This window comes from Malaclemys terrapin, chromosome 6 (assembly GCF_027887155.1).
Source record: "Malaclemys terrapin pileata isolate rMalTer1 chromosome 6, rMalTer1.hap1, whole genome shotgun sequence".
Classification (NCBI taxonomy): domain Eukaryota; kingdom Metazoa; phylum Chordata; order Testudines; family Emydidae; genus Malaclemys; species Malaclemys terrapin.
Genome location: NC_071510.1, coordinates 40399598 through 40675492, shown reverse-complemented (window position 1 = coordinate 40675492; position 275895 = coordinate 40399598). Strand labels below are relative to the sequence as shown.

Below are 275895 nucleotides of genomic sequence, written 5' to 3'. Positions count from 1 at the left end.
CTGATTGGTTTCAAGCTCAGAATTCCATCGGGCTGCAGTTTGTCACCAATTCCAAATAGCCAATCGTTAATACTAATGTTTGTGTAACTAACTGCCAGCATTTGCCATGGCTTCTTGTACAACAATAATGGTGAAAGGGTAACATTAGTGCTCCTGTGTTAATTCAGATTAACACGGCTGTTACTCTGAAATTCAGATTCTGTTCATCAATAAGGAATTCTATGATGTAATTAGCAAAATGCATTGGTAGTTGAGTGTTAGTCATTTTTAGAAAACTAATTCACAGCAGAAGCTGAATGCCCCTCTGACATGTTAACCATCAATACTTATGTTCTGAATTTTTAGGATTTAGTGGAGAATGTTCCCAGGCTGAGCTCTTTTAAAAAAAGAATACAGTTTACAATCATTGTTTTTTAGAAGCTGATTTACACTGCATTCCTTGTTCTTGTGTGGTTCTAGATTAAAGTTTAAACTCCATCCTTAAACCACCCTAGTGTGCCTAGGTAAGCAATACCTACCGTGTCACTGAATGTTTGCAGACTTCTGAAATGTCTAGTAACTATGGAAGCTAAATTAAAGAGAATGGGCTGGATTTTGCGGTCACTTACAGGAATGAAAATCCAGAGGAACTCTGAGTTTAATGAAGGTAATTTGAAGTACACTAGTGTGACTGGGAGCAGAATGCGGTCCCCTGTCTTTAGATACCTCTGAATTTTCCAGCTTCTGTGGGTTAATAGATATCTGATCACAGGGTTTCTTTTGCAGTTCAATTTCTTGTGTTTTGTTTTTATAGGATCATAATCATTAGAGATGAAAAATATGCTATGGGTTTGGTCCTCTTTTCCTCTACACTTGTTATACAGCAGTGTAACTCCATTAAGCCAAATTCTATGACAGTGTAAAACTGCCACCTCCGTTGACTTCAGTGGAGTTTTGCCCATTTATGCCATCAGAGAATTTGACACACTGAGTTACTCCCAATTTACTTCGGGGTACGTAAGAGGCAAGTTAGATTTTAGTTCTTTTGAGTTCATCATCCTGCAAGGACAGGATATAGAATCAGATTTTCTTCACCTTTGTCTTGTCCCGTTACTCAGGGTCAGCAGTTCTTATTCCAAGTGTTCCTGTCAAGTACGCCTTTCATGTTCTCCTTCAGGATCTTGAACAACTTTCTTCTGAGTCCTCCTTGTGGTCTTTGTCCCATGACTGCTAGATCTTGTACTTCTGGCCAACATATCCCACATCTCATTGTCTATGTGATCCAACCATCTCAGTCAATACTCTCTCAGCAATTCCATGCTGGGGCTTACCTGTATCATGATTCGTACTGACGTTAACTGCATAGCCTATCTGTTCTCGTCTTACCCAGCATCCACCTGAGCATTCTCATTTCAGCAGGGTGATAGAATTGTTCACCTTCTGCCTCATTACCCAGCATTCTGACCTGTGTGCCATAGCTGGCCTAATCATGGTCTTATAGATTTTGCTCTTTGGTTTACTTAGCATAGTTTTATTAGAGAATTCACATAAATTTTCTCCAGACATCCTTCATTCAATTCTTAACCTACACATACCTAGATTCAGCTATGATGGGAATCTGAATTATTGCACAGATTTTAACTCTATACTATCCAGTTTTACTGGCTTCTCCTTATACCTTTCAACAAAATATCACATGTAGTCTGTCTTTTGTCGGCCATTTATGATGCAGAATATAGAACCAGATATTAAACTGATCTAGTGAACAGAATAGTATGTATTATCACAGAATGAACCCATGTTAAATTAATCCTATATCTGATTAATTAGATTTTATTCTGAGACTACATTCTTTTCTTCACCTTTTGGCTAAGATCAAGTGTATTTCATTTTAGTGGGAATACTAAAATAGGCAAAGGATGGCGTTGGAGGCATTTAGGTATCCTATGAATGAATATTAAAATTAGCATAGTGACATACAGATAAAGGGAACGTCTAACAGTAGGACTGGTGCTGGTGACTGGTGCATCCTGGTTCACAAAAATGCAATTTTCTCCTGGCTGGCCAACCTTTCACTTAGTCTGGTGCACAGATTTTCACAGTTCAGCTTTGTTTAGCTGAAATGTTTTGAAGTGGAGTGTTTTTGTGACGTGGCTAGTGCCTAATACCAACTGGAGTTTGAATGAAATGAATCTTAGCCAGCTAGCCCTCAAACATGTAGGGTAGAGGAAGCAATTGGAGGAACTGACAGAGGTTATTTCAGCTCCCTTGTTGGGGAGAGTAAGCTTACTTTTAGTGACACAGGTTCACAACTTGGTTATTCTGTTGGATGCCCAGCTAGTTCTGGATGACCAGGTCCTAACAGCCATGACTGCTTTCTATCATTTATACTCATCCAGAAAGCTGAACCCTTTTCTATAGGATGAAAAACCTGTTACAAATGATCCTTGCCTTTGTTACCTTGAAATGGTATTACTGCAATGCCCACTAGATGGATCTACACCTGAAAACCACTGGCAACTTCAACTGGTGTGGAATGTAGTGGCTTGCTCATTTAGAGATGCTTTTCGCAGGAGGCACATTAAAGGATCATAGAATGTTAGGGTTGGACAAACCTCAAGAGGTCATCTAGTCCAAACCCCTGCTCAAAGCAGGACCAACACCAACTAAATCATCCCAGCCAGGGCTTTTGTCAAGCCGGCCTTAAAAACCTCTAAGGTTTTTTTGCACCTGTGCTCCAGGAATTGCACTAGCTTCCAATTTGTTGAGTGCAATTTAAGGTCTTGATTTTGACCCAGGGTTTGGTAAAATCTGACTACTTGTGAAAATGCTTCTCTCCTGACAGGCTGGCTGATGATGTAAGTTGAGATGCTCCTCTGGTTTAAAGAGGGATGATTGGCCAGGGATCAGCCCTTGATTTTGAAACTTGGTTGCCTCACTCCTTGTTCCAGAACAGCCCAGGACATGTTGTAAGGAACATCTATTTTCCCAGACTCTGGAGAAGAGCATGAGTTATGAGGGGGTAACTGAGTTAAGCAGGAAACATTTTTGTTTATTCCTGAATAGCTGAATGTGTGAGAAGTTTATTTGTTAGGATTTGTAAATAGTTTTAGTGGTCATGTTCCTAGAATGACGGAGAGGCCCAATTCTTAAATAGTGAAATCCATAAATTTCAATGACAAACTTTCAAAAAGTTTACAAAAAATCTCGACCTACCCCTGTTGTGGTAAATGTTAAAATGTGGTAAATGTTAAAAAACAGTAGGTATTAAAGCTGTATCTATGTTGTATTGCATATTGACCCACATTTGCAAACACCTGGAATTCTAATGAAACCGAGGCTAAAAATTTTCAGATATGGGTCTCTAAAGTTAGGCATTGAAATCCATATCTAAACACTACATACAAGTGGTCTGACTTTGACTGAAATCAAAGGTGCAAATGCTCAGTACTTTTGGAAATCAGGCTGTTTATGTTGATGCTAATGTGGTTTAGGTGTCTAACTTTAGTCATAGGTTTGACAGATAATGGTCTTAGCAGCACATAGTTACTGTCCCTGGCATATGACAAAGCTTCCAGAGGCCCAATCCTGTACTCCTTTTCTCAGGCAAACGCCCCCTGAAGTCAGTGAAGTCAATGAGATATTGTGCCCAAGTAAGGAGGGCAGGACAAGTGCATTGATGATAATGGGAACTGTAAACAAGGTCTGTGAGCTGTACACAACCTTAAGATTAAGAGTCAGCAAAACAGAAACCTACATTTCTTTGCTGTTCTATTAAAGATCCAATAGCAGAAATGTCTAAGTCCACCGTGTTCAAAGAAGCAAACCTACGGTGTCTTTATTAAAGCTTTAATTTTAAGATGTGGCTGATTCTACAGTCCTCATACAACTGAGTATTCCTTACTCACGACATGTGAAAGGATTACTTGTGTGACTAACCGTTGCAGAATAGGGCCCTGACTTGTTGGTTTTTTTTTAGAGCATTCCTATATCTAATCACCTTTATTCCTGGGAGAGAACCCATATATTTTATACCATCTAAACACGAGGATTCAGCTAACACCACATTAAAAAAAAAAAGTGTGTGTGTGTGGGGGGGAGGAACCCAACCTCAAAAACAAAACCTTAGATTTTCTAACACTGTAAAGAGCACTGACTTAACTTGAGTGATCCCCTGGAACTCAATGGACTGGAAAGAATAATACACTTCCACTGATGTGAGAAACCAGAAAAACATTCATGCTTGAAAAGTAAATTTTCCCTGCGTTTACATTTTAAAAACCATTAAACTCTCAATAAGAAGCCATTTTTAAGATTTAAACTTGAGCGACACAAGCCATTTATTAACTCTTTCACCCTCTTGTTCAGGGAGGAGGCAAATCAGCAGACCAGCCTCACTTGCTATAGAGGTGCAAGAGCTTTTTTCACTGTGCAAACAAATGTGCAAGGAACCAGGAGCAAAGCTGGTGAGCATTCCTTACTCATGACATGTTGGTTTTTAAAAAGGGCTCTAGAGGTCATCCCGGCAATCCCGGTAAGTCTAACGTCGGTACTGGGCAAATTAGTCGAAACAATAGTTAAGAATAAAATTGTCAGAAACATAGAAAAACATAAACTGTTGAGCAATAGTCAACATGGTTTCTGTAAAGGGAAATCGTGTCTTACTAATCTATTAGAGTTCTTTGAAGAGGTCAACAAACATGTGGACAAGGGGAATCCAGTGGACATAGTGTACTTAGATTTCCAGAAAGCCTTTGACAAGATCCCTCACTAAAGGCTCTTAAGTAAAGTAAGTTGTCATGGGATAAAAGGGAAAGTCCTTTCATGGATTGAGAACCGGTTAAAAGACCGGGAACAAAGGGTAGGAATTAATGGTAAATTCTCAGAATGGAGAAGGGTAACTAGTGGTGTTACCCAAGGGTCAGTCCTCGGACCGATCCTATTCAACTTATTTATAAATGATCTGGAGAAAGGGGTAAACAGTGAGGTGGCAAAGTTTGCAGATGATACTAAACTGCTCATGATAGTTAAGACGAAAGCAGACTGTGATGAACTTCAAAAAGATCTCACAAAACTAAGTGATTGGGCAACAAAATGGCAAATGAAATTTAATGTGGAGAAATGTAAAGTAATGCACATTGGAAAAAATAACCCCAACTATACATACAACATGATGGGGGCTAATTTAGCTACAAGAAGTCAGGAAAAAGATCTTGGAGTCATCGTGGATAGTTCTCTGAAGATGTCCGCACAGTGTGCAGAGGCGGTCAAAAAAGCAAACAGGATGTTAGGGATCATTAAAAAGGGGATAGAGAATAAGACTGAGAATATATTATTGCCCTTACATAAATCGATGGTACGCCCTCAACTCAAATACTGCGTATAGATGTGGTCTCCTCATCTAAAAAAAAGATATACTGGCACTAGAAAAAGTTCAGAAAAGGGCAACTAAAATGATTAGGGGTTTGGAACGGGTCCCATATGAGGAGAGATTAAAGAGGTAGGACTCTTCAGCTTGGAAAAGAGGAGACTAAGGGGGGATATGATAGAGGTATATAAAATCATGACTGATGTGGAGAAAGTGAATATAAGGAAAAGTTATTTACTTATTCCCATAATACAAGAACTAGGGGTCACCAAATGAAATTAATAGGCAGCAGGTTTAAAACAAATACAAGGAAGTTCTTCTTCACGCAGCGCACAGTCAACTTGTGGAACTCCTTACCTGAGGAGGTTGTGAAGGCTAGGATTATAACAGCGTTTAAAAGAGAACTGGATAAATTCATGTTGGTTAAGTCCATTAATGGCTATTAGCCAGGATGGGTAAGGAATGGTGTCCCTAGCCTCTGTTTGTCAGAGGATGGAGATGGATGGCAGGAGAGAGATCACTTGATCATTGCCTGTTGGTCCACTCCCTCTGGGGCACCTGGCATTGGCCACTGTCGGTAGACAGGATACTGGGCTAGATGGACCTTTGGTCTGACCCGGTATGGCCGTTCTTATGAGCATAGAAAGGGGAGGAGCCAGTCTGATACTAGGTCCCTCTCAGCATCTAGTCACAAATACAGCATGCTTGGGGCTGTCTGAGGGTGCAGGTGCAGAAGCAGACTGCAGTGGCTCTAGACTACATGCCATGCTCTTCTCTGAACCCAGCAGATTTTCTTTTTGTAAATACTATGGAAGTTAATGCTGCTTGAGGAAGCATTAAGTTCCACTTTGTGCTCTGTGAGCCCCACAAGTAGGGTCACAAAGTGCGGATATAACCAAGAAACCAATGACAGTACTGCCACCTAGCCAGCCATGCAGCCAGCAGAGGGAAAAGGAAGAGAGCCTATGGAATTGACTTCCATATTCCAGCCAGGTACCTCAGGAACTGGGAGCCTACTTTCTCCAGATTATTATTATTAATTATTATTATTTAGTATTACCAGAGTCCTAAGAGTCCCAGTCTCAGATCAAGACTGCATTGTGCTAGGCACTGTACAAAGAACAAAAAGGCCTCAAAGAATTTATAATTAACACAATAGACAGATGGGGGAGTACAACATTGGTCAGCATGATAAGCTGCAATCTCAGCACACAAGCAGTCTAACCACTTTCAAGTTTTTTGTAGGCATCAAATCACAGGGGATTTTGAAGGAGGAGAATGTGTTAGTTTTACAGCTGTTCACTGGGAGCTTCTCCCAAATGTGTGGGACAGCAGAGGAGAAAGCACAGAGGTGCTTGTTTGAAAACTTAACTAGTGAGCAATCAAGGCTGGCATTGTGGGCCAATTAGAGGTGACCATCGATAGCTCGATAGCAAATGAGAAATGGTACTGAGAGCAGGGATAGGCTGTGAAGGGCCTTGAAAGTGAAGCCAAGCAGCTTATGTTTGATGCAATAGAGAAGGGGGAACCGGGGAAGAGTGGCAGAGTCAAGGTAGTGGGCTAGGACAATGATCTTTGCAGCTGTGATGCTGGCAGACCAGGTGCCAGTTCATGCCAAGGCCCCCAGGTCTCACATGATCACTGACAAATACACAGCTAGAACCAGTCCCGCTTGCCTGTGTGTTAGTTTTGTTAAAATAGCTATTAGAATTACAAGAATGTGGTTAGTATTTTAGACTTTGATGCATGCAGCAATTTACAAGTAAATCATAATCTCACTTATAACATCTGTATCCCATGTTATAAGGTAAATATTGAAATATTTGCGCTGTAACTGTAAGTCACTAGATGGGGGAAAGCACTACCACGTGTGAAATAATACTAGTCTCCAACAGGTGTTATCTCCTGCCCCACAAAGAAGGCCCAGCAACACCAGACGAACTATTGTAGAACATCAGAGGACAAGACACTTTGTTAATTGCTAACTTCCACACATACCGTCTGTCATTACTATAAAGGGAAGGGCAACAGCCCTCCTGTGTACAATACTATAAAATACCTCCAGGTCAGAGACACCAAAATCCTTTTACCTGTAAAAAAAAAAAAAAAAAAAAAAAAGCCGCGATCGCAATTGCGATCTGCGACGGCAATTCGGCAGGAGGTCCTTTGCTCCCAGCGGGAGTGAGGGACCGTCTGCCGAATTGCCGCTGAATACCTGGACGTGCCGCCCCAAGCACCTGCTTGCCAGGCTGGTGCCTGGAGCCGGCCCTGCATGTTAGGTTTATCTTTGTTTTCTCAACTTGTAAATGTTCCTTTTGCTAGAGGGTTTACCTCTGTTTGCTGTAACTTTGAACCTAAGGCTAGAGGAGGTTCCTCTGGGCTCTTTGAATCTGATTACTCTGTAAAGTTATTTTCCATCCTGATTTTACAGAGATGATTTTTACCTTTCTTTCTTTAATTAAAAGCCTTCTTTTTAAGAACCAGATTGATTTTTCCTTGTTTTAAGATCCAAGGGGGTTGGATCTGGACTCACCAGGCGGGAAAGGAGAGGTTATGGCTAATTTCTCATTGTTTTAAGATCCAAGGGTTTGGATCGGTGTTCACCAGGAAATTGGTGAAAAAGTCTCTCAAGGCTACCCAGGGAAGGGTTATAGTACTTGGGAGGGAGATAATCTGGGGGGGAGGTAGACAGAGTTTCCCAAATGACTCATAAATAATTTGGGTGGTGGCAGCAAAACCAGATCTAAGCTAGTAGTTAAGCTTAGAGGTTCTCATGCAGGTCCCCACATCTGTACCCTGGAGTTCAGAGTGGGGAAGGAACCTTGACACCGTCACTCACCCAGCCCATGAAGAGGAGACATGAAAGTGAATTCTCTCCCATCAGCTGAACTGGCAGCTCAGAGAATGGGCATGGGACAAAAACACCTAACAAGAAAAAACTCTCTTATGTTGCTTGGACTTTCAAGGGGAAGGTTTTCTAGGCATAAGCAAGTGATCCTGTGTTTAGCCTGTGTTAGCCCAAAGGGATATACAGAGCTTGCTTATTATAGAAGCTTCTATTACCTTTTGAAACTTAATGGACAGCACTCATTTGTGTGAGTTATGTTTACCTGATTTAACCTTGTAAATAACTCTTATTTTCTTTTCCTAATTAATAAATCTTTAGATAGTTTATTATGGGTTTGGCTACAAGTGTTGTCTTTGGTGTGAGATCTAAGTTGCAACTGACTTGGGGTAAGTGACTGGTCCTTTGGGCCTGGGAGTAATCTGAATATTACTAACATTTCTTTGGGCATAATCGTTCGTGGGCTAAAGCCCACTTCATCAGCTGCATGCAATGGAAAATACAGTAGGAAGATATATATATACAGAGAACATGAAAAAATGGGTGTTGCCATACCACCTCTAACAAGACTGATCAATTAAGGTGGGCTATTATCAGCAGGAGAAAAAAAACCTTTTGTAGTGATAATCAAGACGGCCCATTTCAAACAGTTGACAAGAAGGTGTGAGTAACAGTAGGGGGAGAATAAGGATGGGGAAATAGTTTTTACTTTGTGTAATGACCCATCCACTCCCAGTCTTTATTCAAGCCTAATTTAATGGTGTCCAGTTTGCAAATTAATGCCAGTTCTGCAGTTTCTCGTTGGAGTCTGTTTCTGAAGTTTTTTTGTTGCAGAATTGCAACTTTTAGGTCTGTAATCGAGTGACCAGGGAGGTTGAAGTGTTCTCCGACTGGTTTTTGAATGTTCTAATTCTTGACGTCCGATTTGTGTCCATTTATTCTTTTGTGTAGAGACTGTCCGGTTTGGCCAATGTACATGGCAGAGGGGCATTGCTGGCACATGATGGCATATATCACATTGGTAGATGTGCAGGTGAACGAGCCTCTGATTGTGTGGCTGATGTGATTAAGTCCTATGATGGTGTCTCTTGAATAGATATGTGGACAGAGTTGGCATCGGGCTTTGTTGCAAGGATAGGTTCCTTGGTTAGTGTTTTTGTTGTGTGGTGTGCGGTTGCTGGTGAGTATTTGTTTCAGGTTGGAGGGGCTGTCTGTAAGCGAGGACTGGTCTGTCTCCCAAGATCTGTGAAAGTGAGGGATCATCTTTCAGGATAGGTTGTAGATCTTTGATGATCCACTGGAGAGTTGGGGGCTGAAGGTGACGGCTAGTGGTGTTCTGTTACTTTTTTTGTTGGGCCTGTCCTGTAGTAGCTGACTTCTGGGTATTCTTCTGGCTCTGTCAATCTGTTTCTTCACTTCAGCAGGTGGGTATTGTAGTTTAAGAATGCTTGATAGAGATCTTGTAGGTGTTTTGGGTACAATGTATACCTTCAAGTCAGCGGCACTGCTATGGGTACCCTCGTGGCCCCACAGTATGCCAACATTTTTATGGCTGACTTAGGGGACGAGAGCTGAGGAAGCGCTGTTCTAACGCCCCTACTCTACTTGCACTACATTGATGACATCTTTATCATCTGGACCCATGGAAAAGAAGCCCTTGAGGAATTCCACCATGATTTCAACAATTTCCATCCCACCATCAACCTCAGCCTGGACCAGTCCACACAAGAGATCCACTTCCGGGACACTACAGTGGTAATAAGTGATGGTCACATAAACACCACCCTATACTGGAAACCTACTGACCGCTATACTTTCCTACATGCCTCCAGCTTTCATCCAGACCACATCACACAATCCATTGTCTACAGCCAACCTCTAAGATACAACCGCATTTGCTCCTGTCCCTCAGACAAACACCTACAAGATCTCTATCAAGCATTCTTAAAACTACAATACTCACCTGCTGAAGTGAAGAAACAGATTGACAGAGCCAGAAGAATACCTAGAAGTCAGCTACTACAGGACAGGCCCAACAAAGAAAGTAACAGAACACCACTAGCCGTCACCTTCAGCCCCCAACTAAAACCTCTCCAGCGCATCATCAAAGAGCTACAATCTATCCCGAATGTCGATCCCTCACTCTCACAGATCTTGGGAGACAGGCCAGTCCTTGCTTACAGACAGCCCCCCCAACCTGAAGCAAATACTCACCAGCAACCACACAACAAAAACACTAACCCAAGCTTGCTGCTAAAATTGATGGAACATATGCCTATGGTGATTTTCGAGGCTGCGAACTCAGCCAACTCTTAACCGATTTTTATGGGGAGAGCAAAAGGCATTTTCCCATGCTGAATTTCTAATTTCTGTTCCAAACCACAGAAATGCTAGAGATCTTTAGAAAAATGGATGGAATTAAAAAAAAAATGTAGCAAAGATACCTATGTTTCCCAAACTTCTTTCTTAGAGCATTTTTGGAACCATTTTTGCTGAAGCTTTTAAAAATACTCAGCCTGACACAAACAGGAAGTATGAAAATTTTAAGTCCAACTGGCCAATAATACTTACGACTCATTAATAATAAGTATAAAATGTGTATGCATCTTTAGCACCTACCTTTCCATCTGCCTCCTGCTGCAGGAGTGAAGCCCAGCTGCTTGTGCTAGGGAACTATACATAATCTGGATCTTTAGGGGAAATGTTCATTGGTTACATATTTTCAAGGCTCCCTTTGAAATGAAAAGAACTGAGGTTCTTCTCCTTTGTATTTCTGGCTCTCCCACATGAGAGGCTCTGAAAGTACATGCTCACGTTATTCCGCATTGCCTTCCCTGAACTAACCCATTAGGCTACTGCATCCTCCTCCTTCAAATCTTTGCTGTTAAAGATGGCTCAAGGGGTAGATGGGGTTAGTGGGCACTTATATAGACTGTATCCCTACCCTCCCGGCCTCCATTTGTCACCTTAGGCCCTGATCCTGCAGTGAGTTCCACACAACCAGATTGTTGCACCCACAATGCCTCACTGAACTCAAGAGGGTCCATTTGCAAGGAGCTCAGTGCCAGGTCAGGGTCTCAGATTGTACGCTCTCTGGAGGAGGCATTTTGACTTCCTATGTGTTTGTACAACATCTAGCACAGTGGGGCCTGAGCCGAACAGACCACTGGATGCTAATATCCTGTAACTATCAAATAATGACAATAATCCAAAACTCAGATAGGGTCCTGCCTTTGGAACACATTAGACTCATTTCAATGTGCCATTCAATCATTACTTACTCTTAAAACTTTTCCCGATCAATCCACTTAAATATCTGTTTTATGTTGACTCAATACTGAAACATTTAAAGTTAAAATAAAAATGGGGGAAGAAAAGCAAATTGTGACACTTTCCCTCTTCATTTATATCTTAACACAACATAATGTGGCCCTAAAGATTTTCAGATACACATTACTGCTGATGAAAATTTCATAAACAATACCTCTGGCTCATCTCCCGTATAATGCCAGGCCTCAGCATTTGAAACAAAATCATGTCCAGTGAATGCCACGTAACACGTATCCACTATTTCACAATAGAATCCTTTTCTGCTGTCAAACTCCTGCCTTTCTCACTAACATTTAAAGTAATTAGGATTATTTTAAATGCCCACAGTTTGGCAAGCTCATTGTGTACTTTCCAACAGCATTAATTCTTGGCACTCAGAACAAGGGATAAAAAGTGAAGATATGAATGGATCTTTATTCAACCTGCTCTATCATGGATTATCTCATTCTCTTCTAGTTCATGCTTGTACTCTTAGTGAAATGGAAGGTGGGGCTGTTTCTGCTGTAATCAGAAACCAAGAGCTGGGAAAGATCTCCATTTGTTAAATTCTCCTCATCCCCTGACTTTAAATTCCCTTAAAAATAATCTTTGAAACAATTAAACAAGGCTCCCCTCCCCCATACTTACAGGTGGGGAAGAGAGAACTTCCAGGTTATGCCTTTTTTGAGAATCCCACTCAAAACAAACTCCAGACATCAATTTCCACGCAGGAATATAGCATCTTTAAGGTGCCAGGTGATTGCACTGCATATTGCAGAGATGATTTAAGAGTCACTTTTAAAAACAGTGTTCTACCCTATCTGAAACAGACAAACTAAAATTTGAAGCTTAACCTATGGCAACTAAGCCACAGCCCAGTGCTGGGAACAGTGTGGAACTGCCCCATCCCAGTCAAAGCTCCAGGAAGCACAAGAGTGTCCTTGCTCTAAATTATCTAGGGACATAGCAAGGAACATGGGGCTGGATCTGCAGCTGGTATAAATTGTCAAGCTCCACTGAGGTCAACCAATAGACACCAACCAAGGATATGACCCATAGTATGAAAAGTGGATGGCTACTCAACCTCTTGTGTAAAATATTTGCCAACCTCTGCAATTCTGCAAGGGCCAGATTCTCAGCAGGTATACAATGGCATAGTTCCATTGAAGTCCCCTGATTTATATCAGCTGAAAATTTGGCCGCTAATGCTTTCTGCAAATAGATACTTTGCAAAGAAGTTCTCATTTCAGACACTTTCCACACTTTTAGAAAGTTAGAAAGCAAGATTCACTCTAAATTGAAATTTGAACCTTTTGAGAGAGTGGGCATTTATCATCATCATCACCATCCATCAGACTTTGCATTTCCGTAACACCTTTCCATCTGATGACTTCCAAGCAGACAATTCAGTGTCACAGAACTGCTATGAGCTAGGCTTGGTGTTGCCATGGTTCTCAACTTTACAGAAAGGAAACAAAAGACTCAGAAGTTAAGCGACTCACTTTAGGTCATACAGCAAGACTCTGCAGAAATGAAAAGTGAATCCAGGTCTCTTGATTCCCAGGCCTATGCCTTAATCAGTTAGCGCATACACATAGTCTACTGAAACTCAGAAAGTCCAGGGCTAACTCCCAATAGGAGTAGTGTCCTGGGACACTGCTTTTCAAAAGATGAGCAGGAAACAGTGCTAGTACTGAAGAATTTGTGCACTGAATCCGTTTTTGGAACTGTTTTCTTATTTTTGGTAACTAAGGGCTACATTTAAATAAATAAATAAAGAAGCCTAAAATATGAGTGTCTGCACACACAGCTCATTTCTTATGCAAAATGTTTAGCTATCCAGGCAGCTTTCTGCTTGCACACACAAGCACCCATTTGGCGCATGACGTGACTTGTTTTGTGTGTGTCGATATGCATGATTGTGTGTGTGCCAGATGCTTATTTTATGGGCAAAACTTAGGGCCTTAGAAAATATTTTCCAAATACTCAGAGTAACAACTAAAATCACAGCCACTATCAGTTACAAATGGTTACAAAATAGTAGGGCATCAGGGTGGGGTTCTTCTTTGGTAGCTGATAGAACGCACAACTACTTTGCAAAAAGGAATTCAGTAAAGATATCTTCCAAAGGCCAGACCTGCAGAACATATTTGGAGCCACAGTACTTCATCCTGACAGCAGTAGCTCACATTAATATTCTCAAAATCACAAAGGTCCGGGTTCTGATATCCTGCTCATACTGAGTGCTCCTACTACACGAGTGGACCCACTGACTTCCCTGGGAGCACTTGTGGAGTATGATACAATTCAATGTGAGTCAGGGTATCAGAAACTGGTTCTATATTAGTAGTAAGCTTTGCTAAGGCTTCTGTCTCCATAATCTACTTTGCCTAATTTTGCATCTACTTCTCAAATATTTCATGGAAGCAGGTCTGTTTTGGGGAAACTGCCTTCTGTTTCCACTGTCTGTAGTGTATCTGTGGCTGCCATTATCGTTTTAAGTAGTCTTCCATATTTCAAACACTAACCTAATGTCATGTCCACAGCATCTTCTCACACACAAATGAAAAGGAAAGGAGATCAAAGTGCATATCTGAAGTGAACAGAAATACAATTTCCTACTTATAGTTTAGAAATAGGTGTTTATTATGGGCTAGAGTGTGGCAGTACAGGGGAGCATGGGGGTGCAAGGAAGCTCCTTTGCACCAGCTACTTGCATCATGGGTAGCAGCACAGGGAGGATAGCAGACTCTGCAGGACCACTGTCTTAACCCGGGGCAAGGAGGCATGAATGGATGAGAACAAGGTGGGGAGTTGGCCAGCCTTGCCCCTGTTCGCCCCCACATAGCTTCCCAATGTGCCAGCTGGTGTAGCTACACCATCAGGCTAGGAGGATTAGGCTGCTCCAAGTACAGTTACTCGCTCTGCAAAGCAGGGGCAAAAACAGGAGACAGAGCCACAATCTACCTCCTGTTCTGCTCCAGGGCAGGAACCAGTGGATGCTCACCAGTTCTAGGGAATTTGGCAGATCACTAACATGACTTGGCTCTTCAGCTAAGCCCCAAATCCAACAGCTCTAAATAGGTCACCAACCTATTGTCTGGGCCAGGATAACCTGACTGCCACGGAAGAGTTTGGGGGGGGGGAGGGAAAGAGAGCAGGTAGAATGTAGGAGTTCTTATAAAAAGATGTATCAATATTCAGTTTATCATCATCAACTTCTACACCCAAAGTCTTTAGTTCTATTTCCCCATAAGTTCTCTTACCTCTCAGGCAAGTACAAAGTATCCTGGGGAAGCAGGCCCCAGCCTGTGCTGAATTCTCTTCAAACTCAGTACCTCCCTGGAGCTTACCCACCCCTGAAATGAGCTAGGTTTGGCTTATGTAGACCCTAAACTCCTCACTCTCCCAGCAGCCTCTGAGAGGATTAGTTGCTTGGAGTTTTTTTCTCCCCCCATGTCACCGTTCCATAATGCCCTGGGTTCACGACAAAGCCACAAATGAACAAAAAGCTATATGTTAGTATCTGACTCTAAAAGCATAAACAGTACAACTAAGAAATAATATAATTCATTATTTATCTACAATAAGAAAATATCTTCTTACAAGAAATTAGTATTTTTGGTGAATGTTGCATTTAAGACTTTGGGTGACATTAATGTCACATTATCATAATACTATTGATATGACCTGTAGTACCACAGCACCAGGGGTGATGATATGGCTGATGCGAAGGTACAGGCCCTGGTGAGCTCATTGGCTCAATGTCTCTAGCTTGATGAGTTGATGTCAAGGCAGAGGACCCTCTGAGGTTACTGACTCGGGCCCTCTAGCTTTATCTGCTGTATAGTGGAAGGGTGCAGTGAGGTCACTGACTTGTAGGGTTGCCAGGTGTCTGGTTTTCAACTGGAACACCCGGTCGAAAAGGGACCATCCCCAGCCCAGTGAAAATGAGCGAGTGAGTGAGGGTGAGCAAGCGACAGAGGGAGGGGAGATGGAGTGAGCAGGGCGGAGCCTCAGAGAGGGGGCGGGACAAGGGTGTTCGGTTTTGTGCGATTAGAAAGTTGGCAACCCTACGACGGGCACCTCTACCTTGCTGGGCTGATTTAGAGGCATAAGTTTCTGTGAAGTGTCTTTACTTTGTTGGGGTGACGTCAAGAGCGAGATCTCTGGGAACTCATTGGTTTAGCATGGGGCCCTGAGCTTTGGTTGGTACCCCAAGCACTACTGCAGTCCAAAGAAATAAGGACAGGAATAATAAGCTGCTCTGATGTCAACATACAGACCTCTGTGAAATCATGAGCTCAATACCACTAGCACGCAGGGCTGATGCCAAAGCACAGGTCTCTGGTCAGATTGCTGACTCGGCAGCCATTGCGTGGCTGGGCTGAGGTAAAGGATAGAGCCTCTATGAGGTCACTACTTCAGCAGCTTAAGCCTGAGGGTATAATGTCAAGGCACAGAACTCTGTGGGGGATCAGGGCTCTAGCTTGCTGGGATGATGCCAAGGCACATTCCTATTCCCATTGTGAAGTTACTGGCCCAGCTCCTTAAGCTGGCTGGTCTGATGTCAACACATAGGAGTTCACTAATTCAGCCGCTTTGGCATGATGGTCTGATATTAAGGCACATGTGTTTATGAGGTAACATCTCAGCCGCTTTAGGCTACTGGGCTGACATCAAGGCACAAGCCCTGTGAGGCTACTGGCTCAGCACTAGCCTGCCAGTCTGATGTCAAGAGACAGACAGCTTTGAGCTCATGGCTAAGTACTGCTGGCTTGCCAGACTAATGTCAAGGTTGAGGCCTCACAGAGTGTTACTCGCGCCGCAACTCTGGAGTGCTGATCTGCTATCAGGCACAAGTTTCTATGACTGATGCGCTCGACTGATATCAGGGTTCAGACTTCTCTGATGGCACCAGCTCAGCTGCTTTAGCATGCTGGTCTGATGGTAAATCACAGGCCTGTGTCCCAGCCCCTCTGGACGGCTGGGATGATACGTGGGCAACCATCCCGAGAAGCTACTGGCTCAACACTTCATTTTCAGGGCTTAAATCAAGCTACAAGCTTCTGTGAGAACACTGGCTAGGGGACTCTAGCCTGCTGGGATTAGGGTGACCAGATGTCCCACTTCTATGGGGACAGTCCCGATATTTGGGGATTTTTCTTATATAGGTGCCTATTACCCCCCCACACACACACATACACACACACAAACACACACACACTCTGTCCCGATTTTTCATACTTGCTATCTGGTCACCCTAGCTGGGATGGAATCACAGGACAGACCTTCATGATGTTATTGGCTCGGCAGCTCTAGTCTGCTGGTCTGGGCTAGCAGGGTAAGACTGCTGCACTCTCCGCAGTCAGTCAGTCAGTCAGAGACCTGCTGCAGGCAGCATAGGAAACAGAGGGCTCCTTGTCTAAGGAACCCTTCTCAGGCCCATAATTTGTAAGAAGAGTGCCAAGGCAACATCCAGGCAGCTGCAGGCTGCCTGTCGGGCTTCTGATCCCCTGTGAGGCAGGAATGAAACTGAGAAACTTTGCGCAGGAGAGTCCTAGAGGGTGCAGAAATTCTACAACTTGGTTGGCTATAGATCCTGGCTGTCTGGGCAAGGAGGGAAGAAACCAGGGTGCAGCAGCAGACTCAGTCACAGAAATGTGAATTGATGCTACCCCTTTAAATCTATAAAGCAAAAGTAAAAGAGCTTATTGTATGCACAGAGTAATCAAACAGCTCAGCTCTTTCATGCTTAAGTAGTTAATTTCAGAAAATACTAGCTTCATGCAAAAGTGCCATCCTACACAGCTTAAAGATTTCTGTACATGATTTGCAAAGCTTTTGGAAATCAAAAGGATACCTATTAACTAAATAAAATCCCAAATATAATTAAAATGATCTGTTAAGATAGAAACAATAGATTTTTACTTGCCAGGAACAGATTTATTTTTTTTTAAATGTTGTTATAATATAGACTTCTATGCTGAGAAGAGACAGACCCAGGACCTGATCCTGCACTGCTGCAGGCACAGGGAGTTTTGCGGGTCTTTGTGTGGTATCGCCAATGATGGTGGCCAGAATTTAAAGCTGGGGGGAAAAGAATAACCCTGATCATTTATCAATTAAAACTGACATGACTTTACTGTTTAAAATCACCAAAGACTGTAAAGTGACTTAATATTCTTTAAATATTAACTTCAATTTGGAAGCAAGTCAAGCAGCATTGTAGTACAGTAGTTCAATAAGTATTGATCAAGATATACAGCAAAAATGGACAGTACATTTTAAAAAGTGTTTTAAAAGGGTAAGAATGTTGCTGTTTATGGGACTCATACCCTCAGATGCTTAGGAATCCCTCCAGTGACGTCATTCTTACTTTAGAAAATAAGGACAAAAACTAAACTAAAAAGATCTTTGATTTAGTCAAATAAATAAAATGAAGTTTTATATATCATTAGTCATATGACAGACCCACTGTGTTATATTTATATTTATTTCTGCTGACACAATAGTAGTATTAAAGAGAGAAATGCTGATGTGCACGGAAGACTTTTTCCACTTAAAAATTAACTGCCAAGCTTTTGCTGAAGACCTGTAAAAACTCTGTTTAAAAGCTCAAATTAGTACAGAATATAGGTGAGTGCTTCAGGCCTGATTCTGACATCGTTACTCCCATTGAGTGGTATCCTACTACACAAGCAGCCACACCAATTTGAACAGGATTACTCCTGGAATTAAATGCTCTTCAGTCTCGTAAAACACAGGCTTTTGACAGTTTTCCTAGTTCAGACTAAGTCCCATTTTCAAAAGTAACTGAGATACTTTGGATTAGACCCACTCCCTTTGGTACCTAAATCCAACATTTAGATGCCAATGAGATCCTCAAAATCTCCACTCAGCCGCCACCTAAGTTTAGTTGTGTGTAAGTTGCTGCTGGTAGAGTCCTCATGATGCCTACATTTTTGCCTCCACAAAACTACTAAAATCCTGATCGTGCCAGCTGCTCTGTGGGGTGGTAGTAGTACTTATACCCAATAAGCCAAGTGGTTAGGAGACCTAGGTTTGAATCCATGCTCTGCATGCCCCTCCCTCGCCCCCCATTTTGTCACGAGAAAGGACTGACCTGTCCAGGGTACCTAACTCCAGGAGAGGTACACAGTTGTGAATGCTGAGTGGAAGAAGGCACCTTCATTTGGCCCTGAGAGAGGTGGGGCTTAGGCCCGCACCTTTCCTTTGCATTTCCTATTGGCTAGGTTAGTTGGATCTCCACTTAGCTTGCTGGCTTCTGTGAATCCCATTCTTAGGAAGCTAACTTCCTCTTTGCATTATATAGGGATCCTGCATGCCTAACTAAGAATTCCACTGACAGAAAAGTGCCTAAAAGTTTGGTATTTTAAGCTGAGCACTGCAACACTTAAGTCCCTTTGTGAATCTAGCCTTTAGGCTCTGACCCTCAAGTGTATTTATGAACTCTTTGGATATAACAACACTGCAAACAATTAGGAACCTAAGTCACTTAAGGACCTGATTAGGAGTATTAGGGGATCTTAAATTTGACTCAAAATTGAATTGTTATTGAAACATCCTTTTATGCAACCAATAGTCACTAGAAATTTTATCACATTTAAACACAATCCAGTGAAAACAGTTGTTTTGGGGGGGAAAAACACCTTTCCCTGCAGTGACTGAAAACAAAACTGAGAAAGAACTTGAAGGGGAAACTGATTAATAAACTAAAGGGAAAGGGAGTTCATTTATTTTTCTCTGTCCAAGATGACAGGAGGAAAAAGTAAAATAGCAAAACTAGCAATGAACTGGACTGAAAATATTGTTTCCCTTTTGACAATCTAAGATGTCATTAGTGCTATCCTCTAGCTAAATATATGTATTTGGCTACAGCATATTGGACCTGTCCTCATGGCAGCATTACACTAATGTAACTCCACTGACTTACTAGGTACTCATGATTTTATGCTGGTGCGAGAGCCACAGACACCTGGTGTTAAAGCTAACAGTATCCCTTGGAGACAGACATGAAGTAAATTCAAGAATATCAATTGTTTATGTTTTGATTTTTTTGTGGTAAATCCCACTGTTTATCCTTTTTTTTCCTTTTTGACGGGGATTTTCATATGAACCTACATGCCCAATTCCCACATCACTTTGAAACCAAAACTTCTTTTGTAATAAAAAAATCATAACATTTCTAAGAACATTTTATGATTTTTTTTTTGGTTAATGATTTTTTTCCATAAAACATTCTTACAGATTTTCAACCAGCCCTAGTCCTCACTTATGCTTGCGTGCTTTTCGCATGACCCCTTCCACATCCAGACACAAAAGGGGAGAACTAGCAACGGAGTAAAAGCCTTGACCCAGATTTTTAACCCCTTTTCAGTTTGGTATGGAGGTTTTTGAACAATAAATTCCAATTGACCTTACAGAGCTATTACGGCGTACAGTGTCGCTAGATGTCATGGAGCTGTTAGCATGCACAGCTTCACAGTGATGCCAGGTGACAGGTATGTGCACTGTGAGTGACACATACAGAATGCGCAATATGGAGCCATTGCAGCTACACTATGCAAAGTCTCATTGAAATCAATGGGTAGTTAGTACACATGCTGTAGCCCCTACTTTAGCTGAAATAACTGAGCCATGTCAAGTTCTCTCCTTTTAAATGCTCTTGATATTTTAAGTATAATGGAATGGAAAGACACAATTAGAATCGAATTACACCATTTTAATTAGAACTGAGAATGTCACTGTAAAATACTGTGTTATTACGCACATCAAGCATCAATATACTTTTGTCTGATAATCTCATTTACTTGAAGAAATCGAGTGTGTTAAAAGCAAATTGTTCCACAGCATGTAAAATTAGTTATTTGGCTTTATACCAGCCTGCTGAGTTAGTTGTAAAGGTCTGAGATTTACAATCTTAAAGTGAAAAACTTCTTTGTCTAAGTAGTAGTGTGAGCTCTTGGTATGGTAGGCAAACAAAAAATTACTTACAAGCAAAAAGCAGCTTTGATATTTGCATGTCTGATCTACTTCAACAGGTCTAGGGGAAAAGAAATATAATTTATTACAGCCCATTTAGCTCTGCAACAATTGCTCTTCAAAACCAAAAGAGAATAATATAATGGAACATACGTGTTCTCTTTATGGCAGAAACCTCAAGCAGCCTGAGGCAAGAGCTAATACAGATGTAGTACAAGGCATTACACGAGTGCCGGGTGCTGTAGCTAGCAATTATCCTGGTATTTAACCAAATCTATCGCTCATCAGGAAAGCGTTTAGTGCAGTAGTCGGAGCGAGACAGGCTGACATGGAGCACAGCTACTTAACTGTCCCCTCTAGCTATTACACTTTCTCAACCCGAGAGTCATGTCAAATTAAACAACTACACATTGACTTTTCACTTCTCTAAACATTAAGGTGTGATTGACAACTCCTGGATGCTATAAGCCAGTCATTAGACTCAGCCAACGTATTGTTAGCTTATTTGTGATGCAGTTCTCCCTTCCCCCCGACCCCCTGTTCTGAGCTATTTCCTCATGTGCTGTTTTTACAATCGTGAGGAATCATGTTTTTACAATTGTACCTTGCCTTTCTGGAGGGTCTTTGTAAGCAAATGACACTTCACTGCTGAGGGGTGAAAGTGATGCAGAGTAAAGTGACTTAGCTTGACATGCAAGTTATCATCTTTTCTTTAAAATCAAATTCAATGCCTACACATTTTAAATCTAATTTTGAGGTGTCTGGACAGCAACATTTCCAACAGACATTAGCACTTCAAAATGTACCCCATCAACATTAGCTGTAACGTTTCATCTCTTCAGAATATTTTCCCAAATTTCGGCCATGTATGTTGGGAGCCTACACAATGCTGTGACATTTTAAATCAACTTACCAACACCAGGATGGGAACAGGCACATGTAAAGATGGGAAATTAAACTGAAAGCCAGATATAGCACTAGGAATGTCTAATATGGATCTCAACTCTCCCATCAATGTTGGAACATCACTACATCAAGCCACTATTTATTGTATGCCTGAATCCTGCGGGTTAGCAAAGTTATTAGTTTGAAAGAGTGCACAAAGCAGGTCAAGAGACTAAAGACATGTTCCTTTGGTTCGATACGCAGCCACCTGAGACCTGCACACTTCAAATGACAGGCTTCACTCCCCACACCCCTAATACAAACCACAAGATTAATGTAAAAGATGATTTCCAGATTTGCTTCTCCTCCTCCCACAACAAACCAAACAAACCAGAAAGATGCAATTCCTCGGTAATAATGGTCCCAAAGAAAATGAAAAGGAAACTTAATAGGGTTTCTTTAAAATTTTTACACTTTTTCTGCTAAAGAACCATGCAGCATTAACACACTATCAACTTACTGATTCTGACACAGATTCTCAGTATAAGAAAGTCTAAAAATCTACTTGCATATGTAAGGCATGCGTATGATTAACCCACCCCCTACCCACAAAAGTCTACACTTAGATTGTGAAATGTATATTGCATGTATGTAAGACTTTTATTGAATGCACCTATGAAATTCAATAACTACTAAACACATATTTGAGGAAAGTGCACTGATTTGGAAAAAAGTGACTTGATTGACAAAAATCATAGAGTATCTGTTTTCACTGTGGGTACTCATTTAAAACAGTTTGAGTACAAATAATTGTACTGTGTATTGTTTTTGTTCATCAATGTAGTCCTGTTGGCTATTTAGAATTGTGTAAAATAAGCTACAGCTATGGTAAATGTATGGAGATGAGAGATCTAAAAGTAAATATGATACTTTATTAATTTTACACCTCCCCGCGGGCTGAAAAAGTTAACAGATATAAACTCACAAACCCCAAAGATTTAAATGAAATATACGAGATATTTTATGTGGTAGTATCCAAAATGTGCTACAGGCTTTCTAAATACAAAGGAAAACACAGTCACTACCCTGAAGAGCATAGAATCTCAAACTATTTCCATCAACTTCAGCTTATTTGGAATGAAACAGAATCACAGAACTGAAAGGGACCTCGAGGGGTCATCTAGTCCAATCCGCCTGCGCTCATGGCAGAAATAAAACTATGATAGCTTGGTAAGGATTTTAATGCAATCTCCATTGTTGCCCTTCATTTTTCACTGGCTAGCTGCCATCAGAGCATCTAGCTTCAAGAGGGTAGCAGGATAGTTACTGCACCTGTTGTGTGTGCTGACCAATAGTGGGTGCTGTATGGTCCACAAAGCTATCATCCCTTAGCCCCCGATATCTTTCAGACTAAAGCATCCCTGATTCAATACTGTACATAGATCTGTCAGTTCATGTAACGACTCAGTAGCATGCCTATTTTACATGGATTTCTTACATTTTTAATTGGACATAAACAGCTACTATTTTATCTTAGACGCTTACTTTCAATGAGCTCATATATAACAATATGGGTCCAATGGAAATAAACTCTCTGCTACACCAATGATACAGTAAATTCTGTAGTTTCCATATTTTTGAAGATTTTGGATAAAGTCCAACAACCCTGCTTCTCAGAGCAGCAGCTTTCAAGCTGTCAGAGACGTGCATTGAAAAAAGCATTGGGACTTTGGTACCCACTAAAAAATTAACAAACAAGTAAAACCTGTAAATCTCAGAAGTAAAGACCATAGGCCAAATTCTGCCCCCAGCTACACTCTGCAACACCACTGGATTCAGCTAGCATCGGGGTGTAACTTAAGCAGACTGTGAGTCCTGCTTCTTCCACACACCTCCACATAAATGACATGCAACTAACTTTAATTAGACCCTGGGTTTCTTCCTATAAAATCAATATTAAAATTATGTGTTACAATCCTACAAAACAACTTGAGCCAATTCCCCTTTGAACTTTGTAGGCAGGGACTATAATTCTGTGGACCTCAAATAACTGTATTTTCAACAGCACTTGTTTGAAAAAAATTAAAGATAAAATTTATTTATGTACTAAATAGTCAATATTAAAATATGGTTATTAGACAAACAGTGAAAATACATTAGTCTATATTAAGAAATGACTTACATAGACATATACTTATGCTATATAAAGATATACATGTCCATGTAGTGTATATATCTGTTCGTGTATATACCTATATAAGTGTATTTATCTACAGATACACATATGTATATATCTCTATATAGATGTATGCATCCACATCTATAAGTGTATGTATGTGTAGATATATATATAATATAAAGCTAACTTTCAGGCCTCAGAAAACAAAAGCTATCCCCATATAACAGCCAAATTCCTACATAACTCAATTTGGACATCTCATCTGGTGTGAACTGCACTCATTCCTAGTGTAAACCCCAGCGCGCTCTGCAATGATATACTGTAATGTCACATCGCAATCTGGATTTACTATAAAGGGCTGCTGACGAGTTTCAGAGCAGTAAACATTGCTGCGAGGTGTATTTCACACTGAGCTGGTTTTTATGAAGAACACTTCACCGCCCAGCCACGGTACCTAGATGATGAATGGTGAAAGATGCATGACAAGCTTCATCATTGTTTGTAAATCTTAACTGTTCCTGCTCACTAACTCTGCAGGCAATTTTCAAAGACAGCGGCCGACAGAAGGACAGCACAGCTTTCCTGAAGGTTATTCAACTTGTACTTGGCCTAAGCTATGCCTGTGAGGAACCATGCATTGAAAATAACCTCACCGCTTACCCTGAACCTTAGAATTAAAAACCCTGGTTGGGTGGCATGTTAATGGGAACTAAATGAAGAAATCCCAACCACAAGCTTTGATATTCACCCTTCACCCCTTGCCCTGAATGGTTATATACATCATGTACATGCAACATACACTGGTATTATTTATGCACAGCGTATAAATACACTTATATATAAAGTGTATCTTTGTGAATGATGGATCCTGCTGATCCAACATTACCTGTCTCTAGTTAAGCTGCATAGAGCGGGCCATTGTCCCCTACTACCTCACCCACTGTGCGTGACAAGTTACTTACACACTCTTCTCGTGGAACTTTTCCTTACTATTTTAGTGCCCTGTCTTAGCAGTAAACAGCCAACTCATGCAGACATAATCCAACTCATTGCCACATGCAATCACTTACATACTAATATGCTATCTGCATAGGCTGGATCACCCCCTTCCAGGGAACTCCACATGGCATCCTTCACCATTTTCCTTGGATCGTTCTTTTATGGGGACAACAGTGGGGTTCGCCCTAATCCCTTACCAAATGACTACAGCTTTGCCCCCACAACCAGCAGACCCACAGGGAGCCATAAGAGGACATGGCATTATGCACTGGTTCCAGGACTCCACATCTTATCTCTGACTTCTGAATAATACAGGTTTGTTGGAACTGTGTAGCCAAGGTCTAGCTGCTCACCCTTTTAAGGAAGGGATTCCCTAGAGCACTGCAGGAAAATTAACTCAGCCAGAAGCAACGAGTATCTCTTGTTTTTTTTCCAAAGGGATGTTCATGTACAATATCTGCAGAGTCTCCAATCCAGGCAGGCTCAGGATGTTATGGAGGCAGCTGACCGCCACCTGCTGGAGGGAATGGGGAATCAATGTAGACCCTTTTCCCTCTTAATATTGGCCAATCAGGTCCAAGCAGCAAAGTCAGGAAAAAATACAGCGATGCGCCAATACACTAGCCTGTCATGGTAAGCACACTGTTATCACTACTGTCCAACAGAACTCCTCCATTCTCTCTACTGTTTTGAGTGAGACAATAAAATTGCCTTGCTTGTATCAGGAAATTTTCATATTCAAAGGGTAAGACAATCAGTGGGCCAAATCCTCAACAGGGCAGCTTCATTGACTTGGATTTCTATAAAAGGGTATTCTGGATCCTGTAAAGTAGGAGGAGGGCTTTGCATGGTAACTATTGAAATATTTAGCATCTTGGGTAGCGCCCTCTGTCCCTGAAGAAAAGAGTGGCTAGAAAAAGGAACAAACTGGGCTCAGGGTTGCATAAGCATCTAAACCATCAATCCTCAGCTTGTGACGCCTCTCACTCTGTGAAGTAAGGAGAAACAACCTTTTCCTCCCAGCAACCAATAGCGGGAGAAGCAAGAAGAGATTGTAGCAGACTGAGCCACTGGAAGACACTGATAATCACACAACTACATACTGACATTGCCTTGCGTAAACACTGTATTGCAATGATGCAATGCCAGGAGGTGAACACTGCCTTGTGCTGTCACGATGACACTACTCCTCAGTGGCCTGTTGCTCTCTGCAGCTGTATTCAGTGATGAAGGGGTTCCCTCGATCAGCCAGGATCATTGGTCTGAACTACTGACAGTGGGTCAACTGTGTACTTTGATTTGCCTTTTCCTCAAATCGGCGACAAAACTTTCTCATGGGACCCCCTTTTCTCTAGCAGGCTGCCTCCTAACAAAGCCCGCGGGACTCAATTTAATAAATGTTTGCAATCCACATTTTTATTCACACAAAATGTTATCGCCCAGCTAAACGCATGCCCTCATAAAACCCTGTCTTGTTATGCCAGCCAACGCTGGGAAAACCACAGAACTGATCAGACTGATACCTGCTGATTTATTTTAAAAGCCCCTGTGAGTGGGTGAGGGTTTACACATGTACGTGTGTCAGACCTGCCACCGGTGGGGTAGCTGGGGCTGTCTGCTATTTCCATACCACTCCAGGGTGGCCGCATCAAATGACAGCACTCACACCAAGTTAACAGGATGGCCTGGCATCCTTCACACCTCCCTGTATCTCACCTTTTTGTGATATTTTAAAAAAAATGGGTAAGAAAAAAATCTCATTAAGCTATGTGAACTCCACGTTTTTAGGTTTATCAGAATTAATTCCAGGCTTCCTTTGTAAGGAGTCTGCAAAACACACACCTTTCTAATTGTGCAAGGACTAGCTATTTTGTGCATGTATGATTTTCTTCCTTTATGTTTTAGTCTATGTAGCATACAGAATATATTAGAATAGAAAACAAACAGACTCTGAATCAGGAAAGAACTTAAGCATAATGGGACTGACGCAGATGCTTAAAGTTAAGCAGGGTTTAAGTAAAGAGCTGTGTGAATAACTTACTTTTGGGTTAAGTGGATGTACTCAAAAATAATAACTGAAAAAAATGGCTGAGTGATTTGAAATGAAATTTTTTTGATTTTTCTGGCAAAATGAAATAATTGAAAATTTTGTTTCGGATCAAATGAAATGTTTCCCAAATACATTTTGTTCAGCTCCAAACAAAACTTTTCATTTTCCATCTATTTTTTTAATATTTATTTTTTAAATAAAATTGAATTAAATTGCAAAACAAAATGTCTAAATGCTTCATTTCAGAAATGCCAAATCAAACTGTTTTGACTTTTCCAAAAAGATTTTTAATGGACTGAAACAATTTGCTGAATTTTACTTGAATTTATGAATTGTTTTGGTCAACCCAAATCCTCATTTTACAGTAAAAAACTGAGTCACCTGATTATTTTCACCCAGTTCTATTTAATTGCTTTCCTGAATAGGGGTGCCTTCCTATTGGGGCTTTAAAGGTTGATTCTAGAATCTTTACTAATCCAATTTCACTCAGAATATACACAGGTATGAAATTATTCACCACAACAGCTATTTTAAAACTCATATGAAAATAATTTGCCATGTTTTGTTATAAACTGCCCACCAAGGTCAACTGAAGTTTTGATAATTGCTGTTACAGCTAAAGAAACAATAATAATAGAAAGAAATAATGATGCCACAAATGAAAGTTAATTACTTGCTTACTTAAAAAGAAAAAAATTACATTTTGGGCCTGCCAATTTTGATGCTTTCTTCTTCTTTTTCTTTTAAACATGACGTCTTCCATTTAAAAAAATCTATCTAAAAAGAAGGCCTGTTGAAATGTTTGCTAGTTTGCTAGGACTTGATCCAACTTCTATTGTAAGTGATAGAAAGACTCCCATTGACTTCGAAGGGAGTTTGCCTGGGCTCCACAAAACACACCAACACAAATCCATTGTGCTGGATACCTCTGCAATCCTGATCATGTGTGGATACGTCACAGTACAGCCATGCTCCATCTTTTAGTTAACTGGTGCGCGTGTGTACACATCACCTCATCTTCCATTCTCCTCTATTTTTTTCTGAGCATACAGCAAGGCGCTGAAATTTACCAGGATCCTGCTCAAAACAAATACCCTATCTGATGATGGGAATGTAGCCGTCAAGAAAAGTAAAAGATGGTTTGATTTGTGTGCTTGTATACCAGCAATCCAAACCAAAGCTGGAAGAGTAGTTCTAATTGCAGGCCTACTAGCCCTTCTGGCATTCTTGTAATTCATGTCTGAGGGAGGTTGTATGTGGCATATGCATCTGGGACTGATAAATAAGAACCTGTTTAAAAATAATAGTGGCCAAAAATAAAAACAATTATGCAGAAACCAAGTATGTAAATGACAAAATATGCAGATGAAATGACAGCATTTTGTGAATCTGCATGCATTTTTTGTAAATCACCAAACAACGTTACCAGATCATTCCTACTGGTTTCAGTAAAAACCAACAGCTGTCTGTTTTTTAATTGAAGTTTCTTCTGAAAATGTTATTTGAGAAATAGTGGGAAAGAGTCTCCATTTTCAGCTTTCATAGCGAAGAGTCGGCATATTCGAGAACATAGCTGCTGGGACTTTCTCTTTTTTAGCAGCTAGTTTTAAAAAGCAAAACACGAGGTAAGCCAGTACCCAGCCAACACGCTACATTCCAGCCACTGGGAGAAGACAGGGACTGTATTCCAACATCAGGTCATTTTTATCCTCATGGACATGGGGGCTGCAATTTGCATTGTCCTGCACCAACAGGGGATAGCTGTGCCCCTTGAGAAAAGGGCCAGGTGATGATAACATCACCACCATGTTCCCCTCAGAGGTTTTGCTTGTGTTGAGCAGCTGTAAAATCCAGCCAGGTCTCTATGGGTGGAGGCTAACTGGGAAAGGTGCAGAAACAGCATCCCTCAGCTGCCCCAGCCCTGTCCCTTCGAGGGACAGCCAGGCCCACTTTGGGAGCTATGGTTGCTGGCTCCTCCTCCCTGGCAGAGATGGGTATGGAGCAGCTTGTGTTGTTGTGTTCCAGCGCTCAAGGAGATTTATCAGCATAACCCAGGGAGTGAATCTAGTCCACTGGCTGTAAATAAGGTACAGCCAGATTCAGTCTCTTCCTCCATTGATGGGCATTGCTTCTGAGCTATAGTGTTAAACAGCAGCATCGCTTTTCTTTCTGCAGCAATGCTGTTGGGCAGCTTGGACCGACAATGCTATGAAACAGCTACAAGTTCCAGAAAGTGGTCTTACAGGTCTTCTACATGCCAATACTCTGTGACAGGCATATCTCTGATTCTGCATTCAGGCACGATCTGTGACACTAAAATATTCTTTAAACCTTGTATGGCACCCAAGGGCATAGATTCATTTGAAAATGTTGTACTTGAGACGCATCAAAAAGATGCATAGCTTTCCAACAATGCAATGCAGCCTGAGAAAAATGTCATAATCCAGAATCTCTTTTACATTCTTTCGGTGTATAGTATTTCTGCTATTCCAGCCCTCCTTTCACTGAAATGATTCTGAAGGTTTTTTTGTCATGAGACATGGGATTCTGTTTCTTACATGCTTTTGACTGTGACACCAATGTGAGATCCATCCCAAAATTGCTTTTATAATGGTAGAATCCAGAGCATGTTTCAAATTCCTCATTGGGCTTCATTAATGGATCAGCACATTTTACAATAAAGCATCAGAAAAATTCTGAAGCAGTGGTACTGGCTCCACAGTTAAGAGTCTGAGATAGCTTCCACTACATGCCTCATTTTGACTCCCATATAATTATCTGGAAAAAGAACCTTTCTTGCTTGAAATTCCTCATGTTTATTCCTAGGCCAAAGAGGTTTTTTGTTGGTTTTTTTTTGTAGTTTTGAGGTTAATTGGACAAGCTGTTCTCTTAAGTAGGAAGACTCTGAAAACTTGGTTCATTTCCACTTTTTGAATGTCAAACTTTTCTTTTCTTTTTTTTTGGCTAAAGCTTAGCTCAGAAAATAGCATGGACTAAACACATCACAGTTGTGTTATACACTGTCCCAGTGTTACTAGGGCAACTGGAACAGTCTGATAAATATTAAGGTTGAGTGGACATTTTGTAGATGACTAGATTGAAATTAGGTGCATGAGGGCATATCACAATATACTGGCTGTGTGTGTGTGGTGTTGCATTTTAGTGGCTTGTCCAGCGAAAGGATAGGGGAACTAGTACTAGTACTAAGGAAAACCTCTTTTAGCCTAACTGGCAAAGGACCACGTTTCTGGTGCTGAAGGAGAAAGATTCTAGTGCCAGTTGCCTGGGGGATTTGTGTGTGGTACATCTAGTAACTGTGGCTGTTGTCAGCAGCACATGGACAATATAACTGTCAAAAGACTATGTCTGAATATAATCTAGACTCACATAACAGGCAGAACACTAAAAATTGCTTCACTGTGCCTTTAGGTTAATTTTTCAAGCAGTGCTGCTTAATTAATTATTTTATACAATACAATTTTTTTGCATAGTATGTAATTAGACTGTGGAACTCATTGCCACGGGAAGTCATTTGAGATCAAGAACGTTACAAGATTCAAAAAGAGATTTGTCATTTATAAGATAACAAGACTATCCAGTTATAATAGGTAATGCCAACAACAATTTTGGAAGGGATAATAAACTGCATGCTTCAGGCCTTAAGCCAATCTATAACTAGATATTAATCTAATTTCTTATAATGTAGGGACAGATTTCCCCGTATATGCCTACTGCAGGGTTTCTCTTCCTCTGAAGCATGTAGTGCTAGTCACTGACAAAGACAAGGCACATAGACAGAGCTTGGTCTGATGCACTATGGCAATTGCGATGTCCTTATGCACCGAGTGGCAAAATTTGTAACCACTTTAATTCTTCCACTTTACATGTAAACAATGCTGTAGTACTTCTGGGATCTGTTTATTTAACAGGAACTAACATTTCCTAACAGAAATATCTGCAATTCCCCAATACGTTTACATTTTAAAAAGCTGTTTAAAAAACTAGGCCTGACTCTCATTTACGCTTCCAGAGAGGTTTAAAGGAACCACAGTGTAAATGAGACTCAGACTCTCAATTCACCAGGCTTTTTATGTCCTCAGTGTGAAGTCAGCCATCTCCCATTACCGAAAAGCTACCTCTGCCACTCCCATTTTCCCCGTCCTGTAACTTCAAACCACTAGATTTGTCGCGTCCCAATATGAAATGAACAAAGGTCTGTTTGAATCAAATACAAACGTCTTTTAGTACACCAGAGCAAAGCTCTCCTCAAGGGCCCAGTTACCTAAGGGTATGCGTACACTGAAGCTAAAAGGTATAAATCCCATCTTGAGGAGACAAACCCTCACTAGCTTGATCAGAGCTAGCACGCTAAAAACAGAAGCATAGCTGCTGTGGCAGGAGCAGCAGAAGTAACTAGCCATCTTGAATACGCACCTATGGTCTCAGGCAAGGACGGCTCGTCCTTCCTCTTGCGTCTCATGCCACTGCAGCTATTTTTAGTGTGCTAGGTCAATCGATATGTCCACCTTCTAGCTCCATTGCCGATATACCCCATGTGTATCCTGACTGCCCTTATACTTTCTGTGTGGTGTGCCGTGTTTGGCTACTCACAGATCTTGTAAGATTTTTTTGACTTTGAATACAAAAGAAGATCGTTTAGTTTCACAGAGTTGACTGCTGCAGCAATTTCATGCTGGGGAGGCAGAAAAGATGGTGGTGGGGCAGTAGCATTGGCTATCACATGCTGTTGTCATGCCTGACAATTCAGTGTCAGGCTGTGTATGACTCCAGGACTAAAGTTTTAAAGGGACAAGTACAAGACTATATTTCTATCATTCAGCTACTTTAAAAAAAAACACTTTTTTGCAAACAAAATACAAAAAAACGAAGAATGTGGCAAAAGCAGATGACAACAAACTATCGGCAGTGTTAGGTAATCTAAGCAATTCCATATGCACAAATGACCACCTCTGGGTAGCTAATGTTAAAGGTGATAGGCTAAGACTACACTATGAGTGAGGAGGTGTTATTTGTCCGCTTGCGTACACATGCTTGCTTTAGCACTCATTGAGCTAGCATGAGTATAAATAGCAGTGGAGTTGCAGTAGCACAGGTTACGGCAGTGGAGGGACAGCTGAGCCATCTTGAGTACATACCCACCAGTTTCAGGCGGGTTTGTAGTCAGCACAGCTCAGCTGTGTCTGCACTGCCGCTGCCCCTTCTCCTGAGGCTACAGTGCGACTTATACTAGCACTAGTTCAGTAAGAGCTTATGTGAGTATGTGTAGGCAAGCAGGGAACTAACATCCTCAGCTTATAATGTAGACCTGGCCTTAGTGTGAAATGTTTGTGTATGCTGTTTTTGTGTTCATGTATATTTTTGCAAAACAAGCACATAAGATAAGAATTCTCATTAAAGACCATACTAAGCGTTTATATATCATTTAATTAGAGCTGGTCTGGAAAATGAAATGCCCATCCCAGGGGAAATTCCAACATTCTGAAAAGACCAAATTTTGAAATTTAGTGCAGAACAAAAATTCCATAGTCTTTTGTTTTGGAAACACTGAAATGACCCTATCAAAATGTTTCATTGTGATTATGGAAAAATATTCTAGTATAATATAAAGTATAGTATAGTATAATATAATATGTGTGTACATATATAATTTAATTTTTGTTTATTATATGGATTTTTTTTAAATTTAAGTCTAAACAAAATGAGTCAAAATGAAATGAAACAAGAAAGTCTAAACAAAATACTCAATTTCAGTTCAAATTGTTTTTAAAAATTTCCACTAAAAATGCCATCAAAATCAACACATTCCTGCAAAACGTTTCAATTTTGATGAAACAGCATTTTCTGATGGAAAACTGATCTGCTGAAACCTTTTCAACCAGTCCTACATTAATATTTTCAAAGCATTTTAAAAGCAAGTAATTCATCTGGTTAGGGAGTGTCATAGGATGTATGTACCCCATGCAAGTCCAGCAACCAAAGGCACTGTCAGCCACCGCTGATTGACAGTTTCTCAGCAGCTGGGAGGATGAAAGAGCTGGGAAGCAAAAGGGCAGGGCAGCTGTCAGAGGAGTGAGCAGGCTGGAGAAAGGAGCTCCTGCCAGCAAGCTACTAAAGTGCTGCCCAGAGACAACAGCCCAGAACGGGACAAATTGACCAACAGCAGAGCCTGAAGAGCCTGCAGAGATACAGGGGATGGTAGGAAGGAGCTCAGGGCACTGTCAGAGGCAAAGAACCCTGATCCTACTCACCTAGCTCGAGGGCCCTGAGCTGGAACCCAGGGGAGTGGGCAGGCCTGGGTTCCCCTACTAACTCCTTGACAGACTTGGGAGTGAAGAAAGGGTTTTCAGATTCTGGACACCAGGAATAGATCGATAGCCCTGCTAGGTTAAGTGAGCCCAGGGCTGTGCCATGCTTGGCCAGAAGGAGTGCTGTTGCACTGACGCACCACCTCAGAGGAAGAAAAGTATTATCCCCATTTTACAGATGTGAAAACTAAGAAAGGGCAATCAAATAACTTGCCCAATGCCACTGCAGGAAACAGGTCAGTGATAGGATTAAAACTCAGTTGTTCTAGGCTCCCAGTTTTACAGTAAAATTACAGACAATGACTCCTGATAGCTCATCATTTGTATTGACAACATTCCAGAGATTTCCACAGGAAAACAAAAAATTCAAAGGCCCACATCTTAAAAATCAAGTAACCTCCTTAGCCATGGACAAAGGAATACACAAAATAAAAATGAAGCAGTAGGACCATGAAATGGGGGCTTATTTTGTGCATTTCTTGGAATAAGATGGTCATTTAAAAATCGAGGGAGAGGTATGAGTGTGTGTGAGAGAGAAATCATTCTCTTTAATTTCCTTCTCTGTAGATTTGAACTTTTTCCTGAATGTATTACCTGTCCAGACAGCCCAGACTCCCAGGTTCCAGTTCATGAAAACACGCCCATTCATGCAGGGCACTTAAGCACATGTGTAACTTTCAGTCAATGGGATGTAAGGATATGCTTAAAATTAAGCATAAGCACTACCCTGAAAGGGATGGATTTAAGCATGTCTTTCCTGAATCGAGGCATCACTGAGGTATTTAAGCACCTGCTTAACTTTAAGCACACAGGGTTTGTTCTAAAGCCCACTGAAGACAAGAGAGAGACTACAACTGATTTCAATCGACATCGGATTGGGCCTTAAAGAATTCCCACCAAAGTTTTGGACTGACTACCTTCCTCAGGGGGACTCAGGTTAATTGATTCCTGTAGTGATGACTGTGCTATAAATATTCCTATGGTTTCTCCTCTACTTTCACCATCATCTCTCAAGCTTGCTTCCAAAACAAATGTGTTCTACATGCCATGGACTTAATAGTCTCCTCTCCCATGTCTTTCTTTACCATTGCTCTTGATTCTGAAACATAAATAAAATGGAAATTAAAAGCTAAGGGAGGGAAAAGGAAAAAGCTTTCTGAAGTACAACAAAGGCTACGTCTACCCCAGGAGCTGGGCATGATTCCCAGCTCGTACAGACATATTCACACTAGCTCAGGATCGAGCTAGCTTGCTAGAATCGATAGTGTAGCCGCACTAGCATGGGCAGTAGCAAGCACCAGCACAGGCTAGCTGCCCCAAGTACATATCCAGGGGGTCCAGGCAACTTTGCACTTGGGACGGGTAGCACATGCCATTACTCACTCCTGCCCATGCTACTGTGGCTATACTACTATTTTTAGAGAGCTAGCACAAATACGTATACTCAAGTTGGGAATCACACCCTCAGCTTCAACTCTAGACTTAGCCTAAGAGTCCAAAACCTTTCCATTCTGCCTATTTTAAGTTCATCTAAAACTTGGCAGTACTGGAGAATCTGTTGCAAACTTTATAGCCCATTCTTTCACCACTGAGCTCTAATTTACCTTATTTTTTCCACTAATAAAGTTATAGTTGGAAGGACCCCAACCTTGCCAGCTGGAAGCAGTTGTATTTAGAACCGCTTAAAATTGCAAGGAGCTGGAGTGATGGTGTTTTGTCATTTAGAAAATGTCACCCCATTACTAAATGCAACATACTGTAACATGGCGTGACCTCATGTGGGAATGTCAGAAGCTTCCTGCAAACTTCTTCTCACCATTCATAAAACAAAAGTGAACGTAAATCAGAGGTCAGCTTATCTCTCCTCCCTTTCAACAGATCCAGGCTAAATGGGCAGTTAACTTAGCGGAACAAAATTAATTAAATGGTTTGACTGAAATACTAACTGTGCTAAAATCTGAACTGGCAAAGTCTGTATAAAGTCAAAGTTACAACTGAAGAGTCTGGTGTGGTAACAGACACTATGAATTGTAAGACCACCTCTAGTTACTAGCCCTTGATCAGTAATATTACCATTTAATAGCCAGTGCTGCAGGATAACAGGGCTGCTAACTCTGACATTTTTGCTCTAACTTGTATTTCTTTTTCTGTTTAGTTCTATTGAACTTCTATTACTGCACAGTTGCGTTTCTGTGAAGTTTATGGACTTCTGATACACAGATCTTCCAATAAATCTGTACAATCTTCAAACAGAAGTTATGGCCTTAAAATCTACTAATATGTGTACTTGAAAGAAAAAAGCAGATTTGTATTTAATAATAAAAATGCTCCTGGGGAAAAATCAGGAACCGTGTGGTGTATTTTATTAATAACCTTCCACAAGATGGCTAAGAGTCCAGTGTCTTCACGGGCTTCGGAACAAGTAGACTTCAGCATTATGAGGTTAGATGAAGATATTATTTCAATTGGAAAAAAGGAAGAAGGGCTGAAAACAGCATACCGCATGTTTCATTTAATATATGTGTATAGTCAGTAGGGAAGGAAGAGGATTATTGTACAAGACTTAAAACAGATCCACCAACTTTACAGTAGTAGTGAACATACTAATGTCCGTATAATAGAATAAGTTACTAAAGCAGTTCCCATGGGCTAGCTGATATATGAAGCTGGACTGATGTTATCTTTAAAGATGGGGTATTATTAACCATGGGGAGATGTGTCAGTTGCTCTATTATATACAAAATGCCCAGAGTCCAAGTCAGCAAAGCACTGAAAATATGAGAAAGTAGCCTGTCCTTTAAATGACCAAACACTTGTAGAAGACATAGCCAGTACCTTGCAGAGAAGGCAAGTGTCAGGTACTGAACAGCATTCCATTGTTCACACCATTCTAGCTGAGTTAGCATCCACTGGGAGTGAAAGTTGTGAAGGAGGAGAGAAAATATTCATAGGAATAAAGAGCAGAAGGAAAATTCCATGGGACTGCAGCTCCTGGTCTAACAGAGTGGAGATACTCACCTTTGGATGGAGAACTCCCAGCATATGCTCTCAGTGATTGGTCATAATTGGAAAAAACAAAAGATGAAACTCTTAAAAAGCCCATAACAAAGGCATGTGTGTATTTACTCACATATTGAAGCTTCTCATAAAAATACTGGTACCTCTTTCAACTGGCAAGTACCCCTGCTATGAAAAAACACTCCTTCAGGGCTGGGAAAATGCTGTTTGATCTCCCTAAATTACATCTCACTGCTTGTCATTTTCTGATTGATGAAATAACTTAGGGAACAATATCAGTGTGTGGAATATTGCCTGAACAAGCAGTCAATGATTATTGAAAATACAGCGTTTATGCAGTTTAAAAATCAGTGAGCATATTACGCACAAGTTTTTTTTTCTGGAGCAATGAAAAAATACTGAAATTAATTTGTTAATAAAAGGCATAGGGCTTTTTTGTCTATTTTTAAGAATACTGGACTAGTGAGGGTCATTAGTTAGTCATGATGGATGCAAGAAAAAGTGCCACTTGCAGTTGAATGTGAAGCCAAATGCTTATTTGACCACTGAATACAGAGAAAGGTGTTGCTGTTCAGGGGTTGTCAAAGCAGAGGGAGGAGAAATAAACTGAAGAAAAGAAAGGGAAAGTGAAAGCAAGGATCACTAATTTCTCTGAACCATTTAGAACTCCCAGAGAAGGGAAAAAAGTCTCTTAGGTTTCACCACATCATATTTTGTTTCTTCATCTTATGGTGTGGTGAAACCTGTCAGAAAATAGCCACTTCAAAAATACCGGGCCAGATCTTCAGCTGGTATAAATCGATCTAGCTGCATTGACTTTAATAGCTCTCTGCTGATTTACACCTGCTGTGAATCTGTCCCCATATGTGCACTCATTTTCGAAAACTTCATTCTGGCCTCAGAAATCAAAGTTTCCATCGTGATGCACCCAAATCCAAACTTACGCAATCAAAATTTAATCAACACAAAAATCGAGCACACACTCTTGAGGACGGCACATGAAATACACATGGCCAAATAAAAAATAAGTAACCCACATCCTTGTATCCATTCATAAAAATGTGCTTAGCACATGTATATCAGCAGAGATGACTGCATTTCAGTGTAGTTTGTAAAATGATAACGTACTGTGTAAATGGGCTTGTTGTGTCCTAAGCAGAAGATGATGCATATAACATATTCAAATAGACTGTGCTCAGAGAGGAGTGAATTTCATTTGGAGTAATCAGACTTTTGGGCAGGAAATTCGGTGTGTATCCATCTTGTGGGATGGAACAATGGGTCAGAAAGATGGCCACCGCCCCTCTGAGACCCTTATGCATGAAGCTACTGCATCTTTTCTTAGATCCTTCACCCACCACCTATTATGCAGAGGCTGCAGAGATTGTGTCGAATCCATGCTGACTGCAGATTTTACTGATTATACTATCTACACTGCCTTTTGGTCTGGTTGCCACCTACCTTTACGATGGTCAAAAACTGAACTAAGCCTTTTCTCTAACCCCTGCCACTAAACCACGTCCCTTTTGCCAAGCCATGTCACTCCCTTAACCTGAACCATGAAGGGACTCTTCTACTACAAGGTATTGGTAAAACTTTCCTCTCTCCTACCTTTTCCTCCCTTCCTGGATGCTAGGGAGCAGGGACTCTCTGTTCTCTCTCCTCCTCTCTTGGAAGAGGGAAGTACCATTCGTTCCTTATGTCCACAAAAGGGAGGTGGTTCCACTTACAGAAAAGACAGGTGGTGTGTCCATGTGACTTCTCCTCTCCTAGAGGCTTCCACATCACTGAATCCATCTGATCTGCATCTTCCCCTCTGTCCAACTGACCCGGATTAGACACAATGGGACATGATTCCCTGATCAGCACTTTGATTGCTTTAAGGCCCTGTTCGTGCTTCATAGTCCTATTGCTCCATGTCAGAACTGCTAACCCACTACACATAAACCCAGAGGCCCTTACAAACAAACTAGTGTACAGACATTTTAAAAATAAACTTTTTAGTGTTATGGGAAAAACACCAGATGGGAAAAATATGTGTTTCTCTGGAATTCTTTTCAACCAGGCAATGTAGTCTGATGTGTTTGAAAGCTAAGAATGGAGGTGTGTGAATTATTTCCCACAGAGAACCCAGTCCTTCTTTACTCCAGGTTTTGGATGGATGGGCCTGAAATGTCTTCTGAAATGCACGTGGAGACAACAACAGGATTGCAAGCCACGGGGGCCTATGAAAGTACTGGCCTGAAAGGAATATTTAGTGAAAAGAATCTTTAAAAAAAATAAAGAGGTGGTCCCTTCTTCGAAAGACAGCTCAGAACTGTCTGGGGTAAATGTTTCCCTGGAGAAACTTATTTGATTGAATATGAATAGGGATTGAATAGGAATAGGAATTGAATAGGAATTTGCATTATTTTAACCTTTAGTTGTTCTTCCTGCAATCTACCAAAACGAATGCAGGAGCAGACAAGACCCTAAAATTAGCACCTTCCCTCCCACACTAATTTATCAGACTTCCAAAAAGTGAACTTCACAATGCCATATGCATCCCAGCACCACACATCATCCAAAAACAGATTGCTCTTTATAAGCTTGGTTATGATACGTACCTTCAGCACTGCTAAATTAAACCTTGTCCATAATCCTAGTTTTTTATGTCCTCTCAAGGTGAATTAAAAAAATATCTGAGACCCCCATTAGGTCTGGGGTGACTGTGCACCTACCGCTTGCTTTAGACTCTGAGTATGAGGGGCTGTCCTCGAAAGTGAAGATCTGCGGAACACAAGCAGGCGTGCTAACACTCTGGCCCAGGTAGGAGGCAGGAGGGTAGTACGAGTGCATCCTGTACTGGGAGCTCATGGCATGTCGGCTCTCTGTGCTTTTCATCTGTTCAAAGAAAGAATTAGAACAGCAGTGTATAAAAACTGAATCAGAGGTGGGGAGTGAGATTTATTTGCATCTTGGAAATTTCTCACTGTCCTTCATTTACATATTATTGACTTAGATTTCAAGAGAAAACACATTCATTTCCTAGGATTTTTGTTTAGAAAATACTTATTTCCAGCACAGATAGTATCACTGTGAGCTTTCTAATCCCATTCTGTCTATGTGTTCAACCCTGACGAACAGTAGCAGAGATGAACAGCAGCCATTCAGTCCTTGGAGTCTCCAAAGAGACTAACAACCACGGGACCAATCGGTGATGGTAGTTACTACAATGAGAACACACACATATTCCCTAGAAACTGGACAGAGCAGACCAATCTAGAGATTTATATAGACCCCATCAACTGAGTATCTGAGCACCTCACACACATTAATGAATTTATTCTTAAAACCCAGTGAGGTAGAAAAATATTATCCCTCTTTTACAAGGGGAAACTGAGTCAGGCAGAAATTAAGTGACTGCCTCAGTCACACAGGAAATCTGTCAGAGCCAGGAATGGAATTTAAGATCTCGTAAGTCTCAGTCCAAACCATCCTTTCTCATTTCGAACAGCCCAAACTGCTTCCAGGTCATAAAAACTTTGAACCTGGATCAAGGATGAATGGAGACCAAAACTCAGAAATGAAGGCTTATCCTATTTCCAATCCCTTGGGCCAATCTAATCTGCTCTCCATCCTTGAGCTTTATGAAGTACCCAAACAGAATTAACTATATCTTTAAATTTTTATTTTACGGAAACTGGCATTATTATTTATTTTAAACTTCTATACCATAAGGCTGATATAACAGTTAAAGGTAAGCAAGAAACCTAGAAAGCCATTATTACTAAAAACATTAAAATCCTATGTGCAAAGGTAATACTATATTACCTAACTTCCGCAAATTGGTTTGTCATTAAATTACTAGTAGATAAAGAGCTTTTGACCAGAGAAAAATGATCACAGTATTATTAAACCTGTAAATCTATCCATAGGCACACCTGTACAACTATGCTATCTGAGGTTGCTTATCTAAGGTACAGTGTACTCATGTTACATACGGACAGTGGGCCAAATTCTGCCAGCAATTATACCCATCGTATTCTGTGGACTTCACCAGAATTTGGCCCTGTATGTTTATCCAACAAAATATGCCCCTGCAATCATACTTGGAAGAAAAACAGGAAAAGTTCTACCTGGTACAGTGAATGAGTGTGTCAGGGGAGCTCTCCAAATCTACTTTTCCGAGTGTTTCCCCTGTTGTTTACACTTTCAGTATTCAAACTGCCATATTAGAATTAGCATGGTCTTAGTAACACAGAGATTTCACATGAATAAGACTTAGCGCAATATCCTACCCTCTGTTTTGGGATGAAATTCCAAGTGATGTGACTAAGGTGCATAATTATTTGTTTTATGGCTGCAACACGGTCTTAAACAGTTATAGACATACCTAGAGATAGACAGGATATACCTACAGTCCTGCAGGTATGGTCTTTAATATAACGAATAATAACAACACTCATTTATAAGATGATTTTCTGCTCTCTGCACGCTAGGTACAAAAACATAAAATAAACCAATTAAAGTTTACTCCCAATAAGACAATGTTAAACAAACTTCGGAACCAACTCCTTGTCTGGTAGCATTCTGAAAACTTTTTGAAGTCAGAAGGGGCTTAGGCCTTGCTTAAGAGAGGTCAAACCAATGACCCTAAGGCTGGATAGTAAGGCACTCCCCAAAACATAGGGAGGCCAGGCTAAAACATAAAGCTCAGCACACTTCCCATCTCCAAATCCACAATGCCCTCTGTGACCTAAGAAGACGAGAACGCAATATAAAAAGCCAGAAACTCAGTATAAGGTACGTAGGACCCAGTCTATTCCCAAGGCTTTGAATGTCAACATCAAAGGCTCCTTCTCAGTCCATGCACCTCTGAAGGCAGTGAGCGCTGAGCATGGTGGAGCAGATGGTAGAAGAACCACCTCTGCCTGCCCTCAGCAATCATGTTGTCATGTTCTGTGGTATGAGACAACTGTCCTGGCAGCTCAGTTTTTAGGCCTGCTATCCTTGAAAGTAACTGTTTGGGTGTGTGGAGTCTGTCGGCGGGCACTAAAAATATCACCTGCTGGAGATAATATTATTTGAGCAGCAATAAAATGGAAGAACTGTTCAATGGCACTGAATGAATGTCTTGTTTCCTTCCCCTGCAGGATGGGGGTGATGATCTGTTTCCTTTCAAGACTTTTAAAGCTTTCCCCCCAATTCCTTAAAAAAATAACTCACCTAAAAATCCCAGGATTCAATGAGTTATTACGACTATTAGTATTAGTACGTGGTAGCTGTCGGCAAGAGACATGTTTTATAATCTTATTACCCACACCAAGTCTATGAACCACAGTCCGACCAACAGACAGGCTTGGCCCTGCAAAGCATATGCATTGAATTAACCACCCAAGAAATCAAAAAGCTTTAGGTTTTGTTTTATTAAACTGTTTAGAATATACGCCACTGTAAATCTGAACCAGAAGGTTTCCTTTTCATAGTGCTTAGCTACCCTATTTTATAGTAACAGTAAAAAACCAACCAAACATAAACATTCCTGACCTTATCACTGTATTAAAAATGGGGACCTATGAGATCATTACCCTGGGGGAGGGTGGGTTTCACTCTGTATTAACCCCTTTAGCTTCGGCTAGGTTGGGAGTTCTTGCACCATTGGTGATAAGTCAGAAGGAGGGCGCTCATGGCATGATTGGGAGTTCAAAAGGGTTCCCAGGGGGACAAAGTGGTACCCTCATTATGGAATACTTGCCATAAATATTGGGACACACTTTCTATCAGCAGGATGCTGTGAGGTAGATTGTCAAACTGGTGGGCAGGCAGCAAAACAGGGGTAATAGTCGTCTCCTGTGCTCTGGCTTGAACACAGACCCCTTTCATTTTGAAAGGAGCATTTAAAATAAACGCACAACATAAGCCTCCCTTCTCACCCATCCTTTCCTCTGTTTGTTTGTTTGTTACACCCACCTATTGCAACTTACCTCATCCAAAGTTTGCGAGCTCTTTAGGACAGGGAGAGCGCCCAGCACAACCAGGCCCCAAACCAGTTGGGGCCTCTAAATGCTAGTGATAAGAATGTTTAACCTGCACACTTTTTGCTGGGGCATGATTAGCAGGCCTCTTTTCCAAAGAGTTATAGGATTACAACCAATCACTCTTTTTTTACAATGCAGGAAGGGCGACAGCTATTGACCTAACTGCCCCATCACCTATAAATATGGTATTGCCCTTGCTTAGGGCTCTTGGGTTTCTCATCTCTAGGCACCTCCTACCAGTTGCATTTCATTATCACTCCTCTTTGCATTTGGGAATCCTTTGGGCACATCTTTGCCCTCAGATGCACAGCCAGGCCACAGCTCTCACTGAAGAGAGATTTGGCCCATTCAGTATTCACAGTTGCTGGTACACTGTGCAAATGCAGTATAGAGTCAAAGGATGTATTGTGTACGGTAGCCAGATAACTGGTGAGAGGGACTTTAAAAATGATACACGAAATAAATACAAGCGAGCCAAAAAAACATGTAAACTGTAACTTTGGAATTCTTTTGTTTCTGTTGTTTGAAAAGACGGTAGAGGGCTCTGCATCAACAGGCAGTTGCAGGTTGTTCACATGTGTTTGTGTGTTAAAAACTGCTAAACGAAAGCCTTTCGTCAGTTAATGACCACTATACACAAAGCCTCCAGCTCTCCACTGATGGCTGACAAAGCAACAGAACCGTTACCTCTATGAAGGTTACAGGAGCTCAAACAATACGACATTCCACAAACTCAGATCATTGCCAGGAATCCCACCAGGGCAACCTCCCCAACACTGCAGAAGAGGTGGGTGCAGCCCAGCCCCAGCTTTCCAGGCCCCTTGCAGCACCTCCCCTACCCTGCAGGTACCTTGTGGAGGGCTCTCTACAGAATCAAGAGACACATATTAGGAACTAGGAAGACCAAGGATGGGAGAAGATCAGGCCATTGCACTTGGCTGCTTAGTCTTCTCCTACCAGCCCTGTAAACATTCAAGCATTGCCAACCCTACGTGTTCAAAGATCACAAGTCAGGTCCCCAAAATCATGGGAGTTTCAACAAATGAGAAATGCATTTTAAAAAAATGAAAGCTGAGATTTAAGAAAAAGACCAAATATCATGTGACCTGTGATAAAACTGCAAGTGTGGAAAACACTGAGTCAGAAAAAATATACACCTGGAGAGCATGGGCATCCTCCTTTAGGGCCTGAACCTGCTGCCATCGAAGTTGATGACAAAGACCCCACAGAGTTCAAAGGCAGCTGAGACCAGGGCAATCAGAGCTAGGGGAAAAGCTTGGTGAAGTAGTTCCCTCAGAGCCACGCTGCCCAGGATGGAGCAGAGTGTCGGGGAAGGAGGGAGTTGTGTTGAGCACCTCCGGGCCAAGTGTCCTTGCAGTTCCCAGGGAATCCATGGGTCCCAGGGGTAGGGGCAGGAGAAACCTCATACACCCCATAGAATGATTTGGGGGGAACTCAAAAGATCCTTGCAGAAGGATCCTCCTTTCCTCCTTTGCCCTCTCCAGGTGATTTTTCCATGGGAAGGGCAATAGCTAGTTGTGAAGAAGCCGACTGCCTCTGTGTTAAATCCCTTGCAAAATAAACAAAACTGAGCTGATCACATCTTTCTTTGTGTAGCTGGCCCAGCCCATTCCCCAGGCACAAAGCTACAAGGGAGAAGACACATCTCCCTCCTAAAGTGCCCATCTATGGAGGAGACAGATGCTGCAAAAAGCACAGATCTGGGAGTGTGATCTTGGGCAGGTCTTTAACATACAAACTCCATGACTCTGCTTCCTCAATGACTCATACATAAGCTATCCCCCACCAAAGCTGCCTTAAAATTCTGGCAGAGCTTTTTCGGCTTCTGAGCATGTATACATAGTACTAGCTGCTAACTGTTTTAACATTAGCTCCTTTCCCTTCCCTAAAAGCTAAGCCATTTTTAGGGGAGATAAAATGGCATCTAGCATTTATTTATAGCTCTCTTTTAAAAACAGCAGAATTCAGATCTCAGTGTTCTGGTGTGAGATGAGAAGATGGTCTTCTGCTTATGACACGGGACTAAGAATCAAGACAACTGGGTTCCCTGCTATGCTGTGCCACCAGACAGCTGTGTGACCATTGAGCAAGTCACTTAACAAGTCTATGTTTCAGTTTCCCCATTTCTAAAATGGTGATAATACACCTTCCCTACCTTATGGGGTGGTGTTAACGAACGAAACCTCACATTTATGAAGTGCTTTGAGATCATTAGACAAAAGTTGCTATAGACACGCTCAGTCTTATTACATTAGTACTGTTCAGAGTATTTTTGTTCACTTCTAAAACCTACTAATCACATTCTGCAGGATGAAGAAGAAAAAAAAAAAAGACAATGACACCATGCCTTGAATTACTTTGATTCTAGCATGGAAAATGCAGGAGACATCTATTTCTGTCCTTCCTTGATAGACAAACTTAATTAACCTTTGCTATTCTGTTCCAACCTACTGTTTTAGACAAAAGCAGTGACCCATAAACAATATGTTACCATCAGAATCTCAACTGCTGTGACATCAAGAGATATAGCCCTATCAGCAGTATCGGAAAATAAACCGCTTAGATTAGCTCCTCTAAGAATTATGGATTATATCCATGTCACACATGAGCTGTCAGAAACATTAGGATACTTTTAGCATAAATCTGTAATGTGAAGGGTATCTTATGAATACAGTACATAATATACTGCTTACAGGGCACGTTGGGATGGTTTTGGGTTACTTGTGAAATGCATGTATACATTTAGGTATTTTTCACCCTATACGTAAGATTCTGACTGCATATTTTTGTAAATGGGTCAGATTTAGGAAAGAAAAATTATGTCAAAACAACAGGAGAGAGACACTGCAAAAGGTGACGGGAACAACATATTTTAGAGAAGGTTGCTATTCTTAGAGTTCACACTCTTAGCTGCTTGATCACAGCTCTGCCTTTGAAACCCACAAAACATTTTTTTCTGGATGCCATGTTTTATAAATCCTTAATACTGTAATTGAGGTGTTTAGGTAAACAGCCTTAATCATGCATTTTAGAATTAACAGTACAATTTTTCTCAGTACAGTAAATTAATTTCTTTATTTGACCTTGCACAGTGATTATTTCAGATTTTCTGCCTACACTGCCACAGGAAGGAATGAAAATGGAGGTTTTTGGAAGTGACCATGGTGATTGTACAAGTTGCATTTTAAAAATAAAGCTTCAACATTTCAGTTTTGGATCCAGAAAGTATCTGAAATCCAGAGGCTTTGTAAAAAACGTTTGCGAGCTTTTCCCCGTCTCTAACCCTTGCTGAAGGCACACTGCGCCACCCTCCCGGCACAACAGAAGCCCTCTTCAGAGAAGACCCAGCAGCCCTCCAGACCACAATGAGGAGTCTTCTGAAGGAAAGGTGGTCAACTTAGTCAGACGTGTTATCAGACTGGCAGCAGGGAGTGGAAGGATGTAAACACCTGCTGGAGAGGCATCTCGTTCAGAAGCCAGCATTATCCTTCTGCTGTGACTGTTGGCCCAGCAGTTATCATGATCCACTGCCTTCTTATAGGAGAGAATTTAAGCCTGACTAGATACAGATTGTGCCAATTTTTGTTCTTGAAGTCAAGACCAAAGCCATCTCAACATTTAACATTTACCTCCAGCTAAACAGCTGTCAGTGACATTGGTCCCAGAGACAGCAATTCACCAACTTCCATTAAAACATGAACGTGTGCGGACTCCAGTGCCAATGCTGTTCAACTCATTTCACTGTTGATTGGATATAAGGCATGAATTTCTGTTACAATGACCAGAGGGAGGGCCCAGTTGCTAAGTGCAGAAATAGAACGAAAAGAGATGGATAGTAACTGTTAAGCCTGTTACATTTCTTCCGCCTTCCCTCTCTTGTGCACATGCAAGTACTTTTTTGTTTATGAAATAATATTTAATACTCCACATCAGGTCTTATTTGAACATCTGCCTTAAACTGGCAAGAAAATCTGGCTTTAAGTAACTAAAAATATATCAGATAACGCTGCCGGGGCTGCTCTCTTAAACACTACCATCTTCGTTATGCTCATCGTATTGTGATGGATACAGCTTCCTGAATAATTATATACAAACAAATGAAACCTCCAGAGAAATACCACAAGACCAAACTTTCCCCCACAGGAATCCATGCAAGTACATGAGCTCCTGCAAAGAACAAAGACTAATGAAATCTGACATTAATCTACATTAAAGATTCAGTGATTCAGTTTATTTGCCAAAGCTCAATGATGCATTAATCTTCTTCCCATCCCACGCACATACTCATGTTCCCTCCCCAATCGCTTTGCCCTGCTCCCTAAATTCATTTTTCTAGCCCAAACAGCAAACAGCAGAGCTACTAAAGCTTTGTCTATACACAAAAGTTGTACTGCTTTAACTATCCTAGTACAGTTAAAGCAGCTCAAACCTTCCCCCCATTCCCAGCATGGAAATACTTATTCCGGTATATAAATGTGCTTATATCAGTATAGCTTATTCCCATATGGGAAGAGGAACAAGTAATACCGGCCTGGGGCCTTCTGTACACTTAAAAGATTTGCCAATAGAGCTATACTGATAAATCCCCGGAGTGGAGACACAACTTGTGCCAGCAAAATAAGCTCTTCTGCTGGTATAGCTGATGCTGGACTGCTAGTTTAGCCACGTCTACACTAAGGCTTTTGCCAGCACAGTTCTGGCAGCAAAAATAAATAAATAAATAAATCACACTCCTAACATAGCTGTGCCCACAAACCTTTTAAATACAGACCATGACTAACACACCTTTACACCTACGTAACTGCGTCCACACTAGGAGTTGTACTGGTACTATTTCAACAAAAAATAAAATCACTCCCCTCACCAAAATCGTGATACTGCAACAAAAACGGTGTGCAGACTTGGCCTAGGGAAGTTTCACTGGCATAGCTATGTCATTAGAAGTGTGGAAAAAATCACCCCCTAACTGATACAGCTATACCGAACAAAGTCCTTTCGCTGGGGTGACTTACTCTGTTTGGGGAACTGGTTTAAGCCACACTGACAAAAGCACTCTTCAGCTAGTATATTTTGCATCTCCGCTGGGGGGTTGCCAGTATAACTACCAATATATTAAAACCAGCTAATCCTTCTAAGGGCAAATAAAAACCTTAGCCATCTCCTCTCTTCAGATCTTCCTTTAAAACACTCCTTTAACTTTTACTTGCAATTGACACTGAAGTTTCATTTACCTTCCTCTTCACCACAATTTCGTATTCTTCCCACAATGGAACTAGTCTGCAGGGAGCTTTCCTTGAATATATGCAATACTGCCACTCATATTCTATACTCAACCACAGATTGCAGTGGGAATCTAATTCCCACTTACGTTTAGTCTACTTCAGTGCAAAACACTGCTTTCCCTAATTGCCTGTATGAGAGTCACTGCCCCCTGTGCTGTAAAGTGTTATCTATCCTATCTCTCATTATAAAATATTTTCTGATAATTTTCACAATGGCTACCTATCACAGTATGTTTGCAGTGTTGTTGCAGGTGTGTTGGTCCCAGGATATTAGAAAGACAAGGTGGGTGCAGTAATACCTTTTATTGGACCAACTTCTGTTGATGAGAGAGTCATGCTTTCAAGCTACATAGATGTGATGAGCTCTCTGTAGCTTGAAAGCTTGTCTCTCTCACCAACAGAAATTGGCCCAATAAAAATTATTACCTCACCCACCTTGTCTCTCTGTTATAACAGTATGTCAGTCACATTATTCCTAACTCTTCAAACAACACCATTCCTTCCTGCACCTCCGCCATAGAGACAAACAACAGGAAAAAGGCTGCAGGACCTGGCCGTGTTCTTAGTGACTGTGCTTTTCACTGTCTGGCAGAAGACCTATGTTCAATTTTTGGGCCATTCTCACTAACTTGCCCATTTGAGACTGGGACACCTATGACTGCAACAAGGAGAAGTTAATGCCTCAAATCTCTTAGCAGTGACTTTTGGCCAGAACAGCACTGACGGATTCCAAACGGATTCTCAGCCAGTCCTTGTTGGCCAGTAAGATGATGGGCCAGATCCTCAGCTGGTGTAAAGTGGTTTCGCTCCACTGTCTTGAACACATTTGGACCTATACAGACCAGCGGAGGATCTGGCTCGATGACTGTATTCTGAGTCTCAAGGCAGTGGTGTTAAAGTGCTAGCTAAAGGGTAATAGTCCTCTGTATGTATGTTACGTTTAATTGTTGTCCTCCATATCCAACTGCTGTCAACGGCAGAAAAGCTGGCATTTAAAATGTGCAGCTGGGTTAGCTCCGCTAGTAGGAGTTAAAGCTTTTCCAAGACCCAAGGAAATGAAACTGGTGAGGAAACAAAAGATCTTGAGTTTCTAAAATAAGATCTTAAAAAAAGAGATTATTCTTCCCCCACCCCTAAATATTGTTAAAAACAATGTCATATATTTTAAACAGCTGGGGCACCATAACTCAGACTATAGGTAAATGGTACATGTATAAAGATCTATAACAATGCTTAATAGCAACTGTTGGAAATGGGCTATCCTGATTATCACTACAAAAGTTTTTTTTCTCCTGCTGATAATAGCTCACCTTAATTAATTACTCTCATTACAGTTGGTATGGCAACACCCATTTTTTCATGTTCTCTGTGTATAGATATCTTCCTACTGTATTTTCCACTGCATGCATCCGATGAAGTGGGTTTTAGCCCAAGAAAGCTTATGCTCAAATAAATCTGTTAGTCTCTAAGGATACGTCTATACTTACTTCCTGGTCCGGATGTAAGCGATCGATCTTCTGGGATCGATCCCGGAAGTGCTTGCCGTCGACACCGGTACTCCAGCTCAGCGAGAGGAGTACGCAGCATCGACGGGGGAGCCTCCCTGCCGCGTCTGGACCCACGGTAAGTTCGGACTAAGGTACTTCGAATTCAGCTACGTTATTAACGTAGCTGAATTTGCGTACCTTAGTCCGAAGTGGGGGGTTAGTGTGGACCAGGCCTAAGGTGCCATAAGTACTCCTGTTCTTTTTGCTGATACAGACTAACACAGCTACAACTTTGAAACCTTAATATCAGTGAGCCAAAGCTCACCTCAAGCCACAGATACATAAAATTCATGTATTTAGAAATAATCTAGATTCAAGTTTACACTACACGTCAGAACACAATAGCTTAGATACTATCTCCACTATGCAGTGTATAATGTCTTCCATATAGCTCTTCATGCAGCAGCTAGCTCTCCTGCAATTCTTCAGACTACATGCATACACTTATGTATTATGTCAACTCATGCACCCCTCACTTTCCATTATTTTTCTCAGTCACCGAGGCAACCACAGGAGAGATCACTATTGGTTGGAGGAGTTGTGAATCACATGATTGACAGTCCATTTTAATAGCATATTGTTCACAATGCAAATATTATAACATTATTTTCATGGCGGTAGCTCTAGGAGCTCCAGCCATGGCCCAGGACCCCATTGTGCTAGGAGCTGTACAAACGCAGCTTTACAGTGAAAGGTAGAATCGATAACATTTTACGAGCTATATTGTATTGCATCATATCATGTTAACCAAACAAGTAAAACTTGGATTGAACAAAATTAAGAGCAGTAAACCAATGATACTGTACAGCACTGGCATGAGTGAAATCCAAATCGACCTCCCTGTGTCTGAGCACTCTTGAATACAGCTCTAGAACAGCCTCCAACAACCACTTTGTGTGAGGGGCAACACCAGTTTTCACACATGTGCACCCATAAGTGGAGGGAGGGAGCAAATCACTCTTGTCTGAAGGAAGCTGTCTCAGCATTGAGTTCAGGCATAGGGAGGGCCAGCCAGTTCTTTTCTCAGAAAAGCAGGAATGTGAAGGACTTGAAAGAGGAGAAAACAGAGCCTGTCACGAAGCCATAGCCTTGAATCTAGCCCCTTCCCTCAAGAGTTGCCCTTAATCTGTGTTTCCAAAAGGGCCTTTCCATGTGGAGGAAGTGAAAAAAGAATTATGCAGCCTTTGGGAAGCCTCACTCGAAGAGTAATGTAAGTGGGGAGAGGAACTATGCTGATGTTTCTAGAACCTACTATACTGGAATGCAAAACATTTCCAATGCTGCCCCATAGCTCAAATGTGAATGGATCAAACCTCTCAGTTCAGGGCGATATCTTTTTATCTCTTTAAAGAAATTAAGATTTTCTGACAATTTATCTTGGGGGTGGGGGGACTCAGAATGGAGCCTCTGAAGAAGGAAACTTCTTTTCTCCATGTGGGAATGTCTACACTTGGAGCTGAGAGGAAGAGGTGATTCCCAGCTCACACAGACATATTCATGCTAATTCCCATCGAGTTTGTACACTAAAAATAGTAGCGTAGCTAGAGTAATGGCCCAGGCTAGCCGTGCCGAGTATATATCCACAGTGTCCAGACTAACCCACAGTGACATTACTACAGAGTGTTAGCACAAGTACGTCTACGGGAGCTGGACATCAGACTCTTAGCTGTGAGTTTTACTATTGTGTTGTGCACCCTCATGCTTTGCAAGAGGGAGACAAGTAACCCAGGGAAGTTGGGAGCCATAAAAGGTGTGGCTGCATGGGGAACACTTCCAAAGGAGGGTGAGGAATATGCAGTGTGAGGTGGTGAGTGGCACTGAGGGACTGTATTTCCTACTCTTGATTTCTCTTTCTCTGACCAGACAACTTTTCACTCTCTCAGATTTTCTTTCTTTCTTTTTTTTTGGCCAGTCTCTGACCTCAAATAACCCTTTGGTCCTTCTCCAGACTGAGAAATGGAGCTTGAAAAAGGTAAAAAAAAAAAAAATTGCTACAGGAATAGCTCATTTGGCTTAGGGGGTTCAAAATACAATGGACCGACTGTTTGTGGGCCGACCTGGAACAGCCTCTTTTCCAATTTCACACTTGCAGTTCGGTAGCTGTGTATGTGTAAATCACATGCAAATGGATATTCACAGAGCTAGCTGGAAATTTTTAAACAAAATTTTTGTGATGGAAAATGCAGATTTGCTGAAATTGAAATTTTTGTGGTGAAGGATTGGTTGTGAAGAATTTTCGATTCTAAATTTTCTAAAAAAAAACCATTTTGCAACTGTCATTTTTTTAATGAAAAAATCCACTTTTCCTGTTTGAAATGACTTTTCATTTAGAAATTGAAGCAATTTAATTATAGCAAAAAAATGTCAAAACAAAAAAAAAGGTTGATTTCCCCATAAGCCCTGCCTACCTCTTTGAACACTCGGGGGTTAATATTATTTCAGGTTAAGGGGGAGAGGTTGGGTTTAATGTTGCATATAATAGTGGTACACACAGCTTAAAAGATGCCTCAGGGCTGGCCTAGCAATCACAAACTGTTACATGGAGGAGCCAAGTCCAATTCCTTCTTCCTGGCAGAGTTAACGTTCACATGAAGAACAGCTTTGTGTCATGCTCAATTGACCCTTGCCAGCCAATCAAAGAGTGGCATGGACTGTTTTAGCAGGCTGGGAGGAGGGGTCACTTCTGTGTAGGGTCTCTGAAGGGAAATAGTAAAAGAGAAATGAAGAGAGATCCTAAAGAACACAGTTTCTCCAAAACACCACCCTGAGCTCTCCGGCTGGTAAATTTACTAATTATAATTGTTTTATTTCTGGAAACAAACCCTTACTAAACTAATATTTAATTATAAAAAGAAAATAATAAAAAATAGAGCAGAAACCCGTTTCAATTGTGTTGACAGCCTGTCACATAGCTTTCATAATGCTTTCGGATCCCAGGACATTTCTTTTCTTTTTTTTTTTAAAACACACCGTAACAAACATCGAGAGTCTGGTTCCAATCTCACACTGCTGAGAACTACAGCAACTTCACTGAAGCGAATGGAGTTCCATCAGTGTAAACGAGATTAGGATCAGGCGCATGGACCCCAGCACATTGCACACAGAATTCCAACATCATTTCTGTTACACAGTACCTGCCATTGGTTTCCTGATTGGCTTGGCATATATGTGGCTGGGAGGCTTCGCAGGCTGTTTTTCACAGGGGACCCTACTAGTGTGCCCCCCATATCACTAGAGGAGGAGTCACTGGCCACTGCCATCTGGTATTGGGAGTAGTTGTAAAGGTTGTTGTAGTAAGGATACAGGGATGGCTGGTAAAAACTGCTGTAGTAGGTGGAGTCCACAACCAAGTCAGATGTGCTCTCCAGATGCCCTCTGCTGGTGATGGAAGGAATGTCCTGAATGAGCATCCGTCCCTCTGAAAAGAAAAGAAAAGCAAACCACAGCTGGTTATTGAACAGGAGGGTCCACCTTTCACTAAGCTTCTTCTCCATCTGCTGGCTTGACGGGGTGACAGATAGGAGGAGGTGAAAGCTGAAGGGAGGCAGTGCTTGCTGTTCATTGGAGCGTCAGCAGGCAGATATTCATTGAGGCAAGGCTGAGCCTGAAAGACCTCTCCCACTGACTATCTCCCCTGAGGCAAATCCGCCTAGAAGGTTAGAAATTGGGCCAGAACCTCAGCAGGTGTAAACTCAAATTAAATAGATTTACACCATTACATTTTAAAAGTGCATCATAGCTATATGTCAAGTCTGTATTAACTTAAAAGCAGAAAGATGCTGACCTCAGGCTGACACCGGTTCCCTTTGTACCTGGTTATCTGCAGGTGACAGCTGGGGCACTCTATAAACATGGCTTTAGAACGGGAGGAGGACGAGCGTACATGCCACACAAGCTGTGATACCCAGGCACAGCAGGGTGAGCCCTGGCAATCCAAACCCTGATTTGTTGGGGGTGGCTCAGACTATTTTTGGCAGGGACACTCAACCCCTTTCCTCTAGAAACAGACTCAAAATGCAGCCATATTTTTCTCAGGCAATCACCTGTACCAGAATCCCTTGCAACAGTTTCCACGGCACTGCAGAAAGAGGTGCTGATTATTTTGTTGCTTCACAAGATTCCTGGCCACGCTCTCAATCTTACTCCTGACTGCTTAGATTGTGGGCTGCCTCTACCACATCCCTCCCCTACTGTCTGAAGAAAGAAGGCTCCATCCTCTTTCCTTCCAGGAAGGGAGTCAGGCTCCAACTTCATTCTCAGCTGCTAATGCATGAATGTATAAATTCCACTCTCTCTATACTAGCCCAGGGCAGGTCTGGTGTCTTCTGACTCCTCTGAGGGGAGGGGGATTGTCCTTTAAAACTTCGCAGGTGCTTGACACACCCCTACTCTTCTCATACACATGCATCAGGTCTGTGCATACCCCCAACATAGCATAGTCAGCACAAAGTCACATGAGTTTAGAGGCACTAATATAAGTGCACAGGAAACAACGCTGTAACTTTCCAAGATATAGTATTGATACAGTGGGGAATTGGGCTAAGTACTGAACAGGGTATTTTTTATCAGAGGCACAAACACTTTAGAACTCTTGGTTCTGTCATTGAGTCACTGTGGCCCTATCTACACTAGGGATGTTTTCTAAAGCTTTCCCCCCCCCATCGCCAATACCATTTCAGCTTCAGTGGTGTCTGCAACATTTCAATCCCAGGTGTAGACAGCTGCTGCTGCTGTTTTTAACACGATGTTGATTAGATCTGTTCTGAGCAGCGTGACATGACAGGGTGTTAACAAGGACAGTGGTGGCCAGCCAGTGACCTTTCTATTTTGGCCTCCTAATATTGTAGACACTTTCAGAGCTGAACCAGTGCTAACAATGGTAATGGAATGTTTATACAAAATCCCTATAGTGGACAGAGCCTGCATGATCTTGGTCAAGTCACTTAATAGTTCTCTGCCACAGTAACCATCTCTGTGAAACGGACACAACAGTATTTACCTACCTCACAAGGACCCTCAGTTGTAAAGCATTATATTTGAGCTCCACTCCAGCTGCAAATGATCAATAGTACCATTTATTACAGGTTTCAACCCAACCCTGCCTCCCTTCCCTGCTTGAAATTAAGATCCCTCACAATCAAAAAGTTGTATCATGCCAGGTCTATAGCGCAGTTCCATCCCTGCTGTAACTGGAGTTTATCTTTACACATGTCAAAACAAAGCAACTTGGTAATTTAAATACTATGTGTCTTCTCTCTGTCCTGACTCTCCCAATACCTAGGCTCTGCCCGAGTGCAAATCCAGCCATTTGGGCACTTACATTCTGAACATTTCTCCAATCTACATGACAGCATTTGTGCAAGTGAGGCTGCTAGAGCCCTGCTTAGAGGTATCAGGTCAGAGAAGCAGAAACCCTTCCCATATAGCTCTATTATTTCACCTTCATCCCAGTTTTTGGTGCTGTTGTTATTCCACGCCTGTGTCTCTGTTAAGCAGAGTCTGCCAGTTTTACCCTCCAAGTTCATCTCATCCGGGACTTTGGTCAAATCAAAACTCAGGTGACTGGAACTGAAAAGCTAGTCAATCAAACAAATCCCTGGATTACCTTGACCCCAAACTTAGCAGCCAGGCTGCTCAGCTTCTCATACTATATGTCAACAGCCAAATGTAATGTCCTCCATTCTTTCCCGTGCTGGGATACAGATTTTCTAGGAGATAGAAGGTTAGCAAGGCAGACTTGGCTGGCTGGGGCACTTTATGCCTGTGCAGGGACGGAGCAAGCATACTGGGGGGCGGGGGCTTGCTCACATGCAGCACTTGCTGCACTTTTAGAAAGGGTGTTGTGCTCCCTATAGCCCCAGCAACAGCCTCCTGATGCTTCCAAAGGTCTTTCATGGTGGGAAGGGCTGAAGCAGGGGTACAGCCATGATCATGCCCCAAATCCCTCAAACACACCCCTTCTGGGGTTCAATACTGCTGGCAGGGTTAGCACTTTCCCTTCCCCGAAAAGAGGCACTGGATGTAGCATTATGGCTGCCTCTTTCATAGGAGCACAAAGGGAGCTTATAGATTCATGCACACACTACAGCATACCCGTGCTGGGCAGCCATCATTTGGAGTTTACTGAGTTAAGGGGTTGACAAGCCAACGCCCTCTTTTTTCCTGACGTGGTTGTGCTGTAGTCCCTGGTGGCTTAGCGCTTGGGCCCCATGATGAATCTATTGGTCTGGTCCTTTGTGTCTCTTCTGCTGTCTCCTGCTCTCTAAAAATCTGTACAATCTTATGAGCTGCTCTTTTAAGACTCATCAGTTCACCAGTTCACTCACCCGCACACTCACCCACATGCATAAATCTCAAACTGTCAGAAGCCTGGGACGTTTTTCTTTCATGAACATGAAATTATGGAATCCACAATTCTTATAATGGGCCTGACAAACATCCTCCGTGAGCTACAGCCAGAGGGCTGGGAAGCACTCCTAACAACACACCAGAAAAGCAGGAGACATAGGAAGAAAGTTCAGGGAAAGTAAAACAGCCTCCCCTATCTGGAGCAACTCCTAGTGACTGCAGTGGGCTTTGGAGCAGACCCAAATGCTCTTGCCACGTGAGATGAGGCAGAAGAGTGAGGCCTCAGTGAGGTCTCATGGCACTATCGTGTTATATTCCAAAAGATGCAGGAAATCGCAACATCATGCGAAGAGCAGCTGAGAACTAGCACAGGCTCCAGCCAACTCCTGCACCCAGGATTTAAAACCTAAGCGCTTTTCTTTGCAGCCAAGCATGGTGACTGGTTACTGCCTTTCCCTGGAGTATTCTTGGCTAGATACAGGGCTGCATGTCCTCAGAGATACAACACAGAAGGCATAGCTTTATGGCATCTTTGCACCACCTGGATTCTGGGCTACTGTTGAGGCCCAAAATGGCCTTTGGTGAAAGTTGGAACATCCTCAGGGGTTACTCTGATTCACAGCACACTTGTGCTGGTGCTGGCTGCTCTGAGAGCTCGGACCGCACGCATCTTCCTGCTCCTGGTACACACCAGACGCTGGGGGCTGCAAGGAGACACTTGCTCCTACGATGCTTGTGTTCCCGGGGAATTCTCTCTCAGACTATTGTGCCCCTGAACAGCGCACAGGGGCAAGATTAGGGACCAGAATCAGGCCCTCTACCTTTAAAATACTTAACCACATCTTCTCCCTGTATTTTCCTTCTATTTCCCTGACTGAACTTGAAATCACCTGAAGCAAAGCCGGACACTACACTTCAAAAGGAGAGGATTTTGTGTTTGAAGGAGAGACTTTTAGGCATTTGATCTGCCTGCATCTCTACCAGCTCTTAAACTAAACAGGGTCAGGATGAGACGCTCCCTAATTGGGGGAGCTTCAAGGAAAAGCTAGGTGCTGGTGGGGGTGGGGAGTTACTCAGTAGCTGGCCCATTCCCTTGAGTTCCAGCATAGTGCTGGAAGTGCTGTACTGGTTACGAACTGTGTTGTACGTCAGACATAAAACCAAATCCTTGCCCACTCGTAGTCATTAAAGAACCCCCAGCGCTGAATTTATTAAAGAAGAGCTGTAGCCTGGGCAGGTTGAATTCTGCTAATTACAGCCTGCCTAGATCGACTCAGTTGTTTTCATTTAATAAGCTATTTTTCATCTGTTCCCCCAAATGAAACCCTCAGCACTTGTACAGTGCTGCTGGCAGATTGGCTGCTGCTTTCTCACTCCAGAGGTGGCTGCATTTCCGTGGAGAACAAAGAAATCCCTGCACATGAGGGGTGCATCACTCCAGCGGGAGCTCAGTATTAGGCACGATGCTCCAAGGAGAACAACTGATACTACATCTTTTAACCAGCTGCCTCATTTGCTCCCAACTCTGCCCTTCCCTGCATTCTTTGGAAGGTTAGTGTTGCTGCAGGTGCTAGCCTTATACTGTCCTTGACTGTCTCTAGTCCCCATGCTTGGGAACCAGGAGAGGTTCCTTGCACCCTCTCCCTAGTTCTGTGCAGTGTGCAGGACCAGGACCAGCCTTGCCCTAAGTCTACAAAGTATTCTGGGAGTTCAGATGCTGCATAGGTGTAATCTTCTACCAACCTTCTTAAGGTACAGTAGTACTTTGTGCAACTGTAGCCAAAATGGGGTCAAGAACACTGGGTTCAACACTGAAGCAAAGTAGCAACCCACCAGTGCACAAGTATGAGGAGAGAGGGGTTGGAAAAATTGTCCTCAGCCTTCAGGTCACTGAGGGGGGCATGCCTTACGGCCCCACATGTGTCCTCCCACATACCGGTCAGTGATGCTGGCACACCATACAGCACCACCCGCCTCTTCCTGCCCACAAGTCACCAGTGACCACACCATGTGGCGCTGCCAACGTCTTTCCCCCCTTCCCCCTCTGGTCACTGATACAGGCACACAATAGGGCGTCATCTGCCTCCTCCCCACACTGGTCCCTGATTCATGTATACTATACATGATTCATGTACCTGATTCATGTACACCACATCTTCTCCTAGGCCAGTCTCTAATTTGGGCTTGCCATACAGTGCTGCCCCCCACACCCTCCCTCCCATCTGGCGCCCTTTGCCAGGTTGATGTTATCACTTCCCATTCTAGTCCTCGTACGCTGTACTTGATCACTAAACTCACTTCTACCTGTTTACGTAGCCTTATACAGTATTTCTGCTACTTTTGTGCACTGAAGGATGTGGTGTGAAATATGACCCACTCTGAGATGGAAGATCAATATACCTCATGATAAATACTATTATTGATCTTTCAGTGTTGTACACGGCTCTTCAGGTCTATGGCATATTAATAGTAATTAACCAGTAATTCATTTCAGGAGGGTTGAGATTTTTTTTTTTAAAAGAGGCAAGATCCTGGGTCAGCCGCACCTAAGAGTCCTATATATCTACATCCCTATGAGAGGCCCAGATCCCATGCCTCTACTTAGCCACATGCTTTAAAATAGTGCACCAGATCAACAGTCAGAATAAATCAGCATAGTATCATTCATGTCAACAGAGCTATGCCAACCTACACTGGCTGAGGAGTTGACCCACTGTTCAAAGTTCTTTTTGCAGAAGCAGGTGATTTAAACCAGTGGCTCATTAACCACAATGGTAATCTGGCTTGGGCAAGGGCTCCAGGATTTGGTCCCTTGCACACTGTGCAATCCCAGCCCACAAGTCAGAGGAGAACCCCCTTAGCTGCTAATATTTGGGGGTATGCAGCCACAGATGCGCACAGTGCAATCAACACCCAAGTCAGTGTTGAAATCGCTCTTTCCCTGTTTTCTTTTTTCTTTTTAACAAAATAAGGCACACTCAATACAAAAATGTATAATAACGCAATCATAAGGACACAATGACATAACTGAACATATAATCAAGAAATGCAAAAGTTACTGTTCTTATAGTAACATTTACTCGCCCTCGTATATATGAGTTTTTTTGGATTACTAGTTATACTAATAAAGATATACCTTAATATACAAAGGGCCCTACTTGGCCTTAGATATACACAAATCTAATTGATTCCAATGGGAGCTGCATGGATATACATAGTGGAAGGGGAAACTGCATACATGCACTGTGAATAACCATTATTATGTAAACCTCATTTTCTGCATTTGCTGATTTCTGATTCTTTACAACTAAGAACATAAGAAGGCCAGACTTGGTCAGACTAAAAGTCCATCTAGCCCAGTCTCCTGTCTTCTAACAGTGGCCAATGCCAGGTGCTTCAGAGGGAATGAATAGAACAGGTAATCATCAAGTGATCCATTGCATGTTCATTGTCATTAACCAAGTTTGTGTACACACACACACACACACACACACACACACACCGTAAGCTGGGGAAGAAAAACCCATTCACCTCAGCAGCCAATAGTTGTCTTCAGCCCTCATAAGAGTCTAGGATCAGCACTTAACAATTTCCCCCTTGCTCAGCTGAATGCATTCTAACTCCCCTACTAACTACCCTGGCAATGCTGCTCCGACAGTGTGTTAGTTCAATTCATGGCTGGCTCTGAAGTCAGACAGTAGCCTTGAAAGAGGCTGGTGTGAAATCACTCCCTAAAGTAATAATCAGAAATGCTGGAACAATATGTTTCTCCCACCAGACAGTCATGACAGAGCTATTTTAGATGTCAAACAAAGCTGGCACCATTAACTATTTTCTGCTTAGCCATCAGTGTTCTTTTGACTTGGGGGTGCTGGAACAAAACAAAACCCTCACGTTTGTTCTGCCTTTAAAAATAAACTCAGCCTCTGAAAAGAACATTTCTGTGCTATTTCCCTTGTAAATTAGGGATTTGTTTTTGTTCCAGTGCTGAACTTTTAGCTTGCTATAAAGTTAATGTGCTAGACAATGTGCATTCCAGGCAAGGTTGTGGGGCTGTGTATTTTCTGCCACCCCCCAAAATAGGCCATTATCTGTAATTACCCATTACCATGCATAATTATTTCTTCTAGTCTGGTCTCCGACCCCCAGGACTTTATGCCTTTACAGCTCACTGCACTATCTTATCAAATTTGTTAAGGAAGCTTTTCTGACCTTTAGAGCTCTTGTCACTGCGCATACAAAAGCCGTCAGTAATCTGTTTAAGCATGTAGCATGTGATGTATTATGCGTACCCTACACAGGTATGTAACACATGGAGCGGTTTGAAACATTGCAAATCACCTCCTACCCCCCCAAATGTTTCTGTAATATTTTTTCTCTCTGTTAATAAAGGGTGGGTAGGAGGGTGGGACGACCCTCTTTAGCCTAAGCTGGGAAGTGTAGTAGCAACAATTAGGTATGCCTGACTATTAGATCCCAGAGGTGCCAGCGGTTCTATCCTTCAACTCCACCTCTCCCCCTCTCTCATCCCAGTCCCATGAACTTGAGTCTTTCTTCACTTAGGCCAGTTTTACACCAGTGTAACTCTGTTGAGCCTGATTCTCATTTTCACTAAGGCCCTTTATACTGTTCTGGCAGCGTAAAGAGGCCCTAACGTGGGTGTAAATTACAGTTATGCCTAATTTAAGGCCCCTTTACACTGCCGGAGCAATGCAAAGAGGCCTTAGTGTAAATGAGAGTCAGGCCCAACTGGCTTCAGTGGAGTCACTCCTTGTGTATATGAGTGAAAGTGAAAGGAACGTCAGAACTTCTGTGTTTACCTCCCTCAGACATCTAGCTAAGGGCTAGCTTCTGATACTTACTTGTCCAGCCTAAACCCTGGCGTGGCTGCACCTAGACTGATGGAAGAATGCATCTGTCTACCTTGCTACCCTCGCTCAGGGAGATGGAGTTCCTGGAGTGATGGAAAATCCCCTTCTGTCACTGAAGGGAGTCTCCATTCTGGCACTACCGCAGCATAGCTATGGAACCAGAGCTGTGCCGCTGTGGCACCTGCACTGTAGACGTGGCCTGAGTACGGGTAACATCTTACCCTGTAAGTAATCCCACTGAAATTAATGGGACTGCTCCATGAGTAAGATACTAGTCACTGAGTCAGGGTGGCAGACTCTGATCAGTAGCGTAGCTGGGGCGGGAGCAGGGGGAATGGCCGCTCCCACTGAGCACATTCCCCCAGAGTGGTGCCTTTTTAATTTTTACTCACTCAGGGGTGCTTCCCAGCAAGGGCGGCACTTCGGTGGCGGGTTCTTCAGTCGCTCCGGGTCTTCAGCAGCAATTCGGCGGCGGGTCCTTCAGTCGCTCTGGGTCTTCGGCGGCAATTCGGCAGCGGCTCCTTCAGTCGCTCCGGGTCTTCGGCGGGTAATTCGGCGGCGGGTCCTTCAGTCACTCTGGGTCTTCGGCGGGTAATTCGGCGGCGGGTTCTTCAGTCTTTGGCGGCAAGACTTGGATTTTTCATATTTTTTTCTTTTTTTTTTTAATTCACTGCTTCGCGGCAGGTGGCACCTTTTTTTATGTGTTCGCTTCCCTGCTGGTGGCTACGTCACTGACTCTAATCCTCCATGAGAAGAAGCTGTCCCCAGAAAAAGCTATTTACCCAGAAAAATAAATTATTTAAATAATGGGGGGGAAATTGACTCCCTAAGGAATGTTTCTGATTTTCTTTTAAAAAAATCATTTTATGATGACTCTACAGATATAAATTTAGGAGGCACTTTCTTTCTAATGCCCGATTTTCAGGTGTTTATAACTTTCTAGCGAAGTTCTCAGCCTTGTTCTTAGCCCAAAGGTGAATTTAAAATAATGAAAACATTCATTTATTGTTAAGGAAATTCCAATAATAAGCCAGTTGGCCATTTTTAATTACAGGATGAAAGTGGGGATTCCCCCTCCCCCCCCCCCCGTTTTAAGAAACTTTTCAGACGCTTTTCCTGCACTCCAATAGTTCAAAAAATCCCTCAGGATGGCCATGCTTTGCACAGGCATAAATGGCTACACACGTGTGGCACGGAACCATGAATCAAGCCCTCCAAGTGTGCAATGGTGTAGCTTCATCGGTGCAACCCTCCCTCATTCCCCCGCCAAAGCCCAATGTATAAAACAAAGGCATTCAAGACCCTTAAAAGGATCACTTAAATTAGGCTCTCTGTAGACATGGACATCTACCTTGGCCATTTTGCTGCTGCTATGAAGCGAGAGTAACTCTGCTGCGTCTCCAAGGTTCCCCAGCCAATGAGCGACATCTCTAGATTTGTCCCAATGCTCAAGGAAATGGCAATCCCATTAGGACTGGTTGATAGAGGTAACTCAAAGCATTCACATTTACAACTGCATGCTAAGTGGCAGAACACATGGATTAGGGACATGAATGGAGCTTGTTTAGCAGCAGAGGAGCTTGCACTTGTTCATTTGGACTTTTACACAGAAGGCCACACCTCTACATTTGGAAGGAATTATTACTGAGGACCAGTCACTGACATCCTAGTGCACCGAGAGAGTTAAAGGGCAATTATACTCTAAATGTCTCTGGAAAAATGACACTGTGGGGTTCCTGGCTCATTGTCTCTCAATACTCCTGCTCAAATGCAAAGCTTACAAATGAAAGGATTTTTTTTTCTAAGTGCCAGCCCTGCAAACTCAGCCATGCTGGGTTTTTTCTCTTCTTGTCCATCATCACCTGTAATAAAGGTTTTGCAGGCTAACCTGTGCCCTTGGCGATGTCTCTGCAGCCCCAGGGTCTTCAGATGATGCCTTCAGTGACACAGGTCCAAGCCTGTTCCTTCAATGGATTTGCACAAATGTAACTGATTGGAACTTAATAAATAATTTGAATGTTGATGCACACGCAGGAAAATAATTAATCTCTCTCTAAGCTGTGCAGGGCAAACAGGAGCAAAAATGTACAATTTTCCAAAAGTGATTAGACATTGCTCTCAATACACACACAGGGAGCTGATCTGTTCGGTAAGAAGGTGCCAGTTTTACATAGCCACTTTTCAAAGCAGAAATACATGTTAAAAAAAGGGCACAATGAAAGTATTATAGCCTTTCCAGGCCGGCTGCTATTCCACTACAGCTGCAATATACAGGGTCATACTTAATTGCTGCACCACTTCCTTATCTAACAATGTCTTTTTGAGGCACATCCTACCTGACAACTCCTACTTCAGCCTCATCTCTTCTCACTACCATGCTAGCCCTTAAGACAAAACAACCAGTGATTAAGAATGTCTTCAAATGATTTTTTTGACAACTCCTGAAAATATCTGGCATGTCCTGCAACACTGTCAGTGAGGGTGAGAAGCAATACTGCTAATTCTGTAAATATTATCAAAAAGGCACAAGCACCGTGTGAACACTATCAGGAGAAAGCAGTCTGTGGGCAGGAGCTGGCTTTATCCGTAAAGACGTCAATGCCTAAACTCTTATGTTTCTCAAGGTTTATTCTACTGCCAGAAACAATACTGATTTTATGCTGAAGGAATGAATATTATTTCCCCCCCTCCAACAATAATGCTGGAGTCATTATCTGAGTTTACTTAGCAAACGCTTCCTGATATAGTTTTTTTCAAGTTTGAACTAAAATTAAGTTTTAAACCAATGTCAAATAGACTATATTTTACTTGGCAAGAAAGGTGCAATATAAATTAAGAAACTAATTAAAAAGCATGACAGTAAAAAGAACACTATTAAGATTGCAAGGTAAAGCACTCAGAAGGAGAACGGGGCAACATTTTTTTGATAAACAGTTTATTTGCCAAAAAATGCAGTTTCAGGTCAACTGAAACTATTGGTGAATTTGTGTTGGGTTTGCCAAATAGTTTCTCCTGAACTGAAAAAGTCAAAACAGCTTGTTTTGTCCCAATTCAATTTCATTCCAATTTTCAGCATTTTGACAGAAGCATAGTAAAGGATTCACAAAAATGGCCAGAGAAAGTATTGTTGGCACCTCCATTGTAAACATTAGCTCAGTGGTTAGGGGACCCATGTGGGAGACCCAGTTTCAATTCCCCCCTCGGTCTGATGTGGAGAAAGGATTTGAATTTGCATCTCTGCTATTGTAGGAGGGTGCCCTAACCACTGGATTATGGGATAATCTGGCATGTGGCTTTCTCCTCTGGAAGCTGTTCTACTACTTATGAATAATTAAGTAGTCACTGGAACAGCGATTTGAACTTGGGTCTCCCACCTCCTAACTAAGTGCCCTAATTACCAGACTGTGCTGACAGAATGGTCCCTAATATTGTTTTAGCCTGTGCAGGTTAGAAGAGCCCTGACCCTGTTCTAACCTATGCTGAAGCTAAACTGGCCCCCAGGATCAAGGTGACCCAATTTCTGGAACTTCCTTAGTGTCCCAAGAATTACTGAAAAAGAACTCAACATTAGTGGTTCAGTGAACTCCTTGGCCATCTCTTTCAAAACTCTTGGATACAAGTTATCTGGACCCGCTAATTTAAAATGTCTAGTTTGAGTAGCTGCTGTTTAACACCCTCCTTAGATTTTGTTAGAATGGAAAGTATTTCATCTTCATCGTATCATGTGACTGCATCATCTGGCATTTCCCCAGGTTTAGAACAGGAATATTTATTGAACCCTCCTTCATTTTCTGCATTACTATTGACAATTCTATCATTTCCAGCAAGTAGTGGTCCAATATTACTATTAGGATTCCCTTTGTTCCTATCATACGTTAAAAAAAAGTCACTTTAAGGTCTTTAATTCACTTAAAACAACAAAAACTACTTTAAAAGGCAAAACAATCTGAGAAAATAACAAGGAGGCAGGAGGGTTGGCCAGTAGGTGGGAGACTGTATGTTAGGGTGACCAGACGTCCTGATAGAATCGGGACTGCCCAGATATTTCGGGGTTTGTCCCAATATCCGCCAGCAACGCTGGGGTTTTTTTGCTCTGCCAGCGGGACTGACTCAGCTTTTTTTTTTTTTTTGCACCCCTCCCCCCCATGTGTCCCGATATTTTCTTTCCCTTATCTGGTCACCCTACTGTATATTCGGAGGAAGCATATGGCATAACCAGCTTCTCAGTTGTGCACTTATTTACATTGGGCCTGATCCAACTCCTCCTGAAGTCACTGGAAACACTCCCACTGATTTCAGTGGGAGTGGATTAGGCCCAATTTGTTCATCCTTAAAAAAATCTACTGCATGTGTTCAGTATGCAATATTAAAGTACTTCTAATTTTTGTTAAATTATAAAAAGCAATTTCCCCCCAAATCAAATAAAGGCACCAGTCCTGATATCTGACATATTATAGTTCTTCTTCAACTTACAAGGTAAGAGAGACAAGGTGGGTGAGGTAATATCTTTTATTGGAACAACTTCTGTTGGTGAAAGAAACAAGCTTTCGAGCTATGGACAAGAAGAAGAGCTCTGTGTAGCTCAAAAGCTTGTCTCTCTCAGCAACAGAAATTGGCCCAATAAAAGTTATTACCTCACCAGTAGTTGATCCAATAAAAATACTACCTCTCATACACTGTCTCATATGGCTACAACAACACTACAAACAACTTACAGAGTTGTCAGCAGTTTGTTACATTGCTGAGTAAAAAGGAGGGGCTAGGTTTTTTTTTCTAAGTGGGGAAAATGTTTTCTCCCTTTCCCACACACACATTCTATAATTCAAAAACAGCTGACATTTTGCTCAAACTTTCACACATAAAAAAATTCACCCTTGGACAGAGAGCAAGCATTCAAAATTTCTGACTAAGGCCCTGATCCTCCAAACTCATGCACAGGCGTAACTTAATGCATAGGGATATTTATACTCAATGGGACTGTTCATGTGCATAAAATTACAAACATGTAGGAGTGTTTGCCTGACTGGGGCCCAAAAGGTTAGTGTTTTAGAAAATTATGAGCATGTAAAAATAAGGGGTTATAATGAAATGTAGTTTTCAACCTCACTGCACTTGCTATGAGCATGACCACTGTGTGTGTGCGTATGTTTATGTGTGTGTGAGAGAGAAAGAAAACTACAAATATTTAAATTCAGTATAACATATGAGAATTAAATTTTTAATAGGAACATTAGTTACATAACACAAGAACTTTTTTTAAAAAGAGGAAGAAATATTATGGAAAAAGAATTGGGAAAGAAAACCAAAAGCCCAGACAGTGATTATAAACATCCTGCAGATTTGGAGGAGCAAACACGAGAGGAGGAGAAATAAAATAAGTATGGATTTAAGTCATTAACAAGAAGATCAAAGAAAACATTAGTAGGGAGGGATAGCTTTACAAGTATCTGAGATAGAAGACCTTGGAGGAAATATGACTGGGATAAAATCATTATAGCTCACACTAAAAATAACAAAGGGAGTAAACTGATGGTCGGAATTTGCTAGAGACCACTTGATTAGAAGCAACATGATGACAGAAATCCAAAAGATTTCTGAAAAAACCCAACTAGTAATAATGGGAGGTTTGTTTTTATTTTTTTTTTTACTATGCAGACACACTCTTGGTAGCGATATGACTAGGAACGGTATAGAACCTTCTATATGTCTATAGTGGCCTGCATTAGTGAGTGCAAATAACTTGCACACACAATTCTTGCATGTGATTACTAGTGTATGCAAGTGATAGAATTTATTCTCACAAAAAAATGCGTCCATGAAAATGCAAACTAACCACAAATAACTTTTGCTCATGCACAATCTATCAGTTACACACACAAGCAATAATGCACAGCAACTGAGGGCCAGATTTTTGGAGCTATGATGTTTTGCAGCAGCTAAGGATCTGGCTCTGAGTGTGTAAATGGCCTGTATATACAGAGAAACCTGGTAGAGGTCTCTCTGAAAATTTAGCTAAAGGTGTAAAGGAGAATTAGAAAGGAAGCTAGGGCAAATTTTTCAAACAGGATGCCTAAACTGAGACACCTAAAAACCATATTTAAATATCTAAATAAATTGGCTGATTCAAAGCTCTCAATATCTCCAAGAGCCAACAGAAATTAGGCTGTTTATTTAGGTGCATGTGTCTAGATTTATAGGTGCCTACAGCGAGACACTCATGTTTGAAAATGTTGTCCTTAATTTTACGCCGCACAGAAGGTATGATTAAATGCAAAAACTTCAAGAACAATTAGGCACCCACCTTCCTTTGCAAGCTGGGCACCTAAGTAGATGTGAGCCTTCAAAAATCTCCTCCTGGATGTATGGTGGAATACCATGTGGGTAGGAATTCCATGAACTGATTGATCTAGTCAAATTTGTGACTGTGACTAATATAAGAGCAAACACAGGTGAAAACAAGGACAATGAACTTCAGAGAGGAAGGACTGTATGATATTAGGGCCTTTAAGTGCTGTGTTTCCCAGGCAGAGTCTGGGTGGGGCGCTGTGACTCTTCTATTGCTATTAACAAACAGCTGGAATCAGACAGCAAATAAAGTAGAGCTCTTGTAAGCATTGTGGGATCACTGAACACCACAGTTAAGACAAGTTTAGGGAAGGGGTGAATGTGAATAAGCATCAGAAAGGAAAAATCCAGAAAGAAAATGTTCAAAGGTAAGCTATTGGTTACACAGACCATCTAACAATAAATACACTAAATGTGAAATACGGGCCAATATGATGAATAAGTAGGCTTGGAAAAACTAGGTTTTTATGGGTAAATGTTGGTAAACATTGATTTCACAGTACACTCACAAACCGATGCAGAAATATTTCCACTGATAATACTAGAAATGTACAAATATGCAGAGCAGGAAAAATGCTGGTTGAGAACTTACTAGAATTTCTAACTGTATTTTTTTACATGTGATGTTGACCCCCCACAATTATATGCAGCTGTGAAAATTTAAAATCGATAAAAATGGAAAAAAATGCTTAAAAATAAACATTAATATTATCTGTCAAAATTATAAAACAAATAAAAATTGAGTTCTGCCAACCCTATAAATAAGTAGGGCCCTACTAAATTCACAGTCCATTATGGTCAATTTCACAGTCATAGGATTTTAAAAATCATAAATGTCATGATCTTAGCTATTTAAATCTGAAATTCTATGGTGTTGTAATTGTAGGGGTCCCGATCCAAAAATAAGTTGAGGGGGAAGGGGGTTGCAAGTTTAGTGTAGGGAGCGTTGTGGTACTGCTACCCTTACTTTTGCACTGCTGCAAGGATGTTGCAAGGATGTCACAAGGTTATTTTAGGGGGGTCGCAGTATTGCCACCCTTATTTCTGCACTGCCTTCAGAGCTGGGCAGCTGGAGAGTGACGGCTGCTGGCCAGGAGCTCAGTTCTGAAGGCAGAGCCGCTGCCAGCAGCAGCACAGAAGTAAGGATGGCATGGTATAGTATTGCCACCCTTACTTCTGCACTGCTGCCTGCAGAGTTGGGCCCTCAGTCTGCAGCCGCCACTCTCTGGCCGCCCAGATCTGAAGGCAGCAGTGCAGAAGTAAGGGTGGCATGGTATAGTTTTGCCACCCTTACTTCTGCACAGCTGCTGACGGGGAGCTGCCTTCAGAGTTGAGCACCTGGTCAACAGCCGCCACTCTCTAGCTGGCCAGCTCTGAAGGCAGTGCAGAAGTAATGGTAGCAATACTGCTACCCCCTTAAAATAACCTTGTGACATCCTTGAAACTCCCTTTTGGGTCAGGACCTCCAATATGAAAAACACTGATCTCCCCTGTGAAATCTGTATAGTATAGGGTAAAAGCACACAATTAAGACCAGACTTCACGGTCCGTGACATGTTTTTCATGGCCAGGAATTTGGTAGGGCCTTATAAATAAGGAAGAACCATCAAAAAGTAAACAGAAAGAACTAGGATTTGTGAGGTATAAAATATGGGGCAAAGAAACAAATGGGACAGTGTCAAAATTTAATTAAGGAATTGTACAATCATCTTTCAGGCTCCACTTTTAATCTTGTTTTTTTTTTTAAATCAGCAAAATACCACACATTCAGATAAATAATAGGAAATATTTCAAGGGCACGGGAAGGAACAAGCAGTTAGGCACAGAGAGATTAATAATACAGTGTCCCTATATAAAAAATCATAATGGACCAAAATTCTTTGTCTCAGTGTTTATAACATATGCCAGGAACAAGTAACCCCTCGAATTAGAATGCAGATCTACTACACAATATCAGATTATGGGGGCAATTTTCAGAGGTACAAAGCACAGACAGGCAACCAACTCCCACAGGCTTTCAATGGGAGCTAGACACCTGGGGCAGACCCTCTGCTGGTGTAAATTGTCACCACTGAAGTCAATGGAGCACTGTGACAGCTTACCCCAGCTGAGGATCTTTCTCATCTGTGCCTTTGAAAATCTCACCCTATGTCAGAAATGCTGATCCAGAAGGTCTGCAGATTCAGAGTAGCCCAAGAAAAAGAGGCTCTACCATAATGTTCTGAAAATAGCAAGGAATCATTAATATAGGGGGAAAATGCTGATCAATCAAAGAAAGCCCTAGTAAAAGGAAACTTCTGAAGTACAGCAGGATCCAGGGAAAAGAGCCTCAGCACCAGGATGTGCCTTGGGTCCTCCAAACCCACTTATTCAGCCCCTGGCCAATGACAGTAAGATTTAGAGGAGTCGCAGTAGATGCAGCTCAGTGTTCCCACCAATGAGAAGTATGGCCCTAGTGCATTCACACTGTGTACAAATCCACCAGCCCCTCCCCCATTCCCATATGGCAGTGCAGAGAGCTCTCCGCAGCATATGCACCAGGGTGAAGAATCCCCTTAACGAGCTCTTCTCTGGAGTTGGTGAGAAAACAGTTTTTAGCGACCTTCCCCCCATCTCTCCCCACACACACATTTCTTTAAACTAGTTTTTCAAAAAAATCTGAATTTCATCAAAAATGTTCAAGCAAGTTGAAAACTGGAAAAGAAAGTCATGAACATTTCACCCAAAGATTTCTACTTGGAAAATTGCAGTTTTGCTGTACTTCTGCTGCATTACTACGGTATTTCCACAAAGTTGTCTGGCCTTAAGTAAGCATATGTGCTACTTCAGGATTTACTCCAGAGAGAGAGAGACTCATGTGAACTGTAGGGAAGATCATGTATCACCTATATTTAACATTAGAACCAGGAAAGATGTAATAAAATACACACTCTTCAAACTACAGGAGTGGAGAATAAATTGAGAACATACTCAGGGACAAACTATCCTGTAACATTAAGATTTAAATTCTGATTTATTTAAGTGTAGTCAAATCCTGACCATAGTCCATAGGCTGTGAATCACACAGGAGAAAACAAAGCTGCAGGAGATTTATGTCATCTTCTAGTTTAACCTCCGCATTGATCAGGATTCACCCTCCATATTAATCATCAAGTATGTTATCTAACATTCTCCTAAATACCTCTTACAATCATGGGCGCCAGGTTTGTACAACTTTTGCCGGTGCCCAGAACAGGTCCAAGCAGAGCCGTCCCATGCATAGGATGGACCAGGGCAACCGCCCTGGGCCCCGCACTTTGGGGAGGCCCACCCTTCAGGGGGACATGGGGTAAAGGGTGGCCTGGGAGGTTAGTGGGGGGCCTGGTGCTGGCAGTAGCAACTGACCCGGCCCCAGCCCACCCCACCCCGCTCCGCCCCACACCTCTGGCTCCTGATGTTGCTCGAGGGGAAGGAGCAGAAGCCAGCAAGAGCTAGGGTGGGGGTTTGGGGGAAGAGGTGGAATGGGGGCGGAGCAGAGGCGGGAAGGAGCGGAGCAGGGTGAGGCAGGCTGGGGCTGGGTTGCTTGCTGCTGCCGTCGCCAGGCCTCCTGCTAACCCCCCAGGCCGCCCTGGACCCCGTGTCCCCCTGAAGTGCAGGGCCCCCCAAAGCACAGGGCCCGGGGCGGTTGCCCCGATCCATCCTATAGATGGGACGGCTCTGAAAATCTAAGCCCAAACATTGGTGGATCCGGGCCCACGTTCCTGAATATTGGTGGAGCACGGGCACATATAACTCGCCACCTATGGTTACAATTATGCTTCACTTACCTCCTTGTCCTTAGGCAGGTCATTCTATTGCCTAACTGCACTTCCAGGTAGGAAAAAAAGTGTCTACTGTCTAATTTAATTTTTTCCTTTTTTTAGTTTCAAGCCATTGCTCCTTGTTATGCAGTCTCAAGTACTGTAAATAATCACTCCCCCTCCTTCATATTATTACCGTTCAGATATTTATAGACTGTAATATCCACCCTTAGTCTCCTTTTTGACAAGCTGTACATCATTTCTGCCACCCTTCTCTTGATTCGCTCAGATTTATCTATGCCCTTTTTATAATGAGATGCTCAAAAGTCTCTGCAGCATTCCTAAATATGGCTGTACCAAAGCAACAAAGAGAGAAGCAGTAATACCTCACTTGCTCGACAAGAGGTATCCCCTGTATAGAGAATTCATAGCAAGCAGAAGACTTGCCATTGTTGCAATGGCTGTGCATTGTTAGGTCACATCCATTCCACTATCCAACACCACCTACAAATCCAGTACTGAATCACAGAAATCAGAAACAGAAAAGATCTATTATTGGCAGGTTCTTTAGCCCACATACCTGACAGTGCAGGATTGTTCATTTCCATATTTTTCCATGGACCTTTGTCCAGTCCAAGCAATGGGACTTTTGCCAGTTCCCTTGGGAGACCATCTCACAATCTAATAGCTCATCAATAATAACTGTTGCCTAAATTTTCCTTTGTTTTAGAGATTGTGACTGGACTGGGTGTCCATACAGGGGCATAAGAACCTACTCCTCCATACCCCAACTCAGGCTCTTGTTTAAGCATGAACATAGTGAAAGACTAAGAGAAAAGAAGGAAAAGAGGAAATTAAAGGGTAAAGGAGAGATTTCCAAAGAGGCCTAAGGGATTTAAGGCCCAGATTTCAGTGGGAGTTGGGGACCTAAATATCTTTGAGGATCTGGGCTTGGGTGCCCAAATCCGAATGAATGCCCGTGAGAGTTCAGCACATAACATCCATAGGCTTCTTTGCAATTGGCAGCTTAAAACAAAGTATTTCAATATTTTCTAACTGAAAAAAATTTACTAAAAAAGTTTTTTAAAATTTAAGTTTCTATGCATCATTTGCAAAACATTGTGTACTTGTAAATAGAGCCTTGCGCAGATACAACATTTGTATCTGCATCCGATCTGCAAAAATGGCCTGTGGATATCCACAGATTTGCAGGGCGCTAGATACAAAATTTGTATCCGCATCTGATCCACAATCTGCAAAAATGGTCTGCGGATATCCACAGCCACAGATGCGGATATAAAGCAGATAGCCGCGGATTTTCAAGGCTCTACTTGTAAACACTTAAATGCTACTTTGCCAATGGACCAATAACCACATAACTACCTAACGATATGTAGAAAAACCCCACCACTCCTCCAACAGTCTCTTAATAAAGGGAGATCATACCAAGTGAAATATGAAGAAAACACCTTTGTTTCCATTATTCATGATAAATGTATCAAAAGGAAAAATAACAATGAACTAAACCTTCAATTTTTTTAGTCCAGTGACATTAACAAAGTGTCGGTTCTGTATTTCATCTGGATCTTTTCTCCTATATACTGGCCAGATTACAGATTTTGTTAAACCTATATTCTATCTGAAATGAAACTGTAGTACTATTAAATATTTGTATCTGAATGGCACCCAGATGCCCCTAATCAGGACTGGGGACCACTGAGCTAGGTGCAGTCGACACTGGAAATGGATTACTAAGTGCTAATAATGGTACATTTAACTTGATCAGAACAAGTGTCATTATGGAGGCAAAGAAATGATGCCCTGATTAAGATTGTAGGAAACCTAAAAGGGAGGAGAAGCTCACAATGTGTAAAGCTGCCTGGAGATAAGTGGGTGCGAGCTTTAGTATGCTAAATCTTAGGGGAGTCTCAATTGCATACACATGGGGGAGACCCAGAAAGTTGAAGTATCCTACAACATCTTCTGGTCACCTCAATGTGTATGTTACGCCCACACATCCCAACTTGCCAAGGCATAATGTGTGACAAAACCCCCAAATGAGGGCACAAATTATTACATTTCTTCCATGAAAATGCTGTGAGATTCCTTCCTTTCATGTGAGTGGCTCCCTCTGCAACCTCCATTTCATGGCTCTGCATTTCTGATGTAAACCAAAGAAGTGCAAGGACATCACATTTGTGGGGATCGTAGACTCTGGGACTATAAGAAAGGCTATTTGAAAGGTACAATCACATCAGCTAAGTCTCCACTAAGAGTAACTCATCTCTGAATTTTGCCTACTACGTTAAATTAACAAAACAAAACACGAGGAACAAACTGTTGCTCTAAATGCTCCCAAATCCTGGCTTTTTACTAAGCATTACAATATCTGTGTACTACAGTTAAACCAGATGATACTTTTTCAGAAAAATCGCTCAGTAACACAGAACTTCTGTAAGCAGATCTCATTATGTGTCCTGCCCAAATTGTTTCATTTGCTCCCATGCTACTCCTGCCAACTGTCCTGCAAACTCCCATGGTTATTTTCTTTCTGATTCTGGAAGATAAGACGCACCTTTCAATCTAAACACTGTCACCAAGAATGAAACAGTACATGGGCAAGCTGCTGTTCTAGCACCAGTACACCTCATTTTTCCTCTTTTCCAAAAATGGCGTGTTGCAAAGGTCTGAAAAATTGTCTCTGGTTTCTCAAGGTGTCATAATATTTCTGACCTGCCAGTAAAATAGATACAATGAGGAAAGTCCCTCTCTCCCTGGCACCCTATATGATTTGTGTGACTCCTTCACACACAAACTATGTGCAGTGTGATGAAGTTCAAAAGAAAAATTACTAAGCCTTTAAAGCCAACAGCTTGCATAAGGAATAGAATTAACTATTGTCACTATGACCTCCTATGTACTATATACTAATGTTAGAGCGAGTTTTGTCCTCACAGGAGTCCTCCTGGGTGTTTGCGTTGTTCTCCTGGCTGTCAATGAGAGCAGTCTGCCTCCAGCTCAGGGCACAGTTTGACTCAGTCAGCATTGACTACTACTGTAGATGGTTGTTTTCCAAAGAGCTGCATCTACATACAAACAAGGCCCTGTGAAAGGTCAGGCAGCATGATCCAGTGGAGAGGGCACAGGACTGCATTCAGCCAACCTGGCTTCTAACCCTAGCTCTGACACTGACCTACAGTATGACCTTTCCTTGGGCAAGTCACTTCCCCACTCTGTGTCTCTGTTGCCCCTTCCATTCTTTGTCTGTCTCATCTATATAGAGTGGCTAGGGACTAACTTTTACTATGCGTTTGTACAGGATCTAGCACAGTGGGGCACTAACAGGGCTTTTGTCTTCGGGGAAGGGCTGTATGCAGTGGTGTGTTGGGCCATCTCCTCTGTCTCTGCTCCCTTCTTTGACCAACCTCCTCTCCTCCCCCCACATTCCTTGGGGAAGGGTCATCCTGCACTCTCTCTCCCTAACACCAAGGAGATGAAGGGGAGCAGTTCAGAATTCAGAGCTCAGGCTGCCTGCAGACTCAGGCAGGCACCGCTCCATCAATTATATTCCGTTCATATTTGGAAGGTTATCTTTTCAACTGTCAGAGCTAAAGACTTCATTTTTATTTTCAGTGAAAGTTTAGACTCTGGGGCACAACATCACCACCTCCAAAATAGGGCCCACTCGCCAGGCTACAGAGAACCAGCCCTATTCGACCCCTGCAGTTCCTTTCCATGAGAGTGAGGCAGGGCCTGCTACCTTTCTAAGGGTATGTCTACACCGCAGCTGGAACGGAGCTTCCCAGTGTGGGTGGACAGACATGCTAGTTCTCCGCAAGCTAGTGCACTAAAAATAGGAGTGTGGCCACCCAAGTACATACCAGCTTCACCATGAGCCATCATTACATTTCATTCACATGGCATGTTTGAAGGCTTTGGGTCTTTCATGATATGGTTGGTCACCGGAATTGGATTCCTAGACTCTTTATTTTTAAAAGTGGAGTTTTTCATTACCGCTGCCCCCTTTGTCTTCCTTTTCCACAGCCCCATTGTCCCCTTATTCCATTAACACGCAATCCACTCATTTCGTCTCCAAATCAGGTGACTTATTAAATTCTCGCTTGAGAGTAATATTAAACAGATTAAACACAAGTGCAGGATACCTGAAAGCACCCTAGATTGCAAAGGGGAAGATTCTCTGCAGCTCTCATACTAGGGCTGGCGTCATCTTAACCATATAAAGATCCCCTGCAAAAGAAGTTTAATCTATATATATTAATATAGACATATATACCTGTGCTTCTCGGTACTTGCATCTAGGGAGGAAAACATGCACAGACGTAATAGAACTGAGGGACTCTATCCAGAGCTAAAGACCAAGTTAGGTGCATACATTTCTATTTGGGCAGCTAAGAAGCCTAATTTCCAAAGGTGCTGAACAGCAACTTCTGTAGGAGTAGCCAGGTGCACAGTGCTGAAAATCAGGCCACTCGGGCTTCAATCCTGCAAATATTTATGCGTGTCCTTAACTTAAAGGACACGAGTACTCACATCAAAGTCAATGGTGAAAACAGTACGTCACTGCACTCAATGGCAGAACTCCCAATTACTTCAACTGGGCCAGGAGTTCACTAATGTGACTATGCATGTGCTTGAAGTTATGGATATGTGTCAGTGTTTATAGGATCGGGGCCTTATTTAGGTGCCTAAATATGGACATAGGCTCCTATTTTTGAAAATCTCAGCCCAAGTTTTCATTCCCAGATGCTGTACATGATTTCTGAATTCATTTCTGGCAAACGAATGCTGACCCCTATTTTGTCCTTTGTTGGAAATGCATCTACTTTGCAAAGGTCTAAGCACAATATTATCAACGCTACTGCCTACATTGTGCTATTTATTAAACTGCTAAAGAAGAACATGGAGCTATTATGTTGAAGAACATCATTATCTGACACACTGACAAAGACACTCCACTTAAAAAAACAGTGGGCTGAAAGATGTTTATAATTAATTAGTCCTTTACTAAAATTTTAAAAACATTTCTAAAGATTTTGAAATTGGCAATATTTACACTTTACATTTTTTTAGTCCAGCATAAAGTTCTCCTAGGATCTTTTTATGCATCTGTGTATTTTTATAATATTGCCAAGGGTGTTGAATGCACATTTTTATTGTAGTAGGTTAAATACTGCATTCTATATCCATTGGGCCTGAAGTTTCTGAATGTTTCACTGATTGCAACCTGATCTCATTTTTTGATTTATTGGAGTAAGTTTTTCCCCTCTTTTGTCTGAATTAACCACAATCTCTGTAAGTGATTTTACAAGCTGTTTTAATCCTTAACCAGCCTTCCCCACCACAAACAAAACCCAGTGTTCCAAATATATTTCTTTTTATGAAAGGGCTCGTGGTCAACCAAAGATGATCTTAAAAGAATTGTCTGAATGAAAACAGAATCTGACTTGTTAATTCCAACAAACAATTTTTCTAAACACAACCCAAAACAATGCCCTCATAACACACGAAAATCATGGAACTGCCATTCTGTGCGTACAGGGATTGGACCCAGAGGGCTTGCCTGGTCAACGCGGGATATAGCAATTCCATTTGGCAGGTGCAGGAACTAAGCTCTAAATGTACTGGAGCAGGCAATGGTGCTGACTGGCTGACATATAGAAGCACACTGATCTTTAGTTAGTTAGTGGGACAACGTCCATTTCACAAACATATTTTTAACAAATTGCTTTACCTATGTTACTAACATCCCCTTGGTTACTAAACCTAAACAAAAATCCAGTTTCCTTCTCACTGTGTTCATTTGCTTTTTCATCTCTCTCAGTTGGGACAATGGAAGTCAGTGAAGCTGGTTTCACTTTTGTTTATAACCAATTGGTATTTCTAAGTAGGTGAGGTTTTGTAAAGACAAAGCATCAGACCCTCAGCTGGTGTAAATCAGCGTTGCTCCACTGACGCCAAGGGAACTATGATGATTTACATCAGCAGTGGATGTGGCCCAAGTGGCTTCATTTTCAGCCACACTGGCGTTGAGAGAACTCTTTTAAATCCCAGATATGAATGGAGGAAATTATAGCATTAAGTCTGCAGACTTGTTTCACACCTACACATATATACAGCAGAAGAGCTGGCTGATGGTTTCTGAAATTTTCCATTTTGATTTCCACATTTTTTTTAAAAAAGAAAAATATATGAAAAATTGCTTATTCCCCTTCCCCCCACACACACACCTTTTCTGTCAGACTTCTTTCTACAGCAATGTTGCTCTGTGGGAAAGAAAAGAGAAGGAAACACACAGCAGCCCTCTCGCTGCAGCTGTAACAAGCATGGAAAACAAAAGCCAGCATCTCTCTGAAACCAGCTCTCTTCATCAGAGTGACCAGAACCCTCCCCCCTCCCCTTCTCCCCACTCCCTTACCTGATGGGGTGGTGGATGCTGTAGTTGCTGTGTTTGTTGAATGTGTTGGGCTGCTGCTTTCCAACAATAAACAGGAGCTGCCACCATTGTTTTCCTTCTTAACAAAGAGCTCTGGGGCACTGGGCAGAGGGATAGGATGGCTGATCCCCAGCTCTTCTTCTTGGGCCTGCTGCCTTCTCAATGCAACCTGGAAACAAGAACAACTATTCTGTGTCTACTCTCTAGTTAGACAATTATTACAATTACAAGGGAAATTATCCACTGGTCCCAAACTAAGGGGCATACAACATATTCCAACAACTCATGACTATTAATATCAGGACATGAAAGGGGGAAATAACATTCTGAGTGGTATAGAGGAAAGAGATGCTATGAAACAATACGGGACAACATTTACCTTCATTTATAGCCATGCAAACTTCAGTTAGGTTACACAGGTAACACAACACACTCTTGTAAAATGGTACAGCCATAAACAAATATATCTTCTGTTTCCAGCAGGGGCACAGGAATTAAATTCTTAGTACTGGCTAAAATCACATCATTCTCATCAAAGATTCTAGCCAGGGTCAGCTGCATTCAGCTGATACGGTCACGCTCGGGCAAAGGCAGGAAGAATATTTTTCAAAGATATGTGGCTGTTATTTTATTTCTACTTGCTGTGGATCTGAGCAAAGGGGACAGATAATCTCCTGTGCTAGTACCTAGCCTCAGCGGGGCAGGAAATTCTGAAAGCTCTCACTTGCAGAGTAGCTGTTGCAGCTTTTCATCAGGGTGGGGCTCTGGCCCCACAAGAACTGGCAAGTCTGAAGATCTCAGAAGATCCATGGAAGCTAGTGCCTAGAGGAGTAGTGCTCTTGGGTTGCCCTGCAGGCCGCTGCCCCAGAAACCCCTCAGGCAAGTTTTCATGGCACGCAGGAGGAAAGCAGGGCAAGAGCAATCACAAAGCCCATGGGAATATGGCTGCCCTGGGGACCGTAGAACAAGACACACATGCCTCCAGTCCAAATGAACCCCAGACCCCTGGGTTCTGTGGCCTGAACTTCCCCTTCATTCTACAGCAATCCTACCAACACATACAACCAGAGGAAACTCTGAGCTAGCAAACTATAGCCTTGTCTTCATGAGCAAAATAACCTGTTGAGGACCACAGATGTCACAACCAGCACCAAAAATAGCTTTTACAAATGTAAGCACAAACAAACCATGTTCAGCACCACTTCAGAAAGAGAGGTCATCCACACATCCTGCTACAGCAGTGGCTCTCAACCTTTCCAGACCCCTTTCTGGAGTCTGATTAGTCTTGCATACCCCAAGGTTCACCTCACTTAAAAACTACTTGCTTACAAAATCAGACATAAAAATACAAAAGTGTCACAGCACACTATTCCTGAAAAATTGCTGATTTTCTCGTTTTTACCATAGAATTATAAAATAAATCCACTGGCATATAAATATTGTACTTACATTTCAGTGTGTAGTATATAGAGCAGTATAAACAAGTCATTGTCTGTATGAAATTTTAGTTTGTACTAGAGCTTATTCTGTAGCCTGTTGGAAAAGTAGGTAAATATCTAGATGAATTGATGTACCCCTGGAAGACCTCTGCATACAACCAGGGGTATGTGTACCCTTGGGGGAAAACCACTGTGCAGCAGTTCTCAACACCATTTCTCCTTGTCTGCAGTGGCAGCAAAAGAGTGGTTAGCTGCACCCACAGCTAACACCCATTGTCACTAACAAGTCATTTGGCTAGCACAGACATGGAATCAGAGTTTATAATCCCCTATGCTGTGATTTCCCATATAGGTGGCAGTTTGGTCCATGTTTTCATTTGAATTTTGAAAATCACCCTCAAACGTACAAGAGGTGACAACTGATTTTTTTGGGCACAGTTTTTGAGATGTCACAGTATAATTTACCTAGACCGTTTGCTTCCCTCAATACTACATTGAACAGTATTATTTTTCTTTACTTTTGAAATGATGCTGTACCCCAAAAAGCAGCATTTTTAATAATGGTTCTTGTAACAAAAACATATTCCAACAAAAGCTCTTGGAATTTCATTTGCAAAATCCAACAGCAACCTATCAGCTGAATGGTGCTAGAAGATTCCACCTGCTGGAAATGGGTCATTGCAAAATATATTCAGAGTGGTAAGTGAAGATTTTAGGATCTTAACTGCTATATAAAAAAAAAAATTCAACTGAAATGATGTGTGTGAACATTCAGCACTTCCAGGAAGCTCTGGGTTAGGTAAGGACAGCAGTCCCAAATAAGGCACAATGAAGTCTAGGGTCCAGATCCACAGGAGGTGGTAGGATGAAACTCAGGAGCTTAAATACCTTTGGGCATCTGGTGGGCCTATGTGCAGAGAGGAGTTAATCATATTGTGGAAGCTACCTAGCAGCATGAGAATAATCTGTACAGAATCTGATACTTTTACAATTTCAAATGGTTCTTTTTCACAGGGTGTCACAACAGGATCTCTGTGTATTATGTTCACGGAGATAGAATAATACTACACTACTTATTTTGGAAAAATTATAGGTGCTTTTTTAAGTAAGACCTCCTAAAAACAACAATATTTGGGGAAAATGGGAGTACATGACCCAGTCCAGGAACAGGGACTGGGATGGAACTTGACCCCAGCACTGCAAGGTTTTAAAAATATGTCAACCAGCCACACACTTCAGTCACAGAGCAAGGGAATTATAGTTAATGTGGATTCTGGAAGTTCTGAGAGAAAACCACTTGCAGAATTAAATCCTTAGGTTTCAATCCTGCAACCTTTACTCACATAAGTACGCCTAATGACTGCAAAGAATTTATTCTAGTAAAATTGCACAAGTAAAGAATGCAAGACAGGCTGTTGCACCTCAAAGCCACATAATCTTTCTCGTCCAAGAAGCCCTTATACACACAGAATTACTCAAATAAGCATGGGTTTGCAGAACTGGATTCATATGGATCCAATCCTGCAAACATTTACATGTATAACTGAGATTTCAATTATCAGAGCGGTAGCCGTGTTAGGCTGGATCTGTAAAAAGCAACAGAGAGTCCTGTGGCACCTTTAAGACTAACAGATGTATTGGAGCATAAGCTTTCGTGGGTGAATGCCCACTTCGTCGGATGCATGTCCGAAGTGGGCATTCACCCACGAAAGCTTATGCTCCAATACATGTTAGTCTTAAAGGTGCCACAGGACTCTCTGTTGAGATTTCAATGGGACTACTTAAGTGGGTAAAGTTACTCCCATGCAGGATTGGACCAAACTTGGACTATTAGCTATTATTAGTTTCAGTAGTGCTGGAACAATTTTTATAGTGGGGGTGCTGAGAAGCATTGAACCAAACTATAAATCCTGTATATAATGGAAACCTCTTCAAGCCAGAGGGTGCGGTAGCACCCCCCATTTCCAGCACCAATAATTAGTTTCCAGTTTAAGTTTAAAACCAGCGCAACTCAAAAGCATACAACTTTGAATGGCCAATATTTTTTAAACAGATAATTCAAGGGAAACATGTTTTTAAAACACTACTAAAAATATCTTTTACTCTTAGAAATGAACCATAGTATACCTAAAAACATAGAAAACATCAGAAAAAAATAAGCACATCAAACTGGAAAACTACAACTCAATCCTGCTTCCACCATTCATTGAGTTGATCAGACCCCCAATTATTTTTAAGATAATTAACTTAAACAGTTACCTACAAAAATATGAAAACTAGCTGATCTTACATGAAGAAGATTTTTCAAAAAATATCCATGTAGGGTAAGTGAAGTTGTATTTTACAATAGAAAATGCATCATTAAAAACTGTCATTGGAAATCTTGCATCTTGAATGTCTTAATAGAATTTAAAGTTTATAAACATGTTTTATTTTTGCAGTGGAAATACATTAATAAATTATTAAAAATCTGCTATATTAGTTAACCGCTACTTACTAAGACCATTTTTGAATACCGCTGTAAGTCAAGTGTCAAAATGTCATAACAAATTATAAAGAAAAGCTTTCATTTACTCAATATAGGATGCTCTTCAAGACCACATTTTCTGGCGATAGCAGCAAAGTAAAGCATTTTATTCAGATTAAAAATAATCCAATCATTTTGTTCTTTCCTTTTGCATACTGTAATTCCAAAATGTAAAGAAATTCTTTTTTTTTTCTTGAGGTCATTATTTTCCTATTAAGAGACTCATGTTTTACTCTTTGATTCATTACATTGGTTAGAGGATTAAACAAAATATGCATGATAGTAGATGTAAGAAACTCAATTACATTTCATAAAAATATCATATTGGATCAGCTTCTGCAATCAACACAGGTTAAATTCCCAAATCTTGAATCTATGTCTCTATCAGGAGTGAGTAAAATATGTGGTCCTTTTATGTTCCTTTAATGAGTTCAGATGCTTCCATCCACTTAGATCAATATTTTACAGTTTGCAGACAAATAATTATTTCCTTACCTAAGGTAAATTAAATATACATATCAAACTGATGAGGAAATATGTGGTCATTTGTTAACAGGAAAAAAACACTGTGTGATAATCTGTTTTAAAAATGTTTCTGTTTCAGTTTCTTTGCCAATTCTAACAAAAAAAATTTAAAAAAATGTTTCATGGCTCCAGTGTCACTTTATCCTTAACTCAAACAGATCCACCTGCTCTTCAGAAGATTTTTTCTTTTTCTGGTGTAGATTTAGGTTACAGGTTTAGGTTGTTGATTGCAAAAGGGAAAAACAAGCATGCGTTAAACTCTAGCTTTGTAAAACCTGATTTGTATTTATTTCCATTCATCTAGAAAACCTGGTATGTATTATTATCTTCACATCTGTGAAATGCAGCTATTCAACTCTACTTCCAAAGTTAGCAATTCTCGGTCAAACTACAATGGTAGCCTTAAGCAAATATCTGTGGGCACTTATTTAATGTCTTTGGAAGTTCGTTTTCAAAACCTACTCTGAGCAGTTTATAAATACAGAAACCGATGAAACAGGCATGAGGACAGATCACACATATGCTTTTATGGACACTATCCAAAACATCTGAAGGGAATGACATGATGCCCATAATTTAGATGAATAAAACCTTAGCAGGCCTCTAGGCAGGTTTTAAGGGTTTTATGAAATGTATTTGTTATCAAAAATGTATTTTAGTAGTTGTGTGAGATGGAAACCATATAACGGCAAATAATCAAAGGCTGCAAGTAGGTGCAGGGTGGAATTCCCCAAGTCTCTGTTTTAACGGACAGTCTGGAGTAATAAGAGATGTGCCACCCGCAAAGCAGAACTTCAGAGGGAAACATGGAGACACTCGAGAAGATTTGAGGGAAAAGGGGCTTTGAGGAGCAGGATGTATATTCTTGCGAGAGCTTTTCTAGTGACTACTGTCTAGCAGCATCTACAACCGTGGGGCAATTGTTATTGTGCACGTGACAACCTGAAATAAGAGCTTTTAAAGCCCTCTCTCTGCACTGCAGGTTGCTCCGTGTGCCTGTCACGTATCTGCGTTTCAGAGAGGTGCTAGGAAAGACACATTCCACCGCCCTTGGCCCCTTTTTTGATTCAATCGAGGAGGCCTGGCCCCCCTTTATCCCCAGCTCACCTGCGCTGCCATCACCCGCTGCCGCTCTGCGATCAGGCTGCACTTTTTACACTGACAGTCCCTCCACATGCAGAACCTCTTGTGCCCTTTCAGTGGCGAGGAGTAGCCGTGGTTCCTGCACCGGGCACACTTGGGGAGACGGGGAGACTTCTTTCCCGAGGCGGTGGTGGCTTGAGCTAAGACCCCGGCACCCCCTCCACCTGCGGCAGGAGTAGTAGCAGCCATCAGAACGGCGGCTTTCCCAAAGCTGCCCATCTTACCCCCCTGGGCATGATGGTCCGAAGAAGCCGAGGGCTTGTTGAATGAGTCATTGGGCATCGTCTCTGACCGGTTGGTTCGCCTGCACAACTGGGGGACGGGGGAAGGAGCTAATGTTTCAGGGAGTGGGGGGTGGCTGGGAGAAGAGAGGTTCGGCTAACAAGTATTAGCCAATTCCCGCTGCAACAGAAGTAGTCGCTGCGATGAGACCCAAATAAGACAGCTGCCCCCACCCTTTGCCCAGTTGGAAGCTGCGGTTGCTGCAGCAGCAGCAGAGAGAGTAACACTGACCACACCAGCCCGTGCCCCCTGTGCTGGCTGAGTTTTGGCGGGCGGGTTGCAGCAGGTTTGGTACATTCGCTACTTTTTTCAGAACGCTGGATACTTTTTGGAACGTTCCCCGGGAGGAGAAAGCAAGCGAGGCAACCCCCGGCCTCTCCCTCCCAGCTCCTCCCACTCCTTCCCGCCTGCCCCGCTGCTGCAGCAGGGTCCAGGGCGCTGAACAGGCCAGGTCCGTGCTACCTTGGCTCCAGGGCTAGGGAGAAGTGGGACAATCTAAATAAGATATTACACAAAAATCCAAGAGAAGTTAATTTACAAATATAAGGTAGCAGGTCCCTTGGTGATGGGGAGAGAGTTGCATTTTAAACTGCATTTCTGCTCTCTTTAAGAGCCACACAATAAAAATGCCATAGGGGTGCCATGTTTATTATGTCTCAGAGACTCTAGCTAGAATCTGCTCATTTGACAAGATTTTACACGTACACCAGCTGCCTGACGCATTCACCCTAAAACACATCCTAAAGAAGTGCATCTCCCTGCTAAGGATCCACCTCATTGGCGTTTTGATAAGTTAAGAGGTATGTCGACATTTCACACTGAAAAATAAATAAATATAATATGCAGGCCCTGATCCAAAGGTACAGTGCACTCCATTTATTAAAAATCAACTGCACAGAATGGTCAAAAACACTGGGACAAAAAAAAATTCCTATACTAAGACTCCGCTTGTAAGAATCCCATCATCTGGAACAGATGTGATTCTTACAAAAGATTTTAAATGGAAGTTAGAAGCCTAAATATCTTTGTGGATCTGGGGCACAAAATACAGCTTTGCTTCTCCTGTGCTGTAAGCACCCACCATCTCTTCCTTGAAGTCGCCCCTCAAACCATGCTTCTTTCAGTTAGTCTTTCATCACTGGTTGACTGGAATTCTATCCACTTGTAACATAACTCATCCTTATCTTTCTGCATTTGAGCCTTCCAAATTAAAGTAAGATCCTTGGCGTCAGGACATGGCTTAAATTCAGAGATTATTTATAAGGTGGTATCATATAGAATCTCTTGCACAACGGTAGTGTGCATGTCATAGGGCATGGCTGCCCTGTAGCATGCCCTATTGGCCACGCCTGGTGCTCCGGGCACGCCCTGCCTTGATTTCCCCTTATGGATTTCTCTACACCCTCCCTAACTCACCCATTTCCTTGCAGTGAGGCCAATTTAGTTATTTTCCAACTAGATCTTGTTGTTTTAAAAATTTTCTAGTAGGAAAAAAAGTCCATTTAGTTCTTGGCTGGAAATTTGAATTGAAATTGAACCATTAATACATACTTCAAAAGCATATATATGATAAAATACTTGTACCTGAAAAAGCAAAATAAGTTTGAAAAGTATGAACTAAGACTGGCTTCCTCACACAGCTGTGTTTGTTATGACAATGTCAGTGCATTCATTTTGATGATGTTGACCGACCTAATCATTTCAAATTATGATTTATAAACATCCGTAAATCATCATAAATTCAAATTATGTTTATTGGTGTTTTATGATGTTTAAAATGTGGGGCTGAAAGTTAGCACTGAATCGCTTTGCTGACGAAAATGTACGAAACTTACTTACAGCAACCAGATAGACATAGTAAGCTTAACTCCTCTTTTTTAATTGAAATTTCATGAAAGTTTATGCATCTATAAAAGGAATTAATATAATTTCTCATTCTTGGGACAACCAGATTAGTACATTTTAGTGACTTTGCTCCAGAATGCTAGATTTGCAACTGGGAAATTTATAAAAATATAGGTTTCCTAGTAGGCCAAGATTTTTAAAATGCAATATTTGCCAAAGTCATTATCTTGTATTGTCACAATCTCGAGATGTCATTGTCTTGGGGAGTTTCTGTACTAAACATTTTTAATAATATATTATAATTAATTTTTCAAAAGTCAATTTAAATTAAATACATTTTAATTTTTTATTCGAAATTTAAAACAGTTATGTATTTTTCAGTTTTTAATATAGTACCATACAGCCCACCTTCACCCTCACAGTCTCACCCCTCAGCAGTCATTCCCCAGTAAATTCAAACACCTCCTCTAATTTCAATTCCTGGGAAAAACACTGCCTTAACCAGGTGGAATACTTTGGGCAGACTCTCAGAGCACAAGTCCAGTGGGGCTGCGTCTACAGTGCAAAGCAATAGGACTTGAACCCTGGGTTTGACTCAGTTTCAGACCCTCCACCCCTGTGGGGTCCTGGAACCAAGGGTTCTGGAGCAATTTGTATAATGGGGGTGCTGAGAGCCATTGAACCAAACTGTGAATTCTGTATATGATGGAAACCACTTCAAGCCAGGGGGTGCAGCAGCTCTCCCAGCATCTCTAGTTTGAGCACCTATGCCTGGGACACTAGGTCTGAGCCCTTGATTAGCGCAAATTGTGTGTAGATCATGGAAGGGGGAGGGGATTAGTCTTGCTCCTGAATTTGAATGCTGGGCTTACATTGCAGTATAGACATACCCTTAGACTCACCTCTGAATCTGGCCCTATGTGAATAGAGTGCCATATTCATCCATGTGGCAATATTGCATTATTATTTCCTAAATACATTACAACAAATTATTTACCTCAGGATGCAGCTTCAAGAGACTTGTGTGGCTTTCCCGCCATCTAGGGATTTTACATTTGAAATCACTGTTACTAAGTGATGGCTCCCGAGATCCAAATATGTGACAATAACCCCAAAATCAGGTTCCCAACAAAGAAAAGCGGAGGAAATGTAGGTTGTCTTGATACAAGAATGATATATTTTATGTGAATGAAAGTTTTCTCTAACCTCACTTTAACGGTTCAACTTTTTTATGTCAATACACTTACAGTAATAGTACAGAGGAAAACAAACATTTGTTTGGGACAGAACTAAATGTGGCTGTTACATGGATGATGTTCATTATAGTCAGTGTTTGAAGAAGGTTAATATGGAGTGAGCTGCTCCCTGCTTTCTATTTTGAAGTCTGATCCAACACCCATTGAAGTCAATGGAAAGATTCCAAGGAGCATTGGATCAGTTCTCAGATGCTTTAGTCCATGTACGAGTGAAGCAGCAAAGTGAAACACACAGGCTCCAGTCTCTGATATTCTATATGCTTGTGAGACTGGCAACTGTTCATCTCCGGGGGGTTGATCCAATTTTCATTGAAGGCAATGGAAATAGTCCCGCTGACTCTGGGAAAGGGGGAGTTGGGTCAGATCCAAGATATACATGAAAAAGCGAATCAGCCAGGAAACAGGTGAGGATAGAGAGGAGGTACAAAGAAAAGAGAGGGGGAGAAAAAATAAAAGATGAAAAATAGCCATGGTAATACTGCTAGACTCCATTGACATAAATGGGCCGCCACTGTTGAAAGAAGTTTTGTAAAGACCTCCAGCACTGTAGGAAGCCCGAAGGGAAAGACTTGGTACTGATATTGTTTTGAGCCTATTATGAAACACAGGAAACATTTGTGGGATGGGGGGATAGCTACATGAAAGTAGATGTTTTGGAAGTTAAGGGTGACGAACCAGATCTAAGGATGGGCTTATAGTGGTTAGCATCACCATCCTGAAGTGCTGGAAAAGGATATAGGTGTTCAGGTTTCTGAGGTCAAGAATCAGTCTCCATCTTTCGCCTCTGGGAACTAGGGATAGAACCCTCTTCTGACAAACTGTGGGAGAAATGGTTCAACAGCCCTCAAAGGTAGGAGAGACTGGACCTCTTGTTTTAAGAGGTCTTCATGAGAGGTGTCACTGAAGAGGGACAGGGAAGGGGGTTGGGAAGAAGGAATAGTGTGGAAGTGGATGGAATAGCTCACATCGATCACCTCCAAGATCCGTTTGTCTAGGTAACCTGTTCCCAGGCAGGGAGGAAGTGGAATAGTCAGTCTCCGTACAGGGATGGATGGAATCGTGTAGCACAGGATCCAAGAAAGTAGGTTGCTTGCAGCCCTCAACTGAGATATCAAAACTGTTTCTTAGAGGGAGGTGTAGATAATGTTATTGGAGGAGTGGTCCTGTTTTCTGAAGTCTAGATCTCTTCCTCGGAAAGTTTGAAGGTCTGGGAAAAGTCTGGCATGGATAGTACTGAGGCTTTTTTTGTTGCGAGGATGTAAATTCCCAGAGACCGTAAGGCTGTCCTTGAGTCTTTTAGGGTATGGAGGGAGGAGTGTGTGTCAGCACTGAAGAGCTTAGGCCATTCCAAAGGCAGGTCTTCAATTATGTTCTGCATCTCCCTTGGGAGACCAGAAGAGTGGAGTCAAGATGCTTTCCATGTAACCATAGCCATGGCTATGGACCTGGAGGTTTTAACTATCAATTGACCCTCCGAGATGAAGGCCTGAAATTGCTCTGTCTGGTTGTAGTGGAGGAGGGAGGGAGGCCCAGAGGAGGGAGGCCACTCTGTCCGGTCCTGTTTGGCCAGAACCAGAGTCCGCAGGACAGTCTGGGACCCCAGTGGAGCTGGGCGACACACAGTCCCCAGCAAGGGTTAGCCTGACCTGGGCGACTCAAGCTGTCATTGCTTAAACTGAGTCTATCAAGGGTTTGGGGCCGGGGCTGAGGAGGCTCAGGCTGCCCATAATCAACACAGTCTCGGCGCTGGCTTCAGCCTGGGCGGGGCTCAAGCAGCCAGCAAACAACAGTCTATAGGTAGGCTGGGGCCTGGGCTTGAAGGGGCTTAGGCAACCAGCAGACAATACAGTCTTAAAGCGGGGTGGGGCCTGGTCTTCTGGAGGTTCAGGCAACCCACAAACCAGAGAGATTGAAATGTTCTCCTACTGGTTTTTGAATGTTATGATTCCTGATGTCAGATTTGTGTCCATTTATTCTTTTGCGTAGAGACTGTCCGGTTTGGCCAATGTACATGGCAGAGGGGCATTACTGGCACATGATGGCATATATCACATTGGTAGATGTGCAGGTGAACGAGCCCTGGATGCTGTGGCTGATGTGGTTACGTCCTTCAATCTCTCTGGTCACTCAATAACAGACCTAAAAGTGGCAATTCTTCAACAAAAAACTTCAAAAACAGACTCCAACGTGAAGCTGCAGAACTGGAATTAATTTGCAAACTGGATATCATCAGATTAGGCCTGAATAAAGACTGGGAGTGACTGAGTCATTACAAAACCTAAACTTAATTTTCCCAATACTAATTTCTCCCAACTGTTACTCACACCTTCTTGTCAACTATCTGTAATGGGCCACTCTCTTACCACTTCAAAAGTTATTTTTCCTCCCTTGGTATCCTGCTGTTAATTGATTTATCTCCGTAGACTGACCTCACACTTGGTAAAGCACCCCCATCCTTTCATGTATTTATACCTGCTCCTGTATTTTTCACTTCATTCATCCAATGAAGTGGGTTCTAGCCCACGAAAGCTTATGCCCAAATAAATTTGTTAGTCTCTAAGGTGCCACAAGGACTCCTTGTTGTTTTTTATGTGAAATAAGTTCTTTAGAAATATGTTAACGGCTCCACTGAAATAGCAAAAAGTAAAGGAGGCAAAGGATATTTTTGTTCTTGAGTAACAACAATTTCTCTGTAACTGTCCTTTAGCTTTAAAATTTACTTGAGATTTAAAGTATAAAATTTAACCTTTTATAAAAAATATCCCTCACACTGTTTACTGAGCATGCAGCCTGTTGGTAGACCACTGAATATGGCTGAATGCTTTTGCTGCATTGATTGGAGCCACTGTACTGATGGGTGGGTGTCAGTTTAGATCCCAGCAGACAGGTGTCAAGAGATTTGGCACTGAGTAACAGTCTTGTTGACCAAGAATTAAGGACCCAATTCTGTGAGGTTCTGCCCCACCTCTGAGAGCAGTGAGAGGAAGCTTCCATTGCTCTTGTTTGTGTTGTAGTGGTTCTGTGGAAAAACGGACAACGTTCTACAGCACCAGTCTCTTTCCAAAGACTATTTTATTCTGAAATGTCTAATTTGTTTTTATTTATATTTGGACTCCTTATTAAATGAAGAATCTTGCTTGTTTCTTTGCCACAGTTAAAAAAACAGCCTACATCTTGTATGTGTATGAATGTGATTCCCTGGTTCTTACCTCCAACTGGGTCAGAAAACATAGTATCCAACATGCTTAGCTACTACACAGGCAGCTGGAAGTACATCACTCACGGTGATCCACTCTCTTTACCAGCTCCCCATTGAATACCAGGGCAAAACTCAGGTGCTGGTCCCAGTCTTCATAGTGATTCCTTGCCTGAGGGACCACCTCACATTGCATGATTGTAGCTTCCTGCAACAGCTATGATATAGTGGGAGGATAGAACTGTCAACCTGAGGAGTGGGACTCAGGGGTAAAGAAGACAGGGCTTTCACAGCAACTGGGTCTTGCAGTGGATGAGATTAGAATGTCCATGAACACTAGTACAGTACCTTCAGAATGTGTAAAACGGCCTCACCGTATCAGGCTCATAGATGATGTGTAAAGGAGGGAGATGGTGCTAGGACCCTCTCCCCATCTGGAACATCACTCACAGGGGATTGACTCTAGTGGGAGTCCTTGTGCTCAGGAAGCACATGGAATATGTATGGTCCGGGCTGCTGTCGCTGCTAACCTCTATACAGGGGGTGGGAAGAGATGGTAAAGAAGGCAGAGCCAGCTACACCACATCCTCTTAAATGCTGGTACAAAGCCCACCATCCCCAAGAGTGCCTGCTAGATGGCACTGCTTGCACTGCTCCCAAATTGAAACAGTGATGATGTACTACAATACAGACAGCAGTACACCCACAGCACCCATTTAATTGTCATTATTTTCTATGTACAGAGGAAAACATTTATGAGACACTTATCTGAGATGTTATTGTACCTTCTTATGCTGGAAATTCCAACTCCCCCTCTCCCCCTGCACCGCAACTAGGATCTTTAGCTACTGCTGACAGGCACTGAGCACATCATTATGTGTCAGTTTGGCAGACTCACTTTGAAATGCCATCAGCCTTGACTGCCTTTCTAGACCCAATTAGACCTCCCAGGGGCCCACCTCTGTAACTGCCTTAGGCCCTAAATATCCTAGCTGCTGCCTGATCATCAAATTTAGCAGAATAAAGAGCCATATGGCTCCAATTCTATAACCACTTCAGCATATGTGTATCTTTACTTATGCGTGTAATCTCATCAAAGTCAATGGGCCTATTCACATGAGTCGCTCTACTCACATGTGCAAGTGCTTGCAAGATCAGAGTGTATGACTGTACCATCCAAACCCACTGAAAATATACTTCAGTAAAAATCCAATAGGTGGCCTAAATAGGCCATGCTTTTTTTTTTTTTTTTGAGTTTTCCTCATCTTTGTACTGTATAGTTCCCCTCCCCTTTTTATTCATTTATTTTTGTCGCTGGAGCCTTAATCTGAGCCTTCTTTAATTTATAAGGAAGCTGAAGTCTAGTCAATGGGATCACATTGCATATACGCCAGAACAAAACTCCATAGAGTTGTATTCCAACCAAAAAGGTATTTTTGCATCTGCTGAAGAGGTCACTGGTACTGAATTCAATGAACATTGTAGAGGGAGACCCAAAGTTGCCAGCTCTTCTGTACAGATTTTGGAATGTTTATGTGCGAAATATTTTAGGACTCTACAGTACAACTCAAGGCCAATTACATTTAAGGTCTAATGACCCCGTTATGTTCTTACCAAAGTCAAGAGAGTTGGCCTCAGTAATTCTTTCTAACATGCCCTTCCATCCAACCTACAGCATGTCAAAGAGCTCCCTTCTTACTATTTTGAAAAGTGGTGCTTCTTTTACAGTTTATCAGTTTCCACTTATAATTTAATTGTGCACCCAGGAACTAGTTTTTTTCCCAATTAGTGGAGAAGGATAAGTATCATGCCTGTGTTTCTGAGGCCATCTATTTATTTTAGGCCAGGTTGTGATTGCCCTTTACAGCAGGGGCCAGAAGATGGAGGGCCCTATGCTAGGAGTCTTCGCCTTGTTCTTATGTGCCCTATACAAGAGCCAGTGATAACCTCAATCCCAGCGCTCAGGAGTGGACAGGGGCAGTTCCCTCCATTGCACCTGGGAATGAACATTGTCCCAAAGTGTGAAGGGAAGGTCAGTGTGTGGGACTGCGTTCCAACTCACAGTTCAGGCCTGAAGCAGCAAGGGGAGTATGCTGCATCCATGAATGGACATAGAAGCGAGATGTGTCAGCTCAAACACAAATGGAATTTGCTTTCAGCGCCATTCCCAGCACTTCATCCAGGGAGTTAAGGCATCAGTAGCTCCAGATACATTACTTGTTAAAGAAACCACTGGAAATATCAGTATGAGTCAATATGTATTCGGTGGGTGGGTAGATGTGGGTTAGTAGGATCTCAGAAATTAAGGGATTATGTTAAAAAATATTTTCAAAATAAATCCAAAAGTGCCTACCTGTAAATAGTCCCCTCTGGGGGTAAGAACCTAGCCAACAATATCAGGCTGTAGCTTTAAACAAAAATGAAGTTGGAAACAAAAGTGAGTCTAACAAACTGTGCTCAGTAAAATGCAAAAAGTAAACAATTTGCAAATTTGCCAAAGCAAATTAAATTGAAACATTCATACCCATTTCAGAGGTTAAGAGATGTTAACATTTAAGATGTTAAGAGCTTTAAAAGTCTCAAATGGGATTATTATTATAACTAGTAACAGATAGGGGAAAAAAGGGGGAAAAACAACACTTTTATCCCTCTGAAAAACCAAAGTCTGTTTTTTGTTTTTCTCCTTTGTTCCTGAATCATTTCATTCCAGATTTAAAGACCGGGGGAAGGGCATGAGCTATCAGGCTCTCTGGAATTTTTAGCTGTTGTTAATAATTTACTTTGATAGCTATTTCAAAACATTATTAGGCTTGACTTATAAAATAAAGGTAGATGAGCATGCAGGAGGAAAGCATTGTATTGCTCCAGAGCGGTCTTCACATTCATTTTAGGCACACTCAAAAAATTAATTGGACCAGTGACTTAGAACATTGAGGTCGCTTGCATGACTCATTAAACTGACATTTCTAACATTTGTAATTCACTCTATAAGAATGATAGAATCCTATAAGCAATCTATATGTTTGAGCTCTTTTATCAGAGAATGGTGCTATTGCATACAGTGCCTTCAGATTTGAACACCAACATCAATTGAGATATAAGACAACCAATGCAAGACAGCAACATTTGATAGATTTCCAGACTGTGGCAAACTTGGATCTTTTAAAGCTACACAATTAATTGCTATGTTTTTTATTTATGACCTTTAATCTCTCATTGGATACAGCTGACTTTCCACTTCAGTGAACAAAGCCACTGCCTTAGTTCCTATTTAAAGGAATTCATAGATCATTTCAAATTATAAAGCAGTTGCTTTATTATCTACAATTTTTAAAGTTGCTCAAGGTCCAGTTATTTTAAAGTTCTTAATTTGAAATAGCCAAAAACTGATGGTGTTCCAGTCAGACTGCGAAAGCCATTTATTTATTTCACAGCTGTTTGGAGTGTGGGGAGGGGAGATTGAGGGCGTGTACCAAGAGTTAAAGGGACTGGTTTTGCTGCTTTGATTTATTGGCTGGCAGTTAATTCCTTATTTGGATATGATTATTTTTTGCTGCTGAGCAATTATTTGGGGCTGGAAGTCTAATTAATTGTTTGTGCACTCACAGCTTTTTGTAGAAGTTTTTTTTTTTTTTTTGGTCATTTAACTGTAAATAAATAACAAATAATTCTTTAGTGCTGAACTCTGCTCTCAAAGGCAAACACATCCGTTGATGTCAGTCTGATTGACTTTCCATTGAAGTCAATTGGAACAGCATGGGTCCAAGAGCAGAATTTTGCCCTGCTTTATTTATTTTGTTTTTTTAATTCTGTCCCTTAAGTTCTGTACTTCTCCTCCCACCCTCCTCCCCACCCATTTCCCCCTATTTTCAAATCATCTGTGTAGGTGAGATAGGTCAGACTTCACTTCAGATAGAGCTGGAATACTTAGACCATTTTGATGAGGGCTATATTATTGTTAGTCAAGCCTTTAATCAGTCTTCTGGTGTATAAGGTTTTATATGGACATCAAAGTATTGTTATGTCATGTAAGAGTACTCAGTACATCGCAATAATTGTTTAGCCCTAGTAACAGTTTTCCTCTGTTGTTAGATGTATGTTTTGCACAATATTGCAGTCCGGCAATGTAAGGGTTAGTACTCTCTAAAAATATACACACATAGGCTACATTAAAGACCATATGAGCATCTATGTTCCTATTGGTTAGGTGGTGCTTAAGAAGATGATACATTGTTACATATTCTCCTAATTAGTGGACTGTTGGTTTTAATTAGCGTGAGGGTGAGTTTTTCTAGACACAGCTGTTTGGTGGGCTGCTAGCATCTGGCTAGACAGATGTTTTGATTTCTATCACTCCTTGGAAACCTTCCCTTGCCATTGACAAAAAAGTATTTTGGGTGCAATTCAGCAACCCCTAGTTACATTGCAGAGCTCAAGCAAATAGTCCTATTGCCCGAATAAAGACTAAATAACTAAACCTAGGAGATTGACGTCCTCGTACATTAAAAACCAGTATTCATAGATGCAGGCTCAGAAATGAACCTTTTAAATAAGCAATAAATTTGCAAGGATCCAGCTTTAACACATCATTTTGTCTTATCTCGTTTTTATATGTAAAGTCATTGGATGCAACCAAGCTATTAGATGCTGAAAAGCAACTTCCTTGCAAGCACATTAATGACTTCTCAGAAGAATTTTCACCAAGCTCATTGAGGTAAATAGGACACATTTTTAAAATTGTCCAAATACCTATTTACACAATAGACCATAATTCCACTCTGTAGAACTTGCTATGGTCTATCAAGTAAATGATACACATTTTAAAAACTGTCTGGATGTATATTTACCTGATAGACCATCAGACTGCAGCTGTTACGGTCCACTGGGTAAATAATACACGTTTTAAGCAATTTTAAAATAGCTATTTATTCTCATACACTTCAGTAAGATTGCTTTTCTCATTTTTTTAAACCAAATGTTAACACACAAAGAAAATTAAATACAAAAGCCTTATCTGGAAAAAATATATTCATCTCTCTGGGCTTGTGACACCACAGTTCCCTAATATAGCTGTGACTGAGCTCTCAGAGAACATGAGAATGTTACCAGTAATATTTTGCAATTACTTTGTGTTTTCATAGTCAAAGAACAAATAATCATTATTTGTATCACAGTAGGGTTTCAGAGTTCCACTGTGCTAGGCGTTGTACAAACACAGTAATGAGAAAACAGTCCCTGCCTCTGAGAGCTCCCTATCTAGGTTTATTAAATCATTGATCTGCAAAACAACTTCATGTGAGGATGTGTCATTATCCATGTTTTGTAAGTGGAGAAATTGAGGCTAGGTTACTTACCCAAGGCCACAAGATGGAGTTAGTGTCCCAGGTGCTGTTGAGGCCTTAGCGCTGGTACCACTTGACCTTCAAGACATTTTTCCCCTTAGAAGCTTCACTGGCAGTTAAATCGAAACCATCAGTTTGGTGGCATTCTGAAACAATAATTCAGGCATGTAAGGAAAATAACCAATGATGGGAGCAGATCTAACCCACATGCATGCACTACAGCAGGCAGTGGTGTAAATAAGGGAAGAAGCAGCAGGGAGAACACATAGTTTCTTGTTTTTATTTTGAAGGCTCTGTACAGTCTTTGCGGGGTGACTCTGCTGGTGGAGCTAGAAACAGCCAAAAATGTGGGTACGGCAGTCACTAAACATGCCCGGTAGCCATTTTGAAGCTATATATGAAACTTTGTGGGCAAGCTAACTGGCAGGAGATACTAAAAGTAACCATCTGAAGACTGAGCCAGTTGAGGTCCCTGAGGAGGAGGCTATAAATAAGGGAAGTTGGAGCCAGCCTGGGAGAACTTAGCAGCTGAATCATGCAGTGATAAGTGATGACCACTGCATGGTCTATATCTAAAGACTGTGCCATTCCATTTGGATCCAGATGGTGTACACCACAACTCAGGGGGAACCAGAGAAGGCAGAGGGTTCACCCCATGAGGACATTGGAGGGAAGTGACTATATATGTGTGGTTACAAAATACATATTTCCTCAATATTTGTAATAGCAACAAACGTGGCAATTTGGGTGAGAAACACATACCAGTTGTTAGCGAAAAATATTCACAACTAAGTCAAACATCAATTGAAGATTGTTCATACTTATTACATGTTACTTTCAAAAGAAATTGTGTCACACTCTTGGTCAGAAATGTAACTGTGTCTAATGTCAAATCTTTGTCCTGGAAGGACTGAGCTCTGCTGTGTGCTTCTGTAGAAGAATAGGCTGAAGCAAAGGAAAGGGGGAGTGATTAAGTGGAATCTCAGACCCGTGGTCAAGTACACAGAGATGTTCTCAAGTTCTGTCTTTCCCCAGTGCTGGGCACATGCACTCTGAACACTTCACATTCTTGACTGAATTGACTTCAAAAGAACAAAAACTACATGTTGGCCAAATTTTTTGCCATATCAAAGCATTGACTTTCCCTAATTGGAAAATTAGGTGGTGGGAGGGAGATGTCTAATTCCCATTTTCATAAGGCTCATAGGAGCCTAGGTCTCATAGAAACTCAACGGAATTTAGCCTGCTAATTGCGTTTGGGTAATGGTTTCAAGGGACTTGGGAGACTACATCCCATTTTCAAAGGTGATATAAGGCCCAGATCCTCAAAGGCATTTTGGCACTTAACTCCCTGTGGTAGGATCTGAGCCTTGGGCACTTAGGACTGGATTTTAAAAGGTATTTAGATGCCTAAAGATGCACATAGTGGTATTTTCAAAAGTGCCAAGGTCGGGAGTTAGGCACCTAGGTCCTTCTGAAAATCCTACTAGGTGCCTATCTGCATCTTTAGGCATCTAAATACCTTAACAATTCTGGCCCTTAGGAGCCTAAAAGTCAGTGTGACTTAGGCTTCCAAGTGCCTAAGTCACTTTTGAAAGTGGGACTTTGGTGGTTTTGCTTTTACTGGAGGGTCTATATATAAAGGAAAATTTTCCTCTTGTGCATGGAGCTTGCGCCTCCTGAATTGTTGTTTTGCACCCATACTCAGCCCTTGCATACCTTTTTACACTTGGATGCCCCACGGCTTCCTTCCAGCTGCTGGTCTCTACCTTTTGCAGAGTATTACTGCACTTTCCAGTAAGATGGAGAAGCAAGGAAGGAAATGGACTAGTAACCCAAAGTGAATTAAGACATAATCTATCCTTGGAAAAGCCCGAGTTTCACATGTGTGGTCCCTTAACTTCACACATTGAAAATGTTTTTTAAAACCCAGAACATGAATGAAACAAGCTCTCAGACTAGAATACTTGTGGGTGACTTGTGACAAATGCTGTGAATAAACACCCTGTAAAAGAGAAGAATGCATTTGCTGCAAAGCTGTAAATCTTTGCAGTATTTGGCATTTCCTGCCACCAGAGGTCACCCTTCCCCTTAGAGAAATGTCTAATCATGCATGAAGGAGCCAAGAGAGAAGCCAAGCAGATGTCCCAAGTCTCAAGACTTCTTGTTTTTGTTTTTTTAAGTTTGTGGCTAAATTTAGCATTAATGAAAGAGACTAAAGACAGGCATGCTGCAGGCTGGGGCTCTGAAATTTTCCCTATGCAGCCCAACCAGGCACTTCAGTCCTTATCTGTAAAACCCTGCCTTCTACTCCCAGCCTGTTCTTGACCAGATACAACACCATAGTGGTTTTGTCATGTGCGTCAATGGCGAAACCATAAGGCCATGTTCACTTATATTGTGATCCATGTCTTTCCAAGAACTGACTCAGTTCTCCAGGTAACCTGCCATGTCCCCTTAGTCACAGAGAGCCTCTTATTATTAATTGCAAATAATTACTTCACTTCCTACTTGATGTTTAAACCCTTCAAATATTTATAGTTCTTTCCACATTCCCCACTTTCAGCAGTTGTCTCCTAGCCAAACTATAGATATTTTTATCCCTTTAACCTTTCTCCATAAGTTGACCCTTCCAGCATGCTGATCATTTTTGTTGATTTGCCCTGAACTCCTGCCAATCTGTCATTGTCTTTCCAGTAAGGAGCTGGCCAGAAATGAACACTACCTTCCAGATGCAGTTGCATCAGAGCTACCAGTATATAGGGAGGGATGTTTACCTCCCTGCTCCATGACTCATGCATAAGCAGAAAAAATTGCACAGGTCTTTTTCACTGCCGCCAACACCTTGCAAACTCCTGCCCAGTTTGCTCTCAGCCCAGCTCTCTTTCAGCATTACTGCTTTCAAGGCTTCTCCTCCCACTGATTAGCTGTGGTTTGGATTATTTTTCCTGAGTATTTTTATTTTACCAAACTGAATTTCATTTTATTCTCTGCCCATGTTTCCAATCTCTCTCAATCCCTTTGTATTATTCCTCTGTCGTTTGCAACTCCTCCCAATTTAGTATTATCTGCAGAGGTTATTAACATGTTGGTTACACCTTCTTCCAGGGCCGGAGGGTATAATTAATCACCACAGCAAAGGAAAGGACAGTTGAGTAGATTTTTTGTGCCTGAGCGCATGACAAATTTGCAAGACTGGTTTATGGCTGTAATTTGGTTGTAATTTCCAAATCCTGAAGTCCTTAACTCAGGGCCTAGTTGATCCACATGGAACGGCCTCTCTTCTATGGAAAGGAAGTTCAACCATCTCCATAGTAGCCTCTCATCCACTCATGGACTCTAAGGAAGGTGCTAATCAGGTCTGGGTTACATTCAGGGGGTGGGTGGCTAAAGTTGAGGGAATAGATATTGCACAGGACTCCAGACAGCCAGAGGCAACAGGAGACTTTATAAAGCATTTGGAGAACCTTGCTTGAATGAAAGACACTGTACAAGAGCAAAGAATGCATGCAAATGAAGTGAGTAAGTCAAATTCCTCCCTTCATTTATAGCAAAGTCAATGGGGCTCTACCAGGGATGAATCTGTCATTGACTGTTCTGGACACATTCTTTGATTTTTGTGGTTAGCCTAAGCAACGTAGTAGTAACTTAAAATGAGATGCTTCTTCAACTCTGGCCATTGTAATTAAAAGAAGAGCAGATAAAAATAATTAGAAGTAAACTAAGTAAACATCCCAAAGGTTTCTCTCTGCTACTTCCATTTAATGGGAGTTCCTCAGCTAAAATTCCTACCACTGCTTTGAAAACTTACCTCTCAGAGTCTATAGAATAAGGGAGGGATAGAATGTATTGGCTTTGGGAAGATATGGAGAGAGATTCATACTAGCAATAGGAAAAGTTATCTCATAATTCTCCATTTAAGAGCATAGCCAGTCTGTATTTACAGGCATTTAGTATAGAAAGGCCTCTTGGCCACCAAAGGGTACTTTTGATTATATAACACAAAGTATTCAAAAGGTAATTTCTATTTTATGGTACCAGCTGTGCTGGTTATCTGAATAGAAAATGTGCATCTTAAGGATGCACTACGCTGCTGGGAAGTGAGGAGTTACCAATATACCAGCTCATGTCATGCCAAACAAATAGTTATTACAATGGATTTATTAATGGCAAAGGAATAGCAAAACATAGCAATCAGCTACCTCATATCTAACCAGCCAAATTTATTAATCTTGTATCTGTATAGACCCAGCACATTCAGGTTCCGATCCAAAGCCTATTGAAATCAATAGGAGTCTTTCCATTGACTTTAATGGTCTTTGGAGGAGGCCCTGAGTGGGGAAGTCTAATAGCTTTACAATTTTTAACTGAACTATGGAACAAACATGAATCTGAGGGCACCTTCCTTGAGACCTCATTTCAGTATTTCTAAGAAAGTCTAGCCAGGACTCTCAGTGTGTTTTTCTAAAAGGACTTTAAAAAAAAAAAAAAGAAGAACAGAGGCGAGGTCCCAGACGGTATTTGTTCTGCTCCTATGTGACACCCTCAGGTTTGCTGGGGGTATGAGTGAACCCTCTACAAAGTTGTGTTTCAGAGGAACAAAGCTTTTCCTCTGTGTCAAAGCCACATTAGATGTTTATATTAGATGTAGCACTTAGAGACCCTAATCAGGAGTAGGTTCCCTTTTTGCTGGGCACATTACAAACACATTGGATGACATTTGAGCTTACAGTCCAAGAATCAAAAATATCTCATCGCTTTTGTAAGGTCACGTCTGATGGAAGTTTTTCCCTGTTTCTAGCAGAGTGATAATAATGGTGCTTCTGGAGCTTGTAACTCTGGGATCCTTTTAGCTCTTTTCTAAATGTGAGCTGCTTTCTTTAATATTACAGTCTCAGAGATGACAACTCAAACTTCCTGAGATAAAGTTCCTCTCTCAATTTGTGCTGTGGAACCCCCAAAATGTGTACATAGCCTTGTTTTCCAGAATCTCCTACAGAGATGGGCCCAAGCCTCAAACCTTAGATCAGGATCTGAACTTTCCCCAAGACTTAGAGGGGCTTGGATTTGGGGTTTTGGTAGGAGTCCATCTTAAATCCTGAGCCTTCTCTGAGCCAGGAAATTGTTTTTAGTTAAACCTGTTAATTTGGAGAGGTCCAGGTTGCTTCTGGATGGGGTCACAAGAGTGGGAGAGGATGAAGTCTTTTCCTCACACACATCCCTGTGCCTCTGTAAAAGGCCAGACACAACTGCACAAGCTCTGCACAACAGTGGTGCTGTCATTAGCTTTTCCAAAGGCATGGGGAGAGCCATAATCCCAGTCCCCCTCTATACCAGTGAATCATAACTTTGCATGTCAGGGAAGCAACCCAGTTGGCAATGCTTGCTCACAACAGGGTTGACATGGACCCATAGCATCCAGGCTTCTCACCCAGGAGCACCATACCAGTGATAGTCCCCCACATACACATCACATACCTTCACGATGACTGAAGTTCCTCCAGCAGAAAACTGGTGTAAAACTTCTCAATGCAAGTGGTTGCAGAAGCAGTCTCACAATTCCAAAGGAGACTTTATGTTTTATATATTACTGTAAAACAAGTCAAAAGTCTGGCCTAAATGAGATGGAATGTGTCACTCGTCTACACTGGGGCTGCTAGAACACATCAGTGCAGTCTGCAACACGCGGTGCGGTATTTTGCAGTTTCCCCAAGAACAATGGAACTTTGTAACCACCTTTGAACCCTCACTCTGTAGGGAAGTTTAAATTTCAGATTTTGATAGACTTTATTGTCTGACTTGGATTGAGAAACTAACCACTGGTGATCTCAGCACATATCTGTAGGGAGTTGGTATGTATGGTAAGCCCCTTAATCCAACCATCTGTGATAAATTCCATCCAATGCTGACAGATGGAATTAAACATTGCTAGCGAAGGGCACCAGTGGATGTAGGCCTTACTATGAATTCCAAAGTATTTCCTGTTTGAGGACCTGGCTTTCAAGGTATGAACTAGTTAGGGTGTCAAGCTATTTGAGACAGGAGGGGCATCAAGAGAACGGAAGTCTGGGGGAGTAATTACTTTTTTTTTTTTTTTAACTGTTTATTCTGCTCAATTAATTAAATCTGACAACAGGATTGCAGGTCAAAACAGACTGTAGGGTTTTTGCTGCCTTCGGCAAATTGGAAAATGTACTCTTAGTGTTTGCTTGTGAGTGCAAGTGCCAGCCATGGATGGCTACGTTTTTGCCACCCTTAGCAGTTTTTCTGACAGTGTGGGGGAGCAGGCCCTGCTTCCAGCATGACAAAAGCTGTCTTTTCAATGGCCTAAGCAGATGGTGCTAATTAGCTTTTGCTGAGTTGAAGATTATTGCACTGACATGGACTGGAGTCACAGTTCTGACTCAACTTGAGTCTGGTTCTGAATCTGAACTTCCCCATGGTCTGAGAAGATTATAGATCTATGTGCAAATTCTGAGCCATCTCTAGCACTAACCAGACCATAATCATGTAAAGACACTAGGGAAGGTTGTGACCTGTATCCAAACTCCTCCAAACCTTTGGACAATCGGATTCAGATCTAGACTTTGTGAGTTAGGCCTGCACGTTCACCTCGCTAGCACCATCCATGCTAAGTTTGGGGCTAAAATTCTTAAATTTAGGTCTCAACTTTAGACCCCCATATCCATAATTACTCCTCTGAATAAGTGGTGTTTTTTTTTTTTTTTTTTTAAGGCACTGACCACCCAGAGCTCCCACTGGTTTCCTTGGGGACTGCAGATGCCCAGCTCCTGTGAGAATCAGGCCACTTTATTTAGGCAGCCTAACTTGGGCCACTCACGTTTGGAAATTTTAGCCTAGGGCTACGAGAGATTCAAATGTATAATTGTGTCGGCAGTCCCAGAGAAACCACTAAACTGCCTGTGTAGCTTCACTTTGACAAATCATAGCATTTTCCTTTTGAAATATATATAAAAAATGATTTTCGTGGCTAGAGCTGTGACATGTATTAAATGTGCAAGGTGCCTGCTATAGAGTAAGATGCCCCAGAGTGGTTTGAGGGTGTTTACTGTGCATATCCAGGTTCTCAAGGGCTATGGAGAGCTGGTTCAGTACCTTCACAGCACAGTGTAATCTTTAGCAAAGTGTAGTTTTTATATGATCCACTGGCTTTCAAAGAGCTGCCATGATAAATAAGCAAGAGGCAAACATATGATTAGTAATTTCCTTATGGCAGGAAGCACAGCTAAATGGTTTCTGGCCACAGACCAAGGCTAAATAAAAATCATGTTCTCAGTAAAACAGAAAATAGAAAGTTGTCCCACGTCCAAATATTGTCTGGCAGTTCGTTGGCTTTCCACCAGACATAGTGCACAAATACCTGCTGTTAGGTCAAGGGAAATAGAAGACAAACCTGCAAACAACCTGATAAGACTGGCTTACAGGTGCCTCTACATGAAATCAGTAGGTTCCTAAATCCCAATTAAAATAAAAAAAATATTTACTATAGTAAAGCAAATGTCTCAGCACTTCTTTTTAAAGCAGGGAGTTTACAGCATCCTAGTTTTCTTCCAATTCCATCATATTGATTAGCCTAACGTGCCCTTGGCAGTCTTAGCCAGTGTTATAAATCCCTCCTACCACACATCTTGCATCTGAAGAAGTGAGGTTCTTACCCACGAAAGCTTATGCTCCCAATACTTCTGTTAGTCTTACAGGTGCCACAGGACCCTCTGTTGCCTACCACACAGAAACCATAGGGGTGATAGGGTAGTTTAGATAGCATGTCTACACTGCAATTAAAAACCCATGGCTGGCCTATGCCAGCTGATTTAGGCTCATGGGGCTCAGGCTAAAAGGCTGTTTAATTGCAGTGTAGATGTTCAGGCTGCAGTCTGGGCTCAAGGACCTTGCGAGGTGGGAGGGTTCCAGAGCACTAGCTGCAGCCGGAGCCCAGAAGTCAACACCAAAATTAAACAGCCCCTTAAGCTGTCAGCTGGTATGGGCCAGGCACTGGTGTCTAATTGCAGTGTGAACATACCCTAAAAGTCTATCCAGTCCCAGACTTCTTTTCCTGAATTGTTCTATTGCACACCCATCACAGTGGCATCTGAGCACCTACCAGAGTTAAAGACTGTAGAAGGCAAGGCATGGTAGTAATGTTTCTGCTGTCTCCCACTGCTCCTGAAGGGAATAAGTTTTGTGAGGATCAGGCTTTTATCCTGCTTTGTGTTTCAGAGGTGATACTGGGTTCTGAATTGCTGTGTGGGAAATCAAGGTCAAAGAAGTGGGATTTGCATTTGGATCTGAAAGTGTTGGGGCTTGTGGTCTTTAAATTTGCTGTGGGAGTGAATTCCAGAACACCAGGCTTGCTGCCAAGAAAGCCCTATCTGTTGCATACACAAGCTTCACCCCTGTGGTGAACAGTTGTATTGTTCCTCAGAAGCAGAGCTGTTGAGGTCTGGAGGGTAAGCTGTTTCTTTAGATAACCTAGGCCCAGACCATGGAGATCCTTGAAAATGAAGACGGAGGGTGAAATCCAGACCTGATTGAAGTCAATGGCAAACTTCCACGGTCTTCAGTGAGGCCAAGATTTCATGCAGAGAGCCTGAGTACAGAGCCAGTGGCGAGCACTGCGTGATGTGCTCCTTGTGACCTCTATTGAGGCAGTTACAATGCTGCACTGTAAATCTGTTTTTCAAAGATTATGCTTCCAGAATAACGTCTATTGCGCTGAGATAATCCCCATGGAAGTGAGAAGCTTATGATGCAGTCCCAGTTATCATTGCACAGAAGGGACTGCGATTTCCTCAATCGTTGTAGTGGAGAGAGTATGCTTTTTGTAGTGACTGACATCTGCTGCCTAGGAGCCCAGTGTCAGTGAAGAGCCCAAGAGGATCCTTAGAGTTCAGATTACTTTGACATACATTCTCAGCTAGTGGACCTGTCATGCCAGTGACAGACTCTTCAAAGAGTTCTATTCTGCCTACAAGTAGAACCTCCAGCTTGTTGGATAGAACTTCAAGTATCTCTCCCCCTAAGGACAGGAAGGTAAGGGTGGCATTAGTGTGTGTTGTGACTGATAAATAGAGGGTGCTAATAAGAGCCAACTGTGATTGTTGTTTGTGTGGCATAAACACCTGTTCCCTGGGAACTAGAACCTAGACTAATTTCATACAGACAAAATCACCAGTCACTCAGCAGGGCTTTCAGTCACCACTAGGTTGGGTTAGATCAGAGCTATTGAGCTGGAGAGGAAAATATTCTTAATCCTGTTAGAAATAATAGTTATTACTAATCACTTGAGCCACCCAGAGCCTCTGCCTAGTTGACTTTTTTTTTTTAGAATGATTGAAGTGTTGGTGTTCACAAGTTACAAGTTTTAAAGTTCAGTTCCCCTTAAAACAATCACTTCTCCTGGAATTTTGGACCTTATACACAAGAGTCACTTAGGAATACAAGAACATAGGAATTACTCTACTACCTCAGATGCATGGTTCCACCTAGTCCAGTATCCTGTCTCGAATAGTGGCCACCCCCACATGCTTCAAAGGAAGGTACAAGAAATCCCATAGTATGCAGATGCAGGGAAATCTGCCCCCCTATCCCCAAGAAGGTCTCATTCTAATCCCTAATACTGTAGTTAGAGATCATTTTAGGCCCTCAAACAAAGTTTTACCTCCCTTCCAATACTCTGTTAGCACTAACTCTAACTCCTAAATCATTAGCTATTGTAGTACTGCAGTGATGATGGCACTTTAAGATTGGCTCTGTTTTATGGATGTGAATTAGTCTCTCCCCCAAGAAACTGGGGGACAGACAGCTGTTCCACCTAACAGGTAGTTTGAAATGTATGTGCAAGTAATTAGAAGAAAACAATGCAGAGTGTCATTTTTTTACTTTCCCCTTTGAAAAGTTCCCTGCCATCCATGTCATTTGTACAAAAACAAGAAGGAGAAAAAGACAGGGTAAAAATCATCTTGGGCTACATTTTGCTCTGTTACACCTTAGTAGATCTGGAGTAACTCCACTGATATAAGTGGAACAGAATCTACTCCCTCTATATTTAATCAGATGGCATAACCCACATGTTTTTGTTTCCTGATCAACATCATGTCCTGCCAAAAATCACATGCAAGGGATGAAAATAACCAACCTTTCAGATGAAATGTTAAAAGCCTGCTATTCAAAATAATTACACAGTTATTAGGTACCTACAAATCAAGAGACAAAGTACAATTTAAGCAGATGGAATACTTTGTCCCAATCCTCTGTCTGGCCAAGTAAAGCACAAGATGATTGTCTTCCAGAAAGCATTTAGTTCCTCTGGCTGTGCTGAAAGACTTTAATACATTACTTCTGTAGGTATCCTGGAAAGACAAAGAAACTCCACCTATAATTCAAATTGCTACAAGTATAGGACCTCTGCAACCTTGTTCAGGGTATGGCTTTCTGATCCACTTTCCTTGAGCAGTGGGTTAGGGGAATTGGAAAGCAAGTGGTGTGACCCTACGGGAGACTTCGTCCTTTGCTACAGTTCTAGTTAACACTGAAACATACCTACTTATTGGGATCCTGTGCTGATCTTGGTTTCTGTACTTTTCCTTTTCCAAGGCTACAACCTTGAATGGCAGTCTAGATGTTGTGCACGTATCTACGTTCAGAGCATAAGTCTGTGAAGGGATCACATCAGTAGTTCATTTAGTCATGCAAAGGAAAGACTTAGCTGGTGTTCAAATGAACTCACTGGAGACCTGACTTCTCTGGAGATAAAGTCACCAGGCAAAAGAATGCAACTGACTTTTAAAAAAAAGTAGATGCTAGTCTTTGTCTAATCCTATGCGATGAATGTGAATAGGTAGGACATAAGAACACAGCTGGGTTTGGAGTAGCGTTTGGGCCTGAACCTTGAGCATTTCAGTCAGAGCAGAATGAGTGATACACAGTTTAAACTCACATGCAGGCTGTAATGTAACTAAATGACGTACATTTCAAATAAACCTGTAGTGAGAGCAAGAACATATATCTACACAGCTCCGTAACCCTTTGGAAACTAGTTCCTCTCCGCCTCCTCCTCAGTTGGATATCACCCTGGCACTGGCTGATTTTCGGTGGCTTCTTTTTGTTCAGTGTGTGTGGGTGGAGGGGAAAGGGGGACCCACAAGGGTGTGACGTACTAAGAACAATCTAACCTCTGGAGGGTGGGACCTGTTTGGGACTTCTAAGAATAAGTCCCAACATACCTTCCCCAGGCATGGGCCCTTCCCTTAAAGTGGGAAGGAGCATAGTGCAGGCACCATAACAGCAGGAGTAAATCATTTTTGACATAGGACTCACACTGGCTTTATGCAATGAGACTAGCTGAAAGGAAAGAGGAGAGAGGTGCGTTAAAAAGAGGGCCCTCTTTCAAGGCTCACAGGGAAAGCTGGGGGAAAAGTAAAGAGGCGCAGAGAAGAGGACAGGTACTTTGAAGGGGAAACTCAAGTATATTCCTTCTCACTGTCTTAACACATGTCTTGTCTCCAGAGTTAACTCTGGCTCTTATTTGGGTATTGCCTCTTACCCAGCTTCTGTCAACACACAAAACTGTCTCACCTGAGTTTGGTGATGCTTTCAACCCAGACTAGCCGGGCCAGCTGGAGGTATAATCTAAACCCCGACTGCTGCGTTCACAGGCCTGGTAACCTGCCCACTTTGCAGTGAGAGTGCAGGCTAAACTATCTGAGTGCTGATAGTCCAGTGCCTCCCCACTGTTCTCTCCATGTGCCCAAAAGGACAGACAAGTTCTCCCACTATTCACTGGGAAAGAATAAGATTGTCTCAACTCACTACAGCACTAAGAACCATGGGATATGCTCCCGAAAGTGCTAATGACACACACAGGTGAGTACAGCACCAGTGACGACACAGGAAATCGGGTAGGGCTTTGCAGTGTGGCTGCTCAGATATAGGATACTGACCACCTGGGAGAAGACACCTCTGTAGGGTTAATCAGCTAGAGGATTTGCTGTTGAAGAATTTCAAACTCTTTCTTCATGCTCTAAGGAATGACTCATTCTAGCCATTATCCTGCCCTAGCAACGCCATTAAAAAAGCCTATAAGATTCCTTTATTAGTGATATTAGGCCGCATAGCCTTGACGTTAGCCAGCACACCTGGATTCTACTCTTGCTTTGCCATTGACTTGCTGCAAGTCACTTCATTGCTCTCTGTGCCCCAATTTCCCTGTCCATTAGAAAGGGATAAGGACATCTGTCCCACTCCGTGACGTGCCTTTTGAATCTCAGATAAAAGGCGCTGGCAACATCAGTGGTAAGGATTATTAATAATGACATTCAATTGAAAGACTAGCTGTAGTGAGAGCAAGAACATCAATAATAGTTTAAAACTTGTGAAACTAGATTTTCAATTGTAAGTTTCATGACAACAGCAATCTGAGACAAAATGATTCCATGTTACAGCCTCATCTCATGGAGATGGCCAGACAAGGACTTGTTTGCCTACTGAAACTCTTAAAACCTGTAGCTACCAAACACAACCTGATCAGGGCTATAGGAGATGAATGAGTGATGTCAGCTGACAATGTTAACAGTAACCCCAGAGTGCTGAACTACCCACTCATCCCAGCCTTGACCCGATCAATCCAGCATGCTTCACTACTGCAGTTGTAATTCACAGCAATTTGGATGATGGTAGATCACAACTAAAGCAGCAGAGGAGTATAACAGCATAATGAAATTTTATTTTGAAAATATGGCAAGAGTCTAAGGCACTTCAAACATTTAAATACATATGACTAAAGTGAATGTGACAAGGTAATAGCATTCCATAAATATGCACTGAGAACTACTTAATTCTGCTCGAGGGGAACATATAGCTGATACCTCTAATTTTATTCTCTGATAAACATTATGTATAGATCCTATGGACACTGACACATAGTTAATAAAAATATGGTAACAATACATGTAATTCTTCATATAGTTTTTAATTACTAGAGAATATAAAATGTTGAAAATACTGTGCGATTTAATTTTATAGATACAATTATCTTTAATATAAAAGTTATACAATACATCCAACTGGTGACAACTCATTTATTTAGCTAATTTCAGACCTGACAGAGAGCCCTTCTTCTATTTCTAAACCATCAACCCACCAGCCCAAGCTCCAAAGAGCTGATTACATAAGCAATTGCAATTTTTATAATTTTAAAATTAAAAAGAACTCAAAACCATATTGGAATGACATTTATGAAAATAATAATTGCCAATAGCTCCATGTACAGTAAATATAAATATTTTAGAGAACAATTAAAAAGTGCCCTGGAGACTATGACACTTGTCCAAAGAGGGGGAAAAACACTCATACCTGTGAAGATTGCTTAAAATTCCTAAACTGTACATAATGCAACGGAATAGACTCTACAGCAAAGAGAAACAGGATTTATACTGTATCCTGCAACGATGGATAGATGACAAAAGAATGGTTCTGGCTATGTTACTAGCAGACTACTATCTAACTGTATGCTTTCTTCAAGTTTATAGTCTTCTACCTTTAGCACTAGGTTCTGCTTTCAATTTGCTGGTGAGTTCAGGCACAAGACAATTACATTCAGTATCTGTCTCTGTAATACAGTAACAATTAGCAGCTTAGAGATGGCATTGAGATTTACAAATATTCGTGCATTACTAATCAAACATGGCTCTGCGGGTAGGACCAGGAGATGTCTTTCTGCTGAGCCTAGGTGTACTCTAGAAAGGAGAAAGGAAAGAACAGTTAGTTAACTGAATTCAGCTAATTAAATAAAGAGATTAAACAGACTGCACATGAACCACTGTCCCTTCAGTTTATGAAGGCAGCAATTAAAATTCAACCTTTATAGAACAGGTAATGTGTTTTGTTTCAGTCCAGGAGCTGCTGTGCTGGCTACATATAGCCTAGTGTCTGAAGCAGCACGGTATTATCGGTAGTAAAACATTTAGGAACTGTTTATCATGAAGACAAGTGCAGACTCTGAGAGTTGGTGGATATTTGCCAGTTTGCATTGGGTTGCAACAAAGCTAGAGCTGACCTTGTTTTGATGACTTGCTCTGTAATAGGCATCGCAATTATGCAAAAGAAACTTTGTACATTGGCCAGTCTACGTGGATGTCTGATTTAACACAGACGATGAATTGTCCTCACCCAGAGAGAAAGGGGAGGAAGTATCCTCTTGCCAGGGTCCAGGCTGTCCTGGTCTGTACTGCACTATTCGCTTAAAGGTTGTTTTGTGGATAAACACAGATTGTCCTATCCTGTGCTGCCCACCCAATATCTTTCAGAAGCTAAGTATTTACCAAACAAGAGATACCCACAAGCTATATGCATTTGTGCATGCAGTGATAGGTAGCATATTCACAGACAGATTACCTATATAGCACTGTTGAAATTCTTTGTACGCAGTGTTATTACAGCCATGTTGGTCCCAGGATATTAGAGAGAAAAGGTGGGTGAGGTAATATAAGTTGGTCCTCTAAAGGATATTACCTCACCAACCTCGTCTCTCTAAAAAGTTCTTTGGTTAAAGTATCAGAGGGGTAGCCGTGTTAGTCTGAATCTGTAAAAAGCAACAGACTAACTTTGGTTAAAGTGTGGCCTCTCCAGACACTAACCACATGATTTTTTTCAATATTTAGTCTCAAGAACAGAGAGATACCACATAAATTCAGTGTTCAACGACCAGGAACATTTAACATACTAACCGGTGACTGGGGTTTGGAAAAGTTTACATGAGCATAAAGAAGAACTGCTATGTCCTTGTGTCCAGCTTCCAGGGCTATCGAAAGTGCTGTGCTGCCATCCTTAAAGAATAAAAAAGAAAAAAAATTTATACTCGGGTGCATTATCAAGCCCCTTAAAAGCTCCTTCAATCTACAGAGAGTAGAAGTTACTGTAATGAGGCCCTATTGCTCAAACAGCCAGGCTAATTTAGGGTCCTGTTTAATTTCCTTTATTATAATTAAGTGACAACAAGCCTTGTGCTTCTGTTTTATGAGGCAATCCAAGTGCCAGAGGCCTCATAATTTCTCTCAACAAGGGGACTGGATTATAGCTGAGAAAGAATGAGTGTGCCATTATCACAATAATGTTACAAGTAATTCTGTGTAAGACCAGTGATTTCAGGAGATTGGTCTGAATTTGCTTGAGAGAAATTGCATTGTTGGTGGGGAGGGGAAGAAAAGTGAAGGGAGGGATAAAAGTTAATCAGATACAATGAGAATTAGCTGTGTTATAACTCCCATTAAGAGTAAGAGCAGCTGCATTCCTAATTCCAAGTGCACCTGGCTGAGAGTCTACCCACGAATATTGTCCTTTACAGATATTATTTTCTTGTGTCAGAAGATATTTTATTTATTTCAGAATCATAGGGGAACTTAAGATTGTACCTCATTTATGTGTATGTGTGTGTTTACCTGCTTTAACCTTGCAAATAAATCTCTTATTTCTTTTTCCTAGTTAATAAACTGTTAATTAGTTTATAATAGGCTTGGATACAAGTGTTGTCTTTAGTGAGAGATGTAGGGTGCACTTGACCTGGGTAAGTGGTTGGTCCTTTGGGACTGGCACTAACCTGAATATTGTTGTGATTTTGGTGTAAGGGACCAGCTATCACAGAGGCAGGCTTGCCTGGGTGGCAAGATAGATTGGCATCCCCAAGGCTGCCTATTAAGATTGTTATAGTGCTGGAGGTGTTCACACTTGTTACTTGGTTGGTGAAATCTAAGGATAGAACTCACAACCCGTTTGAGGGTTGTGCCCTGGTTCTTGACAGTCTGCCCCGAGGGTGGCATCCATAGTCGTGAGCCATTCCAGACAGCGTGACAGTTGGGTCAGCGTGACTTATCTCTGACCCCCTCCTGCACAGCACACAAGTTAGTCAAGAGAGAGGCTCTCCCTGCCCTGACTCTCCCTTCTGTGCAGCTACCGTTTGCTTCCCCTCCTGAGGCTGAGCTCCTGTGACGGATGCAGGCATCACTCAGCCATAGCACCTGCTGACCAGTGATTTTTAGCTCACAAGGCATGAGGGGATTTGCCAATAACAGCCCTTATATCACCAGAACTCACTAGTGTGCTGCCAGCCTCTTCTCCCCTTGTCCACCCAAGTTTCCACTACAACACCAGTGTTACAACTGGCATCACAGTGAAATGTTTGGGAGGAGCAGGCTTGTTAACTATTGCTGGGGCATTTGGTATTAGAGCAGTCAAGACCAATCTAAAGGAAGCTGCAGCCTTGATCTCTGCATGAGCCACTTTTAAGTGAAATGCTTCCTTATCAGGTGGTGATGAGTGATTAACATGTTTAATTCTACTGAATGGGCAGGGGGTGGGGTGGTCAACCACTAGGATATCCTGCTGAACAAAGAATACTGGTACATTTGTGGTGTACACAGATTTGTCCTGGAAAAGCAGGAAGCATTCAGCAAAGTTCCTGAATCATTAGCAAGATGGCACAAATCAATAGCACAGAGCTCATTTCCATAATGGCAGCTGGAAACCAAATTCTTGGTCATTAAAGGGGACCAGCAGAAATATAATCCTTCCTTAAAATGCCAAAGTACCCTTCATTGCAAGCAAGGTACTTGCCCATATCAAAGAACTGGAGGTAATTTAATCTCAACAGATCTACAACTGAATGGCTTGTGTAAGTGACAGCACCATAGTACCGAAGTCAGGGCTGGTGCCGTAGCATCACCTAGATTTTAGGCACCACCAAGGTGAGTGACAGAATGTTGACAGGCTGCTCAAAATTAGCACCTGTTTCCGGTGGCCCTAGACTGCTTTAAGAAGGGATCTGTTACACCAAGGTAACCTCACTCAGATGTCTATGGGTATGTCTATACAGGAATATAAGCCTTTATGGAATGGCTATAGCTGGCCCGGGTCAGCTGACTCGGGCTCAGGTGGTGGGGCTAAAAATTGCTGTGTAGATTTTTGGACTTGGGCTTGAGCCTGAGATCTGGGACCCTCCACCCTCGCAGGGTCCCATAGCTCGGGTTCCCAGCCAGAGCCTGAACATCTACACAGCAATTTTTCAGCTTCAGAGCCCAACCCCCATGAGCTGGAGTGAGCAGACTCGGGCCAGCCATGGGTTTTTTATCTCAATGTAGACATGCCCTATGAGGCCAGCTGTTGTACACCACTCACTTTGAGGGCAGTAAAACCAGCTGAACTTCCTGACTAAGGTGGATGTACTGAAAGCGTTATAACTGTTGTACAGGGAAGTTAAACCCCCAAATTAAAAAAAAAGCCAGACTTTGTGTAAGGACTGAAAGTGAATATTGGGTGACAGTAATAGCTAGAATCCAAACATACCCCGGAACAATACTGTCACCAAGAACACAACCATAATACTCAGTCAAGACATTCTCAAGTTTTAAAGGATATATTGATCAAATCCTCTATCTCAGGGGTTCTCAGACTTTTGTAATGGTGACCCCTTTCACACAGTAAGCCTAAGAGTGTGACCCCTCTTATACATTAAAAACAAGAACTTTTTGATATATTTAACACCATTATAAATGCTGGAGGCAAAGCGGGGTTTGGGGGTGGAGGCTGATAGCTCGCGACCCCACATGTAATAAGCTCATGACCCCCTGAGGGGTCCCGACCCCCAGTTTGAGAACACCTGTTCTATCTACTCACACAGGATGCAGTGATCTTTTCTAACCAAGAAATATACAAGCATATCATTCTCGGTTGAGCACACACATTGCCGCAACAATGAACAAATGTGCAATGTTGTTCAGTGGTTGGAGACGGCAAACTGACACTTACAAACTCATGGCATCACTGCTTTGGGCAAGAGAAGAACTTATGAAGAATAGTCAGTATTTTGATTATTTGTCATGATCATAGAGAGGCACTGAAGGAGGACTATTAAGTCATAGAAGAAGGTAATATATGGAAAATTAGGTTTTGGATTTTTTTTTAAAAGGATTTCTCACCACAAGTCTTTAAATCATTCAGTAAAAAAATGAGGTTTGAGTACTAAGGCCAATTCCCGCCCTCAAACTTGTATGCGTGAAGTTAAGCATCTAGGTTTAGGCACCTTAATAAGAGTGACCTGATTTTTGGAAGTGCTCAGAAAATCACGTATTTAAAAGAAAAATAATCACAGCATGCACTATGACTAAGAAGATGATTCTGGCATTTCTACTTTAGGTTGTCAGCCATAAATTTCATGTAAGTAGATCTTTGAATCTCTCCATTCAGTCAAAAATAAATCAACATTCCAAAAGTTATCTCGTGGAAAGGTAGAGCAGTGTCTGGAAAGGTAACTCACATTGTCCTGCAGGGTGCCATTACATCCGGATTGAGCCAGCAAGAGCTTCACTATCTCTACATGTCCATGTTCACTAGCACACATCAAAGCAGTAGAGCCCTCATCATCCTGGATATTGACATCTGCACCACAGGCCAGCAGAGCTTTAACCATGTCTATCCGTCCATGACTTACTGCCAGCATCAGAGCAGTTTGGCCGGCCTGCAAGGAAAATCATAGCTAAAGTAACAACCAACCAAGCACATGCACACACTCACTACCATCTGCAACTGCTGAAAGAAGTCAAAACTATCACAAGAGAAGATTTGCTTTAGGAGAAAAGTTGGGGGTAACAATATCTCACAAAGTATAATGAACTAAGAGTTCTACAGAGTTTACAAACTTCTCCCGAAATTCAGTTTTGTTTTTCCACACAGTGCCCCCCAAAATTGAAAGAGGGATAGTTGAGGCACTTGAAAAAGAAAAATCTTATTTAAAGCTCAAATATTTTTCCAAGGCTCCATTTTGTAAACAGGAACCAAAACCATACACACAGATGTCAAGAGGCAGTGACTGGCTGCCTACAGTCAGTGCAAACTCTGAACTAATGGAAAGTCACACATCTGCTCTGTAGTTGCAATAAAGGCAACTTTATATTCAATTTACAAAGCAAAACAGCTTTGAATGGTATCTGAGTGTGACAGTACTGACCTGACTGGCTTTAGCATTCACGTCCCCACAGCCGAAGAGTTCTTCCACTATTCGCATGTCTTTCTCAGCCTCCACAGCTGCAAGAGCAGCCAGCATGATGGGGGTATAGCCAGCCTTGTTCTGATGATTTACGTTACAAACATCTGCAGAGGAATGAGATAGTTTCTTTGGAAAGCAGGAATTGTACTAATGAACTGAATAAATTGCTATTAGCACAGCCTATTGAATCTGCAGTAGTCGCTCACATAATGAAAGCAATTCAAAGGAAAGCTGAGGAAAAAAGGGTGCTCTTGAACCAAAGAAAGAAAATAATTCTTCTTCATTACATGTATGATATATGTGCCACAGAAAGGACACAAAGCAATTTATTTGTCACTGTTGAGGCACAGTTAAATTTAAAAAAATGATTGGAAATTTTACAAGAATATTACAGACAATAGCAGCCTCAGGTTGGAATTTGGGGCAGGCCATCTGGGTGAGCCTTTTAATTACATTTAGGGAATCCTCATTCCAAAAATGAAATAGTTGGTGATTTTGGCCAATGAAATTCAAGACCAAAAGTTTCCCCCACAGCACATTTTCTTTTAGCTACTTATATTGGTGCTAACCATTTTAACGATTTGCACAAACTACTCTGACCTATTTTGGAGCTTTAGAAAAGGCTTTCCAGTTAAAAAGTTTCAAGCTCTAACAACTACTTGTCTGGGAATAAATACAGTAAGTCCTCTGAGGAAGTGTCGGGAACTAATAGAGCTGTTCTTTTTGTTCCAACCTAATACACCAGTCTGTTTTCTATTCCTAAAATTCTTGAGTTCAGTGGGACTAGTACTTATTTACCATCCAGTAGCTTTTGAATGTGTTCATATTTTAATTATCATTTGGAGGGCAAGAGGGGATTTATATAAGATTTCTGTAAGAGGCTTGAAGTTTCAGCTCCACTGCAGATTTACCTCGGAAAAAAAATTCACAGCAACATCTTCATGTTTCTCCCTGTTTTTCAGACAAAAATGGCATTTGCAAAAGCGATGAGGGAAGAAAAAGCAGGCTGGGAAGGTGTGAGGAAACGTATGCATTCACCTCTCAGAGGAGTGGCAGTCAATTATGCTAGCTATAACCAACTACAGAGCTCCAGGCTTGCTTTCCAGTGCCAATATACTGGCCCCTCAGTTACCAGTGGAGAATTCAGCTGAAAGGATCAAAGGTTTTCAAAGGGCAGAAAAGAATCTGACCCCTTTTAAGTGCTGCTCTGCGGCGGGTGATGGATGCTACACCTTGTGGTAGTGCCAGCTGAAGCCATTCTTTCTTGACTGATCTGCCTCAGCATTAAAATGCCTCGTAGGAAGTGAGTTCTCAACTACCCTCCTTTTCTTTATAGCTAGATGGAAGGGGAGGGTCTTGAACCTTTTTTCTATTGTAACATTGGGTGACAGATTGCAAAAGGTTGAGAGCCACTGTGTGCTATGACAACTCACTCCATCCTTGCCAGCTGGGGCTTTTGGGCCTATGCACATACCTGATTTGGGAAGTTCGCTGTTTCATGCGTCTAGTGACCATTCACATACAGTAATTAAGGGAAGGGCTGTCCACACTGACACTTACGAAGGAATGCCACTACGTTTAAACCTTTTAACAGGATGCCTGGCGCAACAGTCCTTTTCACACGGCACTAGCCCATAATAGTTGGCATTTCCAATTCCAGTCACTTCATTTAATTACTAATGCAACTACACTGGCTATTGTGGACTGAGGAACAATGACTTCCCACACAGCAGCAGTGTGCTCATGCTACCTTGAGATATTCAGGGAGGTAAGAGAGAAAATTCTTTCCAACACAGTCTAGCGCTTATATCAGAACTCAGTCCTGTCCCATTTCACTGTGCCCTAGACATTGCCCACATTCTCCTGCAGTGACTCATTGCTTCCACCCGGCCTGCAGTCAAGCCAGCCTACCGCATTTGAAGTGCTTGTTTTCCTGTCAATGGACGAGGAAATCTTTGGTGCTGGATGTGCTGCATTGTTACAGTACATTCAGATCCGTTCATTCTCTAGCTGGTGTTTCTATTTTTGTTGATGAACAATCATTAGCACAGCACCTTTCATTTGGGAACCTCAAACCACTTTACTAGCATTAATCAAGCCTCTCTACACCCTTTTGAGGTACAGCAGGTAAGTATTATAGCTATTTTACAGGGACAAATTCTGTTCTGTACCTCACATGGGTGGGGTCTGGACTACCCTTACGCTATCCACCTTCTGCCGGGGGCCAGCTCTAATTTACAGCAGCCTTACCTGGGCTGTCCACTGCCTGAACTGCAGCTCAAAGCAGTCACTATGGCAACTCTCCCTCCTACCACTACTTCCTTCCCTCCCCCCCCTTACACTGGGCTGCAAAGGGGGCAGCATAGGGCTACATGTGGCAGCCCCACACTGCTCCTGTGCTAGGGAAACTCTCCCCTGGCTGCTGCCGCACCTTTACAGTCCCCATTTGCCATCAGGGCAGTGAATAGGTGCTGAGGTGGTGGCCAGGCTCAATCCTTAAGTCAGTGGATAGATTAGCCATTCAGCAAGTCACTGGCAAAGTCTTGAATCTAACCTAGGAATCTAGATGCCAGTTGCCTAGTCTAACAACTAGACAACACTGCCTTCTCTTCTGCAAGTTAAACAAAAACTATCACCTCCAAAGCAAGTCTGGAATCCTTACTTCCTAGTGCTGTTTTACTGTGAAGTTGCAGTGGACTGTTCTAGAATTAAAATTCTGGAGGAAACCCAAACCCAGAATTCTGGAGCTGACAGGTGGGATGTTACCTGTGAGGATCACAAAAAAACAACAACCCACCCACCATCCCAAAATCCCCTCAAAAACAGCCAACCTACTTGCATCCAAAAGCAGCTTTACAATCTCAAAGTTAGAGTGTGACACACTGTAATGGAGAGCTGTGTTGCCATTCCCATCTGCCATGTTGATTATGTGTCTGAGGACCGGGGGAGAAAGCTCTTCAAAAGCAGCTATGTAGTCTCCAACCATTGCAGGAACAGCTGACTTTTGACTCGATATACGAAACCACTCATGCTGGATGGTATTTAAACAAAATCTCTGCCAAAAACAAGACAAAAAGATTTTCAGATGGATGTACTATTTATAGTGTTTTCTGGCCCATGAGCTGGCAGTTCAGGAAACCAAGACTTCTTTAGTCAGATGTGGGCAGGAAGTATTCAACTCAAACCGAAGAAATAAAAATTGAATCTTCTCCTCCCACAAATCTCCATGTGAAACTCAGGTTGTTAATTTCTACCCATTTCACCTACTTTCCAGGAAGCTTGCCTGTCTCTCTGGTGGTATTAAGTTCGACAAATGTCTGGCACCAGAATTCATAGGTATCAAGTGTTGACTGATAGGAGCAGGGCTTGGGATGGTAACTCTCTTCTTAGATAGTTAACTAAGTGTATCTATTAGTCTTGTTTTAGGGAAATGTCCCAGACTAACAGCAATGGAAACAAGTTTTTCAAGTGCACGGCTATAGTGCAAGCTTCCCTATATTGCCTCACCAAGGTGTCTTCATTCTAACCTGGCAGGACTCAGATATTTTTCCCTTCCCTCCCTCTCCATTCTCTAGTTCTGGTCTCTCCCCAGCACTGCTCCCTTCAATACAAAGCCTCACAGGCAGGGAAACTTACTCTCGTCAAGAAATCCAGGGGCAATCAATGGTGTAGTCACTCAATGTGTTTCTTTAGGCCCTTATGCTGCATCAGTATTTGCTGGTGCTGCCCCTGGCACTTGTGTTAGCAGATCTTGAGACAGAATCAGGGCCAGAGATTGTAAGCTTCTCAAAGGAAGGATAGTGTCTTCCTTTTATGTCTTGTTTTATTACCTAAACCATGGCATTATGCTTGAAAACATACAATTTTTGGGGTGTAAACTGTTAGTATAGTCCCTTTTGTTTATATAACACCTAGCATATTGTGGGCACTACCAAAGAGAAACAATCAAACAATAATTATTAATATAGAATGCCCTTTAGTGTTACAAACAGAAATATTTTCTTACATTTCTTATGCTGTTTTGTAAATAGCAAATATCAAACTGTGAATAAGGACCATGCTTTCTACATGTGGATGCCTACATTCAGGCACATCATATTTAGGCATCTAAATAAAAGTGTCCTGCAGCTCCCACTAATGTAACTGGGAGCTGAGAATGCTCAATACCTTGGTAAAAGATCACCACTTATTTAGGTGACTAATTTTGGATGCCCAAATTTGAACATTTTGCACAAGGTTCATTTCCAACTTACAGATAAAGGGAACTAGAGTGGATTAGACTGGAGTTCTTAACTACAGAGAACCACTTGTGCTTGCAAACAGTTTGAACATGAAACATAATGCACAAGATCAGATTACCCTTGCTGGGCAAAAATAATCGCCTGATTATCCCATTATGGACACTTTCAACACCCACTAGGCTTGAAAGTTTGTTCTTTTCATGAAAAACTACCAGAGCAGGCAGGACTAATATAGGGATTAAAACTATATGTCACCCATACATTAACCAACAATGTCAGGCCTAAATCAGAATTAGAAAGACATTAGGTTAGAGACCTTTGGCCTGATTATCAGAGGGGCTGAGCACCTGGAAATCAGGAGCTGCAGTGCTTCCCATCACTTGATTATTGTATCTCACACCTCCTCCAATTATAAAGCTGTAGTTGTAAGTACAGAACACAATTTCACATTATATTTATAGCAATCTACATTAATTCATCTTCAGAAAACCCTCACAAAATGCACAAAGATGATGGATATTAGCACAGCAACCTCATTCTGCTTGTTTGCACTATATTAAGAATATTTTCACAAGTGAGAAAGAAACAGTATGTACGTCTATGTTTGGAAAGAGGCAGAGCACATTCCATATCAGAACATACTTTGTACTTTTGTAATCAAAAGGAATGCTAACTCCTGATGCCGTATATTTTCCCACAGGAATGTGGTTACCAAATCCATATCCAACCTTGCCAGCCACATTAGCACAACACTTTCTAAAATATAAGTGGAATGGACTGATGCAATGAAACTGCCCTTTAATAAGTAATACTATTTTTATGTGCTTGTCTTTTGGATGAATACATTCCTGGCGTGAAGTAGTATGGATGGGTTGGTTGACAAAAGTCTTCTGATGTGGAACCAGAAATGACATTCTGAGACTGTCTAAAGACAGTCTTTATTCTGCCCAACTATTTAATTTCCAGTCCTGAAAACAGGAAGTTACCCTGACTTGTGCTAAAAGAGACTGAATAAGTGAGAAACATTCAGAGTAGTGACTTTACATTGGACTGGGCTTACCATATCTTTGCTGGCTAAGGCCTTGGGATCATCTAGGTTGCTTTTAAGTAGATTACATGCAGACAACATCTTTTCACTTAATTCATACCTGTGGAGCAAAACCAAAATAAAAAGGCATTTGTAAATTAGTTCCTCTTGATTTAAATGTTTTACCTTGTAACTTTTCAAAAAGTTACAAAGGAGCAAATGGTTCTAGCCCTGCCACAAGTGCTGAACTGTGGAATCCATCCTGGCAGCAGTTTTCAGTGCGAAAAGAAGAACAGGCTACACCATTGCACTTCAACCACAGAACAAAAAGTAGGTTTCCCAGATGCCCCCAGCAGGATAATTAGTACTAATAAAGTTGAGCAATATTTAACTCCTGAGTTTTAGATGCACTTACCCTTTACATGAAATGCCAATTACATTTTGTACTCTCAGAGGTAACTTACCAGCATTAAAAGGAAATCAAACTAATGGGTGAGAAGCAATGTAAGCTCTGGCTCCTTGCCTTTTCTCATTACACCCCATATGCCAGGAGCACCCTTGCTAATCCCTGTTCAACATGTGATTTCACTCTACTCCTTCGAATCCCTATTACTTTTCCGTCACTGACCTCCTCCCCATCCCTCATTATTGACATGGTCCCCAAACTACAATATATTTATTTTAAAATCAGAAGAAGAACTAAAAGATATGAATGTAGCAACTGGGGTTGAATTGCCCAGGTTGCTGATCACATGCTGGTCTATGGGAAATGTCCTGTATTTTTGCATGGTCTGAGAAACCAGCAACAATTTCAAGCAATAGTCTTTTATGAAGCACTAGGGATAGAAGACACATCTATGGGAAAGTTGGAGGTTTTAGCTTTCCAGTGATATAAAGCAGTTTTTCCTAGCTTTGATACTTCAGGTGAAATCAGATGTTAAAAATCACATTTTGGTTATGCCCCTGCACACCTACTGCACCGTGCTTGTAGGATAGCACTCGGGGCTCTGATCTAGACAGTCCAATCTGGTTAAAAATAAAAGGCTTATCTCATACACTTCACCACTGTAACCTTCTTCCCTCTCCATTCACCTTTTATCATCCCTTGCTACATATTAAATCGAAATTCAAATGCACGTTCCTTGCAGAATAGACCTGTCATTTTTATTTTGTCTCTAAAATGTCAGACCCACCTATGGCACTGTATAAATAAAATAGAGAAGACTTTAAAAGTCACCGCCTAAACACATGTATATTAATAACCCTTAATTATTTAGTAGTGGTGCATACTTGTTATTTAGCAGTAGATAAATACACAAATGTTTTGCTATTAAGTTTTATCCCCATTGAAATTCCACAGCTGAATAACTATTATCTAAAGGGCTTGTCTACATGGAACAGCAACGCAGCCTATGGGATTATGTGATTTCTGAAGCGTGCAAATGTGTTACTTACTAATGGGTCCACGTAGACTCTGCTGGTGAGCACTAAAAGTTCTCTACTCTGCTTCTATGTAGTGCTGTTTGAAACAGCACTATATTACAGTGCACTAGGGTACTTCTAGTGCACACCAGCAGGATCTGTACAGACCAATTAATGCACAACACACTAGAATGCTTTAGGAATCACAGCCCCGTAGGACACATAGGGCTTGTCTACACGGAGCAGCACAGTGGCCATTATGACGCCACTTATTTATTTTTACAAGTAAGTGCACTTTTAGCATTTTACATTTTAGCAAAGCTTGTGTGTTAAATGGGTATTTTATCTTGGTTCAGATTTAAGACCCCTCTCTCTATTCTTACAGTACTTGTTATGTAGCAGACAGCAACCCACAACACAGTACTGTCTGCCACCTATGGAAAGGGTAAGTATTGCCTGTCCAATGCTATCTTACCTAGCTCATCACCAGGTAACTTTATTAAAAAGAAGTTTGGTAGTTGTATGCTGTATAATGCAGGATGGAAACTTTAATTTACATGGTCTGGGACTTGATCCACCTGACACATCACACCCCGCCAATGCATCATCCTGGCAGCTGAAATCAGATGAGGCATTTCTGATGGCAGGCCCAAGTTCAAGACTAGAATGGATGTGGTAAGTGTTCAGTTTGTTGACCTGCAGGGCCTGGTGCAAGATTCATCTGTTTGCTCTGGCTTTTTTCTGATGAGGTGGTTAGGAAAGTGTTATCCTTTTTTGTTTTTAAAAATGAGTGCCACTGATTATCAGGGGATGGTCTGTACTGGCTATAAATAACCTGGACCTAGTTATAAATGGACGATTTTAAATTGGACATGGGGCAAGCATGTATATTACAAGAACATAGTCAATTAAAAACAATAGAAGTGGCAAGAAACTATAATCCTCTGATATGTTCTTATTATTCAGAGAGAATCGTTTTACTGTAACAATCCCTCTCTTCTGGGATTACCATCCCTGGCTACATTTTTAACAAGCATATGCAGATAAATTTGGGAGAAGTTTAGTATTTACATATTGGGATCCCGCTGAGTATAGTATTCAAGGAGTTGAATGGAGAACAGAGAAGAATACACTATCAGGAAGAGGCGTACTCAAAACAAGCCTAAAATTATAGTTTTTAAATGATAGTCTCCATTGACCTAGTGACACAGGAAGTGGGTAGCATGCCAGTAAGAGTCTAGTTTTGTGCTTTCCAGAACACAGTAATTAGCAATGATGAGGATATACTACTGAAAATAAAAAGGCCTGCTCTATGCAGCTCTAGCGCCATATTATATATTAAACAGGGAAATATACCACACCTTTCTCTGATTTCAACCTTCTCAGGCTCACTCTCTTGAGCCTGCACCTCTTCATCCACCCCAACACACCCAACATCTTCAGCATTAAGCTCATGATGTCCTCCTTCCATCTTATGCAGGCTGCGCCTCTGCTCCTGGTGGGAATACTCATTGCCTTCACACTCATCATCCGACTCTGAGGAAGAACTCTCTTCTGAACTAGACTCGTCACTCGATGTGGTTTCATACCTAGATGGCAGTTGGGAGTTGTAGAAATATTCCATGAAAGATTTCATTCAGTGACATTCAATATTTGATCAATGCCAGATTAAACTAATACTTTGCACATGTATATTACTATCCATTGCTATCCAAAGAACTTCAAAGCCTTTTACAAGTATTAATCAAACATCAAGACAACTTTCTGAGGTAGAGATTATCCCCATTTTACACAGATGGGGGAATGCAGATGCAAAGAAATTAAGAGGCTTGACAAAAGGTTGCACAGTAAGCCCCCAATTCAGGAAAGCAATTAAGCACATGCTTAACTTTAATTATGTGCTTATGTCCCATGACACATTCTTAGTGTTTGTTGAAAAGATATGCTCTCCTGCACTGGGGCCTTAGCTTCGGACCTGAAATAGCAATTCAATATGACACCAGCCAGTGAGACAATTTCTGAAGATAATTCTAACCATACACAGAAAAATTGAAATAGAAAAATGTTAGTAAGACATCCAATATTAGATTATTGGGTAATTCTTCATTATCTCAAGAGAATGAGGCAGCTGATTAGATTTGATCATTAAATTCTTTGATAGTCAAAAATGAGGATAAAAGTCTCCCAAAGATTTTCAGAATACTTATTTAAGAGTTAATGCCTAAATAATTCTCTGCTAAACTATATTCTCTCTCTGACACTTTGACCATTACATTCACATTGTCCCATGACTGAGACTGTGCAATGCAACTGGTAGGGGAAAAAAAAGAGAGAAACATCCCTTTTAACGGTAGAAACCTTCTTACAAGCCCAAATATTACCTGAGGCGCTAAAGGGAAAGACAAACTCCTGCTTAAAGGGGAATTTGTTGCCTTGGACTTCCATCCTTTTCCCTGCCAAGCTAATGTTATCTAAGATCAGAAGCAATCAGGGCCAGCTCCAGGCACCAGCTTCTCAAGCAGGTGCTTGGGGCGGCCGCTCCGGAGAGGGGCGGCAGTTCCAGGTATTCGGCGGCAGGTCCGTCACTCCGCCTGGGAGAGAAGGACCTCCCGCCGAATTGCCGCCGCAGATCGCGATCGCGGCTTTTTTTTTTTTTTTTTGTTTTGTTTTGTTTTGTTTTGGCTGCTTGGGGCGGCCAAAACCCTGGAGCCGGCCCTGGAAGCAATCTCCCCCCACCCCACCCCACCCCCACCACCTTTTTTGTGTGTGCTATGATGATGGGAAAACTTTTGTCTTTTTAGATTAAAAATAATGGGGGGTTAGACCATTTTGAAACTGATTCTAATGAATTACCTGATTTCTACTGAGTTTCTAAAGAACACATGTGATGCTCAGTGATTGTTTACACATTCATCCTCACATCTGCAAAAATAGGTGAAATCTCAGCCCCACTGCAGTCAATGACAAAAACAACGGGGTCAGGATTTCGCCCAATATATACAATAGTAAGTAATTGTTTAATGTGTAGGTAAGATGTTCAGGCTTTACTTTTCAATTACCTTTTAAAGTCTTTGTTTTTTTCTTTAACAAAAAAGCATTTCAAAAAGACAATGATGTAGCTATTTGAAAGTTCCCTCTTTAGCTGATAATTTGATGTAACATTCTGAAATTGATAACATTTTAAAACTGAAAGATTTTTAAACTAAAATTTGTTTTGCACTACTTTTGTTTACTTTAGTCAATTTCACTTCTTGATCTCATACAAATAGCACAAGACTGCAATATCTTGATTGTCCACTCTTTATTAAAACTGTATGTGTTGAAAAACAATTCCAGTGAAATTAGAAGTGTTCCCATGGGTCTTTGTTTGTTTGATTGGTAGTAAGTTTTGTAAAAGCTTATATATACAAAAACTTAGCTTTGGGGACCATGTGTGACATGGTAGCTTCCATAAAAACAAAAACAAAACAAGGCACAGCAATGAAAGGTCTCAGTAAAATCAACCCAGGCAAAAATTTCATTTCTCTCCCCCTCTAATTCATGCCCTTCAAGATTGCTCTCTCAAAATTCTGAGAGAATTCCTGCACTACTATGTACACTTCCCTTGTTTTGTCCTGGGAAAAGGAAGAAAAGTGTTTTGATTAATTGAATAGTCAGATATTTTTAAAGACAGGATTCCTCTTACCCTCCATTTATACCGACAAATTGCAGATTCTTCTTTGCACCGTTCAAATCCTTTTCCCCATCCCTTTTTTTCATGATGGACTTCAGTGTACTTTCATTATTTGCACATACTGTTGGAGAGAGTGCCAAATGCATGCATCAGTACAAGTTTTGCACCACCTTTGGGTGTAACTGCTTGTTTTAGATCATCTTAAAACAAACAGCTCTTTATTTAAACTGTAGATTTAAGGTGGATTTGTCTTATTCCTTCTATATACAGAGTCACTGGTACATTAAAGTTACAAACAAACTATTGTTGTTTGTGTGCAGGAAACACCACAAAAAGCTACCCAGAAAATCAGGTCCAGAAGCAGAAAACTGAGAGATAAGGTTATCTAAGGGGGTGTTTTAGTTTGCTTGATGACAACCTGGAGACAGATACATTTTTACTGTTTTGTTGCTGGTGTCAATTTTCTGACCATTGAAACTGGTTCATTTAGTTTGTCAAGAAAATCCTAATTCTTGGTGTCAACTGACAAGTATTTGAGTGCCAACACTGAAGTTGCCAATATGTTGGAACAGAAGGCTAGATATATATGCACAGGAAATAGGTTTGACAAATACTCATTTAATTGGGGAGTGGGCAAGGTTTATTTAGATTGGTGAATTTAACTTTAAATATTCATTGAAGTAAGTCAACTTACTAGTTTAAAGTTAAACACACTACAATTACAAAATATCTATGTACCAGGCATTAAAGGGTAGCAAATGTTAAGCCACATTTATCTCTTATTAGATTTTGTCTGATAAATCATTAACAAACTGTACTCAACCATTTTACATTACACTGTAACCTACCATTTAAAAATTAAATATTAATGGGACATGATAGCACTCACAATGTCCCTCCCCTTCACTTCTGTTTCTTCTGGAAGTATTCCTCCTACCTCTATAATTATACATGAGGAGCCATGTGATTTACTCCAACTGTGTTTGAATATTAAAGACAATCAGCATTAACAGAGCTATGTCTCTGCAGATAGTTACCATAGAGGCCAGAGGCAAGCTGGTCATCTGTTAGATTAATTGGAGGTATTGCATTGTCTTGAGAAGACAAGGATTTCTTTCCCCATCCTCTTTCTACTGTGGCAATCATCTTCTCCTCTTGGATGGTCCCAGCCTCCTGTTCAAATTTCAGTGTCCGGGAGCTAGAAGTCAAGCATGCACTAGCAAGCTGACCATGTGGGATGTACTCCAGATTAGCATCTGTCAGCAAAGAGGGTGGACATTATTAGTACTGAGAAGTCAAACCAAAATTACTGCTTAGTACCAGTAGGAAAGTATCATGCTGCACTACTGAATAAATTGTACACTATATTGCTCAGTTATAAGAATCCATTAAAAAAAGAGTATGGTGATTTTCACAAGTTTAAAAATTAATCAGTTCTATGGATTTTTTTCCTCTTTCAAAGTACACAATAAAAAGACAACTACTGAGATCCAGGCAGTAAAGGGCCATCATCCAGGCAAGCGTTTCTGGGGGTATGCATGCTCATGCCCCTTTTTCCTTCCATAAACCCTGGATTTACTCCATTCCTGGATTCTATTCCTTACTTTCAGGATTTCTCTCTCATGCTGAGCTTCTGTCAGGTTGTAATCCTTGTCCCCCAGATCTGTGGCAATAACTACCAAGGCTGCTCCTTTGCCAGGGCTCTCAGCATCATGCTCACTTTCCTACCTGCTCTGAAGTCTGCTCCTACGTGATTAGGGTCATATCTGAAAGTAATTTTTACAGGGAATGACCTTGTCCATGAAAGCAATTCAGAAATTAAATTTCCATATTTCTCAGGCTTCCAGTAATCCTGATAGTTCTGTACCTTGTCTAGTTATCTAGGTACTACAGACTTTTTCCACCTGCCAAATTCATTTGCAGCATTTTCTGGACAGTGCAATTATAACCACCCCTTTAGGCTCTGGTGAGCTGGTTCAAGTCAAATTACCACAAATGTCCAGAAGTTTAACTGGCCTAGAGAAAAGTGTATCTGGCATGACTCCATTTCTCCTCTCAGGTTAACAGGGTAGTCCCTATGTTATTTTTCTCTTTTACAATCTGGAACCTCTTATGTACCGCTCTGCAGTCTAAACATGGAATCCACCCTAGTGTGATGGGGCTGGAAAGGCTGCACCACCAAAACGTGCTCCGTTTGCAGTGGTGCTGTTTTTTTCCATACATCTCCACTTAAGTAAACAGTTCAGCAATGCAAAGGAGAAGATGTGTTTTTATCTATTCTAACACTGCCATCTCTTCACCAGGAAAGCAGTGGATCAATTCCTTCCCCATTATAAAGAATTTTTGCCTTCAGTAATTAAACAGGGTTTCAAAAATGTATCTGAAATGCATTAGTCCAAGGACTAAAGTGTACCAGTCAGAGTGAAAAATACCTGTCCTTCCATACACCCAAAGTTCATTTCCCCACAAAGTCATGAAGCCTGTATTTATATGAGAGAGCTGTACTGTTTATGATACTACATTTAACTGTTGCATAGTGTCAATCGACCTTCTAGTCAGCTTTGAAAATATACCTGACTACATCTTCCTTCCTTGTGTTGTCTTTCCTCCTTGGCTTCACTCCACTCTTTCCTTTTCCTATAATAGCATATGATGTTTGTACAGCCCCTAGCGTAATGGGCTCCTAGGCAGCATGATAGTAATAATAATAATAATGGTGAAATATCACTTTGTGGCCATTTCTTCTCTTGTTTTCTGCTCACTGTCCTACCTCAAAGTCTCCTAGATGCTCTGAAGTCTCTGCTACTCTAACCTCTCAATCAGCCCCCATTTTTGAGTCATGGAAATATCTGCAGATTAAAGAATATGGCATAGCTCCAGTTTATACATAGCTCATACTTGGAAGAATGCTTTGCTACCATAAGGACTAGAAAGTTATATTTTATTTTCAATAAAGGCTTATATTCTGCAAAAGTTAATGGTACTCCTCTGGGTGGCTTCCTACTAAGTCTGGGTGAGTGGATTTTTCAAGCCCACATTAATACCAATGAATAATAACCATGCACATGCAAGGTGCCAGTCTGGCTGAAATAGCAATACAAGCTGAATGAAATGCTGGGAGAGGATTCAAACAATCTGATGACCCCAGGTGCAGGGAATGAACCCTCCAGAAATGTTCTACACACACCAACTGAAATGGTCATCCTTACAAACAAAATCAAACCTTCTGCATAAAGTCCTTTCGTATCCCAAATTTTCACTGTATGACCTCAACACTTAACGTAACACAGGGCATTTCCTGGTGTTCAGTGACTGGCTGGGTTAACATCACTTCTCATCGGCTGGTCCTGATGACCTTAGAAGTGGCCAGCAGAAAGGTCGTTATTGCTTAAAAACACCCAATTGTTTTGCTACCAAACTCCCCTCCCCTCAAAACTAACACAAACTTTATCCAACCCCTTGGCTGAAAAAACAATCACGCCTCCACACACCCCTCCGGAGTAGTGAAAGTTCCAGTGCATGTTTAACAAATAGGATTTTAAATGACTCAGGTGTTTGCGTTAATTCCTGAAGAGGTTGTTTTAGGAACACTCTTTATTTGGGCAGGTGCTCCATGAACTGATAATGCACCACATGAGTGGTTAGTAAGTGGTTTGTGAAGTGAGTGGTTTATGAGCTTAATAGAAAGTCAGAGAAGTGTGTGTACGGTAGGGTGGGTTACAACATATAATCTCAGCACACACTGGATCAAAAACTGTCAGCTTTTCAGAAAGAATGTGTGAGATATATAGCATACAGCCCCCATTTCTCCTTCTTCTGGTCCTCTCTTCTCCCAACCCCGTCTCTCTCCTCACTGCACTGATGGACAGGGGCTACTGGAGGGACCGTGAGAGATGGGTAGTTTTGAACAGTTTCATCTGGATGTGCTGTAGCACTTCATTTCAGTGTAGTATTTATTCCTACTCTGCTGCATGCCGTGCTGACCAGCAGGGCTAGGCCAGGCCAAATAGGGGTGTTTGTCATGGAGCAGGAGAGGAACCTTGGCCCACAATCCCATACTGAACTTAGATGCTGCAGCAGGATTTGGGATCCATGTCACAGGAAGAAAATGTGTGTGATTTTGGTCCCACTATGTGTGGGATTCAAAATGGCTGATGGGGCTGTTGCAGGAAGTTGCTGGTCCTGGTTTGAGATGGCTGGAAGCTGGGTGTGGGTGGCCTGGCTATTCCTCCCCCACACAGTGCTCAACTCCAGAGGCTGGGAAGATCTGCTTCAAGGAGACTATGGAACCAGGTCCACAGCCTTTTGGCGTGCCCCTTCCCCTGCCCTGGAACGGAGTGCTGTGTGGGTAGGGATGGGGATGGAGCAGCAGGAACAAGAAGGAGGAAGAAAGGGGAAGAAAATATTGATCTTTGCCTCCACTTCCAGAATTTCTCTCCTCCCCAACCTACAAACAAAACCAAACCACCACGGATACAACGAAACCCAAAAGGCTTCCCCTGCATTCCTCACAGGTGAGAAATACTGCCCCTTGGTCAAGATGTTATCTGGGGCATGGGTAGCTTCATGTGTGCTAGAAGAATCCTCCAGCACTTTAAAAGGAGGAATATGAAAGCATTTGAGAGTAAGCATGTGAAAATAAATGTTCAGCAGTCACCCAGGAAATGCAGTCAAGTTGACAGGCCTATGCCAAGTAGAAGCGGTGTTAGAAAAGCCACTGTCTGAGACAAGTTTAAGTTTTAATTTTTTTTGCTCTTCCGTGGCTCAGTGCAGCAGCAACCCCATTCTTGCCATTGATTGTTTTATCTTAAGTTATTCAAGGAAGAAGAGGGGTTAAAACATGCTTTATTGCACCAGTAATCTGTCACTTGCTGCATCGGTGCTGGGATCACCTCATAGTGACTTGCATTATACTGTCGAGGGGACAACAAATAAAAATGGATGTTAAGTGTGTGATTTTTATCAGCCACTGACATTCAAATGTGTTTGGTATATTGATATTTTTGTTTGTTTATTATTGTGGCGCTGATGTCACATTCAACATGAGGTTCCAAAGGGTTGATATTGCTAGTCAATCACATCAAACGGCTGCCACTCACAATCCAGGAATTTTTAAATCCACTTTGGAATCTAGGGTGGGATTTTCATAAGTGCCTAAATGATTTAGCAGAACAAGTCCCACTGATATTTAATGGAATTTGGGAGTTTTTGAAAATCTCACTTCTAGTCTGTTGCAAGTAACGGTTTCAGAATACTTAAGTCACACTGACCAAGACTATTAGGCCTGATTCTGCTCTCACACCACTTCTGTAAATCAGGAGTACCTTCAATGACGTCAATGGAATTAAACCAGCATAACAGATTAGAAACAAGTTTTTTCTGGAGTTTTGTGGAATTCCGTCTAAAAAAGGACAAGCTAATTGGTCTATTCATTGACTGCAAGGTGGATTTTGTTTTTTAACCTATCTAAGCAGATGCTTTATGGCTCTCATCATCACACTATCTGAGCAAAATATCTATTTGAACACTGTTTCACACTGTGAAGTATTAACATTAAAAACAGAGTACATGGGTTTCCTTGAGTGTCATATGAATTAGACATAGGTGAAGGAAATATTTCCCTTATGTACTAGAGACATGATCTGTAACATACAAACACAGATAAAACTCTCACTGAGCTCACTAGAATCTGAGTGCACTCAACATTTTGCAGGATGTGGTCCAAAGTCTCCTTAGGAAGATATTCTACTTTTTACTTTATCAATGTACTTTTTAATCCATTATCCATTTGTTCTACGCTTCATATTAGAACACTTAATGACATTGAAAATATTTTACTAAGGTAAATAAAATGCTGTGCTAAAGAGATGTTTAATCATAAAATATATCTAAGCTCACATTGAGAAAAACTTGAAGAACAATATTTTAACAGAAGAACTGTTCTTCTGTCAGAAAGGTATCCATATTAAAGTGGTTACTTTATTTAAAAAGGGACACCATTGTTCATTCCTGGTTCATCCTTTCTATGTTTATTCATTTTGCAGGGCTCAAATTAAGATGGGCAACAAGTTCTGATCAAGTTTCAACTATGACATAGGTTAAAGATGAAGATGACCTACCAAACAGAGACTCTACCAAACAGCACCTTAGAAGAAAGCCAGCTTCAGAACAGAAGGCATTCTTGTTTAAAAACTTCAACGGATAGAAAATTTGTTTAAAAAAACCTAACTACTGTATGGGTCATGAAATTACTGCAGCTCTAATGCCAACACTAAATAGGTCAGCCAGTTTCTTAGAAGAATATGTTATAATGATTTATGACAATGCTGTTGTCTAGAAAGTGCTCACAGGTCACAGGTGTGAGTCCTTTTTCCGGAGTTTCCAATTTAATCAAATGGGAACTCGCTTGTGACACGGACTTGTTTAGCTGACAAAACTGGAAAGGGAAAGCCATTGGTATTCTTGTGCAAGTTTGCTTTGAAAAGTGAGACTCTACAGTTAGTATGTTGGGTTTTGTATTTACTGGCTGGCAGTGAGTTACATGGCAAATGTTCCGAGTTTACTTTATGCCTCCCCTCCAAACTACCATCCCTTCAAACTCAACCTGGGATCTGAGAGTCAAGCTGGATACTTTCCATCTTGCACATCATGACCAATAATACAGGTTCTAGAGATCAAATTATGCCTTTAACAACACACCACAGCTGATAATGGATTTGCACAGGTGTAGCTGATTGGAACTTGATGAACAAGTCTGTTGTTGATGACCAAGGAGGAACTCACCTCTCAGCAATGCTGACTCTGGAAGGCAATAAGAATAAGCACTAGTAACTCTAGTCTCTTTTCAGAGTAAACCTGCACTTTAAGAGGTTATTCATTGTATCACTCATGTCAGAGCATTGGAGGAACTTCCATAATTTCTTTATTACCTCATGAATACACTGGAGATACAGTTTAGCTTCACAAGACTGACTGTTGTTTTATTAAAAAAAAAAAAAAACACTTTTAAACCATTACCCACTTCCAGATAAGAGTCTGACTCAAACCAAACAGCCAAGCATGATGGATTTATATTGTTAGCATACTAGGCCAAATGTAGCCCAAGCACAAGCAGATACAAGGGGAGATGCATCCTTTTACAGGGTTGAATTTGGCTCAAGTTTAGACAATGATCTCCTATTTCTAATTTTGTTTTAACTCTGGTCCCTCTATTTTAAGAGGCTACTTTCCATGAGCAGACCAGTTAATGAGACTGGTACATAAAAACTAGAAGAAAATGCAGGTCACTTGAAGTGAAGATGCTGGAACATAAAATAAGCAGCTGATCAGCTTATACAAGAAAGATTTTCTTCATTAAAAAATAGGTGAAGCCAGGTTAAAGTCACTATTAATGTTGCTGCTGAATGTCAAATCAAAGTATCATTTGATGCTGTGCAGAGCAGAAAAGGTCATTCCAAAGCTCTCTTTTCTCTGGCTTAGGAGAATTGACCGGTTAGGTTGAAGCTTAACTGTAGCTAAACTGAACCTGTATTTTCTTGGAAAATGGGAATCCACCCAGATTAGATATTTATAAATGTGCTCGTTACCATGGGAGCTGAACTCTGAGTAAATTCATTGCCCGGAACATCATGTGTCATGATGTGACACATTTGCCAAGTGGGGGAACTGAGGGATTTACCAAATTCACTCTAATAGACACTACTGCTCAGCAAGTTCAGATACTGTATACAATTTATACACAGATTTTTGTCAGGAAGAATCATTTACAACAGAAGCAATTTTTTAAAGTTAACAAACTAGATTTAAAGTTGATGACGACCTCCTAACCTAATTACACAAAAGTTAAAATGATCAGAGACAAATTCATAGCTCAAAACCTGTGCAAATATGTAGCATGTAATTCTGACCAGGAATGTGATTGATCACATTAATAAAGATTTTATTCTATGCTCTCAGTGCTAAAGATAATAGCATTACAAGCTCAAACAAAATTTTTCCTAAATATTTTTGGCAAGAATGTGAAATACAAAGCCTAGTAAAAATGCCTTTATTAGAAGATGATCCACCACTCCACCTGTGCCTAGATAGTTTCTAGGTTCTTCAGACTAAATGTCTGACATCATATATTAAAAGTGAGGGATAGAGTGGCAGATTAACAGTTTGTTAAAATTCTGGTTGACATTTTTAAGTGCCATTTTAATGCCTGTTGGATATTCTTATTATAGTACCATTACATTTATGAAGTCATATGTATAATGTGTACACTAGAAAGATAATAGTGTAAATAAAATATTATGTTGTATGGATATAGACAGGATATAGGATGTACAGTACCTCACCTCTCGTGTATATTTCATTTTTAACATTCACTTTAATAAAATATTTTCTTTATCCCAACGTAAATGTTGCCTACTGCTGTACTGTAGTAAATAAAAAATTTTAATAGATGGGTCCAATCAATGCATAAGAGGCAAAATATTAGATTTAGTCAGCTGTCTTTACAAAACTACAAGAAGAAATTTATTTAAGATAGTAAATAAGCTGTAAAAGCTTCATTTAGCAGTGTGCTAGATAATCACTATTAAATAGACTTTTTATTATATATTTCCTATTCAGCATCTATGATACAGATATTCAAGTATATTTGAACAACTTTCCTATCTTTCTAGTAGTCTTACTATTTCACTGTGGGAAGAGTGCATTGTGCAGAAGTTATTGTTGGTTGGTGGTCTCATCACAATCTCTAAGAAGCCAACGATTATGAATTCACTAGTACATAGGTGGAGTTCACAGACATACGCTGTTAGAAAAATATCTGGTTAGGTTTTTGTAGCTGACAATATGCTTTAAAGTTGTGAGCAGAGGTACAAAAGCATAAAAAACATCCTCAAAGTTAATTACGCAGATTCTAAAATAAAACAGGACACCAAGAAAAAGAAATATTTAAGCCTCTAAAGCTTAAATAATCCAAGCACCACTAAAACCAAAGTAGTCAATATTACTTATGCCTTGCAAATGTGCTGCTGTAACTGGAGACTATTACAAGCGCTTACTGAAACACAGATGTTCTTGTTACTAAACATTCCTTAGTGGCCCATTGGTAATCAGCGCTAACAGAGGGGGGAACAGTACCTAACAGTGGTCTAATTGGGAGAGGAGAAGATGAACGAAGAATGTGAACGCAAAGCCACCAACCTTTGAGAAAGAGGCTGAAGATGCCTCATCATCAGCTAGAATATTCAACTTACAAAAGATGAATGTGACTTATGGGAAAGTCAAACATGCCTTGCCATAGTTTTGAAAAGCTGCACTCTGCCATTAAGAAGGGACAGGGGAGCAAAAACAATGTCAATCTGAATAATCTTAAATCATAAAATATCCCAGGTTAAATTCTGTCACACCAACCAATCACCGGATGTTTATATCTACATTTAAGCATTTCTACCAAGCTCAGCACTATTCTTCCCCACCTTCTGAGAGTGACAGGAATGCACACACTCAACATACCTGGGGTAGCACTTCTCTCCAAACACTGTTTCTGGACGTCTAAGTTCCGCAGCTCCTCAGTGCTTGCGTATTTCATGACAGAGTTGATAGACGAAAGGGTGTTTATGAGCTGAGAATTAAGAGACCCAATTTGCGAGTGTGGTTCTCCAAATGCTTCTGCCAGTTCACTGTAGTTTTCAGCTAGCAGCATCTGTTGTTCCTGCAGCAGCTTCTGTACTCGCTCAATGTAGTGATCCAAACCAGTCCTCATTTCAGGTGGAGGGAGAGGACTTTCCACTAAAATGCTCACAGGTTCATACACAGGCTCATCCCCAACACCAATGCTTCTGGTACTGGCTGACACAACAGACAATGGCGGGGGACCACACGCAATATTTCTCATTTTAAGACCAACAAGATAGTTCTCATGAATGTTTATCTGCCCTACTCCACAATCCTTGGTCTTTATCACAGATGGCTTGTCAAAGCTAGAGTCACTAGAAAGCAAGGTTCCCACTCCAACAGAACGAGTTTTGGCAGATGTGTTTATGTCCTTTACCCGACCATCTCCCACTGCTACAGTCCGCATCTCAACATTCACAGTGTTAGTCTGTTTATCGTAAGTGTTCAAAATGGTGTTTGTGCTGGAATCCATCAAAGAAGCGGCTTCTGTATTGGTGAACTGGTTCACCATTGCCAATACTGTACTGGTTTGCTGGGTAGCTGTCTGAGGCACTGCCATAACTGCAGATTCTACTTTGCAAACAACCTCTGTGTTTGTGCTGCGGGACACACACTCCTTTGGTGGACAAACAGTCACATTCACTGAACAATCTCCACAACCTATCGACCGTACTTCCTTGATTTCCACTTCTGTCTTGCAGAGACTCAAATTATCCACAGACTCTTCAGTGTTGATGCCAGTTTCACAAACACTCATTTCTGTGCCCACATTCTTGTCGCACATCTCAGTAGATCTCCCCGTGCATTGGTCACGCATGTCTGCTCTCTCCTTCACAAGCCACCGATTCATTAGCAGTTCTGGACCCACAGCTGTACTCTGCAAATTAGGCCTGCAGGAGATTCCAATATCTCTCATTTGTAGATGGTTCCCCACACAGGAGTCAGCAACATCCACATGATCTCCTACCATTTGGTCTCTTGTTTGTACTACAGCTTCCACCATTCTGCTGAAAACCAGAGGTTGAGCCATCAATGCTTTATCCACTTTTTTTCTAGATCCAGCTGCCTGCAGCTCTTGTTTTAATTTGGTCATTTCCCTATCATGAGTAGTTTCTTTTAATTGAACCTCAAGTCTGTAGATCTTCCCCTTTAGGGCTTCAATGGTCTGTTGCTGAAGCTCTATTTCCTTTTCAGCTTCTGTGGTGATGCCAAGCATCACCTCTGTCACCCCAACCCCAGAATCTCTAGTTTCTGTCTCTGTTCCCACAGCTACCTCCATGCATGGCCGGGAAGACCTGTTATATATAACCACATCATTCATATTTTCATCAGCACCCACAGCAACCGACTTGCTTTCTTTTGTTATATTTTCTCTGTTTGTCCGAAGATTAGATGGGATTTCATAGTTGCTGTCCTGGATTTTTCTCTCTAATGCTTGCATTTCAAAAGTCAATTGCCTAAACTCCTCTGTCCTCTGAGAGTTCTGCTCCACTTCTTCCTCACAGTCTATATATAATTCACCTCCTCTTCTGACCTGAGACAGATGTCCCCATTGCTCTGCGTTTCCCGCACTATAAGATCGCTTTCTGAAGCCATAAGTGTCATTTTGATTGGGTATTCTTTGGCTTTTGAGTTCCGCCATCATCTGTCTTTTCTCTTCCTGTAATACTGAAATCTTGACCTGGAGCACAGGAATAGTTTTGACTTGTTCCTCAAGCTCCTTGAGGCGTTTGAGGGCAACTGCCATTTGTTCCCTGATATGCTGCAGATGCACTGGGCTCACATTGGTCACAGGGGTTGATATTCCTGAACTCAATGGGCTATGACGGATGGAGCTGCCCAAAGAGGAAGCAAGATAGACATTATAGTCTCCATTACCCTGGTACCCATTTTGAAGCTGTTGAGACATCTGATTGTGCCCACTCGATCCTACAAAGGAAGGAAGGGAGCTTGCTGAGCCCAAGCCTCCAAAGCTGGAAAGCCTGGGCCTGCGGACATCCCCTGGAGTCACCTGCATTATAACCTTCTCCTGTTCCAGTCTTCTCCGGGTTTCCATGAGAGTTTTTGTTACATGAAGATTGTGCCTAGGAAGCTGTGGTGAAGGAGGGGGAAGTTGTCTGCTCTCAGGAATGGTTAAGAAGGTAGGAGAGGCTTCAAAGGAAACTGATGGCCTTGTAGTGACAGACGATGCTACTTGATTCCTTGCTGCAAAGGAGGACTGCTTATTCTCATCACTGTTTGATGAAGAGAGAGACTCTGTTGAGGTCCACCCACTGTATTGGCCACTGGAGTTCTTGGTACCTGTAAAAGTTGGTACTAGTTTCCTCTTCTTCTGGATATTTAATTTCTTAATCGTGTTTCCCTTTTGTATATCATCGACATACTTGAGAAAATCCAAGTCTAACTGGTAGCCGTAAGGAGTTTCCACAAAATAGGGATCTTTCTGTTCTTTGTCATCTTCTCCACTCAGAACACCTTCCTCTTTTTCTGTAGGAAAAAAACCAAAATCAATACATTTAAAATATATAAAAGAAGCTACTTCTGGCTAAACTATACAGCTGAAAAGCAAAAGATAATTACACTCTACTCATAGCCCAGACTGAACGTTATAAGTTGGGAGACATATTACTTCTCTATCTTAATTTACCTTGAAAAACATCTCTCCCTCTCTCTCATGCACACACAGATCTGATACTGAAATCATAAGTAAACGTATGGAAATATGTTGCTTTAATTGATGAAGGCACCACAAAGGTCACTATTGATAGCATGAAATGATACGTTGAGGAACTTCAGCAGTACTGCAACATCACAACAAACTTTCACACAGGCTAGTGCTAGTCCGTCATGAAAGGATCAGGTGATTCTTTGTGCTGCAGTAAACCATCTGGAGACAGTGCTCCCTTCGGGGAGTATTAAAAGGGTTACACAGAAATCATTTCCTCCCTAATTTACCAATGCAGTTAGACTTCAGGCACCAGTTTTTAAAAAGGTTAAAATAATTTCAGATCAGTTTTAAGTCTGAGCAGCAATACAGGCTCTCTTCTTGCTTGGGAGCACACTGATGTGTGTCTGTGAATCTGTCTCTTTTATATTTCAATCCTGCATGAAGCCCATACACTAAAAATATGCAGCGAGACCTGTTTCCAATGCAGTCTAAAATTCCACAGCCAAAAGAGAAACCGCCAGCTCAGATGTCAGGACAGCACAGCTTCCTGCAGGCACTGGGCTCACATGCCACCAAAGCATTCTAAATAAAACTTCGCCAAATCTGTTGTGCTTCTGCAGACAGAATGTTTATACATGAGGTCGCTGCAGAGCCTGCTCCTCCTTCTCCACAAAAACAAATCGTAACTCACTAGAGGAATCAGGTCCTTTAGAACTGCAGGGCAAACAATAAAAGTTAGTTTTCCAGTTACCTGAATTAGCTACATATCTCTGCTCTCAGACCATACATTTCCCATCCAAATAAAACAAGGCCTCTGATTTTTCTCCTTGCCGTCCTAGCTTCAACAAGCTCTCTGTTCACTAAAGCCCTGCCTCTCAACTTTCTCATTCTTCACCCCTTAAGGAAAAAAGTCCACATTAGTGTAAACTTAGCCAAGCAGAGCACATTTTCATAGGCTGAGCATTCACCAATGAATTCTGTTCTACAGCAGAACTGAAAACTACTGCCTTTTTAGCACCCGTAAGGAACCTCAGCAGTCACCATGCTCTATTGTCTTAATAATAAGAGAACTGTTAGTCTTTTAAAGGTGCAGTAATCTCCATCCATTTCCTCCTCTGTCCCTTCCCTACCCATGAATCATTGTTAATTTGCAAATACATTTCTTTTTACTGTATATATTTACTGCATTTTAGTTCCTCCTTAAAAACAACTGTTCACAGTCTCTGGGCATATAAAGTTGATCTGGCACTTGGGTTTACAAGCTACTATTGTATGTTTGCTAAACTGGCTACCCCTCCAGTATTCCCCCAACAAAGAAACACAGGCTACTGCAGGCAGCGATAGTACCTGAAAACAACTTCTAGCTCATTTTTTGAATATGACTAATTTTAAATTGGTGTCCCTTTTAAAGGGACACACGCAACTTAAAAAAACCCAAATCACCCTGAATCTACTATTGCTAGAAGTGACACCTAAGAATGCAGCAACAAAGATTAGAATAAAGAAATCTCTTAAGTTTTTCAATTTACTCACTGAATTTGACCAAAGCATACTTTTGGTGCTTTGGAAAACTTCCCATAGTTCTGACTGGTCTTTCTCTGCCCTGTGCTGATTGGGTATTTGCACCAACTCTCCCTCTCCCTCACAGTCTCTTCATCTCAGAGAGTCACTCCTCTTACCCTACTCTTCCCTTCCTTGTCCTCCTCAGTCACTCTCCCTTCAGCTTATCCCTTTCTTACTAACCCAACCAACCAAAAAATAAATAAATAAAAATTGTGGAACTAACATGACTTTTGACGCCATCACATTGTTCACTCGACCTGCTCAACACTCTTTCCCGCACCTTAGGTCTGTCTTGTCTATTTAAATTGTAAGCTCTTCAACAGAGGGACCGTCTTTTTGTTTTGCATACGTACAGAGCCTAGCACAATAGGGTCCCAGTCCATGACTACGGCAGGGTCCCGTTCAATGACTAGAGCTCCTAGGTGCAACAGTAATACAAATAAATACTAGTCAGTTTCACTGTTTTGTTGAGGATCATAATATCATCTGTCTCTTAATAGCACTTTTAATCAGTAGATTCCAAAGCACTTCACAATCTTCAATGCATTTATCCTCAGAACTCCCCTGTGAGGTCAGGAATGCTATTCTCCCCATTTTACAGATGGGGAACTGAGGCTCAGAGACTTGCCCAAGGTCACAACAGGAAGTCTGTGGAGGAACAAGAAATTGAACCTGAATCTCCCAATTCCTAGGATACTGTCCTAACTACTGGACCATCCTTCCTCTCAGTCACTTGTGCTTCGTGACTCCTGCAGCAACCTGTGGGCACCACACTTTTCTCTATGGTTGGGGAGAACTCACACCTTAACAAAGGTCCTGCAAAATGGTGATTTGCAGTCATAGCAGCAAAACTGAGCTTGTAGTTGGTGGGTGTATGCACTAAAAAAGGGAGGGGAGGCGCCAAACCTGCAATTGACAGCATGAGGCTGGACTGCCAGATAAAACACTTCCGTTTCAGACTGGGGTCTTGATGTTTTTACTCATGGACTTAGCCAAAATAAATTTCCAAATATCAGCAGCAAAAATATCCATGTGTGTATATATATATATATTACACACAGAAAAACTATAAAGAATATTATTAAGGTTGCAAAGTCAAGCACTCTAAAGACAGGAAGTGGTAGAATTAAGGTTGCATGCGCAGCCTTAATTCAGCTCCCTTGGGTGTATGCATGATAATGCTGTTAGGATATTGTTGGGTTAAACCTCATTGAATCTAGAGGGTGTAAGTGCTGCCCTTCATTTAAGATAGCTGTAAGACTTCATTAAGCTCTTTTAGGGTACATCTACACTACAGCGGGGAGTCGATTTAAGATACGCAAATTCAGCTACGTGAATAGCGTAGCTGAATTCGACGTATTGCAGCCGACTTACTCCGTTGTGAGGACGGCGGCAAAATCGACTTCTGCCGCTTTTTGTCGGCGGCGCTTACTACCACCTCCGCTGGTGGAGTTAGAGCGCCGATTCGGGGATCGATTGTCGCGTCCCGACGGGACGCGATAAATCGATCCCCGAGAGGTCGATTTCTACCCGCCGATTCAGGCGGGTAGTATAGACCAGACCTTAGAGAAGCAGGTGGCTGAAACAATAGGGATCTCCAACCAAACACAGGAACAGGTGAGGCTGCTCAGGAATTGGAACTATATGGGAATAGAGGAGTCACTGGGTATTGTTTTAATAGAGAGTGTGACTATGCAAAAGAGAGAAGGTAAAGCAGTGATGAACACCGAAGAATTAAGAAACGTCAGGAAAGCTCAGGATGGAGTGGGGACAAGCACTGGGAACGTGGCCCTGAGAAAAGCTCTGAGGGAGATTTTTGGCTAAGTGCTGACTGGAAAGGGGGCTTGGAAATGGGAGCTAACATACGCTCTTGTTGTTTTATTCCTACTGTGTTCAGGGAAACAGGACTTTCTGTACATTCTTTGTACATAAAAAGGATTGCATCAAAGAAATACCTGACTCCATCATCAATTTCTGCTCCTGACTGAACAACTCACAAGATCCCAAATTTTTCACTAATAGCTTGGTCACAAGGGGTAACAGTCTTTAGTTAAATGAGCATGTACTATTTTTCCCACAGGAGATGAATCAGGGTTGTGTACTGAAGGAGGCCGTTCTCAACTGGATCTCTGCCTCATTTGTTGCAGAACGTGGACGGTGTGTAGTGAAGGAAGGTGGGGAATATGCTTGAGTGGGCACACAATTCTGCCTCCCCCCTCACTGCACTTGGTCCCTTCTACCCCATTCCTGTCCTCTCCCTTCACTGTTCCTGTCTTCTCGTCCCTGTCCCATTCTCCTCAACCAGATACATTCTCATTGCCCAGGAAGTTCTAGTCTCCCTCTCCAGACTCCCAGGTGCAATCATAGTATTCTCCGTCTCCCCTCATGCTCAAATCCCATTCCTTGCCTATCCTAACCATTCCTGATTTCCCCCCTACCGGCTCCTCTCCACGGATCTGATTTTGACCCCTCCAATTGCTTCCCCACCCATGATCTCCATCTCCCCCATGGGTTCCCAAGTCCTAATTTCTCTCCCCAGGCTCCTCATCCAATCTCAGTCTCCCAACCCCTGTGGCTCCTTGTCCCAGTCTCTACCCCCCCCTTGGCTCCATGTCCCAGTCTCTCTGTCCAGCCAGTGCCAGTTCTCCCCAAACTCCCTTCCTGCATGTCAGATCTGTTTCCCCTCCCTGTTCCTCACTCCTTCCTTTCAACCCATTGGCTTGCGGTCCAGGGATCTTTTACCTTGCAGGCATTATCTCCTGACCAACATGTCCCAGTCTTCTTTGCCCTCCTGGCTCTTATTCCTGATCTCCTTGCCCAGCCAGTCCCGGTCTCCTCTCCACATCCCAACTACAGTTTGTTTCCCTCTCAGCCTTAAGCCCCAGTTGCCTCCTTGTCCTGACCTACTTCCCCCATCTCATCCTCAGATCTGGCTTTTGTCTCCCCTGCAGTTGATGCAGGAGACTTCCTCCTCCATAATGCCTGGGCCCAGCAGAGGGGTCGATAAACACACAGGAGAGGCACCCTTCTTGTCTCCACTTCCATACACAATCCTGGCATAGAGATCTGCAATCACAGGGAAAATCCTGTTCAGCCTCCTGCAGCCCCAAGGCATGCTCAGTGTGGATTGAATGTTTGCCATTTTTAGTTGCATAGCTCTGGGAAGTCTCTACTTGGCATGTGTAAATTATGATTTTCAAAAGGGTGTATAACGTGGTCAAATATCAGCAGTTTTTCATGAGGCTGGCAAAAGGCAAGTCCCTGAAATTTGGCAGGGATGGAATTTGTTAAGCCAGGGGGTACTAGGGCTTTTCAGAGAAAAGGCTGCCAGAATTTCACATGGGCAAAACAATGATTTTTTTTCTGGCCTTGTTCTCAAAAACTGTTGAAGCCTTTTGGCTGAATATTTCCAAAAATATTCAACCTGAGACAGATACCCAGTATGGACAATTTCAGCCCAAACAGTTAAAGCTTGGCAAGGTTATAAGCAACTGAAAACAGAGATGTAAAGAAGTGTCAGGCAACCCTAACAGTAGACATTGCTACCAGCCACACTGCCCCCCTCCAATAATAGACCTTTATTCATGACATATTATGTAAAGGATTATCTCAGAAAATTAGCTTTTGTTTTTTTAAAAATACAAGAAGACAGTGTCACTTTAAGTGCCAGATGTTCTCACTGACTTTCTTCTCTGTAAAACCAGTTTACAGAAAGCAGAAGCATTTGGTTTACTGCAAGGACTCAGAACTTTGGCATATACCATAGAAAAGATTGTATTGTTTTCAAAATTAACCAGTTATATTTTTCTGTCCAATTCAAAACCATAAAGGTGAAAGGTTAAAAAAAAGTAGTAATGATTTTATTAAACATTTAACCCTTCATATCATGCATTGTGCTTTTGTGGCAGGAAAGTCCCAAGATTCCAGAATTAACCTATTAGTGGAAAATTACTCAAAACCTCTGAAGACAGCTCATTTAAGCTTAAGTCATAAGAGCTAAACTGTCAAATATTTCTCCCTGAAACAATTACCGAAATGAAGCCTCTCCAAGACCATATCAATTCCTTGCATCTTTGCAATTAAGGCTGTGGCTAATTTGGTGGTCTCTAGGTAAAATGGCTATCATAGTAATGTTGACATTTTGCACCTGCCAGCCCATAATAAGAATTACTTGCTTATATTTTTTTTAAGAGATGTGTGCAGTTAATCACACACAATTTTTCATTAAAATAACACCGGGTACACTCTACCAGCACAATTACACCACGGTAATTGCAGCAATGGTTCTTGATGCTACAGATAAACAAGGAGAAGTTATGTAATCTGGAGAAGAAAAAAATCTATGATGCAGCATGTCAGAACTGTGCCAAGCCTTTACGCATTTTACAGGCACATCCATTTCAGACTTTGCTGTGAGGCTTCAAAGTACAAAAACAAAGTGAAGTGGGTTGCTATTTTAGGGGAATGGAAAATGATTCTGCCAGTTTCAAAAATCTACTAAAAAGGAAAGGAAATAAAACTCTGTGAGAACATTATTTTTTTCTCTCCTAGCCATGATATATTGGATGACCATGGATCCACTTGCTCCATTAGCATTTGGTGGATAGTACTGTGCTGCACAAAGCAACATTGATTAACTTTTGAGGAACTGTATCTATCTGCCATTTAGCCAAGAGGAAAGGTCTGCATATCTTGGGAGCAAGAAATCTCAATGCCACTAAAAAGAGCGGCAACAGAGAACACTAAAGAGATCCCTGTTGAGCCTCTTATTTTTTCCTTGGCTAGCTGAACATGGGCACTGCAACAAATAAAAGACATTTGCAGATCTCTGCAATACTTCAGAAAACCATAAATTACATCATTACGCCACACTGAACTTCTTTTCTTTGCGTGTTGATTTGCAATGGTTAACTTTAACACAGTCGCACAAACACACACAGAGACTTAAGTCATCAGCTTGGGAATTTAATATGCATTGCTATTTCATTTGCTGAACACTCAACCATTAGAAGCTGGACTTTACATTGTACGTGCTCATTTTGGACAAGTGGTTGTGAAGCAAGATATTCTGGAATATTTTTTAATTTGTAGAGGCCTCGTTGTGTTACTGTCACCATTAATTCAGTTATCTAGAAGTGTGCACAAATTGCATTTCCGTCTCCCTGCTGAATAATAATCACAAACTGGCCATAGGCATCATTTAACAAACACACTGTTCTGTTCTCTCTTCCTGAACTGCTGTGACCAGCTCTGTCTAAACACTGCAGTCTTGCCAATTTCCATTAAATTATATCCTAGCCGATGCACTGCACAAGAACTTCAGTATATTAAAGCACTGAATCAGAGCTAGCATAGCCCACAGAAATCGCTTCTTCTCCCTGAATGGGAGATTCAAAGACTACAATGTTTAATTTACGGGTTCAAATTAGTTAAAAGCCTTAATATCACGTAAGCGTAAGGAATAGGAGAAAAAGGGAGCATTTGGACAAATGTAGTTTCAGTTCAACATGCTAATTAAGACAACAAATCACTACTGTATAGTGTCCTGGGAGGGTCAAGAAGTAGTGAATAGAAGAGAAGAAAGGCAGCCTGAAAATATTTTAAAAGCTTATTCTAAATCTAAGATGCTTTTAAGAATAAATAGCTTGCATCTAAGCCATACGGTCATGGTATGTGCACTCAGGCATTTTATTTTCAGTCTAACTATTTAAAAAAACCCTTTCCACTGAAATGTTATGAATAATACATTCTCCAAGAATAATCACACAGAAAAAGATCTAAGGAATGTTGCAAAGAAGCAGAACATTGGTATAACTGTGAAACCACATAGTATTCTTATGTGCCGGACTCAAATTTAAAAGGTAACACAGAAAAGGGAGAAAAAAATGGGGTCTCTATTTTGGTTCTTTGTTGTGTTTGCAAGGAACTTAATGGGTTTTCTGAACCCCTCTCTCACCCCCCCGTTTGTTCTTCTATCTAAGGACTATCAAGCAAATAAGGAGAGGAAAAAAGCCTGTCAGGCCTTCCTTATGCCTCAAAGCAGCATCAAATCTCGTTTTTCCTTTCCAGATTTTTTTTAAAAGCATGACAATAAGTTTTACAAGTATCAGGGGGTAGCCGTGTTAGTCTGTATCTACAAAAACAACAAAGAGTCTGGTGGCACCTTAAAGACTAACAGATTTAAGTTTTACAGTATCACCTCCCCCTCATCACCTACTCTGGCTAAGCAGGGCAAATGCAGAGAAGGAACCACTACCTGGAGAGGAACAAGATTTCTCTTGCTTCCAGCCTTGCTACACCTGCTCCCAACCGGAAATGAAGAGGAGCGGATATAGCTACAGCTCCTTCCCATAGGCAGTAAAGGTATGGACTTCCAGACGTACTCTCCATCCCACCCTGAACTACCACAACTGCAGAAAGCGATGAGAGACTCCATTACCACTTCCGAAATGAAAAGGAAGGGATTTTTGTCCTGGCTCTCCTGTTATAGAGAAATTTCATTTACAGTAAAGGTTGCGGGAGGAATAAGCCTACTTCACTGAAGAAAGGTTCACAGTATATTTAATAAGTAAAACAAATCACAACAGTGGTAAAACATGACCTGTTATAGAGTTAAGGAAAGCACATTTCTGACATCTATAGTTATAATATTCTTAAACTAAGACATAATTTGTCTTCATCTAAACCATATATGTATTCTACATTTTGGAAAAGCACTAAGAGCTTTTCGGATAGCAACTTCTTTTTGATGTTAATAAAGTGAAATAAAAATCCAACACCCAGACACCATGGTGAAGGCTACAATACAAATGTCTGTAGTGAATAGCATTTTCTTCCATTTTGGGTGTTGCAGAACACCACACACTTGCATGCTGTAGATGACTGTTCTATAGTTTCCCCGATACCGCTATATCTGCTGTCTTTTATAATAGTTTTCAGAGAGAACACTGCCCTCATGATGGAAGAGGATGATGAAGATTTGTATATTATGTTAATTTGTTCTGTGCTGGCAAAAAAGGGTAAACTCTTACATATTGTTTAGATATCTGCAGTACCTAATACCATAGTGGTGAGTTAAGGACCCAGCCTTAGGGCCTGTCATTTAAAAGGCTGAAGTGGTGCAGCTGTGCTTCCGTGAAGATGCTACCTACATGGACAGGAGGGCTTTTCCCATCGGCGTAGGTAATCCACCTCCCCAAAAGGCAATAGCTATGTATGTCGATGGAGGAAGCCCTTCTGTTGACATACCATTGTCTACACTAGGAGTTAGATCATTTACTAGTGAAGACCAAGCCTTAGAATCAACGAGAATAAGGAAAGTGAGCTAAACGAAAGACTGTTTGTAGATCACTATGTTGTGTTTGCATGCGAAGGGTCTTAGACCTAAGTGTTGCATTACATTTACTGTAGACATCACAATACTTTGGCAAAGGAGGTATTGTTAAGATGGATCTTATGCCTTAACTCTTTACTCTTTCTAGCTTAAGTGGGCCCATTAAGAAAACAAAGAATATAGGGCATGATCCACAATCTGCTAAAGTCGAGAGGTGTGTCTTTCCACTGACTACACTGGGCTTTGGATCAGGCCCACAGTGAACAGACTTTCTTCAACTGAATTAATTTTTCTCCCCCCCCCAAAAATCACCACATGATAGGAACAGTGTCAGTGATGGCACTTTGGTCTGGTTCTAAGTGATCAAATCAATTCACTTGTTTATACATGTCCCATGACTATTTACTGCTCAATTTTTAGTTCCTAAAATAGTGGAACCATTTCTTTAGCTCACAGGAAAGAAGCTTTGGCTTTTCATAGAATCAGAGAATTGGAAGGGACCTCGAGAGGTCATCTAATCCAGTCCTCTGCAGTTCTATGCCCTGTTCTGCAAGCGTGCTGACTACTTGTGCCTGACCATGGTACAAGTAGTAATAGTTTTATTTTTTGAAAGCATGTTCAAGTGCCACCTTAGGACCCAATCCTACACACATGTATGCATGTGCAGAACTTCATGCATGTGAGGAGCCCTACTAAAGTCAGCCTGACTACTCATGTGCTTAAGTTATATATGGGCATAAGTAAGTGTTTGTAGGACTCGGACCTTAGTAACATCGTTCAATTACAAAAAAAGTTTACTTTCAGAGTAACGTTCCAACACAGTTTGATGACTTTCATGACACTATGTGAGACACCTTTTCCATATCTGTATTTACATTATCTTCACCAAGAATGTCAACATATTTCTGGAGGTAACTGGTTATTTTAATTAACACAAGCCATTGTGGGTGACTTACACAATTTATATTTCAGTTAGGCGTGGATGGATTAGGTTTTTTTTTAGTAAGTATCGGCAAATGTAGATTTCACCCTACACACAAAAACTGATTTCGATCAATAATCATCAAATGTACAGCTAAGCAGCATTTTTCTTACTTTGCCTAAGAACTTTTACTAGAGTTTGATTTAAGAATATTTACTTTGCATATTTTGACATGCGAGGCTGACAATTGGTGTTTTAACTGTTATAAAACTAACTTTTTGAATATCAACATCTGCTATCATTAAAAAAAATTCTGCCTCCCCCCACCATAATTCCCCAAAGCTGTGAAAATTTAAATCAATAAAAATCATCAATATCTGTAAAATAAAAAAATAAAAATTGAATTCTGCCGAGTCTAATTTTAGTACTTGTAAAAAATGTGCCTAATAACTATGTCTACAAATCACATGCTGTAAGTTACTATTTAACAAAAAGACGCAAATGCAACAGACACACATAAGGGGGCAGAATTAAATTTGCTATGGGAGCCTTATCTTGGAATTTTCCAATTTTACATTCACATGGAAGTAACTAAGAGCAATAAACAGTGGGTTTGTCGAGGGGAGAGATTTTGGAATCTCTCAAAGGGGAAGAGGAAAGAAAGATGAAGTATAAATAGTGCATTTTAAAAGTATTTTGCTAAAAATAGTTACATGCATTTATTTGAATGTTTGATCCTGATACGATTGAGCTGAACTTTCTTTAAAAAATAAAAAAAACCTCTGAGCTGAGAAGTTGCAGCCCAAAAGGTGGCAATTTTGTAAAGTTATATGCCACTGCACCTCCAAGGTTAGCTATGACTGAGGTGACATTTTGATTTTAAAATCAAGAACAGCTAATGAGTACGACCGTTCTGGTAAGAATAAATGAAGGTTGACAAGGCTAGTCTGGACAATGAATGCAGGATATAAGGAGTCACCAAAGCTAATTAACACCAAATAAAGGATTATGCTTATTTATGAGGAATTGTTGCACACACACACACATACACACAAAATTGAACTAGGATCGTCTGCATTCAACTACAATATGCTTCTTATCACACTTAAATCAATCTACCTTCTCTGTTAGTAATCCCCTCATTTGAGGCCTATAAATTGTAGGCTGAAGCCTACTCTCTGGTTGTACTAATTTTCCTGGTACAGCACTAGTTTTGGTGACAGTGCAGCACAGACACTTTGTAAGTGTACCAAATCAAACCTTTTGGCTACTGAAAAGATAACTTAAGGCTTGTGTACGCTACGGGAGGAGATCAATCTCAGTTACGCAACTTCAGATAGGTGAATAACGTAGCTGAAGTCGATGTACTTAGATCTACCTACCGTGGGGTCCACACTACACTATGTCAACGGGAGATGCTCTCCAACTCAAATTCCAGAGCGCCATCAAAAAGGGCAATCAGAAGAATGTGGGCAGCTATCATGGACTGGAGGGAGCGCCACAGAAAGCAAGTATTGGCTCACCACAGTCTCGCTGCCTTCAGAAAAGTTGCTTTAACAAATTGACTTTCTATCTCTCTCAAATGTTGTGCTGCTACATAAGAACTACATGGTGAATTTGCAGGCTCCTTTTGCCTTTTGCAGTCTCCATATCCAAGCACTGACATCCCAACCCAGTTTACTTTGCTTCCAAAACCAGATGCAAATCAGGCAGGTTCAGGTGCCCAGCTATTTTCAAGCATACTCTAAAATTACAACTTTCTGCATCTCTCATGATTTATCTACTTGAGGATGCATCTCCATCATCTGATCATATTTATTTTATTCCACTCACTTTATTACATGCCTAGCCACTTATTTTAGGCATGTGTCATAAAAACTAAAGTATAAAAGGTACAAGATCAATCAATGAAAAAATAAACTCCACCTTATTCATGTTAACCTGTCACGGCGATCAGTAAACACCCCCTAATTACACATTTCTCAAAAGCCTGAATGGAAAAAGGCCTTAAAGTTTGCCCTTTCACTGACTCTGGCGCTGCTGAAGTAGAGGAAAAGCCAAAGCTGGACTGGCAGGTAACTTCATGAGAATGCCAACTGCCCCTTCCTTTAAGTCACAGGCGTCTGTACTAGTTTAAGCACCGCAGCTGATTTCAGCAACCACAACACCTCCAGGGTGTGAACTTTTCCTACCAACGGCAGGCACGGGGCAACAATATCTTGTCACTCTTCCCAGTTGCTCCTCTAAGTCTTGTCTGAACTGCGTCAAGTAACCAGCCTCAAAGCCACAGGTTGCCATTTAGCACTAGGCAAATCACTTATCCACACAGACCAGTCTGAGGGAGATGGAGTTATCGAGCTGGGTGACAAGCAGCACAGAGAGACCCCCCACTCCCCCCCAATGTAGTATAAAAACTCCACGCCCTGCAGTGGGGAGTGGGGAGGGGTGGTAGCGCCAGGCTTCAGCTGTGGGGGGCTCTGGATTTCAGCTGTGTGTGTGGGGGTTACTGCTCCATGGGACTGAGGGGGGATCTCAAGGTCTCGGAACTTTATCACGCTGGGGGGTAAGGGTGGCTTAGGGATTTAGCCTTGTGGGGTGGCTTCTGCCAAGGTGCCAGGGCTTCTGCCCCACCGGGCGGTTTCTGCCGGGGCTTCTGCCCCATGGGGCGCTGAGGCTCAGGGCTCCAGGCTTTACCCCCCCAAGGCAGGGGTGGGGGGTCCACCCCACAGGGTGCCCACCCCACAGGGTGCAAAGGGTCGGGACTCCAAGCTTCAGCTGCTGGGGCTCTGAGCAACCCTGCTTGGCGGACCTTCAAAAGGCTTGAAAAGGCTTGTGGACCTTCAAAGGGCCACAGACCCCTGGTTGAGAATGACTGACATAGAGGATGAAGCTGCCCATGTTCTCTTCCTAGTTACCCTATAGGGTGCATTTTTACTAGGAAAAGTGTTGCATTCTCAACTCATGTGAGCTAACTCTCCGTAACTAACATGAGGTAAAATTGTAGTGAAGACTAGGCAGACTGACTTTAACACAAGTTAAAACTACAATCTGCCTGGTCTCCACTAGGATTTCACCTCATGTTTGTTACTGTGAGTTAGGTGACAGGATTTGAGAATACAACTTTTTCTTAGCAAAGACAAGCCCATACACACGTCGAACAGGATGGCAACAGAAGGGAACCCTGTGAAACTCTGCCTAAGAGAGCTCAGAGGAGAGCAGCTAACCAATAACACCTTGAATCTGTCAAAACGAAAGGAACACAGCCACTCATCCACCCCTGCTGGGGTCCAAAGGCAGGTCACCACTTCCTTCTGGTCATCTGTATAAGCACACACACCTGCCATCTATCAACAGATTACCAACCAACTGCACTCATGCAGTCTGTCAACCTGGCCCAGACCTAAAGCCAAATCAGCTAAAATCAAGGACAAACACTACTTCAGAGGTCTTGCCATAGCCTTCTCAATAACATTCCCTAACAAAAAGAGAGTAATGAGACTGGGCACGATATTGTTCAAGACAGTCTAGTTATTGCTTCCTTAAAGAGCGAGTGTTGACAAGCAACTTCAATGGCTCCAGCGCCTTCTTGCTAGCTTTTGCCAGTCAGGATGGACACAAATAAAACTCAGGTCTTAACTAGAGGGCTTCTCCCATCCCATATCTATATCCCCAACCTAACCCTCAAACCAACTCTTCAATCAATTACATCAACTGAAACTCAAGCAAAGGCAGCTGCATTTGTCTCCTACCCAGACACAGCTGTGTACTCACAGAAACAGATTGAGTTTGTTATGTCATTACCTTTCTAAGTTTATAAACCTCTGAACAGGTGAGAAGTTGGGAACATTTACATAGGATTACTGTTATAGGGGAAGGGTCACCATAAGGAAAGTTTCCAACCTCTTTAGGATATATAAGCTTATTGTATGAAACTATAACAGAGACCCCCATTTCCAGGTCATCCTCTCTGCAGCTGTAAGGTCAACTGGAAAAAACCTGTCTTATAGAATAATGATTCCACAAATATTTTCACTTCTGAGCACTGGGACAGCTACCTTTTGGTATGTGCTTAGGCCAGTAAGAAAAGTGATATACTCTACATGCACTCAGTATGCAATTTCAAAAACAGGTTAGCTTTGTTTTTCCATTTGAAAATCCAGCACAGATTCCTCACTTGGGATTAGATACGTGCTGCCTTTGATACTTTAAAACAAAAGCCGTTTGTATTATCTGAAAACAAAATATCTGAACCATTGTCTGAACAAGACAAAAAAAACCAAACAAACAAAACAAAAAAACCCACAAAACAAAAAACACCTTTTCTCCACACTTGGATAGCTCAGACTGCTGACCTGATTTTTTTCAAACTTTATTTTTTTTATAAAGTTCAGCATCAGCCAGAGTAAGCATATAAAATATAAGCCTAAAAGGTAGTTTTATGAGCAAATTATAAATAGCTGAAAACGGTGGTTTAGAAGTAGATCACTAGCAGCATAATCAAGCCACCCAAAGGAGATTTTTCTACCTCTGCTGCCAAGACCTTGATATAAATAAATATGTCTGGCGCTTCATGCAACTGAAGAAAAAAGTACCCTGATATATAAGCACATCGCTGAATAGAAAATATGCATCCTTTCAAGAAACTAACTACTCAGTATGTAACAAACATAGGACTACAAAAACAACAAGAACCACGACCAGAGTTGATGTAAACCATAAACACAAACTTTCTTCAGTCTGCAGCCTAACACAGTGCGACTCTGTCAAAGAGAACAGTCGAAACTTTATAAACCAAACCACAGCAAGAATGTATGCAACTAATGTGCATGTACCAGGACTTGGTGGTTGGCTTTCAATTACACCAGTTGGGGGGGAAAAAAGGGATATTTTTTATTCTTTTTTTTACCAATGGCAAACAAAGCTAACATCCATTTTCCCCTCTAACTTCTCCTCTATTTGACAGCCTTACTTACCATTCTGCGAAGAGGTAATTGTTGAATGTTTCAGTGTTTCGTTTTCAGGAAATTAAGTCTGAAGCACACTTTTCCTCAGCCGTAAAGGGAATGCGTACTCCTGACACATCAGCAGGCAAGGAGCCCAGGGTTTGCTACAGAGAATTTATTTATACTCTTTTGGAATTTCCTGACAAAATTCTAGTCTGCCAGCCAGTGAAGCTTAGTTCCAATGTTTTTCTTTGCATCATAGACAGTGATAACTGACACTGAGGACTACTCCTCACAATGAGTTAAATGTATAAAAACAAACAATGACAAACGTACTGTACTAAAACATAAGCAAAAAAGGACTAAATCTTTCTGATGATGTCAAACTAGGAAAGAATGAAAAGCTGTCATGATTTCTCTTACTCATTCCCCTCTCCTCCCTGCTGTCTGTTGGACTCTCTCTATCTCTCTCACACACACAGACAAACACACAGATAATTTGGGCAAATAATTATCTCTATTGTAGCTGCCATCATCCCAATGCACTCTGCTTTTCTTTACTCTTGTCTAATGCAATTTATAATCTGAAGGATAAAAATAAAACCTTTCTATATAAATTAGACAAGCATTTTTCTTTTTCAAGGAAATGGTCAAACTACAGTTGGTGCCTTTGTTTTAAAATGATACATACGCTTATTTGGTTTCATAGCGATATGACATCCCTCCTAACTCAAGTCAATGTAATTGGGAATCCAGGCCCAGAGGTTTTAATTCACAGCATTTTAGGGCTTGTCTACACTGGCAACGTTAAAGCTCTGCCGCAGCAGCGCTTTAACATGGCTTGTGTAGATGTGGGAGAGAGCTCTCCCAGCGCTCTAAAAAACAACCTCCGCGAGGGGCGTAGCTCCCACTGTCTACACTGGCACTTCACAGTGCTGAAACTTGCTGTACTCAGGGGAGTGCTTTTTCACACCCCCTGAGCGAGAAAGTTGCAGTGTTGTAAAGCGCCAGTGTAGACAAGCCCTTAAAGAGATTCATGAATCTCTCAGCTAAACCGCTTTTCATCTCTGCCTAAAATGCAGACTGTAAACATCAACTGAACAAGATTATGCTACAACAAACCCGGGCTGACTAAACAAAGATTGCCAAGTTAGGCTCCTCCCTCCCCCAGTTCTAAGGAAGGGAAAAGAACCATTCTATGCCTCTCTCTTTTTTTTTAAGCAATGGAGTAGCGAGATCTGTTTTATAAAGGGGCAGTGAGTTGGTTGAGCTTGTTTTGGGCGTGAGCTGCTTCTTTTAAAAGTTGATTTTGCTCTTTTTTAAATCTAACCTGGCAACGCTGTGAGGCTGTCGGCGGGGAAAGCAGAACTGCTGAGCCTGCCCCCACACTCACCCTGCAGCAATGGCTTGTGTGGCTCCGGTCTCACGGGGGTGGCTGGGCTTGGCTCCCTGCTTGAGTTTGGCTCAGCCTCCCCGCCGTCATGATGATAGGGGCAGAGGAAGGGTTTCCAGCTGCACCAATCCGAGTGAGTGAGTGGTACTGGAACCTCATTCACAAAGTTGCAATGCCACTCACGCAGCTTTGGCGTGCTTAGCCGCCATCAAAGGGGTCAGGCTAAACCTGTGGTGTGCTGTGACCTCAGAGGTCACAACACCCAGAGCATGGCCCAGCCAGCCCCATAGGACAGGAGCTGCTGCTATGGTACGCATGGTGTACGTATTACGTTAATGTGTATTATATATTGTGGGTAAGAAATATTTAGTAATCCAGATTTTTTTTTTTTTGCACTAAAGCTTGTTTACTGGGTAGTGACAGGCAATCAAAGTGGGTCCTGAGCCCAAAAAGGTTAAGAACCACTGCTCTAGTGGTCTGATACTCTGGCTTACCAGCAATGAAACAGTATACATACCACTAAAACACGATACCCATCCCCGTCCATACATTCTACTGTCAGCTGGGACTGGAACTGTGGTGAACAGCAGAGAGTAAGTTCCTCCAAATGCATTGTAGGAATTCAGGCTCTAGAACAGTGCTGGGCAATCGGCGGGCCGTCAGGGTAATCTGCTGGCAGGCCGCGAGACACTGTTTACATTGACCGTCCACAGGCATGGCCGCCCACAGCTCCCAGTGGCCACGGTTCGCCGTTCCTGGCCAATGGGAGCTGCAGGAAACAGTGCAGGCCGCAGGGACATGCTGGCTGCCACTTACTTGCCTGTGGATGGGCAATGTAAACACTGTCTCACGGCCCGCCAGTGGTTTACCCTGATGGGCCGCGTGCGGCCCGCAGGCCACATGTTGCCCACCACTGCTCTAAAAGAAAAGGGAAGTGGAGCCCCCTCGCAGCACCATCCCATGCAGGCTGAGCGCTAGAAACTGCGTTAGAAGAATAGCGTATCAGTATTGTTTGCCTGGTTTCTGTCTGAATGCCTCTTCTCTGCCCTCGATTTACTGGATCCTACTACTGTACTTCACCCTCAAAAATGACATATGTCACCATAACAAGTGGGAAAATGTTTAGCCAAAAAACTTTTTACGTCAAAAAATGCAGATTGAGTTCACATGAAATATTTAGTGAATTCATGTAGAATTTGGTGAACGGTTTGGGTTGAAAAAAATATTCTTAAAACATTGACATGTTCTCTTTCAACATGCAACATTTCAATTGTTTTATACAAAATTGTTTTGTTTAAAAATGTCCTTCAATTTTATTTTTAAAAGTTAAAAAAAAAAAAAAGCTCAAAACCCAAACAAAACACTGCATTGCAGGTTGAATTAAATGTTTTGTTTAACTCACAACGTGTTCTGTTTTTTTACTTTTCCATTTGCTAAAGTTTTTTGCCACCAAACCAAAACAAAGAGTTAATCTCAATGCTCTAGTCACTACCTTTGTGCCACAAAGGCAGCAGTGTGTCACATCGCACATCTCACGTGCTCAGGCCTGGTCTACATGAATATTTTTTGCACTGGTGCAACCGCACTGACATAAACGTATAATGTAGACTCATGGTCCCAGCTGAAAATGGGCCTTGTACCAGTGTTGCGTGTGTATGCCGACATGAAAGTTGCCACACACCAGCATGAAAAAAACCCCAAAAAACTAGCCCGCAGCGAGATTATCTGAGCTGTATTTTAAGGGACATCCTGTATTTGTTGCCTAACATCAACCTGTATTCAGTAAGGAGCAAAGTAATATTTAATGAGATGAAAAATAATTTGTTCAAGCATTGATCACAAGTAGAATAACACCCTTGTAATATAAACCCAGGATTGTCTAACATGAAGAAAAAATATTTTGGGGGGGAGTAGTCTCTTAAAAATAAGCTTTGTCCAATTGTCTTTTACTTCCTTGAAATACAGGTGGTCACTATATACGTACTGCAACCCAGCCCTCTCCCAGCTGTCATGCCACTGTCAGGTGAACGTAGACCAGATCTGAAGTTGATTCAAGAAGAAAGGAGGAAGTAACAATAAGTATCTGGGCAGAGTAAACAAAATTTTGCCCATGGTACTAAGCAGAAGTATGTGCCCAAATCTTGGGTGGAAACCAAACAACTAATGCCACTTGCCGATGTGTCAATGCGCAATCTGCCTCATTCTTCATTGTGTACAGCTAATTGAGCAGCACATAGGCAGCTGGGACCTTGCTCACATTTGGTCTTTACAGTACTCTAGCGTATAGTCCCAGTTAGAATGGTGGCCAAACCCTGCATCCCATTCCATGTAGAATGCTGCTTTCATTGTTCTTCTATACAGGATTCCTGCCGGGGGAGAAATCAGACCTAAAATTTGTCCCTTTCAAGCAGTTATCCATTTCATTTAAGAAAAAGTAATTCATAGGAAGCCCCTGAACTACTAGTACAATTTCTGGTTTGATCAACAGGTTCTTAACAGTGGTAAAAGAAAAACAGGACAGCCCATCTTTAGTTTTCTTCCATAGGAGTTTGTGAGATAGAGGAGAAATCACAAAAATAGAATACGTGTATGAAAATGAAACAGTTCCTCCTCTTCCCCCCAAACTTGAAGTTATGCTCAAAAGTAGATGTCAAAATTCTTTTGGAAAAAACTGAGTAATGAAAACACATATTAAAGGTAGCGAAACATTGTGGAAAGGGAAAGAGAACAGCAGCTGTCCCCACATGTTCCATCTGCTTCTTATTATTTTGTGGTTTCAAGTGCTTGACATCTGACAGCGATTTCTCCCATCCAAGATCACGCACCCATAATAGACCTTCTTCAAAGCTCTCTCAATAATCCAGCAGGCCCAAAAGTTCTGCCATAAACATAAAGGGAGAAAAAATATCTGAAACGTGTCAGAATTTTCTCCATAGATTGACTGCACATGTTGACATCTATTTGGACTAATGAATATTCAAACCAAAGGCAGAGATTGTGTGTTTATTCACTCTCTTGGCCTTCCAGATTATTATGGTGCCAAACAAAAATATTCAGCTACTGTTTACAGTGGAAGCAAAAAAAAAAAAAAAAAAGTTAGAAAACAGTACTAATGACTGAGAACCTGATCTGTCGGCAGAAAACAGAGGACCCAGTGTATAGACAGGTGTCTATCGGTGGCCATTCAGGCTTCATACAGCAACAGATTATATCACATCCCCTTCCAAAACAAAAATCAGACAGACCAAGAGACACAGATCCAAGTGCAAGCTGGACAGGATTCATTTCAAACATTTGTCCAAGAGGGTCTTTGTTCCACCACCGATGGAAAAATATAGATGAAGTGCTCGCTTTTTAAAATGTTGTTCAGAACACCCCATCCCCCACCTCTTTCTTAAAGGAGCATCTCACTAAAATTTGTGCCAATTTAGTGTATAAAATGTGAAACATGTATTTTTGGCTTAAATAATTGCTTTTAAAGACTTCAAACTTTAGCAGATATACCAATGATAGAAGCAGATTTATGGTCACCTTTCCAGCCAGCCCTAACTCAGCCTCTAAGTTTCACATGCAAAATCTGCATTTAAGTATGCAAATAATTTGAGAGAACAGACTGGGTACTTAGCTACTCCAGTTCATGTGCAACATCAATTTGCATGTACCCATAGAGAGGTACAGTTGAAAACGTGATCTTTTATGTCATGAAATGTCCACTTAGTTTACTTACATGCCTGCATAAAACTTACGTGCACTTTTGATGGCCAAGCAGGGGAGCTAGTGTCAATAATAGAGTACAGCTATTAGCATATTGTTAATGATTTCCCTTTTCAAACTCTTGTAAACTGGAGTAATAGAAACAGGGTGAAATGTAATAGTGCAAAGTACAAGGTCATGCATTTAGGGACTAACAAGAAGAATTTTTGCTATAAGCTGGGGAACTATCAGTTCGATGTGACAGAAGAAGAAAAAGACCTGGATGTATTGGTTGATCACAGGATGACTATGCACCACCAATGTGATGCGGGTGTGGAAAAGGCTAATGTAAACCTAGAATGCATCAGGCGAGGTATTTCCAGTAGAGACAGGGAAGCGTTAGTACCATTATACAAGGTACTGGAGAGACCTCATCTGGAATACTGTGTGCAGTTCTGGTCTCCCATGTCTAAGAAAGATGAATTCAAACTGGAACAGGTATAGGGAAGGCTTGAAATTAGGTGAAGGTTTCTAGCCATCAGAGGAGTGAAGTTCTGGAACAGCCTTCAAAAGGGAGTGAGGGGCAAAAACCTAACTGGTTTCAAGACTGAGCTTAATAAGTTTATGAAGGAGATGGTATGATGAGATTGCCTGCAATGGCATGTAGCTTATCTGCGACTGCTAGCAGCAAATGTCTCCAATGGCTGGGATGGGACACTAAATGTGGAGCATTCCTAGTTATTACAGAGAATTCTTTCCCAGGTGTCTGGCTGGTGGGTCTTACCCACACGCATAGGGTCTAACTCATCGCCATATTTGGGATCAGGAAGGAATTTCCCCCAGGTCATATTGGCAGAGACCCTAGGGAAGTGGGGGGTAGGTTTGCCTTCCTCTGAAGCATGGGACACGGGTCACTTGCAGATTTAAACTAGTGTAAATGGTGAATTCTCTGTAATTTTAAGTCTTTAAACCATGATTTGAGGACTTCAGTAACTCAGCCAGAGGTTAGGGGTCTATTACTGGAGTGGGTGGGTGAGGTCCTGTGGCTTGCAGTGTGCAGAAGGTCAGACTAGATGATCACGATGGTAAAGTCTAAGAGTGTCCTTCAAGAATTTAATTATTCTGACACCAGACCAGTGCTGTGCACTCATGGCTCAATGTCACCTTTTAAAAGAAATCTTGGAAGGAGTCTTTATTACAGAAGCCAGAATGCCAGTTTAAGTGAGAGGAGACTAACTTGAGCCATAAGACGTATGCAGTGTTGTTGTAGTGGTGTTGATCCCAGGATAGGGAGACAAAGAGGGTGAGGGAATATCTTTTAGTGGACCAACTTCTGAAGGTGAGAGAGAAGCTTTCAAGCTATGCAGAGCTTGTCTTCAGGTCTGAGAAACTAACTCAAAAAGTGTTACTGCTAAATACAAAGTGGAACAGATTGTTTAGCATAAATAGTTAACACATATTTCAAGTGACCATTTAAGGAGAAGTGGCCATTATGCCATAAGATGCAGTGCAGGCCCTTTTTCGGTAAGCAAGATAGGCATGGCTCGTCATATTTTGACTCAGATACTATATGATCTGTGCTCATGACACCTCTGAGCACACCTGTGGAGAATGTGGGAAATTTCTGGACTGTTTTTTATGAAAAGTAGGTATATGACTCAGTTTCCCCCAGTTCCTTTTGTATTGTTACCCACCAGGAATGAAGGAGGTAATTTCTTTCTTGGGACACAGCAGAGGGAAAGCAACGAAGTGACTTGGTGTCTCTTGGACTCACATAGACACTGAGCTGAGGTAGGAGTGGGTATGAATGGTCTGTCAAGACCAGTTAACATATATATGGAGTTACCTTGGAGATGGAATGGAAGATGAAGGACTGGACATGAACTTTTAAGGACTGCCAGGCAATGTGGGCATAACATGTGGAAACAACATGACTGGAGCTTGAGATAAAGAACAGACATGTTAGCAGACTATAGTAAGAATGCTGCAAACGAATGAACTAGGGGGTGGAATCCTGGATGTTTGGGTGAGACAGGTGGACTGTGCTGTATCATGCACGTGCAGGTAAGCTTTGCTTTACCATTCTAACTCAATGTCCTAAATACTGTATTGCAGTTGACTAGTAAGTGGCATCTTGTTTTGAACAGGCTGTCCTGTGTCACTGCAACACATCTGCTGGCTGTAGAGCTCACAAGAGGGCAAGTCTCCCACATAGTTCAAACTCTTTTAGACCTGCGGAAGGAGCCATTGTGAGAAACAGATATGCTGAAACCAGAGCCTCAGTCTCAGAGTAGCGGAGCCACAGGGCTTCACCCTTGTAAAAAGCAGAGGCGCAAGGTCTAGCACTTAGAAGGGTACACTGCCAGAGTCACAGCATGCCTTGTGGATCTGTGACAGCACCTTTATGTAAAAGGTCTGGAGACACTTACCACTAATGTGGAGCAAAAAAATAATAATCCACAATTGCAGCGAGGAAGGAATGAGTTTTTGAACCTTGAAAAATATGCACTGCCTTTTTCCACAATGCTTTTCCAGGGAAAGATGTAAAATAATCTTGTGTCTATTTGCCATGCCTGTGACACACATGGCAATTTCCTGCAATACCTTTGGAAGATCTTACTGAATTAAGATCTGTGGAGTCCATCGTATTAAATGCAAAGGCTGCATATTATTATGAGCGTGGATGATCGGTGGACTATATTGAACAATGTGGCAGCCAAGTCTGAAATTTTGGGATAATATATGAAGTGGATTTTCAAGGAAATTTCTAGGGGGAGGTAATCTATTCACTGAATATAGGAAGCTCCTATTTATTCAAATATGGCAGGCAAAAATTGTGAATGAAAAGGAAAAAGGAGCTCCAGGAAGTTCCATATTCAAAATATTTGTTCTCTGTAAGTTACCACACACAGCATATGGGGTACAGGACAGTAGTATAATAAAATAAAATGCAGTAAAAGCCACATTCATAAAAAGTCAAATGACAGGACAAATAGGGAAGGGTTACCAGAGAGGCAGTAGTCATACTGTCCACTTTGAAGGGAAAAAATGTCTAGATGTTTGTAACTAGACAGAAATGAAGCAAGATGGATGTGAAACAGCAGCATCTGCCACTCTAAATCCAAATTTTGGGATCTCTAAAAAGCTGGTTGTGTCCAAGCTCAGACCAGGATCCATCAGAACAAGTCTCCAAGATGAAGTCTGTAATTTAAAGTCTATCCAGCCAACTAGGAACTGTGTTATTCAGACACTGCTACTATTCTAAGCACCATGTGCTGTGAAAGCTGCAGTGTGTATCATACAGATAACAAGTTCAACCATTTATTTCAATAACTATGATAGTTATGAATTTGGATGAGAGAAGAAGGAAGCATGAGTATGTTCCCATACAAAGTTACATCCCATTGGCAGCAGAGTGGAATTGCATTTCAGGAGGAAGGATTACAAGATATGGGGGTAATGCTGAAGTATGCACTGTGAGAACTCACTCCCTCCCTAGTACTGTTGAGAAAGCAAAATCCGGTAGAGGCTGTTTTTATGTAATCTTTGGGCTGATGTACTTACAAAAGGGTGTGGAGTGAGTAAATTATTACAATAGCCCAAGTAAGGTCATTCCTTCATTTCTGTTGCAGAATTATTAATTGGAACTAGATTAAAATCAGACATCAGGCACTAAATTACTAGTTGTAAACAAACTACCGGTACTTCAATTAAGTTTATGGATTTAAAAAGCTAGAAAACAGTGACAATCTTATAGATAATTCCCAGTTTCTTTTCCCAGGAGAAGCTCAAAGAAAAGTGTCAGGAATACTACAGAACAGTGCCAGAAAAATGTTTTTGGATCAAATGGATACAGGAAAATTTGGGACTCTTGTATCTGCACTTATCAGTGTCAGGTGGTAAAAGCTCATCATTGCCCCGCAAGTCTCAGGCGAGTTTATTCCAGTGCTTCCTCTGAGACACCTGCATGCACATCTACTGCTGTCTCCTGTGTGTGTGCTAGATTGCTCCTGGAAACAAATGAATTAAACATATCTAATACACTTCACCATGGGGCCAGATTATTTTTTTCAGATCAGTGCAAATCTGGAGTAACTCTATTGACTTCAGTGGAGTTACTTTGGATTTACACTAGTCTAAGTGAGAGTAGAATCCAGGCCACAGTGTCATATGAAAGTGAGAATCATATAAATTCTGCAGTTTCACACTGGGGACTGTGAGCGTCCATGCCCCTATTGATCACAATCACTGTGGTGGGGATAGGGAACAGGTGGTCGTTGAGATACTTTCATCCCAAGACCATTAATTATTTTAGAAGGTAAGGGCCTGCATCTTTAACTGGATTCAGAATCGGAGAGGGATCCAGTTCATCCTGTTAAGAGGCAGACCACACAAGAAGGACCAGTTGCCATCTCCTTGCAGCTTTCATGGTCAGGACCAGGCAGAGTACACAGCAAAAGTTTGAGAAGTGACAAGAGGATGATGACCACAGGCAAATCTGCATTAGAGAGGAAGGGGAGTAGTCTTTTGGCTAACCAAAGATAGAAGGTGTTTGGAGCAATCTAACAAGATACAGATTGTGCTCCACCTTGGCTGCAATGCTCCTTGATGTAGAACGTTAAGTGACTGATCCTGTCAGTTACTCTCAGTGCTTTGCCCTTCCTATTAGCATCAATGCCATTTTATCTGGCTTTATCTTCAGCCAGACTTCAACTTCCTCCCAAATAAAGGGACATCTGGGAGAGTACTATTCAAACATGAAGAAACAGCGGAGGCTTGGTCTACACAAGCAACTTATGTCAATATAACTGCGTCACTCGGGAGTGTGAATTTTCCACACCCCCGAGCGACAACGCAATTACACCAGTCTAGCTCCCAGTGTAGACAGTGCTCTGTTGCCAGGAGGGCTTTGTTGACATAGCTATCATCTCTCAGGGAGGTGGAGTACTTAGGAGTATGCCCGTGGGAGAAGCCCTTACCTCAGCATAGATAGCGTCTTCACTGAAGCGCTACAGCTGAGCCACTGCAGCATTTTAAGTGTAGACAAGCCCCGAGTGTCATCAGCCACTAGTGACATTTGTTTGTAAAATTACTGGGGAAGCTTGAGAGAAACAACACTCATAGGGAGTGGAGGCAGGTGAGGAGAGACACACCAGGACTGAGTCCTGGGACCCCAGTCCTTCGGTGAGAGCTCTCAGGAAAGAGAAGCAGTTGCCCATTATGACTCTTTAGGATCTATCAGAGATGCATGAGCAAAGTCTGGCTTTGCTGGAGAGGATGCAGTGGTGTCAACAACACCCCTAGAGTAAAATAATTAATGTGTAAGATACTACTATAAATCCATTCTAAATAGACAGGTAGGTAGTCAGCTATTAAAACATGTGTCCATTCAGAATCCTTAGAAATTTGCCCCTTAGGCAGATTTGGAATCGCTATGTAAGAGATGTTGGGTTTAATGAAAATTTAGGTAAGTTTTGTAATGGCACTGTGCTGTTGAAACTGCTTGGGGCGCATTCAACCCTCCACCCCACTAATGTCAAGGTCTCCACCCTAGTTTGTTTTAAAGTGGTGTGCATCATCAAGGTGAATCAGCACATCTCCACGGGTGAGGCACTGGTAAGGTACCAGCTGCATAAATCTTGTGGGTATTACTGTAGTCTGCCCATTCATGGAACACAGAAAGAGATGCAACAACTCAGCACTGTTCTCTTGTTTAGAAGCAAAGGTGCCAAATCAACAGCCAAAAAAAGAGGAGGCATTCACTTTATTCTCTTTCACTGTAATCATGATAGGATGTATGCCTATCGCACTCTGAATACTGAAGGAAAGGCAAGCCATAGCTACATATTTATACTGTGAGTCACATTGTCCATTGAACCAAACCAGCACTGGTTGGGTGACTGGTTCAACAAAAATATGAACTCATCTGAACCTGATTAGCTCATAACTGAACTAAGCAAACACTATGAAGTTTGAACTAAGGGGACTCAAATTTGCAGAATCAGAAGCACTGCAACATTACTCTGGAAAAGCCTGTTCTTCAGGAAACCATTCCTGGAGTGAAGAAGAATGCTAACAATTGTCTATATGCCTGCCATTCCCAGCAGTCATCCATGATGTTCAAAATAGTGAAAAATGATATCGAAGTTTCAGCCTCCATCACAGAAGGCAAATGTCTTGAGCTGCTAAGCTCTTAAACACTCACTTCTGCTCATCTCAATTTAGTGTTGAAATTCACAAAAAAAATTATGTATTTTAACTTTAACCTAGATGACAAGAAAAACAACTGCCTTCCTAAGAGAATCATCAAACAGATTCCATTAACACTCTAAAGTTCTATTACAACCTCGTTTCTCCTTAACTAGCATACATTACAAATCCTGACCCTGCAGGGTCTGCCAGAAGTTTGTGCTTAGTTGTACATGGTCCAAGATCATATTCTGTATGAGGAGTTTCCTGTAGTCTTAAAAAAAAAAAAAAATCAGGGAAGCTACTGTAATGATTTATCATAAAAATCCCCTGGTAGCTCAAGCAAACTTGTAAGCAATGGAGAACATGCCTATTTTGTAAAATTTCCTAGAAATCAGTGAGAAGTTTTGCTTTAAAATACCTTGTAAATGCAGCCTTAATATAAAGGCTTAATAAATTATTAATAGACGTTTTAATCAATGGCTGATCAATTATACACTGTTATAGAGCCCAACAGATGAGATTTAAAAAGTAATGCTGGATTCTTTTTATTTGTGTTTTGGCCTTGGGTGCCTTTATGATTTAAATTTTCAAGCCTCTTTTTGCAACCATGAGGGCTTGAAACTTTATTATGATTACCGTATTTTTTAATTTAAAAAAGTACGCAGAGATTCTCCCAATCAGATGACCCCAGGAGATGGGGCTGTAAGAAAAACTCCCAAGACTTGTGATAAAAATCACAGGAGTTGGCAACACTTCCCCAAACCTGTAGTACAGCTTATTCCTGCAGAGCTGGCCGCTCTTCTCCTCATGCACTACTTGTGCCCTGCTCCCCCTTCAAATCTAGAGAGTGTCAGTATGCTCCCGCAGAATCAGGTCTCTGAAACCTAGGGCTTGAATCCATGTCCTGCTGAAGTTGATGGGAGATTTCAGTGGGAGTTGGATTTTATAGGGACAGTTCCGATATTCGGGGCTTTGTCTTATATAGGCACCTATTACTCCTACTCCCCACACCCTGTCCCGATTTTTCACACTTACTATCTGGTCACCCTAAATTGGATTAAGCCATTAGAGAACAAACACTCTGCCAAGTGGGACAGCAGTTTTTACTGTTTTCCCTTTAGAGTCAGGGAACCTCGATCAGTTGTATTTGAGAGCTAGCTGACTATCAGACTTCAATATTTAAAATTAAATATAAATAAAATTAGGGGAACTGGATAAGTTGCTGCTTGGAAGCCTGTACTCTAGAGCAGGGCCGCCGAGAGCGGGTTTGGGCCCTGGTGAAAAACATTTTTTGGGCCTCCCAGCAAGGGCGGACCGGCTAAACAGGGCCGATGAGGGGGTGGGGGGAAGCCGGGCCCCGGGCCCCCTTCTGCACCGCCGGGCCCCAATAAAGCGACAAGGGGGGGGGGGGGAAGCCAGGCCCCGGGCCCCATTCCAGACCGCTGGGCCCTGGTAATTTGTACCGGCTTACCTCCCCCTCTCATCGGCCCTGCTCTAGAGCTCTAGATAAAGGCTTCGTTGCTTATATGAAGCAGGTCTCCAAACCCTTTTAAGGTCACCCATCATTGACTCTCACTGGATTACACTGGATGCTCTGAGGATATATTCCTCTACGTACAGAGGAAAGTTTGAAAATTAGTTGGGGGACAATATTTAAAATTTCACTCAACCAAAAAGATTCCATGCAAGCTCTAATCAATATTCTCAGAGATTTCAGCTCACTTACAATGTAGAAGACAACACCCTCCAATTAATGTATCACACCCACACTCCCAGGAGAGCATACAACACCTGTGCTCCAGCCCCAATCCCAAGAAGACTGGAAAGTGGGCATGGGGCAGAAAAAGGAGAGAGGAGAAAGGGAAAGGAGGAAGAGGAAGGATGATCCAGAGGTTAGGGCTCTAGCCCAAGACACGGGAGATTTAAGTTTAATTCCCTGCTCAACCACAGGCTTCCTGTGTGAACTTGCATATATCACTTGATCTCTCTGTACCTCAGTTTTCTATCTGTAAAATGGAGATAACAGCACTTCCCTCCCTCCCAGGGGTTGTGAAGATAACTACATTAAGAATGAGACATTCTGATTCTACAGCAATAGGGCCCTGTAAATACCTGAGACAGAAAACCCTGCACTGAAAGTAAAACAGGCAAGGGAGAAGGTAAGATAAGTTTGAAAAATCCCCACATCTTTTAGAAAGAGGTTTTTAGAGGAAAAATATTCTAAAAACAATGAAAAGTTATAGAAAAAATTTAGCCTGAGGGAAAAAATACAGAGAGACAAGGAACGTGAAGTAATATCTTTTATTGGAAGAGTTCTGTGTGGCTCTAAAGCTTGTCTCTCTCACCAACAGAAGTTGGTCCAATAAAAGAGATTACCTCATGGGACTGATCTGGGAACAACAACACTGCATATGACAATGGAAAAAATACAGACACTCACCACCCCAGAAAAAAGATTAAAGCAAAGAATACATTGATTTGGGCTGTGGCAAAATTGCTGCCCCAACACGCCCTCTCCTGGCTGGATGTGGCACTGAGGCAGCTGTGCCTCAGTTCCCCTCCATTGTCCTGCTCCAACCGTAGGCGTATCCTGACCCTCCAGCCAGACCAGGCCCCTTCCAAAGCCACAAAGTCCTTTAAAAAGTCCAACAAATGTATACAAACTAAACCTTTAGCCCAGCTGGGCACAGCTGGCAGCCACCACCTCAGGAATCTCTGCTGCTCTGGACTGTCCTCCTGTCTAACCACAGGCTTCTGTGCCTGGATCAAGCCCACAGTCCAGGGGCTGGGATACACCTCCCCTCACTCAGGGGTTCAGAACGGCTACAGCTTTTCAAAGCCCTTATCTCTAGTCAGGCTTCCAGCGGGAGAATCTTGTCAGTTCTTTGCTTCTCAGCCTTCTTTCGGGCTGCTTCCCAGAGGGAGGGAACTCTCCACCTCCTCTCCTCTGGGTCTCCTCCTCTGGCTCACCCAGCTCTTTAAGGGGAAAACAAACCAGCTCTTCTCCAGCTGGGCTCTCTCTCTAGGTAGGCCTGGCCCTTTCAAATGGGTGCAAGTGTAACCCACACACCTTCTGGTTTCAATCCTGCCTGCCAACAACCAGGGTCTGTTGGCGTTACAAGTTGGGGCTCATCCACGATTTCAACTGGGAAGACTTTGAAGCTTGGGATGTGCTTCCTCAGCTAGGGGAAGTATGTAACCCACACACCTCCTGGATGTGGTGTTCTGTCCCATCTAGTGGTACCAAGACCACATAGCGAGATAAAATGAGTCTGCTCTATAGCCTTAGCTAACAACCAGTTTGGCTTTTAGCTCATGCGGTAGAGGCTCATGCACTAAGCTCCAGAGGTCCCCAGTTTGATCCTGCCCGCCAACGACTGGGGTCTGTCAGCGTTGCACAAGCAGGTGGGTTAATCAGCTTCTCAGCCCCATATTAAACCATTCACAGCATTTGTGGGGTAAATACCCCATCACAGGGCCTATGCTACCGTACTATTATACAGACCCCTGTGGCCTTACCTATTGCACAGCAATGCAAGGATGCCTTTAAAATGTTAACAGTTCCTCTCAAATTGACTTTGGGTTGCAAGAAAGATATTTTCCTTGCTAAGCATAGATGCATGGCACGCTTCCGCAAGCTCTACACGCAAATTTGCAGAGGTATCAGTAAGAAGAATTATGATTAGTTTCGCTCTTTGCCTTTGAGGAGAGTACAAGGTTGAATCGTGACCCTCTTGATCAATTCTCTAGCAGTGTTTTCTAGCTTTGTTGTATTGTAGGGATAGCATAATTTCTAGGGTATTCATTGCACCAGTGAATCCCCTTTCATATTATGGGATTTGTTGCTCATCTGATCCAAAACTAATTTAAGTTAAAACAGATCAGAAAGCAGCTAACAGAATCAAGACTTTTGCATTCAGAATAAAGTATTAAAGATTTTTCTGTGGGGAGCACTGGAATTACTTCCAAGGAACCCTCCATATTGTAAGTTTCAGTCTGGAATGAGTTGTGACATTCTGTTAACAGGGGTTTAGTGAAAACCTTGATAGACTTAACTGCAAAAGTGCTGGGGGTGCCTCACAATATTGCTTCTGTGTCCATTAAGGCTGATTCATAAACCAAGTAATATTTGCTGTAAGTTGAACCCAGAGGGTGGTGAAGACACTGTTACTAATCTGAGAAATAATCATCTTAGCTGCCCTGCCTTTCAGTTGCTTGAACTTTGTTTAGAGTCACTGGTTGGTATAGGGACACAATGAGGCCGAACTTCCACATAGCTCCTCACTTAAGCACGACATTCACAACAGAGTGCCTACTGCAGCTGCTCTAACAAGTGCATTAGGACACTATGTGCTTCCCCAGCACCTTCATACCCACTGAGTTTAGAGACCTATTCAGTCAGCACAAAAACCCAAACCCAATTTAGGACTGGATTCTACAAAGTGAAGAGTTGAGAGTACTCAGTGCCCCACACAAACCTGCAGTGAAACAAAACAGAAAACTTATTTCCTATAAAGGGAAAAGAAAGCCATGTATCTCTCATGGTCATCTGCAGCAACTTAGGCTGCCTCCTGAACAGGCTATACATTGACAATGCTTGATGTTACTGAGACCTAAACCAAGAATTAAAAGCGAGTCCCTATTAAAAACTCATTTCCTTTAACATCTGAGGATGATTAGCTAAGCTTATAGTTCACGCAAAAAAACTTTTGTAATGCAAATGAATACTGTGCAACAAAACCAAAAGAGGAATAATTAAACTTGACTTTAGTAATTTAGCAGCAAACTGAACCACTGACAGAGAGGTTTGAATTCCATTACAGTTCCAGTTATTTATTAGCCATATTTAAAGGACACCATCTTTGCTGAAATATACAAGAACTATTAAAATTTATATCAACAACCTTTCTCACAACTAGCTTTCATGATAAAGTTATCATTTGCTTTGTAGATGGCCTCACATGCGCAAAATATTTATAACTAAATGTATTTTCATTTCAATGCATACTCCTCAAAAAAGTTCTCAGAGTACTTGTATATACATGCTAAATAGAGAGAACCTTTCCTACAAACAAACCTGAAAACTCCCTCAAGATCTTGTCTGCAGTTGCCAATCCGTAGTATACCAGACAGGCTCAAGTACTCAGAAAATTAACCAAAAGGACACAGTAGGCATACACATTTAATGGTCTCGGTACTCACATTGGTAAGTTAGCAGCTAAAGCAAAGCACTGTTCTTTAATCACCTTGTAGATGATGGTGGTTGAATTTGTACTCAAAGCAGTCAAACTATTTAAGTCGCATAAATCTAGTGCTGAAGCTCATTACACAGCTATCTAGTTCTTTTCCTGGTGACAACTGGTTCAGAGGGTATGGTGTGCAGAAAATCCCCACCTCTGAAGTTTCTTTTCACTCTTAGAACACTGTGCAATTAAGAAACCTGCTTTAATATGTCCAACGCCCAGATGAGCAGGAGTTAAAGGCAATCTCCCTCACTCAGTAGAGCAGAATAGCAATTCATACGTCTATAGTCCAGCGCTTAACCCATTGTGAAATAGTCAAGGATTGGAGAAGCATGCACATACAAAACTAAGTGTTACACATTAGAACTGCGGCCTCAAGGGTTTATATAGCAGACAAGTCCTGACAGTTCTTTATGAAGCAGTGGAACAGTATACAACCTAACTTTCTGTTTTGACACAATTGATCATACTTGCTCTCAATGAGTAAGGGAGCAAACAGTTTCTACTCTGCATTGAATCCTATTTACATACCAATCCCCAAACTAAAGATTCTTGTACTAATATATTCCCATTTCAAACATTTAGCTTCTTATAAGTTGAAGTGTCATCAGACTATCACCATTTTCTGTTATTAGGCAATTTTACAATCCAAAAAAAGGCAATTAGCTATAGTCAAAAGTAAGGCTGATGCACTGAATCTATACAGAACATTCCAAACATTTTTTAGGAGTGAATAGTTCTGCCTGGCCTGAACAAGAGTATATATTTTTTTAAAAGCCAAAACACGTGGGGGTGAGGAGCTAACCCTGTACTCCTGTGTCTAATTCAGAATGCAAGACTTTTATAAAGCTTTTTTAAAATTAACTTTGTATTTATTTGTAGAAAAGGTTACACACACAATACAACTTTTTTTCTTTATATAAAAAGAGAAAACCCTCCCATATCATATGATAATTTTGAATCTTTTCAAAATAATTTTTTTTTAAATGAAGTAGTTTCTGCTATCGCCATGTTTTAAGGCTGTTTTTACCAGTGACATAAACAATTATTAGAAATGACTGATAGCTTCACTTTCAATAAAGTTTTCCATGTATCCTACCAGTCTGTTAGGATTGGGACACAAGAGTTCTCATCTCTTTGCACAATCAAAGACAACTGTACTCCTTTTTGCCCAGAGAGAAAACTTTCTAGTCCTTTGTATTGATGAATTCTATAGCAAAATTCTATAGCAAATATAACTGATGCAGCCAGTACCTTATGGATTTCATACTAGTCCCATAACAGAAGTTTCTAAAGTTAGGACATTGCCAAACAACATGTGCATCAAATACAAATACTGTCCCTGTCAATATCTATCAGACTTCATTTCAACAAGCATGCGTGAGTCCAGTAAATACTTTGTATGATCTTTAAAATAGGAAGAATTTGATTTTTGACTCATCAGAAAGCGACGTTTAAGGTTTCACATGAATGCCATGGGAAAAAAATGTAACACCCTTCCCACCTACCCAAACCTCAATTTACACGCCCATGCTGCAAGCATACATACATTAGGAAAACTCAGTGCACTGGTGTTAAAGGAGTATCCATAAGTTTCTGCCTTGCACCCGAAATGCTCCATGTAGTCCCTGTTGAAGTCCTGACTGTAGTATGCTAAAGTCATGTTTGTGGAATGCTCCAGAGACCAAGAAAATATTGACAGAACAGTGAGGAAAAGTGCTGCAGCACTTTTATTAACTGTCCTCTAATCTCTGGCCCCTTCTGATCTATCAACCTTATCAATAACCCTTGAACATCCCTTGGACTCAAATGTTAAAGAGTACCCAGACCCAAATAAATGCGCACGGCTCTTCATAGCTCAAAGAAGGGAAAGTAAAATGAATAATTAAAACTCATTCTAAATGATGGTGGAAACCAAAAGAAGTACTAATTAGACAAATATGGGATGTTTAGCACCATAGGCTTCTGATATCACACGAGAGCTCCTTAGACCTAAAACTCCACTACAACTATAGCATAATATCTATTTGTTTTTCTGCAGTGAAACTCTGTGAGACAGATCCATCTCTGGTGCAAACTAGTGCAGTGCTGTTACTTCCGTGCAGCTAGGCTGATTTACACCAGGTGAGGATCTGCCACTAGAACCTTAGTTTGAATGTTCAAGTTAGGAGAGCTATTTGCAAAATACCTCAAAAGAGGAAACAAAAATAACTAAGGAGAAAGCAAGAAAAAAACTTTGAAATATTAGTTTAGAGTCATTTGCACCTTGATCTTTCTCACAGATTCACAATTTTATAGAAAGAGTTTAAAAAAACAACTCAATAGGGAAAAGCATCCCAACGTTAGTTACCTGAGGTACTGCCACTAATAGTCGCTGGGTAGGCCATGTTTGTTCACTGACAAATCCAGAAATATGTTGTTAGGCTTCATGCAAATTTCATGCATCAAGTCCAACCAGACATGCAACCTGAAACAACAAGAAAAAGGCAGTTAAAATTTGACAGTTTAGACAGCACTGTACGGCATCTCCTTTCCAATATATATCTCCAACAGCTGATCATTTTGAGTGTCCGAGGGCTTATCTTCACTACAAAGTTAACTTGAGTGTTGCCCCTGATTTGAGTCCTGTCCACCCGCGATACCCTTATCTCAAGCGTGGTGGTGTTTTAATTCAGAGTTGGCTGGCTTGTCAAGTGGGATAGGCTGAAGCCCATGTGCTGCCAACACGTGATCTACTATAACAGGACCATTCTGCAATGTGGACTCAGGGTTAAAATATAAGCATTAGGACTTCTAACTGCTTTGTCTACACAGGATTTTTAGCAATTTTCCCATGCTGATCTAGCACCAGAGCAGTACCATCAGTGCTGGCAACGGCGGGAAGGGTGTCGACGGAGCAGGTGATTTTTATCACCATTGTCTAAGCAGGGTTAGGTAACCTGGTGGTAAAAACACCTACAGCACATGAAGCTCCCACAGTTGCTGGCATCAATGCAGCTGCACCTGTGCTAGATGAACCGTGGGAGAATGGCTGAAATTTCTCAGTGCAGATGTAGCCTAAAAGAGAATCCTACAGTGTTTCAGCACAGGAGAGGTGGCCAGGAGACATGTGAGGTAGGGGTATCCCTACCCACTGCTAACCCCCTATACCATACAGATCCCTTGGGAACCTGGTAAATGCACCAAGTTAGGAAGGATTTACACTGGGGACCAGCCTAATGCACAGCAGACTCAGGATCGATAAAGCACAAAAGTGGCTTAAAGCTGGTTTTCCATTCTGGCCCCACCCTCAGTTGCACAACGCCCTCCTTGGCTGCAGCAGAGATCTGGGCCATTAATTTCAACCTGAGGGCCAGGACTCAAATAGCATACTGGCTCCTCTCCCATGCTGCCTTGTGGTTCTATCATTTCAGCTTTTTTTTTTTTTTTGGTAAGAAATATCTCTCTAGATGTTATGTTTATGAAGTAAACGTGACCAAAGTGTCAATGATGTAGAGGTAACTGAGTTTGCAGAGAGCCTGAAAAATAGCTAGAGAGACAGGGTGGATGAGGTAGTATCTCTAACATCCTGAGAGCCACATGGCTACACCACCACTGCATGAAACAATAGCTGTAAGGTGAGGTATTCCGTTCACTTCAGTAAGTGCCAGTGATAATAATTTAGAGGTCAACATGGTTAGCTATTTTGCTACTCATCAAGGTATATTAGAAAAGGAGAAGAGGAGAGACTCTTGCCAAAATCTACACAATCTATTCTGAGTGCCAGGGTCATTTTGGCCCCATAAGTTGAGTAGGCTTGGCAAGAGTACCACCCCTTATTCCCTCCCAGGCCCCAACTAAGAAGGAGCCATGCCAGCAGAAGTTCAGCAGGGCATCTGACTGAGTCCCACAGAGGAACCCAGCAGAGCCTATGGATGTATTAGAACTCCAGTAATGGGGAGCAACCAAAAAAGCACAGCATGTGTGATTACATTTTTAAAATCTGCACAATCTGAGAGTGCCATCTCATTTTGTTGTCTCAAACAGGTGGAGTTTGGAGTAGAACCATAGAATCATAGAAGATTAGGGTTGGAAGAGACCTCAGGAGGTCATCTAGTCCAACCCCCTGCTCAAAGCAGGACCAATTGCCAACTAAATCATCCCAGCCAGGGCTTTGTCAAGCTGCATCTTAAAAACCTCTAAGGAGATTCCACCACTTCCCTAGGTAACCCATTCCAGCGCTTCACCACCCTCCTAGTGAAATAGTGTTTCCTAATATCCAACTTAAACCTCCCCCACTGCAACTTGAGACCATTGCTCCTTGTTCTGTCATCTGCCACCACTGCGAACAGCTGAGCTCCATCCTCTTTGGAACCCTTCTTCAGATAGTTGAAGGCTGCTATCAAATCCCCCCTCACTCTTCTCTTCTGCAGACCAAATAAGCCCAGTTCCCTCAGCCTCTCCTAATAAGTCATGTGCCCCAGCCCCCTAATCATTTTCATTGCCCTACGCTAGGCTCTCTCCAATTCGTCCACATCCTCTCTGTAGTGGGGGGCCCAGAACTGGACACAGTACTCCAGATGTGGCCTCACCAGTGCTAAATGGAGGGGAATAATCACTTCCCTCGATCTACTGGCAATGCTCTACTAATGCAGCCCAATATGCCATTAGCCTTTTTGGCAACAAGGGCACACTGTTGACTCATATCCAGCTTCTCGTCCACTGTAACCCCTCGGTCTTTTTCTGCAGAACTGCCGCTTAGCCAGTCGGTCCCCAGCCTGTAGCGTGCATGCGATTCTTCCATCCTAAGTGCAGGACTCCGCACTTGTCCTTGTTGAACCTCATCATATTTCTTTTAGCCCAATCCTCCAATTTGTCTAGGTCACTCCGGACCCTATCCCTACCCTCCAGAGTATCTACCTTTCCCCCCCAGCTTAGTGTCATCCACGAACTTGCTTAGGGTGCAATCCATCCCATCATCCAGATCATTAATGAAGATGTTGAACAAAACTGGCCCCAGGACAGACCCCTGGGGCACTCCGCTTGATACCGGCTGCCAACTAGACATCGAGCCATTGATCATTACCCGTTGAGCCGATGATCTAGCCAGTCTTCTATCCACCTTATAGTCCATTCACCCGATCCATACTTTTTTAACTTGCTGGCAAGAATACTGTGAGAGACCATATCAAAAGCTTTGCTAAAGTCAAGATATATCATGTCCACTGCTTTCCCCACAAATACCTTCCCTTGACCCCCTACTGACAGTTCCCCTGTAAACTAGTCACATGTTTCCAGTTACATTTGTTTTAAATACTTTGCTACATAAGTAAAGTTTTAGAACGCTAATCAGAACGAGGTAAAAATCAGATGATGCTTTAAAAACTCATTTGAAGAACAAAACAGGCAACTCACACTTGTTTACATTTAGTGAAAATTACAGAAGTTGTGTTAGCAATTATTTGTCCCTTGTGACGTGCATGCAAGTATGTTGTTTCCCAATAGGGCTTATGTATTTTATTGTTGCATACCTAGAAAAGGGAGGGATAAACTGATTTAGCCATCCGTTTTCTGAGAAACACAAAAAGAACTTCACTGCAACAAGTGTTTACCATTTGTGACCTCCTATGTGGAAGGAACTATGGACTAGGGCAATACTGTAATAAGCAGGGAAGTGAAAAAGTTGTTATATAGGCCAAATGAACAAAGGTTATAATCACAAAATAATAATGAAAGCAGCCAAGGCAGCCTGCAAAGCAAACACACACAGCTTCTGAGGTCCCAGATGTGGCCTGTTGCACAGTTAAATTCCAGGCATAACAGGATACAGATTTCTGAATCAACAAGCACAGCAGAAAATAAAAAATGCATCCAACTTGTCAGATTTGCAGTGACAGCCAATGTTTAAAATATGAAAGCTTTTAACAAAGTATAACCATTTTCCTCCCAAAGAACAAAACATAGAGCACTGTTCCAACTTCCAACTGCACAGCGTTCACCTCTGTATTTAGGATATCTGAGATACTGTAAGCTCCATGGAAAGTTTGTCAATAAAAAAAGTCAACTTTTAGCTTGCCATGCTGAATGTTTAAGTTTAAGAATTATCAGCTTCTAATATATTCATTGCAATATCAGGCATCCTGTTCTTTGTTAACACAGACACTATCAATTTGCAGCTTTCCATTCAGCTTGAATCTGTATCAGGGAAATCCAAAGCAAACTTCTGTTGAGGAGCTCTGAGGTCTTAGAATCATAGGACTGGAAGGGCCCTTGAGAGGTCTTCTAGTCCATTCCCTGCACTCATGGCAGGACTAAGTATCATCTAGAGACCATCCCTGACAGGTGTTGGTCCAACCTGCTCTTAAAAATCTACAATGATGGAGATTCCACAACCTCCCTAGGCAGTTATTCCAGTGCTTAACCACTTTGACAGTTAGGAAGTTTTTCCTAATGTCCAACCTAAACCTCCATTACTGCAATTTAAGCCCATTGCTTCTTGTCCTATCCTCAGAGGTTAAGAACAGTTTTTCTCCCTCCTCCTTGTAACCACCTTTTATGTACTTGAAAACTGTTATCATGTCCCCTCTCAGTCTTCTCTTTTCCAGACTAACAAACCCAGTTTTTTCAATCTTCCTTCATAGGTCAAGTTTTCTAGAATTTTAATCATTTTTGTTGCTCTTCTCTGGACTTTCTCCAATTTGTCCACATCTTTCCTGAAATGTGGTGCCCAGAACTGGACACAATACTCCAGTTGAGGCCTAATCAGCATGGTCTTGTCTATGCACAATACAACACAATAGTACTACACACAATATAAGCACACTTTTATTTCTTTTCTATGTGGAAAAGCTTTTATGGTATAGGCTGAGGTGTGAACTTAGGCCAATAATGTTACTGAGGTATAACACTCCCCTTTCCCCCATAAGAAATGGTCTTAATCCAGTATAAAAATGGGCCTTTTTCAGTTTAGTTTATATTACTTGGGAAGGGGTTTAAGATAAACCAACCCCCATGCTCTCCCCCACTTTTACATTAGAATAAAATGTGTCAGAGTGGGGGAGGGGACGAGCGGGCGTGTTATACTTTATAGCTATCTAACTACACCTGTATAACTGGTAAAACTTTCCTGTGCAGACAAGGTTTTATACTTAGAGCCCTGCATGGATACAAATTTATATCCGTGGAACTGCAGGGCCCTCCCAGGAACCACAGCAGCAAAAGGAGCAGAATGTGTGGCTGCCGCTCCCAGGAGCCAGCACCCCATACCGGCAGCTCCTCTGGAGCAGCTGTACCGCCCCAACCCCGCTCCCATCCCTTCCACGCCGCTGTCTGCGTCTCCTGTTTAAGGGCAGTGCAGCCGCGCCAGTAGCTCCTCTGGCACAGGGGGCTGGCTCCTGGGAGCGGTGGCCCTACCTTCTGCTCCTTTCGCTACTGCAGTTCCCAGGACAGCCCTGCAATTCCGCAGATACCGATTTATATCCACGGATATCCGCATCCACAGATATAAATTTGTATCCACGCAGGGCTCTATTTATACTGGTATAATTGATCCGCACTGGGGGTTGTACCAACATACATGGTGTTTAAACATACATGATTCAAGTGATACAAAAACGGTGTGTTGACAAGCCCTAAAAATCACAGCTTCATATGTGTAGCTGAACCCCACAGCATAGATGCAGCATAAGGAGATGGAAGGGGTTTTCCGTTGTAGGAATACCACCTCTCTGAGCAACAGTAGCCACATCAATGGAAACATTCTTTCATTGACCTAACTGCGTCTACACCACAGGTTAGGTCAGCCTAGCTATGTTGGTCAGGGGTGTGGATTTTTCACCCCCTCCTTTCCCCAAGTGCCACAGCTATAATGATCTAAATTTTAAGTGTAGACCAGGGCCTGGTCAAAACTAAAACCTTAGGTGAACCTAGCTACTTTGCTCAGAGGTGTGAAAAAGTCACATCCCAGACAGACATAATTAAGCTGACCTCAGTCCCGGTGTAGACACCACTAGGTCCATGGAAGAATTCTTCCATCAACCTAAGTACCACCTCTCGTGGGTGTGGATTAACTACAACAGCAGAAAAACTCCTTCCGTCACTGTAGCATCTATGCTACAGCACTACAGCAGCACAGGCCTGTGGGTAGGTCTACACTAGAGACACTATAACAGCTATGCTGGCATAACCCTGTAATGTAGACACAGACTACACTGACAGAAGGTTTTTTTTCCTGTTACTGCACAAAAGACCACCTCCCCAAACGACAGCAGCCCTCTTCCATCTACAGAGCTGCGTCTCCTCTGGCACTTAGGTCAGCATAGATTTTTTTCACACCCCTGTCCATCACAGCTATGTTGACCTAACTTACGTGTAGCCATGTCCAGGTTGAGCTGATGCAAAACCTGTATGGCCACACATGTATCAGTTTCAAAGTAGCACAGATTTTTAACTAAATCCATTTAAAAATTGCACCTTTAAAGTGGTGTACTTCTATGCATAAAACAAGAATTAGGAAGCAAGAAGAAATCACTGCAGCAATTTAGCACAGTGACTGGGAAAGAGAACCCAGACAGCTAACCAATGTACTATGAAAAAACACTAAGAATTGATTCTTGACTTTCTGAAACAAAATGCCTGAGGTAGGTAATACCTCAACTGCCAAGTGTCTGTCCCAAGATAGAAAAAGCTGGCCTTCCTTGATATAAGCCAAATATATTCAACAAAACAATGTTTTAACATCTCTCTCTCTTTTCACAATTCATGCTGAACTATACTGTCTGCATAGGTGCAGCTCAGCTAAATCGATGCTCAACTGTGTTTAACAAGCACAGACTCAGAAACTGTGGTACAGCAAGTTTTAACCATTCCTGGAATAGTGCTGTGCACTGTGTTACTTGGAGATGCAGGCCAAAATAAACCATGTTCAGCTGCACCACGGTCAGCGAGAACCTTTCCTAACATGGACAAGGCTATGGATGACAGGAGAGTTCAAATGAAAAATGCAACTCCATAAAGAGGAAGAAAACACAAAACACACCCTCAAATACAGAGAATGTACAAAAGAGAATTAGAAAAGGAGCTTACATTTTTCATTCCCACCCTTAAGGTTTCTGCCCTTACTAGCCCTATGTTTTTACATGCTTATCCCATGCCTGCGTGTGAATACTATGAACTAAAGTCTTAAGGGTAAATGCAAAACAAGCAGAGACTAGCTATATAAAGTGCTATTGCTCAATGAAGCAGTTTTTAAATTGTTTTGAATTAGATATTCTCCTCTGCCCTGAGATTCAATTTTGTATCTTTTGCAGAAAGTGGGTTTTTTACCAACACACAAAGCTTTGCTAAAAATCTCTACTGGTCACAAGAGACCAACGGGCCCAATCCTCCACTGCACCCTGTCAGGTCATTTATACCCAGACAAACCCTACCAAGTTAGAATTCTCCCCCAACTTACACCGCTGGTGACATTTTGCATAGATGTAGATGTGAAATAGGTGGGGTGTTCTGTAATTGTCTCTTAACCCCTGAAGTGTTTATATAGCATTCAGAAACTGTCTGGGCTATTAACTAGGAAGATTCTACTGGCCTGGCCCCATTTCACAGCTTGTTTTGTCAGTGCTGAGACCCAACAGATCAAAAGGCTATAAACACTTCAAGTCTCTCTCTGCCCAGAGGAGGTAGGCAGTTGTTTGGGAGCAGTTTGCAGGGAACAGACAGACACCTACCCACTTAGGGGCCCGAAGCTAAACCTTCCATCCTAGGGTGATAGGGTAAGAGATGTGCATATAGAGTATTTGTTGTTTGAAAAAAACTTTTTCTATTACTTTATGAACATAAGAACAGCCATACTGGGCCAGACCAATGTTTCATCTAGCCCAGTATCTGGTCTTCCAAAAGTGGCCAATACCAGGTGCTTCAGAGGGAATGAACAGAACAGGGCAGTTATTGAGTGATCCATCCCCTGTCCTCCAGTCCCAGCTTCTGGCAGTCAGAGGCATAAGGGCACTTAGAGCATGGGGTTACATTCCTGACCATGTTGGTTAATAGCCACTGATGGGCCTATCCTCCAGGAACTTTACCTCATTCTTTTTTGAGTCCACTTATACTTTTGGCCTTCACAACATCTGATGACAACGAGTTCCACAGATTGTCTGAGAGTTGTGTGAAGTACTTTCTTATGTTTGTTTTAAGCCTGCTACCTATTAATTTCATTTGGTGATTTTTGGTTCTTGTGTTATGTGAAGGTGTAAAACAACACTTGCTTATTCCCTTTCTCCACACCATTCATGATTTTATAGACCTCTATGATATAATATCCCTTCTTACTCGTCTCTTTTCCAAGCTAAAAAGTCCCAGTCTTATTAATCTCTCCTCATATGGAAGCTGTTTCATACCCCTAATAATTTTTGCTGCCCTTCTCTGTACTTTTTCCATTTCTAATACACCTCTACCTCGATATAACGCTGTCCTCGGGAGCCAAAAAATCTTACCGCGTTATAGGTGAAACCGCGTTATATCGAACTTGCTTTGATCCACCGGAGTGTGCAGCCCCGCCCCCCCGGAGCACTGCTTTACCGCGTTATATCCGAATTCATGTTACATTGGGTCACGTTATATCGGGGAAGAGGTGTATCTCTCTTTTGAGACTGGTCAACCAGAATGGCACACATTATTCTAGGTGTGGTCCATGGATTTATACAGTGGCATTATGATATTTATTGTCTTATTATCTCTCTCTTTCCTAATGGTTCCTAACATTCTGTTAGCTTTTGTGACTGCCGCTGCACATTGAGCAGATGATATCGGAGAACTATCCATGATGACTTCAAGATCTCTTTCTTGAGTGCTAATAGCTAATTTACACCCAATCACTTTGTATGTATAGTTGGGATTATGTTTTCCAATGTGCATTACTTCGCATTTATCAAAGTTGAATTTCATCTGCCATTTTGCTGTCCAGTCACCCAGTTTTGTGAGATCCCTTTGTGACTCTGCAGTCTGCTTTGGATTTAACTATCATGGAGTAATTTTGTACCGTCTGCAAACTTGGCCACTTCACTGTTTACCCCCTTTATCCAGATCATATATGAATATGCTTAACAGCACTGGTCTCAGTACAGATCCTTGGGGGGATCCCGCTGTGCATCGCTCTCCATTCTGAAAACACACCATTGATTGTTACTCTTTGTTTCCTATCTTTTTACCAGTTACTGATCCATAAGAGGACTTTCCCTCTTATTCCATGACTGCTTAGTTTGCTTAAGAGTGAGGGACCTTGTTGAAGACTTTCTAAAAGTCTAAGTACATGATACCTACTGGATCTCCTTTGTCCACGTATTTGTTGATCCCTCTCAAAGAATTCCAGTAGATTGTTGATGCATGATTTCCCTTTAAAAAAAATGTGCTGACTCTTCCTCAACAAATTGTGTTCATTTCTGTGTCTGATAACACTGTTCTTTACTATGCATTATTCTTACTGTTAAGATTAAAGACACTTTGGTTTAAGAAGGCTGCCCAGTCACTCTGTTAACCACTGGTCACAAGCTCCCGAACAGAAAAACCACAGGTGCCTGAATCCAGTTGGACCTGTTGAAGGTAAGCACAGGACACTGTGGGCTAGGATGTGGTGTAAGAGTGGGAGAACTGCAGGATTCCATCCTAAAACAGGTCTGACGTGCTTGGGATGTGCACTCAGAGACCAGGGAATGAGTCAAAGACGTAGCTAGTCCTGTAATCATGACAGCAGATAACTACATCAGGTGCATGGCAGTGGGCCTAAGATACATAGAGGTGTATATCCAGAGCAAGATTAATCATAGCACCATTCTTCCTAAATTTAGGGTGTTAGTGATTGACTTATTCCCTGGAGAATGAGGGTTTATATCCCTTGTCATTTCTTTTTAGTCCCATCTCATGTAACCATGAATGTTTTCAGGTTCCATATAAACACCCAATTTATTTTTTAATCCTGCTAAGCTTTTTCACATTGCAGGTGAAGAAAATGCATAAGTGAATTAATTTCCCAGCTAAAGTCTGATTGGTTGGGGGAATTAAGTTGGTGATAGTGGCTGTTCACTCAGCTGTTGCTGTCCTGGCTCATCCCACATTGCAAAAGAAACAATCATCTGATGACATCACTCTCTAGTCTGTACCCATGTACTCTGCCCCAAGGAGGCATCCTCTGTGATTCAGTCCTGTACAAAGATGACAACGTGACCCTTTATGATTTACACAGTCACCACATCTAATCACATCCTGTAATGCAGGTATTTGCTTTGGGACTACATTGAACATTACAGCAAAGTCAGCCACCACTGTGACACCTTTCCCCCTCCCACAAGCCCCACAGAAGCATCTCGGCAGAATTTATGGGAAGAGGGATGAAAAAGGAAGCCTTGTAGCTGCCTTGGAAATCCGTTTAGCTTTTGCAGGCAAGTAAATGCAGATCCTAATCACGTCACATTAACTTATCTGCCTTCCTCCCAGCCTCTTCTGTATAGAGACCTGTACAGTACGGCTCCTGCAGAAGCTGAGTTGTAAGGAAGCAGGGAGCCAGTGAGATGGCCCAAGACCTCTAGGATCTAAAAGGATTCAGCGAGATTGGGAGTGGAACACTCCCAGCTAGATCAATGGTGGAGCATCTATTGCTCCTTTACCCCTCCCCCACCAATAAGAGTATGTCTATACAGCAAAAAAGACCTGTGGCAGCAAGTCTCAGACTTGGGCTTGTGGGGCTTGCGGCATGGGACTAAAAATAGCAGTGTAGGTGTTCAGACTCAGGCTGGAGCCTGGGCAGAATAATAAAAGGGCAAAATTATGTATGGCATAAGAGTACACAGTAAATAAACGTTCCCATAACAAGCTATGTAAGAGCACGCAGTAAACACTAATAGGGGAAATCTAGCAGGTTTTGATGTTTAGCAGAACTTTTTAAAATGGTAGAAGCCCTCGTCACTGGTTGGATCCTCCTCCCACCCCCCCAGAAAATTTGAGTGAGAAACCAAGAAAAACATGGATAGCTTAGTTGTGTCCTTTGGGGCTCCCCGTCACAGCTGGCATTCCTCATAGCACCATTCTTCTGGCAAGGAATCCTGCATCTCCCTGTGACTTTGGCTCATCAAGCCAATGCATAACGAAAGGAAGTGTTTTCCGCATCATTCCCTGGGAATTTCTGGTCAAACATAGCATGTCCTACTCTGTATTGTTATTCTTCTACCTCGATGCAAATAGGAAAAGTTTCTAAAATATAATGGTGTGCAGTCTGTAGAATTGTCTTTTTAAATTGATTCAACAAAAACATACTTTGGGATGATTTTTGCCATCAGTATTGCCTCAGAATTTTCCATTTGCTACAGAACTGACTGGTGGGCTGCTGGAATTGTGAGGCCAGAAGTTAGAACCTGTGTGTCACCAGTATACGAATAATCCTGATGAAAATGAGAAGGGGGTTAAGTGAAATTCACACTCTTACACATGGTGTCTGCTTCTGAGTCTGCAAACACACTGAAGTAAGCAAACCGTAACACTAATTCACGTAACTAGGATATCTTCACTCCCAGGAGCTCTAGAAACCCTTTTTTTTTCTTTTAAATAAAAGCTTAGATTCTGGTGACTAGAGACAAATTTCATACAAAGACCTTTTCTACATTTCAACACTGAAGAGCATTCTCCCTGCTGATTAGTCCTGCTAGACTTAGGTCATGGGGTTATTGCTCACTCACCCTAATATATATTAAATGACACTTTAGGGACTGTTTTTAACCTCGGCCTGTTTCAGGGAAAGTTGCTTGCTTCCTGTACTGCAGATGAGTTTGGTTGACATAATTCTGGTTTGAATAACGTCTGTCAAATAAAAATTAAGCCTTAGCTTCCTTTAGTGGAGCTGGTTACTGAAGCCAGACTCAGCTGTACTTTACAAGCGTTTGCTCCGTTTACATAAAGCTGTTCTTGGCAGTTGGCCTGTATTTTGTGAGATGCTGATTATAATGAGGGTGTTTCACATAGTAAGTTAAGGATGCGTCTATACTGGCTATATTCTGAAATTTTCCCATCACTGCTCTGGCATTAGTGCAGCTCCACCAATAGTGAAACAGCTCGTGTCGAGCAGTCGCTGGCAGTTTTAGCACTGTCATCTGCAGCTGTTCGAAGTAAATATAGATTGTTGAAGGTTAAAAATCTGGTAGCTTGTCTACGTAGCACTGCCATCATTATTAGTGTGGGTGCTAGGGCAGCTTTGAGAGAATGTTAGAAAACTACTCAAATACCTTAGCTCGGGGCGGGCAAACTTTTTGGCCTGAGGGCCGCACTGGGTTTCGAACATTGTATGGAGGGCTGGTTAGCGGAAGCTGTGCCTCCCCAAACAGCCAGGCGTGCCCCGGCCCTGGCCCCATCTGACCCCTCCTGCTTCTCGTCCCCTGACGGCCCTCCCGGGACTCCTGCCCCATTGAACCCCCCCCCTCCCCCCGTTCCCCGTCTCCTGACCGCTCCCGGAACCCATGCCCCTGACTGCCCCCAAGACCTCGCAACCCCGCCGCCCAGAGTATTGTGCCAGTGGCGCAGTCAGATGAGGCTGCGGGGGAGGGGGAACAGCAGGGGAGGGGCTTGGGGCTAGCCTCCCGGGGCAGGAGCTCAGGGGCTGGGCTGGAGAGTCCCGCGGGCCCACCTCTGCCTTAGCTGGTGGGAGGAGAGGGGATGCAGACTCAGGGAGAATAGTTCAAGGGTTAACATGCATAGTTTATAGGTTGTTTGATAGAAATGGTCAATACTGCTTGTTAATAAAGCAGCCCTATTTGTGAAGGCCAGCTCCTTTTCTGTGTAAGTGGTCTCCAGAAGTGGAATAGAAGATTTCTATAAGATCAACAAAAGTATTCGGTACAAAAAGCCTGGTTAACTTTAACTAAAGGTTATTAACTTATTCTTCACTTGCTAAAACAGCTGTTCAGACTTCACGGTGTGTGCACACACTTTAAAAAAAGTAAAAGTTCAGAAATTCTCAGTTAAGATTGTTAATGAATATTCTCTAACATATTTAATTTATAAATCTCCAATTTGTAAATTAGGGACAGATGCCTTAGAAGGAATTTTCCTGTGCAAAGGCAGGGAAACTCACGAGCTGGGACTCAGTTTATCTGGGACTCATAGGGTACATCTACACTACAAAAAAAGACACGCAGCAGCAAGTCTCAGAACCTGGGTCAACCCACCCGGACTAATGCAACAGGGCTAAAAATAGCAGTGTACACGTTCAGGCTGGCTCCCGGGCTCTGAGACCCTGCAGAGGGGATGGGTCTCAGACGCTTGGGAAGAATTATTTAAAGGAAGGAGAATTATGTCAGTCAGAGTCAAATGAGAAGAAGAATTTGGAGGAGTATAAAATATTCCATAATTCTAGATTCCAATAATTAAAATACCAAAAGCACCATAGCCTATCTCTAGATTTTATGAAGCTGAACAATTGACATTCACCTACAAGGAGCAGCTAAATACATTTATGTATACTGGGTGGGAGTGACCCCATTTTTTCTTTCGGTTCCTATTGCACAAGGGTCTATCACTGAAACTCGCTTTACTCCCTTTAAGATGTGTGGTAGCTGCTCTGCAGAAGGTCATCTTTTCGGTATCTATCAGATATATATTACATTTTCATTTCCAAACCTCAGTCCTATGATTCTTGTGTGCAGTTAAGAAGACACATCACGTAATGCTTTGGCTACCCCTTAGAAACAGTGGGAGGAGAGAAAAGGGCATACACACCTGCCAAAGTCTTGCCTCTTGGTAGATCATCCAGTTGGATTCTGGTGCAGGGGCAATTATACCTCTATGGGTACACTGCCTACAGTGTGTCTGCATGGCTATGGTCCTTATATGCCTGGTCTAAGGTCATGCTTAACCTGAGACATGAATTCAGCACAGCACTGCAAAACCCTATTTCTCATCCATTAAGTATCCCCAAACTATGAGCATTGTTTTTGTCATTCATCATCAGCTAACTTCAGTTACCAGGCTAGCTGCACCACTATCCAATCTGAGTGCCTCTGCAAAGGCGATGAGCCTCGAGCCATCACCTCCTTTGGGGTAGAATTACGTGATTCTCCCACTAAGGGCTTGTCTACACGGACAGGCTGCAGCTGCACCACTGTAGTTCTTTAGTAAAGATGCTACTGTGCGAACTGGAGAGCTTCTCCCATCGATATAGTTAAGCCACCTCTGCAGGAGGTGGTGGTAGCTATGTCTCCTGTCAACATAGTGCAGTCTGCACCGGGGGTAAGGTCAGTATAAGTACATCACTCAGGGGGGTGGATTTTTCAGCCCCTCGCCCCCCTGAGCAACATAGTTATATCCATGTAAATTGGTAGTATGGACCTGGCCTCAGACTAGGACCAGGGTTACAGACCCCTGTATGTTAACTGTGATTACCTCAGCAGGCTCTAGTTACATTCAGTGTCCACAGCTTTGCTGTGAGCAGTTATTAACTCTCTCACCCAGGATAAATAAAATGCAGAGAAAAGGAACTGCTCATCTCTCCCTAGTGTAAGCATTACATTCTATCAAAATGAAGGAACGATGATGAAAAGGAAATATTCCCTCCATTTACATTTTCTTCTCTGCTCTCTTTTGTGTTTATAGTGAATTGCTAAAACTGGGATAAGAAACAACCTAGGATAAGAATATTTGCATTGTTCATTTTAAATTCATTGAGGTTTGTTCAAAGTATCTACAGTAGTTAGGAAACATTTTTGTGCAATACTGCCATATAATCATCGTCTCTACCGGATGTCTAAAAGGACAGGTGTGGGAAGCCAAACAGCCATTACTTAGCATTTTTAAACGTCAGGAAATGCAAAGCTATTGATAATCCTCCAAAACAAAATGTTAATAAAAATGTTTTCATCCACCAGGACAAAGCTGCTAGCTGAAATGAAAATCACCCAGCACCAATACAGAGTGAAAGTCTCCCAAAGCAGGTGTTAACTGGAGGGGTTTGGGGAGGAGACAACACACAAATCACACACTAGGCCTTTTCAGGATTCTGTATGTAGGTCAGTTGTGCACTGGCCTTGGCCTGCAAACACTGAAAATCCTGGAACGGCTCTTCCTGGCACAAGAAGCAATGCAAGCTCCACACATCTCCTCCCACAGCACATAACAGACTATGACAATCAGAGCTTTGCATTCCACAGGGTAGGACAAAATACAGATTCCTTTTTACTTACATAATTAAATGTTCATTCATAACATTCACAAGTCAAGATCTTACTAATACAAAACTGTTTTTCTTCAAAAGGTTTAAGATAAGTTGGTAGCAATAAATGCAGTAAGGACATTTTTAACAGTGTGGTAAGCTCATTAAAGCAACTTTGGCAATTGCTTACAGACGTACTGTCAAGAATTTTAAGGCCAATCCTTGGTAAATAGAGATATTTAACTCCAACGAGCCTGGATCTTGAACTTTGGGGTGAAGCTTGGTATAAAATGGCATATTGCTGAGAAGGGTTATGGGTTAGAGATACTGCAGTTGATGCCCCCTTTATGACAGCAACGTTTCAAAAGATGCCTACAGCTGTAATCCCTTTGCTGAGGAAGCTAGGCACAGAAAAGGAGTCCTGAGAAGCTGCTAAAAGCAGTGGCAGATGCATCCATTCTGGTAAAGAGGTGACATATTTCCTTTAATCCTAATACTGCATGACAGTCACAGCAGTTAATTTAACAGAACAGCTCTTCCTGGTGACTAATCTCTGTGGGCTTGAAAATGTCCAGAAGCTTCTTGCCCAAGGAACAACTTACCTGGCCAGGTGAGAAATACTTGTTGCATCACCACCCCAAAGGCAACACCCATTAAAGCCATGTCTTTTTAAGTTTACACTGTCACGACTTCACTTCCTCAGCAACAAGTCATCTTTATCCTCATCCCGCAGCCCCATCAGTTCTGCTCCCCACCAGATAAAATCAACTCTGATCGCTCTCTCCAACATACACACTGGCACTCTCCTCGTTAATACATTCTGGGATCTAATCTCTCCACCAAATCAATGACTCTAGGTTCTCTCGTGTCATGCAGCAGAGATAAAGGATATCACCAAGAGTCGCTTTCTTCCACTGCTGAACGTGGAACTATTGGAACCGGAGCGACAGCATTAACCCTAAGGCTGCTGTCTCCCTGCTTCACTGCAGAGCTCCTGCCCAGAATCTCCCCAAGCCTCACTCTGCACCTTACCCCTCGCCTGGCTTCCTGATACACATTTCAAGAAGCAGTACCCCTCCTCACACCCCACTGCCACCATTACTGAATACTGGGCAATACATTATTCCCCAAACAAATGAACATGGGCCCCCTCATCTCTTTGCAGCCTGCTCTTAGGTTACCACTCTCCTGGATACAGAGGAGACCCTCGGCCTTCCAGCTCTTATCCACATAGACTTCTTTACACATTGCTCCCCAGCCTGTTCAAGAAAAGCAACGCCTATGCTGCTCTCCCTCTCCTCCCTTTCCTTAAAACCCTGGTGCAGCTTTTCCCCCTTCCCAAACAAGAGCAAGTGGCTCAGGGTACGTCTATACTTACCCGCCGGTTCGGTGGCAAGCAATCCATCTTCTGGGATCGATTTATCGCGTCTGGTCTAGACGCGATAAATCGATCCTGGAAGTGCTCGCTGTCGACACCGGTAATCCTGCTCCATGAGAGGAGTAGGCGGAGTCGACGGGGGAGCCTGCCTGCCGCGTGTGGACCCGCGGTAAGTACCTTTAAGTTCGAACTAAGATACTTCGACTTCAGCTATGTTATTCACATAGCTGAAGTTGCGTATCTTAGTTCGAACTGGGGACTTAGTGTGGACCAGCCCTCAGAGACCACGAAATTCAGGCCTTCCCCCGCTCTGCCAAGGAAGGAGCCAGCAGCTCCCCAGCTGCATCTACTCAGGTAAAATTTCTACTCATCCTGGACAAGTGGGTTTTTCAAGCCCTTCCTGTGAAGCAACTGTTCTAGTGTCACAGCCTGTATAGCGCAAGTGTGGACACTCTTGAGAGAGGGCTCCACGAGTGCATCAAGTCTTAATTGAAGAGCTTGTTTGCTCCCACCAAGCACTTTCAAAACTGCCTTCAATGAGTGAGCATGTGACAAGTTACAGTGCCTCACTCAGTGTTTTGACCCAGAGCTGACACAGGCTACCAGGAAACTGTCTGGAAGCAGCTGCAGCTCAGGACAGCCGGGAGACTGCAGGTGTATTTTCAATACTTTACATTTAATGGATCACTAAATAAAGGAGTTGCCAACTTCCTGCAATCTGCACTGCCTCAGCCTCACATATGGGTGACGTTATCACTGTGCATGGTTACAAGGACAAACGGAACTGACCCAGATAAGGCAGGTAGGAGGCAGCGTGCTATAATGCACTTGGCTTTCCATTTAGGAGAGTGTGAGGTTACCCTCTAGCAGCTGCCACACAGAGGGGAAAGGAACTTGCTTCTAATGCCAGCTGTGGGATTTCCCACTTAGCTCAAGTGGTAAAGGGCTCTGTTTTGGGAGGCAGAGGCCAAGCTCAGTTCTAGCTCATGCTCTCCCCCTCTTGCCTAGAGAGATTTACATAGCAATTTTATCAGTCGTCTGAAGCATACTGATCTTTCTTAGGGTAGACGCCTGCATTCTTTTCAATAGCTGTAGCACTATTAACCCCTTGGTACTGGCTACATTAGCAATACACCCTCCACTACTGCACACACGAGAATACACTGCGTCACTGCACAAGTATTTTGCCTCTGAGAAATCGAATATTTAAATTCAGCGCAGAGCTGTGGGAACCTCTACCTTCCCACTCCCTACACGCCCCAAGTGTTTAAATCTCCCTCGGGATTGTGCCTGTCCTGTTGCTTTTACCTACCATGCTTCTCCACTACTGTTGTCAAAAACCGAGCATAGACAGTACCTGGACAATGATAGCGGTGTTCTGCTTCCCACAAAGAAGTTTCAGCACAGAAACAATAGAGGCACAGGTGCAGTCCTTTGCTGCTGCTATCTGAAGACAGGCAAAGCAGTATTTTATAAATTCCGATGTACCCTTTTCAGCTCTAATTAGGGTTGCCAACTTTCTAATGGCACAAAACCGAACACCCTTGCCCCACCCCCTGCGCAGCCCCTTCCCAGAGACCCTGCCCCAGCCTGAGGCCCCACCCACTCCATCCCCCCTTCCTCCATTTGCTCGCTCTCCCCTACCCTCACTCACTTGCTCATTTTCACCTGGCTGGGGCAGAGGGTAGAGGCGTGGGAGGGGGTGAGGGCTGTGTCTGGGGGTGCGGGCTCCAGGATTCAGGAAGGGACTCTGGGCTGGGGCAGGCAGTTGGGTGTGGGTGGGGATTCAGGCAGCACTTACCTCAGGCAGCTCCTGGAAGTGGACGGCATGTCTGACTCCTAGGCGGAGGAGCCAGGGGGCTCTGCACACTGCCCCCGCAGCTCCCATTGACCGTGGTTCCCGGCCAATGGGAGCTGTGGAGCCGGTGCTCGGAGCGGGGGCAGCGCGCAGAAGCCCCGTGGCCGGCCACCCCAATATCTAGGATTCGGAGGGACATGTCGGCCGCTTCCCAGGAAGTACGCGGAGCCAGGTAGGGAGCCTGCCAGCCCTTTGCCAACTGGACTTTTAACAGCCCAGTCAGGAGTGCTGACCAGAGTTGCCAGGGTCCCTTTTTGACTGGGTGTTACGGTCGAAACCTGGACACCTGGCAATCCTAGTTCTAATACAGAACTAAACTGACAATAACAAGCTGAGAGAGACACAGTAAGTTCATGAACTAATTTTTCATCTCTAAGCCCTATATTAGAGTTCTGGATTACATGACTGTTGTGAATGAGTTTCCTAGCCCCTAGTACGGTGTGAACTGTTTCTTGTAGAATGGGAAAAACTCTAGGCATTTTAAAAGAGAGCATTTGCAATTGTTAAATTATATTATTTTTGTAGCCTGCATTTTACAACAATTTTGAAATGCTCCAATTTTTCAGTGGCATTTAAAGATAGATCCTCAGTCCCAGTCTGCCTCCTGAGGCTCAGTTACTGCTGGGAAATACAATGACACTGTATGGTATATTATTAAAGAAGCAGCCCCCACAAAGAGACCAGTCACTTTCACTGACTGGATATACTAAAATTGTGTTAGCATGTATTTAGCTCACTATTAGTTTTTGTTCTCAATAAAGGAATAACTTTTTTATAAATGCCTAATTTCTACTTCAACTGACACGGAGGTGTTTAATTTTAAGTAAGTAGCACCACTGGCATTTGCAGGACTCAGGTCTACAGCACAGTAGCTCTCTTTTTAACAAGCAGTCAGCATTCAAGTGCCAATAAACTAGACTTTCATGTAAACTCTGTATGGGACAAGACTACAGCTCTATGCTGACACGAGCAAATAGAGATTATCTGGACGGCTCACTATGTACCTCACTGCACATTCCAAGTTATAATCAGACACTGATTTCCTAACTGAAGTTTAGATCTAAAGGTCACATTCCAGTACACTGAAATACTGGACCAAACCCAATCCAGGTAGAATCATAGAATATCAGGATTGGAAGGGACCTCAGAAGGTCATCTAGTCCAACCCCCAATTTTTGTCCCAGATCCCTAAATGGCCCCCCTCAAGGATTGAATTCATAACCCTGGCTTTAGCAGGCCAATGCTCAAACCACTGAGCTATCCCTCCGCCCCAACAGGTAACTGCTGCCCAAACTCCACACATCAATAAAGGACCCATAATGTAACTAATTAACCATCTTTGGCTTTGTTTTACTGATTTTCTTTTAATGTTTTTGTAGCTAAATATTGAATGGGGAAAAAACAAAGTATTTCTGTGCTAATCATAGTATGATGCAAACTCCTGGTAACATATATGGTTCACTAAAGGTACCCCGGAAAACCCTAGAGATATATCATAAATTAGGGGTTTTTTTTCTTTGCTCCCAGAGTTGCATTTGTTTACAACTGTGAAGCAATAAAATCTGCAATGTGATTTATTATTGGTTTCTCTGCATGGGCTGCCTAGTAGGCAGGCAATTTTGTATCGTGTACAATATTAAAAATAAATAGGATATTTTTAGTAACAAGGAAGGGTGGCTTCACTGATAGTCACATTGTCCACAGGACAAAATAAGCCATTAATCTCTCTTCCCAAACTATTCAGGATGCCTGAGCAGAAGAATATTTTCTTTGCTGTGCTTATTCCAGGCTAAAAAGCTAGCTCCCCTAAAAGCTAACAGCCCTTCTCACTACTCCATACTACCAGCTTGCTACAGAAACCCAGTCCAAGGAGAGTCCAGCATAGCAGCAGGAAGTGAACTCATACAGGAAGCAGCAGCAGTGCTTTCTGTCCTCTCACTGGCGAAATCCCAGACTCGTTAGCACCTTGCCCACTTTCCTTCCACCAATGCAGTTTGGAATGAAACAGGGGAACGTCTTTGACCCACTCCAACCCCAAATGGAAACAAAGTTTGGAAAATGTTTAGATACTAAGCCACTGAACCAAGGTGGGTAACGCTGGGTAGGTTGATTTAGGAGGATTCTGTATTGCAGCTGGCCCTATGTTCCCATATAGGGGTTCGGTTTTTAGTGCCGCTGACTCTTAGCTGGCTTTCTGCCTCTTGATGAGGGTTTTTATTTTGTCTGTTTGTTTTTATGTTAGAGATTCTCTGGCTTGAAAGGCACTGGGACAGGAGGAGCAAGTGCATTGATTGGCGGCACTCATCACTTTCACTTCTGTTTCTATCATCAAGGAAGTGCAAGCATTACTGAGAGCTAGCTGTATTTTCCACCTGCTCCAGTTACTGAGTGTGATAGACTCAGTGCCAAAAGTATCACAAGGGATTTGTTACACTTCTGTGAATTTTTCCTGGGAGGGGAGGAAAGGAAGAGAGCCAAAGTTGTTACAAGGTAATAACACCTAGCTGGATTTAAAACTTCTGTGGCTAGCTATTTTCCTCTTAAATTAAGTTTTTTCCTTAACATATTTCTTTCTTTTAATGCTTGCATAGATTTGGAAATGTAACAAGCACTGACAAAGAAAGTATTAATTTGCACCTATCTACACGATGCACTGGGATTATTCTCACTTTTCCTACTAATAAAATAGCAAGACAAAAATAAGTTATAATGCCCTTCCTTTAGAAACTAAATCAATAGTTTTAATAAGAGTTTCTATTGATTCATTTATTAATATTTTAGCTCTATTTCTATAATTCCTATGGCTGCACTGCAGTTCAAGGCAATTCAGCATTCTTCTCAAGAGTGCAATACGGAGGAATCATTGGTATTAGTTAACAAGCAGACAAGTAAGAGTGTAAGTTTCAAAGGCAGTATGGGCAAAAATCTTTTACCTTCCATTTCAAGAGAGTACAGTACGTGTTCTATCCAGTACGTGTGGCTACAGATAGTCTGTCCCATGGGAGCCAAACCTTTTCCGTCCTCTATCTATCACAATGCATTATACACAAGGGATTAGCTAACATGATGACAAAATATTTTAGCTCTTTTCTATATTTTACCACCCCAAAAGTGATTTTATTTTATACCTCAGGAAGGAAGCTATCAGCTGAGAGTTCCTCGGAATTGTTCCTGCACAAGAAACAGATGAAACCACAGAACGCTCTGTGTACAAAGTGCAAAGTACAAAAGCTAGTTTACATTTGCCAGTGCTTGTTGTATTTCCTATGCCAAATATAATAAATATGCAGTAAAATAAAATATGGCGGTGTGGGAAATGTTGATTTATTTTATTTATGTTTATTAAAGATAATGCCAAAGTCATGGTTGCCCATATTTATCTTTAACTACACATTTCTGCCACTACAATGCAGACGTTGCTGATTCAAGCTCAGGCAAAAAGAGATGCATTTATTATGGGATGAAATGTACTTATTACAGGATGAAAGTTTAATTTTCCTACAGATTGGACCACCAGGATACAAGAAAGGGAAGAGAAAAATGAAAGGTGAAACTGTGTTCGTTTTGCCCAAGCTATTATGTATAGTTTCTCTGAGGGCTTCTGTGCTATTTGTTGTACCTTGTTTACAAATATACAGTTTTTAATTTAAGCTACTTTGCCTTACAAACTTTTACTGTTTTAGACCTCAGTCCTGTAAAAACTGAGCACATGTAAATGGTTGCAGGAGCTGGGTTTAATTTAATATACAAACTTCTTTGCCATTGTAGCGGGGTGGTCACCCCACTCCGGCCCTCAAGGGGTTAAAGCAGCACTGGAGCGTGCTCCAGCTGGGAAAAGGTAGGCTGACTGGGAAAGCAGCCACAGCTGTGGCCAGCTTAATCAGGGCCCAGCTGGCCCTTGTAAGAGGGCTGTGGGCCAGAAGCTAAAACACACACTTTCTCTCTCTCTCTCTCGCTTCTTGGGAGAGAAGGACCGGGGTGCCTGGGAGTTGAGAAGGGTACCTGAGGTAGAGCAGTGCTGGGGAAGGGAAGTGCAGAGGGAGCTGGGGAGCTCCAACCAGGAAAAACCCCAGGCTGCAGGTCTTGCTAGAAGGGCAAAATAGGTACCGGGGCTGCAGAGGGGAAGCCCAGAGGTAGGCAAAGGCAACAGGTCCTAACCCCATTGCTGATGATGAGTGGTTTACAGACTGCAGTTGGCCCTAGGGAGTGGGGGCTAGATGATGACTGGCAGTAGCCACTGAGGCAAGGTGGGTTTAGAGGGTTGGGGGTTCCCCTGGGAGGGGAATCCCAGAGCGAGGGGGCACTGTGGAGGGCAGAACCTCTGGACAAAGGGCACTGGGGTCTGGGAGGGACACTGAGCCAGCGGCAGGTGAGACACTGGCCTGCAGAGGGCGCTCCGGGCTGGAAAGAGCTAATTCCCGAGACGGCCAGCAGGAGGTGCCGCGTTGGTGAGTCTTCACTCCACCACAGCCATGGAGAAAATAACATTACAGTGGCTTACCCAACTTTGGTTAATTTCAGGAAGAATAATGCCACTCTAGTGGTATAAAGATACGTACAAGAAGCTTTTAACATACTGTTACTACCATAACAATCCTTTTTCTTAAGTATTTTTATACTTGTTGGCTGAATGTAGCAAAAAGCAATTCTATCAGCAATATCCTTTAAATTATAAATGATGCTTGTGTTCTTGCTGCATTGTTCTTCCAATTTTTGAACACAGTATGCTGGCTGCAGTACTAGATTGTACAATTGTTTTATTCAGTTTATCCTTTACTGAACAGAAGTAACATTAGAGGCATACAATGTGCTTGCTATTTTCTAAATATGAATAGTAAAGGTTAAAAATATCTGTTTGCATACTAAATATTCACATGCTTTGGATAATTTGATTTTTTTTTCTCAATTTAAATTGCCTAGAGATGCTTTGAATTTTAATTTCAAAACAGTATTTACACTAAATAGGTTGATTTTACAAGACCTACCCAAAGCCTACAGAAATCAATGGGAATTTATCTACTGACGTCAGTGGTCTTTGATCAGGTCCCATGCAGAGCTGCCAGAACAGCTGTAACATAATATTAACTGGGGGAGCAGGAGAATCATACGTTTATTTTTGGTTTCTGACCGGCTCTAAGTTTTGTAGTGTCTAATGCCTTTTTCTGAAGTACTTTTTTTTTTTTAATTGAATAGGTATGGAATATATATGCATTAAAAAAAATTTTAAGGTACCACCAATGTAGATCTGTAAATATGACAACATATTTTTCCCAAAATAACTTTAATAGTAAGAATGACATCATTTGTTTCATTCGAGATAAACGGGAAAGTGAAGAGAGGAGAAAAAAATTCAAAACATCATTAAACAAGTCCTGCTTTGGAGAAGGAAATTCACAAATATTAAATATGCTCTGTGTGCTCAATCTACTGCCCGAATAAATTTTTTATGCTTCGGATAATTAAGTAGACCATACTTTGCAGAAAGACTACAATTTAAGTCTTTATTTTTGCAGCAGACTAATGTTTTACAGCACTTGAAAGATGGAGAAGGGAAATGTAAAAATACTTTGTATACAAAAGATAAAAGTTACTCAGACATGAACAGATTTCAGTTAAGCTTCTTACCTGCTGCCATCATACTGAATTTTGACATATAAAAATAGAGAATATCAGCAAGGAGTAAAAGCTACCAGGATCACAAACCAAACTAAAGTTCTTAAAATACTGCAAGATAACCCCCATCTAAGTTTAGCTAAAAGTCATCATATGATAGCTACACCACACCACCTATAAAGGAGATACAGACAAGTTCTATTTCCACAAGGAAATGAAGTAATGCATTTACCTCCTGAGGCCAAGTTTAGGAACAGCAGATGGCATTTAAATAGCGAAACTCATTTGGAAATGCTCTTTAATTTACACTATTCCCATTCCCAAAAAATAAGATACTTAGATGGTCAAAGTATACAGATCGAAGCTGCTTGTCAGTCTTATGAGGAGCACATATTTTACAAATGAATGTGGCATTTTAATTGCTTAAGAGTTCAATTTGCAACAATTGAATTGCAAATTATTGATATGAGAAGCCTAATCTATACTTATTTCTAACCCTAGTACTGTACCTGCTGTGTAAAACCTGACAGATCAGCTACTCCTCCCTTTCCTTTGACTTTTGAACACACACAAGGCAGGTCAGGAGAGCTGTGGTAAAAATGAAGCTAGTTTTTAAAAAGACATGGAAGTCACATTTTTATCTTTTTGAGCCCAAGTCACAAAACCAATGATAAAAAGTGTTTTTATTTAAATGAAATACTTGTAAAAATAGATCTATTTAAAATTAAATTTGAAATTATGACAACATGAGACCTAACCCTTACTATAATCTATTAAAATCATTTAAATTAAAATATTACATATATAAATAAAAATAAGCAGTGCGTGTTTGCTGCCAAAATTTTAAAAGAATCAAAGTACAGAACTGCGGGATGTCGTTGGCTAAGCACCTGGAAACAGAGCCTGTAGAAATGCTAAAACCAGCATTTGACAGCAGTAGCCTCTTCTACAGGTTCAGAGAAAATATTTTCTTTGTTTCACCTTATTCACCTAATTCAGTTCATTCAAAGTTGAGAAACAACATTGAAAAAGCAGGAAATCTTGTTATTCTCTTTTCATCTCTGGATAAAAATGAGGTGACAGGATGAGATCTACTACTTTAAAAAAAATCTCAAAGGACATGGTGATCAGAAACAATCCGTTCTATTCACAAATGATAAATGATACTTCCTTTGTTTAACAGTCCAGTTTCAAATGGAGAATGTTTTCACAAACTTTTTTTTTTTTTAAATGTACCCAGCACATTTAAGGTAGATTTATTTGACTAATAAAGATCAAAAAGTGAACAAACATTTTAAAATTGAAATCTAATTTTCATCCAAATACAGCTTGACAAAAGTCACGAGTAAAACATTAGTCCTCTAGTAAATAAGAAATGCATCATGTACCATTTCATAACAAAAAAGTAAACATTAAGAATGTTAATCAATGCATGGTAAGCTGTATAATTTTTAAATAAATGTCTAGATATAGTATAACCTCCTGGTTAGCAAAAAGTACCACCAAATTTAGTATAAGGGCTATATTTAGTTGCAAATCAACATGTTTTACCAAAGCAATGAGAATTAAACTTTCTTTAGGAAAAGTATAAATAGAAAACAAGATTAAAATTGATTCTTTAAATCAAGGTTTCCTGTTTGATAATTTGAAGTCAGTGGAAAAGGGCACTCAGTTCCTTGCAGGACAGAGCTCTAGGTGCATGGAGAGAGAGGTGGCCAGCCTGCATGACACAGCTGTACAACCCCTGTGCTTCATTACCAACTCCAAAAGGGAGCTGGGTGTGTTGAGCTATGGAAGTGCATTCTGGGAAAGAGCTTTGAGAACACTGTCTGCATATTTTGTTGCACACCCCAATAAATCATAGTCTACTACATCCACAATCATCCTCCCTTTCCTCTGCTACTGGATCAGTCTGTCTGTACCTGGGTCCCATGCTTAGGAAGTCTACAAACATGAAAACAACACTGCAAAGCAGTGCCAATTTGCACCTGTTCAGAGGTCAAAAGAAGAGTAATCCAAGGTGCAAAAGACTGGGGAGATTCCACTTTGTTTTACTGACCAACAGCAAATAAACAATAATGCAAAGACTAGTACTGGTAGAATTCATTTAACTTTGGGCATACAGATAATTACAGAAAATTAGAACAGAATGCCTATGAATCATTTCTCATCTCCTTTAGATTTGTGAACATACTGAGCATATCCTACGAGAGCTGGAGAGGTTATTATATTTATTTTACTGGAATAATAAAATACAGTACAAAATCAATTAAGAAAAAGAATCTGAGATCATTTAAGAATTATAGTGTAACAACCCAATACATACGTATCATTTTATCAGTTAGCATAGCAAGAAATTTTGTCTTACGAATTTCAGAAAAGCATTGAAAATTACACCTCTGACCCGATATAACACGAATTTGGATATAATGCGGTAAAGCAGTGCTCCGGGGGGGCGGGGCTGCGCACTCCAGTGAATCAAAGCAAGTTCGATATAACGCAGTTTCACCTATAATGTGGTAAGATTTTTTTGGCTCCCAAGGACAGCGTTATATCAGGGTATAGGTGTATATTATTTATTCATGCCTGAGCTTGCCTAATACTTCTAAGGGGTGAATTAATTTCAAATCTTGAGTGGCTACAGACTTCAGCTACATTTAAAATGATGAACCCTATAGGCTGGATTGTTGTTTGAATGATCAGAAATGAAATGTTAATAAAGATGACAAAATAAAACCAACAGATTAAACAGGCAGCACAGAAAGTTTTAGGAAGTGCCTTCACAAATGCCGTAAGTGCCATCAAATAGTCATCCAGAAAGAAATACAGTAGACAAGCCTGGTCCATAAGACAATACCCATCTTACCAATTCAATGAATGATTTTAAAAAAAAAAAAAAAAAAAAAAAAAAAACACACCCCACACACTTATGAGTTCCTCTCTCTGGGAGTACTAGCCTTATCAGTGGAAAGACAGACTTCCATGTCAAGAGCACCATTGTTATCCATTTCCATCAAGGATCAGAGGACATCATCACCTCTCCAAAAATTGCATAGGGTTTCCACATAGCGGGGAGGGATAGCTCAGTGGTTTGAGCATTGGCCTGCTAAACCCAGGGTTGTGAGTTCAATCCTTGAGGGGGCCACTTGGGGATCTAGGGCAAAATCAGTACTTGGTCCTGCTAGTGAAGGCAGGGGGCTGGACTCGATGACCTTGAAAGGTCCCTTCCAGTTCTAGGAAATGGGATATCTCCATTTATAAATATAAATATATGATGCCCTTTAAAATTCTGGGCAATAATACAGAGTTAGTTATAAAGTTTATTTATATTATATATTCAAAAATACCTAAACAAGACAGGTGTGGCAAGAAGTTGGCAATTCAGTGGAAGATTTGTGTAAACTTCAGGATAGTGAAAAACAAGAAACTGCAAAACTGCAGTCCAGTTAGCCTGTCTTTATGAGCAAATCAAGTTATTGTAATTATCATTTCTATGGAAAGCCTTGTTTCTTGATCTTGAACATTTGCTGTGTAACTCCAAGCAGTGGACTCATTAATAACCTCATCAGATTCCCTAGATACTGAGCTGAACACGTTTTGTGAATACTGATTAATGGTAATAAAATTCACCTGCATGTACTTCAAGCCATAATATTTAAGTACTGCCTACCAGTTAACTGTTTGGTGGCCTATGTGAAGTGAGTAAGTGGTCCTAATTCAGCTTCAAGTACAAGTAGCCATGTCAACACTCAAGTGGCACTTCTTGGCTATCTCAGTAGAGGCACCAATGTCTAAAGGGCATAAAGATTGAACTCCCTACTTCTCCTAGAAGTGGTCATTCTAAAGGATGGTTGAGGAACATTAGCAGGATGGTGTGATGAAAACTTCCATTGCTTTTCTCACTGATGAAATATTGAAAAATAGTAAGCTGTTTATGGTTTGGTGCAAAACATGTTACAATGTGGGTGTAAGTTTACTCTAGTTATAATGTAGGAGTAATGATTACTAGGAATGTTTATAAGATCACCAATCTAATATAACCTGTTTTTAAATTATTTCCTGTCAACATAATAAGCAAGAGTAACTCTCATTAACTCAGTTAGTTTAATTTATTTGTTTTAACTCCTCCCATGCTAATTATCACATGTATTCTTCCCCCAACCATTTTCTTACCTTAACTGCTGATTTTCTTGCATTAGGAAAATGAAAAAGTAATCACAATAACTGATGACTATGACATTTCTTAGCAGGCTGGCTTGTACTTGCCTTCAAAGAAGAGCAGCTTCAAAATTCTTTCAAGTCTATCCATGGGGGGGGGGCGTGGCAAGCCAGGGCAAATTTGAGTGAGTGGTGTTGTGACTGGGTGCATAGGGTCGCACTGCCACTCATTCACATTTGGCACAGTAAAACAAAACAAAGTAATGTTTTGTTCATTTTGTCTTTTAGCAACCTGAATAAAAAGAAATTCTATCATGTGGTGCTATACAGACCCCCAGCTTGGATCAATAGCAGGGTTCAACCTTTATATTCATTGAAGAACCCTCTACCACTTGAACTAACAGAGAAACTGGTAGCAGTAGTAAGCTGTTATCCTCTGTGTGCACCAATCACTAGAGAGAGAGAGAGAGAGAGAGAGAGAGAGAGACACCCATGCTGTGCCAGAGGGTATCTCAGCTACTGAGGACAGGAGCAGAATGTAGATATTCAGGACTGCTGGTTCAATTCCAGGGTGTGTTCTCTGGTCATTATGAACCCTTCTGCCCCTGTGCTCACAGCTTGTTCCCGTTCCCCTTTGTTTTTATTAGCATTCCTCCTACATCTATATACCCCTCATGTCCTACTTCCTCTTTTCCGTTCCCTGCTCTGGCCAGGGCCGGCTCTAGCGTTTTTGCCGTCCCACGCAGAAAAAAAAAATAAAACCTAGCCGAGATCGCGATCGGCTGCAGCTCTACTGCACATTTCCTCTCTAAACTCTTTCAGTTACAGCCCTCTCCGGTGTTACAAGTAAAGAACAATAAGTAAAAGATTCAGAGATTTTTTTCCCCAGTTGACAGGTGTGTCTTGCTGAAATAAAGCATCTTTTCTGCATATACCTTGTTTTGAACACTACTGTTATAATGACTGGTTCTGAGTGCCTGTGCAACTGTTTCTTTTAAATTACGTCAGTGGATGTCAGTAATTTGGCAAAACAAAAAGCCAATTGCAAATTCCCATATATAATATTACCAAGTTATCACTTACAGAAATATTGTGTAGAACATTAACAATAGGTGACTACTGGATGCATGAACACCCAAGTTTCCTGTGGATAAACAGTGAAAATGTGAAGACCTGACTCATATCAGCTAACAAGCAACTGCTTCAGGAAATTCACAATAAAATCTAGCTCAGGTCAGTGCAGTTGCTGTGCATATATTTCAGCTGGATCTGAGCTCTTGGGTGAATTATTTGCTTTACTTAATATGAGCCTATTTCTCTGTTGCTAATTCCTAAAATGTTTTAAATACTTAACTAATCTGTTACAAACAGTTTATCTCCTCACCTCACTTTGTACTAGGAAACATAAGAAAATTGTAGCCAAATGTTTTCAAAAGCATTCTGCCCTCTAAATTAATTTCCCTTCTGGACGGGATGAAATCTTTAGATTTAATGGGAAGCTCTCTATTTATTTTTAAGACTATGCTCACTCAACCTAATAAACTTATTATGTAAAGTTTTCTTATTGGTGAACTTAAGATTTCAGTTTTCATAAACATTTTATTAGTATTTCCAAGGAAAGTCAACGTTTAGCAAGATTATATTAAGAAAAATAACTTCCTAGTGCTAACCAGCATACCTGATGGACTGAGTACAGAATTGGAAACAGGGAATTCTTGAGTTCTAATCCAGGCTCTGGTAATGATTCTTCTTGTGGCTTTGGACACATTATCCAGGCCAGCGTTTTCAAAGAAGTGTCCATTAATTTTAGGTGTCCAACTGGGGACACCTAGGATTGATTTTCAGAGGTGCCATGCACTCAAATTATAGGTGCTCAGTTCTTCTGGAAAAACAAACAAACAACAATACAGTCCCTTTGTTTTCCTACCTGTACCTGGGTCAGTCTTGAAAAAATAATGATTTTTAAGGAGCATTTAAAGTGAACCAGTAGATGTTTAAAGTAGTGTAGAAATTGGCTTGTAAGGTCTGACACAAAGCTCACTTATTGGTATGAACTGAATAATTTACAAGCCACACAGGTAAAGCATCACAAGTCTCACATTCCAGCAGTATGACTGCCTCATCAAGGAAACTCATATACTCCTTTCAATTAAAAGCTTCGATTTCACATGCAATTGGTGTCTGATCAGTCTTGCCACGTGAATTTCTGAATGCTATACTGTAAAAAATGAGCAGAGGTGTCTTTGAAAGGCTAAACCATTTTCTATAGACTCTACTATCTGAAAAGATACTGTCTTAATGAGCCAAAACTGCAGCAAATTAAGTTTGTTTTTGCTTCTTGCAAGGATCTGGAGTATAACTGCTGTTACTGTCCATAAACTTCCCCTCTCTTGGTCATAATAAAATACTTTGACTTAAATTAGAGAGAACAAACAGTGCAGTGGTTACACAAGTTATGTAAACTAGTTATTACTCGATTTCCTAAATAACTTATATTACAGTACTTATATATTTTCATTTATCTTTGGTGGAGTATAATGTTTTCACTGAAACTTTATTCTCTTTTCAGGGTAAATTGTGGCTTTAAATTTGGGTTTATAAATGTTATGATCTGAGACAAGTAGCAGTGCTTTCAAGTTAAAAACAAACCATTCTAGATAAAGTTGTTTTTCAAAGCAAACATTTCCCTGAAGTGTTTGCAACCCAGATATTGCAGGCTGTGCTAGTGGATGAGAATCTGAAGGTGAAATGAAATAGAAATTTATTATAAACAAAAGGAAAACTGACTAGTCTATTTTCATTGTCCAGTCTGGGATAAATGCAGAAAATAAACAAACTGCATAAGTAGTGACATCTGAACAGACTCTAAAGTCCTGTCAGGAAATATAAAATCCAGGGGTGTCTTTAGAATATAATAAAAAGCACCTTAAGATTTTTCAGCTTGGGTTTGTGTTAGTGAATTTAGTGCCTATGAACACTGTTGACTTGCCAGTCAGAAAAATGAAGTCCTCTTAAATGCTTCCCTTGCATCCTCATGCCTTTGTCCATTAGACTTCTCCCCCTTTCTTTGGGTACCAGGAAACTTCCCTTTCTCTACTCAGATCCCGCTCTTCTCTGAAGCCTATCAATAACAATCCATTTCAGAAGAAGTGCATACACTTAAATAAATTTGCACCATCTTCAGTTTTTATCTTTATCTGGTCAGGTGGTGCCTTGTGTCTAAACCACTTATCTGTCTAATTTAGAATGTGAGATATTTGGGATAGGGATCACACCATGCTTTATTGAGTAAACACAATCACAATGCTCAGATAAGAAATAATAAAGCTGTCTTTCTTTTGATTACAGCTGGTCAAGTTATACTCGAGAGTAGACAATCAGACTAATGTGATAGTTTGGGGAATAAGTCAATTTATGAATTCCATTCTGTTTTATGAACAGCATTTATAATTGTAACTTTTGGTGTCAACTGGAACCTCCATTTAGTAGCAGAAAGACTGTTTGGGAAGCTGAAACAAGGTTCCTAGGGGCAGAGAGGCTGACTTTTAACAACTCTGCCCCCAGCAACTGATGGGGGTTGGAGCATGGAAAATCCCAGTCAGAAGAGAAAAGATGTCAGATCCTGATTTTAAAAATGAGATGCTCTCTAAGCAAGGGAGCTAGTCCATCATCAGAAACAGAAGTCAGAGCTGGAAAAGCGGGGACAGGACTCAGGAGATGCTTCACGTGTCTGTTTTAAGTTAAGTCTCTGGCTCATGTATGTGTTATTGATCATCAAAATCATACTATATTGTTTCTGCAACCTGATGGGGTTGTAAGGCACATGGACAGAAAATGATTAATTTACAGTATAAATCTGTAAATGAATCATCAATTATAATAAAATTCATTATTTTTTTCAATAAAGAATCCAGCAGCATCTGAATATTCATGAACAATTAGGAACCCCACAAATAATAAACTTACCAGATTTATTCCCTGAAAATATGACTATTTAACTGGCTCACTGTAGTTATTTAAAGTGCATTGAGAATATTTGCTGTAAATTTGGAATTCTCTATGTACTCAACCTAATAGATGCCCTGTACAGTTAAACAACTGCTACCTGGTAAAATCAGGAGCGCAAGAGTTGGACACTTGTAATTAAATCCAGCTTTATTTCTCCAAGATCACTTTTGCACATCCACCTAACACTATAAAAGGGGGTGTGTTTAAAAATTAAAAGCTTTCATTAACTATATTGCATCGGCTGTGTTATTAGCTAGCCCTTGCTTTGAAGCTACTGTCTTAATAGTGTTAGAGAATGTGAAGCTTGAAACTTACGGTTTATTCTTTTTTGATGGTTGCCTGGCACGTTTTAAGACTTAAGTCTCCTGTTTTTCTAGAAGCATGGAGACATGCAGAATAGATTCTCTCTGTAGCTGCTTTAGGTTAAGGACACCTGAATTCTAAGAACCTGATTACAGTCTGAAATAGTTGACATAGCTTTCCATAATTTATCAGTTCTGCTCCGTATCACTAATCTGACCTTTGAGTGTGTCATGTCTAATAAAACAATTGACTACTAATTAGAAAAGCTTATGGTTTATGGCTCTAGTAAGTAACTACTACAAAATGTTTAGTGAAATTAAGCTTAGAGTACTTAATGCACATTTTAGTTTTCACTTAAGAGCTTGAGTGATTTTTTTTTCACTAAAGCTACTATGTGATTGAGTAATTAGGCACAAATTTGTTACACCTGCCAATAATTTGTTTTTTCAATTTGAAACAAAAATGCAAGTGGTTATACAGTTCACTGCCCTGTGTTTTATGAAAAGGAACCTCTTGTCTCTCCCTCCTTGGGTGTACAAGCTCTGACAGGCAGGAAGTGCTTAGGCTGTACCCATACAAACACTAAAGGATGTTCTGGCATTAACAGTGTCAGAGGGCATGGACATTTGTTATCTCACTGCTTATATCAGGGGTAGACAACCTATGGCACGCGTGCCGAAGGCGGCACACGAGCTGATTTTCAGTGGCACTCACAATGCCCAGGTCCTGGCCACCGGTCCGGGGGGCTCTACATTTTAATTTAATTTTAAATGAAGTTTCTTAAAAATTTTAAAAACCTTATTTACTTTACATACAACAATAGTTTAGTTATATATTATAGACTTATAGAAAGATCTTCTAAAAACATGAAGATGTATTACTGGCACGCAAAACCTTAAATTAGAGTGAATAAATGAAGATTCGGCACACCACTTCTGAAAGGTTGGCGACCCCTGGCTTATATACACACAGTCGATCCATCCAACGTGGAAAGGGACTTCTGACTCCCCTCTATCCCCACCTCCTATTCAAATCCTTTCAACATAAACCACCACCACTAGTGAATTTAAACAGAGAAAATATGAGTGAAAAACTCTTAGGGTGAAATCCTGATCCCTCGGAAATCAGTGTCAAAACTATTAACGTCAATGGGACCAGGATTTCACCCTTAGTTTTCTGCATCCTCAAATCAACCAATCCACGATTGGTGTATTGTGATCTGATGTCCCTGAATGGCAAGTAGCAGCACCAATTACTAACCTAAGAATTGGTGTTCTCTATATATTGTCACTTTCTCTGTGTTTCAACTCCCAGGCACTTATCACAGTGATAACAGAAACCCCAAAGAACTTCACACAGGAATAAACACACTGGATTGAAACTTCCCTCCACCACGAAGGATCAGGGAATGGCTTGTACAACGTGCTGCCCCTAGAAAGGGAAGCTGGATCCAACTCTCCCGCTGGAAAACTACCTGAGAGTTTAAATTTAAAGAGACCGTAGAGGTAGTGGGAAAAGCTGCTTGGAAGAGTGTTCGTTGGAAATGCTGTTTCAGTGAAAATGAAAAACTTTTTGGAAAGTCACTGACAAAATTTAATTTTGAAAATAACTGGAAAGAAGTTTTGCAAGTGTCAAAATGTCCAGGTTACATAAAACAAATTTTAAAAGTGTCAAAATAGTTTGGACCGACCTACAATAAATTTTGTTTGTGAATAGTTTTGACACTGTCTTTTCATCCCAATTCAGCATGAAAAATCTCAGATTTTCACTGGACAGAAAATCCATTTTCCAGCAAGGTCTAATAGTGGATAGAGCTGTGCAAAGGACAGAAGTTCTGTTTCATGAAGGATTTAGAGATTGAAATTTGGCTTTTTTCATAATTAGAATAAAACCTGACAATCTCAAAATTCTCCACAAAAGAAAATTCAAAGAAATTTTCATTTTTGATCAACCGAAATGTTACATTTTCACAAAATCAAAACATTCTATTTCAATTTCCACTGTTGTATAATTAACCCAAAATTTAAAAAAAAAATTAGTTTCAACAAAAAACTGAAACATTTCATTCAGAAAAATGTTGAAACAGGACACCTCAACCTTGTTGGAACTTTTTGCCAGTTTTTTTCAGAAACAAAACTCCAGCAAAACTGACCAAATTTTGCTAAGTATTTTGATTTTAACAGAACTGCATATACAGATGGGATATGGTTCCATCGAAAAGTTTCTTCAACCAGCTCTAGTCATGGACTTTATCCTGGTTAGTTAGTGTAGGACCTGCAGCAAAGCTTCTGGCTTGTCCATAGTTGCCAGGACAAGGTCTGTGACTCATGCTTTCTGCTGATATATGGGGACAGACCTCTAAACTTGACTCTTTTATAGGTGTATTAGAGATAAAGAAACATGGGGGAAACCCAACTCTTTCCTCACAGCTTCTTAGAAACCCAGACTGAAAACAGTTTGTTTGTTTTCTTAAAAAAAAAGACATCACGCCCCAGCAGCTCCCCAGAAATGGGCATAGTTTCAGAGGAAACAGTAAGATATCTCAAGGTAACTTCAATACAAACCCAGAAATTAGACACCTCACACATCTCATTCTCCTCCCCACTCTCCTCTTCCACTTCCTCTGGGCGCATTAACTCAGACTCCCAAATAAAGTATCCAGAAGGGCTCTGCAGAGAAGAGACTCTCAGTGCCTGATCCATGCTCCGCTCTCTGAACCCTAGCCGCATTTCCTCAACTACCCTTAAAGGGTATCTAACGTAACTCATTCTAATGTCTCCACTTCCAAACATGCAGGCCCAAGCCATGATGATCTGGGATTAAGTGCTCCTGGTAGCTATGAACAATTGCCACAAACTCTCCCTATCCAGCAAGAACTTAGACAGTGTAAAATTAAGGTGACAGGTTTCAGAGTGGTAGCCGTTGTTAGTCTGTCAGCAAAAAGAATGAGGAGTACTTGTTGATAATCACTACAAAAGTTTTTTTTCTCCTGCTGATACTAGCCCACCTTAATTGATTAGTCTCGTTAGAGTTGGTATGGCAACACCCATTTTTTCATGTTCTCTGTGTGTGTGTGTATATATATATATATATCTTCCTACTGTATTTTCCACTGCATGCATCTGATGAAGTGGGCTTTAGCCCACGAAAGCTTATGCCCAAATAAATTTGTTAGTCTCTAAGGTGCCACAAGTACTCCTCATTCTTTTTAAAATTAAGGTGTTTTCCCCAAGTCATTCACCTACTGTCTAATGCTTGACAGCTAAAGATCTCTCCTGATATGCAGTGTTCAGCAATCACATCCTATAATCACTGCTGAAATAATTGTATGATGAATACTACATTATTTTGATTTTTATAATTAAAATAGCTTTTCATATAATTTGTCCATACTGCCATCTAGTGAACAAAGTTGCTCCTAAGAACAGAGAAGGAACTATAGGCCTGTTTATCTTCTTCGTACCAGATAAGGAAAATAGGAAACTTGGACATTTCCCAACCGCTCTATTGATCATCCAGCATTAGCAACCCGTCCTATTGCACTTTGCAAACACTACAACGTCCTGAAATACAGCATGGATCAAGGCTAGGGACGGAGAAAGGATTAAAAGAAAAATGCTTCTCCCCTCGCCTAAATTAAGACATTGGAAACTTAAATATATTTTTCTTTTAATAAGCACCAATTAATTATACTGAAACCAAGGTGTGTCTGGGAACAGAATGAAACTCATCCAGCAAGTGTCAGCCCACAGGGAAAATATGCAACCTCATCCCAACAGGGCGGCAAACATTAACACCAAACTATCATTTATATCTCACACCAATAATTATGCTAAGTCTGAAGCCAGAGCACCTCTGGCTGTGATTGTTGTCTGAGATGAACTGGATAGAAATCAGGCCTAGACAGTTATTGGGTGGGAGATTTCCAAGGAGATGTTGGTGCAGAAAGGGGTACTGGTAATTCAGTACTGCACCAATCAGGGCCGGCTCCAGGGTTTTGGCCGCCCCAAGCAGCCAAAAGAAGCCGCAATCGCGATCTGTGGTGGCAATTCAGCAGAAGGTCCTTCACTCCGAGCGGCAGCGAGGAACCGTCCGCCGAATTGCCGCCAAATAGTTAGACATGCCGCCCCTCTCCGGAGTGGCTGCCCCAAGCACCTGCTTGCCAAGCTGGTGCCTGGAGCTGGTCCTAACACCAATGCTCTAGCGTGGCATAGTGTGAAGGGGCACTGAGCTACAGAAGATATTAAAGCAGACGTTTGGACCACTTTTGGTCAATAGAGGTTAATAAGAGATCTTTGTCCTGGTCACATTGCAACAAAACCCCTGCAGTTTCAATTGGATAAGGTGACCACCTTCCACCCTAAAAAACGTGTATACTCTTGCTATATGCTACTGTCTGCACTTCACTCAGCAACTGTGCTTCTGCTATACTGAAGTGATCTCTGTATAGTTTGTAATAGGTTTTTAAGAGTTAAATGTGGGGTCCTTCTGGATAAAAGGCACATGCATATATGCCCATCTATCTCGTGTAAAAGCTTCACGTGATTTTAGAATTCTGCGCCTGTAAATGTTGAGACATCTGCATGTGTATTATTAAAAATCTTAAGCTAGCGATCATTTAGTAACTTTTTGTTCTGCTTTTCAAATGGGTCATGAAAATTTTGTAAAAGAAAATCTTGTGCCCATGGACTTTTTGCTATAAGGGAAGCACCTCAAATTTTGTGCTCACATGGCTCGTTTTTCTTTTGTTTAAGATCAGCCTTGTTGGTGGGGTGCCTGCTAGTAAGAGACAATGCTCCCAAGAACCACATTAAGCTTTTGCTGGAGTTTACTAGACATGCAAGTCTGGAGATGGAGAGAGCAGGAAGCCAGCAATGTTCTCTGCTAACTTACGTAACAGAATGGGATGGAGGGGTTCTGTTATTTAACTAGAAAAAGGCAATTTTCATCTATTAAAAAAATAAAAGTTTTCCACTTCCCTTCAAATGATCAGAATGGTCTAGTCAGGGACCTGCAAATTGGCAAAGAAAAAAAAAAAAAGCCCTGAAGTTCTTTAAACTCCAAACTCTTTGGCACAATCTGAAAGAAATTCACGGTTCAAGGAGCTTTGTGAGTTTTGGAGTTTCATGTACTGCAAAGCTTTTGAAAGTCACAAAAGCCTGAACACATTCTCTTTACACTGTCTCAGTGTGTGATTTGCCATACATCTGTTTTCTCTGTCGCCTAAATTTGGCTGTACTTTTAAACAGAGATAAGAGGTACATCACAGTTTGATCCCTGGGCAAATCCCTGTCTAGCGCTTGCTTTCAAGTGGAAGTAAAAAATACCTCTCTCACTTGATAAAAGCAGAGCGTTCACTTTGAAGATGGATGGCATTATAAAAAGAAAGTGGAAAAGTAGCCCAGAATGTTGACACCTGTCCTTGTGACGAAGAGAGCATGTTTGTAATCTTTTGAACTTACTACTGCTTTTTCTTCAGCAATAGAATTGCTCTGACTATACAGTTGAAGGGACCCATTACTGACAATCGGACTTCTCTCTGCCCATCGCACTGTTGAAAAGTGGGTATAATCCCAATGACAAGGTTATTGAGTGTACAGTGCTAGCCTCCTAATCACTACGCTTTGGGATCTCAGACGATAATCTCTACAGCCTCTCTTGCACAGTCACAAGTACTTTACTTTTATCTCCAAACCCATTCTGTTGTACTTGAGCTCAGGCTAACTGGAGCCAGTCTATGCTGGTAACCACTTGATCAGAACTCACGGAAACAGATGGGCCGTACTTACTGTTGTTTGATACAAAGGGGAGCTTTATCTGAAAATCTGTCCTGCCAAAGTTATAGTTAAAAGGTGACCTGTAAAGGAAGAGAGAGATATTGGGCCTGTGTCCTTTTATGTCTCTTACAGCTGTATAAAAAGATGACTAGATTTTTTCTCACCTCCATCCCTCCCCCAGATTAGAAATGCAGGTCTCTTCTTCTCTGAAAGCCACTGTGGTGATGGGAGAATTGGTGACATGATACCAAGGGAGGGAATTTTAATCAGGCTGTTTAAAACTCGAGAATGTTCCCCCTCCTTACCTTTCCCTCCATGCACACAAACTTACCCCAATGGCTACTGAACATTTGGAAAGAGAGAAGCCTTTGTTAAGGATTAATTGAAAAGCTTGGGATATTTAAAGTGTACAAAAACTCAAACATTGACCATTGGACAAAAAACAAATTTTCAGAATTGACAAAATTTCAACAAAAACTATTGGTGAAAACTTCCATAACTTCCAAAACTTCTTTGACCAGCTCCACAAAGAGGCCCTGTAGCAAACCCAGGGAAGACAGACATTATTGCTGATGTTTGAACTTTAGAAAACACACAAACTTCAATGCAAACTTAAAAAAGAAATTTCTAAATGTAAAAGCCAACACATTTCAGACTTTCTTTCTTTCAACAAAGCTGTTAAAAATGGCACGCGCCCACATTTTTTGTAATAAATTTTCACAGGTCACCTTAAAAAACTCCATAAATGAAAGGTTACATTGTGCACGACGATGTTAGTGAAAAGTGTTTTAAATTGCCTGTGTTCCCTTAAGTGTGTTACTTCATCTGTATAGGTTCAAATATGTGGTAAATTCCTCAAACCAAAGAGAGAGAAATGCCAGACCATTAGTCTAAAGGCCAGTCAACTTGGGAGCCGCATCAGAGTTAATCCTCATTTAGTGTTGGCTAATTCTTTGGCAGTACATCGCAAATGAAGGCAGATTCCACCTCCCTATACGCATGTACCAAAACATATCCACAGCTGCCAACTAAATATCAAAGCGTGGGAGTACTCTATCAGCTTCCCTTCATGTTGCGTGGGAGTGTCCCAGGACAGAACTTGTTTGGGGAAAATGTGCTTATACACCTGAATAAGGAATTCCTTGAAAAAGTGCCCAAATCAAACCACACATCTGCGAGAACTCCAACAAATCCGGAGAAAAAACAAAACTCTGAAGTAAACGTCCTTTCTGCACTCCAACAATTGGCCAGAACACTATCAACACAAAACAAAGAATATGAGGAAGCCGCTGGGACAGTTGGGTTTCAGACAACAGAGGTTACTAACTGTATAAAAACATACAAGGCCTAGCTACAGATGTACACTTCCACTCTGCTAGGTTCTGGCAGCTTCTGCAATAGAATATAGAAATGCCCACTAGAGGGCTCCCAAACTATTTAAAAGGATACTACTCAATTCCTATACACTACAGATTAAAACTATTACGATAATTTAAACAAGTAAATTCATTCATCTGCATGTAATACAGTGTTACTGTCACTACAGAATGACTTCTGTCTGATGATACTACTGTATGTTTTTGCTATCCAGAACAGGAGCGTTATAGCCTTGAACTAAGAGTAGCCTCTTCCATGAAGGTCAGAACTCTGCTAGTCCTGTTTTGCTTGACTCAAACTCCAAAGAGACGCCATAGAAGGAAAAAAAAAAAAAACCCAATAACTTGATTCACACAGGCAACAAAAATTCTTCCTTTAGACTTGTTCAGAACAGTTTGAGACTACTCAGGCTTTATGACCAAGTGATGCTCCACCCAACTGAGCAGACGTTGCTGGGAGGCTATTGGATTCAGTAGGACAAGAAAATGAAGGTGTGCAGGGAACACTTCAAGGGGAAAATCTACTAATGAATCTTGAGGGGGTGGCCATTATACATAATGACCCAATTATATGTGCAAGTGAAGCAACAGAATACAGGGTTGTGTACTTGACCGTCAACAAAGAATAGGACCATAATAAGCAAAACTTTACAGAAAGAAAAAAGTACACACGGATACCAATCGTGAAAAAAATATATAATCTTGTCGCATGCACTGACTGGTCACAGACAATTCTGCAGGTGGGGCACGGAAGTGGAAGCATCCAGATGACATTACAATAAGGGAATATTGAAAATTACTACCAGTGTCTACTTTGGATATTTGAGACACATCTTTAAACAAATTTCTGGATGCTTCCAAAAAAAGAAAAAGCTAGTGAAACTGAAAGATACTTTTCTAGTGGGTGTTTTGCACCAATTTAGTTTCAAATGAGAGGTGCTAAAACTTATTCTACCAGAGAACGCAAAAAGGAATTTGGGGATGATTGTTGGAAAGAGTTAAGAACTGGCCCACAGTGATGTGAAAGCCAGTTAGGTGAAGTAAGAATTTACTCTAACCTTCACCCATCCTGAAATCAAGCTTAACAAAATGTCCTCCCATTACACTTCTCGTAATGAAGAGTCTTGGGGCCTGTTTCTACTAGAGCTTTTTACCTTGAGCTAAAGGGATTGCCAGTTAACTCAAGGTAGTCAACAGCTTGGAAAAGGCTAGCCTGGACACTCCCCAAATGTTTGTTCCAGGCTATAGTGAGTTTACCTGAGTCTGATCCCTAGGGAAACCCTAAGGGCTGTCCACTCCCTCTTCTCCCCACAAAATTTTCCAGTGATGTGGTCAACCCAAAAACCTTCCCAGGCTTCACTCCTGCTTCTGAACTACAACCTAGAGTGAATCACATGTCTAAAATCCTGCAGCCAAGTCTCATGAGCTTTGGTATTTTTGGAAGCAAGATATGCTCTTGGGCATAAATTCCACTGGAGTGCCAAAAGAGTGTAACTGAACTGACGGGATCTAGCAGGTAGATTAAATGGAGATACAGTAGCTGGACCTGCTAAAGTGCAAAGCGCCACTTATGCACACTCTGCATGACTAAACTTGAAGCAGTGTACTTTGATCTATAAAAATGATACCAAAACACGACATATGTATACAGTATGAGATTTAATAAGATGCATCGCTTTACTTTGACAAAGTAACATGTCAGAGGCACCTCCCTTCCTTAAGAACTGAGTGTGTGTCAAGTATGAAGTTTCAAAAAGAAACCATGAGTTTCATCCCATCTCAAGCACAACAAAAACAGCTGAAATATCTTTCATGTTTAGATAAGAGGCAGTTACTTACCTTAGTCACTGGAGGTTCTTCAAGATGTGTGGTCCCTACAGGTATCCCACTGTGGGGAGGCATGGGGCGCACGCATACCCAGAACAGAATAAACGTAGGAACCAGCACTGGAAGAATTACCCTTTGGGCTAATTTGTCTATGATTATAGTCAGTCGAAAGGGTTTTCATGTTTATTTTGTAATTTATACGCACTTGATAGGCACCTATATGCATTATAATGCATTCAAGCATAAACTAGACCATCACTAGGAAAACACTATTCAGCGTAGTTAAATTGTAAAATAGTTGCCAACTCCTAATTTGTGATGACTGAAATTTGGTAACTAAAATACTCATTTTATTCCTAGCCACACCCACCTCTCAGGTAAAGTGGAAAATGAACACACACTGCACAAGCTACGTTTTAGAGTCCAAATATAGTTCAGGTGAGTAAACAGCATCTTACAATACTGAAAAACAGTACATATTTATGGCTGATTCCATGGAAATTATATGGAGAATTTCACACACCAGATTCTGCAGAAATATTTTAGAATATTTGCTCTGTTAAGCAAATTTACTTAAATAACCCACCAATAAGTTGTTCAGCAAGTGCTTTCTTGATTTAAAAAAAAAAAAAAATCCGAGACCAATTCTATTTAAGTTTTTTCATCTTCACATTGTTTAGTCACCTTCTATTTCCTCATTCTCTTCCCTGGCCCTAGAGATCTTTCAATCCCTCGTAAGCATCTCTTCCCCTTTTCAGAGACCTATGTTGGGAGCCCTGCTCTCCCCAAAAAGACTTTTGATACAATGGGCCCAGAGGAAGAAGCGGCAATAAGGGTTTCCTGAGACTTTTTCCTGACTGTTATTGGGAAGGAGGGGTGGGGTTGCCTACATACAGAACAACTCCCAAGTTCCACGGCATTTGCAGTACCAGCAGAGGGCTAGAGTTGAAAGGCACAGGAATTCCATGCCAATGACCAGCTCTATATCCATGGACAGCCCCGCCCTGGTCCTTTGTAGCCTTCCACTAAAGCTACGCTTTCAAGATTTCCTCAGCCAGTGGACCCTATAGGGAACAACTTTGAAAGCAGATGTCCATCATGGAAAGGTAAAATCTAAAGTCTGTGCCATATCTCCACAGTGCCAATGAGAAGACCATGTCTGTCCCTGGCCTGCTTCCTCCCAACTTGCAGATCTCCAGCCCACAAGGTAAGGGGAGGGGGCTGCAGAGGCAGCTGACCCATTTTTGTGCCCAACACATCTGGCAGAGACCCCTCCTTGCAGGAATCTTGGGGTAGCCATTGGGCTCATTCCCATTTGCATCTTTCACCTTTACATTATTCTATCTTTTCAAATTAATTCAACCAGACAGGAATAAAGCACAGCATCGGGAGTGCAATAGTTAATGACTTAAACTGTTGTGCTTCCGAGTTAATGTACCATTGAGTTGAATTGGACAGCTTACTGGTCCCAGAACTGTTATTACACTGCTGTGTGACTCTGCAGGCACACTGAATCAGTTCCTGGATGGAGGGCATCTTCACAACCCCAATGGAGAGAATTCATTTCTTTTAAAGGAGCTTTAAGTTTGCACTACACTGCTCCTTAATTCCACAAAGGGAACCTTAATCCATGCTAAAATTGCCAGGACAGTTCTTTCCAGTATCTTTCTTTATGTCATACAAAACAGACTATATTATAGTACTTCTGTTTACTTTACATCCTCAACTCTAGGAAACAAAAATTTAAGATAAGGGGGGGGATCAGGAGCCAGATTTTCAAAGTGCTCCTATTGGTCTCATTGGGTCTTGAGAATTTTAAAAGTCTGGCCTTCGATTTGTTTTCATTTTGTTACCCAAAGCTAGTGGTTGTGAAAACACACACACACACACACACACAATTAGAACAGCATGCTAAACACCAACATGTACAGCCACCTAATAAACATTAAGGATATTGTCACTTGAAAAAAGCTTCTGCTGAAACATACGTTAGCTGATAGAATAGTGCTCATCTTCTCACAAATGAGTTGTTATGATGCTCATGACCCCAGCAATCAGGAATTTCCTCATGACCCATTTCTCTTTGTTGAATTCCGGGGCTGCCAGGGCAAGGCAAGATACAAAACACTGTGTGCTGAAGTGATAGACACACAGTTTAACCCAGGGAAGGCAAACCAATCATGTACAATAGAATGGTGTATTTTCAAACTTATGCATGCACACCTTTAACAAATGCTTCCTGTAACCTAGTGGTTCTCAAACTTTTTTTTTCGCGGACCAGTTGAAAATTGGTGAGGGTCTCGGCGAACCACTTAATGATCTTTCTAAATGTTGTTTGTACCGTTAGCTAACTATTGTAAAACACTTTGGATAAAAGTGCTATATAAAAAAACCTAAATAATAATTAACATGTTTTTGTTCTACAAATAAAAGCATACAACTCATATTTTAATATCAGTAGTCTCTCCCTAGCCAGAGCAGCCACCGAGCTGGGAATGAGGGGGGTCTCTCACTCTCTCCCCCTCTGCCGTAGCTCCCAAGCTGGGGTTGGGAAGGAGGGGGCATCTCTCCCTCTCTCCTCTGCCACAGCAGCACCCAAGCTGGGGCTGGGAAAGAGGGGGTTCTCTCCCCAGCAGCCGCAGCCCTGGAGCTGGAGCAAATCGCCTCTTTCTCTGATTGCCGCAGCCCTGCATGTCCCAAATTCCCTCCACCCCCTCTTCTCACCCCACTAACCCTCCCCCTACCTCATCTCCTATTTCCCCCACCTCACCCTCCCACCTATCCCCTATTCCCCCCCGAGGCCATCACCTCATCTTACATGTGCATCTTCTCCAGGGTCCAGGCACCTAATTAGTGGAGACGTGCCTGCGCAGCTCCACTAATTAGGTGGGTGTCCCTTCATTCTCTCCTGGGCGGCCGCCCAGGTGTGCACCTTACAAGGAACTATCCATAGACCACCTGAATAACCAACAGAATACTGGACCTGAGCTATGAACTCTGGACCTTTTCCTACAGGCTATGGATATGAATCAGATTTAATGTGGGGTACATCACTGGACCAAAATAAAAAACTGAAGCTAAGCAAAGTCAGACTAGAAATAAGGCACACAGTTTTAACTGGGATGGTAATTAGCCATTGGAACAATTTATCGAAAATTGTGGTGGGATTCTCCATCACTAGCAATTGTAAATCAATATTAGATGTTGTCCTAAAAGAGATGCTCTTTCAAAGTTCAAATAGAAATGTATTTAGGGAAGCCCTATGGCCTGTGTTATACAGGTCAGACTAGATTATCACAATCCCTTCTGGACTTGGAATCCATGAAATACTTTGAAATCTGCGGGAACAAGCTGGAAGACAATTTCATCCCCAGTCATGGAGTTCCAGGAAAAAGGACTGACTCATAGAACATGAACATTCTGTCAGTGTATTTTTTTAATGGACCACATTTACATGTTTAAACATGAATTACAACTGCTTTTGCAAATCAAATTACAGTATTTTTCACTTAACTGCCTTGTCTGGAACTAAGGATTCTGCTCTGTATTTCCCCTGCAACTGTACCTAAAACCCAACAAGCAGCATTCTCTTGCATTTCTGTTCTGCTGTAGGAGTTAGTGATTTCAAACAAAGTTAAATAAAAGCACAGAACTCACAAATCAGTCAGAGCAAGGTTAAAAGCTTTTCAGGTCTCCTCTAAAGTATAAAGCATATGTTCAGGGAAACACATGTGCAAGGTACCAGCGACTCAAGTTCTGTTAACATTCCTTATCGGGACGGCATTTTTAGCTTTATGTTTGTATCTGCAGTGTTCTGTGCTTGGCTATCTGCCAAAATCCTATGGGCTTGAATAAAAAGTCTCTTCAAAAGCAATCAGTCTTTTACCCTGGGGGTACGCAGAGGTCTTCCAAGGGGTACATCAACTCATCTAGATATTTGCCTAGTTTTACTTACAACAGGCCACATAAAAAACACTAGCAAAGTCAGTACAAATTAAAATTTCATACGACTTGTTTATACTGCTTTATATATACTATATGCTGAAATGTAAGTACAATATTTATATTCCAGTTGATTTATTTTATAATTATATGGTAAAAATGAGAAAATCAGCAATTTTTCGTAATAGTGTGCTGTGACATTTTTGTATTTTTATGTCTGATTTTGTAAGCAAGTAGTCTTTAAATGAGGAGAAACTTAGGGGTACGCACGACAAATCATACTCCTGAAAGGGGTACAGTAGTCTTGAAAGGTTGAGAGTCACTGTTTTAAAGGATCTAGGTTCAGACACTAGGAAACACTCATCACAGTTGTCAAAAGCATGGATCTTTTCCATAAAGGGTATAGGAGAGTTTACCATCCTAAGATGAGGGTATTATCCAATTACATTTTGGGTTTTTTCCCTAAACCACTCTTCTCTGGATAGTAATTCCCTTTGTCAGTCAAATAGAGTTACATTATGAAACTAACTGTGTTAAAACAAAACAAAAACAAACACCATAACACCACTGTTTAACATGCTCAAGACCAACTCTGTTACACAAAAGGTTTGGTCCTGTCTTTGTAAGTGGAATCAAATCACTCTAGAACTAGATATGAAAGCTTATTTTTAAGGGTCCCATCTGCATTTGGAGGAAAGATTCAGTGACAATTATAACATGGTTGTCAAAGAACCTCATCAAAATGCTGTTCCAACTTGTAGTGTAGAACAAACCTTAACCACATTTCATTAAATGGGATAAAGACTTGACGTATACTTTATTTACTGGGCCAGTATTTCTACTTTCCCATTGCAATAATTAATCATACACAAGTGTTAAATAATGGCTCCTATCCACTTCCTCTGACTAGTTTTCTCCTTTTGTCACTACAGAACCAACTGATCTAATCCTACATTTATAAAAATTAGTTGTCAAATAAGTTGTGAATTCACAAATTTAGCATGACTTTATTGTAGATTAACAAAAGGAGGATATGGGGGCACAAGCTCTTGTTTTAACACAACCAGGAGCAGCAATCGGCAAACAAAGAGCTAATGACAATGTAGCTGCCCCCTCTCCCTCATATATTTTCCAGTTATTTTAACTGGTCTGTCTGTGTAAAGACTTGAACACAGGAAGAACAAATTATTGAATGTGAGAAACAGATTGGAGTTTAAATTTAAACGTGAACACATTCCTCACTAACTCGGCAAGTCTTTCAGGAAGCATCTGAGGAGTTAGACAAGCTCAGATCCTCCTCTCTTGATTTTTGTTAACCACTAACTCTGTTTTCTAGCAATCCCATTTCACTTCAGGTAACTCATCCCATCCCCACCCTACCCACAGCTGTTAATTCTATTAATTTTATTTTAAAAGGCATGCTTCTATTATAATCTAGATGCCAATTTAAAAAATCTTGCACCAACAACATTTGGTATTAACAGCTTCTCTACCTAAAAACACTAGTTTGCTAAATATTCATACAGAGAACAATATTAAAAAACCAGTCGTTCAGCAAAAAACAAACCTTCGTTACCATCCCAATAACCAGGTTATCGGAACGGCAGCACATTCTGCTGTTAGGTATCATTATTCTTTACAGACCAAATTCATGGAACAGTCATGAAGCAGACTGTATTTCTTTTGTACCTGCTGTGTAACATCACCAAACATTACTCATCCAAGCAACCACTGAAAAATTTAAAGTAAAGGCTGACCTTTGAGACCAGTGTTTTCCTTAGTGTCTTGAAAGTATGGGAGTTCACAGTGAAGGAGAATGTCTCAGATTAAATAATACTTAGCAAGAAAGGAACACACACACACACACCACTAAAGAAACAGACCTTTCATAAAAGACAAATGCTAAGCGATGTCTCAAGAATCCTTTTTTTCCATTAATTTAGTGGTGTGGGATTTACTGACATGGCTTTATGAATGACTGCCTTGCTACTTATTTGCTAATCTGTTTTGGGGTCATTGCTGCAGCCTGCTCTAAAAGGAAACACTGACAAAATGTGATGCGTCAGCTCTCCAGTAATACCACAATACCATACAGTTACTGAGTTAGAAGACCTTACCAAAGCTTTTATGGTGGTGAAAATACAGATGTATTTGTGAAAAATTATTTTCCATTTTCAATCCCCCTGACCCTCCTCCAAGAAAACAAAAACATTTGCATCAAAACAAATGTACTGGGTGCACCTTAAAATAGATGCTTTCGTGTTCTCCCAACAACTCTTTACTTTCTCAAACATATTCACATATCTCTAGGATTTATAGCATAATTGTGGAAGTTACTAAGGTTCATGGCTTTAAAAAAAACAAACCCCAAACCAAAAAACCCAACCTTCAAGCTAAGTACATGTCTGGATTAGTCAAATACAAACATCTGCCCCTACTTTAGATTTCTTCACAACAATGTTACTACAAAGCCTCAAAGTTCCCTCTTCTTGAGGAAAAGAAAATTGTGAAGTTTGGATTAAGATACCAGTGACTAACCAACTGACTCACAAGTTTTCATCCCCTCCTCCTTTTTCAAATCTAGCCCTGACCTGATCAGCAGAAAGTCATACAATTAGATTGCTGCCAGGCATTCGAAGCAAAGCCAGTGTTCTCAAGATATTTGGCAAGCTACTTTATTAATTTACACTCTAAAAAGCAAGGCAGCTACATTTTTTCCTATGGTTTGTTAATGGTGTTGATCCATACATACAGAAAGTAATTACCATCTTAAAATGAGTACTTCCAATTTAGGAAAAAAGAGTCACATTGCTGTCCGAAAATATTTTACCTTTTATTGTGTCTTATGAGATACTAACAGAAATGGAAGCAAAAGTCTCTTTCTTTTCAAATTGTGAATTGTCCATTTCCCCTGTAATCCAGGGGTCAGCAACCTTTCAGAAGTGGTATGCCGAGTCTTCATTTATTCACTCTGATTTAAGGTTTCATGTGCCAGTAATGCATTTTAACATTTTAGAAGGTCTCTTTCTATAAGTTTATAATATATAACTAAACTATTGTTGTATGTAAAGTAAATAAGTTTTTTAAAATGTTTAAGAAGCTTCGTTTAAAATTAAATTAAAATGCAGAGCCGGCCAGGACCCGGGCAGTGTGAGTGCCACTGAAAATCAGCTCGCATGCCGCCTTCGTCACGGATGCCATGGGCTGCCTACCCCTGCTGTAATCACTCAGTTCACTTCACCATTTGTTTGTATGGATCCTCCAAATAGCAACAGGAGAGAGAACAGTGTTTTTAAAAAATATATAAACTTTGGTTGAGAAGACCATGAAAATTGGCAGGGACACAGACTTGCAGATGATTAGTGTAATATCAGAAACTACCTATGAATCACTTTGAGAGTGAGTAGGTTTCAGGTTGACCATGTCTCTTTCACTTTTCAATTTACCTTTAAAGCCACGGGTTCTCAACCGTTTTCTTTCTGAGCTCTCCCCTCCCCCCAACATACTATAAAAACTCCATGGCCCAGCTGTGCCACAACCACTGTTTTTCTGCATATAAAAACCAAGGCTGGTGTTAGGGGGGTAGCAAAGAGGGCAATTGCCTGGGGTCCCACACCATATGGTGCAACAGAAAACTAAGTTGCTCAGGCTTCGGCTTTAGCCAGAGGTGATGAGGTGGTGGGACTGCGGCTTTCTGCCCTGGGCCCTAGCAAGTCTAATGCTTGGCGGACCTCCTGAAACCTGCTCACGGCCTCCCAGGGATCCCCAGACCCCTGGTTGAGAACCACTGATTTAAGCTTTCTGCTTCAAGGCAATTAAATTAACTCTGTTCAGTTTTTGTTCAAACTAACTTCTGCTCCAGGCATCTAAAACCTTTCTTTTTTTCCAGACAAAGCATCCAACAGAAGCCTGAACACACTAGTTCCATCCCCATTATTTTCTATGCATCATCACAGATTATACACTGATTTAGAGGAACATTCACAAATGGGACAATAGTTTGGCCCAATGTCTTCTGAAGAAGATCTGTTATCCCTTATCACCCTTTCAACATATATTTTCTCTTTACATTACACCATGTACATTGGATATGTAGCTTTGAGTATACCTTTTTAAATATATGAACTAGCTCACTTTGACAGTTACAAACCTGGCTAAACACGGCGATTAAGCAAAAAATTTCCCATGTTCTTTATGCAGCAGCGTTGTAGACTATGTGCAAGCCTTTAAGAAGATACATGACTTGCTAAAAGATTCACTAGTACTGTCACTGTCTAAAAGTCTTTAGACAAGTGTCTTGCTAAATCACAACCCAAAAAAAAGTGACATCGTGTTTAGTAGACCATGTTTAGTAGGCCCACCTACATTATGTTTAGTAGGCCCACCTACGCAAGGGGAAGGACGAGAGAGCCAATCTCTGAGCCTTGTTTCAGCTGCAAAATAAGAACCTGAATATTCCTTTAAAAACTTTTGGACTGAGGCTTTGTTGCTGTATTTGTCATTAACACCCCCCCCCCCCCAAACCTTTCATATACATTTGTGAAATATTCATCATTTATATGGCATTTTACTTGTTCAAAGTTCGGAACAGACAGCACACCACCACAACATCCTAGTCAGACAGAGAAGTAACTATGGCTGATTTGATATGAAGAACCGAAGCAGAGCAGTGACGTGACTTGCTCAAGACCAGGCAGCAAATCAGTGGCAAAGCCAAGATAGAAGCCCAAAAATTCTTATCTTCTAACTCTGTGTTATTTCCTTTAGACCACACTGCTTCCTTGTGAGCTTCCCTACACATCCATGCATTTGTAGTGTGCATTTATCAGTGATATTCTCTAGATATTGGGGTGTTACATTTCCTATGCCATTAGAGGGGGGAAAAGGTAACTTTAAATACATCAGTCCTGTGTACGCCTCTATTTTTAGGTTAGATCAGTATTAAGTTGTAACCAAGCTGTTTTAGACATTCCCCTTTGTGATCCTAATATCAAAGGTGAGGCAATAACAGTCACTTGTTTTCACAAGAGACTGATTAAAACTTTACATGTTTAAGAAACTATATTGATTTTTTGTCCTTTGTTATTAAAAACCAACCCTAGGTATACGGACTCACCAGCCAAATCTATACTACTTCACATTTAAAAAAATATATATATCAGTGCTTACCTGCCTAATCTCAACATGAACAGAACTAGAGGGAACTCTCTGAACAACTTAAAAACACAGCCAGAAAACCAGTAAAGAGATGTGTACTCCCACTGCCAAGTCTGACTAGATGAAGTGAGCTAAACTCCTTCCTGCGCAGCAAACCCATCATTACTACATCATCCTTGAAGTACGGGTTCTCCATGGCTTCTCCCCTTCTTGTATCTGAAACACACTTTAAATATCAGCAGTGCTGGTCTAGTAACCCATCTTTTTTATTTAAAAAAAGTTAGCATTTTGATTTTAATACCAAATTTGAAGGGAGCCAAGAGGGAATACAGACCCATGATGATGTAACAGAGAGTGTTTTTTGGAATGAGTTTGGGATGGCAGCATTATTCATAATGAAGAGCAGCTTTTCGGAAAACTGCATCCTGCTTTCCCCACAAATTTTAATTAGTCCAAAGTAAGCAATAATCCTTCCTTCCCCAATGACAGGTCTGATACCTTGCAACCCTGTTAAATTAGACATGGTGTTCTATATCCACTGGAAAGAGCAGATTTCCCCTGGATCACAAACACATTCTACTAGGCCTGGAAGAGAGCTAATTTTAGTGAAATAATATTGTAAACATCATAACAGAACTTTTTTGGGGAAAAAAATGTTAATAATGCATTTCTGATGCTTGTATGATAGTAATGTCCGTCTTCCCTAGCTAGAGGGTTTGCTAGAGGTTCCAGGCTTCCTGAGTAATAGAGGAGATTCTTCTCTGGTGGAAGGCTCTTCTTTCTTGACATTAAGTTATCTTTGTAACATAGTTCTTTGATGTTTGGCTTTACATGTTATCAAACAGCCAGGTAGTTAGATTTCTCCCGGAGCATAGGCCAAAATTTTCAAGAGTGAAGTTCTGATTGAGACAAAGCTGTTACTGTAAGAGAGCATTCATCATCTTGAACTGCAGTGTGTGTCTTGCACCTTTTCACACGCTATCTCTTAGCCAGAGCAAGGTGTCAAAAGGTGGAGGCTGAGGAAGGACAAGCAGAACACAGGAACAAGGGATTCATGAGGCGTTAAAGTCCTTCATTATTGCACCCTCCAGCTTTATGTGACAACTTCTGAAAAAAAATTAACCTACTGGTTTAGAAGAAATATCAAGGCTCACAAAAGTAGGGGCAGCTCCCCATTAATAAGGTACCTCAAATGGAGGGCTATCATTCATGGGGTCCCACTAAAACATGAAGTACAAGGTTGTGCTCATTCTTGATTACGGTCTCCTAATTTAAAAAAAAAAAAAAACACCCTAATTTATGGTTCGTAATTCCACCCTCAGGCAGCATCTTTCATGTAGGATTATTACTGAATGTTTTTAGGAAGACAATTCATTTGGCCGGCACAAGACAAAATAGTGGCAGAATCTAATATTAACAATAATTAAATATTTTTGAGCGTATTACTTAATCTTTAATGCAGGAGTTCTTATGTGTCTAGGCAAATTTGGGGTATCTGAAACTGATCTTATTTATTCAATTCTTTGAGTGGGGGGAAAAAAGGATCAGATTTTATGGAGTTAGAAGTTGCACTAAGAAGGCCCCATCCATACCAGTTTGAAAAATGATTTTGTAAGTGGTTGAAAGCACAGTCACATCATTTGTTCACAAACAAATTCTATCTTACATATCAGAGTTGTTAACAAAGGACACATCATTTTTGATACAACCATACTGGAAGAAGGAGGCTACAAAACAGCTTGCCCACACAGTTAACTCTAGACACACATGGTCTCCCAAGCGTACAGCTAATCATGCTATCCTCTCTCACTCTTCTTTTCTCCTTTTCCTGGTATTCTCCTCAAGGTATAGGACTACCGCCTGAAAACATTTTACACACTAGTAATGGTGTATTTCCAGGATCAGTCACTTAGACCAGCATTTTCAGAAGTGGTCACTGATTCTTAATGCTTGACTTGAAGACCCCTTGGGCCTGATTTTCACACATTATTTTGTAACCATGTTCTCAAACACAGCTGTACCTGTTGTGCTTAGAAACGACAGTTAGAGCACTACAGAAAACTTTGCCGACATAGCACAGATGCTGTTCTAGTTCTAACTGCAGTCCTATCTCACTGAAGACAATGGTAGTGCATAGCTATAACTGAGGACAGAATTTAGCAGGGCAGGATCTTACCAAGGGTGATACAGCAGCCAGCTTGGCGTTCAGCTTCCCCACTTGAATTCACAGGGCATGGAATTTAAACAAACAAACAAATAAAAAATAAATACCCATCATTTGTAACTTGAGGAAGTATGATATGGAAACCAGTAAGACAGACATGAAACACTCACAATGCCATTTTCAGAGCAGAATTTCACTTTTTTATAAATCTTGTATTATTTATTCATGGACTTAAAAAAAAGTTCATCTTCATTTTCACAAAACAAATTTGGGGACAAAATTGGCCTGACAGCTCCATCATGTCCGTGTATCACACTGACAAACACAGGATAGCTGGTCTCTACTCTACACTGCCCCTCAAGCCCTTCCATTTGCTGTTAATGATGTAAAATGAGACCTACATACAGTTCACTATGAGATTTCCAACCCAAGTTTTATCTGCCATGTAACTGAGCATCTTTTGATAACCACTGAGCCATTTGGACTAGGGAAGGAAATTTTTCATATGTTATATGAGGAAGCATAAAACTATTTTAAATACTTTAAAGACAAATGAGGCCTGGTTCTTCTTTCACTTACAACAGGTAAGTGCAGAGTTACTCCACTCACCTTAATGGAGTTAAATAGCTGTAAATAAGGCTAGGTCTACACCAGGGGGAGGGATCGATTTAAGACACGCAAATTCAGCTACGCTATTCGACATATCCTATTCGACTTACCCTGCTGTGAGGACGGCGGCAAATTGACCGCCGCGGCACCCCCGTCGACGGCGCTTACTCCTCCTGACGAGGTGGGAGTATGCGCATCGATTCGGGGATCGATTTATCCGTCTAGATGAGACGCGATAAATCGATCCCCAAGAGATCGATTTCTACCCGCTGATCCAGGCGGGTAGTGTAGACTAGCCCTGAGAGGCGAATCAGGCCCATTGTATTTTATGTTGTTCCATGTTCCCTATTTTGATTTAACTTTAATGTAAGAGTTGAATTGCAAGATGAGCTACAAGGGGATCAATTTAGGCCACAGAGGGCAATTCTGGGAGGAAAAATAAGATTTTAAAAGGAGGAATAAAATATTTCACCAGAATTATACTGAACATTTAATTAGTCATCTTTAGAAAAGGGAGACATTTGGAAGAACTGGTCTCCCAAATAAGTTGAGATTGTTCCTCTACTATTTTCCTTGATTCCAAATATTTCAGCGTAACAAGTTCAGAAGGATACGAAGAGAGTTAACATTCTTTTTGTCCTACAAAGGGGCACCAACTAGTTTCATAGTTGCTGGAAGAAAAAACAAAACTGTTTTATAGTGTGTCAATAAGCCAATATTTGTGTTCTTTTGTTAGATCACATTTAAATCTCTCTGCTTCTATGAATGCACAATTTTTAGCTGCCAGTAGAAAGTCTGGCTTGCATGAGGCGATATATACTGTATGGCTGTTTACAGTTGAGAATGGCACATCACATACCTTGACAATAGATATTTGAGACTTACTAGATAAACCATGGAAAATGTGCTTCTCCTCCTCAACCTCAGCTTTCTCTCCATTAAGCGTTGCCATTAAATTCATAATCCTGATTGTTAAAATAGTTCACTTCAAGATGTTGATGCTCTATTTAAATCCCCAAAGCCCCAATACCCCTTTGAAAGAAATGATGTTATGTTAAGGTGAAGGAGTTAAAGATTTACAAAGTCAATAAGAATTCATAACTTCTGCATTTTAATCATTCATAGCCACTGTATTTGATTTACCCCACAATTTCCATCAGAAAATGAAAAAGTTTTGAAGAATGAGTTATTCTCAATGTAAATCTTCTGCAGGCCTCTGTCAATCATGTTAGTCCTTTCTCTGGTTAGCTTTTCCTGCCTCCTGATTGAAACTACACGACCAATTTAATTGCTTTGTGACTTCTTATCTTAAAGGCAGAAAAATATGGAAAACTAAAATGAAGAGTTAACACTCAGCAGTTCCTTTAAGCAATGATGGAAAGCCTTCAAAAAAAAAAAAAAAAAAAAAAAAAAAGCAGAGTGCATTAAGATCTCAAATGGATTTAAATTCACCTTTCACTACCCTTATACATTTTTGAGGGAAGCAGCCAGCATACGATTCCACATTTACAACACTTTATTCTGAAGTCTTCCTATATTAGAATATAGAGGGGGAGATTATCTTTCCAAACATGGGATTATCTCTCTCTATTTGTTTACCATAAACTACTATTCTAACAAGATAAAGGGAATTTGAAATCAGGAAGGGAAACTATAATTTCAGGAATTTTAGTGTAAAAAGAATATTCTAAGTTGGATTTCTGTTGTAAAGACTGGGCACTTGCAAAGTTTTCTGTTAGCAAGTTTTTATAGTTTCCAGTCTGTTGAACAGATCCTTAAACATTTATTCAGTGATTTTCAGAAATATGTTCTAAAGGAGTTTATTTAATCATGCTCCAAACAATGTATATGATTAAATGGAAGCCTTTTAAAAATCCAGTTAACATGTCACTCTCTGTTCCATTTACTTTTTGCACTTCTGATCAGTTTGGACAATTAAAGACAATTTCAGTACTGTCCAGTTCACTGTCAGGTTTAGTACTGCAATAATTGGGGATCAAACACTACAGGGAAGTGTTTGCTTAAAAACACACACACACACACATGTATTTTCAATGGTACTGTTATTTCTAATTTATATAAATATTTTGCTTAGGTTTTATAAGAACTTGTTTTCAAAAAAAGCAAAATTTAGACCCAAAAGGTGAAATTGACAGTGCCACTTTAAACCTTCAAATAGAAAAATACCTAAACAAATCAACCAGCTGTTGTGCTGACAACATCAAATAAAGAAATTGTGGAGTTTATTCTACCCTTTATCAATAATGCATGGCTGCGCACAGACAATTTATAGCTGTTTTCCATCACTGGGTATTGTGTAGTACTAAATTAAGTCTACAAAATTCAAGGACAGTCCACCCACACAGCTACAGTAAGCGAGACATGCCACTTTGAATAAACATTTTAGAGGCATTTTATGAGTTTTATTAGCATATTGGGCCACACAACTCCTCATGGACCGAATATTCTCTCCACCCCCCAAATAAATACTCATTCTGCACACATGTTCCTGAAGATGATCAGCAAAAAGGAAAAAAGTTGGTCTTGTGCCTCCACTTATGCCCCTTTTATTTATTTATTGCTATTTTATGTATATAGAAGGTCTGACTTAAAATTTGAACATTTAAACCCATGTAAAAAATAAGATTTGTTTTCTACACAAACTAAAGTGTTGCCTACCTCCAAAAACTCTATGATGAATGCCAAACTCATGAAGTTATGACACCACAAGACTCAAGAAACAAAAGGGATTTTAGTTAGACTGTTTAATAAGTGTAAACAAAAAAAATAAGTTCAATGATTAAAGGACATTTAAAAAATGTTATTTGCAGGTCACACACTTCAGAAAGCACACACCAGGTTTTCAGTAATATATAAGAATCAAATCTAATTAGGAAACTAATTACTGTATTGCAATCCCCTTATAGAGTTTATAATGCCAACAGCAAATCAGAGGTTATATCATCACTCTGCAAGCTCAAGTGATGATACACTTGTACTCTAGAACAGTGGCTCTCAACCTTTCCAGACTACTGTACCCTTTCAGGAGTCTGATTTGTCTTCCCTCCCCCCAAGTACCCCAAGTTTCACCTCACTTCAAAACTATCTGCTTACAAAATCAGACATAAAAATACATAAGTGTCACAGCACACTATGACTGAAAAATTGTTTACTTTCTCATTTTGACCATGTAATTATAAAATAAATCAACTGGAGTATAAAATATTGTATTACATTTCAGCGTACAGTATGTAGAGCAGTATAAACAGTCATTGTCTATATGAAATTTTAGTTTGTATTGATTTTGCTAGTGCTTTTTATATAGCCCATTGTAAAACTAGGCAAAATCTAGATGAGTTGATGTACCCCCTGGAAGCAGAGTTGCCAACCCTCCAGGATTGTGCTGGAGTCTCCAGGAATTAAAGATGAATCTTTAATTAAAGATTATGTCATGTGATGAAACCTCCAGGAATTCATCCAACCAGAACTGCCGACCTTACCTGGAAGACCTCTGCATACCCCCATAGTACATGTACGTATTCCTGGTTGAGAACCAGTGCTCTAGAAGTGAATTAGAGTCAGGTGTATCCTTTGATATCATACTGTGGTCTCAAAGAATTAAGGAATACATAGCGAGGAGCAGTTAGTGATAATAGACAGCCCTTAAGGGTGAGAACACTACAGTTATGAGTTTTGCATATGAGTCAGTTCTATTAAGGCTCTGCCCACATTGCAACTGAAGCTTCACTTCAGCAAAGTTCCAATTTCAGAGTGGGCAGATTTAAGTGTTGTCATTTAGAAGGGGTTGGCGGTACCATCAAGAAGATAGTTTTCTGCCCCACTGTAAACCCATTGCTTCTGGCATTGTACAGTCACTGCTGACCCACTGTCCCTCTACAAAAAATACCGGTGATGCCGATGGTTCTGTGAAAGCCTTGCTTTTAGCAATACGTTTGCCTTTCCATACGCCATCAGCACAGCAAACTTTTGTACTGGTGACCCCTTTGACGCAGCAAGCCTCTCAGTGCGACCCCCCTTATGAATTACAAACACTTTTTTATAGATATTTAACAGGATTATAAATGCTGGAGGCAAAACAGGGTTTGGGGTAAAGGCTGACAGCTCGCAACCCCCACACGTAATAACCTCGTGATTCCCGGAGGGGTCCCGACCCCCAGTTTGAGAACCCCTGGTGTAACTGGTCTGGCCCTCCTTCATCTCAGCCACGTGGTATGCCATCCAGAGAGCAATGCTATTGTGCCACTCTGTGTGCATGTCCAACAGGTACCCTAACTCCAGTGAAGGGATATGGGACAGCTACTCAGATTTTCCCAGAATGCATTTAGACAACACTGTTGTTTGCAGTGTTGCTGCAGCCATATTCATCCCAGAATATTAGAGAGACAAGGTGGGTGAGATAATATTTTCTACTGGACCAGCTTGTGCTGGAGAAAGAGACACGCTTTTGAGCTACACAGAGCTCTTCTTCAGATCACTATACAATGCTAGGCACTATGGTGGCTGCAGATACACCCCCTGGTACATGGAGTCATTAAGTTATTTTCCCAAGAGCAGAAAGCAACTATCCAGTATTCCGGAAGACATCCTCTGGTTGCCTGGTCTGCTAAAAGAGCAGAAAGCAGTGGCAGGACAGATTTTTATTCCACAACATCAAAAAGAAAGCCACAAAACCAAGGTCCCTCCTCAGACATTCTTTTCATCTCTGTCATGGGGTCAACATGTACACTTGGTACAGGATTAAGAGCTTATTGTCTCTCCTATCTCAGAGGCAAAAGCTATTCCAGCCCAGATTCAGCTGTAATTCAGCCACATCCTTTACATAAATCTAGTTCCCCCATGAATATGTAAAAGTCTCTTAGCCACTTCTCATGCAGTAAGATTTTTAAAAGTACATTTACTGAATGCTTGGATTTTGAATTGCTAAAATAAAAATTTTTTTGAATAGGTCCAAGAATTCCTGCTATAGAACATGCAGCTGCCCATTTAAGATTTGATGAGATTGTAATATTACCCTCAATTAAATCAAAGCAGTAGGACAGAGCTCTGACAACTGAGAATGCTCAGATTCAGTTTCCTTTGGTTATTTAAAAAAAAAAATGGAATAAGTTTTAAGAAGCCCGTTATTCATCTTGCACTGCCAAGAAATTTGCTTTGGAATTAGAAAGGTTTTCATTTCTTCTTTCAGGAGCTGCACAAGATAACACAAAATAAAAATATGCACATAATATAGTTGAGCTCTATTCTTCAGGTAGAGAACATTGCTCCGGAATACACACTGTCCCCATTATGGGACGTGGTCCCTTCCAGTCCTATGTTCTTGCTACAGTGATGAGCACTGTTCTGCATTTAAATTACTCTTTTAATACAGCAGAGCTCAAGTAAAAAAAATAGATGTGTTATATTTTTTGTACATATACCTAAACCTTTTAAATTAAGTGACAAAGAAATAAAGATGTATTGATCTGAACATGTTACATATATACACAGTACTCCAAACTTATTTCATTAAAAGAAAACAAACTCTTAAATATGTTTCTGCTAAATGAATAGACTTGGTGTATTATATTTTCATTCTTAATAAAACTCTCTTTAATAATACACACTGCTATTACTACTACAGTGCTTTATTAGTACCAGCAATTAAGTAGCCACTTAGTTATGACATGTTTTACTTTCACCTTTCAGGTGCAAAAGGCAAGGAGTGTTTACTACACTTAGGAAGGGTGGGATAGAGAGGAAGAGGAAGAGTCAGTTGAGCAACTTAACAAGGAGCAGGGCAATAAGGGCATCTCAAACTTTCTCCAGCGGGGGCCACATTTAAGAGAGCATTTCACTCCTCACCTACGTGCACTCACCTAACACCCTTGGAGCACCTGGCAACCAAAGCAATAGCGTACGCCTTATATGGAATTAGCATTTGTTTGTTTCTTAGCAGTCTGGTGTGAAAAGTTTGTCTTTTGTGAAGAACAGTCAGACACAGGCTGCATTTGCTGCTCATTTAATGTCCCCCCTCTCATGAGCATCCGTTCCAGTCTCCATGCTTCTCTTCCATTCATCCCTTTCTCCTCCCTCTGCGCATGCTTCCTTGTTCTGTTCTCCCCTGCACATCCAGTCCAGCCACCAGTTCCTCTTCTGCCCTGCACAAGTCAACCAGCTGCCTTATTCTCTTCTCCCCTGGGCATTTCTCTCTTCCACTGGTGTCTGGCAGCTCCAGTCCCACCTTTGATCCCCGAAGAAAGCTCCAGGTTCCTCACTTCCTCCTCTGAGTAGTAGCCTTTACTAGCAGCAAAGGAGGAGCCAGCCGCCAGCTGCTTTTCCAAGCCCCAGTTCTTTTCACTGCACAAACTGCCTGAACTCCTATTATCACAGAGCCAAGCCAGCACTATCTAACCCAGACACCATAAGAGATCTAAAGGAAGCACTCCATGGATTATCAGTAGCCCAGACTACAACCTAAAATCCACTGGTTTAATATGCAGACAGGCAATGCAGACAAACGTTTCCTTTTCACCTCTGGAGGATGTCACAGTTGCTCAGCATGGATGAAGTTCACCTCTCCCTGCACCTACCCTGAACTGAACTCTGTGCAATAAACTCCAAAGGGAGTGAACCAACGGAACCTGCACACATCTCCAAACTTGCACGCCAGGCCTCATAGCTGCAGCACAATCTCCACCCCCCAACCCCCGTCCACATGCCCCGAGTGACTGGTTTGGGAGGCTGGTATAGTGGCTGCTGCCCCTGTGATGTTTTTGGGCCATTAGATTCAGTAGCCCCTGCTTATCCCAACAGCACTTATTGCAGCTGGCAAGTCAGGATAAGCACAGAAACCACAGGGCCTAAGCAGTATGGATGGCTTGTTTGGACTTCTGCATCTGGACCAATTTTACTCTATGACTAGGTGTGACTCATTTCTTCTTAGTTACTTTAAAGTGCAGCAAGTGAACTCCAATTGTCAGGGTTAGCAAGAACTCATCTTTCAGATTTAAGAGGTATGTTTAGTTTTAAATTGTGAGCAACTCTCATCCTAACTGTTTCTTCTTCCAGGGTCTATGGGAAGGTGGGCAGCAACAGTGGCCTGAGATCAGTTGCTGTTTCAGACAGTAGCCACCGTCACCATCTAGGGCGATCTATGGCATGGAGGAGAAGAGGGATGGCTCTTGTGCCAGGCTGCTCCTCTGCCACCAGAACCATACTCCTAAAAACAAGGACACACACACCAAGACAGATAGCTGGCGGGAAGAATCAGCAGGCCTGCAGGCCCAGCAGTCAAACCAGAAACCAGCCCAATGATGTTGCCTGCCCTCCCTCAGAGCTTGCTAGCCTCCTGCTTCTTTTCTCCACACGCCCGTGGCTTGGTTTTAAAAAGAGAAGGGCAATTGGGCTGTCTCCCCAGGCCCAACTTTAGTCTCTCAGAACAGCGTACATTGCAGCTCTAGCATGAAGTTTGCAGACCATCATACCATTCATTCCACCTGCATGTTATATCCCTTTCCCCCATCCTGTGTCTTGTCTGTAAGCTCTTTGAGGCAGGGACAGTTTCTATGGGCTTGTTTTCACTGCAAAATATTGCCCTTAAGCTGACTTCCGTCCACACACAAAAACCTCTCACTCAAGTGTAGTACATGCTTTACACCGAGGCTAGCTGGCTTGGCTGGGGCTAAGGCTGCTTTCACTCAGGCTGGTAACCTGCCTGCTTTGCAGTGAGGACAGACTAAACCAGTCGAGTGCCAACAGTCCAGTGCTTTCCCCACAATCCCCCTACGCTCCCAGAAGCACAGGCAAGTTCTCCCACAATTCCCTGGGAAAGAATCATAGAGCAGCTCAGCTTACTGCAGCACCAAGAACCAAGGGCTACGTCCCCAGAAGGCGCACACATGGGGGAGTGAGGACAAAATACGGCTTTGCAGTTTGGATATTCACCCCCAAACCAGGTAAACCCAGGCGCCAATCACCTAAGTTAACTCTGCAGTGAAGTCGTACCTTGTTTGTACAGTGCCTACCCCTCATTTGGCCTTTAGGCAGTACAGTAATACAAGTAAATTATAATAGTAACAGCTCTATTCAAAGACTGGAGAACAGGGGACCACTTTTCAGACCAGAACTGCATTTTAACCTCTAAATGCCTCAGTTACTTGTAAAAACAGGGATATTATCTCCCATACTTAACATCCCAAGGAGACTGAGGCTTAAAGAAAAAAATCCCCACACAATTAATGTAGGTGAAACACTTAAGGATACTCTAATGGAAGGAACTATACAAGTACTAAGTCTAGAATTAGTGATTAAGAAGAAGCCTAGTTTTTCCAATAAAAAAATCCTAAATTAATAAAGCCTCATTAGTTCAGTGAAACTAGCCATGCTTCAACTGACACTGAAGATCTAACAAAGTGATATAGAATGTGTTAGTCTGATACCACAGGGATGGGGGTTTAAATCATACCTCAAAAAATCTGTACCGAACACAATCCCCTAGTTTCCTCCAGGCGTTTTTTAGGATCAGAAATAAAAGTAAAGGAGTTTCAGCTAGTGCAACACTTCAGCATCTAACAGTACATCCAGATCCTTGAAAGTCATTCTGTAAGGAAAGAGGCAAAAACAAAGCACCTGGTAATGATCCAAGAGTAGTACTGCACTTAATACACCATAAGTTTATGATCTAATTATTTCACAGTTTAGATTTGTTAGACAACCCTAAAAAAATTTTAAATAATCAAAGTTATTTTTAAAGGCTAAAAGTCATCTTCTGCCTCCAAGTAACATGACCACGCTCACAAATAGTGAGCAAATTCACTGAGAAGGAACTTGTGAGCTTTTTGGTTACAGGGCTCTGCAAAGAAAAATAAGAGTGTAAGGACATGGTTTCCCAGTTTAACTCACCTCAGTTAAAGCAATAGCCAATATGAACACACACAAAACAAAAAGCTGAGCTTGTACTAAAATTATAAGAATGCCATACGTACCAACTATTAATCAATGCTGCCAACATTAAGAATACAAACCTAGGGAAAACTAAAGTATCCTTTGACCCAAATTAGTGTTTTGTCAATCCAGATTATTAATTTAGAAGCATTAGGTGGAAGTGTTACATTGTTAATTATGATTATGTAGTATGTGAAAAGCATAAGGATGCATTTTACAGAATACACTGTTAATGAAGACTTACTGAGATGTAAGAAACTTGTTATTCCCCTATTTGTCTCAAAATTGGTTGAGCTACTTTATTTTGCCCTGATCTTGCAAAAACTTATACACATGCTTAACTTTACACAGCAGGAGTAGTTGCCATTGAAGTCAGAGCTACTCAGAATTGTGACAGATATGACAGTATCCTGTAATATCCTGCACAAGCCTTATTGAATTGAATTTAGTTTCTCTGGAGTCCATTGTATTAAAAATGCAATTGTCTGTGTGTTACTGAGGGACTGTGTATATTTCCATAGGAAGGGTAAATAGGAGAATAGCAGGGGTTTAGTAGGCAAATTCATTCAGATTGTAATGGCTCGAGAGGAACACACACACAGAGAGGTCCACATATACTAATTCAAACTGGATTCTCCTGGGACCAATAGACAAAAAAAGGATATTTGGATAAATAGTCTTGCTTTAAACTGGCTGAGGGCTTCCTTTCCACTCCAGCAAATGGACAGGACTTCTGGTCCAAGGGAAGCCCCAATCCTCAGGGAAGGGTTGGATGGACTTTGGCCCACTTAGGCCTCACAAAACTGAGTGCTTGTTCTGAGCTGGAGCTGCAATGAACTTATGACCTTGGGGACCATTCCTGAGTGGGGTTTGAAGGACTAATTGCCAATCAGAGCCTTTGTCAGGTGTGTAGGTTCTTTTATTGTTTTTAATATGTTTGCTCTGGGATGCTTTCACTGTAAGAATACATCTGCTTGCTTAAGGCTTCTCTTAATTTAAAACGTTACAATGGCACTTCTGTGCCACTGCGGCTGCACCCCTGTAGCGCTTCAGCATAGGTATTACCTACGCTGACGGAGGGATTTTCCCATGCTCACGGAGGTAATCCACCTCTTTGAGAAGCAGTAGCTAGGTCAATGGAACAATTCTTCCATTGACCTAGCACTGTCTACAGGGGGATTTAAGTCGGCTTAACTCTGCTACTCAGGGGTGCGGATTTTTCACACCCCTGACCAACTTAGTTAAAGCGACCTAATTTTTAAGAGTAGACCAGATCTTAGAAACAGCTGTGTGGTAACATACCACAGGAACCAGGGGTCACCCAACAAAATTAATAGGCAGCAGGTATAAAACAAACAAAAAGGAAGTACTACTTTGCACTACACAGTTAACCTGTGGAACTCATTGCCAGGGGATGTTGTGAAGGCAAAACCATAACTGGGTTAAAAAAAGAATTAGGTAAGTTCATGGAAGATAGGTCCAACAATGACTATTAGCCAAGATGGTCAGGGATGCAATCCCATACTCTGGGTGTCCCTAAACCTCTGACTGTCAGATGCTGGGACCAGAAGACAAGGGATAGACCACTTGATAATTACCCTGCTCTGTTCACTCCCTTTGAAGCATCTGACATTGGCCAATGCCAGAAGACAGCATACTGGGCTAGATGAATGATAGGAATGGCTATACTAGGTCAGACCAATGTTCTTAACTGTGCCAATCACAATGTGTACCATGTCTGAGGAGAGAAGCAAAGCAGGCCTGCTTAGACATTCTTTTGCTGGGAATAGCCAAGTGAAAGCCTGGAAATAACCCATTCAGAAAAGAGAGAGAAGCAGGTCTCCACCCAAGAGAGCAGATAACTGGGGTGCCAGAAGTCTGAGAGTGGGTGCCCTCACCGAACCCCTAAGGGGAAATACCGGAGCAGCTTCCCTGAACTGTGACACACACCATGAGTAGTTCCCATTAAAGTCAACAGAGCTACTCAGAATGTGTGAAGTTAAGCATGTGCCTAAGCCTCTGCAGGATCAGAGCCTTAATGTGCAGTACAGCTCTCTCCCTGTAAGGGTTTTAAAAGTAATTTGGTCACTTATGTTTAAGGCTGCAAGTCTGTCACGGAAGTTACGGATTCCGTGACCTACATGACTTTTGCAGTGGCTGGGGCTGGCTCAGGGGCTGCCCGGGCCAGCAGCAGCAGTTTGGGTGTGTGGGAGGGGGCTCAGGGCTAGAGGTTGGAGAGTCCGGGGGGGGGGCTTACCTCAGGGTGGGGGGTTCCCTGGCTCCCACTGGCATGGACCCCCTGTCGCTCCTAGAGAGCGAAGGGGCCGGGACGGCAGGGGAGCCTCTGCGCCGCGTGCTGCCCATGCCTGCAGGCCCCACCCCTGCAGCTCCTGGCTAAAGGGAGCTGCAGCAGCCGGCGCTTATGCAGGGAGCAACGGAGCCCCTGCCCCTGCCTAGGAGTTGCAGGGACACGGAGCCGGGTAGGAAGCACCTGCCAGCCCTGCCAACACCCGCCCCCTCTCCCCCTTCGCCCAGTGCCAGCGGGGGTCCCGGGCCACATCCTGCAGCACCCACGGCACGCACGCGCACACACACACACACCGAGTACCCACAGCTCCTCACCCAAGTTTTAGTCGGGGCGGGTATTTTTAGTACAAGTCATGAACAGGTCACGGCCTGTACATTTTTGTTTATGGTCCGTGACCTGACTAAAAATATCAGTGACTAAAACGTAGCCTTATTTATGTTCAAATACCAGTTATTCAATTATAGATCATTTGTGGGACAAAGGGGAGTGGGGATGGTCCTGGAACGATGCATTGCTACAAGTACAAAATTCAACTCCTTGAACAAATAAATCCTCCATTTAGGATTGTAAGTTTCTTTTTTTTTTTTTTTTAAGTAACCTTTTCAGCCATGGTTAAGATAACTGGTTTTATTCCGTTACAGAATGAACAGAGTGGAGTTAAAATTGATATACAGTTTAAGAGATCCAAATTGTTCTCCCGTACCTTCCCCTGAAGTTTTGAAATTGCCTGTGGTGCAGTCCTACAGGGTAGGGTCACACAAAGACCTGTGCAGCTCTAGGCAGCACAATTCCAGTCCCAACAGCTGAGTGAAATGGACACAGTTGTAGTCAGTTTCATCCTGGAGCTCCTACTGGGGAGATACTAAGTGAAGAGTACAGAGTGAATATCTGATACAGGTGCAGAATGAATATCTGATACAGCTTCTGGGGCACTTTGCAGGCAGTGCGGGAGGAGGAGAGACAAGAAAAGACAAATGGCTTAACAAAACAAAGCAAGAGTTTTGGGAAACATTTTGAGGGGAAGAAACATTGTTTGCATCCAGGTTTTAATTTTGAAGGCTTTATCATCATCATCATCAACTACATATTTATACTTTCATGTGGAAAAAGTCACAAAGCCATTGTTAGCTAGTGGCTAAACCACCTGATCTAACCTTCATGGAATACATGGGAATTAGTCCAAGCAAGATTAAAAACTTTTCACAATCAATGGGCACTCAAATTAAGTCATGTCCTGATGCCCCAATTACTGTTTTCCTGTTACTATGCACATATTGTTTTCACCCTGGTTGCTTTAAAAAATAAAGAATAAACCTACAAAACTGTTCTTTCCTATCAAATGCTGCTTTAAAAAAAAAAACTATGATGACAGGCACTTTTTCATACCTTAGAACAACATTTTATTTTACTCAAGTTCTAGTAAGATATAGGAGATCCAATATTTAACAAAGACCAAGGAGTAGCCCCATTATTTGTTTAAAACCAAAAAATAAACTATTGGCAAAGCTATACCCTTGTGTGACTGTAAAGCCTTTAATCAACTTCAAGACTTTCAAAGCTGGGAAACAAATAAAACACAGATGAGGATTCTTTCCCGCCCGCAGTCCCTCAGGTTTGATAAACATTTCAAATTTGTCAGCTATAATGAACTTTGTTTACATTACACATTTACCTATTCAGGGTAGCTTCTAAATGATTTCAAAATACAAAGGAAAGCAGTAGAAGTACATCTATTAGTAACAAGAGCTAACAGACACACTGGATGAAGTACTCCATTTTCAGAGTCAGAGGTTTAGAAGGCATTTCTTCTCAACTCAGATATTTATTTTTCTAAACATATTTAGAAAGAGAAAAAACATTTTATGGCTCTCTACACCAACGTTGGTTTATATCTGAAAATGTTTTAAGTCTGTGCGTTTTTATTTAAATGTACCATACACATTTTCAAGTTTGTCAAACGTTTACAATCAAGTCAAGCACATTTGAAAGGGGTTTTATTTTGGTGTTGTTACTCTTGACTATAACATCAATTCAAACTTTAATTAAGCCACTGTATGATTTTAGGTTTACAGAACTATAGCATTTTGTAGCTCCATTAACTACTTTCCCTTACAAAGGATTTTATGGGTGTTTTCAAAAATCCCCTTCCTCCATCTCTCTCTCCCTCTTAAAAATAAAATAAAAAGTAAAAAATTCAGTGCTTTAGAAGAGTTAAGTGAGATGACACACAGTGGTTATATTCTGAAAGAGGCATTACAGAGTTCTACATTTTTAGTCTTGAGAGCGTCCTGTCCTCTGCTCGCTACACTGGCTTTCCACAGAATATCAAGTCAAGTTCAAGGTTTGAGTTCTTATCTTCAAAGCACTGTTGCCTGGGCTAAGTATATCTAAGAGCTGGCCTAAGGCTCTGTAATGAGGACTCTGATACACAACTCTGCTTCTCTGGCAAAGTGGAACTATCTAAAATAGAGGTAAAGTTTGTTGGTGTGGGAGATGGAGCTCTCTCAGGGGCTGGTCCAAGGCAAAATCCCACAGGAACTAAGAAGCATCACAAATCTTATCACAAGGACAAGGCACACGCCTTGTACCGTGGCTTCTCTAACACACAAACAGCACATACATGTTTAAAAAAAAACAAACAACCCACACCATTCTCCCCCTCGGGAGAAGATGAGGGAAAGAGAGAGAGAATGAATCATACCTGACAGATGTTAGTCACGTCCCTTAATGTACTACTGAAAGGTGCTCAGATACTACTGTGTTATAAAAATCAGAATTCCACATCAAAGTTTCTTTGTCAGAGAAGTCATCTTTTTACTTCTGAACCGCCAGCTTTGTCAATCAGCCTGGCTTACTTCACTACCGGTGACAGAGAATCTACAATCAGACCTTTGTTAACAAGTCCACTAGTGATGTACAAACTAGGGGAGAACCTAGCTCACTCCACCATAACATTTCAGAGCCACTGCAGCTACCTAGAATAAAGAGTAGTAGAAACAAAAATATGCTCAAAAGACAGTCCAGATACTATACTAGATACAGAGGGAGCATGTCTGTTGATTAATGTGCCATTTTTACACAGCCAGTTTTCCAATCTTAACCCCATTTTGATTTAAAAGACACAGACTTTAAGGCCAGAAGGGGCTATCGTGATCATCTAGTCTGACCTCCCGCACGTCGCAGGCCACAAAACCTCACCCACCCACTCCTGTAATAGACACATACCCTCCAGCTGAGCTACCCAAGTCCTCAAATCCTGATTTTAAGTCTTCAAGTTACAGAGTATCTGCCATTTATTCTAGTTTAAACCAGCAAGTGACCCATGCCTCAGGGTGCAGAGGAAGAGAAAAACCCCTCAGGGTCTCTGCCAATCTGACCCGGGGGTGGGGATTCCTTCCTGACCCCAAATACGGCAATCAGTTCAACTCTGAGCATGTCAGCAAGACCCATCAGCCAGACATCCGGGAAAGAGCATTCTGTAGTAACTCAGAACCTGCCTCCTCCCCATCTCATGCCTCATCTCTAGCCATTGAGGATTTTTGCTACTAGCACTTGCAGATGGGCCACATGCCATTTTAGGCAGTCTTGTCACATCATCCCCTCCTTAAACTGATCAAGCACAGGTTAGGTTTTTTACACCCAACAGCTCCCCTAGGAAAGCTGGTCCTGAACTTCACTACTCTGATGGTTAGAAACCTTTGTCTAATTTCAAGCCTAAGCTTATTGATGGCCAGTTTCTATCCATTTGTTCTTGTCTTAACATTGGCACTTAAATAACTCCTCTCCCTCCGTGGTATTTAAGTTATCCCAAAAAAAACCTTCCAGGACTTTCAAATAAAAGGTGCAGTGGAGCCCCTTTTTCATAAGTGTTCAGTTATTAAGAGGCAAGTTGAATTGGGGCCAAAGTAACTTGGCAAGTTTCTTTTTGAGGTTTCAGTGACAAAGCAAATCTTTTTTGCTTAAAGCCAAGGCTACCTTATCTGCCATCACTGATGCTGCCTCTTGGTACAAAGATCATCGCTCTTCACAAGATGCAAACGGACTTTCAGCTTTTTGTGACTTGACGGGATGCACAGGATCAAGAACAACATGTTTGGTTTCTGACTGACCCACCTATTAAAACAAGAATAGTTGTCGGTGGGGTGGCGTAGTATAAAGTTAGAATAATTTTACTGCATACATATTTATTACAATCTGCAACCAGACACACTAAGTCCCGTTACACAAGGTGGAAGGCAACAGGGAGTTGTTTCCCCCAGTGCAGAGTGGGTATAAGAGGCTAACAAAGCAAAATGGTAATGTGACTACTGCCACACTACACTGGTGTACATGACAAGCCTGGGCCCCATGTGAACAGGCAGTTTCAGATGCTGGGTAGTCACTGGCTATACGGAGATATTGTGTTAGCAATGTTAGTGACAAACATGGTTTCTTTCCACAGAAATCCTCTTATTTAAATTGAGAAAACCTTTTACCTGGAAGATCTTATTACTTCATGACTTTAATTATGGTCTCTCTCAAGGTTGTCCAGCTGACATTCTCTGCACAGCTCAGCTACATGAATTAATGCATGAGTTACTTTAGCAGCAAAGACTAATGGAGTTGGTAAATGGGTTACACAAACTCAAGTAGGACCTTGGGTACAAGAGTCAGTTCTCAAGTTTCAGTTCATTTACTTAGAGGTTTGAGAGAGAGTGGGAAAAGGACAGTTTCACCTTGTTTAGGATTAGCATTGGAACATAGTTAGCAATAGTCAGCCACCTTCCTGATCCTTGTAACAATAACCGAAAAGGGCATTTAAGTTACATTTCTAGTCCAGGCAGCCACACTATTTGAATATAAAGAGGGACCACCCATATCGGGCAACATGAACACCACTCTTAATAATATCACCAGGGGAGGGCTATGAAGACCACAAAATGGTTTGCCAAATACCAGTACACCTGAATGCCAATCTCCCAAAGAGCGTCAAAAAGAATTTAACCAGATAATTCACCAGGCATCTGCGTCCTTGGTCACTGCTGCATCAAGAAATTTAATAAATAAATATGATTTATTGATAAAATAGTTAGTTTGCCTGAGGTTCAGATCCACATAGGATCAGTTCATGAAACAGGAGGATTCACAAAAGCAAAAGCTTTCAATACATGACCGTTCAAGACGGGTAGGAAATTTTATTTGTAAACAATTACTGAATGGAAGTTGATGCATAAATATGTTGAGGAGAGGCAAATGGTGTATGTTTTAAAACAGAACTCTTTTTTGCAGTTTTGATGTCATAACTTCAACTACTTTTATATTTATGGATTAGAAGATTTACTTAGACTATCCTTTGTTTTTCCTCCATCCCCTGAAAAAAGTATCCATCCTTTGGGTCAAAACAACAGATTGTACAAACAATCAACTGCAACTAGGGTTTCATTAATTATCAGGAGGACTAACTTGGCGTTTCTTTTAATACCGAAATTGAACAGTCTGACAAATCACTATCCTGGTACTTCACTCCTTCTATAATCCATGCATTTAAGCCTGAGATAGAGCCTTTATGGTATCTAATTGCATGCAAACATCACTTTGTTATAGTGCTACATATTAAGATAATCTCACCATTGTGCTAAGCAGAATTTTACCTGGAAATTAAGACTGAGCTTCATAGCATACTTGCTAGTTTCTCTGGAGGTAGGACGGAACCAAAACCATCAGTCTTCCAACCAGCCACTCACCCAATACTGTCACTATGGGTAGATTTACACTGCAATCGAAGGTGTGACTGCAGCTTGGGCAGGCATACCTGCACTAAATAACAGTGTAGACTGATCTGGTGGGATATGGGCAGGCCTGTACAGTCCACACCATCACGCCATCACTCCTTCACTGCTATTTCAGGATGACAGATTGAGGGCCTTTTTTTTTTTTTTTTTTTAAATAAAATAGAGCGATCAGGTTGGGGGTGGGTGAGGAACCATAGCTCATTCCGCTCTTTCTATTTCTAGATCAGATAGCCACTCACCTGCGTACACTGGGCAACATTTACCTTCAGGCAGACTGCTGCTCTGCTGAACGTGACATGGTAGGTGAGGTAATATTTTTTTTATTGGACTAACTTGTGCTGGTGAAAAAAGACACATTTTTTTTGCTCCACAAACCTGAAGAAGAGCTCTGTGGGGCTCAAAGGCGTCTCTTTCACCAACAGAAGTTAGTCCAATAAAAAAAATATATATTATCTCACCTACTTTGTCTCTCTCATATCCTAAGACCAATGCAGCTACAACACTGCAAACGGCTCTGATGAGAAGCAGTTGTTTAGTATCCGTAATACGCTGGCTGCAGTCATATTGGAGCATGGAAAAAGCCTCAAGACCATAAGGCAGCAGCCATAAATAGCTAGTTCATGCACTATTATTAGCCTGATAAATTCCATATTGTCCATTTATAACCTTGAATTTCAGTCAACTTTGTAAATGGAGCAGTTTAGAGAGTCTCTTAAATGTTTAAAAAAAAGTGCACTAAAAATAAGATTCTAGGCTGCTGAAGCTTAACTAAGGTGGAGCACATCTGTGGAGAGCTGTGTGCTAAATTCATCTCTGGTGTAAATCAAGGGAAGTCAGTGGTGTTACCCCAGGGATGTATGTGGCTAATACATTTGGGCTGGGATTTTGAGAGAAAGACATTAAGAGATTGAAAGCCATGGGGATTTGTGTACTTAACTCCCTGAAGTTCCTTTAAAAATCACAGCCTTCGTTTTTGTGCTCTCCCCTGTGTGTGGAACGCAAAAGGTAGCCCTACACACCATCTTCTGGACATGGCTGAACAATAAAGTGTTGCATATGCAATTGGTTTCATTACAATACAAATAGTGCCAAGAAAAATCACATCCCAGATTATTCATATCTGAAAGACCAGCCTGTTCAGATTAAGGCCTGGAGCTTTGAAGCATAGGCGCCAACTCCATGGGTGCTCCAGGGCTCTGCACCCACCGGCAGCTCCCCGCCCCGCTCCCAGCTCACCTCCGCCTCCACCTCCTCCCCTGAGTGCCTCGTGACTGCTTTTTCCCCCTAGCTCCCAGCGCTTGTGCCACGAAACACCTGTTTCGCGCAGCAAGCACTGGGAGGGAGGGGGGAGGAGGAGGAACGCGGCGCGCTCAGGGGAGGAGGCAGGGGAAGGGGTTGGAAAGGGTGGCGTCGGGGCAGGGCCAGGGGCGGGGGGACACGAGCACCCACCGGCACCAGGGAAAGTTGGCGCCTATGCTTTGAAGTTTCACTTTTCCTGCAGGGCACATGAGAGTGGAACTTGGAGAGAGACAGACAGACCTCACCCTTCCTTCAGGACAAATGGAATTTTAAGACTTCAGATCTGCAGGACACACACCCCATTAGAACAAACTTCCTCCCTCAAGTGGTTAGCACAGGGGAAATGGGACTCACATGACCTGGTGTCAACATCTCATTGTGGCACAGACTTGCAGGGGGACTTTAGGCAAGTCACTCAGCCTTCGCAACTGATTTCCTATCAGTAAAATGCAGATAACGATGCTTAGCTGCCTTTGTAAAACACTTTGAGATCTTCAACTTTAATATGTGAAATCTGAGCATCATCTCACCTTTTCCTCCGGGGTAGTTATGAAGAATTATGGTAAATAAGCCTCCGAAAGACAGGTACATTTGGGAGTGCTTCTCAGAAATGTATCTGATTTATTTTCCATTCCCCCATTCCAAACACACACCTTCCCTTTTTTCCTCCAGCCCCCACACTGCTCTAGAAAGTGCTCAATATTGAACCTAGGCAGAAATAGCGAGGCTACTTGTTTGTCAAATTTTAAAGCTGCACTAATTTAGCAGTTTTTGGATTCAATAAGCTCCAGGCTGCACCATTTTGCAAAATGTTTGGCTGTTTGCTCAAGCCGGCGGGTAAGAACAGTGTTTTGGAGAGAGCAAGCGGGGGCATGTATCACTGACGATGGCTATTACTGGTGGTAACGCTGCTGCATTACAATAGCTGGCTCACCCAAGGTGCTGAATCAGGGACAGTGTCTGGTTGTCAGCAGGACTCCACAAATTAGGGCTGTTGGGAGGAGACCATCCCTATGCAACTCACCTTTAACTGTCTCCAGGGAAACCCCTTTCCTCTCCAAACTTGCACACTACTCTTGCCCGGCCTCCCTTCTTTAGCTTCTCCCACCGCAATCAAGGAAGCAGAGGATAGGTAGATTCTAACTACTGCATAGGCTATGAAAGAATAGCCGTAGACACCACCATGGCTGAAATACCAGTGGCTGCCAACACCTCATCGACATTAGGACTAACATGGTTGCTATAAACACTTTTAGGGAAAACACAAAGATTACTAGTGAATGCGCCACACAGGGGAATACAATGGTCTGCAGACATAACAGCATTTGCAAGATCCAGTTCTAACACACTAAGCAAAGTACTACCCCCAAAAAAGAAAGTTAAAGAACTAAACAAACAGGAAACACCCCATAAACCGTATGACCCGTTAAGTAGGTTTTCCTTAATGACATCCAAGTATTCTAATAAAATACTTGAAGTTGCAAAAGCCCCTTTATGTACATGGTTTATAAAATATGCAGGTCACATAACAATACAATGTAAACCAGCTCTGGCTGAAGAGCTAGAGTTCAATCACAAATGTAAGGAAGGGCACAAGAAACCCAATGTAAAGCTTTGCAATATTGCTTTATCACATCAATGGGAAGATTCAGAGTGCTTAGGGACATTCCAGATGACTTACTCGTTGTCATATCACAGAGTCATTTGTCCAGGACTTTCAAACTTGCTATAGCAGTTTGTACATTATTTTCCCCATAGAAAGAAAAATATTCATGTAGGAAATTCACAACTGTATTAACTACAGGTTTCTAGGGTGTTAAAAAGCACTACTCTTTAAACCAGTGGTTCTCAAACCTGGTCCGCCGCTTGTTCAGGGAAAGCCCCTGGCAGGCCAGGCCGGTTTGTTTACCTGCCGCGTCCGCAGGCTGCGGGAAGGGCGGCCAGCACATCCCTCGGCCCGCGCTGCTTCCCGCAGCCCCCATTGGCCTGGAGCGGCGAACCGCGGCCAGTGGGAGCCGCGATCGGCCGAACCTACAGACGCAGCAGGTAAACAAACCGGCCCGGCCTGCCAGGGGCTTTCCCTGAACAAGTAGCGGACCGGCTTTGAGGACCACTGCTTTAAACAACATGATCTCAGTAGCTTATTTTCTGTCCATTTAGCTCTTTCTAGATGTTCTTTAAATACAAAAATACTTCCCAAGATACCAATGTAGCCACCAATACAAAAAGCTATAGGGTTTCATTATTTCATGTAAAGTAAAACTAAATGTACAAGGCTGTTAATCCAGTGCCTCTCTAGCACACCGTACATCATTTGACCGTAATGCTTGGAGCAGTAACTTGACCTGTCTGGGAAGGTGGGTGGTGCTACACAAGCTGAAACATTAGAAAGTTTATGCGTGATTAGGTTGGGTATTTGCCACATTCTTTGATCCATGAACAAAGTAGTACAGTATGAATAGAAAAGTTACTTTGACACTCCAGACTCAGATTACATCCAAAACATCAGTTAAGAGGACTTTTATGTGATTCAATGTGAAAGAAGAGTTCTCATACCTTCAAAAAAAGTTTCATTGAACTTTTATACCTAAACTTTCCCCTGTGGTGTTGTCAGCTCAAACAGAGCCAGCATTGTGTTCCAGCAGGGGTTTGCAGCCTTTCCTGCCATGACACAAAATTCAGTCACTTTGTTCTCCTGTGAACACACACAGAGACACAGAAGCTTTTGCACCCATTCATGCAGCACTGCCAAGGACACCTGCCAGTCCACCCTTTCCTACAGCTGCTCGGCAATGGAGAGGGCAGCTCTCTGTGGCTCTGAGCCCTTCCACACTTTTGAGAGGGCACACATTTTCTTCAGCGTGCTCATGCCCCACTTCCTGTTCTGCTCCTTGATTCAGAATTCCCACTCAGTGAGGCCAAGAACAAGCGAGAAAAATACAATCTGTGGGTCTTGCTGCGCTTACAGGGAACATACTGTTGAAGCACTCATGAAGCAGATTGGATGAGGAGACACAGCACTTGCTAACAAATTCACGAGCAACCAGCTCAGACTGAGACTCCTTAAATTTCTGGTAATATTTAATTCACACTGAGCATGCTCAGAGGCTCGCAGGTATTAACCTAGTGACTTGAATATGCAACTTCTAACCCTTGTCCTTACAAGGAACGAGACCACCACAAAGCCCTACTAGCAACCGAGAGAGATTGAGTAATGTGCGCTAACTCAGTGGCGGAGAACTTGCAAGTGAAGTTGAAACCTATCCTGTAGGAGGTTCCCATGACTGATACTCTTGGGTGGGACTTGGGGAAGGGAAGGGAAACTACAAATCTAAAGATTTCCCATAGTAGAGGGAGACTAAATCTAACTCCTTAGCTCCACCATTGGCCTAAGGAATTGGCTGGGGGTGGGGGAAATCTTTGGGTGCCATCTTCTTTCTCTATAACAAGTTCTCCTGTTAGACTAACTCAGTTTGCTATGTCTCGCTGGGTAGAAACTCTGCAATGCTTTTCTTTGTTTATTCAACTCAAGTGAGCTGATCTTGTGATAATTAGCTAGCCTCGGACCTGGGTCTGGAGTCACTCAGAATCCTCTGTCTAGACTGCCCTCAGAATAGGAGGTTACTTACCTGTAACTGGAGGTTCTTCTAAATGTGTGGTCCCTACCTGTATCCCACTACCTGACCTCCAGCCCCTCTGCTGCAGATCTCTCAGATTCATGGTAAGGAAAATAACTAGAGAAACATTGCTCCATACTGCTCTCTATATCCCTGCCTTCAGTTTGGAGCATGGAGGAGAACAACTGCGCAGCCACGGACCAATGGACACTAATTACTGAAAATCTCTGGACTCAGGCGCATGAATGGATAGGAACAGGAGGCAGATGAGAGAATGCAGATAGCATGTATCTCTGTAGTACCGCCATCCCTAGAGCTGCATCTGCAGTAGGAGTCTGGACCAATGCATAATGTCTCGAAAAGGTGTGTATTGAGATGGCTCACAGAGATGCTGCAGAGGTTGCTTACACTCTAATGGAATGGGCTCTCGACCCCTCTGGATGGGGTGAAGCGAGAAGGGATATGTTAGCTAATTAGTAATAAAGACTGATGCAGCCAGAGATCCATTGAAAAAGAGAGTCTCTGTGCAGACAGAGCTTGACCTCTTGGTAGCTTAGACAAGGTGATTAAAAAAAAAAAAAAAACCTAAGTATTTTTCTAACTGCTTTTGTTCTCTGCAGATAAAAGGTCAGTGCTCATCAGATTTCTAGAGTGTGAAGCCTTCTCTTCTAATCACAGGCATGAGGTTTTGGAAGGAAGAAAACAAAAAACAGTAAGTGGATGGTTCATTTCATATGAAACTTCAAAATTTCTTTAGGGGTGAATTTTGTGTGGAGAAGAAGAGAGACCTTCTCTTTATGAAAGATGGTATATGAAGGATCTGCCACGAGTGCTCTCAGCTAGCTCAGCCTCCTAGCTGGCAACTACAAGGCAACATAGAACAGATGGATAACAGTTCAAAGGGAGGTCTGGTGAGAACTGAAAGGACTTCACCAATGGTGAGGAAGTTTTAACAATTCCTTTCAGAAATTTAGTCATCACAAGATGGGTCAAGATAGCACAGTCCTCGACTAGAGGATGAAATGCGCTGATTGCTGCAGGATGGACTGGTAGGGAACTAACACAGAGATCCAATGACTTAAGGGTAAGCAGGAATCCCAGCAGGCTCTGGAGACAACTGGCATTGTCATGACCAAGAGGAGAAACACTTCTATTTGGACACATAGCATCTCCTGGTAGAAGCTTTCCTGCTTTGGCTGAGAATGGATTGAGCTGCCACTGAAAAGGTGTCCATCCAAAATACCAGACTTTGAGAAGTAGCAGTCCTGTGCTGGAGTGCCTGATCGTACAGTTGCGTTGCGTCAGCTGATACAGAAGTGGTTGCATGTTGACGGGCAGACAGGTTGAAATCCTCGGGTGGTCTGAAAATAAGAACAGTCATTGCCAGTTGGACACGATGAGCCCCATTGTGATGGATCTTTTGCAGGATTCATGGTATCAGTGGGATTGGAGGAAAGGCATATCTGAGGTGGTCTGTCCAGGGCAGCATGTAAACACAGACTAGTATTAATTAATAAGATGTTATGAGCATTTTCTAGGTTTTGGAAAGAGTGGATTCTTCACCAGAGACAAAAACCTTACATACCTTTTTCACATCACTTAAGTCTGTAGGGAATTTAATTATGAGAATTTTTCAAAATAATCTGCCAAAGTTGACAAGTCACCACACTTAAACCTTGTCTAAACTTTGCATTTAAAAAAAAAAAAAAAAAGCAACTTCCATATGATTTGAAGCTTTTTCATCCAATATTTTAGATGCACTTTTTTGTTTAGGAAGTCCTTGTTTTCAAACAAGAGACTATGGAAGTTATTATAGGTAGGGGAATCCGTACTACCCCACCAACTCTAGTTGTAACCCTTTAATTGCAGTTATGAAAAAAAAAGTAGGCTTATCTCTTGCATTTGTATTTCAAATGAAGAGATTTCTAACTACTGAGTTACTGCTGGGTTTTTAATTCCAGCAAGAAAACTGCTTGACAGGAGAATAACTTGGAGGATTTCTAAGGAAAAGTCATAGTGCAGAACTACATTTTGGCTTGGCAATCAAGGTTCTCTGCTTTGTTTGGAGAAGTCACGTGAGCAGCTTACCTGTGGCTAGACCACAGGGCTTTCTACAAATATTTTGTATTCCAGCACAAGTTTAGACATGTTACATAAACATCTGCAATATCTACTAAAAATGTGAAAGGGTGAGTAACTCCACCCTACCTATCTTCAAGCCACTGTTTCATAACCTGTTCTCTAGCAAACAGAAAGCTTTGTTAGGGGCTTCCAGTCCAAGAATGCTGCTCCCTAAACTATCTGGTGCTCTCCAGTAAACACCTGGGTATTAGGGTTTTAAATACTTGATTGAATATAGCATGGATGAAGATGAGAGAGGAATGCTATCCATTTCTTTCTTGCAGATTTAGGTACACAAACAATTCCCCCATCTTTGCTTATGAGTGCTTTATCTTTGGAGATGGGGAAATGCCAATGTCGTCAATAAGCAAAGAAGAGCAGTGGCAGAGTTGTTGTACAGGTTGTATACAGAGAGGGACACTGAAAAGTATTTATGCTAGTCTTTAGCTGACATAGGAACTGCTCACATTCACAAGTGCTTATGGCTGGCTGAAGCTAAAAAGCTTTAAAATACCAAAAATGTATAAAGGTCACACTTCTTAAGGGGAGTAAAAGAAAAAAAATCAAACATACCACAAACACATGAAGCCGTATCAACTGTCCTGGAGTTCATTTTCCAGAGTGTTAACAGCCACAGAGCAGATGTTTATTACAAAACATACTGCATGAAAGATAGTTTAATATCAAAATATTTGCTTTACAAAGATCCCAAAACAATGAAGCTCTACCAGAGCCAGCAGGCTACCTGCTATGTTAACTGAGCATGTGGGAGCTAATGTGGGTGAAGGCTTGTTTGCACACCTCGCTCTCCCTAATGCTTTACATGGCACTAATAACATCTTTACATTAGACTGCAAAAAAAGTTTGCGAGTTCTGCCTAGCAAATTCAACTATTTCATTAATTTAGGTTTAGGTTTCTAAGAGGCACCCATTACCCAGTCTCTGGTGATATACACAGAACTAAGATACTGCATCCATATTCTCCACGCTTGCCTAAGTCAGAGCTCTTCACAAATCATGGAAACACTATTTGCCACCTACCGTGTTCCAGAGAAGTTATTTAAAGCTTTTGGTGTTATATCAAGGAAAACAGCAGCAGACAGATTTGATAGGTCATAATCCCCATTTTATTCCAGCACGTAATAATGATAAGGTTTTTAAAATAGAAGCAGGTCACAGTTTAAAAAAACATCATAAAAGCAGCAAAATATTCTTAAAAAGTCAAATGCTTTAAAGCTCAGATTTCAAAGCTACAATGTATTACTCTGTTAATCTTTTGGAAAAACCAAGATAGATACCTTGCTTCAGTATGATTAATATAGGAATTCAAGCCTTGGTAGGATGACTTTCCTAAAGACATCAAGACTCAAGTGTAACACTTCTATATTGGTTTACTACATCATCCATGCTATCAATGTACACGTGTAATGAAAGAAAATCTGATATTCTTACCCTATGGGCCTTCCTCAACTGCCATAAAAAAGATTTCTCTCTCTCTCTCTCACACACACACACACACACACACACACACACACACACACACACACATAAAAGTAAAGGGGACTTTTTCAAGGTAGTTGAAAAATTCAGTCTTCTATATGGATTTGCAAAAAAAAAATTAAGGTAGTTTATGGATTTTTTTCCCAGGCCAGGCATTTTTTTCCTGTGTTCTCAACAATAAGTTCCAGCAACTGAGTACTTGCAGGTGACCCCACAAACCAGCAAGGCTGAACTTTCAATCCCTGGTTGTTCTTCCAAGTTCAAGCACATTGGTAAGTTTGTCTGCACCACCACTGCCTGTGTTGAACCAGCTATGAGTATACAGGAGACTTATCTCCAAGAATGTCAGGCCAATACCTCTTGTGCTTACTATTTTTAGTGTATAATTTTAGACGTGTCCACAGAGGAGGAGTCTGCCTGTACATCAGGATTCTGGTTCACAGTGCAGTTAAAAAGGAACTGGCAAGCAAGAAATGGGTCAAGTTCTGCCTTGCTACAGCCTCCCCCGTCCCCCCTCCCTTGATGTCAATGGAGTTAAATGAGGCGGAAAATTGGCCCCTCGAGACTTTACTTCCCGAGTCCTTTCCTCGAAAAGGAGTCACTGTGGCACCAAGACAAAACTGAATGAAGAATAGGACACACAATAGTAAGGAGGAGGAGGGTATCACTAAAAGGCAAGCCTAGAGAAAGGGTCTTATACAGAAAAGAGGAGTGTCACTAACTGGTATGCACAGATGGAGAATAAAAGGTATTTTCTATCAGTACAGCAACTCCCAACTGATGGAATCTGACTAGTAAGAGCTAACCTAGTGTCCAAACTTTATTTCTATAGCTCCTAGCTTCTTCGGCACAAAGGAACAAGTAACAACTGTTCTTATCTTTCAGTGGGAAGACGCATACAAGTCATTCTGTGTGAGGAGGCTGCCTTTGATGCTCCCTTGCTCCTGGATCTGTCCTCAGAACAGACTGAAGAAGGGACACTGCAGCTTCCTTTCCCTGGTGGAAATTCTTGGGGGAGAATTAGGGATTTAAGAGAACTAAACATGAAAGCTTTAAATAAATGCCACTTGATACAGATAATTTCACGATGGCCAATATCAGGTCATGGCAAATCTATATTTATCAGATGAACGTTTCCTAATCACTCCTACACTTAGTAATTTGAGAAGAAAGAAAGACAACACCAGCTATCAGGAAGGCTGCCAATTAATTCTTCCATCTTTCCTCCTCCCCCAGAGTATTGCTAAATGTCAAGCTAGCATAGTACCAGCTAATCTGGGAACAAGTGTTTGATAATATTGAAACAGAGAACCAACTTGTTCTGAAAACAAAACTGTCTTTAACCTTATCTGGAGAGACTCATTTATTTTCTATTCCTTCCAGTGGAGCAAGACCTGGTAAGAGGGAAGTAGAAGCACTCTTTGCTAAGTTGGGTTTTTTGTTTGTTTGTTTTTGTTTTTTTATTTTTTAAAGAGAGAAAAAGACCTAACTGGGAGGGTTGCACAGAGTTATAGGTTAGCTTTCCAGACCATCCAGGTCCATGTGTACATCTCACTAACCTCCTGGAGACAGAACTGTCAATGTATAAACTCTGTTTCATGCACAATTTTCTCTGAAACTTTGTTCCTAAAATGAGTTACACAAAGACACACAGGATCTCGGAGACCCAAGTTCTATTCCTACCCTCTTAATTGTGCACCCCAGTTAGAAAACAAAAGTCTTTGTACCTGCAAAATAATTGACAATCAGTTAAATAACTGCATAGCTAAGCAAACAGGGCTTAGCTTAGCCTGAACAGAAGTTCAGATGCCAACATAACCCATTTTAATATTAGACATTAAGGGACATGCTCTTTAGGGCAAGGACCATATTTTTCTTACACGTCTGCACAATGAGGCTAGAGCCCATAGGCACTACTGTAATACAAGTAGAAAGCTAAGATGATTTTTAAAAATAAAATAAAATAAAATAAAAAGGCTGGGGGCAAAGTTAAGAGCCTGTACAGATCATTAGAGCCATATTTTAACTAAACTTGGAGACAGTTGCTACAGAGGCTAACAAACCTTCCTGGTTGCTCCACAAGAGTGGAATGACCTCACCAATACTACAGTTTGAGGGGCACACTGGTAACCAGGGTTGGGTTGCATAGGACCCTCTTCGCTAAACTGAAGGAGTGGCTTTCTCAGCATGTCGCTCCCTTGACAGAATCAGACTGAAGGAAGACCAGACCCCTGGTAAAAATCTTCACATGCATCAAAAAACCCCACCCCTCCCCCTGTTGCCTTGGCAACTTGCTGCTCCTTCCAAAGGAGCAATAAAATATTACAGGCCACCCAGTCTCCCTTCTTCCTGTTTACATTATTTAGGGCTATTCCTTTCCCAACTTGTACTGACCGTTAACTCCCTCCTACTGTAATGCAGGTCTCTGTTTTGCATCACTAGTAGCAGGAGGATGATTCAGTTTATTAGTGACTAATAATGACTCAAATGTTGTCTTCTGTGAACCTCCATCCATCCTGGGATCCACTTCTTCCTCTCAGCAACCAGAGCTCCTGATGCCTTTCGCCTTCACCGGCTCCACTTCAATCCGGGCTAGCCCTCAGATGCGCCAGGCCCAAGAGGCATGGCAATGTTGTGGAGGCTTATTCACCTTGCTTGGGAGAACAGTCTCACTACCTGATCAGGGCAACCTGAATGGCATCTTGTAGCAAGAGCCTTTGTCTGCCTTGAGAGGTCTGGTGGGCTGTAAGGTTTGTCTACAGTTCTCCTCTACCAGGGTCTGGGGGTGAAGAAAGGAAGTTGTGAGCCAAGGGGAGGCCTCTGCCGCCTATAAATATGAGGGGCTCTACACCTTGATAAGACCTTTCAGGCATTGTCTAATATGTGCAAGGTGCCTGTGTCAGCACTCCTCAGCTGGGGTGAGCCCCCCGATGAGAGTCAGCAGTCCTACACATTTTAAGATGTACTACTTTGGGGAGCTGGACCATCCAGCACTCAGCATCTTCCTGGCATACAGCCAGCAGGTTCAAAATGAAATTGGCTTCCATGTATTGCTGGTGGTTTTTTGGAAGTCACATTATTCACTCTGGGTGTCCTCAGTGTGCTGTGGGTGCAGTTTACTAGGCCCAGAACAGCTAGGAACTGGGCCACTGCACAGAGTCCCTCACAGCCGGATGCTGCACCTGCCTCTCAAGCCGTTATCTCCAATCTCTTCTCTCAAAAGCTCTGCTGCAAAATAAGTCTCAAAGGTTATACATAAGGCTACAATTTAGTCATGGGTATTTTTAGTAAAAGTCATGGACAGGTCACAGGTAGTAACCAAAAAGTCATGGCCCGTGACCTCTCAATGACTTTTACTAAAAATACCCCTAACTAAATCTTTGATGCTAGGAGGGGCGGGTGGGTGGCCTGGGGCCCCACTGCTGCTCTGGGGCAGTGCCAGGGACCAGCTGCCTATAGCTGTCCAAGCAGCAGCCAGTGCGGCTGGCCCTGTGGCCGCCCCAGCTACTCGGGCAGCCCTGGGATCAGCCACACTGGCCGCTGCAGAAGTCATGGATTCCATGTCTTTCCGGGACCTCCATGAAAGGCTCGCAGCCTTACTTATAAGAGTGCCCAGCTCAGCTACTTTCTCTTTTGTACACCAGTAGTTGATGCACCAGCCAAAGGAGGTTAAGTGACGACCACACCCTTGCCTTTGCCTTCTGGCTCACACTTGCCTCAACTATCCCTAGTATACAAACTCCTAGTTTGGCCTGAGTAGGGCCTACACAGTTCTGGAGATAATCTGTGTATACTCAGCCATAGAGCCATGCCCACAGGTAGAGACTTGGAGTGAAAAAAACTGAACTCCCACCCCTCAACCTGATTTTTTTAAGTTTATTTTCACATTTTGAAATTTAGAAATTTCTAACACAGTCAAGAAAATGCTGACCAGTTTCACCAATAACTCAGCCCACTTGTGCATCCCCATTGTTCAGCATACACATGCTTTGTGCAGACTCAACAATGCCTTTCAAGGGTCCTGTGCATGCCCATCTCATACTCGCATCCTGGAATGAGTGCTCACAAGCGGCCGTATCCACACAAGCTTTGATGGAGGATCAGGAGCTAAACTGTTTCCCCACTTGTAAAATGGGGATCACAGAACTTCCCAAGGGTGATGTAATGAAAGTTATTTACACCTGCTCTTTGAGATCCTCAAGTGCAGGGGCTTTAAGAATAAGAAGCGTTGCCAACACTAAGAAACTTGGACTGCAGTTTTAAGAGTTCACTCAAGAGATGATAAATTAAATGAGATGTCATTATCCTTCAGCCAATCTGCATGCAACTATTGATTCATCTAGTCTTACTTCAAATTATGAGCTCTGACAGTCCGCTCAGACTGCTGTATGAAATTAGTCATGTAAACCAGAGCGTAATTTGAGTGTAAGCCAGAAATCACTCTCGCATCAAGAGCACTGGCAGTCCTCCGAAATATCAGACAATATTTACATTCAGGCCAAACCTGTGGTTTGGCAAAAAAGTTCATTCACCCCACTAGTGCTTTGATCTTCTGACAAATCATTTCCTGATACAAGTTTAAACATACAAGGACTATGGACACCAACCAGCTGTCACAGTTGCATTGGGAATTAGCCTTAAATTCCAGACATCTTGAGAAACAGGGTGGGGGCAGGGGAAGAGTAAGAGAAGATAGCCTATTTGCACCTACAGTCTGGTAGAGTTTTACATAACTTATTTCTTCTCTTGGTACTTGATAAAAGTTTATCATCAGGCAGGAAAGCAGTTGCAGGACATTTTCGTCAGCAGAGAATTACAGTGGTAGCTTTTTAAAACAGTAGAAAAATTAAGAACGCCCCCACCCTTTGTTTTGTCCTTCAAAGTTCTGAAGCTACTTATTAAAGGCCTCAACCTTAGATACGATAATGCATTTTGAGAAACTTTGCCAGTGACAGACAAGAAGCTTACTTTTGATGTCTGGGGTGGGGGGGGAGTTGAAACAAAGTTAATTCCTAAGGTTGCTGCAGAACTCATACTTTGGTGATCTTTCAGTCAATAGGGTCCTGAACTTGCATCTCTCTCTGTAAAATGCCAAAATGTTTTATATATAAACAAAAAGAGGCTTAAAAATGTCTGTAAAATAAGTTTTTAAATATCAGAGAATGAAGAATCTGTTGAATTCATTTGTTTAAAGGAAAGGGTGGGTTTTTTGTTTTTAATATAAAGTGTTTGCTTCCTTACCCCCATCCCACTAAAAAAATATTTTGCAACTACACCACTTTCAACATGCTCCAGGGGTTGCCTCTAATCATTCACTCTTATGCTTAGATGCATATATAGTCTAATAGGTTCACAGTACTGATGTCTATTAGCATGGTGTTTAACAATTCAGACAGATTTCTTCTAGGATGATTTCTAAAGCACAACCAGCTAAGAAATCCACAGTCATTCTCCTCTGTGAAGAACCCATAATTAAAAGACAACAATTGATTGATTTAAGGTGTTGAAAGGAATATTCCACAGAAGTCAATCATTAAATAAGTTTCCATCCTCATTCTACCTTAAAGACTTTATGTTGATCTTTGGGCAAATTCACCCAACAAGCTGTTTGTTTCTCCCCTGACCAATCTCTAAGAGTGTTTATTCACAGGCTTCAAAGAAGTAAAGCATTTGTTCTCTGGATGTCCTTGAAAATCTCTCACTGCAGGCTCACAGAGCTAAATTCCTTACACTCCCACTGGGGATGCACTTGTTACTCTGCAGTTACTTCTAATTTAAAGTGATCTCTGGTAGCCAGCTCAACAAAAAGTATTGCCAACTTCTGTCAGGCATGCCTCCCAACCTGCCAAGGTCCAATTGGATCCATGTTTTAAAATAAGACACACAAGAAAAACCACACAGCGTAAAGTTCAGTACGAGGTAGATTTCTTTAGCATTTCTAGCATTTTCTGGAAAGCTCTCATGGGCCTGTATTGTGATGCAAATCGTTTACAATTCCCAGACGCTCAAAAGCCTTTAAGCTGGAATTAAAGTTGTAAATACATAAGTAACTTAGAGAGGGGAAAAAGGAGAGACTTAATAGAATACTGAAGAAAAGACACACACATGCACACACACACACACACACACAAACCAGGAAATTCAAGTTTAGGGTAACACTTAACAAATAAAACCACAAGTCCAACATTGGGAAGTATGGAAAAGGAGAGTTCAAGTAACCTATGCAGCCTTAGCATTGTTCTCAGCCCCTGGTGCACTCTCCATACAAGGGAGACATTACCTCAACTAACATGACAACTAAAAACTCTCCGTTTTGGAATTGCCTCCAGGAGGAAGAGAAGGGACATGCATCTTTAAATTACAACTACCTTGGTTTACATAGAGCATACTTACCCTGAGCTTAAAAGGCTGTATAATTTGCAACACCTGGCACTGAAGAGGATCTAAAGGTCAAATGGTGTAAGTAATGCTGCAGCAAGAATACTTCATATATATGAACACCTTTCCTGTTGCAGTCTATGTCCTTCACAGAGATCTAGTGAGACTAAATTACAAGAGACATTGGGGAATATTTTCTCCATTTCACAGATAAGGAAATGGAGCCAAAGAGGCCAAAGTGACCTGCCCAAAGTCAGGCATGTCACAAATTCCGGAAACCTGGTAGCCATGTTCTCGTGTACATCACAGATGACACCATAGACAACAATGGAGTTATACATCTCTAGGAGATAAACTCCAGATCTCTCATCTCAAGGAGATAAACTCCAGATCTCTCATCTCCCAACCTCTACCTTAATCACAAGGCCATTCTTCCTCTCCCCACAGAGGAAACTGCTGTCAAGGGAGGTGAACAGGAGGCTAGTTTCCTATCAAGCTGCTAGCATGTATGCAGTAGATGATTGTACAGACATAGCGTGGCTCATAGTGCAGAAGTTGAAGCTGTATGATGTTAAGGTATCTGGATAGTCTAACTAGGGTCAAATGGCAGATAGGAATTCTCTCTGCTTTTTCATAATTTCTGAAATTTGGAGGGTTTTGAAAGATGTCTAGTGAAAAAAAAGTTGAGCTAATGCCACTTTTATTTATTTATGTATGAGCAAGGCCTGAAAGCTTCCTCCAACATACCACCTGAAAAATGAAATCCTGCTCGTTTTCAAATTCAGGCCCATCTGTCCTGGAAAGCTAGGATAGCTACACTAAGAGTTAATGAAATGACAGCCTCACAGGAATTGAGGGGATTTTTTTTTGTCAGACCATTTAACAAGGGTTTTAAAACCTATTTAACTTCAACAGCCGATTAATAATAGGGATAAAGGAAGTTAGTGTTAAAGATTCAAAACACCCTAATCCCTTCAATCAAGATAGTGCTCACACTAAACATGATTCAGACCACTAAGACGGAGAGGGAGAGGTGATAGATAGGATGGTGTACTCAGAAGCTTATCAGTAAGCAGGACCATGTGGAATTCCATTTGGCCTGTGTCCTCGGCAGGTTTTTAAAAAGCTACTGCACCCATCATAGGTGGACATGAAACTGCCTGTTAATACTTCAGATTTCTGTTTTCTCAATTTCAGCAAAACCAGTCTCCCTTTAGCAAGAGCTGGGATGTTGTGCAGTTAAGTCTTCACATGTGAGCTTGCTGCCTTAATTATTTTCAAGTGAATCCAAGTTCAGATGTTGCTCTGCAAACTGAAAACTCTCCTAGTGAATAAAAGAATTCCTAAGGCAGCAATAGGATTAGAAAGGTGGCTGGTCACATGTGAGGCTTTATTTCGATTACACCCCGACTTTGGCTGAAAGGAGACTGAACAGATTTTGCTGAAATTAAGACAGAAGTTTTGAGTATTGGAGCATCAATCCAAATTAAATATTTTTTTACTCGGGTGGGGGAAGGGGTGAGAAGAGAGGGAAGGGAAGGGGAAATGATTCATTTTCTGAGCAAACTGACCAAAAAAAAAAACTATTTTCAGTTGAGGGCATGAAGGGAGAGTGGACTACGTTCCAGTAGAACTCATGTTTGTATGTCCAATCACATAATGCCAGAGTCTGAACTTCCACCACCCACACTCTGAGGGCTTAATATAATAGACCCCTGTATTTAATGGCTCGGGGATGGTTGTTTTTTAAATCTATTTAAGATAAAAAATAAAATAAGACTACACCCACCCCCCATACATCCCTTCTGCCTCTGATCTGTAAGAAGTCACACTAACCAAACATTAGGCCCCTATGCCCATAAACAGGAGCCTATGGTGGGATTTTCAAAAGCATCTAAATGACTTTAGAGCACAAGTCCCAGTGTCTTCAAACAAAAAGAAGAGGAGTACTTGTGGCACCTTAGAGACTAACAAATTTATTTGAGTGAGTATAAACTTTCGTGGGCTACAGCCCACTTCTTCGGATGCATAGAATGGAACACACAGAAAGAAGATATTTATACATACAGAGAACATGAAAAGGTGGGAGTAGCCATACCAACTGTAAGAGGCCAATCAATTGAGATGAGCAGGAGAGAGAAAAAAACCTTTGAAGTGATAATCGAGATGACCCATAGAAGGTGTGAGGATATTTTCACATGGCGAAATAGATTCAATTAGTGTAGTGACCCAACCATTCCCAGTCTCTGTTCAAACCTAAGTTAATTGTATGTATAAATATCTTCTTTCTGTGTTTGCCATTCTATGCATCTGAAGAAGTGGGCTGTAGCCCACGAAAGCTTATGCTCAAATAAATTTGTTAGTCTCTAAGGTGCCACAAGTACTCCTGTTCTTTTTGCGGATACAGACTAACACAGCTGCTACTCTGAAACCTGACTTCAAACAACAAACCCTGCTGGAATGTAGTCTGGTCCAAGCACTTCAGCTTTCCTGACTTGTGGAAGTTCAACAGAAGGTGATACTGATTCCAGTTACAGCCTGGGCTATTTGCTTATCAGTTTAGTGTTTCGGCTTGCATTGTTCTCACAGTAAGGATGCTAATGAAGCCCTGGACTTATTTTTAGTACAAGTGAGCATGCTAAGTGTGAAATTTCTTATTAGAGAAGATCTATGTAAAAATCTGAAATTCTACTAACAACGGGGAAACAAATGAGAAAAACAAATACAAAACATCCATTTTACCAAATTAAGGCTATAAAATAGGAAGTAAAGAACTAGAAACCTGTAAATAAAACACTGATTCAAATTTTTAAAAAGTTCTTTTTAATCATGGCCTTTATTCATCTTGACACTAAGTATCTTGGATAGAGGATTATTTTAGATAATTTAAGAAGAATAGCTTTACAGCAATTTAAGAAGTTGTGGGGTGCTTTCTACAGAGCATCTTCATAAGCACTCAATACTGTTGTGACAGGCAAGGCTATAGATGCCTAAATAATTCTTCCATACTAGAGAACTAGAACCTACCTATCACTCCTGTTAGTCCTGCTTCAGCGTTAATACTAACACAATGAGTAATATGTCTGGTGTCCCATTAACGTGGAACATAACTATGGTGTGCCAATTGCCTGAAGTCGTAGTAAATATAAAACCACTCCCCAGTTATTCACTTTTTACCCTGATGGTTGCAAGAGGTTATCATTTTCTGCAACTTGCTCAATAAACACAGCTCTGGGACCACTGTAATGTAAAGTTGAGGTAAATAAATGAGCTGTTTGGAGAAGGGAGGAAATATCTATAGTCATTAGAAAGTTCACAATTTTTTTTTCAACTAATAGTTGGAGGACACCAGGGCTCCGTGTAAATAATCCTAGGCCTCTTCCATTATTTCTGTACTAACATATTGCTTCGTATTGTACTCTCTCTGACTCCCCTCCCCCAGAAGCCTCTAGTGCCTTCACTTCAAAAGCAGCAACAGCTGCCAGGCTATCACTCCTTCTCCCCTTCAGCTCACTAGCATTTTATAAGCTACTCTCTGTCAGTCTATGACGTCAGTCTACCACCGACTTCACATGATGGAGAGACAAGTGTTTAGACAGGTGTTTAGAACTACCTCACAGGAAGACCCACATGCACCTAACATTTGCTCCTCACAAGACAAGTGAGCATCTTGGACTTCCCTGTTCTTTGCCCATTTGTCACAGCTTAAGTGCCAAGAGTTTTACTGTTCAGTTCCTGCTGTCCTTTCAGCCTCCAGCTAACAGAGAGCACTTATATTTGAAGGCGATTAAAGATATTTTTCTTTTTTCATACAAAAGAGGATTCTCCACACCAAATGGAGTCTGTGCGGTCACCAACATCTCAAGAGAAGGGAGGAGGGGGAAGGGACAATCCTTGAAATAAAAGGAAAAAGAGAACTGCTCTCAAAGAAACTCCTCTCACTCCTAGGATGTTGTGGTCTCAAGCAGCTTGATCCTGCACTATTCTAGACAATGGGAGTCATTGAATGGGATCAGGATCAAGCCCTGTGTCCACCGGGGGATGATCATGGCTGTGTACTTCAGGACTATGGCTGTTCCGGTCATTTCCTAACCCAGACAGTCTGTGGGGCACGGATTGCTTGTGAACACTTATTTCCATAACTTCAGGATAAAAATCAATCCCAGTGCATACACACAGATTGTGTTTGGTTTTTAAGTTTCTTCACTGTTGCTAGAATGAAGAGGACCGCAGGGAGTCACCTGGAGGGTTTGTACTGCCTTGCCGGAACGTGACGGGGACAGCGGAGGAGTATCCCCACTTCAGACACGTTAGAGTGCTCTACAATTCACACCCCTGCTAGTCTGGACTGTGGTGCCATGTTAGGATAAAGTATTGTGGGGGTTTTGTGGGCATGTAAAATGATTCTCTCTAATATTTCAGTAATAATTAGCTAGAAGTCAACACTAGGACCATTTCTGGTGCAGGGGAAGGATGGACCATGGTGGGTTTTGATGGTGGGGTGGCCAGTGGCTGATTTTTTCTGTATCTCTGAGGTGGCAACCTTAGCAGCCCCAGATGTTTCAAGCAGAGCCACCTATCCAACACGGTACTAAAAATGCCAGGGGCTGGCAGCGTCTGGGCTATACTAGCACTCCCACCATTGCTACCACAGAGGGAAATGACCCAATGGTGGGACACTTCAAGAGAAATAAGATCATGGCAGACAAGAACTATTTGTGAAAGATTCTGACACCACCAGCCTTCATTTGAAGGCTGAAAAAGTTTCCATTCCAGAACCTGATCCATATTAGGTCCTCTTAAAAATCAGAGAAAAGAAACACTAGCCAACTGTGGTGTACTGATAACACCATGACAACAAAAAACACAGGTTGCTGAGTTTTATAATAATCATATATAACTATTATAAAATACGTAAGTATTTTAGCTCCTCTTATCTGACTTCAGAGACAATCCTATGGCCTAGTTACGGGTAGTCCCAAACCTTGTCGACAAGAGGAAGGTTACCTGCTGGACCCATTACCCGCTGAACATGGTTTAACTACAGGTGTAGACCAGGCTCCCACGAATCAGCCCTAGCTTAAGCTGGCACAGGACTGGCATACTTCCAAAGCAGCCTGCTACCTTGTGTTGCTCACTATAAAAACCACAAGTTCAACAAGTTCAAAAGGAAAAGTGCCATGATTAGTTCCAGACCAGTATCTTGGAGGAATGGAAGTTCAAGAAAATGAGGTGAAGGGAGATTTTTTTTTTTAAGCCAAAGATTAGCTTGGGTGAAAGACAGTTACGTTTATTTACTGAACAAATGGGAATTTCAAAAGTGCTCAGCGGTAGCCCAATTTTTCTCCCACTGAAGTCAATACACCCAGACATATAAAAATCCCACCATTGTTAGCATTTTTGTATGTGTAGGGCTCTTAAAAATCAGAGTCAGCAAGTTTCCAAGAATTTCTACAGAACCTCAAAGCTATCCCAGTGCTTTCCAGGGGACTTAGTTATGACCAACTGAAAAGGCCTGGAGTTAAGAATGAAAACCCCTTCTCAACCTTGCTACCTAGGAATTATAATTCCTAAACATTTGGAAGTACCCGTCTTTATAACCACTGAATGGTTTGGCATACCTCAGAGATAACTGCTATTCCATTCTACTTCCTGGGAGGAAGTCCAGTTTGTCCACAGTTTCTGGAAAAACAAATGCTATTCAGCAGATGAATAAGAAGCTGGAGAATGTAGAGTTGTCTTAGAACAGGGGTAGGCAACCTATGGCACGCGTGCCGAAGGTGGCACATGAGCTGATTTTCAGTGGCACTCACACTGCCCGGATCCTGGCCACTGGTCCGGGGGGGGGTGGGGCTCTGCATTTTAATTTAATTTTAAATGAAGCTTCTTAAACATTTTAAAAACCTTATTTACTTTACACACAACAATAGTTTAGTTATATATTATAGACTTATAGAAAGAGACCTTCTAAAAATGTTAAAATGTATCACTGGCACGCGAAGCCTTAAATTAAGAGTGAATAAATGAAGACTTGGCACACCACTTCTGAAAGGGTGCTGACCACTGTCTTAGAAGTTCTTTTGGAGGCAGGGAGAGGGAATTTGAAAAAAAATTAAAAATTTTGTTCACAATAAATCAATGTGAAGTGTCTAATGATTAGAGCCGGACTAATAATGCAAAACAGAAGTTAAAATGTATTCAAGATTTTGTTAATTACTCCAGCCATTTTTGTACCATTGTGGCATCCTTTCTGCATACATTTGTGTAATTGTGTTGTGCTACCACAAAACCAAAAGCTAAGTCTGTTTAGAAGTTCATCCTGTTAAAATTACATTCACTGTGAACATTGGCACCAGAAACCTAACTACAAAAGCAAGCTCATCCTAAGGGAAGCCGAAGTAGGTACACCACACATTTGTGCACACACCCTATATGCAACTATGTGACAAGTCAAAACAAAGCAGCAGCTCAAATTTTAGAGTTAAGATATCAAACCCGAACAAAAAACTCCTGAGGCTATAAATTTCAAAATGACAAATCTTTGTTTATTTGGGGATAATCTGAACTCAGAAAGATGCCAGATTCCAGTCAATGAGTCATTATCAGTTATTCACTCTGCTCAAACAATGCACTAGGCTTTACCTCAGCATGCAATCTCTCTTCAGAGTAGAAAATAAGTTAAATTAAGCACCTTCTTTCTCAACAGATCTTCTGCTTGTGTCTACTCTGTTATATCTGCTTAGGGAAGAGCAAACCTCTATTCCAGATTGGCACTGCAGAGCAAACACAGCTGTGTGAAGTGTGAGGTGCACTGTATCCTGGTTTATGAGTCAACAGATGTTTTCGTTACAGGGACACTGAAGAGCATGAGATGGAACAGAATGCAGAATATCAAGACTGGTAATGAGGCATAAATGAGAAAGAACATACTGTGGACTTCAGAATCCCGGTTGAGTTTTCAGAGCAGGGAGACAGACCTACCAAATACAAACCTACCAAACCTCTTCACCTCAGTTTCATTAAAAAAAAAAAAAAGAAATAAACAACACAAACCTGGAAATAATTGAGACACAAAATGGAATTCCACAATGCCATAATTTTACTGTAACTGAGTCCATGTTCTTATTGTCAGACCATCCAGATACACGTTTCATTGTCCTTTAGTATTTTCATATTATATTTGAGAACATTTTATTTAAAAAACTGCCACATAAATGAGAAAATAAATACTCTTTGTAGGTAGGATTGCCACATATTTTCCTCGGAGACTGTAGCGCTCTTCAAAGCAGCACTGAAAGCCTCTGAAGAGAACTCCCAGCTGGAAGAGCAAGGGCAGCCAAAATGCCTTCCTCCTATTTCCAAATCAGAGAGAGGAGTTTGGAGTTCCTTCTAGAGAGCCTCTGCATTATCATATGCTGACACAGAGCAGAAAAGCTAATATTTATAGATAGTTAACTATTGTCCGCTAGGGGTTTTTTGGTCACAGCTGGCCCAAAACAGAAGTCCTCTGCCTCCATCCTTCTTTCTTATTTAAGAATTCATGAAATGATGGCAAAGAACTTTGACAGAAGTTGTAGAGTCATATAGCCATGTTTATGCACCTAAACAAACACATCCAACCTTTAATACCTCATCACTCCAGGGGTGGGTGGGAAGAATAAGAAACCCCTAAGTTAGGTAAATAATTGCCGTTTAAAATAAATAGAACACACTGAGCAAGGAGAACTGAATTTTAAACTATCCCCTCCCTTCACAACTTACCACAAGCTCCAGAGTTTGACATGAATAAGAAGCTATGTCAAACTTAATGAATATACATATATAGAAAACAAAGTTTAAAGGAGAGACATTTTCACAACTCTAACCACAGGACAGTGTTTTTGGTCACTGTTTCCAAATCCTGGATCAACCCTGGGTTCCCACCGCTCAATGTGCAGCTGTGGTCAAAAAGAATAAATGAGATGCATAAAGGATGCAATGAAGAATAAAATGGAAACAATTATAATACCATCATAAAAGTCAATGGTGCAGCCTTATCTGGAATTGCGTGTGCAGCATTGGCTACCCCATTTATGAAAGGATATTGTGGAACTAGAAGTGAGTTCAGACAAAGGACAACAAGAATGATCCAGGACATAGGAAAACTTTTGTATGAAGAGAGAGATTGAAAACATTGGGATTGTTAAAACAAAAAGAGAGGGGACATGATAAAAGTATATGAAATAAGTAATGGTATAGAAAAGGGAGATCTTGGAACCCAAAAACAAGGAACAGTCCATGAAATTAGAGGTGGGAAGATTCAAAACTGATGAAGAGGAAATAGGGATTTCCCCTCCACACACAGACAGACTATGGAACTCATTGCCACATTAAATCATTGAGGCCAAGGATTTAGCAAGATTAAAAAAGGGATTAGCCATTTACATGGATAACAAGAAAACCCAGACTTAATGCTAACAAAAAGGTTGAATGGAATTAAACCTCGCGTTTCAGGGCTTAAGTCAACATCTACTCATTAGAGATCAGTATGAGACCAATGGCAAGGGACAAATTATCCCACATCTGCCTACAGCAAGGTTCTTACACCTTCCTCTTAAGCATCGGGTGTTGGCCACTGTCAGAGACAGGATACTGGAGATGACTTGCCACAGGTCTGTTCCAGCATGACTATTCTTATGAACTGAGGAAGGGGGACAAAATGCTGGCTTTGCCTATAAGCCATTTTTGCACTGTCCTATTTCAGAAGCCAGTAGGCTTGTCTCTTACACAACAGAGTTGTCTCAGGGTCACTCTCTATTATGCTCAGATGACTGTGGCTCCATAGCAGAGAGACAGATCAGCCAGACGTTTTGGTTCTCTGACCGTACCCATGTTGGGGGTAGAAGTCATGCCTGAAATGCACAGAGCCAGCTACAACATTCTTATGCCAGCCCTGGATTTCCCTCCCCCACGTGACAGAAGAATTCCTAGGAAGTTGCTTAAGTCAGCTTTAAGGCTGCTTTGCATCATCAGTTCAGTATAATGTGGCCTTCCTAGGGCCAGAATTTAGCCCAGAGACGAAGGCTATGGCTACACTACAAAGCTTACAGCAGCGCAGCTGCACGAATGCTCGTGCTAGTGCAGACGCTCTAAGCCAACGGGAGAGAGCTCTCCTGTCAACTTAATTAATCCACCCCCAACAAGCGGCGGTAGCTTCTCCCGCCGACACAGCGCTATCCACAACAACGCTTAGGTCAGTGTAACTTACGTCATGTGGTTTATTCACACCCCTGAACAACGTAAGTTATATCGATCTAAGCTGTAGTGTAGCCATAGCCTAAGACTTTGCTTGTTTGTTTCCTTCTCACCCCCATCACACCCACCCACCCTCAAAATTTTAATAGAGTTCAGTGCTCTTGCAAATGAGAGAGCCAATTCTCTATCCGAGTATAGTGTGACCTAGTGCTCCTACGCAGAGTTCTGACAAGACACACTCTGCCCCATTCTGGTCAGGGCAGACTGATTTAAATCAAAACAAGTGTAGAACACTAATTTTAGTCATGATTTAAAGCAGCAAGCAGGAAATTTTGATTTAAAAATCATTGATTTTAAATCTTGTTTTTCACTTCTACTTCTGTTATTTTCCTAAAGAAAGGTTGAATCCCATTGGTTGGAAACAATTAAAATATATTGATCTGCAGCATTTTAAAAAACTGATTTTTTATTAGTTAAATAAATTTACCTTAGAAATGCTGATACATAAGGGGAAAACAGTATATTTATCAAGACGCAACATATGTGTTGCATTTAAAAGTAACAATCAAGTATCTGTAGTTAGTGAACTGATGCATTGTTTCTGATCACTTTGGGCCAGGTTTTCAAAAGTATTTAGGTGCCTAGTGGGATTTTTTTCAAAGGTGCCATAGCACGATAGGCACCTAACTCCCATTTATTTCAGCGGGAGTTAAACACCCAACCTGCTTAGGCACTTTTGAAAAAAATCCCAGTAGGTGCCTATCTGCATCTTAAGGCACCTTAAATGCCTTTGAAAATCCAGTCCCATGGCCTTCAGATTTTTAGAGTTAGTAGATCTCATCCTTTTCCACTTGGTTTTTATTCATAAAATTGGCTGAGGAAAAGAAGCTTCCCTGCTTTTTCAACTCATAATCAGTTTCTCCATTTTCTGTATCTGGTAGCTACACTGAAATCAAACGTAATTAAGGCAAAAGCTTTTCTGCACAACAGAAATTGGAAGTACTTACATTTCGAAAAATGTAAATGCCAGCACTCACTCCCTTGTAAAGAATGTAAATAATATAGATACTTAATGCAGTCCGTTACATTGTGACATTTATAAAGTTTGAGCGGACCTAAAACGTTAATGCTATTTCCCCCTAATTCTGTATATAATTAAAAAGGCAGCATCCCTTAACTCAGTGGTGGGCAACCTGCAGCCGTCAGGGTAATCCACTGGCAGGCCGCCAGACAGTTTGTTTACATTTGCACAGCGGCCCGTAGCTCCCAGTGGCCCGCGGTTCACTGTTCCTGGCCAATGGGAGCTGCGGGAAGTGGTGCGGGCCGCAGGGACATGCTGGCTGCCACTTCCTGCAGCTCCCATTGGCCGGGAACGGTGAACCGCGGGCCACTGGGAGCTGCGGGCGGCCACACAAATGTAAACAAACTGTCTGGCGGCCCACCAGTGCATTACGCTGACGGGCCGCAGGTTGCTCACCACTGCTTTAACTCATTAAAATTTTAGGGCTCAATTTTTTAAAAACATTTAAATTAAAAAATAATTTATATTGTCTTAAAATTTAGGTGTTAAATTTAACATTATGACATGTTATTTTTAAACAGCTTTTTTTAAAGAAAAAAGTATTTAAATAAAACAAATCGTATTTTTTTAAATAGAAAAATAATCAATATTTTAATCCACACTGATTCTAGTACCAATCCCTCAGTCAGAAGTGGCTACGTTTGTAGTCCCTGTGATGCACACAAATGGAGTGGAAACTAAGGGCTTATCTACACAGCCCCACAGCATGGACCACAGGGATGCGAACTGCAGCATGCACTGAAGTGCTGTGCTATAACTGCTCCTTGTTGACCCTGCTAGCGTGAATTAAAAGGTACCTAGCTCACATTAACGTAGTCCTGGTGGAAAGGGGGTCTACACAGATCCAGGTCAATTACAGCACAACACTTTAATGCATGCTGCAACTCACACTTCTGTAGCCCACACTGCAGGGCTGTCTAGAGAAGCCCTAAAAGTACTGAACTTGTTATGCACATGTGACAAGAATATATTCAGACTCCAGGAAAAAGAGTGCCCATGCATACAGCCCTTGAGCCACCGAGCTCACTTGAACTGGTTTTGCTACAGAACAAGTCATGGATTTGCTTCTCAGTATGGTCACTCTTCTGTTCCTTCACAGAGTGTAATATCAAACCCCTTCTGAGCTCAGCATATTCAGAGCTTTCCACTTTTGCTTTCTCACTACTATTTCAAGAGTGGCAACGTCTCCAGTAACCACATTCATCATATTCAGGACTGGGGAGGAGTAGGGGAGAAAGAAGACAGAAAAGAGCTTGGGTTTTGTTAGGACTAAGAGGTTGAAGTGCTTGTTTAATAAAAACTCCCGGAATATAGTTTAGTTTTAGTCTTTATGTGATAACAGGCTACCACCAATACTTGTCATCACCTTCAGCACCTTCCGTCCAAGGGTCTCAAAGCACTTATAAACACCTAACCCTACCTACGTTAGTGAGGTAGGTGAATATATTCTTAATATTTAAGCTCTAGGACGCATGACAACTTTTATGGGCCTACCAGTTCAGACTAGTAGTCCATCTAGCTCAGACAATGGCCAGTACCAAATGCTTCACAGGAAAGTCCAAGAAACCCCACGATGTACAATTATGGAATATTTGTGTCGATGAGAAAGCTGTTCTCCTAAATCCCAGGCTGCTGGAGGATCTGGCTTTAGGGTCTTCTGTACTTCCAGTCACTGAAGTCAGAGAAAGATATTTTGTGCAAAGAGCAGTGGACTTGACCAAATATCAAGAGACAGTCCCAGCTCTGAGAAGGTGCCGGTAACAGAGATTCTCACATCTCCTTCCGATTGTTGCCTCTGTAACACTATTAACCATCGAATACACTTTTCAATGGAATAACCTCTCCCTGTGGGTAATAACCAGGCTCCATTCAAATGTTCAGCCACTACCACCCTCATGTGAGACACTATAAGAACAGAGAGCAATGATATTCGCTCAATCCCACTGTCATATGCCCACTTTCACAAGGATACTTTATTAAGAGAAACCTCACATCAGCATGAGAAACAATCCTACTGTAACTCTCAACAAATCACAACAGCTATTCAAAACTAGTCCCAACACTAGAGAGAGCCTGCAGGCCGCACCTGTATAATTCTCACTGAGCAGGGCATGATAGGTCAATAGGGTTAATTATCTAATCCTAATGTTGAAGGAAGTGGAAAATATTTAAAAAAAAATAAAAAAGCATAGGTTTCCAGACTAGCTCTGAGTATTAAGTAGGTGGAAATGAATCATTTACTCTGTACTTTACCTACTTCTTTCCCCCCACCGCACCATCTTCAGACAAGCTTTCTAGCAAAGTCTGAAAAAGTGCAGGACGCCAACCTCTCCTTCCCTTCCCTCTTTACATAGCAAAGTGAGAATTCTCTTGGTACCTGTATGAGATGTCATGAGCAGTCATTCTTAAAACTGTCTATTATGTGGAGTAAATAATCTCCAGGGGTGGGGAGTTTGATAGCTATTCTACTTTACTATCCACACAAAACAGGCAAAAGACCAAAGACTAATTTTGTCTTAATAGCTCCTACACAGAGTTAGTTCAATTTTGTCTAGTCACTTCTCATTTAGTCTGCTCACGTATGCAAGGAATTAAAAGGTACATCTGAATCCCAATTCCATGACCTGTAATAGAGTGGAGAAAGAGTGGAGAAAGACATAATAAGAGCCAATGGTTGGAAGCTGAAGCCAGACAAATTCAAATTAAAAAATAGCCACAATTTCCCTTCCTCACCACCAACTGAGGATGAGTAACCATTGGAACAAACAACCAAGGCAAGGAGCGGATTCTCCTTCTCTTGCAGTCTTCAGATCTAGCCTGGATGCCTTTCTGGAAGAGATGCTGTAGCCAAACACAAGTTACTGGTCTCAACACAAGGGTCACTGGGGGAAATTTAATTGCCTGTGATATACAGGAGGTAAGATTAGATGATCCTATCATTCTGGCCTATGACTCACTAGCAAAGCTCAGAGACATTCTCTCACCTTTCATTAGGCTTGTACTGCAACACTAGAATAGTTATTTTCACTTTCTGGTTCTAATGACTACTCCAGTCCTGTTGTTTTTTCTGACATTGCAGAAGGGATTCACTTTTTAAAAAAAAAATTGAGTTTGTTTAAATATTCCCACCTAATATAGAAATCTGAAATGCATGACATCTGAATTCTGAGTTTAGCTACTTGACATTGCCTTAATCTCAATATTGTCATAAATCCAAGTAGAGCTCCCCTAAGGAAGTACATTTTTGCATGACATTAGGTGCTACAGTTTGTTAGAAATAGTTGGAAGTTAGGATACAGTTCACATAGGCAATAGGAAAGGCACATTTTCTAGGTAATCTGCATAAGTATACATCAATTGCTTATAGTAATGAATTCCATTAATTGTTCATTCCTGACATGTACTATCACCCTCCTTTTCAGACCCTGGCTTTCTCACAGCTGGCACAATAGAATTTGCATGTTATCACACCTCAATATATAGCATCTCTAATGGAAGTAAGAGGTGGAGTCCCAATGCTGACAACTCTAAGTTGTTGCCTTGATTATTCCACGAGAAATCTAAAATGCTCTCCTACACCACTGCCAGTTAGTCAGCCACAAAAAGACATTATTCAAGATACTTAAAATGACTTATGTCCCATTAGAGTCAATTACATTGCAAGTCTGATCACAAATCTAAATCGTTATTTAAGGCAAATTTTAGCTTCAAAGGCTAAGTGAGATGTATAAAAAAAGAAAAAAAAAAGCAGTATTTGATTAGTCATAGTTTCACAGGGTTTACTTACAAAATAAAAACAAGTTAAATTTTCAGCCAAGAAGCCCTCCATCTACTAATACAGTATTGTAAACATTTTTATTTTAAGTAACATGGAAACATTTATTGGATGATAGAAAGGGTAAATAGTCAAAGCGTCTCACAAATCTTTGTTAAGTTTACCCATGGAATCACAACAACCAGTATGCTAATCATTAGGACATGGTAAATAAATAACTTATTTATTTAATGTGCTGGATTGCCTTACCACAAGTATTTACAAATACATTTACAATTTACATGAATGGGTGCATTATATAGAAGTTTACCATTTATACTCATACTGCCTTACAAACTTACAAGGGCAATCTACCAGGGACTGTCTGTTTTTCTATAAACAGCTTCTGATCAGAACACACGTTGATGCTTGAAACTTTCACTGTTACTCAATTCTACTAACTGACCAGAAGGCTCCTCATCCCTGCTCCACAGCCACAGTAGGTGCTGACACCATAACAAATTTGCAACTGTTCCCACTTAACAGATTGTGCTTTTGTAACCAAAAAGCACAAGCTACTGCCTACTTTTGACAGCTTCTCCTAGGCTGCAAAGAGAGACCCCCGCATCAGTTACAAAACAGATTCTTCATTAGAGAGTTTTAATTTCACTTCCCACATCTATTATTTAGATATATAATGCACATCAGGAATTGAGACACACATAGGTATTAGAGTTTAGAAGCCAGAAAGGGGGTGAGGGGAAGGAAGTTGTGTAATGGATTAGTCTCATTTAGAGGACACTCCTGGATATGAAAAACAAGGCAGTTTCCATTTCCATCAGTGCCAATAAACATTTACAGTGATCTGTCTAGGCCACGCTTGCTGACATGCCACCTGAGAGACCTAGGTTTAATTTCCAATCCAAGGGCCTGATTCTATTCTCAGTTACCCTAGGATAAGTCCAGAAGAACTCCATGGAAGTTAACAGAGTTACATGCGTCTAGACTAAAATGAAATTCAGTCCCATGTCTCTTACTTTAGCTTGGAGTGCTACAGAAGCAATATGCTTAGTCTGGAGTCATTATCAAATTACTGGTGACAACTTCGACGTTTTCCAGTTGAGCCCCAGCCATCCTCAGGCCTAAGCAGTGTAACACAGTTTACAAAGTGGAGAGGGGTTACTTGGCAAATCCTGTCCTGATGCAGGGAAGGAACTAGATCAGCGGTTCTCAAACTGTGGGTTGGGACCCCAAGTACCACTGCCCAGGCCAAAGCCCACTGCTGGGGCTGAAGCCCTTGGGTTCAGTCTTCAGTCCCCACTCCTGGGGTCATGTAGTAATTTTTGTTCTTAGAAGGGGGCCGTGGTGCAATGAAGTTTGAGAACCCCTGAACTAGATGACCTACTGGAGGCATCACAGACCCACATAAGTAGTCATTGTGACGTTGTGCAGTCTATATGGTTTTATAAAAACATGATAATAAGTGAATATAATGTAACTGGAATATGCTTCATGCAAAAGGTCTCTTGTAAGGTATCATTACAAAGCTTATAATCTACTGAGTGTGATCATCCTATTTGTATAAATACCACTCTTGTATCTAAAACTAGAAATATGAAATATAACTCTGAGGGCCTATTGTAATTATGCAAAGTGTGGGCCATTAATGGTGGTTTGGAATCTTGATGACTCCCATTAACTAGGACCATTGTCTGCAGATGGCTGTGTTTTACCTGCGAGTCTTCCTGTATATGTGTGTGCTGGCAAGTGAGTTACCTTGCAGTAACATGTGATCATGTCACCTGAACTGGAATCCATCTTTAACCTGGTACTTTTCCAGTGAGGAAGGGTGGAAACCCAGAGGGACAAAGGGTTCCCGCCTTATGCAAAAGATATATAAAGGGGTGGAAAAGAACAAAGAGGAGAGAGAGGAGCCATCATGAAGAATCCCCTAGCTACCACCTAAGCTGGAACAAGAGCTGTACCAGGGGAAAGAATTGTGCCCAGGCCTGGAAGGTGTCCAGTCTGAGGAAAAAACTTACTGAAGTATCTCTAAGGGTGAGATTATCTGTATTCAGTTTGATTAGACATAGATTTGTGCATTTTATTTTATTTTGCTTGGTAACTTACTTTGTTCTGTCTGTTACTACTTGGAACCACTTAAATCCTACTTTCTGTATTTAATAAAATCACTTTTTACTTATTAATTAACTCAGAGTATGTATTAATACCTGGGAGAGCAAACAACTGTGCATATCTCTCTACCAGTGTTATAGAGGGCAAACGATTTATGAGTTTACCCTGTATAAGCTTTATACGGGTAAAACGGATTTATTTGGGTTTAGACCCCATTGGGAGTTGGGCATCTGAGTGATAAAGACAAGCACAGTTCTGTGAGCTGTTTTCAGGTAAACCTGCAGCTGTGGGGCAAGTAATGCAGACCCTGGGTCTGTGCTGGAGCAGACGGGAGTGTCTGGCTCAGCAAGACAGGGTGCTGGAGTCCTGAGCTGGGGTAGTCTTGGTGCATCGGGTGGCAGCTCCCAAGGGGGTTTCTGTGATCCAACCCGTCACAGTATTGGGTCTTTGGACCAGGGCACCGGAGGACACCCCCATCCTGGCAAGAATGATCTTTGCATGTCTTTCATGCATATTAAATTATTGTAGCTTGGTCTTCTGCACTTTACACTGCATCATCTTTTCCTCTACCTCTGTACTTATTCCCTTCCTCACATACATACCTCCTCCAATCCCTTGATCTCACCCAAAGTCACCCTGTCAGAAGAGGCTGAAATAAGAGTTACAAAGGCAAAGATAAATCTGATTTCTCAATTAGCAAATTGGCATACCACCTTTCTCAGCAAGCTAAGACCCAAGGTGATTGACTAGGCACAAGAATTGCCAGACAAACTATTCTCTTAATCAAAACATGTAAAGAGCGCTCTCATTTTAAATAAAAATCACAATGTAACAGGCTTTAGCTTTACAAGAGAAAAATGAAACTGTTAGCTTTTATCTAAAGTCAAACTTCTGTTAACAGGGCAGTCACAGTAAAGCCCCGTCTACACTAGAGCTTTAAAGCTCACCTGAAACACTTTTTAAAAATATACTTGTAACACTGTAGCCCCACGCACAATGTTCAAAAGTGTCTCGTGATCCTGGGTGCCTAACAAGGGGCCTGATTTTTAGCCTGCACCCACCCTCTGAAAGTCAAGCCCATTTAAGGTGTCTCAGGTGGGTACCCAAAAATGAGGGCAAAGTTACTCGTCACTTTTGAAAACGTGGACCTACACGCTTAACTGTGGCTTAAGCATACCCGTGCTGACGGACACACTAGCCTGTGTAGGTGGGACCAAGAACTCCCATTTGTTCACTTGCATCATACCTTCTTCCCCTACACATGGAATGCCCTTCCTGAAGAGATACATAACGCCACTATCCTCTCCCCCTCAAGAGTCACTGCTGTCATGAATCCTGGTAAGTTGAGGGTCACTTGGGACTTGCTGATTTTTAAATACATAATTTTCATTTTTATGTTGTATCCTTTTTCCCCCCACTCCCTTTGACTGGTGTTTGTCTTTGTCAGCGCTTCAGATTGTCTCTCTGAGTGTGGGTAGCATATTGTGAGTGTTAAATTTTACTTATTTCTGTTTCAGTAAGTCAGTTCTGAAGAGGAACAGTATTCTAGTCTAGGCCTACCTGGGCAAAACCTCATCTTTACACACACATCCCGTCGAACAGGTCTAATTGTGTTGGAATCAAGATTTAACAACTCAGACTTCAGTTTAAGTGCAATTAAATACCCTCTGAGGATGGGGCTTTAAGTTAATTTTCAGCAACCATAGGCTACTGGAGACTGGCCATTTCCCCCTAAATTTCCCACCCGTGGAGCTGCTGCAGTGGTAACAGGGCTCACGGAGGCATGGGCTGTCTTTGTTTTAAGTTTATACAGTGAAAGGCACAACAGGATTCTGGCCTCTATGAACTACTGTAATAAATAATAATGATGTGTAGACCAAACTCCACATCATCTAACTATGCTCAGTGCAGGACTAGAGCAGTGGTTTTCAAACTGTGGGTCGCGACCCAGTACTGGATCGTAGAATGTAAAGCACTAGGTCGTGGCGGCTCTGGTTAGCACTGCCGACCAGGCCGTTAAAAGTCCTGTCAGCAGTGCTGCCTGGCTAAGGCAAGCTAGTCCCTACTTGTTCTGACACTATGCTACGCGCTGGAAGTGGCCAGCAGCAGGTCCGGCACCTAGGCGGGGGGGCCAGGGGGCTCTGCGCGCTGCCCCCACCCTGAGCACTGGCTCTGCACTCCCATTGGCTGGGAACCGGGATTTCAGCCCTGAGCACCCCCCCCAAACCCAGAGCCCACTCCTGCACCCCAAACCCCTCATCCCCAGCCCCACCCCAGAGCCTACACCCCCAGCCCAGAGCCCTAACCCCCTCCCACACCCCAACCCCCTGCCCCAGTGTCACAATAGGATCTGCAGGGTGTTGAGCTCTTCTGAAGAGCTGGCTCTTATTTAGGTGCCTAAATGGGAGCTAAACTCATTTGAAAATCTGGCCCATAGTGCTGACTGCTGGCATACACCATTGGCCTTCTCCACTAGAACGTGTCATTGGTGGTAGCAATGGCCGGATTTTTTGGGAGGGGGAAGGGAGCGGATAAGAGTCTAATACAGCTGTGGCCTGAATGCCCTATCACAGGGTTTCTCAAACAGGGGTCGCCACTTGTGTAGAGAAAGCCCCTGGCGGGCTGGGACGGTTTGTGTACCTGCGGCCGATCGCGGCTCCCACTGGCCGCGGATCGCTGCTCTGGGCCAATGGGAGCTGCTGGAAGCGGCAGCCAGTAAGTCCCTCGGCCCGCGCTGCTTCCAGCAGCTCCCATTGGCCCAGAGCAGCAACCCACGGCCAGTGGGAGCCGCGATCGGCCGGACCTGCGGACGGGGCAGGTAAACAAACCAGCCTGGCCCACCAGGGGCTTTCCCTACACAAGCGGCGACCCCTGTTTGAGAAACCCTGCCCTATCAACTCTACAACTAGGGCCACGTTATAAAGGAGTCCCCTGACAGTGACTTCCAGGTGGATGTGGTCTTAGAACAAAGCTCTACTTCAAACTCAGCATCCGGGCCCACCTCCACTATACTTATTCAAGCAAGACTCCCTGCAACCGACAGCCCTTCCCAAGCTAGTGTGTGAGTGATCTGGCATTAGTTATTACATTATCAGCTTCTAACTATGCCTAAAGTGCTGGTTCAGGTGTGCTAAGGATGGGCTGAACAACAGACACTGGATCCAGCAGGGAAGTTAGATCCTGCCCCCCAAGCAGGGTGAACAGAATGGAGCACTGACAGACCATCACCTTGGCCTCAGAATGATGTGCTCCTCCACCCCAAATACCATGGATGTTTCAGGACCAAAAGCCTCCCCCATCCGCTGGGGAGGGGAGAGCCGCCAGCAAGTGGAGGGAGAGGGGAGCCCTGGCCATTGCAATGTCAAGTGAAGGGGAACCCGAAGCAACGTGCTCTGGCCGGGGGCTGGGCATGCAGCTGCACAACTAAAGCCCCGGCCCTGCTCCACCCCCCCCCCCCCCCCCAAGGAAATGTCCCCAGGGAGATAGCTCAGAAACACCACGCCGCCCCTCCTCCTGCTCCTCCCCCTGCTTCCAAGCCAGGGGAAGCCAGTTGGTCGCACCACAAACCACCACCTCATCCAGCCCCGGGGCAAGGGAAAGAGAAGCTGCCACAAAGCAGCCGCTGGGGCTGCACGATCCTCTCGCCCCCAGCCCCGAGGAAGGTAGTTTGCTAGGGGACCCCCCCCAGGGGATCCAAGCTCTGTGCGCCCGGGGAGGGGGGGGAAGCAGACTTTACATTGACAAGAGTCCTAACAAAGTTTCCTCCCCCTTCCCAGCGCTGCCCTGCTGAGCCTGGATCCCTCCCTCCCAGCCTCCAGCTCCCAGACCCGCGGGCACAAGCGATCCCCAGCGAGCCGCTCCGCTCACCTCTCCGCTCGCATCCCTCACGCCGGGGGGCAGGCGGCTCCTAAGGACCTTACCCAGGCGGGACGGGAGAGAGGGGGGGATGCATCAGGCACGCGGCTTCCCCCAGGGGCGCGCCACCCAGCCCCGCAGCGGCTACAGCGACACCCACCTCCCGGGAGCCTCCAAACTCCCCTCTCGTGTCTCTTTGTACCAGCGAACAGACACAGCAGCCGGCCGCCCGCACTGCGGCTGCGCGCTGCCCAAAATCAACAATGCAACCCTCCGCCCCTGCTGGGGCTCCGGAGAGGAGGAGGAGCAGCGGGGTAAGCCGAGCTCTGGGGCTGAGCATAGAGCGCACAGTCTGCGCGCAGGGGCACAGACCAGGCTGCCTAGCAAGGGTCGCTGGCTTAGGGGCAGAGTCACTCAGCGGGAGAGCTAGCTCATACCAAGGAAATTCAATAACAAGAGTGAGAGGGCGATATGTTGCTCCCAAGAGGTTCAAGCAAAGCAGAGGACTGAACTTCAGGATGTTGCTTGGGTAGATTTGATAGGTCAGCTCAGTTATATAGACCTGCCACTGCCTTTCTGTGTGACTTTGGACAAACCACTCTCTCTGTGCCTTGGTGTTCCCATCTGTAACGTGGGGATAATAATACCTGCTAGGATAGAAGAGAGGGCTGTTTATATCTATTTAGAGCATGCCCAGTGCTGGGCCTCTTTCAATCATTTTAAATAAAATGTTTTGCAATTTACATTTTGCAATATACACATACAGACTTTCCACTCACGAGCTTATGCGCTGCACGTACTGAGCTGCATTGTGGGACTTAGTTTTTAAACAGTCTCTTTTAAGCCTTATGACTGAAAGAACGCTACAAAGGAATGATCAGTAAAAAAATGAAACCTACTTCATGTGCCACTAATGATAACAGGTTCTAATACCTCTTGACACTTGTATAGCAGCATTTCTTTCTAGGATCTCAAAGCACTTGACACACATTCCCAAACTATTTCCCATCTGTGCTGATGTGTTTGCCTCTGCCAGTGAAGCATTCATTTGTACAGATAATTTCTCTTTTTCTCTGTTTTTAAGGGTAGGTGGGAAAGAATTTTGCATTTTGCTGAGCATGACTCAGCTGCAGATAAAGCATGCTGGAGTTTGTGGGGGTGCTAACCTGAGACAATTCTAACTAGACTGACCTGCCATCATGGCTAAAATGCCTAGCACAACTCACTCTCTCCCCTTGCAACAAGGAGATTCTGAATCTCAGCACATCTGATTTAGGACTCCCTGTTGTATGGACTGGATGTAGAGCGATCATTTGGATTTAAAAATTAAAACTTGGGGCCAGAG

The 275895-nt window shown here is 41.7% G+C and overlaps 2 protein-coding genes and 2 long non-coding RNA genes across 9 annotated transcripts in view; 2 read left to right on the top strand and 2 right to left on the bottom strand.

Moving 5' to 3' along the window:
* DMRT1 (doublesex and mab-3 related transcription factor 1) overlaps positions 1-82547 on the bottom strand; it is an 83805-nt gene extending 1258 nt beyond the window's left edge. The window contains exons 1-4 of the mRNA XM_054032568.1: positions 82230-82547; positions 76614-76800; positions 51969-52252; positions 38685-38847 (exon numbers count right to left, since the gene is read on the bottom strand). Coding sequence (XP_053888543.1) covers positions 38685-38847; positions 51969-52252; positions 76614-76800; positions 82230-82547 — 952 coding nt within the window. The remainder of the gene's footprint in view (positions 1-38684; positions 38848-51968; positions 52253-76613; positions 76801-82229) is intronic.
* Positions 82548-106908: 24361 nt separating this feature from the next.
* On the bottom strand, positions 106909-274769 carry KANK1 (KN motif and ankyrin repeat domains 1). Of its 4 annotated transcripts, none has more exons than XM_054031705.1 (12): positions 274711-274769; positions 169573-169689; positions 133111-135759; positions 124641-124859; positions 123616-123724; positions 121292-121519; positions 118542-118629; positions 116076-116295; positions 113202-113344; positions 112512-112712; positions 108931-109029; positions 106909-107940 (listed from the first exon to the last, which is right to left on the bottom strand). In XM_054031705.1, the coding sequence occupies exons 2-12, from the start codon at positions 169607-169609 to the stop codon at positions 107878-107880; spliced, it is 4056 nt and encodes a 1351-aa protein (XP_053887680.1). In that variant the 5' UTR covers positions 169610-169689; positions 274711-274769; the 3' UTR covers positions 106909-107877. The 4 variants fall into 4 exon arrangements, with proteins under 4 accessions (XP_053887680.1, XP_053887678.1, XP_053887679.1 ...); XM_054031703.1 differs by lacking the exon at positions 274711-274769 and adding an exon at positions 274563-274680; XM_054031704.1 differs by lacking the exon at positions 274711-274769 and adding an exon at positions 187563-187651.
* On the top strand, positions 187708-191186 carry LOC128839052 (uncharacterized). Of its 3 annotated transcripts, none has more exons than XR_008445361.1 (3): positions 187708-187791; positions 189862-190109; positions 190753-191186. It is a non-coding gene; the product is annotated as an uncharacterized LOC128839052 (long non-coding RNA). The 3 variants fall into 3 exon arrangements; XR_008445360.1 differs by lacking the exon at positions 187708-187791 and adding an exon at positions 187801-187964; XR_008445359.1 differs by lacking the exon at positions 187708-187791 and adding an exon at positions 189519-189706.
* LOC128839053 (uncharacterized) lies at positions 248249-249207 on the top strand. The gene is made up of 2 exons (XR_008445362.1): positions 248249-248384; positions 248998-249207. It is a non-coding gene; the product is annotated as an uncharacterized LOC128839053 (long non-coding RNA).
* Positions 274770-275895: the final 1126 nt, after the last annotated feature.

Excerpts from the sequence above, each read along its gene's own strand:
- KANK1 (XM_054031705.1), bottom strand. The coding sequence starts at position 169,609 with ATGGCCTACCCAGCGACTATTAGTGGCAGTACCTCAG. Across the intron at positions 123,725-124,640 it reads GCTTGCCTCTGGCCTCTATG|TATGTGCAAATAATGAAAGT; the intron begins GTAACTATCTGC and ends TCTCTCCAACAG. Across the intron at positions 121,520-123,615 it reads TTTGTCGGTATAAATGGAGG|GTATGAAACCACATCGAGTG; the intron begins GTAAGAGGAATC and ends ACTGCCATCTAG.